Below are 288,358 nucleotides of genomic sequence, written 5' to 3' on the forward strand. Positions count from 1 at the left end.
ATACAGAAAGATGACGACAGTGGAGGATAGGCTTTGTGCACTACGGCAGTGTGTTCAGGAGTTGGAGAGATATGTGGAGGAATTACTCGCGCTTTCGAACGAGGTGAGCTAGCACGACTCTTCACTGGGTGCGTGTTTCCAGCTGGAGCTGGACTATGATATAATCTGCTGCGATCTCCACACGTGATTTTTTTTTTTTTTTCTGATCGAGCCGATTAATCTCATCCTTTATTTAAAAGGTTCCAACTTTGAAGTGGAAGAAGTCAAGGAAATTCCTAAATTCCAGCCCCCACTGGAACATGCCGTGTCTCTCCAGCTCGCCTCACGCCAGGAACCTCCACATACCTCACCAACGGCTCCGACCACCGGCCCAAACCGAGGCATCCCCAAGTTCTCAGAAGTTCCACGATCGTTCTCAGCCCAGAAATGCTGGCCGCTGCTCACTCAAGCCTGCTGGCAGTTCGTCACTCAAGTTCGCCGGCCACCCGAGTCCCCTGACCCGCAATGGCCACCCGAGTCCCCTGATCCACCATGGCCTCCTGAGTCTCCTGCTCCACCATAGACTGCGGAGTCTCCTGAGCTCACTGCACCGCCATTACCTCCTGAGCTCCTTGCTCTGCCATGGCTCCCTGCACTGGCTCCCTGGAGACCTTCCCCTGTCCCGCAAGGCCTCCAGAGCGCCTCCCCGTTGGATGTTAAGAAGCACGTGGACGCGCCTTCCGGGAGGAGGAGTAATGTCAGCCCTGTGTTCCCGTGTCCTGTGTTTTTCCTCCCTCGTTTCATTATGTCCTTATTTGGTCTTCCTGTCTTCATTGTTAGTTCATTAGTCTCTGTCTGTGTTTTATTCATCTCCTAGTTTAGTTCTGATTATTTAAGCCCTGTGTCTTCCCTTAACCTACGTACACCTGAGTAACGTGACACACAAACACACATATACTGTGTGTGTGTGTATATATATATATATATATATATATATATATATATATATATATATATATATATATATATATATATATATATATATATAAACATAATTACACACATAGTCTATATATTACTGATTTAATTACTGACATGGCATAAAACACCAAAATAATAAAATAAAAAATAAATGAATGGAAATAAACAAAATGCACAAACAAAATAAAGAATGCCTGTGGAAAAAAAAAAATTAAAAAATGATTTGAATTATTTTTTGTATTTTAAGACAGAATGGATAACAATATGCTTTGCTCTATGTAGCTCTCTAATTGTTCATTTCTGTTTTGAAGAAGGCTTCACCCGAGAGTGACTTGCCACAAGAGTTTACAGAACAACTGTTTTGTTTCTTTTTCCTGTGTTTTTAGTGCAGCAGTTTGTGCCCACGGCGAGCGCTCATTGATCTGAGTGAGTGCAGGGACACACAGCAGATCCCGGATTCCAGTTACTCTGTGGAGAATGCGGCCTTGCTATGTGTGAGCTCGTGTTGCTGTAGATCTTGTTTTCCCTCGGCTGCCAATGAGGAGTTTAATGGAAGTGTTGGTGGGCACGTCCGATTTATTGATGCTGTGGTCAGCTGGAAATGCTCCTGTTGTGTCTTTATTCTCCTCAGACCCCCGTTAGCAGTCGTTCATTATTCAGAGCCATGTGTTGAAGGCTAGCTTTGTGTTTTGGTGGCCTTCTATGAACACACTATTCCCTCTGCTCACATTGGGGTGTTTACTAGTGTTTCGAGTGAGCTTTATGGCTCAGAGCTGATTTTTGTGCATTAGCTGAGCCAGTGAGTTAAAGAAAATGTCCCAGCACTACTGTTTTATGGGTCAGATTTCTTCTTCACACATTGAATAAACAAGTCATGTTCGCATCCTCTTTTAGTACAGCTTATGTGGAGAGATTTGATGCTCAAATAAGCAGCATTTTTGGTGGAAGCATGTGTGAACGGTCTGCTCAGTATGTCTGAGTCTGATGGTCATTATGTGCACTGAACAGATTGACGAGAGAATGGTTTTAGTGAGAGCCATTTATTTGCTCTGTTCTCATGTAGAAGCCTAACAGATCTGTGACCAAACAACAAGTGATGGCTGTTGTCATGACGATGGTCCTTGATACCGCATCATGTGGCTAGATCATTTACAGTGGAGGATGCTCTTCAACAATGTTCAAGGAAGCAGAGAAGAATCCATACATACTAGAATTAATATTCAAAGATTCAGCAGCAAAGGAGTATTTAAGAATCTATATTAATTATATACACATTTATAAAAATTCTCAATTATTTAAACGTGCAGTGATTGACCATTATTATTATCATCATCATCATCATCATCATCATCATCATGAATAAATAAAATAGTGAATTATTTTAAACATGCAATAGTTGACAAGTGTTCATAATAATAATACATGACTTATATTATTATTAGTAGTAGTAATTAAGGTTTCCTAGAAACATTAGATTCAGAAGCAAAAAATATGATGTTCCAGATTCAAACCTGAGTCCCCATGAGCAGGGTTGCAAGCACCATCTTTTAATGACACTTTCAACAAGAACTCCAACGCAGGAAGACAGATAGACCTATAACAGCAGATGCCGAACATAGGGAAACACAGGGCTTAAGTAGTGAAGACCAAAAGAGGATAATTACGCAGGTGCAAGGAATCATAATCAACCTAAACAAGGACAGGAAAACGACCAAATAAGGAAAACCTGGAAGAACAACAGGCAAAACAGGACCAAAAGTCTGACAGACACCAATTACATCTTTAAAAATGTTTCTTGCTTTTTAATATAATAATAATGTTTTTATTATTTTTAGGGAAACGATTATTACTTATTTACAGTAATTTATAATATTTTTTGTTTATTTTGTAGTAATAATTCATAAGAATATATAAATTGTAATAATTATTATAGATAACTACTACATCTCTTACTACTAATACTATTAATAATAATAATAAGTTATTTTATTATTATTATTATTATTAAAGTATGGTACATTTAATTTCCATCTGATACTTTATTTCAGATAAACCGCAGCAAAAAATTGAGCATGCTGTCACATTTCATCCAAACAAACCTAATTTATCATTCTCAGCTCCTGCAGAGCGGCGCTCATCACTCGCTAATGGTTTTCCTACCATTACAGATTGTAATAATTGTGAACACATTTTGATTTATGTTATTTTTTCCCCATGAAAAGCATGAAAATGCAGCATCGGCTTATATGCCTCGATTTGGTTGGAAGATGGAGGAAGTTGTCCATTTACTGAGACCATTCTGCTGTTCTCTCCAGCAATAGATGTGATTACGTTTCTGTAAGGGAGTCTGGTGCTAGATAAATAAAAAAGATCAAGTTTAGTGCATGCAGAATATGGGAATGTTGTGGTACTTGTGGGCTGTTATTTTTTATAATGCTCTGGGGTGTTGAAGCAGCCCGTGCATAATGAGGAGACATCTCGGCTATGATGGTGATTGATTCTATCACACTCAGAGACCCTCAGCCCTGTCTCCACGCTGGATGATCAGTGAGCTTTTATATTAGCATGATGAATGACTTGCAGTTATGCACCTTGAGAGGTAATGTTCTTTTAACCTCGCTCAAGAGTTGTGCTGAACAGATAACAGCCACCATATACCATGATTTAACGACTGTCACTACCAATGTGGGTAACATTTTAATAAGGAGAGAAGGTCACAACAAAATCCAGTTTGAAAAGTGTTTGTGTAAAATCTTTAGAAAATAAATAAATATTTAATAATATACTTGTCACACTTCGTAGGAGCAGGGAAACAAGGAGATGTAGGAACTCTTCAAACATATACTTTTATTCATACGAACGCTAGAACATAGAAGTCGCAGGAGACACAGAACTCAAGGATTGATGTATAGATATTCAGACATTCAAGACCGGACCAGAGGCAGGGAAGCACAGGGCTTAAGTACTACAACTAAACGAGTAATAAACTAGATAATTAACGGCACACGGCTGGGGACTAATGAACTAATGAAGAGAACTAAACTAGAACAGGAAACAGGAGCTAGACCAAATATGGGCACGAGAGGAGGGGAAACACAAGACGCAGGATGACAATACTATTTTCAAATTATATTTTGTATTTTTTTTTTACCATATTTGCCACTTTTTAAATATAAAAAATACATTAGTATTTAAACACATTTAAATACAGTAATCCAGAAAACACACACACATACTTGCTATGTATTTATTACATAACATAATATTTATTAGTATTGTTGATGTTGTATCATACTTTTTATAAAAAAAAAAAAAAAAAAAACAATAGTACTATAGACAATGTCAGTTAAACTAATTTCTCTGGACTTTAGAAAGCTGTGGAGTGCAAGTTAATTTTTGGTGCCATTTATAACAAAAACTAAGACCACCAAAGCTAAAAGCCTTTTGCTGGAGCAAGCACAAAGAGATTTATCTGAACAATTTAGGAAATGCATTTTGGTATACTTACATTATGCTGCTAAAATGTAGTCAGGTGCTCAGATCGTACTTTGTCAAGAAGAGCCCAGAGCCTTAATGATCAGCTTTCATTGGCACTCGCAGGTCATTTTTGGCTTTTGGTGATGTCAACAATTGTAATTAAAACTTTAATCATTTCATGTTATGTATATGATCCCACCTTTACAGGGTATTAGGTGACATTGAGCCATAGTTACCTGCAATATAGAAACAATGACCCAGCATATCTGTAGTCTGAGGGAGATGAATCCTCCATGACCTTGACTGTGAGTCTCTAGGACACGTCATCAGTTTTGTAAGCCACCTTATGTCGCTAAATACAAACCATATCTCATTAGCCAATGCTACCTGAGACATGCAGGACAACATTCAACAATGCCACGACCCTTTCTGCTAACTCTGCATTTCAGAAGTTACTGTAAACCATCTCACCTGCACCGGTGTCCTGAACAATCGAATTCACCAGTCAAATGGCGCTGCATAGCATAACCAGGGATAACTTCTGTAATTGTAGCAGGTATGCTATAATTTCTCTATGAACACACAGTAACACTTTAGCCTGTTGTGTTGTAGAACAGCTGACTTGTTTATGGGTAATATTTACACTGCTGTTCAAACGTTTGGGGTCAGTAGGATTTAAAGTCTCTTACGCTCACTGAGGCTCCATTTAGTTGATTGAAAATACAGTAAATATTGTGAAATATTACAATTTGAAATAACACTTTGATATATTTTTTAAATGTAATTTATATCTGTGAGGGCAAAGCTGAATTGTCAGCAACCATTGCTCCAGTCTTCAGAAATCATTTTAATATGCTGATTTGCTGCTCAATCAATCAATCAAAATAAATAAAATATATGTTTTATTAATATTGAAAACAGTTATGTTGCTTATTATTTTTATGGAGACTGTGATCTTATTTATTTAAAAAAAAAAATGTGTGTTTGTTTTTAGCTAGGATTCTTTGATAAATAGAAGTTATTTTAATTATTTTATAATTATTATTTGAAATAGAACAGTAGCAGTAGCAAACAAGGTAATCCAAAAGGGAAATCCAAAAACAGGCAAAGGTCAGGGCAGGCAGCAAAAGAACATAAAATAGATAAACAGTCCAAGGTCAAAACATGAAGGCAAGGCAAGGATAAGCTAAGCTAGGCTAGGCTAGGCTAGGCAAGGCAAGGCAAACACGGGTAACACAGGAACAGGAAAACGTTACAGCCTAACAATCAACCGCCATGTGAACTTGTATGCGTGTCATTCTTATAGTGTGAGATTAATGCGGTAATGAGAGACAAGTGACTGCAATCGATGATCAGTGCAGATGAGTCCGGGCAAAGGATTATGGGAAATTGAGTCTTGGGTGAACAGTAAAAGTCATGAATGGAGTGCCCACTGATGGAGCTCATGGACACTCCAGCTGGTGGTCGTGACAATGATAGTTCAATCAAAAATGAAAATTCTGTCATAATTTACTCACCTTCAACTTGTTCATGAGTTTCTTTCTTCTGTTGAAAACAAAAAATATATATATTTAGAAGAATGCTGGTAACCAAACAGATGAAGGCAGATGATGGATATAGTTGACGGTAGTCATTGACTTCCATAGTATTTTATGGAACTCAATGGCTACCGTCAACTATATCCATCAAAATATCTTCTTCTATGTTTAACAGATAAAACTCATACAGTTTTGGACCAAGTGAAAGGAAACGTGTATAAATGATGACAGAATTTTCATTTTTGGGTGAACCCTTTAATAGACCACCATTTAAGGCATTTCCACCACTAAAATCCCTCCCATTTGTCATTAATTTTTAATGAGTGTGGTGATTTGAGATGGCATGAATAAATATAGTGGTAAATGAGATATAGATCCATTTTTGGTGAATTGTTGTCCAATTGGGATCTTATTTAATTAGTATCACTTGCTTGGGTGCTTGTAATGAGAATACAAAGGTGCCCTATAGAGAACGTTACAGCTGTCCTCTGAGAAGCAGCTACAAACAACAACCTTCTAACAAAACTCATGAGGATAACAGGCCAGATGTTTCTTTAAGCCGCGGATAACAGAGTGTGTAAAGGAAACAATATCTTACCGTACCGCCATATTTAGAGATATTGCGATGGAAGAGTTTAGGTCCAGAATACAACAACCTGCAACTAGATTATGTTTTGTTTCCAGACTTAATTAAGGTTTACAGCAAATCATAAAATTTCCTTGACAGCACTGCAAACTATGAAGGTGTGAAATCTTCACATTGAAGGCATGGATAAAAGACAAAAATGTGTTGTGTGCATGATAAAGAGAGAGAACATGAGTATGACTAAAATATTCAAGACAGCCTTCCAGCCAATGCAAATTAGTTCAAAACAGTTTCATGGCCAGGCCTTTTGAAGCACATGAAAGATGCTGGAGGAAAACAGGAACAAATTACACTACAGTCATAGTGATCCTGGTTCAAACACAATTTAAATGAACTAAACATAGTGTTCTGGCTTGAGTAAGGGAGGGTCTTCATTTAAAAATAAATTGCTATTCTTCATTTGACAAAAAAAAAAAAAAAAAAAAATGGTGATATCGCTCACAGTGCACTGTAAAAAAAAAAAATACATTTATTGTACAACCCGAATTCTGTAAATCTTGGGACGTTTTTTTTTAATTTGAATAAAATTTAAACTAAAAGACTTTCAAATCACATGAGCCATTATTTTATTCACAATAGAACACAGAGAACATAACAAATGTTTAAATTGAGAAATTTTACACTTTTATCCACTAAATGAGCTCATTTCAAATGTGATGCCTGCTACGGGTCTCAAAAAAATTGGCAGGGGGCAACAAAGGGCTGAAAAAGCAAGAAATGTTGAAAAGATTCAGCTGGGAGAACATCTAGCAACTAATTAAGTTAATTGACATCAGGTCTGTAACATGATTAGCTATAAAAAGGATGTCTTAGAGAGGCAGAGTCTCTCAGAAGTAAAGATGGGTAGAGGCTCTCCAATCTGTGAAAGAGTCCGTAAAACGATTGTGAAATACTTTAAAAACAACGTTCCTCAACGTCAAATTGCAAAGGATTTACAGTGCATAACATCATCAATAGATACAGAGAAACTGGAGAAATCTCTGTGTGTAAGGGACAAGGCCGAAGACCTTTGTTGGATGCCCGTGGTCTTCGGGCCCTCAGACGACACTGCATCACTCATTGGCATGATTCTGTCATTGACATTACTAAATGGGCCCAGGAATACTCTATCATGAAAAAAGGAAGCCATATGTGAACATGGTCCAGAAGCGCTGTCGTGTCCTGTGGGTCAAGGTTCATTTAAAATGGACTGTTTCAAAGTGAAAAGGTGTTCTATGGTCAGACGAGTCCAAATTTGCAAAGATGCCGTGTCCTCCGGGCTAAAGAGGAGGGAGACCTTCCAGCATGTTATCACCGTTCAGTTCAAAAGCCAGCATCTCTGATGATATGGGGGTGCATAAGTGCATACGGTATGGGCAGCTTGCATGTTTCGGAAGGCACTATGAATGCTGAAAGGTATATACAGGTTTTTGAGCAACATATGCTCCCCTCCAGATGATGTCTATTTCAGGGAAGGCCTTGTGTATTTCAGCAAGACAATGCAAAACCACATACTGCAGCTATTACAACAGCATGGCTTCGTAGTAGAAGAATCCGGGTGCTGAACTGGCTTGCCTGCAGTCCAGATCTTTCACCTATAGAGAACATTTGGCGCATCATTAAACAAAAAATACGTCAAAGACGACCACGAACTCTTCAGCAGCTGGAAACCTATATCAGGCAAAAATGGGACCAAATTCCAACACCAAAACTCCAGAAACTCATAACCTTGATGCCCAGATGTCTTCAAACTGTTTTGAAGAGGAGATGCTACACTATGGTAAACATGCCCCTCTCCCAACTATTTTGAGACCTGTAGCAAGCATCAAATTTGAAATGAGCTCATTTTGTGCATAAAATTGTAAAATTTATGAGTTTAAGCATTTGTTATGTTATCTATGTTCTATTGTGAATAAAATATTGACTCATGTGATTTGAAATTCTTTTAGTTTTCATTTTATTCAAATGTAAAAAACATCCTAACATTTTCCAGAATTCAGTGTAGAGAGCAGATAACGTTGGTACAGGTAAAGGGAGACACTTTAAAGTGATATTTTGAAAAATATATTATGACTTTACTTGTCTAGTTAAGTCCCCTTGTGAAAAAGTACAATTTAGCATTTTTTTTTAAACAGTACTTATATAAAATAAAAAATATGTAATGTATTCAAAATTGTATGCTAATCGTAATTAATTAAAAATGCAGTTTAATATAAAAATAGTTTAAATTTATATTAAATGCAATTGAACTTGTAAATTTGAAGTTGTGTTTTTGACCAACTCAAATAGGATTAAAGTACATCGTTAAGTGTGATTTCTTAATTATTTATGTTGTCTTTAAAATATGGTGTACAGCCGAAGTGTACAGCCGAATGTACTGAAAAGCATTAAAATGCACCGTAATGTAATCTCTATTGAAACTTCTGTTGTATGTCAATATATTTGTAATTACACAATTTAAACAATGAAGTTTAGTACAGTTTAATACATTTAACAAGTCAAATGTTTGGAATAATTACAATTTTTCCATGTTTTTGAAAAAAAAAAAAGAGTTACATTTATATGATCAAAATACAGTAAAAACAATAATATTATGAAATACTATTACAATCTAAAATTACTGTTTTCTATTTTAATATATTCTAATTTGTCATTTATTTCTGTGATGGTAAAGCTGGGTTTTCAGTTTTCTGTCACATTCACAATTTATTCTAATATTCTGATTTGTGTTTAATAGAAGTAGTTCTTTAAAACTGTACAAATTTGACAATTGTGACCATTTTCTATATATATATATATATATATATATATATATATTTATTTATTTATTGTAGTTTTGGTGAGGCATATAGTAAAAGACTAAATTCAAAAACATTAAGAAATCTGAATCCTTCCAAACGTTTGGCTGATAATGTATATTAACTTCAAATGTATTACAGTTAAAATTATCATCAGGTATAGTTGTGCTTTACTATGTTAGTCAATACATTAAGTGTACTTTTTTAAAGCTTGACAAAATATTACTAAAATATGATTTTACATTGTACTTTAAAGTACACTTTGATTGTAATGGGACTGTCGGACACAAAGGTAAGTGGTTCAAGTGACAAAGTTTATTTACAGGTTTGGTGAACACACAGCAATGGTGGAAGACGTGGAAATGGGTGAGTAGTGATTCTCCGTGAGCTTTGTGATCGTTCGTCAAGGATTCTAACCGTCCCTTCTTTCCTTGCAGGTCCGTAGTAAACAGGAGTATCCGAGCGCTTGGGGAAGATGGCTTTCGCCAGGAGCTGGATCCTGAGGGTGAAGAGGAACAGGGCAGAAGGTAAGTAAGACAGGTAGGGAATTTCAGGTAGAATACTCAGCCAAGCGCTTCGTACGAGGTCTTTCCTTGTAGTCACAACAGCATGTTACTTTACTTCAAGATCGGACCATCAAGTGAGCTGAGGGAAGTGCTTTTATGAGTGCAGGATGATGACGGTGACGATGATCAGGTGAGCATGATGATTAATGAGGAACAGGTGAAAGTGATCAGTGAAGGTGAAGACGGGCCATTCTGTGACATTACCTCCCCCTCCCGGACGGCGCGTCCCGCGACGTAACAACAATACCGGGGAGGGGGGGCGGGCGTCCTGGAGGCTGGAGCAGAACCTGGACAGGACAGGGAAGCCTCCAGGGCGGATCAGGAGTCTTGGGAGGCCATGGCGGATCAGGAGCCTTGGGAGACCATGTCAGGACTGGAAATTCGGGAGGCCATGGCGGAACTGGAGACTTGGGAATCCATGGTGGATCCGGAGCCTTAGGAGGCCATGGCAGGACTGGAGATTCGGGAGACCATGGCGGATCTGGGGCCTTGGAAGGCCATGATGGATCTGGGTCCTTGGACGACCATGGCGGATCAGGGTCCTCGGGCGACCATGGCGGATCCGGGTCCTCGGGCGGTCTTGGCGGATCGGGATCCTCGGACGGCCATGGTGGATCGGGGTCCTCGGGAGGCCATGATGGATCTGGGTCCTTGGACGACCATGGCGGATCAGGGTCCTCGGGCGGCCTTGGCGGGTCGGGGTCCTCGGACGGCCATGATGGATCTGGGTCCTTGGACGACCATGGCGGATCAGGGTCCTCGGGCGGCCTTGGCGGGTCGGGGTCCTCGGACGGCCCTGGTGGATCGGGGTCCTTTGTGGCCTTGGCCTTTGGCCTGGCCACACAAACTGCGGCTATATGGCCCCCCCCCAAAATTTCCTTGGGAAAGTTCCCCTCTGGGGGCCACATTGGAGGAGAGGGCTCTAGAGGGCGCTCTGGAGGAGCGGGCACTAGAGGGCGCTCTGGAGGAGCGGGCACTTGGGGGCGCTCTGGAGGAGCGGGCACTTGGGGGCGCTCTGGAGGAGCGGGCACTTGGGGGCGCACGGGAGGTGCGGAGCTGGACGGAACCAGCGGAGACGAAGGAGAGCTGGACGGGACCAGCGTAGATGCAGGAGGGCGCTCTTGCAGAGCGGACTCCTGAGGGCGCTCTTGCAGCGCCGACACTTGAGGGCGCTCTTGCAGCGCAGACACTTGAGGGCGCACGGGAGGCGCGAAGCTGGATAGAACCAGCGGAGACGAAGGAGAGCTGGACGGGACCAGCGGAGACGCAGGAGGGCGCTCTTGCAGCGCGGACTCTTGAGGGCGCTCTTGCAGCGCGGACACTTGAGGGCGCTCTTGCAGCGCGGACACTTGAGGGCGCTCTTGCAGCGCGGACACTTGAGGGCGCTCTTGCAGCGCGGACACTTGAGGGCGCTCTTGCAGCGCGGATTCAAAGGGGCGCTCTTGTAGCGCGGACATTAGAGGGCGCACGGGAGGCGCGGGGCTGGACGGGACCAGCGGGAACTCAGGTGGGCTGGACGGGACCAGCGGGAACTCAGGTGGGCTGGACGGGACCAGCGGGAACTCAGGTGGGCTGGACGGGACCAGCGGGAACTCAGGACGGCTGGACGGGACCAGCGGGAACTCAGGACGGCTGGACGGGACCAGCGGGAACTCAGGACGGCTGGACGGGACCAGCGGGAACTCAGGACGGCTGGACGGGACCAGCGGGAACTCAGGTGGGCACTTGCGAGGTGCCGGAATTGGTGGGCTCAGACGAGGAGCAGGCACAGGAAGGCACTGGCGAGGAGCTGGCACTGGAGGGCGCCTGCGAGGAGCAGGTACTGGATGGCACTGGCGAGGAGCAGGCACTGGATGGCACTGGCGAGGATCAGGCACTGGAGGGAATGTCATGCCCTCAAACTCAATTAAAATCCCTACCGGCACCTGTTTTTCCTTCCTCGGTGGTTCAGGGTGAACCGTTATAGGCGGCGGGATCCTCTCCAGCGCGGACGGCGCAACGTTCATCGCCCCTTGCGGCGGAATCCTCCTCGCCGTGGGCGGAACATTCATCGCCGTGTACGGCGGAATCCTCTTCGTCGCAACGTTCATCGCCCTTCGCGGCGGAATCCTCTTCGCCGCGGGCGGAACATTCATCGCCGTCTCAGGCGGAGCGAATTTCTCTTGGGCGGGGGGTAAGGGCGAGCGGCGAATGGCGACCCGTTCTCCCCAAAACGGGTGGCCTGGGTAAGCCGCGACAGGCCGCCCGACATCCCACGCTGCACGGGCAGGGGCGAGCCGCGAACGGCGGCGTGAACCCCCGCAAACGACGGGAACCAGCTCAAGCATTTCGAGCGGCTATCTCGTCTTCGGTTGTAGGTCCGATCTTCTGTAATGGGACTGTCGGACACAAAGGTAAGTGGTTCAAGTGACAAAGTTTATTTACAGGTTTGGTGAACACACAGCAATGGTGGAAGACGTGGAAATGGGTGAGTAGTGATTCTCCGTGAGCTTTGTGATCGTTCGTCAAGGATTCTAACCGTCCCTTCTTTCCTTGCAGGTCCGTAGTAAACAGGAGTATCCGAGCGCTTGGGGAAGATGGCTTTCGCCAGGAGCTGGATCCTGAGGGTGAAGAGGATGAAGAGGAACAGGGCAGAAGGTAAGTAAGACAGGTAGGGAATTTCAGGTAGAATACTCAGCCAAGCGCTTCGTACGAGGTCTTTCCTTGTAGTCACAACAGCATGTTACTTTACTTCAAGATCGGACCATCAAGTGAGCTGAGGGAAGTGCTTTTATGAGTGCAGGATGATGACGGTGACGATGATCAGGTGAGCATGATGATTAATGAGGAACAGGTGAAAGTGATCAGTGAAGGTGAAGACGGGCCATTCTGTGACATTGATATTGTTATGCTTATATTTTCTACAAGCATGTTTTTTTTCATAAACTTAAGATTTCAACAATTAAGCACTTCTCAATGGTCAGTATTTCTCTGTATGAACAAAAACAGCTGAAAGTTATATTTGCATTTGTTCATGCTATATGCTAACTCCTGATAATGTGAAACATGACAGGGACTTTCACTTGTACATGCTAATTCTACTTTAGTTGATTTTGAGGGGAAAGATACACAGTTTGATTGTATTTTCAGGCTCCTTCCATAAACATCCCTGCCAAATGTTCCTTTTTGAAGTGCTTTGTGGCAACACCATTGAGGGTAAACCAAAGTCGGCTCATGGATGTGTCAGGGAGATGGGCGTCATCAGCGCTCTGTGTCAAGAGCACTGTTGCGAAACAATCAGCAGTCGTGTCACCACAGCTCACACTGTGGAACCCTTCTCAAATGCTCCCAATGTGCTGTCAGCTTCCTCACCGACAATACTTCAGTACAGTCTCCCAAGCAAGCTGTTTTCAAATTCACATGGGCAATGCTAGCCCTCGTCAATGCTCTGGACTACTGACAGAAATGCTTCTCATATTTCATAAGTCATAACACACTAGGCAAATTCTAATCACAATTAATACTTTCCCTGTAAAGCACTGTTATGTTTTGTTTGGTTTACATGTACATTGCTTTCTGATTAAGGTTCACAATCTGCTTCGTTTTGAAGACTTTTACATGTTCCACAGCCATGCTAAATATTGCCTAGTGAATATTCTGAATAGATCTGCATATTATTTTTTTCTGGTTGTTATCTTTTGTAAAAACTGGAGATATTTGAGCTTGCCATTTAATGTTTTTACTTAATAATCCAACCTAGCATGGCATTTACATACCTGGGTGCACTTTTTAGAGAGACACAAAATACGTACCAATAACTGATGCTTTTGAATGTTAGCATCGCACATATCCAGCCTCGTGTCTATGGGTTTTCATAGACAGAAAGTTTGTTCGGTAGCTCTCGGACTACAGAGCCGTACTTAGAAGATGAGGAGCTCCGGTTCGAATCCTGTGTAACTACGGTTCGACAAAACAGTTCAAATCTGCATAAAAGAAAGTTGAAATGGCACGGTTACATCAACAAATACGTTTTTATACCATTTTTGCATTTGTTAACACTATCGGGTAGGTTTAGGGTTGGGTGTAGGGCATATTTCCAACACGATAGAGCATTAACTTTTAGGGACAGACCCCAGATATTTGAATTATGAACCACCGCAGTACGTACCTGTAGCAACGTAATAAAAACACAGCAATACGTACCTATAGCAACATAATAAAAACGTGCCAGGGTTCACGTATTTAACCTGTGTTTTAGCGCCAATCAGTGGACATTTCTCTTTGAAACAGCGGCGAAACGTGCAGTAAGGTACGTAAAACGCTGTCGCACAGAAAGTGCACAGAGGTACATATTTTTATGAGACCAGGTTGTAATAATCCTCATGCATGTCCTTAGTAATAACACATAAGAGCTCAATTACAAATTTTAAGTGCCAGTTGTAAACTGTAAAATGTACTGTTAATTAATCTTAAAGGGATAGTTCACCCCAAAATGTAAATTCTGCTATTAGTAACTCACCCTCATGTATTTCCAAACCCATAAGGCCTTTGTTCAGCTTCGGAACATAAGTTAAGATATTTTTATGAAATCCGAGAGCTTTCTGACCCTCCATTGACAGCAGCGTGCCCAACACATTCAAAGGCCAGAAAGGTAGTAAGGACATTGTTAAAATAGTGCATGTGACATCAGTAGTTCAACCGTAATGTTACGAAGCTACAAGAATACTTTTTGTGTGCTAAAAACAAAAATAACAACTTCATTCAACAATTTCTTCTTTCCCCTGTCAGTCTTCGAAATGCAATAGCATGATTAGGGGTGTGCTCAAAATATCGATTCTTAGATACATACCGATATAATAAAAAAAGATACAGTATCGATATTCTAGCCCTTAGTATCGATACTCCGCCCAGCCATTAGGGGGCGCAGCGGCGCCCGCGAGTTTCAAAAAACTCATGGAAAATGTTAAAGCAAGATGTAGCATTTAAGTGATTTCATAGTGAAATATGTTATGGCAGTACATGGTGTCACAAAAAATAATTATAAGAAGATTTAATAAGAAGTTAAGAATAATAATAAGAAGATTTTGTGCTTGTGTGAGCTCAGACTGTACCCTTGGAAAGTTAAATGTTGACTTGTGGTAATTTCCAGATTAATACAATTTGTGTACAATTAATCAGAGCACTTAAAGTTGCAAATATTTTAGCAAAATGCACTTTGTTATAATGCACTTTTGTCTTCAATAAATTGAAGAAAAATGCAGAGTTCTGTTTGTTGAGTAAATGTGTTCAGCATTAACTAATTGGCTCTGGCCCATGTATTTTTATTGAATCGTATCGAATCGTGTCACATTGTATCAAATCGTATCGAGACAGCTCTGTATCGAGGTACGTATCGAATCGTGACCTGTGTATCGAGGTATGTATCGTATCGCCAGGTTCTCCAAGGTATACAGCCCTAAGCATGATGGATGCATGTGATGATGCGCCTTGCTTGCAATCAGAGGAATGCACACGCATGTGTTGTGGTACTGTTGTGAACGCGCATCGAAGACTGACACGGAAGGGAAGACATTGCTGAATTAAATTGTTATTTTATTTTTTACACACAAAAAGTTCTTGGTTGAACTACTGATGTCACATGCACTATTTTAACAATGTCCTTACTACCTTTCTGGGCTTTGAATGTGTCGGTCACGCTGCTGTCTATGGAGGGTCAGAAAGCTCTCAGATTTAATCAAAAATATCTTAATTTGTGTTTGAAGATGAACTAACATCTTACAGGCTTGGAACGACTTGAGTGTGAGTAATTACTGACAGAGTAATGATGCTGAAATTTCAGCTTTGCCATCACAGAAATAAATAACAGTTACTAACAGTATCATATATTTATTTGTTTATGAAAAATTGCAGCCTTTGTGAGCATAAGAGCCTCTTTCAAAATCATATACACTCACCGGCCACTTTATTAGGTACACCTGTCCAATTGCTTGGTAACACAAATTGCTAATCAGCCAATCACATGGCAGCAACTCAATGCATTTAGGCATCTAGATGGGGTTGAAAACGACTTGCTTGGTTCAAACCAAGCATCAGAATTGTGAAGAAAGGGGATTTAAGTGACTTTGAATGTGGAATGGTTGTTGGTGCCAGGCGGGCTGGTCTGAGTATTTCAAAAACTGCTGATCTACCGGGATTTTCATGCACAACCATCATAGGGTTTACAGAGAATGATCCGAAAAAGAGAAAATATCCAGTGAACGGCAGTTGGGTGGACGAAAATGCCTTGTTGATGTCAGAGGTCAGAGGAGAATGGGCAGACTGGTTAGAGATGATAGAAAGGCATCAGTAACTCAAATAACCACTCGTTACAGCCAAGGTATGCAGAATACCATCTCTGAACGCACAACACGTCGAACCCTGAAGCAGATGGGCTACAGCAGCAGAAGACCACACCGGGTGCCGCTCCTGTCAGCTAAGAACAGGAAAAGGACGCTACAATTCGCACAGGCTGATTGGAAAAACGTTGCCTGGTCTGATGAGTCTCGATTTCTGCTGCGACATTCAGATGGTAGGGTCGGAATTTGGCGTAAAGAACATGAAAGCATGGATCCATCCTGCCTTGTCTCAACGGTTCAGTCTGGTGGTGGTGGTGTAATGGTGTGAGGGATATTTTCTTGGCACACTTTGGGCCCCTTAATACCAATTGAGCATCGTTTAAACGCCACAGCACAGCCTGAGTATTGTTGCTGACCATGTCCATCCCTTTATGACTACAGTGTACCCATCTTCTGATGGCTAGTTCCAGCAGGATAATGCACCATGTCACAAAGCTCAAATCATCTCAGACTGGTTTCTTGAACACGACAATGAGTTCACTTTACTCAAATGGCCTCCACAGTCACCAGATCTCAATCCAATAGAGCATCTCTGGGATGTGATGGAACGGGAGATTCGCATCATGGATGTGCAGCCGACAAATCTGCAGCAACTGCAAATCTTACCAACCCCAAAGTATAGATTTTTGGTTATTACACCTTTACCAGTGTTTTAGAGATCTGTTTAATGCTAAAATCTCAATGAATCTAATGAAAGTCATTGTGATTCATTTAATGATTCAGTCCTTTTAAATCTGAACAGAGTGAGACAATCCTCTTGTCAGCCTCTGCTTTTATGTTGCCATGGTTTGACAATATTCGTATGTCTCCGGGGCTGCGTAGCGTGCAGACGGCATGTCTGTCTGGTTTCGTTTTGACAAGGATCATCTCCCCGTCAGATTAACGTGATATCTTTTCATGATATCAAAGCTATGGACTTGTTTTTTACACTGCCTTTCATTCTCTTGACAGGGAAGTGTAACTTTAAAAGGAAAATATGAATGCAGGTTAATTCTTCTGCTTTGCATTAGGTTAGTACTGCGTATGTTTGTATTAGTGAGCGATCCAGCTCATTGGGGATTTGGGATCATACAGCTGCTACTTTGGAAAGGGTTTGCAAAAAGGCCCCAAAGCAGCCCATTCAGCTTATTCCTGTATAATTACCTCAGATGGCTAATGGAAATCGATGGCATGTCTGTCACATCAGCTTGATATGCTTTGCTTTGTAATGAAAGGTCACATTCCTGTCCAAGGCCGAGCAGGAGGGCTGCTGGTTGGACCCTTTGACATGCCAAGTCGACGCTTTTGCCAGTAACCCAGTAATGAAGGGAAAGGCCCAGCTAGACAAAGATACTTTCCTGCTTAATTAGCCAAAATGTGACATGTGGTTTGTCGCACTCTTACTTCCGAAGTTTATCTAGCCATAAAGCATGCTGGGCTTTTATGAGATGAGGGGATTTTACTGGCTATAGGGCAAATTAGCTGTTAAACTCTTTCAAAACTCAAACCAGGATACAAGATTTAATGGCGGGATCAGCTGAGTTAAGTGTACAAAGACAGTTGTAAAAGATTTTATGTGAATCATTTTGTTTTAATGTTTAAAACATTCTTCGTTCTTAAGCTCAATATATTCTTTGGTCAATTTAAGTCAATATTCTCTCTTAGTAATGAGTCCAGTACAAACATTACTGCCACTCGTCACCTGCAACTGTCGCAGTTGGTAATATTTTTGAATAGTTCCTTAGCATTTTCATTCTTTTCATAGGCGGTTGCTTAGTGGTTTAAGAAAGATGTTTTGTTTGTTTGTGTTTTGTTTCTTATGTTGTTTTTTGTTTTGTTTTGTGTCTTGCTTTGTTTTTTTTTTGTTGTTTTGTGTTTCATGTTTTTAGTTTTTGTTTTGTTTTGTTTATGCTATTACCCATCAATGCCAGTTTACACAATGCTAACTGGCTGATGGCACCACTCCAAAAAAAATAAAAAACAAGTGTTGGTAAAACATCTGCTGTAACATAATGCTATTTGCTTTTTTATGTTTTGCTAGAAATTTTACTTTAACGGACTGTCAATGAGAAAAGATGCTTTTCCCTCAGGAATGACGCATCTGGCTAGCTGGATCATGCCAACCAGCTAAACCTTGACCTTTTGGTTGAAACAACTACCAATTTACCAGTCACTACTAATACCAATTTTAGAAAAAACATACATTGGTCTAATTTAAATCCGAAAAAAGAAAAAAAAAAAGATTACCCCTTGACTAACTGCTAGTTGGACAGACTAGTTCTTAAGGTACAAGCTGCGTCTTGATTTTAGAGAGTCTTCTGGAGGTTGCATTTGTCGGTGACATATGTCATTGAAGCAGATTCTTTTAGAAAAGTAACCATCAGATATTGCAGTATCTCACACATCATGAAGAAAAACAGTCAATTTTATTATGGTTAGTTTTCTTAAATTAGACCACCTCATTGACATGTATACGGCTGACAAATGCAACCTCTGAAGGATGAAGCCTTCGAAATGAGACACGGCTATAGTCTTAACATAGAGGCTGAATTTATAAAACTGAATAGACACAAGCTAGAACATCTAATACTTAAACATGTACATAAAACACTCAAGAACTAAAAAACAATGTTGTTAATTTACCAGAGATCAAGAATTAAATGCTGAACTCCTTCTGAGCTCAAGAAAAGCGTATTTCCGTGACCTAGTGGCTGAGCATGCCAGTCCTATAAACTGACAAAGGCCACTTTGCTGCCAAATCAAAACTGACAGCTCTTAATGAAGACAGAGAGCATTATTCATAGTTTCAATTTCACAGTCAGCAACATTCAGTGACCAGGGCAGAGCAGCATGTAAGTGGCAGCTCACACCGCTATTAGAATAGGTAAGGTAACATCTTTCAATGTGTAATTAATTTCAGCAGCTGTTACTCCATGGGGGCAACGTAAAAGTACATTTCCTATGGACTTCGTAGGTTTCTAAGGAAAAGCGGTTTTAATTAGGAATTAATGTTTGCTGTGTTTGAGAACACATTTGTTAAGACTGCATGAATACATAATAGCTTGTCCACGCAAATGCAAACTCTCAAATTCTCTGCTATTGTTGGTCTGTTTTGTTCTTTATTCAAGCAAAGAGCTTTAGTAATTATGTCCTGTGGCTCCAATGCAGTTATAGTTGTTCCGCTTAACAACCTATCTTATTTTGCTACTGCATTGAAAGAAACTCACCAATTATAATATTTTCCCCATCAATTTAAAAAATAATAATATTAATAATTGGCTATCAAATACTTCATGTAATTTTTTCATAAAGCTTCACAGTATAACGATAAGTTAATAGTATATTATATTTTGCATTTTTGTAATTTATTATGAGATGCAAAGCCACAATTGTAGGATATTACCTAATTTTAATAATTATTAATTATATATAATATTCTAATTAATTGTAATATTTATTTATTTATTCATTCATTCATTCTGCAGAATTGCTTCCAAGTTTGGCCATACAAACTAATATTTTTTTCTTCATACAGAGAATAACAATTTATTCTGGCATACAAGAAAACTTGACATTTGCTTGTTGACTGCAAAATAAATAAATAAATACATACATACATAAAATCTCATTTTTTCTTGAATCCTGTTGTTAAATTATCAACCAAAAAAGCAAAGCAAAAAAAAAAAAAAAAACATCCATTAGAACAAGATCAGTTTACCAAACTGCATAAGATAATAATGTTTTTTTTTCTGAATTCAGGAAGGAATATCTAACATAAAGGTAAAGCAGCATTCAGTCTATCAGTTTTGCATGTTTTTTGATAAAATCAGTGCTGTTGCACACATGGTTTGTCCTCATTTAGAGTTCTATAAATGGTTTCCTCTTTCCCATAGTCAGTTCTGATTGCTCCCAACCCATTTTAAAATCTCTCTGTGTCTGCAATCAAGTCCCATTTATCATGTACATTTCCAGTGCTTTTGCTTTCTCCATCATAATAACTGTTGCTGTTCATTTCTGCTGTTGTTATGTTATATGCCTGAGTCACTGGCCATTTTAGCTGACATTGTGATGCATGTTTTGTCTCTGCCATGCTGATGAGGGCCTTATGGCATTTGCTTGCATATGATATGCCACTGGCTTTATGATCCTTAAGGCATTTGCTTGAATATGATATGCCACTGGCTTTATGATAATGCACATGTGCTGTCCTTGAGTCATTTGTTTCTTTGGTCTTTAAGCTATTTGAGCTCTTTATTTCTTCAGAAGATGGCTGTGAATTACCATACACATCTCTGGGCCTGTTTGGATTCCATTTCCTGCTTGTTTAGAGTCTGCCGTGCTGACAACACTCTCCTATATGAATTTTCATTGCTGTTTTATTGCACACATCATGAACCATGTCAATGTTTTACATTAAGCCAAGGGGAACATATAGTTTGAGAGGAAACTAAGTTGTTGTTTTTTTGTTGTTGTTTCTTTGCCATTGTCAGCTGTTTTCTCAAAAATTGCACTTAGATTCAGGATCATCATTTTAGTTCCATTTAAATGTACAGATCTACCAATAAAATATATCTTTATGATAGATAGATAGATAGATAGATAGATAGATAGATAGATAGATAGATAGATAGATAGATAGATAGATGAAATGACAGTCAGATAGATAGATAGATAGATAGATAGATAGATAGATAGATAGATAGATAGATAGATAGATAGATAGATAGATAGATAGATAGATAGATGAAATGACAGTCAGATAGATAGATAGATAGATAGATAGATAGATAGATAGATAGATAGATAGATAGATAGATAGATAGATAGATAAAAGTAATAAGCTATTTTCTGTCCTGTTTTTGACCCCCCTCATCAGAACGCTCTGTTTGAATAGGTGTGGCGGATTGTAAACTCGGAAGTAAACGCCCACTTTTATGATTAACTAATAGTTGTGTATGTTTGACAGCTTAGATTCCTCAGATGGACGCTGCTGTGATTTAGGTCAAAAATGCATAACTCAATACATATCAAACAATCTGTAAGAAGAGACAAAGCAATAATGATCACATAATAAAAACAGTTACTCACACTTGTGTTGCGACATTATTGTCAGTTTCAAAATAGTCAGCACAGCATCGTCTTTTAGTGTCAATCTTTTTGAAAATCCCGCGTCGAATTGTGCCTTGTTTGTAAATGAATCCGCTGTAAAATGAAGTGAACAAAGGACCTAATTCTTACTGATGCGGTCTGGATCTTTATTAAAATTAAAGTTCATTCACTCTTTCCTAACGTTGGGATCAGAAGAAAAGCAATGCAAACACTGTTTTTCCACAACTTGGAACTGCACAACGTCTTGCTGTCTTCAGAGCCATCTTTATCATTTGGTTTATGTACAGATCTGCGCGTTCGCCTCTCGTAAACACTACACACGCGAATCGGTGGGTGGGGCTAAACAGGCAGTGATGTAGTATTGGTAAGTGGGGCTAAACAGGCAGTGATGTAGAAGCAGGCGTTGATCTTCTGTGGAGGCGGTTCTAATCCATACCATTACATCATAGAGTAGAACTTTTCAAAATATGTCATTTTGGCAGTCAATACCTGTAAGCTGTTTTTAGACAAATTACAAAGTTTTGAGTTCTGAAACTTAAGCCGGTTACACACCGGACGAGAAGCGTTTCTTGTCCAGTGTGCAAACACCTTTACAGGATGTTTATTATAGTACAATGACCACTTATATTTCAAAAGATCAAGGAAATTTTGGTTTCTTAGTTCATGAACCCTTTATTTTATTTTAAACCTGAAAATACCCTTTTTTTAGTACCTCGTATCACAATAAACTTTAGTTTGGATATCTGCTGAGCAGGGATGTAATGATTAAGCGCAAGCTGGTTGAAAAAATCGATTCAAGGGGAAGTCGTGGCCTAATGGTTAGAGAGTCGGACTTGTAATCCAAAGGTTGCGGGTTCGAGTCTCGGGCCGGCAGGGATTGTAGGTGGGGGGAGTGAATGTCCAGCGCTCTCTCCACCCTCAATACCACGACTGAGGTGCCCTTGAGCAAGGCACCTAACCCCCAACTGCTCCCCGGGCGCCGCAGCATAAATGGCTGCCCACTGCTCCAGGTGTATGTTCACGGTATGTGTGTGTTCACTGCTGTGTGTGTGCACGTTGGATGGGTTAAATGCAGAGCACGAATTCCGAGTATGGGTCACCATACTTGGCCGTATGTCACTTCACTTCACTTCACTTCAAATATGTTACGATTCAAATCGGTTGAGATGCTAAACAAATTGCGATTCAATTAGGGGTATGAGTTTATATGAAAGTATATCTGAGGGGAAGTTACTGTCTTTAGAAAAGTTTAGATGGTATTTTTTCTTTTCATCTTGCCTCTGTATAATGCATATTAAAGTTAATAAGTGCAGCGCTGCTTTGTAAATAGCGGAAACCAAGTTTGATATGTATGTATAGTTTCACAAAACTGAAGTCAAACCATTCAGTTTTTGCTTCAAATTTTGAAATTATACAATCTAATCTAGATTAAAAACTGCTCATGTTGCATTTATGCAGCATCTGTGTTTGGATCTTGATTAAAATGCAGTGGTTGCCTCTAATTTGAAATGGAAAGAGCACAGACAAAGCCTTATTTTGTTTATCTGAAGAGATTTATTTTATTTGTGTTACTTATTTAATTCGGGGCTTGTTTTAAAATTTCAATTTAGTTTTATTTACATTCACACTATATTTAAATTTTGTTATTTAGCAGATGCTTTTATCCAAAGAAACGTACAAATGAAGACAACAGAAGCAATCAAAACCAACAAAAGAGCAATAAAATGCAAGTGCTATATTAGTATATTATTATAGTGTTACATTTCAGTTTCACAAAGAAACGTGCAGTATTTTGTCCAAGTTATAATAAAAGGACACACTTAATTTATAAAAATCGGCAATGGAATCGAATCGTGAGTTGAGTGAATCGTTACATCCCTTCTGCTGAGGAAAGCGTTTTCTTTGTTGTAACATTAATATCCTTTCATCTGTTAAGGGTGATTTTGCTGCTCAGTGCATTTGTTTGTGGCATCAAGCTGTTGTTGAAACTAAATAACTTCTGTATATAGCATTTATAACTTTTCAGTGTAAAAGTCTTTATTGCGGACTCACTCATAAAAACAGTCTCTTGGAGCCATCTAAAGGCAGAACAATGTAACTAAAATCAACATCACGAACATGCACCATTTCTCAATACTAAACATTATAATGAAAACCTATTATTTATATAAAATATTATTTATTGAATAATAATATTTAATAAACGACAACAGCCATCATAAAACTCGCTAGGCAATCAGTCAAAAGTACAAAGGCAGCGCTCTGATATACAGCACTGAATTTACATAAACATGAGATTTATGTATCTTCTCTGGAACAAATAATAGATTAATGAGACCAAAGACAACCGTTAGATTTACCCATAACAAATTATCTCATGTGTAACCACTACAGAGACATCAGAGCCAGCAGGAAATTCCAATAGATCTGGCATACAAACTGTGAAACGGCTGTTGGAGTTCTGATATCACTCTAATATCGCAATCGGCCAATCAGATTTGAGGACTAGATATAACTGTTGTATAAGTAAGGGATAATCAACCGCTTGCTGTGCATTAAAGGATTTTATATGCACAACTTGAAGGCCGAGAACCACCCAAGGTGGCAAGCCATTGATTACCCCGCTTATTCCAAGGTCATTTGCCAAGTTATAGACAAGTTAAAACTAGTATTGCTCTTTGCAGCGCAATATTTGACCAGAAGGGTAAAAATGACTGTTATTTTCGTCAGTTATGCCTTGTTAGCGCTAGCATTCTGCCTGCTTCAAATCAGACTTTATTTATTTGAATTAATTATAGCATTTATTTCAATTGATTATCGCTCGAGAGCGAGAAAGAGAGAGATGACAGTTGTGTGTGCGTTACCTGCGTGCTGCGTCTGCGCGTCTCTCTCCACAAACAATTAATTACTTCAGAAACAGCTATTTTACCACCTTGTTGCTAAGAAATATAATGTAGTGATCTAGAATCTAGGCTATTTTATTAATAAAAATCGTGGGGAAGCGTTGACAAGTTTACGTGTGTGCGCAGCGCATGCAATCTCCGACCTCTTTCTCTCTGTGTGTGTATGTGTGGGTTTGTGTGCATCAATTAAGCAGCGCATTAATATGGAACGGTGATTAAACTGACTTGGAACTAACTGTGCAAAAACAGTTTTACTCATAGATATATATACGTAGATGCCTCATTAACGACTGTTTCTATGAGCTGCTATACGTAAGCCGTCCGCCATATTGTAGAGATCAACTTGACCTCATTCACCATAGTAATCACTGAATATTCGAAAGATGCCACAATCTTGCACAGAACGGCTCTGCATGAACCTACCCCTGCAAACAAGCCTCTGAGATTTTGCTCAATGGCAAAACGTTGGCCCCTTAGTGCTGGTCATGTACTGGCAGCTCTCACTTAGCCCACACCATTAATCTACAATAGGGGTGCCCAACTCTGGTCCTGATCAAACACACCTGAATCAGCTAATTAGGATCTGAAGGAGCACTTGATAATTACAGACCGGTTTGTTTAATCAGGGTTGAAACTAAGCTCTGTAGGAAGGTAGATCTCCAGGAACAGGATGCACCCCACTATAACAATACATCTGTTTCACTTTAAATACTTTTCAGCTACTATAACTTAAGTTTTAGTAGACAGATTACTAAACAGAGACAGGATTCAAGAGCAGATGAAAACAAACAGTTTATTCGAATCTCAGAAAAGACAAAGCGTATCCACATAAGTCTAGACGAAAGCTGAAAAGTCTCTGTAGCGCAGGGATGCAATGGGCAGCTCATGGAAGAAGAATCCCAGGAAGCCGATCAAGGAGCCAGGAGACAACGGAGAGACCAGGACGCGAGGACAAACATCAAGGATCTGACAAAACAAGACGAGATTAGCACAGCTAATATAGAGCCGCAAACGAGCCACACCTGACAATGATCAGCTCGTTGCGGCAATCAGACACACCCACTCATGCACACACACACACACAACAGCAGCAAGCACAGATGAGACCGTGATCAGTGACAGATATAAAGTGTAAATTGATTGAACTTTTTCTATATAATTTCTATATCATCATGGTACGCAAATATATCTGTGGAGCTTTTAGTGGGCAGGAGCTATTGACACGTAAGAGCGATAAAGAAAAAATTATAAATGAGTAATAAGCAGCTTTCTGTGTGTGTGTACCCCAAGACAAAGATAACTATATTACTAATAATAAAAATATAATAATAAAAAAAATAGTTCTAAGGGTATACTCACACTAGGCACAGTTGCCTTGTACTAAAGCCCAAGTGCGATTTTCCTTTCGCTAACAGATATCACAGGATTATTACAGAGGCAACTACATTACTACATTACCTGTTCATCAATAAGATGAGAACCAGACCCATTATAAATCTAAATGTACTCAAAATTAAATTAATTAAAAAGTTTGATATCCAAGTAGTAATAAATATTTTTGCTGTCATAATGATAACAATAGCGCATACAAAAATAGTAAATTAACTGTTCCATTCTCCGGCAAGGTTAGCGATCACACTACATGTGTACCACACACAAGCTACCTCTTCAATCGGGCCAGGGCATGGTTAAAAGAACCGCACTGGACACGGTAGAGCAGTCACACTTGTGAAATGAACTGGACTTTGGGGGTCAGTCGTGCTCAAGCATGGATCAGATCCCGTAGTGTGAGTTCATCCTAAATCTAAGTGAATCGCAGAAAGCACACCACAACTATAACCATAACGGCACAAAAAATGTTGAATGATAAAAACATTGACAGCCAATCGGAATCATTTCTGCTTTAAAGAGCTTGAGCATTTAAAGTGAAAGATGACATAACTGTGTTGTATACTTAAAATACGCTAGTTACGATAGTTATCTTTATAATTATAATTCTTGGTGTAAACAGGCCTTAATAGTGTTACTTCACTGGATGGACAATTTCAAATGTATTTTGTGTATTTTCAAAATACAAAATACTGTTTTTGTATTTGAATACCTTTTTCCACACAGTATTTTGTATTTAAATACATTTTTCAACAACAGCAACAACAACAACAACAAAAAGTCCTTTAGACTGGGCTTGAAATTACACATTTCCCAACCAGGACACTACACAATGTGTTCAGCAGGTGAGCCATCCTGGCTATTGCTGCTTGCTATTGCTAACTCTCTCTACCACATGGCTTTACTTAAGGAAACCTAAAACACCCCAGCATCCCTAGTGGTAAGGAAGAAAACTGCCCACAAAATTCTTATTAACAGGCTCATGTCTGGCCCACACTAGGGTTAATGTGGGCAGTCCCATAGTTTGGGCTGTTAACAGAGAGCCTGCGGTGAGCCCAAAGCTGTGGGCATCACCTGGGCAAGCCCGCACTGGGCCTGTTTAGGTTTGGTGTGGGCTGGCCCTAGCCCACTGTGCCCGCAAAAAGCCAGCATAGGCCCCGCAAGGACATGTTTGCAAGGACAGTATGGTGAATGACGTCAAGTAGACCGTTCCAAGATGGCGGCCGCATCTACATGCCTGGAACGGTGGAATAGGGCGTCTACGTATATATGTCTATAGTTTTACTGCATACCTGCCAACCAATCAGAATCCAGTATTCAGACAGACCATGGAATAAAACACATATACATATATATATATATATATATATATATATATATATATATATATATATATTAGGGCTGTAAACTGTTCACATGGCAAATTCCAAATGAAAGTGGACTTTGGAGTGAACAGGGCACGTCCGTGCCATTATTTAGTCGCTTGGAATGCATTTGACAAAGAGAGAGATGTAATTTCCTCATCATCTTCAAATGGCATGTTCCCGTGACAAGCAACACGGTGTGCATCAGCAGATTCGCTATATTTTATATTTTAAAAAGTTTTATACATATTAGTTTTTATATATTACATAGCAAAAAACTTTAAAAAATGTTTTAAAATATAAAATGTTCATTCAATGTTCATATAATATGTTCATTTGCAACAGTTATGCTAACAACACTAAAAAGACATTTATGCTATGCCATTAAAACAACATCTGCTGACACACACCGTGCTGCGTTGTCACGGAAACATCCCAGCTGCAGATAATGAGGGTATTACGTCTCTCCCTTTGCCAAGTGCATTCCAAAGACTACATAATGGCATGCACGTGCCCTGTTCACTCCAAGGGGATAGAGATGATCACTTCCATTTGGAATTTGCCATGTGAACCGTTTCGGTTCGGTACGCGTAACGTTACACCCCTAATATATATATATATATATATATATATATATATATATATATATATATATATATATATATATATATATATATATGTATATATATAGACAAAAATTTGACAAAAATTGCTCTGTTGGCTGTGGAGTCAAGACATGTACAAATATGATTAAAAGATGAATATGACACAAAACTACAGAATGTCACATTTCTATTATTGGGAGATTCAACACATAGATGTTTTACCAGCTAAGAAGTTCAGCACTTTTAGAGTTTCATCCCTCTATCTGATGTGAGCATAAGTATTGGATCAGTTGCCTCACAGGTCTTTCTAAGTGATCAGCTGTGTCCTGTTGCATTAATTCTTCAGATATTAAAAGCAGGGGATGTGTTGTATCAGTTATAGATAGATAGATAGATAGATAGATAGATAGATAGATAGATAGATAGATAGATAGATAGATAGATAGATAGATAGATAGATGGATTTTTTTATTTAATATTTTATTTTAAAAAATCCACTTTAAGCATAAATAGACATTATTACTTAAATAAAATTGGTTAAATACAATGGTAATATATAACAGTATATAATATAAGTAATTATTAAATGTCTATGCATATTAATGCAAAAATGACAGTAACATTTAATATATAATATAGATATATAATAAACTTGCACTTTATAGAGTTATGATTGTCATATTTGTTCCACTTAAATTCATAGACCTTATTTCCATAATTTATAGTTTTGCACATTAATTATAATCTAATCTACAATATAGTGCAATATAATATATTATATATAATGATTAATTAATGATTAAATATACATTTATAATCTAATGATAATATTGTCATAGTATAATTTTGCATTCATATGCATAAGTATTATGTATGTTTTTTTCTATGCCTTGCCCACGGAGGGCCCAGAGGCAGCCTTACAATATCTTACTCTTTTTAGCTTTATTATTATTATTATTATTGTCTCTCTATTATTAATATTATTATTATTTTGTTATTAATACTATGATTACTACTACTATTATTATTATTATTATTATTACTATTTTGTCCTCTTTCTAATCCTCCAACTTTCCCCACATTTATTTTTTTTATTTTTTATTAATTACTATCCTCTAATTTTTGTTATTAATGTTACTATTATTATTATTATTATTATTACTGTTATCATTACTGTTATACTTTCTTTTTTTTCTTTTTGGATTAATTTATTAAATTTTTTATTATTTTGTTTAGTTATACTTCCAAACCCAACACCCAGTCACACACACACAAACACACACACACACACACACACACACACACACACACTCATACTCACACACACACACACACACACACACACACACACGCACACACACTCACACAAACCATGTTGGCTGTCATGTATGATTTGTTGACCCTGGTTACTCTGTATCTGATTTGTCACCTGTAAATAGCATGTTTGTTTGCATAATAATAAAAAAAAAAATGTTTTTTTATTATTTTACTTTAAACACAAATATACAACATTGTATAAAATTGTATATGATTTGTTAAATGGGGGGGGGGGGGGGGGGGCGGTACCCATATCTCAGAAATTTCAGCAGGATACTGTTCTGTTGATATCTCTGTGCAACTTTGTTTCCATTTCATCAAATTGTTTTGTTCATCTCATTTAAAGATTTGATTCAGAGACAATTCTTTCAACTTTCATGTCAGTCCACTTTCAGAATGCAGGCTACACGTCAGTACACACAAGATGAATGATTCTGGTTGTTTACACAATTGGTCAAAACTGCAGACAGGTAAACAAACATATCTGTTGTGCAGTCAGGAAGAAAGATGTGTTCTCTCATAGTGAGTTGAGTGTTCAAAGGCATATCCATCAGATCCTGAATCACAAGGATGTTGCCACTTGCAGCCATGTGGAAGTAATGCGGCAGTGCATTTGATCTATGATAATGACTGCATGCTTGATTATGTTTTGCTTATCAAGGATTCAACACAGCCTTAGAGGTCAAAACTTTCAAGTCGGCTGAATCTAACACACCTCGAAGCCTGAATTTCCCCAGCTTAACACAGCAGTGAATATTCTCAGAGAAATACAGCTGTAGTTCAGCAGAGCAATCTGTGATGCAAATATTATTTGTGTACAGAGTTTATAGGATATTAATATTTTACTACAACTATTGACATGAATACACAAGTATGACTATTGCGGTCTTGTTTTATATTTTGCTTTAACTGCCAGAATGCAGTTGCTCTGTGCAGTGTCTTTGCAAGCAAGAAAGATGTGCTTACTAGCTTAAATATCTTTCTGAATGTGTTTTTTACTAATTGGGCCACTGAACACAGGGTGCAAAGGTGAGGTGAGTAATGTATTATCTGAACCATTAGCCTCCATTTGTCTTAAAGCAGAAAAGATCCTGTGCAGAGGTCTTCTCATTTAGATAATTAATATGATATCTCTGTTTTTAGTGTGCAGTTTTGTATATAACAAATAAAATAAAAATTATGTTATGCCATGATTATTTTATTGCATGAGCAAAATAAGTAAGTGTGAAATAACACAAGGGTTACCAGATAAATGTAAAGGTCTTAAATAAGATGCTAGAAGGAAATGAGACTATTCTTGGGCATGGAAAAGGTATTTTTATGTTTTTCCTTCAGGATTGCTATATAAATATATAGTGTCATCAAAGCCCCTCATGAGGTTTATGTTTCTTGGTTGGATAGAAAGATAACATCATATTGTATATTGCTTTTGTGTGAACTGATGGCGAAGTGCAGCTAATATTATTAGTGTACCCTGCAGAGCGTCCAGTGTTTTCATGTGTGAGGGAATTACTGTTGAACAGTCCATTTCCACAAGCTCAGAATCTCAAAGCAGAAAATTGCTTCAGTCAGGTGGCATATACTGTAGCATCCAAAATGACTATAGCTGTTTCTGCAAGATAGACAAACACAGTAACCTTGTCTGGAGAGTGTATGTTAGCAGCACATTCATTCTCGGGTTATAAGCTCAAAAGACCACCTACTAGCTGCCACTGAAGGTAAAAAAAGCTATTGAAGTTATTTCCAAAAACAGGCAAAACTTGCAATCCAATTGAGGTCCGATTCCTCATGACTTCAGATCCATACAGTTGCATCCTATTTGCCTGTGACATAAATATATATTGTGTGTGACATGAAAATATAAGCTGAATATTCATATGGACAAAATATCAATCAATTAGTCAAAAACGGACGTTTGTGACATTTTGCTATAACACCAAGGGTAAACTATGATGGTTATGTCTATATGAAAAGCCTTTGAGAATATAGGGTGTAATAAATCATTCATATATTGAAAGGCTTGCCCTTTTATTGCACTGGCATAGAAACGTTCTCTGAATGTACTGTATGTAAATAGTGTGATTCTCCTTGTGACCACACAGATCAATTACCACAATCAATCAGCATCCTTCAAATAATAATAATAATAATAATAAAGAATAGTGCACGTTACATGTCTTATTTACTTTCTTGATATCTAAAAAGTATAGTGCAGTTTACATGTTTTATTTACTTTCTACCATGTGTATTTTGTAAGCGTTTCTGTCAACAATATAATAATAATAATAATAATAATATTTGGTCACACATTAGTTTGTGGACCAATTCTCACTATTAATTAACTATTAACTAAGACTTTTGCCTAAAGAAACTCCTAATTTACTCCTTATTAATAGGTAGTAAGGTAGTTGTTGAGTTTAGGTATGGGATAGGATTAAATCATTAAGCTTTTTTGTTTTCTTTCATCATAACCGTCCAAGACTAAATCTCTTTCATTGTTGCATTAAAGAAACTGGGACTCAACACTATGATATTCTCTATAAGAAGATCATTTGTGTTTATCCCTTGGTTGTAAATCAATAACCATACTGTAGATATCAGTTTGTGAAAACATCATGCCCATTTAAACTGAAGGTGAACATGAATGCATAAAAATATTGCTATCTTTGATAATTGTTGCACATACACATACATACATGCATACATAAGCAAACAAATAAATAAAAAATTGTAGTAGTTCTCTAAGTGTGTTAGCATAGTTAAATGAATTATTATTATTATTTCTAATAATTCCAAATATTTATATATTTTAATGATTTTGTCGCACAACTAATAATAATAATAATGTGTTAGCACAGGCAATTCTATATATAAAATAATTACAATATTTTTAAATACAATTAATAAAATATTATAAATATAAATAAATATATATTGGCAGTGGCTATTTGCACTAAGTGCAAATAGTGATGCTATGTACGCTAAGTGTCAATAGCAATTGTATGTTATTTAAACTAAGTGAAAATAGCATATTTTCATAACAACAGATGTTATTTACACTAAGTGCAAATAACGATAGATTCCATTTACACTATGCAAAAAAGAACAGCATTTTTTTTTTTTTTTTTTTGCAGTAAGTGTAGATGCTGTTAACAGTATCATTATTGTAGTACATTCTAAAAAAGCATGCTCTTTAATTTATTTTTTTATTTTATTTTTATTTATTTTTTTACTTGTTGGTTTTGATTGCTTCCATTGTCCTCATTTGTAAGTCGCTTTGGATACAAGCGTCTGCTAAATGACTAAATGTAAATGTAATGAAAATGCATGCAGTAATATCATTGAGTGTACATTTGTCAGAGAGTCACCACAGTCACCGCAGTCTCCACCAACGTCACTCACCAGATCCCAATGCCCTGATTTCTGATCATCGCCACCTGTCAACACTATATCCCTGCACTTCACTCACTGTCTGGTCTCAAACTTTCCATGTTGACTAACCTGATCCACTTACCTTTTGTCTACTTACCAGTTGCTCTAGTGTTCCTATCCCTGTTCGCCACCGCTCCTGTTCTCCACAGTCTCCATGCTCCACTGTTAGCTCTGGATCCCCTGGAAAAGGAAAAAGGACCTTCACACTCAGATAAGCCCCTAGAGACATTCCCATTCCCCGCCTGCTTACCTGGACATTCTGCTCATCCCCTTCCCCTCTGCTACTACTCATTAAACCTGTTGATTGTATTGCATTTACCTCTGTGTACTGTCTCTATCTGCTGACAGAATTATCATATTTCTTAAAATTACTAATAGTCCAGGTGATATGTGCAAAATTTGAAGTGATATGTTTACCTTTTCATAAAAGCATGGAACTTGGTACAGTTGTACAAGTTAGGGCCCTGAACATTTTCAGAAATGGAGCCATCGCAAAAACACAACGTGGTTACCATGGCAACCATTTAACTTTTCGCCATAACCAAATTATGTATTTTGTGTCATATCTCCTGAACTAAACATGATAACACAGAAAAGGTGATGTCTACCCCTATGTAAAGGATTACAATGATACCATATACAAAAACATAAACTGTTCAGGTGAAGAGTTAATGGTCAAATCGGCAATGTGAGAAGGAAATCACAGTATCTGAACATCACAATATCACAGCATTTACAAAAGTCCATATTATGGCTATTATTATTTTCTTTCTTTGATAATTAACTATTTTATTCAATAGTACACTAAAATATTTTAATTCATTAATTTATAACCTCTGTCATTTTCTGTGGGTCTCTGGAATTGTCAGTCAGCTTGCAACAAACTTCATTCTGGTCATTGCTTCTCAGTCTATTCTTAGTATCTTGGGCTTGACTGAGATCTGGATTTGTCCAGAAGACTAATCAACTCCTGCTGTTCTCTCTAACAACTTCCCTTTCTATCACACCCCCTGTCAGGTTGGAAGGGTACTGGTCTTCTCATTTCTAATAATTGGAAGTACTCAACCCACTCTTCCCTATGCAATACAAATTATTTTGAGTTTCATGATATTATGGTAACAGCTCCTGTTGAACTCCATATTGTAATGATTTATCGCCTTCCTGGTCAACTGGCACCTTTATAGAGGAGCTGTATGGGCTGCTGTCCTCATTCTCTGTGAATGGCAGTCTTTGGTGACTTCGAAACACATCTGGAGAAGCCTTACACTGCAGACTTCCACTTCCACTCCTAGCTTCATTTGATCTCAAATGGCTTACCACCACAAGCACTAAAAAAAATCAGGCAACCAGCTTGACTTAATTTACACATGCAGCTATGTCACAGACAACATTTGGTAAAACATCTAGACATCTCTGCTCATTTCTTTATTACACTTAACCTACATATTACTACCTCTGTGCCACCAATTCCTCTACCAGTTACTTTTAGGCAAAACCTACGCTCCCTTTCACCCTTCCATCTTTTCCCTGTAGTTTCATCCTCTCTTCCTTCACCCACCCATTTCTCATCTCTGGATGTAAATACAGCAAGTGACACTTTATTATCCACTTTAAATTCTTGTCAAGACAATATCGGTCTAGGCAAGCCAGTGCATACTACCCCTTCTAACCTAAAAAGTTGCACCATGTATCATCATCTTTACTGTATTTTTGGGTGGCTCACCAATGTACTAGATTTCTCTAATACAAAAAAAAAAAATTAAGTAGGCTTGACCAAAATTTTTGTGGGAAGAAGAATGTATTGAAGATGGTAGTGTAGCAGTTCTTCAATAGCAATGTTAGCATGTCTTTTCTTCAAACAATTCTTTCAAAGTAATGTCTGTGGGATAGACATTTATACCTGGACACAAGGGCTAGAAACATCTTCTCGTTTGGCTCTCAGCGAAGGCGGTCGCATTTTTTCTCTCCCCTCCTCCCCTTCCCTGCTTTGCTCTCTCGTCTCGTCTATTGTCTAATACCTGAGAGACTCTCTCTGCACTGCTCTCCAAACTGAAAAATCATGGATTTGATCAACTGGTCTCTCAATGCAATTGACACAATTTTCTCGACGAGAAGTTTAGGTTCGGGTGAACCCGATTGTCCCAGCGGTACATTCGCAGCTGGATATACGATGGACGCATGGGAAAGGTGGCGGGTCGTCTGTCTGGCGGCTCTTTCCGTGGAAGACATTGAAGATATCTACCTATTCGGAACCATGATAACAGGTCTTCTGCTGATTGGATTAGGCTTTGCCCTGGGTTATCGTAAAATTCAGGAAACGGGTACAGCTGTCAAAAGCCTCACTAGGCTGCCCGTTATGATTGAAGCAGTGGGCAGAGCGGTCAGCTCTGAGACTGAGACTATTAACCACAATATGGATACCATCACAGAGAAGCTTTCGGATTTGTAAAGAAAAATTGATGGATTTGGAGACCAGAATGGACAATGAGAGGTGCCGTGAAAATTGGAATACGGCTACTCGCACCAAGACTAAACAATCTTATCTTCTTTCGGCTTTCTCAAAACAGCACGACCTCGAACAAGGCGTGCTGGGAAACCACCCGGGAAGAGCGCTGTAGCGTGATGCTCTCACATTCCTTACCCCCTTCTACAGACACCTGCAGATTGTTGACTCTGTCTGGGTCCTGATCAAGGTTGTCTCCATAGCAATGTACTGTGTCGCTATCACATTCTGCGGACTGAGACAACTTGACTTGTATTCCAGCATGGCAGCTCCACAGGCACATACTCACACACATACACAGATATGCATTCACCTCCTAGCCCAAATCCCTCGCCTTCGCCGCTTTCTTCCGCCAGCCTGACAAGCGGGTCCGACCGGCGCCGAGAATGGCTGCAGGACCGGATGGCTGCTTGCTGGAAACTGGATTACTCCCCTGTTGCAGTCGTGTGACTTTGTTGTTGATTGACTATGTGCTTTTTGTTGCTGGGGTGTTTTTTCTGTTCTCACACTGTACTCTCATAAGAATATAGTCTGTGAATTATTTTTTTTCTCCCCCTTCTCCTCATGTCAAGCTGTATCTCTTCTATAATACCTACATTTCACTGCGGGTGGTGATGGCGCAGTGGATAAGACGCATGCCTTTGGTGTGAGAGACCCGGGTTCGAATCCACTGTGAGACACCAATGTGTCCCTGAGCAAGACACTTAACCCCTAGTTGCTCCAGAGGCGTGGGACCTCTGACATATATAGCAATTGTAAGTCGCTTTGGATAAAAGCGTCAGCTAAATGAATAAATGTAAATGTTATTCTCTGTATGATTATATATGTGACAAATAAAATTACTTACTTACTTACTTATACTGCTAGGACCGTCCCGCTGGAGATCATGCAATCTACAAGACGTTCCTGAGGAATGCTGTTCCTTTGTTATTCTAATGGAATGGACCATTTGGTTCACACCTTTATAGACACAGTTATTGTCATGAATCCCGGCCATGAACCTCCATTTGTTCACCACCAGAGGTCACCCGCTCACTACATGGACTTTCACACTACACAGCACATTGGACTCCATTTCCCATCATCCACTGCACTGACGACACACACACAGCTGATTACACTAATCACACTCACAGCTGAGAGCTATCACCCAATCACACACACTTTATAAGCCTTGGACTTCCTAAGTATTGTCACAGTCTCTGTCGATAGCTACTCTTCCAAACCATTCCAAGTCTTGCCTAGTCTGTTTTCCTGTGTTTTGATTCCTGCCCACGTCTCCTGGATTAACCCCTTTGCCTTGCCATTTGGACTCTGTTTGCCCCTCGTTTGGATCTTTGCTTGTGTACCTGGATTATCTCTCTGCCTCGCCCTATTGGATATTGTTCACCGATTGTCGACCCACGCTTGCCCTAGGATTACTCTGTGTCTTGCCCATGCCATACCTGTCTGCCGTCGTTTGACCCTGCCTGTGAATTGACTGTTTATAAATAAAAGTTTGCATATGGATCTGCACGTCTCACGTCTTGTTCGCCCCGTAACAGTTATATTATTTCTTTCACAGAATGGCCAGCTGAACTTTAACCAATCAGGTTTCAGCAGCGGCCGTTCAACTGAGACTGCTTTGCCTGTTGGTCATTGTAGCCCTGCAGATAACGAAAGCTGATTCCAAATCATCAGTTCTTATTCTGCTGGATCTATCTGCCACTTTTGACACTATGAATCACCAGATTATGTCTACCATCACTGGATCTGCACTCCACTAGTTTGAATCTTATCTAACGAGCTGTCAGGCTACCTGGCGGACATCTCGGCATGGATGAAAGAACATCACCTGCAGCTCAACATGGCAAAGACTGAGCTTCTCGTTTTCCCTGCCACTCCGACTCTGCAGCATGATTTCACCATCCTGCAAGATTCATCAAAAATCATTCTTTGGTGACCAGCTGAGCTTCAAGGACCATAAAGACAGCTTGATCATGCATGTTTGGATTGCACAACATCAGGAGGATCAGGCCCTTCCAAACAGAGCATGCTGAACAACTTCTTGCCCAGGCCCTTGTCATTTCTAGGCTGGACTATTGCAATGCTCTTCTGGCTTCCATCATGGGCAATCAAACCTCGACAAATGTTTCAGAATGCAGCGGCACGATTGGTCTTCCATGATCCCAAAAGGGCGAACTTCACATCTCTCTTTATCTCCCTGCACTGGCTAGCGGTTATGGCTCGAATCAAGTTCAAGACATTTATTTTTCTGTACAGAACAGTCACATGCTCAGCACCATCCTACGTCCACTCACTCTTACGAATCTACATCCTCTCCAGAAGCCTGAGATCTGTAAGTAAGCGATGCATCGTGGTAACATCCCAGAGAGGCATTTCATTCCCCTTTCCTGGCTGGTGAAATGATCTTCCCACAATCGCAGTAATTAACAGAACAGCCAACACGTTATCTAACAGCAACACTAGTTTAATCCCATACCCGACCCGTTTGACATAAAAACGGGGACCTGAACTGCACCTGCATTAAATCTCCTGCATGAAGTAGACAAAACTCATTAAAACTTTTATTCAAATTGTGAATAATTTTAAACACAGAAAGCAAGCAAAGACCCTTCCTTTTACTATAATCACTGCAGCTGTCAATCAGTGGCAGCGTGATTGGCTACATTGATCAGCGTGTACTGGACCGAGTCGAAATGGTTACTGGTCCCGCAACCCACATGTGCTTGTCACCGTCCGGCCTGCACCACACCCTACACATAAATACTATTCCACCCGTATTCCACATCAAATATTAGAGATTCACCTGCGTGTACAACATAATCCACCCCTTGTGGACAACATAATAGACAACTCTGGCCCCAGAGAGTGATTGTAAATTAAATTTACATGAAATATGTGAGAATTTTAATTCTGCATCTTCTGAGATTTCATTGTAATCCTTCTCATAAAGTCACTGAATTAACGTTCACCTGATTGCGTTGCTGTCTGCGTGTGATGTTAGAATGTTGTTGAGAGAGAACAAGAATAAATTGAAAACACACTACCGCCTACCTGACTCCTTAAAAGTAAGGAAAAATACACTTACCTGAGATTTTTTTTTTGTGGATCTCTGATATATATATAATAGTATTCTTGAAAACAATCTTTTAATGTATTATAGGGCTGTGCAAGCTACCAATATCACGTTCATAATCAAATTGATATTGCCTTGCTTGTCAGTGAACTACGGCTCTATGTATTAACTGCTGCTCCATTTGAAAACAGGTGATGGAGATTTACCGCCAATCACAGAACCGGCTTTAATGACGAGATGAGCATGAGAATCGCATGCGATTAATTGCACAGCCCTAATGTATTATTGAATAAAATATTAGTTAATTATCAAAGAAAGAAAAAAATGAATAGCCATAATGTGGACTTTTGTAAATGCTGTGATACTGTGATGCTCAGATACTGTGATTTCCTTCTCACATTGCTGATTTCACCATTAACTCTTCACCAGAACAGTTTATGTTGCTGTATATGGATCATTGTAATCATTGACCATCAAAACTTTTCTGTGTTATCATGTTTAGTTCAGGAGATATGACACACAATGCATAATTTGGTCATGGGGGAAAGTAAAATGGTCGCCATGGCAACCACAATGTGTTTTTGCCATGGCTCCATTTCTGAAATAGTTTATTGCCGCAAAATATACAAGTGTACCAAGTTTCATGCTTTTATGAGAAAATGAACATTATTTTCACATATCAGCTGGACTATAAATGGATGCTGCCTTATATTGGGACAATAAAGCCCTCCCTACTCCTACCCAATAAACACTTTATTAAATAAATACCTGCGAGGCACTTTATTTCCGTTTTAAATATTTCCTTCATTTTTATTGAAAATAAGTGTCTTTCCGATCTAATATGTCATGGGAAAAGAGAGAAGAATGAGTTTGGCAAATGGTGGATTCAAACTCAGGTCGATTGGGTCAAATGATGCTACAATGTTCCCTACGCCACTGAGCATTTTATACAACAAGTGTCTTTTGTAATATTATCTATGCCAAACAGAGAGGATCTATTTACACTCAATATATATTTATTATTATTATTATTACATCATAAGATGCATGAGATAAATTATTTTGCTTAGTTACTATTGAAAAGCAATTTTACCAACCACTCGATGAGTAAATTCATCACGGCATGATAAACTTGCCAAACTTGCTGTAATGAGCCTTTTAGTCCGGCTGAGTTTCTTAATCACTAGTGTAATCTCTCTGATCTCATTGTGCCAGTCGTTAAATGACTCAGCATTTCTCTCTCTGACACATCATTAGCCACTTCATTTGTTTGTCCCTGTCAGAGGCCTGACACAGCATCCAGCCACACAAGTTTTCATTAAAACTACTTTGTCTGGAACATATACAAATTGTGTCCACTGGAATTTAATCTTTTTTTACCACATATAATAAAACACCATCCGTTTGGCCAACCTGCCCAGATGTCATCTGCTCAAAATGATTGTTTTGTTTACATTTGGAGGTTTTATTAGTTTCTTTGGCCAGTGTGTTTTATAGAGAGCAATTTTTATAGAGAAAAATTTAAATTAAATTTTTTTTTGGAGGCCCCTTCATCACACGCTCTAAACTGCCACACAGACTTCTGCAATTTATTTTAATATTCAGTCCATTAAAGTTCTTTTATTAGGCCACCTAAAAATAGAAACAAACAAAGATGGTCCAGTGAAGCGTTAGCCCTCATGGATAATTTGGCCTATTCTGAGCGCAGTGTGAATTAAATGAGGTGTCTGAGCTTTTCATTCTGTTTGCCACATTGATTCAATTAAGACGTGGAGGGAAAATGAAGAAGTGACTTCAGGGTTGGCTGATTCTGCCCTTTAGTGTTTAATATGAAAGTTTTATATTTTGACTCGTGTCTTTTTCTAAGCAACAGGGCAGCAGAGGAAGGATTCAGTATATTACACATTTGTTTGTGTTTATGGTGGAGCTGGTGTCTGTAATAGAGATTCAGTAACACTCTTGTGTTTCATATCCAGTGTTTTTCATACATGATTTCCAGTCTGATACACACTAAGGCAGAATGTTACTGTAAATTTGCGTGTGTGTGTTTGTTGTTGTGTGTTTAGGGTTACTCAAACACAAGGGTCAAACAAAGGTAGTCATTTTCGTTTACAGGCAGAAGAGCATCTGAAACATTCTGATGTTCATTATCCTTCTCATTTTATGGTTCTGTGACTTGGCTAAATAGACTTAACGATGGGGCTTGTGCTATTCGGAAATGAAAGGTTGAGGGAGCTAATTAGCTCCCATTTACGACAGCTGATGCAGATGTTCTGCTTTCCTCATGTAATTCTGTAGTGTGACTATTTTTTATGAGGTCAGAATAAAACACCACTTCAAATCCACATCAGTAAATTGGCTACATTTTTAAATCAAGGAATAAATAGAAAAAATTAGTAGTTTTCCGAATATGTATAATGTTTGATATAAATACAGTAACGTTTAATATACCAATTAACTTTTTAAATCTAGGTTTATGTTGATTCGTGAATATACTATGATTCACTGATTCATGTTGTTCATGTTTTAACATTAATAATACTATGTAGGTATTAATACGTAAAAACATTTACCTAGAATGTTAAAATTATTTTTTAACAAATACATTAATCTACTGTAAAGTTTATGTTTGAGATTTATCATTTGTTTTTAAATATTTTTCAAATAAGTTTCTTATGCTTACCAAGGCTGCATTTATTGGATCAAAAATACTGTAAAATAGTAAAATTGTGAAATAAACAGTTATAACAGTTTAAACAACTGTTTTCTATTTGAATACATTTTAAAGTGTCATTTATTCCTGTGATGGCAAAGCTGAATTTTCAGCAGCCGTTTTTCCAGTCTTCAGTGTCACATGATCCTTGTGAAGAATCATTCTAATATACATATTTAATGCTCAAGAAACATTTCTTGTTGTTAATGTTGAAACCAGTCGCTGCTTAATAAGTATATATATATATATATATATATATATATATATATATATATATATATATATATATATATATATATAAGAAATGTATGTATGTATGAAGAGTTCAGATGCAAAAGCCTCTAAGTGTCATTTGAAAAAAAAAAAAATCTAAAATGAGCATTTTTATCAGGCTCCTATGTGTAGGTTCAGTAATTTCACTTTAATGGCAATGATTAGGTTCTTTTCATTTACATTAAATTGAAATAACGGAACATAAACATAGAAGCCTGACAATAATTATTATTAGAACTATTTACTTTTATTTGAATTTGAAGTAGACATCTTCTGTTTATTAATTTAATTATCCTTGTTTAATAAAAGTAAACATTTCTTTTAAAAAAAGGACCCCTAACTTATAAACAGCACAGGGTGTAAAACTTTAATGTTCTGCATACATGATTTTATTTTTTCTATATGTGTTTTGTTTCTATTATAATACATATAAGGTGTTTTTAACTTTAGCATAAATAGAAAAAATATGATACAGAAAAATATATGCTAGCAAAACATATTGATCGTAAACATTTAATTAGATATTTAATGCATCATTGACCTCTTTTTTTCTTTTCACTGATGGGAAATAACAGATAAAAAAGGCAAAACAGAACCAGGAAAATGCATGAGCCAGTCCTCAGTCAGCCTCACACTGAGGTGCGTACACAGCCTGCGACGCTGAAAGCATCCATCCGTTCATAGGCGGCTCATCAGTGCGTGTTCCAGAATGGCAGAAGAGGTGGCGTGTCCGGGCAGCTTCTGTAATGTGAATCTGAGTCTGGCTGCGAGTCTCTGAGATAAAATGCATTCATTCATTCAACAAGATATAAAACAAGTATTTCATTATATTATAGTGGATATTTTACCACTGCCCATTCATTCATTCATTCATTCATTCAACAAGATATAAAACAAATATATCCTTATATTATAGTGAATATTTTTCCACTGCCTATTCATTCATTCATTCAACAAGATATAACACACGTATTTTGTTATATTATAGGGGATATTTTACCACTGCCTATTCATTCATTCATTCATTCATTCATTCATTCATTCATTCATTCATTCATTCATTCATTCGTTCATTCATTCATTCATTCAACAATATATAACACACATATTTTGTTATATTATAGGGGATATTTTACCACTGCCTATTCATTCATTCAGTCATTCAGTCATTCATTCATTCATTCATTCATTCATTCATTCATTCAACAAGATATAACACACATATTTTGTTATATTATAGGGGATATTTTACCACTGCCTATTCATTCATTCATTCATTCATTCGTTCGTTCATTCATTCATTCATTCAACAAGATATAACACACGTATTTTGTTATATTATAGGGGATATTTTACCACTGCCTATTCATTCATTCATTCATTCATTCGTTCGTTCATTCATTCATTCATTCAACAAGATATAACACACGTATTTTGTTATATTATAGGGGATATTTTACCACTGCCTATTCATTCATTCATTCATTCATTCATTCATTCAACAAGATATAACACACATATTTTGTTATATTATAGGGGATATTTTACCACTGCCTATTCATTCATTCATTCAAAAAATATAAAACAAAATTTTCATTGTATTATGGTACTTTACCATTGCCTATTCATTCATTCATGCAAGCACGATATAAATAACAAATATTTAGAATTAGAACTGTGTTGATGCTCACATTGTGGTAAACTATCTAATAAAAAAAAAAAAAAGATGGAAAAAGTTTCCAAAAACAAATTCTTTTCACATATATTTCTCTCTGTAAATTTTTGTTTCTTTTAAGATCAACGAAAACACATTCGGACAATCACTGTAGAAAATTAAATAGTGTATAAAATACAATATGACAAGAAAACACATGAAAGGTTCAGAAAAATTTGAGATTCTCAGATCAAAACATTCATAAAAGCTCCTACATTAATAAAAAGTCATGTAAGGATCGATATAGAAGATCGCCTGAAGCATGCCAGCAGCAGAAATGCACTTTGTGCTCAGAATTTGATAGAGGTAAACATTTATGATCCTACCTGCAAACTGACAGATCTTAAAGCTGAACTTTGTCTTTTTTATGCAACTAGTGTTATCAAACAGTATTAAGTAATGACTGATTTCAAACATTCCTTGTCTTTCTTTTTGTTAGAAAAACCAGTGTGCCACAAGCACTGACGTTCGGAGATGTGGTCTGGAACTCATCATCTCAAAGGTGTTCGGTGGGATTCAGGTCTGGGCTTTGAGCAGGTCAGTCAAGCTCTTCTTCATCAGACATTTATTTGTTTTTTTGGCCATGCAGTAGTTGTTGTCTCTATATTTAGCTGGGATAAGAGAAAGTACTTTAATATTGCAGAAAATACCATTAATTGATCAGATTTTTGTTTTGCGGTCAGCCTAGATCATAAAATAAAAAAAAATAAAAAAATAACCAAGGTTATTTAAAAATAGCAGTGGACAGATTCAGCCACAGTTTTGTTTGGTAAACAGTCTGTGTTTCCATTTTCACATTGTTAATAAGGCAGGTTCACCCCCTGAGGTTCCTCCTGATGGTGAGATCCCTTATTATAATTGCTTTGTTGTAGCTGTGAAATCTGCTCCGAAATCGTATCACCTCTTTCAACTGATTTTAATGCAGCATTCCACCATATCAAACCATGTGTAACACTTTCTTTTCTTTTTTTTCACACTTTTTTTTCTGAATACTTTTTCCCTACCGCATGCAAAATGTAATATTGTATTGATGAATTTCACATGCAAGAAAAGGGCAGCTCTTCAAAGGAACGTGAAAAAGTGATGTTAAAGCTGAATTTGTCTTCTGTGCTACGTGGCTCCTCTGAAGATTGCCCCAACCCTTCACATGACAGTTTAATGGAAAGTGTCACCCTGGGTAACCACCTCCTTAAGACTGCAAAATAAACTAGTACATGCACTGAAGCATGACTGGAAGTGTCATCGTTTGATAGTGGTGAAGAAAAATTGCATTCATGATGAAATCACAAAACTATCTGATAGTAGAAATAAACATGCCTGAAATATTGGATTTTGTTTGGTTGAAACAAGTTGCATCTGAGCGTGATTTAGGATGATATATTACAAAACTCTTATCTAGTTTTCTTGGTTATTTTGCCTTTATTGTTTTAGAGTTTACAGACCAATTTTGGACGGTAATATCCTTGGCTCTCTTTAAATTGAAGTCTCAGTTCTACTGTCTATATGACTGTGAAATGCATGGATTGTGATCGATGAATCTATGCATTGTGCATTCAGTTATTCAGCTCATTTAACAATAGTCAATATTTCAGTTATTACATACAAAATTATCAGGAATCATAAAGACTGTTTCACACAGTATCACCTTTACAATTTTATCAGTTTCATGGCTAAATTCAAACAATATATGTTACTTTAAGATTGTTAGTATTACATAGCATGCTAAAAAATGTTCTATAAAATAACATATTATTAAAAATATATACACTCACCGGCCACTTTATTAGGTACACCTGTTCAATTGCTTGGTAACACAAATTGCTAACCAGCCAATAACATGGCAGCAACTCTGCATTTAGGCATCTAGATGTGGTGAGGACGACTTGCTTGGTTCCGAGCATCAGAATGGGGAAGAAAGGGGATTTAAATGACTTTGAACGTGGAATGGTTGTTGGTGCCAGACGGGCTGGTTTGAGTATTTAAAAAACTGCTGATCTACTGGGATTTTCACAGACGACCATCTCTAGGGTTTATAGAGAATGGTCCAGAAAAGAGAAAATATCCAGTGAGCGGCAGTTGTGTGGACAAAAATGCCTTGTTGATGTCAGAGGTCAGAGGAGAATGGGCAGACTGGTTAGAGATGATAGAAAGGCAACAGTAACTCAAATAGCCACTCGTTACAGCAGAATTCCATCTCTGAACGCACAACACATCAAACCCTGAAGCAGATGGGCTACAGCAGCAGAAGACCACACCGGGTGCCGCTCCTGTCAGCTAAGAACAGGAAACGGAGGCTACAATTTGCACAGGCTCACCAAAATTGCACAATAGAAGATTGGAAAAGCTTTGCCTGGTCTGATGAGCCTCGATTTCTGCTGCGACATTCAGATGGTAGGGTCAGAATTTGGCGTAAATAACATGAAAGCATGGATCCATCCTGCCTTGTCTCAATGGTTCAGGCTGGTGTTGGTGGTGTAATGGTGTGGGGGATATTTTCTTGGCACACTTTGGGCCCCTTTTGTACCAATTGAGCATCGTTTAAACACCACAGCCTATATTGTTGCTGACCATGTCCATCCCTTTATGACTACAGTGTACCCATCTTCTGATGGCTAGTTCCAGCAGGATAATGCACCATGTCACAAAGCTCAAATCATCTCAGACTGGTTTCTTGAACATGACAATGAGTTCACTTTACTCAAATGGCCTCCACAGTCACCAGATCTCAATCCAATAGAGCATCTCTGAGATGTGATGGAACGGGAGATTCGCATCATGGATGTGCAGCCGACAAATCTGTAGCAACTGCGTGATGCTATCATGTCAATATGGACCAAAATCTCTGAGGAATGTTTCCAACACCTTGTTGAATCTATACCACGAAGAATTAAGGCAGTTCTGAAGGCAAAAGGGGGTCCAACCCGGTACTAGCAAGGTGTACCTAATAAAGTGGCCAGTGGGTGTATATTGACAATTGGTAAGTGTTGAGTCTTTTTTAATGTTTTTAACACTGAGGCTTATTTATTTGAGCAAAAATAGTGTAAAACAATATTATTGTAAAATATAATTAAAATATTTGTATTCGGTTTAAATATATTCTAAAATGTAATTTATTCCGTGATGCAAAGCTGAATTTCATCATCTTTTTTTCTAGCTATAATTTAAATGAATTTGAATTAGTAAACATATATTTAACCAGGTTAAATAAATAAATAAATATTTTAAATAGTGTAGTTGTATTACCAAAGATTCATAAAGATGTTTGACTGCTTATATATCTACTGCAGTTCTTATAATTATATAATGACATCATCAGAGACTTTTTCATTCAGTGCAAAACTTTACTATTTTTCTTCAAAGTGACTCAAAATGTTGAAGCAGTTTTCAAATGCTTATCGAGAATTGGCCTTTGAGAACTTATTCATGATCAAAATAAAATTTACATGAGTATGGAGATCACATTTACATAAAAATGGAAATTAATCTGCAATGAAATAACTTAAACCCTAAAGTGTAGTTCAAAACTACATAATCATTCGAATTCCGTCAGATTTACTGAATAGGTAAACTCTATTTTGTTCCCTCATAAAAGCCTAAATTGCACAATATTGCTGTACAGTACCTGTTAATTTGAGCACCTAAATACATTTGTGTTCACATAAGATGTAAAAGAGGCCTTAGAATGCAAACTCTCTAAATCTAAATCAATGCAAGATCATACGCTATGAGATGCATTCTGCGCTCAGAAATGCCATTTCACACACAGGTCGTGACACTGTTCTGTTTCGGAGTATTCAATCTCCACTCTGGTTGTTTTGGAGAACCGCACATAATGTAAGTCACCCTTAGACAACACATTCATCACATTCATTTCTCCCCTGAGGATGCTGAGGGGCCGTACAAGATTGATACCTCATCTCCTATGGTAAAAGGTTAGGGAAAGGGTCTGTGCTCAATTATGTAAAATTCAGGCCAACACAAGTCCCGTTCTTACATCAGCCTGTTTCCTGAGCTGTCAATCATATTGGTGACTCAGCTGAAAGGAACGCCAGCATCTGCTGCAGAGCTTATCTGTGCTGCTCAACCACCTGAGCACTGTCAGGTTGGCTAGCCACAGAGACATGTGGCCGCTCACTCTTTCAGACTTTTGCTTTGTATTTTTCCGCTCACTCTTCCACTCATTCCCTCTCTTAACTTGCATAGGCGATTCTAGACCTTTTTCGGGTGGTTTCAGACCCAGTCTTGTTCAAAATGTTTGATTAAGTCAGCAGTTAGCTGCTTAAAATCTGTGATTGTGTTTTCTCTCCATGTTTACAGAAAACAGATCGAAACAGACTGTAGCTATATACCGTTACTGCTCCAGAAACATCAACTATCAAGTGAATTCCATTATGTATTTCATATTATTTCTCTTTTTCCTTACTTTTTTTCAGATATCAAATGATTGTGAGTTTGTTTGGTCATTTCATTTTGTACTTTATTTTATAATAATTATTTTTCTTTTTTCATTTCAGAGATAAAAGTTTAATTTTGTCAATTCCTTTATTTTATTTTGTAATTATTTTTCTTTCTTTTTGTGTTCATTTCAGAGATCAAATGTTTGTCAGATCAAATGAATGTTTTTTTTTTGTTTTGTCAATTCTCCCTCTCCCCTAGTGTTTTGTCCCCCCCCCCCCCCCCCACCTTCCTTTCAGTGATCAAGTGATTGGCAGTTTGTTTGCTTGTCCATTCCTTTATTTTAGTTTAGTTTAGTTTAGTGTAGTTTCTTATGTTTTTTTTCCCTCTTCAATTTCAGATATCAAATGATTAGCAATTTGTTTGCTCATCCATGCCATTAAATATGTATTTTATTTTGAATTACTATTTTTATTTTTTATGTCCCCTTTCATTTCGGAGATTAAATGATTGGCAGCTTGTCATTGTCCATTCGATTATTCACTCGTTCATTCATTCATTCATTCATTCACATATTGGTGTCAGTTATCAGCAATCTAATACATAATTTAACTCTGTCTGAATTGCATGGTACAAAATCTAGTTTTATCTGACTCCTCTTGCAAAGAATCGAGGTGTAGACAAACAGAAAGAAAGTTTGCTGATGACATTTGCTTTATATGATTGAAGCTAAGACCATTTCTAAACCTTTAAATTGTGCTCCTAAATCATAACAGCCACAAAAAAGTGACAGAATCGGTTTTCTATGCCTATATTGAACTATAAGAATTAATTTCATGCTGCAAGAGCAAGTGATCATTAGCAGAACTGACTCATCATATCCCTGAAGTCAGCTGATACTTTTAAAAAAACAGGCACAAATAATGCTCATGAATACAGTACAGCAAACTGACACCTTATTGAGAAGGTGTGTTATCTCTATAATAAATGCATTAAGGGGTAAAAATTATTATTATTTTTTTTTAACAGTAGTTGGTTAGATTGTATTCCTGCAATCACATTAAAGTTTAAGCTTTTTGTTTGACACAGTCAGTGAGAAAATATTTCCAGTTTGCCTCATTAATCTCATGAAATAAATGTATTAGATTAAAATAACCAACAGTGATTAATCTCATTCTCAAGAACATTTTCAGTTACTTTTTAAGATTTTTTTTGTTTGTTTTAAATTTTAAATATTTTAAATTCAAATTATATTATACATCTAGAAGTAACCTCAAAATGAGCTCAATACCATTAAAAACTATGGTGCTCCCATGTGTCTTGTCTAGTCTAATTTGTGGAGGACCGCAGCACTTTCATCCTTTTGTTAGGAGCGGTGAGGAAGAATGTCACAAGGAGGATAAGAAATGATCTGTCCTCCTAACCCATGCCAGCATGACCAAATGAGCTTTTGAAATATTTAACGGCTGAAAACCTTAAAGGTCCCTCTGCTTTGAAAGAGTAATGTGTAATACTGTGGTTTTCCACAAATAGGTCATCACAGACTCTGATGGTCTATTTCCAGAACATCCTTGGTGTGCACATGTAAAATCACAATGTGATTGAAAAAAGTCTAGATGCTAGAGAATAAAAACATGCTGACGTCGACAGATACGTCCGCACTCCAATCAATCTCTGTCACGCACCAGCTGTTTTCACTGAGTGCTGGCAATTTCCTATGTAAAGGGGTTCAGCAGATGGATTTGTTTTGAGAAACAACAGAAATCAACTGCAACATTTTGTTTAGAAGTACCACAATGCTCAAATGAGCTTGTAACGTGATAACTTCAGTTCCTACATCTACTACTCTAGGTCCCGGGATGAATTTGTAGTCAGCAGATGAATGTCCGGATCAGTATAAAGCTTCAGTTATGATTTGTTGGTTTAGTGATAATGTTTTCGCTTTGATAGCAAATGATTTAACATACACTGAAATAACTTAATAAACAAACAAAAATGCTGCTGTATATTACATTAACTTGCATTTTGTTTTGTGATTCACTGAAAAGGCAGAAAAGCAATAGATCGAGATCGTCTGTGTGCATCAGAGCAGATTGTGCTGTCACTTTCCACCCCTGATGATGGGGACATTCAAAATAACAAATTCTAGTAGCGTTCATTATGAAACACACAACCGAAATGAAACCACCTGCCCAGAAATTGGAGGTACATGCCTGCTGTGAGCTGTTTTCAGAAAGTGGGGACTGAATCGACTTTGGTGGAACATGGTGAGTTGAGTTACAAACTCAGTTGTGTGACTCACAGTGGTGTGCTGGTGGACAAACAAAGTGATTTGTTGAGACAGCGTGTTGTGTGTGATCTGCTATCAAGAATTAGCTAAGTAATTAACTTTAATCATCTAACCCTTAAATGTAGTGCCAAGACCTTTTCTCATCTTTATATAGTGCTAGACTTAAAGTCCCCCTGTGGTGAAAATCAAGTTTTTTATGTTGTTTATTTGTGTATGTGGTGTTTTTAATTTGCTTTTAGACAAACCAAGTGCCAATTTTCTGTGGATGTTTCTGATTTTCTATCAGGATTCTGTGATTATCTGAAATATAAATATTTTGGTGTATTATAAACATATTTACTGTCTTATTAATCATTTTAATATGTACTTGCTGATTAAAAGTTTTCATTTATTTAAAAAAATAACCCAAACCTTTGAATAATAGGGTACAAAAACCATTTAATTAAATGCCACAACCAGTCATGAAATCTCATTGTATTTCTATCTATTAAATGTGTATAAGTGCAACTCGATTTTATTATGAAATACTGCATTTTGTGTTACTTAATGCATTTAGCCAATGGAATTAGTCATTATGTTACACTTGCCTTCATATACTGTACATTATACTTACTCTGCATGTGCTGAGGGCCCTTATGTTCTTTGGCACTCTCAAGCCTGACCTTGGAGGCCCCTCACAGTGAGCACTGGGGTATCAGGTTCAAAATCCAGCTCTGACTGAATAACTATGTATAGTGGTGTACTTTTCTTATATAAAACTTCCCTTGTGGTTTGTTCTGGATGGAAAAGTTTGTTGTCTTTTTAGTTTTGAAAGTGGATTAATTTTCCCCGAGTGTCACACAGATAACCTCGGAGCACCTTGGTTTGTGGGGACTGAGACACAAGGAGAGAGAGGTAGATGTGTGATAAGGAGTTTCTGTCATTTATTTCCCCTGCTCAGCTACCCTTATGACTTATTACAAAAGATACTGACACCCTTCCTGACATGTTGTATCTATCACGAACCTCCACTCTCACGGCCTGCTATAATTTGGATGCCGGTGATGGCTATATTTAGTCCATTCAATGTCAGTTAAGGACAGTAGCATATCTACAGTGTAAGCATAACGGAAGACCTCTCACTAGTCTCCACGCATCTTCTGTTTAGAAATATACCATGATTCATAATACCGAACCTGTTTAGAGAAAGACAATTTTATTAGGTTGTGTATGCTTTGCATGTATTCGTAAATATAGCGTGATTTGAGTGAGATCTCTTGAGAATAAGGTGATGAAGGAACATGATTTCATTTGGCAGTATTTGTAGAGTATTTTTACAGTTCATTTCATTAGATTAGATGCAATTCAAAGGTGTATCTTTTCCGATTGAAAAAGTGTAGAGTAATTTTCAGATCTTCAAATGAAATTCCTATTTCCCTTTTCTTAATGCACAGAACATTTATGACTACAATAACTGAGCCATTGTGGACGAATGAAGATGACAAATAGCTAATTTTACATGGCAGAACTCAATTGCATTCTACTGAAAATGACTCTAAAAGAGCTGTTTCACTGGCTCTTAATCTAAGTGATGCATTTGATCATTGTAAATGAGAAAAAGACAGGAGACGGTACAAGTTAATGTGGGTTCTTTTGTTGTTATTTCTGAGGTTTGACAGCTTAGATATGTGGTCAGATTTCAAACATCACATCAAACTGGGGACAAAAACAAATGGGATTATGGTTTAAAGAGGTAGTGTGCAAAAAAAAAAATGAAATTCTGTCATCATCATTTACTCCCCCTTTTATCATTCCAAACCAGACTTCATTCTGCAGAAAAAGAAGATATTTTGAAGAATGTTGGTAACCAAACATTTTGGTTGTTACCGTTGATTTTCACTGTACACTGCAAAAATATGATTTTCTTGCTCAGTATTTTTGAGTTGTTTTCCATTACAAATATCTTAAATCAAGATGCAGTATACATTTACTTAAGAAGTAAAATGACACTTAGGTCAATTTGATTAAGTGCTGTTTTCAAAAAAAAAAAAGTTTATGCTTAAAACAAGAATATTTTAAAAAATAGACTTAATTTAAAGGGAAAACAAGATTATTTTTCTTACCCCACTGACAGATATTTGTTTGTTTGCTTGTTTCTCATGTTACTTCTCAAGTACTCAAGTTAATGCATCTTGATTTATGATATTTGGAGTTGAAAAGACTGTTTCTTTTTTCTTCTTTTCTTTTCTATATGCTTTTTTTTGTTTGTTTTTTGGCATGTTTGCTTTTATTATGGTAGGACAGATCAGAGCTGACAGGAAGCAAAGTGGGAAACAGATAATGGGATGGGATCAGGAAAGGTCCTCGAGTTGGGATTCGAACTTGGGACATCCATAGCGCAATGGCGCTTTGTGTCGGCTATCAGCACTGATAGTAAAGAATATTTTTAGCTGAACCTGTGATCCTTGATTCATAAAATACAAATCAGCCATTACCAGAACTTTATAGTAAAACACAACATATACAGGCAAGACAAAATTAATACCTCCGAAAATGTATGGCTCCTTATGATATATTGAATGTAATAAATTGGAATGATCGATCTCTGCAAGAAACTGAACAATATTAACATTATTACTTTACCAGTAATCCATAGCCTCAGGCAAACAGTCCAGAGTAATGTCCGGTTTGCGAATAAATTATTGTTTTGAAAAACTAGATTGAATTACTCAGTCATGCCTGACAGTCACTCCGACTTAACCCTGCAAGACCCAAATTTAGAAAAAAACTAAATTTATATTATATTTATTTATTGTTTTTGTGGGAGGTCTCTAATGTAGAAATAAATTAGTTTTAACATTTTTAGTGAATTGTAATATTACAATGTTGGGCCTTTGGGGTAGCAGAATTTCAGTGATTTTACTAACTGTCTGAACAAATCTAAAGAAGATCTTAGGCTTCATTTGCAGGGTATACTGCTTATGTAGCCCCATAACAGCAGCCTATATAGCCATACACAAATAATCACACAATAATAAGACAAGTCATGTTTCACAAATATTATATTTATTATAAAAATGTTCAATCAAAACTATTTACTGGTATTTTCAATGTTTAGCTCTGTTCATAGCCATGTTTAATTCCCATAGTCTCATAATGATTTTATAAATGCTCCTTTCTTTTGAGAACTGTACTTATTGGTGTTAGATGTCAGAGATCATATCTTCTGACACAAACCTTTAGAAGTTCTCCAGTGGTGTATGATTGGAGACGCCATCATTAGAGATATTCTCAGTGAAATTAATGTCGAGAGATAAAATCCTTTCTCAGACAGCTATACCTATTACAGCGCATGGTCTGTTTGTTACAGAAGTAGGACTCAGACAGAGAGAGATGGATGAATGAACAGGTATTTATTGGCAATCAGCTGAGCAACAAGGAGTGTGACAGGTAAGTGGTAATCCTGAAGGTCTTCGGTAATCTGAAGAAAGGTTAACTTGACTATCTTCTTTTGACAGGGAACTTGGAACACGAACTGAACACACACCTCACCCGGATGGCAGACTGGGACAGAACGCAGGAGCAGACTGACTGGGGATCGCTGGAGAACACACTCGGGAGGAAACACTGTAGGTAAGTAGTAGGCATAGCGCTGTGATAGCTATGGCAGTCCTCTTCAGATGAACGAGACCAGACACTAGGGTGCTGTGAGGTGTGTGTATTTATGGCATGGCTAATGAATGGTTCAATGATGTGCAGGTGCGCGTGATCAGTACTCAGGTGAGGGAGTGCGCTGTGATTGGTTGGTGACAGAGCCTGGCAGATCTGTGACAGTGTTCTTGAATGCTGATACGAGCATGTCTGAACAGAGCAGTTGAGAGAAGGGGAACAGGAAAGTGTTTATGGTTTCTCGTGGTTTATGTAAAAAGGTGAGTTGATTAAGACTGGTGCCAGCATGCAGCTTGACACAAAAGCACAAACACTTTAGAGAAAAATGGTTATGCAAGTAACATAACAGCGCTAGTTTTTAGAGATTTTACCCATTTATTGGAGCATTACATTAGTTGTAGGCTACAATTCTTGGGAACAGACAGTCTGTTTTGGCCTTTGCTTCTCAGCAGGTGGTTGGATACAGCGCAGGAGATGCAGAGCACTTAAAGAGTTCTGTCTATCTTGTCAGCTCTTTCTCCTTATGTTGGCTGCTTTCTGCTGTGTTTCCTTGCTCTTATAAGGTTGAGTTATTTGTAGCAACCTTATTTTTTGTTCAGGCCAGTGTTAACAATTGCACACTTTCCTTTGCTGCCTTTCACTAAATATATTATCAAGAATGTTAGAAAAATATATTGCATATAGATTTATGTATTACATATCAACAAATGTATATGATATAAATATAACAGATATATAATAGAAATAAAATATACATACTACGGGGCTGTTGAATGCTTGAATCTAATTGGTTGACGAAGAGATGCAGTTGTCGAACACTGTTCACACGCTTAATGTCTCTCTCTTTCTCTCGTAACTGCATTAATAACGAAATCTCCACAACACAATGCATAGGACTAATTTCGGTGCATTGCGGCTTGTTTCCATTGTGTTTTGCTAATATTATTGTGTTGCGACTTGTTTCCTTTGTTTTGCGACTTGTTTCCTATGTGTAGTGCTAATTTCGTTGTGTTGCTGCTTGTTTTCGTTGTGTTGTGCTAATTTCGTTGTGTTGTGGCTTGTTTCCGTTGGGTTGTGCACTAATGGGCCACGGTTAGCAATGGAGGCTTAGGATGAGATGCGTCTTGATATACATCATCTGAACAATGTCTAGAGGTGTGGTAACCGTAGTATAAATGGAATAATTGACTCCGGTCTGTTGAATTATTAGAAAATAATTCCTTAACACCACCCTGGGTATGTATTAATTTCTAATAATTCAACAGCATATATATACATACACCCCGATATGCTAATACATTGTAACCAATCCCCAACATTGAGCAATTAGCGTGCCTGACAAGCGAATGGTTCCTCAGGTGCGACAAATCACCAGCAATTACAACAGTGGTGACCAGGGGAATGTGTTACAGCATAAATTTCATCGCAGCCTTCTGCGTTTGTTCCTGCGTAGCCGACCACCCAGCCGGGTCCCCATGCTAACTGCACGCCATCACCAACAATGCATGAAATGGGTCCAAGATCATTGAGACTGGACCGTGGTCTGACGAATCAAGATTCCTGGTACATCACATCGACGGCTGAGCACAGATATGACGATGACCAATAGAGGCTATGTCACATGGATGCACTGTGGGGAGGACATAGGCCGGTTATGCTGTTGGCAATGTTTTCCTGGGACCATTTAGGCCCCATTATCCCAATAGTACAATTCCTGACAGCTGTCAGGTATCTAGTTGCGGACCAAGTGTACCCAACTGCCAGTGATGGCCATTACCAACAGAATAGTCCGCTATGTCACACTGCCAGAATTGTCAAGGAGTGGTTTGAGGAACATGATGGTGAATTTCTGCTAATACCTTGGCCTCCAAATTCACCTAATCTAACATTAGTGGTTGACATTATAGTACCAGATACTGCCACGTGCCTCCTGTTTTGTGGGTTAAAGTAGATCCTACAGGGTAATACTAGATATATGGTCATAATTTAATGGCTCATCAATGTGTGTAACAAAAATATAAAAATGCTAAATGAAAGAAAAGAAAATATAAACAACTTTTTATTTTATTAAAAAAAAAAATATTTCAGCTAGTTACCAAAGCACCATTTGTCATTTCATTTAGTTTAACTTGATGCACTACAATAACTAAAAATAAAACTGAAATATTTAAATAACTACTAAATCAAATCAAATTTTATTTACTAAGCACATTTAAAATCAACCTGTTATTACTGTTAACTACTCATAACTGTTACTATAAACTTCTAATAACTGACATATTTAAAAAAAAAAAAAAAGTATTAAAAATGACAAACTCAACTAAACTAAAATGAAGAAGGAAAATGTAAAAATAATAAAAACTATAATAGTATCTAAACGATACTAAAATAACACTGGTATGTATACTAAATACATTGTTTCATATAATATTTTGTATTACATTATATGATACTGCATTGCTGATCATGCACGATTATATACGTAAGGAATAATTGACGACGGGCCGTTGAATTATTAGAAAAATAATGCACACCCGAGGTGGTGATGCGGCCACGACGCGAAGCGGAGTGGCCGTTACACCTCGGGTGTGCATTATTTTTCTAATAATTCCACGGTCCGGAGTCAATTATTCCGCTTATACTACGGTTGCCACACCTCAAGACATCGATCAGATGATATATTTCAAGGGATTCGTCCGGTTTTTCTACTTAAATCGCTATTGTGAGTAGGATTATTTCTTCAGCATCTCATCCAACGACTCTTTTGCTAGTTCCAAAACGTCATTTTAAAGCTGGCAATGGAGGCTTGAGCCGTTGATAGCAGACTAATGCAGTTAATAATGAAGTTATTAGAAAGAGAGCGAGAGAGACAGAGACACAGAAAGAGAGAGAGAGAGAGAGCTTGTATGAATTAGGCTACCTCTGTGTGTCCCTCAACAGTGTTCTGAAGCACCGTCTCTAAACTGTAAGTCTGCTTTAAGATGCAGCGCTGTTATTACCTCGCTAGTGAGAAATGTCTGTCATGTTGTTGTTTTTGTTAGTCCTGTGTGCTGTATAGGTAACGTTAGCACTACTGTATGCTAATTTCCGTTATTACAGTTAACTATGCGAAGTGATATGGAACTGTAATGCGGTCAAGAGAGCTGCCTGGAACTACGTTCGCCGTGCGTTTCCCTGAAAATAATTGCACACCTCAGAACGTTCGTCAGCCAATCAGATTCAAGCATTCAACGGCCCCGTAGTATAAAATATATTAAACAACATACAATGAAAGAGCGAGGTCTTGGTGGAGTGGAAGTGTAAAACCATATATTACCTGTCCTTGTAATGAAGAGGTAAATCATTTTAAGTGGTCACCATCAGTATATTCACAGAAGAATGTATTTAATGTAGCATGTATAATGTCCAATTCACTGTGGCCTCATCTTTCTGTGTGATTGCCCTTGGACCATTATACCTTTGTTTCAGAAAATTTTCCGCCACATTTGCACGGGTGAGTTCAGTAATGTAATAGTGAATTGTGCCTTATATTATGTATTGTACATTACATTATTTGACACTACAAAATATCAAATCATCAAATGAATGGACAAACTGACAAGAGTAATGCTTGTTGAAGGGAGACTTATTTGATATAGGGTTGTTTTCAGTTAGAAAAAAGATGACATTTACTGTAACCACAAGTCTTTATGCTGTTGAATATCTTGTTGCTTAGAGACCAAACTCAACTGACATAGGTTGAGGTTTGTCTTTACACATCAAGTTATTCTGTGTTAAACTTAAACAAGCTTCATCATAATAACAAAGATTGTGCCTCAGTGTCATGTAAAGCAAAAGTAGCAGAAATATAAAAAGCAGATAATTTGTCTCTGTCTGGTTGAAGGTCACGTAATGAAAGGAAGAAAAAATCTATTTTTCATTGTGCTACTGACATCAAGCCACATTTTACACCATATTTAAGTGACTTTTAGCCATTGTATTCTTCTTTCATTTACTGACCACACCTCTCTCTGTATTTCAGATGAGAATTACAATTAGAATGTGTTAATGGTGTCATCCATAAGAAGGCAGCATCATAAAGTAACTGTATTGCTATCTAACATTCAGAGGTTCATCGAGCCTTCAGCTTCTACTGGATCACAGAGCATAACCCTAGATGGCCCTTATTCTTATTGATTATTAATCAATGTCTCAAAGACAGCCTGGTCTGGCACCCTGTGTGTGATTGGTGAAGATCCAGACGTCTTGACATTTGAAATGCCAGTAGATGAGTTGGAAAGAACACTGAGGCAAACAAGATGTGTAAAAGGCTTTCCTTTCTTTCTGTTTCCTCAAAGGAAACTCCATAAAGGAAGTTTATTCTGCATTTGCTCATTTTTCCCCCCACATTTTGACTGTTATTTTCCATTTCGACCTGAAAATGGTAGAGTAGTGGATAAACAAACACACAAAAAAAAGGAATAGCTTATTACTTTGAGATTTGGAGAAACAAACAAGAGTGAAATAATCATACTAAAACTGCGCTCTAGGAGCTGACCCTGTTTCATGTGTCTGAACAAATCTTTTCTCAGTCTGTGAGTGAGTCACTCAATAAAATCAAAAATCAAAGAAATGGAAATAAATTGACTGACGGGCTACCAGACTGACTTTGTTTTTTTACATCACAGGGGCATTGACGAAGAGTGGAGGATGATCTTTACTGAAATTTCATTGCATCTGAAAAAAAAAAAAGAAAAAAACCTAACACTAGCTTTTCTAATCTTTTTGTATTCTATCTGTTTTCTTTTTATTTATTACATAATAAAAAAAAAAAACTTGCTACATGCACTGCGTTAAGCTAACTGAGACTTGTTATAGCACTTGCATATCATTGTTCTTTTGTTGATTTTGATTGCTTCCATTGTCCTCATTTGTAAGTCACTTTGGATAAAAGTGTCTGCTAAATGACTAAATGTAAATGATATAGGGTTGTTTTCAGTTAGAAAAGCAGATAAAGTTATAAATGTGTATATATAAATTTGCTTGAAGTTGATAGTAAATATATAAATTTGCTTGAAGTTGAAGATTAGGATATTTCAAAAATTATACAATTATAATGTAATACTCATTTATAATAATGTAGTAATTTGTTATAATAATTTTTAAATGTTAAAAACAATGTTATATTGTTAGATTATTGAATAAAATTTGGTAAATGCTTGTCTTTTTTTTTTTTTTTTTTTTGGGCCAACTTATTCAAAATCAGTTAAAGATTTACCAGGGTTGATGCATTTAATATAATTTAATATTATAATATAATATTATATTATAAAAAACAAGAAATTAATGTGAAATTTATATATATTTTATTTTTTCAGATTAATTTCTTGCTTTTATATTTTCAGACAACGCCTTTTTTGTCATTTGTATTTTATATATATTGTATTTTATATATATATATTTTTTTTTATTAATTTTATTTTACACAGTAGAACTACATTCTTTTAAAGCTTTTGTCACGGATCATTACAACATACTGATTAATGTCATAAGTTAAATAGATTTAAACATTTAGATGCAAGTTATTAACACAAAAATAATGAATGCTGTAAAGCTTTGCCCATTTAAATCACTTAAGTAACCCGCTGTCACATGTTTCACACAATTTCATGTAATAAATTAAAACATACATATCTGAATCTTGAAATATCACTGCTTAGTGCATTTCCATGGAAACACAGCTCCAGCATGGACCAGGAAACATTCAGACTGGATTTGTGACAAGCTTCTTGGAGCGATCCTTTTTTCAATTAGTGAGGATGTCTGAATTGCTTACCATTATAATACTTAAGAAATGTAAAGTGCTTTGTGTTGATTAGTGAAAATGAGGAAAAAATACACTGGGAATGAATACTTTTATGGGGACCGTATTATTTTCTTCAAAAGCACAATTAAAGTGGATTGAAGCTTTGAATGGAGCAGCTTAATATAGCCTTATATGGCATATTCTCACAGCACAGCCTAAGCTTTCTAAAAAAACACATTTCCTCTTCTGAAGCTTTGATTTAGTGAAATTGCAAAAGGGCTTGTAAAACATGCAGAGTGATGTTTCAAATAAATCATATCTGAATATGAGATTAGTGCTACAGCTCCATGAGCAGGACCCTTTTATTATTTGTTCAATTAGGTGCTCACTTGTACATCGGCTTGACCGCACTTAAACGAATCCTATGGCAGCTTGAAGGATCAGAGTCCACCTCCAGAGGAAATAACCGCCCTGAGGTAGTGATTGTGGTCACGTTATACTTTTCTCATTGGCTGGTGGTATAAAATGGTGGTTTCAAATGTTTGCTTGCTTTAACCAGAAATGAACCAATTAAATCTGTAACATGAGGACTTAAAACTAAACCAATTAAGAGAGGAAGGACTTTATAAGCAATGTCAGAGGTTAATCCTTCCTTTAATCTGCTTTTTCTCAGAATGCACTGGGCATAGCCTGCTATTTCTTTCTTTGTAGCATTCAATTGCTTTGGCTCAATTCTTAAATGAGATTTTCTTTTCTGAAAGGTTCAGACCTCAGAACAATTTGATTGTTTTTCACACATGATTTGAAATTCACTTGAGCAAATTGCTCGTGTTTTGGATCTTGTTCAAAAGAGTAAATGCAACTGTCTACAATTTGCACCAGGGACGTCATGCACTTATTATTTTTGAGGGCCTTGTCATGCTTGTCATGTGACACACAGCAGCCACGATACTGATGTAGGCTTATTGGCTTTAATTCATTTTCCTTTTTGATTCAAAATATTCCCAGTGTTATCTATATCATGAAATATCTTGAATATCTCAAATATGTGTAAGTAAATGCATTTGGCACCTTTTATATATAATGTTAGTTCATTTATAACGGGAGCTGGGCAAAGCAGTATTATGTTAGCATACTCTAACTATGCATAAAACTCGTCTTTTTGACTTAAGTACCAGATATGGGTGTCATGTCACAAAATATTTTTAATACGGCTGACTTTGTATTTGACATAAATTTAATAATAACATAAGTTTCTAATTATTTGAAGTGAGTTCAGGGCACTCTCAAAAACTCCTATTATAATCACTGAAGCTGTTTACATTGTTAAATTAATGTCATAATTACATCGTACGCACACCTGCACTTTGTTGTTTCTAATGAGAGAATTTGTCACAGAGCAGAATTCAGTCAGTGAGTGCGCATTGAACAAAACACCGGTGTTTCAGCGATGACTCACCTGAACTCCTCTGATTGGCCATTCCATTCATAAACTCAACAGAATCGTGTGTGATTAGTTATAATGTGCAGTGCTTTAAAAATAAGTCTGTCTCTGGCTTAGCACCAGCCAAAATGCGATTGCAGATTTGAATTTGGCAGCTGGTGATGTGCCGCACTGAACATTCTAATCACTGTGGGAAAAAAAAAAAAAATATATATATATATATGATGCTATTTGCCAATTTACTAAAACAATAACTAAACACAATTAAGCACAAATTAAATGTTTTTGGTGATTGCATAGACATGCAATGTTGTGATGTCCCATAAAATTATTAATTTTGTAATTGTAAAAATTATCTAAAAGTTGTATTTTACAGAATGTTAACACTGTTTAAAAAAATAAGCCAAAGAGATTGAGAAAAACTGTAACTACATAAATACATACTGTATATAGATCAAATTGTATTTCTTAAGAATACGTAAAATATTGTTTGACCTACTAGTTTACATGCCAGTTTAATTTAGTATACATTGGCAGCTATATAACTGTGTATCTGAAAGTATAGATGTGAAAAGTCAAGGACTAAGCCTGTCAGCAAAATACTCTGAAAAGAGTTTGGCACTGCACACTCACTCCCATCCCCCCTCCACCACAGCTTTAGGGTATTTACATTATAACATTATGTTGTCCTAAGCCATTCGATATTGGACATGCTTTTACTTTAGTGCATTATTTATTTTAAAGAAACTCATCTACCACAACAGAAACATAATTAAATATAGGCGTTCTTTCTCTTTCTTTAACAGAGAAAAATCTAGATCTGAATCATCCACTGTGACAAATACTGTGGAGAACAACAGTCTCAGTGTGCAACACACCTGTGACCTCTGCTAATTCTTAAATCAGCATGTGTTCTGCCATCAGCTGAATATCAGCCTCAGACTTCTTGCTCTGTGAGCAGGTGTGGTAGATTGTTTTCCTGAGGCATGCATCCTTTATCCTTGCATCATAATTGCAGAGCACAAGATAATTTTCTCCTAGTTGGAAATCTCTGGTTGGACATTTTGGGTGAGACTGTGTTACTGTTAGAGGGAGAGTAACAAACATCAGGTCAGACAAAGATGCTTACAAAGCATGTCAAAAAATCCCAGGGGTGCTTGGGAGGTAGGAAGAGATCTCCATCCAGAATAGTGACTCGATACCTCAGGGGATTTGCAAAGATTAACTGACTGAATATCTATGGGCAGTACATTTTATTCACTGCATTTTTCCCCTAAGGAACACACATTTAACATTTAGTTATGCAACGTTATTAGATTAGTAACAGAATGACAGACACCGACAGACAGACAGATAGATAAATGGATGGCATGAGTATTTCAGGTCTCTTAAAAGGCAGTACATCACTACAGGCTGCATTTTGAAAAGGAATCAATCTTGTCTGAACTTTATCCCAGAATTTCGGATTTCACATCATGCTTTATTGGCAATTATGTTCGCCAGAAGGCATAATAACTCAAGGGCATCAATTTGTTTGATCCAGGGATTTCAGGAAGGGTATTACTAGTAAATATAGGACCTCCACCTCATTGATTGCCTTTCAACTACTCCGTTGCTCAGTCCATGTACAGCCAAATGCTGCTTGATTCAGGTTCGAGCCAAAGACCATTCATCAGGATGAGGTCCTTCCTGAGTGATTATACCTGTTATTTGTCCAATTAATGGAAATGTTAATGGATGACGCACAGATGGAGAAGCCCATATATCAGTGGATACAGTAAGAACACTTTGTTTGTGCTAATCAAACAAATCAATTTTATTTAAGATTACATGATTAGGGCATCATTGTCCATTTTCTTTGTAATATTATAACTTGGAATGACTGCTAAATGTATTAGCATTACAGTTGAGTCTGCATGTGAAGCAATGAAAAACACCTGGCACACACCTTTAGGAGCCCAAACCCCGGACCTTAACATGCATGAAAACATGTTATGGAATGATAATCGTCCATCTTGTGTATATAATGCAGTATGATAATGTACTGCTGCAATTTATATACAAACACTCGCCTCTGCACATTTTTTGCTGCTAGAAAACTGATTTATTGACACTTTTTTTTGGATCTCATTTGTGATCTGAATTTTAAAAAGCCACTGCTGATCCCAAGTTCATCAACCTGGTGACCTCCACTAGTAAAATTACTGTTAGAGTGGAGGAGGCTTTAGAAGTATAAAAATAGCAGCCTTCACGAACCTTAAGCATTCAAACAGATATTCTGGGTCAGACGATCTGTTTCATGTCTGTAATATTTGTAGAAGAACATCTCTTCTGGGTCTCTCTGAAAGGTTAATGTAGTTTGGACAATATATTGTATTTGCTCTTCAAAGAGTATTATTCCTCCTTTAAAGTTTTCTTGTAGTCACCAATTTTATCCCTTTAAAGCTTATGTTTGATAATCGAAATGACATATTTAAACATTTTTACCTATTGAAATAATTTATGAATGCCTCTCTATGCCACATAACCCCCACCTCTACTCAATCACACCAACTTGGACTACCTGCTTCACTAGTAGTTGTAAGTAAACGCTACACAATGGCAAGTAGCAATATGCAAACCACTTTCCAAAAAATTTACAATAAGTACAAATGCTTCGGTAAGCATACGAGTCATATGAAAGTGAACCCTGCAAATTAATGGGATTAGTTACATGTTTTTGAAGGTAGGAAACAGGTGCAGTTTTATGCTGTTTGGTTCCATTTTGTTGTGTTATACTAATTTTGTTGTGTTAAACTAATTTTGTTGTGTCGTGACTTGTTTCAGTTGTGTTGTGCTAATTTTGTTGTGTTATACTAATTTTGTTGTGTTATACTAATTTTGTTGTGTCGCGACTTGTTTCAGTTGTGTTGTGCTAATTTTGTTGTGTTATGCTAATTTTGTTGTGTCGCGACTTGTTTCAGTTGTGTTGTGCTAATTTTGTTGTGTTATGCTAATTTTGTTGTGTCGCGACTTGTTTCAGTTGTGTTGTGCTAATTTTGTTGTGTTATGCTAATTTTGTAATGTTCTGGCTTGTTTCTGTTGTGTTCCGACTTGTTTCCATTAGTTTATGCTAATTTTGTTGTGTTGTGGCTTGTTTCCCTTCTGTTATGTTAACTTTATTGTGTTGTGGCTGTTGTGCTGTGACTTGTTTTCGTTGTTATGCTAATTTCGTTGTGTTGTGGCTTGTTTCTGTTGCGTTGTGCTAATTTTGTTGTGATGCAGCTTGATTCCATTGTGTTGTGCTAATTTTATTATGCTAATTGCATTGGCTGCGTCCCAATTTGCATACTACCTGTCCTAAATAGTATTCGAAAATAGAATTAGTATGTCCCAAATCATAGTATGTTTAAAAAAAGAATTCCAAAGACTCCCGGATGGTCTTCTTCTACCGGCTAGAATTCGAAGTGCAGATCGATGCACAGTCTCCCTGCGTACCATACGTAAAGGCTCATCCCTATGCCCTAATCCCGGAGTGAGAGCTTTGAAGGGTGTAGGGGACCAAACAACTGTTTCTTGAAGTGCTCTTCTGCGTCATTATACGGAGGCTCCATCATCATGCAAAGAATCAGCGCAAAGGATCATGGGGGCCCGAAGTGTCCATCAGTTGTACCCTTCAAAATCCTTCATTCCGAAGGGCCCTTTGAAGTGGCTAATTCGGAGCACTTCGGTTTGGAACGACACTTCAATATGGTGGCCATGATTGTTTTCACTCTGAAGTGCCCTTCGGAGGGTGATATATCCCATTTGGAATGCACCGTCTAATGGCTAATATTGCCCACAACACATTGCGCGGTGGACGAGGATTCGAATTAGAACTACAAACACACATACAAAGTCTTTAAAAAACTACAAACATGGTGGATATGCACGACCAACGGACGGTTAGAGAAAGGGATTTGAGTGATAAATAATCAGTATCTAACCTGATGAGAAAATATTTATTTAATATTATCCACATTATATTTCATCTGCAGCAACACTGAACTTTTATAATGGTACGTTTGATCATTAACTTTGACATGTATCATTATGAAAGCACATGAGCAGAGTTCTCGGCATGAAAGACCTGGAATGTGCTTCTTTATTTCTCTCCAATACGGTAGGACATCAAATTAAAATGAAATGTGGATGATGTTAACTGTGACAAGATGATTGACAGGGCAGTTTAAACAGTTACAGGATGCAAGAAACTAAGCAACAGAGTGTCCCTTAAGACGCAGCTATGACAAAGTAGTGTCTCAAAGCTTGCCTACTATTCTGCTACATACTCAAAAGTATGTACGCTTTTTCTTCACAAAAAGCGTACATACTTTTAGGGCGTAGTATAAGTAGGCGAATTGGGACGCAGCAATTGTGTTGCGGCTTGTTTCTGTTGTGTTGTGCTAATTTCGTTGTTGCGGCTTGTTTCCGTTGTGTTGTGCTAATTTGTGTGTTGTGGCTTGTTTCCATTATGTTTCACTAATTCCGTTGTGTTGTGGCTTGTTTTCAATGTATTGTGACTTTTTTCCATTGTGTTGTGCTAATTTCGTTGTTGCGACTTGTTTCCGTTGTTTTGTGCATTACTGGGACACTGTCGTTTTGAGACTGTCTTTGGTACGCTGCAGTTTTAAAGAGAATATGCTCAGACATTTTGTTAACTGATGAATTTGCACATGGTTTGTAAATAAAGTAAATAAAAATAACAGACAGACATGTAAACAATGTTAAAAACTCGAATTTCACCACAGGTTATATGATGCTGTGTTTGCCTTACAATTCTGTCCTCATAGACAGTTTACTAGGAATTGGATCAGAGCGATTACATGTGATGCGTTTTATCCCTTTGGCACACACTCTTGTAAACCACTGCTCATTTCCCTTTAAAGGTCAGATTGCCTGAGGTACACAAACAGCAGACGGGTTAAGAGGACCTCCTTACTGAGAACTCCATACAAGAGCTGCTGAGGTAAGTTTGTCACTCATTAGATACCTGTTATAACGGCTATGTATTTAGCTAAGAGCATTTAGGCTCCTGCATAAAGGCCGGTCTGGCAGTGAGTATAGAGCCTCAGGGTTTTACTGTGTACCATCATAATGAGCAGCTTCAACCCTGGCTCAGATGACTCATCTCAGCAATATTCCATCTGAGTCATGGCACACGGTTCTGTTCAACTTCAGTAATAACCCATGGCCATTTAGACACACATTGGAAATAAAAATGGGTTTGCTTGTAATTTGTGAGTGTGAATTTGAACTGAACTGGAGTTTGAATCAGAATGACAGAAAAAAGGAATGTGTGAAATTGAACAACTGCACATTTCTTTAAATAATAAATAAATAAATAAATAATTTGTATTAGTCCAGCCAAACATATCATAATTACTTAACCAATTTTGATTAATTATGGCTATTTATCCCTTGATATATTAATTAAAGAAAAATAAACCATCTATCAATGTTAGCAGGGCTTGATATCAGCACTAGAGGGACAGCTGCAATCTATTTGTCAACTTGGAATGAATACTGATGTTGCCTAATTATCAGTCAAACCAGTGCCCACATACAGTCCGTCTCGCTGAAATCCCTGTGTGAAGAAGAGCTTTGCAAACTCTTGGAGACATCTCTAGGGTGTGATTGCTGCAGGATACGTATAGCCTATGCATAAAACATATCTGCTGTCATTTCCAATGATACTTAAATATAGAGGTCTGGAGATCAAGCGTAGTGGGTTTGAATTTAAAATAAAGTGATAGAATTTTTAAACAAAAAGTTATATATAGAGAGAGAGAGAGAGAGAGAGAATGATGTTACACCTTAGTTGACTACATTCCAGAACACAACTTGGAAAAGGAAGATGAACACATCCATTGTGAGCAAAAACAAAAAGCAGTACTTTGCACAGATAATGTCGAAGTATCATGTCCAAAGATAGAGGTTGGATAAAACTGTTTGCACCTCTGAGTTTATTGAGGCACTATTGGATGCTAATAAACAAACTGTCACGTTCCCTCTCGGGACACAAGGAGCGAGGAGACGTAGGAGTTCCAAATAGCCTTTTTTATTGAAACACACACAGAGACGAGGAGCTTGGGGAGAGACGAACATCAATGACGATTAAGACCGGACACAGGGGCTAGGAAACACAGGGATTATAAACACAGGGAAATACGGAACAGGTGTGGACTAATCAAAACACAGGGCTAGGGACTAATTAAACTAATGGAGACAAACGAGGACAGGAACAGGAAGGCCAAATATGGGCACAGGAGGAGGGGAAACACAAGACAAGGACTGACATTACGCCCCCCTCCGGAAGGCGTGTCCTCACGCCTAACACCATCCAATGGGGAGGGGGGGTGGGCGCTCTGGAGGCCTCCAGGGCGGTGCCCGTTCCAGGGGCCATGGCGGGTCAGGGGACTCGGGAGGCCATGGCGGGTCAGGGGACTCGGGAGGCCAGGGCGGGTCAGGGGACTCGGGAGGCCAGGGCGGGTCAGGGGACTCGGGAGGCCAGGGCGGGTCAGGGGACTCGGGAAGCCACGGCCTATTTTTTTCGGGTCGTGTGGCCTTGGCCCTTGGCCCGGCCACACAGGCTGTGACCCTCTTACCCCCCCCCCAAAATTTTCTTGGGGAAGCTCCCCCCTGGGAGCCACAGAGGAGCGGACTCTGTCGGGCGCTCTTGCAGCGCGGACTCTGTCGGGCGCTCTTGCAGCGCGGACTCTGTCGGGCGCTCTTGCAGCGCGGACTCTGTCGGGCGCTCTTGCAGCGCGGACTCTGTCGGGCGCTCTTGCAGCGCGGACTCTGTCGGGCGCTCTTGCAGCGCGGACTCTGTCGGGCGCTCTTGCAGCGCGGACTCTGTCGGGCGCTCTTGCAGCGCGGACTCTGTCGGGCGCTCTTGCAGCGCGGACTCTGTCGGGCGCTCTTGCAGCGCGGACTCTGTCGGGCGCTCTTGCAGCGCGGGGCTGGACAGAACCAGCGGGAACGTGCGTGGAGCCGGCACTGGAGGGCACGTGCGTGGAGCCGGCACTGGAGGGCACGTGCGTGGAGCCGGCACTGGAGGGCACGTGCGTGGAGCCGGCACTGGAGGGCACGTGCGTGGAGCCGGCACTGGGGGGCGCTCTGGAAGCGCGGACACTTGGGGGCGCTCTGGAAGCGCGGACACTTGGGGGCGCTCTGGAAGCGCGGACACTTGGGGGCGCTCTGGAAGCGCGGACACTTGGGGGCGCTCTGGAAGCGCGGACACTTGGGGGCGCTCTGGAAGCGCGGACACTTGGGGGCGCTCTGGAAGCGCGGACACTTGGGGGCGCTGACACTTGGGGGCGCTCTGGAAGCGCGGACACTTGGGGGCGCTCTGGAAGCGCGGACACCTGGGGGCGCTCTGGAAGCGCGGACACCTGGGGGCGCGACGGAACCAGCGGGAACTCAGGAGGGCTGGGCGGAACCAGCGGGAACTCAGGAGGGCTGGGCGGAACCAGCGGGAACTCAGGAGGGCTGGACGGCACCAGCGGGAACTCAGGAGGGCTGGACGGCACCAGCGGGAACTCAGGAGGGCTGGACGGCACCAGCGGGAACTCAGGAGGGCTGGACGGCACCAGCGGGAACTCAGGAGGGCGCTCTTGAAGCGCGGGGTTGCGCGGGTGCTCTGGGCTGAGGACAGCAGCAGTGCTGGGAAGAGTGGGGTGGCCGGAACATTTGGCAGGGCATGTGGAGGGTCCTGGCGAGCGGTGAGCTGGTGAGGCCGGGTTGTTCTCGGGTTGGGTTGGACGAAGATCGGTTTGACATTCTTCGACTTCGAAATCAATGCCATGTACATTGAGGACATAATTTATCAGCCCGATAAGGGAAAAACTGGACGTGGGGATATCGCAGCTGATGACATCTTTGTCCAACCCAAACCGAAAACACACACCGAGCGAGGCGTCAATCCAGCTCACCTCGTTGGAAACCTCAAGAAACTCCTCTACATACTCTACCAACTCCCGACCATCCTGCCGCAGACACCAAAGCCTGTCTTCAGCCATAGTGTTGTTGTAGGTCCGGTCTTCTGTCACGTTCCCTCTCGGGACACAAGGAGCGAGGAGACGTAGGAGTTCCAAATAGCCTTTTTTATTGAAACACACACAGAGACGAGGAGCTTGGGGAGAGACGAACATCAATGACGATTAAGACCGGACACAGGGGCTAGGAAACACAGGGATTATAAACACAGGGAAATACGGAACAGGTGTGGACTAATCAAAACACAGGGCTAGGGACTAATTAAACTAATGGAGACAAACGAGGACAGGAACAGGAAGGCCAAATATGGGCACAGGAGGAGGGGAAACACAAGACAAGGACTGACACAAACATGTAAAATAAATATATTTTTAATTATTTTAATGTTTCTTGAGGTTAACTAATGATGTTTTTGCACACACAAAAAAAATAAATAAATAAATATGTGGAAAAATTGTTTTCAAGCCTCATTCTGAACCTTTCTCCTATATGACCTGTAGAGCCCTGCACGGGCCTCCAATATAGGCCCTAGCCTGGCCCTGGCCCGAGACGCTCAGGCCCTAGCCCGGCCCTTGTCCGACAGCTTATCAGAATGACCGACCCGAGTCCGACTTTTTTTCCCCTTCTCCCAAAACAGCAATCCTACATACAGCACCTTGAAAGTAACGACCAAGCAGCCAGCGGCAGGCAGTGAACTGATCACAGCCTATGTTTGATCAATTTAGCCTTCTCAAATCATCACGACTTGCCTAAAATAAAATCTCTAGATATAAACAATTCAAGCATTTAACAATATTTAAATGTTAAACCTAGATAAATGTGCGTTGTATCCAACAGTTTGTGCGGAGAGTGGAAGCTATAGCGCGCTTTGCAAGACATGGAGGAGACATGCATTTTTTTTCAGTGGATACACCGTCATTTTTGCTCATAAAGGTAAGAGTAATACATCATTCGGAGCTGTAAAAGGTCTACTTTTATTTGTGTGCACTCACAATATCAACAAAACGTTGCCTAATGTGTGCAATTCAACACAGAACTCTTCAGCTGCACTGACGGCATGCTGCTGCTGTTGCTGTTGGACACTAAACACTGTTGAGCCGCTATTGACAGTTGCGGTAGCACGGTCTCGTGTTGTTTTTTCACCAGCGTGGCTTTTTTTTTTTTTTTTATAAAAATAAGGAGAAGCCGAAAACAGACCTGAGGCCCGGCCTGCGTCTGAACTATGACGTGAAAATTGGCCCTGGGGTGTAAAAAAGTCTGTACAGGGCTGTACAATGACCTGTTTTAAGGGGCGGGTCCTTAAAGGCTTCTCAGTAATTAGCCACTGTTATGACTGGCTAACATCATTGCATAGGAAACAGTATCAAGACCCCCTCGCTATTGCATGTGTGTTTTAACAACATAATCAAAATAAAACGGTCATTTCCAGACAAAGCATTATGAAATAATTTACTTACGGTTTTTGATGCAGCTGCAGTCAGGTCTAGTACTGTTTCATCTTTCAACAAATGTTTCAATTGTTTCTCCATGACACTGTGCCTCGTGTACAAAACAAAATGCTCCGATCAATCAAAGCCATTAAAAATAAACTATCTACTTGTTCCTTATGCTGGGATCCATCTAATATCTGTACAGAGACAAGAACGAGAACGAACTAAACGCATCAAAGCGAAAGTTCTTTCACTCCATTTGTCCTATTGACACTCAAGCAAGTGGACTGTGTCAGAATGTGAACACGCATCGCTATACTGTATCCAGTGTAAACAAGATGGCGGCAGTGATTGTAATTTCGATTTGCTTTTGACGCAACACAACATTTGCTTTCAGCGTGATAAAATGTCAAGCCATTAAGCGACTGAACGCCAGTGGACAGGGCCTGTGATAAGAAGACAATTCGTCGAAGTTTTGCTCTTGCACTTTCAAGTTTGCATTTCCATGCCCCTGAAATACCACTGTTATGTAAATAAATGGCTAAAACACACAAAAACTTTTCTGTTTTTAGTTAAAGAGTGTAGTGTGTAAACGCCCCTAAGACAAATGAACTTAAATTAATGAGAGCAGAACTAATGAGAAGACAATGAACCAATAAAAACATGCTAAGAAACAATTGGGAACGGGGTTCACATGGCAAACCGGAAACACATGAATGAAACAAAGGATAGGAAAATATGAAATCTGAACAAAAACCTAGAAAGATGCTTCATTATCTTACGGTTATATGATTAACATTATCATTTTTAAAATCTTTTCATTTGCATATTACATTATTTACTATTGATTTTAAATGTGATTTCTGGCTCCATTTGTGTTTCATTTCAAGCACTGACTGCATTTAAACGAATATATACAAGTAGATATCACCAGCAAAATATATTTGTGACAAATGTCTTTTTGTCCTTGTCATGAGATTCAGAGACCGTTCAGCAGTTTATGTTGGGGTGTGCTGTTCTGCTGTGAATTTCAAGAAGGCTAAGGTGAGTTCAGGAGTCTCCCCCGATGTCTCTGGCCTCCAGTTTCCTTCAGTCTGGTTGTCTGACATGAGGCTGAATCCTTGCTCGGAGAAAGACTGATAACATGGAAAGGCATCTCACAGTTTAAAGCAGCAAATGAAAATGCCATTGCCGCAGTAGATATCTGCCACTCTTCAATGCACACGAGCGGTTTACTTCTGCCAAAACTCTGCCAACTGTCTCCTGTGCATAATCACACAATTGGAATATTGCACTATATTTATATTTTTACTGCGTCATGAGCATCACCGGTCAGAAAATAATGTGTGTTCTCAAACACTCCCCCATCTGTTGTTGGTCAGTTAAACATAGTTTTATGTCATAGTTTCTTTGAAATAACCTATTTCTACACGTCTGTAATATCAAAATAGAGGCAAACACCCCTTATTAGGTGTCTGTTCACTTAACGCTACTTTGTAGTAATTCTACTCAAACACCTTGGTAGTAATTTGTGAAATTTTAGAAAAACGCTTGCCGGTTAGAGTTTGGGAGCACCATTTCAGGGACACCAATAGCATGCTGTGCTTCAAGACCGTTTGGTCTGTTACATTGTGCTCTTTAATATGCATAGACTTGCTAATTAAGCTCATCTAATTCTAATGATGTGGCCAAGAGAGCACTCTGTCAGCTCAGAGGAAAGGTGCACTATGAAAACCCTCAACTCTACAGCTGTGGCACCAACGAAGGTCTGGCATGAACTAATTAATCCAGTTTTATTGTAATCTTTGCTTTGAGTATCAAGTATTGATTCATAATCAAGAGGAAGAATACTTACATATTCCTATGATTTAAATCACAATTTCCCATATATCCACATGATGTATGTTACGAATATGTCAGTATTGTGTTTTATAATGAAAGTCGTTCTTTAAACCATTGTACTCTAGGGATAAGTGCACTGGATGGTCCAGCTTGAAATATAAGTTTTATAATATTTGAGCATGAGTAACAACATTTATGGGACATTTCATGTCAGATTTTTTTGTTGGTTTGAAATATGTTATTCAAATATGAGTGTGGCAAGCACTTTTTGAGATTTCAGGATTTCCCCAAATAGGACTTGGTCTTTCATGGCCCAAATAACTGCCTGGAGTTGTGGCAAATATGGCTGCTGGGTGACAAGACTTTCATTAGAAGTAACTTTGGTAACACACAGAAGCGGTGTTACTGAATGAATTATGGCTCGTTTCCACTGAGTGATACGGTACAGTACAGTTCAGTACAGTACGTTTCGGTACAGGTAACCCTGATCAGTCTTGCGTTTCCACTGCTGATAGTACCCTTTACTTGATAGGCGTGGTGTATGCCGGAAAGTAGCGATCGACAATAAAGCGCGACAATAAGCACAACTCTGCCTCTTTTGTGTCATTATAAAAGTATAAGTACAAAGTATAAGAGGAAATAAAGACAAAAGCGAACAATTCACAATCAAACGTTTGCTAGTCAGCGTTGCAAGTTATATGGTAAAGTTCAAAATAAATATAAAGTTAAACTTTGTGCTCAGTCAAAACGATATGACGGGAACAAATAATAGATTCATGAGACCACGAATGCCTGTTAAATATACACAAAACTAATTGATTCTCGTTTAATCACCACAGAGACATCAGAGCCTGCGGCAAATGTCAGAAGGACTAGCCGAGCGTAAGGCTGCTCGAGACGGATACATGAGCACGGAGCACCCGGTGATCGCCTGGAGCTTCAAAATCGGCATAGCAAATTTCCAAATAGGCGCTATATCTTTATAAATAAACAGCAGATTTGAGTTTTAAACATCTACATTCTCGCCTGAAAAACTCTTAAAACTACATTTCATGACAGAATAACAGTAATATTTAGAAAATTACGTGGGTTTTTGGGCAATGACGTTTCACAAGTCCACAAGAACAGACAAGAACACATATTGAGAGATGGTTATTGTCTGTGTGAAAATATAAAAGTATAAAATACACTGTTATATATATATATATATATATATATATATATATATATATATATATATATATATATATATATATATTTTGTGTGTGTTTGCGCACTCTGATGTAATAAGCAGAACACAGCAGAGCGGAACGAGTGAAGGAGAAGCTTTATCCCCTTGTATCACGCAAAAGTGACAATTCTGGTAAACCAATCAACATCTGCAGTGAGTTAAGCTCCACCCTTTTGGTACCCTTTGCTGTGCTAGGTACCCCAATGAAAGGGTACCAAAAAAGTGGTAAGGTACGGTTCGCTATTTTGGTACCATTCACAACTTCTGAATATGGAAACGGACATAATTGCTCACCGTACTGTACTGTACCGCTCAGTGGAAACGAGCCATTAGTGAATGAGTTTCTGAACAGTTCAGTTGAGTGAATGTGTCCAATTGTGTCGTTCTTGAATGAAGAAGCATTTTGGAACAAATCATTTAATTCAGTGACTCACACAAAGACAGTTGTTTTGTTCATGAATGAATCAATGTTTTTGAAAGAATCGGTTAAGTGAAGGAGTCATTAACTTGCTTGTAAAGACACTTGTTTCTTTCCTGAATGAATGAGCGTGTTTGAAAGAATCAGATGAGAAAACAATGACTTGCTATGGTGGCTGTGTTCACTGCATACTCTTTAAATAGGTACTTCTAAAGTATGTTTTATATATGAATGTAAACCAGATATACTACATTCATCATGTTGACCTACAGTACCAGCGTCATTTGCGTCGCTTTACCGCCATTCACATACTCTAATGTGGCCTTTTGAGAGAGTAAAGCATCCACTGGATGCACACTTTTTTTTTTTAAGAGTTTTCCAAATTTGTTTGGCAATAGACTGAATTTGAATCATTCTTTCAAAACATCTTATTCGTTTTGAAATGAATGATTCAAATTCAGTCTATTGCCCAGGAAAACACAATATTTCCACCTGCAAGTGCAGACAAATGCGGAGTGAAAAGTCTGTGCTGTTGGACTGTTTTATCAACAGAACAGCACTAATTTGAGGACTGGTACTGACTGTTGGATGTGTGATTGGAAGGAACTATGCACCTGCCAACATACAAAAGCATGCGAGACCACAGCTAATTGAATGGGGCACTCATATTTAACCCCAAACCTTTAAGGAGCCACCCACACAAATACCATTTAAGATTCCACCGCCCTTAAATGAAGCACAGCCAATGCATGCTAATGCAATTATAAGCTTTCTGTAAGATCAAATTTGGGATGTTAACATTCAAAGGAAGGAATGTGTGTGCATTTAATGGCATTATGAAGAGAAACTATTACAGTGGATAGAAATTGTAACATCCCTTACAGGCATAGTTCACCCAAAAATGTAAATTCACTTAAAATGTACTCACCCTCAGGCAATTAAAGATGTAGAGGAGTTTTTCAGCATTGGAACAGGTTTGGAGAAGTTTATCATTACATCACTTCCTAATGGATCATGTGAAGTGAATAGGCGCCATCAGAATGAGAGTCCAAACAGCTGATAAAAACATCACATTAATCCACAACACAACTCGGTTAACATCTTGATAAGTGAAAAGCCACGTGTTTGTAAGAGACAAATCCATCAAGGCATTTTAACTATAAACATTCTCTTCTGTCTAAAATACAAATCCATAATACATAATCACTTCTTCCAGTGAAAAAAAACAAACCCTATTGTCCTCTCACGTTAAAATTCCACTGACATATTTGTTTAGAATTGTTTAACCTGAATCCAGTAAAGACCAGACCAAACATGTTCAAGTTCAGAATTGTAAGAGCAAAAGGAGAAACATCCCAGCATATATAGACCTACTATAATGGGAAGAGACATTAATTAAGCAGAAGCAGAAAAATTCTTAGTGGCTGCTGCTCTTGTGAGTAACCACAGAGAGAGAGATGTTTGGCGCATTAATTGGATTTCCAGTTCATAGGAGCCGAGGATATATTTTTTGAAAGTTCAAATGCTAACTCTAATGAAGCTCTTTACAAAGCCCTTTTGATAAAGTGCTGATGATAAGAAGAACTTGGCTGAATAGTGCATTGTACATTTGAAAATATCTCTGGGTGACATTGCCTGGTTTCTGCCCCAATTTTGTTCCCTCAAGAGCTATTCCACCTTGCTCTTGCAGGTAAAACGGATGCAGAAGGGGTTGGTCATCCATCCTGCAGCAGGCAGGCTCCCATTGAGCTGTTCCCCTCTCTAGGTGAATGCTATAATGGAGCTGATAGTGCCTCAGACACAGTCAAGGACTCTGCTGGCCTTGCACTTATCTCAAGTTGCTATTCAGGAGAAGTGCTTGTGTACAGTGATAAGTGTAGAACAAAGACAAGCATTGGCCTGGTCAGAAGCAAGTGTTGAGGAATGCTGTTTTTAAAGAATCTTATCTCTAAAATTTTTGTAATTACATTTTTTTTGCTATGTGATAGATAGATAGATAGATAGATAGATAGATAGATAGATAGATAGATAGATAGATAGATAGATAGATAGATAGATAGATAGATAGATTTCAAAATTACTTTTATTACAATAAAAAATTACGAACCATAAAAAACTATTTTTCACAATCAATTAATTATTTACAAATTTAAAGCAAAACACAACTCTCCGTTCACAACTGAACATAAGGCTTCTCTGTAACACCATATAGATTCAAATTTCATTAAGTTATTCATTACTTTATAAAATCGAAAATCAACAACAATTCTGGATTTCATCATTACTTTAAACACCTGTACCACATCACTATCATGCCTTTGTTCTACATGATTTCTCCTACTAATGTATACAGCCATTTTTGCTTTTCCAAGTACAAAATTCAACAGCTGACATTCCCCACTTCTACTTCTCGTATATTTAAAGCCACAAATTAAAACCTGTACAGAAAACACTTCATTAAAACAATTGAAAATTGCTTTTAACATTTCAAACAAAGGCTTTAGCCTGAAAGAATAAGTAAAACAGTGGAAAACAGTTTCTCTTTCAGAACAAAAAGGGCAATCTTGATTTGATTCGGAATTTAAAATAGAAACAAAAGCATTAACTGCAATTATTCCATGTAAAACCCTCCAATGAATGTCAGCTGTTTTTTTAGTTAATGGTGGCTTATATAACGCTCTCCACTCTGGTCTTACGTTTTCACTTAATCTCAAAACATCACGCCAAGGTGTGTCGACTTTTTTATGTAAACCTTTTTTGTTAAAAAACTTTACACATACCTTATACAACTGTTTTCCATTAACATCATTAAAATCTAAACACAAATTCTTTAGTTGTAGGAAAATTCCAGAATGATCATTTAAATTGGGGGATAAAACCATTTTAGGAAAAGGATCCAAAACGTTAGGACAAATATGTCCTTCACAATAGTCTTTGAGCATATTAGATTCCTCTGATGTAAGGGCAGATCGCATCCTCTGTAATATTTGAGCCATTGTTCGAACAGATTTCATCTTCAGACAAGCAGTCGCTTCTTCAGCATTAGCAAGGTCAGCCCCCACCAAAGTTACAAGTTTTTTTAAAGTTGTGATTTCAGCTTGAATAAAAAGTTCAGTACATGTGCTACTTTTGCTCATTACATCCAGTCTTGCACCATTTATCAGCGGTTCTTCCAGCAACCAAAATAAGGAGTTTGTATTTTCAAACTTCTTTACATTTAAAACAACTCCAAACCTTAAAAAGATTTTGATAAAAAACAGGTAAACATGAAATTTCAATCTTTTTAGGATCCATTAAAAACAGGGATTTGTCGAGGTTCATCTCTTGAACAGATTTCAAAATACTGCTGGTTACTGTTCTCCAGCTTGCATTTTCTGAAGTTTTTAAAAATCTCTGCAAAAACTGCAGTCGAAAAGTAGCAGTTCTGCTTTGCAGATGGACCAGTCCTTGTCCACCTTCCTCTTTTGGTAAATACAAAATATTTTGTATTACCCAATGTAACTTATCCCAAAAGAATTCTATCAAAAAAGATTGTATCTTTGCCAACAAATATATTGGTGGATCAACACAAGACAACCGATGCCACAAAAAAGATGCAACCAAGTTATTTATTATAATCGTCCTTCCTCTATAAGACATTGCTGATTTAAGCCACTTCCACCTGTCCAATCGACCTTTTATCTTCTCAATTACTCCTTCCCAATTCTTCTGCACAGTAGCTTCATCACCCAGATGCACCCCCAGATATTTAAAACCATTCTTTTTCCATATTAAACCACCTGGTAGATCTGGCGGTTTTTCTTTCCATTTTCCCAGCAACACTGCATAACTTTTTTTCCAGTTGATTTTTGAAGAAGAAATAAATTCAAAATCATTGGCTACTCTTATTAAACTTTGTATATCTTTCTGGCCTTCGATCGTTACAACAATGTCATCAGCATACGCTGATAACTTGATTGGTTTAAAAATTCCAAAATGTGATAATGCAATCAACTCTTTTCTCAGTTTATATAAAAAAGGTTCAATTGCCAGTGCATAAAGCATTCCGGACAAAGAACAACCTTGTCTGATCCCACGATTAACCTTAAAAGGAGCGCATAAGCCACCATTAAACTTCAACACACCCTCAATGTCATTATATAAAGTTTTGATTTTATCACTAAACGCTGAATTAAAACCGAAAGCTTTCATAACTTTCCATAAATAATCATGTTCAACACGATCAAAAGCCTTCTCTTGATCAATGGAAATCAAGCCTGCATTTAAACCAAATATTTTAACTACTTCAAAAATATCTCTAATTAATGAAATATTATCAATTATTGACCTGCCAGGGATGCAATAAGACTGATCTAGATGTATAACCTCTTCTAAAACCTTTCCAAGTCTTGTTGCTAACACTTTCGAAAGTATTTTATAATCACAGCATAACAAAGAAACAGGCCGGCAACTTGTTATGAGTTAAATCACCTTTTTTTGGTAAGAGAGTGAGAACTGCTCTTCGATAGCTTAAAGGTAGACATCCTTCGGTTAAACTATTATTTATAACCTCACCTATTATATAAATCCTCACCTATTATATTCCAATAAGACTTATAAAACTCAATTGGAAGTCCATCTATTCCAGGAACTCGACCACATTCCATATTTTGAAGATTCGTATACAATTCTTCCAATGTTATGGGTTTATTAAGATCTTCATTGGATTCTTTCGAAATCTGAGGTAGATCTCTAAAGAAACATTGTTCTATACACTGATCTTCTTTGGACTCATTTTTATACAACTTTTCATAAAAACTGACTGCTCTCTTACGCATTTCAATTGGATCTGAAAGTAAAACCCCACTTTCAGATTGTAAAACGTTAATAAATCTTCGTTGTCCATTTTTCTTTTCTAACCCAAAAAAAAATTTGGATGGAGCATCCATCTCATTTGAGTTTTGAAAACGTGATCTTATTAATGCTCCTTGTGCCTTTAAACCCAACAGATCAGATAAAGTTGATTTTTTTTAAGTTTAAAATCATCAATAAGGTCTTGATTTCCAATTTGTGTTGAAGTTTGAAGTCTCAAAACTTCAGCTTCTAAAATCTGAACAGATCTAGTCAATTCTTTGGTGACATTCAGGGTGTATTGTTGACATAGTTGTTTTATTCGAATTTTTCCAAAATCCCACCAGTTCTTTAAAGATTGAAAATGATTTTTTTCTTCTTTAAAATTAGTCCAGAAACATTCTAAGATTTCTTTAAACTGACTATCGTCTAAAAGTGTTGTATTAAGATGCCAAAAAGCACTATTCGGCTTAACAAAATTTATAGAAATAACATATCCTATTAAATTATGATCTGAAATACCAACCGGAGAAATAAAACATCTTTTAAAAATATTAAGGTGGTGTTTAAAGACATATAACTTGTCTAACCTTGCCAATGATAACAAGTTATCTCGAGCATGAACCCAAGTATATTGTCTAACATCTTTGTTAAAATTTCTCCATACATCACTTAAATCATGTGTTTCAATCATTTGAATGAGCCTTCTGCGTGATGGCATATGTGGCTCAATATGATTTCTATCTAACCTGCTTACTGCACAATTGAAATCACCTCCCAAGAACAAGTATTCTTCCCCTTTACACTCTTCTAAAGTTTTACAAAGAGTATCTAAAAAACACATTCTTTGTATTGGTTGACTTGGGGCATAAATACATAAAAAAATTAATACATATTTTTCAAAATTCGCAATCACTTTTAAAATTGTTCCTTTTATAATTTCTTTCATTTTAACTGAACTGGGAACAAAATTTTTATCAAATAAAATACCAACTCCACCACTAAGGGAAGTATTATGGCTTAAAAAAGATAAACCATTCCATTCTTTAAACCATTCAACAGCATTTTTTTCATCACTATGGGTCTCTTGCATAAATAAAACAAATTCTTTTCTGTCTCACTATCTCATATATTTCCAATCTTTTCCTCATATCTCTGGCTCCATTCACATTTAATGAGGCAATGCAAAATTCACCCATAGTACAGGATAAGATTAGCCATAAAAAACTGGGTAAGAGACAAGCCCCATACATCATTAAATCAAGCTTCATTGTCGCTATTACTCAGTTGATTTTGAACCTTAGTGAGAATTTTTTTAAGACGATACACTTCTTTATCTAAGAAGCATCCTTCATTCATTGAACTCTTAGTCACTTCAACAAATCTTTTAAGATTTGGAAAATAATCAAAAACTTGTACACCTCTTAGATTTTTTGTAACTCTTAGAAATGTCTTGATTTTTTTCAGTGCTGCAGTCATGACATGGCCAATCACTCTGAGAACAGATTGAAGCAGTGGAATCAGAAGAATCTCTCTCACTTCCAGCACCTTGGTCAATTTCATTGGCCTGTACTTTTGTTTTTCTTGCTTGTTTATTTACAATGCATTCATTTCTCTTCTTCCTTTTCAGGGGTGTTTTAAACAGGTCTACTTGAAAAACACTATCCTCATTGTTTGGATTTTCAGTGACAGAATCAACATCAAGCATCTGACTCACTGGAACCAACTCCAATTTTTTACTATTCACATTGGACTCATTTTTCGTCAATTCTAACGGTTCAATACCATGTTCTTCAACGACAATTTTTTCATTTCTTGCTTCAACTGCAGACTCTTGATTTACACCAGCATCAGTTGAAACTAATTTATCCGCATCATTAGAAAGAACCACTTCACGCTGTACACCCGAAGGCCCGGGTTTATTGACATTCGCGTTGCTGGTCGGACAAGCGCGAATTTGATGACCCGTTTTTCCGCATCCAAAACATCTCATAGAGTCAGTCGACACAAACACTGTATAATCAAATTCATCTATTCTGAATTTTAAATTCAGATCAAGTTCGTCCCCATTGTTTAAAACCATGTATGTAAACCTTCTAAATGAAACGACATGTTTCAACAGTTCAGATTTACTTCCGATTGCGATCTTTTTAACAGGTGAAACAAGTTTACCAAAGCGTAAAAGCTCTCTTGCTAACACCTCATCCTTGATAAAAGGTGGAACATTTGACAAAGTCACCTTTTTAGCTGGTGTAGAAAGTGGAAGCACAGATACAAATGAACCCCTCAACTCAATGCCCTTTTCTACCACCTCATTTGCCTTTTCTACCGTGCTCAAAAAAAGTACATTTGCATTGTTCATCCTTGAAGCAGCCAAAACACATGCATGCCCAATCACATTTCCAACAGCCCGCCGCCGCGATTTTAACTCCATGCCGATGCGTGAGGGAATCTAAAACACCACCTGTATGGGCCGCCATAGTGTACGAAAAACACCGGCGTAAAACACCCTCAAACTTTTAACAGTCCTTTTATCACCCAGTCGCAAAAAAAGTTTTGAAAAGAGAAGCCACAGCGGGCACAAACACCTCGCACTCACCACGCGCTCAGCTGTCCACTCACTCTCACCATTCACTTCGCACATGCGCACAAAGAGAGAGAGAGAGATAGATAGATATATAGAGATATATTATATATATATATATATATATATATATATATATATTAGTGCCCTCCAAAAGTATTGGAACAGTAAGGCCAATTCCTTTATTTGTGCTGTAGACTGAAAACATTTGGGTTTGACATCAAAAGATGAATATGAGATAAGAGATTGACATTTCAGCTTTTATTTACAGGTATTTTCATCTGGATCTGATACACAACTTAGAAGACAGCACCTTTTGTTTGAACTCACCCATTTTTGACACATTTTGATGTCAAACCCAAATGTTTTCAGTCTACAGTAAAAATAAAGGAATTGGCCTTACTGTTCCAATACGTTTGGAGGGCACTGTGTATATATATATATATATATATATATATATATATATATATATATATATATATATATATATATATATATATATATATATATATATATATATATAATACATGCATACATACATACAGGGTATATATAAGGATATACAGTATGTTTGTCAGTTAAAACCATCAATTTATTAAATAAATATAAATTTATTTTTATCTGAAATAGTAACTTATAGTGCATATTTAAATAGTAAGAATTAGAAAAATAATCTAATAACATAACGTGTTGTAACATGTTGCGCCCAACGTGAGGTATGATAGCCTAATGTTTCTTTTTCACTATCTACTGTGGTTTGTCAGGTAATTTTTTGATACTTTTATATTCTGTGAATGCTTTGAATGAGAGTTGAATGTCGTTCAGTCAGTGCCAACTTGAATAAGCGCTATCATTTTGTAACTATTTTGAGGTAGCAATCTATATATTGCGGCTCGGAGAAAAAAACAGAAGCTGCTTCATATCTGTACTGATGGATGCCTCTAAACCAGAGATAAATGAAAGGATGACTTGTGTTTTAATGTGCAGAGATATATGGGAGCTCTGGGAGAGCGAGAGACGGAGACAAAGCAGCAGTCTTCTTGAAGGCAATGTCACCATGGTTAATGCACATTAGTACGCCAACCGACAAAGCCTCTGACAATCATTGATAAGGCACAGATGCCTGAGGGAAACTGATGGAATGTGAATGTGTCTAAAAATGAACCGAGGGTTATGGCATGTATCTTGGCAGAAAAACTTTTTTCTCATCTTGAGTGAAGGACACAGTCAGCCCACCCATAGTAACGCCTCCTACTAAAATCAAAAGCATTGGCTAAATTACTGTGGCAGGACGAAAGGCAGAAGTGTCATGCACATCTTTAAGCCAGAATTTTGAATCCAAAAAAGTATCTATTTTTTTGCATAATAAAAAAATGCCTTAAAACACTGCGGCAGTAATTTTTTTTTATTTGTTTCCTTTTTTTATAATTTTAAGGCAGCAGCTATTTGCATTAAGTGTAAACAGCGATATATGCAAATAGCAATGGATACAGTAGTAGCAAATAGCAGTATTTTATAACGATATGCTATTTACAATAAGTGCAAATAGCTATAGATTCTATTTACACTAATTGCAAATAGCTATAGATTCTATTTACACTGTTAAAATAGCTATTTATACTACTTATTGCAAATAGTGACAATTATCTGCACCGCAGTATTGTACTAAATTATAAATCAGTACGCAATAATAATGTATTGAGTGTAAATTGTAGTTTAAATTCAAATTATTAAATGGATGCCACCTTACTGGGACAATAAAGCCCTCCCTACTCTTACCCTAACCTTACCCGATACTTTTATTTTCAACTTTTTGATTATTTCCTTAATTTTTATTGAAAATAAATGGCCTTCTGATGCAATATGAGATTTGAAAAGGGAGAAAAAAAGTTTGGTAAAAGGCAGGCTCTCGGGTCGATCGCGTCAAAAAGCACGCGCTTTACCATCTATGCCACTGAAACTGATGGTAAATAAGCGTCCTTTTTTAGTGTTGACTAACCCAATCACACGTTAGTGGGCGGAGTTAGTGTAAATATCCTTTGCCAACAAGGTGGGCTATTTGCACTTAGTGTAAATAAACACTCCGTAATTTTAAATGTACATTTATGCCTTTTCGGATGGTTTTGCAGCTCCTTTGCTTTTCAAGATATACTGTGTCTGCGTCAGACCTACGCCGTAGCTGGTCTGCAGTGTCCACGGCAAAAGCCGAAGAAGAAGCGGCTCGTCGTAGAAGCCGTGGCGGCGGTATATATATATATATATATATATATATATCAAATCATTATTTAACACTACAAAAAGGAGACAACAACGGAACACCACTGTTGTCAGTCTTATTTGGTGTTGTTTGTCCAAGCACTTCAATAAGCTCCATAATGTCTAAGAGTTCTTCTAAGACAAAGCATTTGGGTGAAAGCAGATCGCACTACAAGCTGTGTGTTCCTCCATGCAAACGATACATCACTACACATAGTTTGTGTGTGGTCTGCTTGGGAGCGAGTCACGCACAGTCGGCTCTCAAGTGCATTGCGAGCATCTTTCACTGCGTGCACTTTGCTCCTGGAAGGCTCTCTTTGCGAAGGGAACCTTCACCAGCATTTCCCGCGGTGCTGGTCACGCTTCTGCCGAGGCGGAGCAGCGGCTGCACTCATGGGGTTCGCAGGTGGATCTGGTGGAGGGAATGGAGACAGGTCACCCACCAGATCCAGCGGCCGCTCTCTGGGATCGGAAGCCCGCTCGGCAGTTTCTTCCCCCCAGGGACGTGGCTCGGTGCTTCACCTGTCTTCCTCCGAGGAGGCTGACGTGGTGAGCGTCGATGAGGATTCGCACCCTCAATCGCCCCAATATGAGGAGCTAGTAGAGGTGGTTACTCACGCTGTGGCCAAGCTTGACATGGAGTGGCCAGCCGAGAAGCAGGCTGGATCACAGAAAAGCAAGCTGGATGAACACTTTCTGCGAATTAAGCTGCCACCTCCCCGCCAGAGCCTGCAGTTCTTCCCTGATCTCCACACTGAGGTGTCGAGATCGTGGGCTAGACCCTTTTCGGCTCTACCAGCTCCTCATATAGGGACGCACAGAAAGAGAGCGTTGTCACTCGCACACCCCCGCGTCGGGACCGAGGTGGCAAATGCTCTGGGTCGAGGGCTTCGAAGCCTAAAGGTCTCTACACACGGAGTCCGAAATTTTCGCAATCTTAAAAATTCGTCACGCACAGAGACCTTGCACACTGAGTCCGATGCGTTTTAAGTAATCCGTTGCGAAAAAATTCACAAAACTATACAAAATGTCTTTAAGTAGTGAGGATGATTTTGTTGTCCTCTCTCTTTTTAAAAAAAGAAAAAGGAAATATTGGGTCCATCCAATCCTTAGATTGCGCAGAGAGGAAGGTTCCACCTCTTTATCAAAGAGCTGTGGGATTATCTCAAGAGATTCAAAGTTTATTTCAGGATGTCAATGCCTCAGTTTGATACTTTGCTAGCGATACTGAATCCACATAATAAAAAGACCACCAATTTCCGTGAACCAATTTATCCTGAACAGAGACTGTCTGAGGTATGGACACACACAGACACACACACACACACACACACCGAACTGCGGCATCGGAAAGGTGCGCGCCAGGCATAAAAAATAGGCTACAGCAGTTCTTTATGTTCTGTATTCCGCAATTTGTTTGTCATAAAGTGCGCTGTGCTGCAAGACGAAATGTATTAATTTGTCTGACACTATTTTGGATTTTGGCTTTCGCTTGTACGGTGGCTCTGAATTGTCAAAACACCTTCTCAAAGCATCTCAAAATGCTTTATACGGATGCGAATAACGCAAAAAATCGAACCCGATCCGAATTTTTTTTTGAGGCAGTGTGCAAACGCGATTGACAAAACGTGAGGTCGTATTTATTTTTCAACATGCGAAAATTTCGGACGAAAAATTCGGACTCAGTGTGCAATGGCCTTAAGTCCTCAACAAAAAAGCCCTGATGTGCGTGGCCCAGGGCTTATGAGGGCAGGCCCCTCTGGGGAAGAGCGAAGCACACCGCATTACACGGTGCCCATCCCTTAGTAGACTATTTGGCAGTGTGGAAACTACTGCCAAATGTGTCTCAGTGGGTCCTGCACACTGTAGAGAGAGGCTACAGAATCCAGTTCGGTTCTCCACCGACTCGTTTCAATGGGGTAATTCCCACTCTGGTGGGCCCCGAGAAGGCTCTGGTCATGTAACGGGAAGTAGACACTCTCTTGAGGAAAGAGGCCATTGAGGTGATCCCTCCTCACGAAAGAGAGTCCGGGTTCTACAGCCGGTACTTCATAGTTCCAAAGGATGGAGGTTTGCATCCCATTTTAGATCTGCGTCATTTGAACCACTCAGTCATGCGACTGAATTTCAGGATGCTGACACTCAGACAGGTCGTGTCTCAGATCAGGTCTGAGGACTGGTTTGTCACGATCGATCTAAAAGTACTTCTATATCTCCATCTTTCCCACTCACAGGAAGTTCCTGAGGTTTGCTTTTGGGGGCATACCAATACCGGGTTCTTCCCTTCAGTCTTGCACTCTCACCCCGCACTTTCACGAAGTGTGTGGATGCTGCTCTGGCTCCTCTGCGACTCCAGGTCATCCACATACTGAACTATATCGACGATTGGTTGATTCTAGCTCAATAGGGGCAGTTGGCGATGCGACATCGAGATGTCATTCTCACCCACATGAAAGAGCTGGGGTTAAGACTAAACGCCAAGAAAAGTATAGTGAATTTTGCTTTCGCCAACCTAGGGAGGCGAAATAGTGTAGTGATGGGTACTCACGTCACAGGTGACGTTATGATTTTGGATCACATGTCACTTAAGGTGTGGTTAGGAGTACATCACATAAGAAATATTGGTGGGATATCTAACTTGTAGAACCTTTACTGCATTATCAACACAAGGAAGACACGAGTGTAATAAAATAAATTTCATTAACAAAAGATAGACAAGAGTAATCAACAACTACTAAATGAATACCATGAATGGAAAAGGAATAAAGTGCACAAGATGCATAAAATGCAAGTGATTTATGTTGAGTGTTGTTATGTAAGAGCTACGTTACCTGCAAAGATAAATTGTTGCTACTCTGAAAGAAATAAGGTGAAGAACCTTATTATGCATCAAACAAATACATAAAAGATGTGCTATAAACTGCAATCAGCTATATAACATCTACTGTCAATTAGAAAAATCATTAAGGAAAGGAAAAAGGAAAGGGAAGTGGTGTGTGTCCAAGTATGGTGACCCATACTCAGAATTTGTGCTCTGCATTTAACCCATCCAAGTGTAAACACAGTAGTGAACATGCACCTGGAGCAGTGGGCAGCCAATGCTGCGGTGCCCAGGGAGTAGTTGGGGGTTCGGTGCCTTGCTCAAGGTTCTCACCTCAGTCGTGGTATTGAGGGTGGAGAGAGAGTGTTGGTTATTCACCCTCCCCACCTAAAAACACCCTTCCGGACCTGAGACTCGAACCCACAATCTTTGGGTTACAAGTCCAACTCTCTATCCATTAGGCCACAACTGCCCTAACTGATAATACACAACAATGCCAATCTTACATTTTCACACAATTCATCGCCACTGCATAAAATAGTTGAGTTGGTACTGATGGAATAAGTGTTCACACACTTTGTAAATCTAAATAGGATTCTCTTATTATATCTATATCCTGAAGGTGAACTCGGTCAATATGGTGCCGACAATTGAACGTGACACATTAGCTTGTTTTTCATCTAGCACAGAAAGCATGGAGTTCAAGGAGGGAAAGACATAAACAGGTTGTTTGTTTACAGATAAAGATTTTAATTACAAACCAAGCACTCTGAAGACAGCATGCTAATCATGCCTTCCTATTCCCCAGTGAGTTCGGCTGGTGCTATATGCAGCGTATTGGCATCCATGGTAAATCCCTAGCTGGGAGGATCATTACCCAGTTGTCAACAAACCACCTGATGCCAGTCAACACAACAGACAGTACCGCAAATCTCCGCCATCTCTCCTGCCCTTGCATCATGTAAAATGAGACTTTTTTTCTTTGAATAAACTCACACCAGTCTCTTGACTTTATCAGATCAGTAGCTGAAGCTGATAGCAATTGCATGCACTTTTCTGCTTATCAGTTGCTGATTGAATGTGTTTTCTCTCAAGCATTATACACTAATGTATTTCTTATGTGCTTAAGTACCTTGTTAGTATCCTCTGATCAATTATAGGAGACTGATAGGGTGTCGTAATGGGATGCAGAGTGTCAGACTAAGTGAGATGTTGGCTGACTGGACTGCTAAACAAAAGGATGGATGGGTGATTTCTAGGTAGGTGAGGAGAAAGATTTACTGAGACTATCGTCCTGCTCTATCACACTTCTGTCCTTGCTGAAGATACGTAACCCTGGTTTGCATCATGTGGTATAGTCATTCTGAAAATAATTTGTTCCTATAACTTGCGCATTGTGGCCTTGAACTTATTATTGGGGCGACCTCCCTTGCGCAGCTTGGTTTAAGTGTCTTGCTTGAGGTCACCATGGTGGTGACTTATAGCAGGGTTCACTACACTGTACCAGAATATGCCGTCTTCGTAGAAAGATTACAAGTGGGCTTGCCATGCTGTGCTGCTTTAGAGAAGAGGAAGAGAAAACCAGGGATGCACGTAAAAATCTATTCATATATGAATCACGATTCTAATGGATTCACAAGTTTCAAAATTAATTTTCTAAAGCAGCCGTTCTTATAATACTGTTCCTCGCGTCCCCTGCTCTGCACACGCTCTGCATCTCTCTCTCCTCCTCTCTCTCTCTCTCTCTCATTCAGATCATCAACTCTACTCTGTTCCATTTATACACTTTTTATATTATATTCCATTTATACATTTTCACATAGCTATGAGGGGATGTGGGGAGCTGGGGGGGGGGGGGGGGTCGTAGTATCAGTGATCAGTGTTGCATGGGGTAAAAGAGGGGAGGGGGGCAAGGACGGGAGGGAGTTCAGCTTCCTTACAGCCTGATGTATGAAGCTGTCCTTCAGTCCTCGCCTGGAGACTCCGCAGTCTCCTCCCTGATGGCAGCAGACTGAAGAAGCTGTGTGTCAGGTGGGTGGGATCACCTGCAATACAGAGGGCTTTGCGGGTGAGACGGGTGCTGTAAATGTCCTGGAGGGAGGGGAGATCTTCTCAGCTGCTCTCACTATGCGTTGAAGTGACTTGCAGCAGGATGCGTTGCAAGCGCCATACCACACAGTGATGCAGCTAGTCAGGATGCTCTCGATGGTGCCTCTGTAGAAGGTGCACATGATGGGGGCCAGGGCTCTGGCTCTTCTAAGTTTGCGGAGAAAGTAGAGACTCTGCTGTGCTTTCTTGGCCAGTGCTACAGTGCTGTTAGTCCAGGAGAGGTCCTTTGTGATGTGGACACCCAGGAACTTGGTGCTGCTCACTCTCTCCACAGTCGCACCGTTGATGGTCAGAGGGGCATGCTGAGTGTGTACTCTCCTGAAGTCAACAACAATCTCCTTCGTCTTCTCCACATTAAGAGAGAGATTGTTGTCACTGCACCACCCGGCCAGTCGGCTCACCTCGCTCCTGTAGTTTGTCTCATCTCTTTTGCTAATGAGACCCACCACAGTCGTGTCATCCGCAAACTTAATGAAAAGGTTGGAGTTGTGTGAAGGTGTGCAGTCATGGGTCAGCAGAGTGAAGAGGAGGGGGCTCAGCACACATCCTTGGGGGGACCCAGTGTTCAGTGTGATGGTGCTGGATGTGTTAATGCCGACCCGTACTGCCTGAGGTCTCCCGGTCAGGAAGTCTAACAGCCAGTTGCACAGAGAGGTGTTGAGCCCCAGCTGGACCAATTTGTGAGTGAGCTGTTGAGGGATGATTGTGTTGAATGTTGAACTGAAGTCTATGAACAGCATCCTGACATATGAGTCTTTTTTGTCCAGAAGTGTGAGGGCTGGGTTAAGGGCAGTGGCGATGGCATCATCGGTCGAGCGGTTGGACCTATATGCAAACTGGAAGGGGTCCAGGGAGGGGGGCAGACTTGATGTGGTGCATAACTAGCCGTTCGAAGCACTTCATGCGAATAGGAGTGAGTGCTATTGGACGGTAGTCATTGAAGCAGGATGGAGATGACTTCTTCGGGACTGGAATGATGGTGGTAGCTTTGAAGCATGTGGGGACAACGGCCTGATTTGGCGAGATGTTGAAAATGTTTGTGAAGACATCAGTGAGTTCCACTGCACAGTCTCTCAGTACACGCCCAGGAATGTTGTCAGGACCCGGAGCTTTGCGTGCATTGATCCTGCTGAGGGATCTCCTCACACTGTCCGGGGACAGCGTCATCACCTGGTCGCCGGGAGGAGGTGGAGTCTTCTGTGCAGTGGTGCTGTTTTGTGCATTAAAGCGAGCAAAGAAGGCATTCAGTTCGTTCAGCAGGGGGATGGTGCTGTCACAGGTCTGTGGTGGGGGCTTGTAGTCCGTTATGGTCTGCCACAGGCTCCGAGTGTCTCTGCTGTCGCTGAAACGATGAGCTATCCTCCTGGAGTACTGTCTCTTGGCCTCTCTGATGCCGCGGGAAAGGTTGGCCCTAGCTGTCTTCAGGCCCTCCTCATCTCCAGCTCTAAAGGCAGCGTTCCGAGCCTTCAGAAGTCTGTAGACCTCCCCTGTCATCCACGGCTTCTGGTTGGCCCTGACAGTGATAGACTTTGTGACCGTTACATCATCAATGCACTTGGTGATGTAGGCAGTGACAGTCTCTGAGTGCTCTTGGAGGTCTGTAGTGTTGTTGTATGTGGCAGCCTGTTTAAACATTTTCCAGTCAGTGGTGTCAAAACAGTCTTGAAGTGCCTCTGACGACCCTTCTGGCCACACTTGTATCTGTTTGTGAATTGGTTTGATAACTTTAACGAGCGGTCTGTATGCAGGCATTAGCATGACAGTGATGTGGTCTGAGGAGCCGAGGTGGGGGAGGGCCTTGTAAGCTCCTCTCTGGGTGGTGTAAACAAAGTCCAGAGTATTTTTCCCCTTGTTGGGAAGTCTATGTGTTGGTGTATTTTTGGGAACACACTCTAAGTTTGCGTGGTTGAAATCCTCAGCTAAGATGAGAAAAGCATCTGGGTGCATGCATCATTGATGTAAACACAAAGCCCATGGCGCAGTCCGGTACGCTGTTGTTAAGCCATGTTTCTGTAAACACAACAGTCTCTTACAGTCCTCGGAGTAGAGCGAAGTAGTCAGATGTAGTCCAGTTTATTGTCCAAAGAGCGTACGTTCGCCATTACGATGGTGGGGATAGCTGGCTTGTGTGGGCACTTAACCCTCTTCTGCTTCCTCTCACGCCGCTTGTAGCGCCTCCGCTGTGGGCGAGATGCAGTAGTGGGGATCGGTGATGGAATAGGCCTTCGGAGCAGACCGAGGTCCCGCAGCTCTTCGGCGTGCGCTGAGTTTAACTCTAAAAATGTGATTCTGCCGACATCGAGCAGAAACTCACTACTGTATGCGCACTTAGACAGGTAGACATGACGAAGATGTACAAAAACATTGCGACTTACAAGACAAAAAACTCGAAAACACCGTTCTGTCGGGAGAGAGAGAATCCGCTGCATCTGTGCGCGCTGCCATGTTGTTCAGTCACTGAAGAGGATCAATGAAGATTCTGCTGCGTGATCCTCTTCACTAATATCATCTGCGTCTCAATCGGGCTCAAATTGATAAGCAATATAGATGACGCCATTGTTTACAATACAACCGGAGCACATTTCACTGAGGTGAGGTGAGGTGACGTTTAGACGCACTAGAGGTGGTTTAGCCAATCACAATACACTGGGCCAGCTGACCAATCTCAGCCCCATTACGTATTTCTGAAGGAGGGGCTTCATAAAAGCAGGAAATTATCAGCACGTTTATCAGAGAAGGGACAGAACAGTGTGAAATAAAGGTAAATAATGTTTATTAAGAAACAAAGCATGAACACATGTTAGACGACACCTCATAAACACAATCTACCCTAGAAAAAAGTCAACCACCCCCTTAAAAAAAGTCTATATTAGTACTCCAAACGTATATAATGTTACAAAAGATTCGCAAACAAATTCTGTTCCTTTGAACTTTCTATTCACCAAATTAACCTGAAAAAAAAAATATCACGATTTTCACAGAAATATTAAGTAGCATAGCTGTTTTCAAAATTGCTAATAATGAGAAATATTACCAAATCGAAATCTTAGAATGATTAATGTGACACTGAAGGCTGGAGTAATGGCAGCTGAAAATTCAGCTTTACTATCACATAAGTAACTTACTTTTTAAAATAGACTAAAGAGTTATTTTAAGGTTTTATCATATTTCACAATATTGTTTTGTTTAGTATATGTTTGATAAAATGCAGCTTTGGTGAGCATATAGGAGACTTCTTAAAAAAAAAAAAAAACATTTTTAACATTTTGAGACATTTTAAAAGTTTGCCGACCCTAAACTGTTGAACGGTATGTAAATGCATACCGGTAATGTTAAATATCACGTAAATATTCAGGATTTGCTTAGAGTCGAGTCAAGTCAAGTCACCTTTATTTAGGTGTCAGGATCGCTTCCCACGTATCGAAGAGGACACGAAAAGTTCAGTAGATTTTTTGCTTTAAAACGAATGGTTATTGTCATGGTGTAAAGAACAGAAATTGCTCTTTGTTAATAATTGGAATCTTTTCTGGGAGCATCCTAGGCTTTTCCGTGCTGATGGCCTGCACCCAAGCAGAGTCGGAGCGGAACTCCTGTCGGAAAACATCTCCAGGACACCTCTCTCCATCTGACTAGTAAGCCAATTCTCAAATAACTGCTATGATGGCTTTAGTTCTACCCACTTAAATGATAGAAGTACTTGCATTGTCCAATCTATACAGACTGTGTCTGTTCCCCGAATAGCGAGGTCAAAATATAAATGTAATGCAGGATCTAGAAAAATTCTGATCATGATTTAAACCAGAAAAATGCTAAATAAACCATTTTTAAAGCTTGTGCTCCTAAACATTAGATCACTCGCACCCAAAGCAGTTATAAATTAAATTAAATGATCACAGATAATAATTTTGATGTACTCTGCCTGACTGAAACCTGGCTTAAACCAAATGAATATATTGGTCTAAATGAGTCTACTCCACCAAGCTACTGAACTTTATGTATATAGCGCTTTTAACAATGCAAATTGTGTCAAAGTAACTGCACAATATCAAAATAGCAAAATAGTGTGTCAATAATGTAAAATGACAAGATTAAACACTCAATTTTCAAGTCGACGATATCGCTGGAAATGAAATGTCCCCAAACTAAGCAAGCCAGAGGCGACAGCGTCAAGGAACCAAAACTCCATCAGTGACAGAATGGAGAAGAAAAACCTTGGGAGAAACCAGGCTCAGTCGGGGGGGCCAGTTATCCTCTAGCCAAACGAACCAGCACTTCATTTCCAACTGCATCAAAGTCATATTGTAAGGGCTCAACTGGTTCCAGTGGTCTTTTCTCGATGGCTGTCTAAGTGGTAGGGTCCTCACTGGGGATCTGTCTCTGGGGCTCATCTAGGTGTCCTGATCTCCGTTGACGTTCAGGGCTGTAGAGGTCGTCTCTGGGTGCTGATCCACCATCTGATCTGGATATGAACTGGATCTGGTGACTGCAGTGACCATCTGGGCTGGATACGGACCAGATCGGGTGGCTACGGAGACCTCGGAATAAGAGAGAAACAGACTAATATTAGCGTAGATGTCAATCATCTTACGATGTAACAAGTACATTGTGTGTTATGGGAAGTTTTCCCAGTTCCGGTTGACCTAGTTAAAGCAGCCTAACAATTATTCAACGGATTTGAATATTAGAAGCCTATTAGTGTTGTGTACGCCAGGTTAAAGAGATGGGTCTTTAATCTAGATTTAAACTGACAGAGTGTGTCTGCCTCCCGAACAGTGTTAGGTAGATTGCTCCAGACTTTGAGCGTTAAATAGAAAAAGGATCTGCCCCCCGCAGTTGATTTTGATATTCTAGGTATTATCAAATGGCCAGAGTTTTGAGAACGTAATGGACGTGAAGGACTATAATGCGATAAGAGCTCGCTCATGTACTGAGGAGCTAAACCATTCAGGGCTTTATAAGTAATTAACAAGATTTTAAAATCTATACAATGTTTAATAGGGAGCCAGAGAATTGATATTAATTACAATCTGTCATTTTGCAGGTCTCTATATCTAATGTAACTTCTGGAATATTTATTGTGAAAGGCAGGTCTGCCGCCATGAAGGAAGCAAGAGATGAGATCTTACTGGTGATCTGGAGTATCCTAAGGTTGGGTACAGACACATCTAAATTATTGTTAAAATGTATTTTCACTGACAACATTTCTTAAAAAGTATATACATAGATATACATTGCAACTAATTGTGCAGTCCTAGTGGGAAAATGTAGCTATGCATTCAAGGGTTAAAATGTTATTTTTAAGTTGTCAAATTGTGTATTTCTTATGTTTTATGTAGAGTTTCCTTCTTCCCCATTCCTCCTCACACAAATTCATACACACACTGAGTTTAGCTGGAGGACAGTATAGTGCATGAACCTCCGCCATCTGCTCTGCCAGGTCCTCTGCCAGAGAAGTTTCTTTTAATTTCACTAACCACCTTGACCATCTTTTTCACCACTATAATCAATCATTTCTGACTTTCAGCATATAGGTGCTCAATTTGAGGTTCTGCATCCTTACTCTGCACATTTGTAAGTGCTTTTGACCTATCAATATTTTCCTTAAACACTTTTATGAGGCATTTCATTACTTTCCAAGCTTGCTGTTAACAAACGGAGCCATGTCAAAATGGTCAGCATTTTTCCATGTCATGCTTCTATTTTAAGTTATTAGGCATTTTTAGGGAATCAGTAGCAGAATCAGTTTCTGTAAGTAAAACAATTTGCATGTAAATTGTCCCATTGAATTGAATGTGACCATTTACATATGAATGAATTTATGAACGATTTACACAGAATGTCAATCTGCTTGTCTTTCATGAATAATGCCCATTATGTTGAAGTGTCTTTACTTTGTGCTTCAATATTTTCAAAATACATTCAAATATAAAAAGGCTCACAACTAATTTTATTTGAAGACCTGCTTCCTGGCAATTACTACTGTATATACTGATGTTTATTTCACAAAACAAACACCTTATGTTGAGAGGTGAATGTGTGTTGAGAGAGAAAATAAATATATTAACAGCATGTGAAATCAGGAAGATTGGTGAAGCCCATTTTGGGATAAATTATTGAGTTGCCACATATTGCCGTATCTGCACTGTGCTCATAACAAATGCATGTATCCATATGTCAGGCAGTTTTAATGTAAGTTTATTAACAGAGCTAGAAAGAGTTCAGTTAATCATTTCTTTTAATTAGCAAATTATAGTCATTATTTAGCTTTTATTGTTTAATTTTATTGTGCAAATAGCATACCTTTCTGTTCATGTTTCAAATAGATTGGATGATGGTATGTATATATATATATATATGTGTGTATATATGTGTGTATATATATGTATATGTGTGTATGTATGTGTGTGTATATATATATATATATATATATATATATATATATATATATATATATATATATATATATATATATATATATATATATATATATATATATATATATATAGAGAGAGAGAGAGAGAGCTGGGTAGTAACTGATTACATGTAATCTGGATTACGTAATCAGATTCCAAAAATTAAGTACTTGTAATTAGAGTAAATTACATTTTAAAATGCTCGTAATCAGACTACAGTTATTTTTTTATGGATTACATGATTACATATTATTCAAACAGTAGCAATAAATTATTCATAATTCATTGATTCTCCTTAATTTCTCTTTTTCATCTTTTAAATTTTCCTTTCTAAAACAGCCTACCGATTATAAACACATTATATATGTATATGGGTACTTGACAAACTCTAACATTGACAATAAACCTCTCTCATGTAACTCTAAGAAATTAAGATACATTTTTATCATTTTATTTGTATTTTTTTTTTTTTTTTTCATTTTTGCTGTCACACCATAGGACACAGTCCATTTATTTTTTTTTGTCAGCCACCATATATAGTCCATATATTTTAAATATATTTAAATATATTTTACCATATATAGTCCAAAAAAGAAATATATATATATATATATATATATATATATATATATATATATATATATATATATATATATATATATATATATATATATATATATATATATATATATACACTGTATACCCGTCCCGTATTCACTGCCCTTCACCAGGCTCTCGACGGGAGTGGGTGTGTGAGAGAGGAGGGGTGCTGAAACAGCCAGGGCTGGCGGCGTGTGATGAGGCGCACCTGATGTGAATAGAGCCTCATCACTGCCGCCGTTTAAATGCTGAGCGCGCCTCTCCTCGGGAGACCGGTCTCTTCCCCGTCCATGCACGCTGGTGTCCTCGTGGGTCCAGGAAGGGCGCGTCGAGAAGGAAGACTGCCGCACCCGTGACGGCTGACGGGCCAGGATGCTGGGCCGTCTAATCCCCCAGAAGCGCGGGGGGCCAAGGAGTAGGACGAAGCTGCTCGAGAGAAGCCGCCGCCACTCGGTCCCGAGAGGGGAGCACGTGCGGCCACCGGACTCCGCCCCTTCCCTGGACCCTTCCTTTCTGAAAACTGCCCTCCTTCACATACCCCGCAGCATGACGAGGACACCAGATCCCATGTTTATTTTGGACACTTTTTCCCCTTGGACACTATTTTGATTATTATTGTTTAATAAAACCTCTCCGAGGCCTGACGCCACGCCCACTGTGTCTGTCGTTTGCTCCTCCCGCCACATATACACACATATATATATATATATATATGCACATTCATTTACATTGCATTCTGCATGTATACATTTTAATATATGTGACTCTGGACCACAAAACCAGTCATAAGGGTCAATTTTTTTTAAATTGAGATTTATACGTAGGACAATATTTGGCCGATATACAGCTATTTGAAAATCTGGAATCTGAGGTTGCAAAAAAATCAAAATATTGAGAAAATTAAGTTTTGATATATTTACAGTAGGAAATTTACAAAATATCTTCATGGAACATGATCTTTAATTAATATCCTAATGGTTTTTGGCAAAAAAAGAAAAATCAATAATTTTGACCCATGCAATGTATTTTTTGCTATTGCTACAAATATACCCCAGCAACTTAAGTCCAGGGTCACGTATATTAAAATTTTACATATATTAATTTTTATGAATATTCTTATTCATTCATATTCATTCATTTTATTCAGCAGTTTTAAAGCCTTTAGTTGTCATGAAATCTGTGTCTTGAGCATGTGCTTCAGAATGAATCATATAAGTTAAACCTTATCCAGTAAAGTGCCATAGGAGAGCAGGGTCAGGTGTGAAGTGGTTCGGCACTGGAGGTAGTGGAGTATATTTTCCTCTGAATGTGCCTTATAAGAAAGATGGATAGGGCAATGGGGAACACGTGCAACGGCTGTTCAATCTTTTTTCTCTCCTATTCAAAAAGAGCCAGAAGCTCCAGCTTCCTGTGGTTAAGAGGCGAAGTGGCTCTCCCTTTCCCCTGTGGAGGTGATGGGGCCCGAGGAGTGACACTCGGCAGTCGGCTCTGCCTCCCCCACCATCATGCTAATGAGGTCAAGTGATGAATTGCTGAGCCAAACTACAGGGGCAAAATGTATGAGGACCGGATTGAAGAGAGCACACAAAAAGCCAGCGGCCAGGACAAGCTGGTCTTTTTTGACCCAAAAACCAAGGGTAATTCATTTAAATTGGCATATGGAGCGACAACCTCTTAAATGTTGTAATTAAACTACAGGTGCACCATACTTTAAATGCAATTGGAGTTTTGCGATTTTAAATGGTCACTTAAATGATTGTCAAGGATCAGTTTGACATGGCCATTGTTTTACCATTTAATATTGTTGGTATGTTTTGTAATAGCAAAATATTTCACTGGTTCAGCCTTGTAATCAACTGTAGAGAAGCTGAGAGCTATATAAGCATTACTATTAGTTAAAAAAGTAAGAAGATTACAACAGTTCTTGCTTAATATTGTCACTCAGTTGAAGTAGCTGGCAAAAGGTGATTTCATATTGTGCAGATCCAAACAACTAATATTGTTTTTGCAAACCTAGTAAAAATGGATGTGTTCATTAGCAATAGCACTTGACAAGTACAACTGTGCTTTTTAAGTATCCTGTCAAAGTCAGCCCTGTCTTCACTACAGTCTGTACCCATTTAGAGTGGAAATTTGAACATCTAAATATGTTGAAAACTGTCACACTCAATATGCATATTAATATTTGAGTTTCCATGTCTGCAAACAGGGCTGGATAATGCAAACAGTGACCCAGGACATTTTACATTACCTGGTGGACTTGAACTGACAAATAAACAATATCTTGGTGCAGGTGACATGAAAAAATAATGTTCAATACTCATTTAACCTACTCATACTATTGTCACGGTGCACACACACGAGGAGGAAACAGGAATGCGCAGATGAGGACGTAAACTCAAATTATAGTCTTTAATGTAGACATCAGGACAAGACATGGCAGGACAAGGCAAGGCTTACAGACAGGAAACACCGGGGGTAACGAGTAGACCAGACAAAATCAAACTGAACAGACAGGACTATAAATACACAGAATAATCATAGATAACGAGACAAACACAGCTGCACAAGGATGAAGTAATGATCAAATTAAACAAGGACAGGAAACAAACCAAATATGGAAACATGAGGCGGGAACACATGACACACACGACAGAGGACTGACAACTATTGACATTGTAACAATACAAAGCTGGTAGAAAATCATTGATCTTTCCTTTTAAAATTGACAGATGATACTATTTCTAATGTTTTTTGCACATTATTTAGGAACAGTGGTTTGGGCCTTTATGAGGCGCCACGTAGGATTTAAATCAAACTTCGCTTATCAATACATACATAAAGCACGTGCATATACACCTATAAATTACTCACATATACATGTATACTATTGGATGTTCAATATATATATATATATATATATATATATATATATATATATATATATATGAAATACACGTGCACACTAATATGAAATCCATACCAATACATATTATGTTAGTAATGAATGCATATACACTTGTGAATAACTTGCGTATACATATAAACTTGACGCATGCATACACCTATAGACACTCGCTAATACATATAAACACGATCCATGCATATACACCTACAACAACATACGCACATGCATATAAACTCGATGTGCGCATATACACCTATAAACACTCGCACATACATATAAACTCGCTGCATGCAGACACACCTATAAACACTCGCACATACATATAAACTCTGTGCGCGCATACACGTGTATATATGTATATGCAAGTGATTTCATATGTGGATGTGCGTGAACTTTTCAGTGTAAACGGAAGGCATTTCAGTGTAAAAGTAAGCAGCGGCACTTCCGGCGGGACATTTGAAAATGCTTAATGTGGCATTAAAACAGTGTTTTTAAAGACCAAACTCAATAAACACATTATTAATAAAGCATACGATGTATAGACAAGCAGCTGAGTCCAGAATAAGAAGGTAACTCGTTTCATTACGCGTAAAGCGTTTTCTTCCCATAAGAAATACGCTTAACCTGGCTTAATGCGTCATTTTAGTGGACGTCGGAAGCAAAATAAATGTGGTGGGTCCTCCCCCAGAAAAAAAAATACTGGAGTATATTTTCTGTAGTCTGGTGCCTTTTAATTAACGCAGTGTCTATTTACACAAAGTGCAAATAGGCCGCCTTGTTAGCATGGGTTATTTACTTCTGCCCACTAACTTCACAACATTACAGAAGACAGCTATATCTATGCGTTTTCAGTGGCGTAAGAGGTAAAGCATGTACCGCAGTATTTTTGATGCGAGAGACCCGAGTTCGCGTCCGCCTTTTGCTGAAATCGTTCTTTTCCCTTTTCACATCTCTTATTACATCGGAAAGGCATTTGTTTTCAATAAAAATAAAAATTAAGGAAATAATTGAAAAGTTTAAATAAAGTATCGGGTAGGATAAGGTGTATCTGAGCAGCAGGTACACTCAGATGCTTTACTTTGCTGTGTCGCGGGAGTGCAGCAGGAGCGAGTATCTAGTGAAAACGCAGAATGGAGTTTCATTTATATGGACTCTGAATGAGCCAAGTGCAATAGAGTTGAGGAAGCAGCAGTGTGGAATTCAAGGCTGTAGCTAAATTAAGTTTAATTTATTAGGGCATTCTTCATGTCACGTGGAATGGATTTGACTGACGGCGCTCTGAAAAGTGCTCACACATATTCACTGAATTAGAGACGGTAAAAGTGGATGGGTCCTGTCCCACCCACATACAATGGTTCAGACGGCCATATTCACGTTATTAATAAAATCAAACTATGTACAGTTGTTAAGGGACGACGTCAGACACAAAAGGTAAGTGAACAACCCAGTGACTTTATTGACAAGCTTCGTGCAGAGAACAGTGCAGCTGGTGTCGAGGGGTGAGTGCTCTTCTTATATTGGTTGGTGATGGCAGGAGATGAGGCACTGAATGCAACCCTTGTGATTTCCAGGTGCTTGGTGCTGGGCAGACGTTGAGGACCGGAGGCTGACCACAGCGGAAGGCAATCTGCATAGGACAGGACAGCAGAACGGAGAGCAGAAGGTAAGTACAACAGGAAGGTAAGTGAGGATATACTCATCGGGTATCGACTTGGCTGATAGGAGTCCACGTTGCATCAACGAGATCGGACAATGAAGTGACTGTGGTGAGTGCCTTTATAGTGCTCTTGATGAGGGTGATGATGAGGTGCAGGTGCGCGTGGTTAGAACTCAGGTGATGCAGATCGTGATAGTTGACTGGGTGGAGAGCCTGGCCGTGCTGTTACAGTACCCCCCTCTCCACGGCCCGCTCCCGAGGGCCGACCCCGGCGTCGTGGTGGCCTACCCCGACCCCGTGGGGCTGGAAGTTCTGGATGAGTGGTATGGAAGTCCTCCAGGAGTGACGGGTCGAGGACATCCTCTCTTAGCACCCATGAGCGTTCTTCGGGGCCGTAGCCTTCCCAATCGACTAAGTATTCTAGCTTACCACCACGGCGCCGGGAATGCAGGATCTCTCGAACCTTGTAGATGGCACCTTCCTCCACGATGAGAGGGAGAGGGGGTTCCTCGACCGGACCAGGCTCTGGGGAAACAGAAGGTGAAAAGGGTTTTAGTAGTGAGACGTGGAAAGTTGGATGGATCTTGTATTGTGGAGGTAATTGGAGTTTGTAGGTGACTGGATTGATCTGTTCGATAATGACAAAGGGGCCAACGAATCTGGGACTCAACTTCCGGCTAGGCAGGCGCAGTCTGATGTCCCGGGTAGACAGCCATACCTTCTGTCCAGGATGGTAAATGGGAGTGGCTGAGCGTCGGGCGTCCGCTGTAATCTTCTGTCTGCGCACTGCCTGCTGTAGCTGATGGTGTGCAGCGTCCCAGACTCTCTCGCTCTCCCGGAACCAGTAATCGACCGCGGGGACATCGGAGGGTTCTCCTGACCATGGAAATAGAGGGGGCTGGAAACCGAGTACGCACTGGAAGGGCGTGAGTCCAGTGGCGCCTTGACGCAGGGAGTTTTGCGCGTACTCGGCCCAGCCCAGAAACTGGTTCCAGGAGTTCTGGCGGCTATGGCAGAAGGTTCTCAGGAAGCGACCAATTTCCTGGATTTTACGTTCAGTCTGTCCGTTGGACTGCGGATGATATCCGGAGGTAAGACTTACGGTCACACCTAGGAGGGAGAAGAACGCCTTCCAAACCCTCGAGATGAACTGAGGTCCTCTGTCGGATACTATGTGCTCCGGGATGCCGTAGTATCTGAAAACATGATTGAATAGAAGTTCGGCAGTTTGAAGGGCTGTGGGAAGCCCTGAGAGCGGGATGAGACGGCAGAATTTGGAGAAGCGATCCACAATGACCAGTATGCAAGTGAAGTTATCCGAGGCAGGTAGATCTGTAATGAAGTCCACTCCTAGGTGTGACCAAGGGCGGTTAGGTATGGGTAGTGGGAAAAGTTTACCGGCTGGAAGATGACAGGAGCTCTTAGATATGGCACAGTCCGGACAGCCCTGAACAAACCTTCTCACGTCCCTGGCCATGCTGGGCCACCAGAAGCGGTCTTGTAGCAACGAGAGAGTAGCGTTGGCCCCTGGGTGGCCAGTACCGAGGGATGTGTGAGTGGAGTGGATGAGCGGGATACGTTGGGTCCTGGGAACATACTGGTGGTCAGGAGGACAGCCCGGCGGATTGGCTGGAGGAGTGACGGAGGCCACTGGTGGAGAGGACCATTGGATAGGGCTAGCAACTATCTCAGTAGGCAGCATATTCTCTGGTTCTTCCAGATTCTCCACGGGAGAATAGACTCGTGATAGTGCATCCGCCTTCAAATTACGGGGACCTGGGCGATAGGAGATCTTAAAGTTAAAACGAGTAAAGAATAAAGCCCATCTGGCCTGGCGAGGGTTCAGTCGTTTTGCATCCCGTAAGTACTGGAGGTTTTTGTGGTCTGTTAGCACCAGAAAGGGATGTGTGGCCCCCTCCAACCAATGCCTCCATTCCTCTAGGGCGAGCTTGATGGCTAGTAACTCACGGTTTCCGATATCGTAGTTCCTTTCCGCCGGGCTGAGCTTACGGGAAAAGAAGGCACATGGATGGAGTCTGGGAGGCGTCCCCTGCTGCTGTGAAAGGACCGCACCCACTCCTGTGGTCGATGCATCGACCTCCACGACGAAAGGTAAGTCAGGGTTGGGATGGATCAGCAGAGGTGCGGAGGTGAAGGCTTCCTTTAAGTTCTGGAAGGATTTTGTGGCGTTAGTGTTCCAGGCTAATGTCTTGGTTCCCCCCTTGAGTAAATCAGTGAGTGGGCTGGAGACGGTACTGTAATTGGCAATGAAACGACGGTAGAAATTAGAAAATCCAAGGAAACGCTGGAGTTCTTTAATGGTGGTGGGTTGTGGCCAGGAAGTAATGGCTTCCACCTTCCTCTTGTCCATGCGGATGCCACTACGGTCAATGATATATCCGAGGAAATGAACTGAAGATTGATGAAAGGTGCATTTTTCGGCTTTGAGGTAAAGATGGTATTTACGGAGTTGCTGGAGGACCTCCGCAACGTGTCGGCGGTGTTCGGCCAGGCTCCGGGAGTAGATCAATATGTCGTCTATGTAGACGACGACAAAACGATGGAGGAACTCCCGGAGCACCTCATTCATAAATCCTTGGAAGACGGAGGGGGCGTTGACCAGGCCATAGGGCATAACCCTATATTCATAATGGCCGGTGGGTGTAACAAAAGCGGTCTTCCATTCATCCCCCTCCCGGATTCGAATGAGGTTGTAAGCGCTGCGGAGGTCTAACTTGGTGAAGATAGTGGCACCGCGTAGTTGTTCCAGGGCAGCTGGTACAAGAGGAAGGGGATAACGGTATTTGATGGTTATATCATTGAGTTTCCGGTAATCTATGCAGGGACGAAGACCTCCATCCTTTTTAGCCACAAAGAAAAAGCTGGAAGCAGCAGGGGAGGTAGATGGAGTAATATATCCTTGCCTTAAGGCCTCCTCAATGTACTCCTCCATGGCCTTCTGTTCTGGTAGTGAGAGTGGATAAATCCTACCCCGTGGTACTGGCTCACCCGGTAGAAGGTCGATAGCACAGTCCCATGGCCGGTGTGGTGGTAATTGGGAGGCCCTTTTTGGGCAGAAGACGTCACTGAACTGGAAGTAATCTGCAGGAATGTCGACAGATTGCTGAGCGACCGGGCTCTCTATGGTGGTGGCGTGGAGCGGTAAGGCAACAGGGGCTCTGGAAGCGGGTTTAGGTAGATGTGGAAAGCATTGAGGGAAGCAGCAATTACCCCATTTTAAGATGTCTCCATTGCGCCATGACAAGGTCGGGTTGTGTTGGACCAGCCAGGGGAGACCCAAGATGATGTCTACACTAGATTCTTCCAGAACCAACAGATGAATCATCTCCAGATGCAAAAGCCCAATGCGAAGCTGTAAAGGACCGACACAGCGTCTCACATGACGACGGGACAGGGATTTACCTGTTATGGTCTTGATCTGGTAAGCTGTCTCAGTGGCGGTGGTCTGGAGCTGGAGCTGTTTGCAGAGGGATCCGGCGATGAAGTTCCCCGCAGAGCCGGAGTCGAGGAGGGCGGTGACTGGTAAGGAGAAGGAACCAACTGTCAGATACGCACGAGTGGTTAGGGGTTTCATCTTCGGGAAGGTTGGACGGATACCACTCACCGTCAGCCGGGACGGGCGAATTAGGCAATCCGAAATCATGTGAGTGCCGTCTCCACAATATAGACATAAGCCCCTCTGCAAACGTCTCCGCCTCTCTGCCGGCGTGAGGTGGTAGGAGTCCGTCAACATGGGCTCAGGCTGGTCTCGGGTCGCTGGTCGGGGGAAAGAAGGAGGGTTAGCTATATGGGGTGTTGTGGAATCAGTGCGGCAGGCTTGCATTCTCCTAGAACAATGGACGGCCAACTGAATAAACTGCTCCAAGCCGATGGTATCATCATGCGCCGCTAGTTGTAGGCGCACAGCTGGATCCAACCCCTGACGAAAGGCAGTCAGTAGAGAGGGCTCGTTCCACCCGCTCGCGGCCGCGAGGGTACGAAACTTGAGGGAGTACTCATGCGTGGTCATGGAACCCTGCCGCAGCTGATATAGCTGTTCACCCACCGTGGAATCTCCTGGAGTGTGACTGAAAACCTCCCGGAAATGGGCTATAAACTGGGCAAAGGATTGAGTAGCGGGACCGGCCTGGGACATAATAGTTTCCGCCCATTTCAGTGCTGGACCGGAGAGGGAAGAGATGACAAAGGCGATCTTGGATTTATCCGTAGTGAACATCTGTGGGTGAAGGTCTATCGTAAGCGAACACTGCAGGAGGAAGCCGTTGCAATTCTCAGGTTCACCTGAGTAGGGCGCTGGTCGGGCCATGGGACTGGCGAACATCACTGGCGAAGGAGAACTGATGGCTGGCGGGTTAGACGGAGCGGGTGAAGGTGCTGGTGCAGCGGACTGGGTGAGGAGCTTCTTAAGAGTGTCCACAAGTTCTTGAAAAGGGTCTGGCGTGCTCATCGTGTCAACGGTGTGGTCCGATCTTCTGTTAAGGGACGACGTCAGACACAAAAGGTAAGTGAACAACCCAGTGACTTTATTGACAAGCTTCGTGCAGAGAACAGTGCAGCTGGTGTCGAGGGGTGAGTGCTCTTCTTATATTGGTTGGTGATGGCAGGAGATGAGGCACTGAATGCAACCCTTGTGATTTCCAGGTGCTTGGTGCTGGGCAGACGTTGAGGACCGGAGGCTGACCACAGCGGAAGGCAATCTGCATAGGACAGGACAGCAGAACGGAGAGCAGAAGGTAAGTACAACAGGAAGGTAAGTGAGGATATACTCATCGGGTATCGACTTGGCTGATAGGAGTCCACGTTGCATCAACGAGATCGGACAATGAAGTGACTGTGGTGAGTGCCTTTATAGTGCTCTTGATGAGGGTGATGATGAGGTGCAGGTGCGCGTGGTTAGAACTCAGGTGATGCAGATCGTGATAGTTGACTGGGTGGAGAGCCTGGCCGTGCTGTTACAACAGTATAGCATGGTTTATTAATAACGTGTTTATTGCATTTGGTATTTTAAAAACGCTGTTTTAATGCATTGAGCCACAGCGTTTTAAAATATCCCGGCATCTGGAGATTTGCCTAGTAGGCACACTGACTGAATATATTGGAATACATTTTGCCAATATCTCGCCTTAGACAATACTTCTAATATTTCCCTTACTGTACGTACAGTACACACGAATTTTGCATGAAAAATTGGACTTAGGCTACATTATTTAAATAATTGTGTACAAGGAATGTATTCTAAAAAAACAAACTCACTGTAAATCACTATATACTGTATGTAATATAAGCTTTACAGTTTGACTGTGTTATTTTTAAAGTAATTTTAATTAAAAATACATCGGACGTTTTAACCCAGTCGGTGGAATTGTCAGACGGTCCCTTAACCATCAAGCGCAATAGCGCTTAAAAACTTTCTCCAGTTTAAATTTACTGCTTTAATACACGTTCTTACATTTTTTTCATGTCAATATGCAACCACTTTATATCAACATTATATTTTTTTCCCAAAACCGCCAAGCTCAATAAAAAAAATAATAAATCGCACACATAGTTTGATTTTTATTAATAATGTGTTTACTGAGTTTGGCATTTTAAGAACACTGTCTTAATGCATTAAGCCAGGTTAAGCGTATTTCTTATGGGAGGAAAACGCTTTGCGCATAATCAAACGCGTTACCTTCTTATTCTGGACTCATCTGCTTGTCTATACATCGTATGCTTTATTAATAATGTGTTTATTGATATTGGTCTGTTAAAAAACACTGTTTTAATGCATTAAGCCACATTAAGCATTTTCAAATGTCCCGCCGGGAAGTGCCGCTGCTTCCTTTTACACTGAAATGCCTTCCGTTTACACTGAAAAGTTCAAGCACATCCACATATGAAATCACTTGCATATACATATATACACGTGTATGCGCGCATCGAGTTTATATGTATTAGCGAGTGTCTATAGGTGTATGCATGCGTCAAGTTTATATGTATACGCAAGTTATTCACAAGTGTATATGCATTCATTACTAACATATGTATTGGTATGGATTTCATATTAGTGTGCACGTGTATTTCATATATATATATATATATATATATATATATATATATATATATTGAACATCCAATAGTATACATGTATATGTGAGTAATTTATAGGTGTATATGCACGTGCTTTATGTATGTATTGATAAGCGAAGTTTGATTTAAATCCTACGTGGCACCTCATAGGCCTTTGAAGATGTGCACCCAGGGGCCTCAAAGTCCAGCCTTGTCTGAACCTACACTGTAAAATATTTACATTTTGAAAAATTGTGGGAACTGACAAAATAATATTGACTCAACAAATTGCTTCCAAATAATTCTCCCAAAACAAAAAAAAATGCTTTGTAGTAATTTTAGCTGAAGGTCTATATTAAATTTAAAAATAGACATTCACCGAACATATTAAATTGTGCTCAGCCAATCTATCAAGCAGAAGTGAAAAATCTGTGTTAGCCGAACAAGCGTTGCAGCAAAAAATGAGTGTTGCTCAAGGGTCTTACCTCAGTCGTGGTATTGAGGGTGGTGAAAGTGTGGGTCTTACCTCAGTCGTGGTATTGAAGGTGGTGAAAGTGTGGGTTCTTCACTCCCCCACCTACAATCCATGCCAGACCTGAGACTCAAACCCACAACCTTCAGGTTACAAGTCCAACGCTCTATCCATTAGGCCACGACTGCCCCTGGTAGGAGTGTGCGATATAACTTTATTACATCTGTGATAATATTGTAATTGTTGTTTTAACAATGTGGGATTTTACATTATCCTGTGTATCGCAAAAGCCAAACAAAACGCCTAACTTACAGATTGTACGAATAACGATACATTAATGTTACGTAATGAAGATTTGACTAGTGCGCGTTTGCATTTACAATACGTTTTTTCACTGGCTGCTAATTCTAATGTAGACTTAGTATTGACATTGCTATTGTTATTTTATACTTTTTTTTTTTTCTTTACAGAGTACAGAGCCATTGGAGAACCACACAACTGTAATGAAAATGGGAATTCTTGAAATAGTAAGCAGCAGCAGTTGCGCTTCAAGGGCCCTGTCAAGTGTGCTGAACATCTGTTTTCCTGGAAGAGGAGCTGGTGCTTGACAACTTAGGAGACTTTTGGCGCTTTTCCACTGCATGGTACGGCACGGTACGGTTCAGTACAGCTCACTTTTGGGGGGTTTTACACTGGGTACAGTACCTGGTACCTGATACTTTTGAGGAAGTACAGACGTTCCTCTCGTTGATAGCCGAGGAGCAGATCCAGCAAGAGCTTAATGGAGTGACATGGAATTAAAACGTTTTTCAGGAGTCACGGCAGTAGAGGCGGCGCTGCTATAACGACACGTGAATAATCCCGCCCACTCTAAAGCGGTACTAAACTGCAGTGGAAACACAATCCGAGCCAAACTGAACCGTGTCGTGCCGTTCTGAGCTGTGCCAAGCCGAGTCATACCACGCAGTGGAAAAGCGCCATTTGTAAATGCATCTATTGTACTTTTTTGGATTATTGTATGCACTCATCCTGGAGTACAACAATGACTTAAAGGGATAGCTTACCGAAAAATGAAAATTGTGTCATTAATTACTTACCCTCATTTCGTTCCAAACCCGTAAGACCTTTGTTCATCTTCAGAAAACAAATTAAGATATTTTTGATGAAATCCGATGATGAAATTTGTTTGATGAAATTTTTGATGAAACAATGGTCTTATTGAAGTGGAAGGACATGAGGGTAATTAATGACAAAATTTTAACCTCAAAGTACATCTTTTTGAAATTTTTTTTGGAAAACAGTTGACGTGTAAAAGCGAAACGAATTTCGGACGCGATGATGCGCTGGAATAAACAACAGCTTCCTATGGATGCCTCCACATAGACCGCCAACATTCGCACAGACAAAAATGCGAATGTTTTTTTTTTTTTTGTCCAGTCCGACGAATCTTTTCAGTTTCGCAAAGCGAAAACACGGGCCGTCCAATAAGATTTGAGTTAGGATCACGTGACCGGAGCAGCTTCTGTTGCACAAAAGGGTGAGAATGGTGGCGCTGTTCAAGACACATATCTGAGGAAAAATACATCGTTGGTCGGCGCCCCCTAGTGTGCAGACGTGAATTAGCGAACATTCGTGTCGCGCTCGTGTGAAAGCAAAGTTCGTTCGTCATGCTCAATGTGGAAAGGCCTTAAGATGCAGTTTCATGAGCTCAAAGTACCACTTGTAAGAATGGTATAGTTCATGTGAAATTACTCTAAACACTGGGTAAAGTAACCTCCCCTTTACTTAAATTTTATGGTATTTTTGTCATTTTTAATATATGAATGTATTAAATGTTTAATGTTTAAATAGTTAAGATGCAGTTTCATGAGCTCAGAGTACCTTTTGTGAGAATTGGTAATATTCAGTGACATTAACCTAAACACTGGCTGAAGTTACAGAATACACGGCCACACAAGGATTGGCCAGGTATGGACACAACACGTATATTATTTGCTATTAAGCAAGACACACGATCGTTGGAAAGCCATGTTCAAGAATTTTTAGCCATTGCTCACTATTCAGATTTACCAGCCATCATTTTGATAGAGATTTTCTGTGATGGCATAAATCAACCCCTTCGGTCTAAGCTTAGACGCGAGGGTCCACGTTCATCACTCTGTCAGTTTATGGACTATGCTTTGTTGAGTGTTGGCTCTCCATTCACTGTGGGTGTCGCGGAGGAGGAACCGCGTCTTTGACTGAAATGGTGGCTGCACCAGAGTGCGCTCACAAAATGGCGGCAACAGCGGAAACCTGACCGCAAAATGGCTGACACAACAACACCCCATCATGCCATTGCTGCCAGTCATGAGCCAAGTCAAGACACCATTGATCGTCGTGAGTCTAGTCACGTCTCAGCTGATCGTCACGAGTCTTTTCACGTCTCCGCTGACCATCCAGAGTTTCTTCACGTCTCCGCTGACCTTCCAGAGTCTCTTCACGTCTTCGCTGACCTTCCAGTGTCTCCTCACATCTCCGCTGACCTTCCAGAGTCTCTTCACGTCTCCGCTGACCGTCCAGAGTCTCTTCACATCACCGGTGATCATCCAGAACCACGTCACGTCACACCTGATCAACCAGAGACTTGTCACGTCCTGTCTGCCACACCTAGATATTCAAAGTCAGTCCTTCCGTATCCTAGTCTAGTATCCAGTGTGAGGGATGCACCACTAGTGTCTGCACGTGCAGCTGGTATCCCCAAACCAGCTCACTTTAACCCTCCTGTTCCTGCACTATTCCGCTGTCCGAAGCGCTTCCCATGATGGGATCACTTTATGTTGCATTTGGGCTGCGTACACCACTTCAGAACTGCCCCAGGCGATGGCAGCCACTGCAGCTTGGCATGAGCCCAAAGACTATCAATGCATCCCATGTCTTTCGTGTTGGCTCTGTCAATGCCATAGAGGCTATTTATGAACTGTCATCAAGTTCAGTTTCTGTCAATGAGCCTGATTGTGAACTGTCATCCCGGGAAACTATTAATTAACTTTTTGTGTTCCCTGCCTTGGCTCTTGGGGCCCAAAATTCTCTGTCTGTTTCCTGTGTCTCAGTGTTTCCTAGGTCCCAGTCCTGGCCTTGGTTCACAGTTCCCTCTGCTCCAGTCTGGTGGTCTTCTGTTCCGCTCTGGTGGTCATCTGCTCCACTGTGGTGGTCTTCTGCTTCATCTGCTCAGGTCTGGTGGTCATCTGCTCCGCTGTGGTGGTCTTCTGCTCAGGTCTGGTGGTCTTCTGCTCCGCCGTAGTGGTCTTCTGCTCTGGTCTGATGGTCTTCTGCCCTGCCTGCTCTGCCGTGGAGGTCTTCTGCTTTGCCTTGGTGGGCTTCTGTCCCGTCTGCTCCGCCCTGGTGGGCTTCTGTCCCGCCTGCTCCACCCTGGTGGGCTCTAGTCCTGTCTGCTCCACCTTGGTGGGCTCTAGTCCTGTCTGCTCCACCTTGGTGCCCTGCTCTGCCGGCTTTGCCTCAGTTCCGGGTGGTCTTTTGTCCAACTGCCACAAGAGGTCGCCTCTCCCATCATATTGGCTCTCACACCATACAGACTGTCATATATTACACTGGACTGCATTTCCCAGCATTCATTGCACACAGGTACACACATCTGTCTCAATCACACGCTCACACCTGAGAACCATCTCACAATCACACACCCTTTATAAACCATGGACTTCTTTTCACAGATCGCCGTGTATTGTTCTCGCATAGCACTCCCCATGTGTTAGCTGCCTTACTGAGCCATTCTGTGTTTATGTGTAGCTTCGAGTCTGGTTCTGCGTTTACACCGGATACTTCGCACATTCAAGTTACAAATGGCCATGCCCACTTTTTCATTAAAAATAAGGTGGAAAGCCATCTGCCTAGCAACATCCACCACTGCAATTTTATTACAGTAGTACCCTATTACTGTTTTCTGAGGTCATTTTCACTATACAGTCGATAACTGAGACAAATCTCAGAGACGTCTGTTTGATGTGTGTGTTTATGGAAGACGTATTTTTTTAGAGTGTTGCTTATTCTGCAATTCAGTACATTCCAAAACAATTTTTTAATCTAAGGTTTGTTTAAGGTTTGTTTCTCACAGGAGAAAGCAATCTAATGGATAGAGGATTCATATTTTAGCTGGAATGCTTGAATCTAATCTAAGGTTTGTTTATCTTTGCTTTTAAGTTTGACGGTCTACAGAATTGGGCGTTGGGTAAGAAAAGACACATTTTTGTTGTGTTATTGACACCTTTTACACAAAGGCACTCTTTATTCAACAACTCCTTTAGCTCATAAATGCTATTCCTCTAGTGGGAAAATGTGGTAAGGCAGCTTTAGGCACAAGCCTTATAGTGAATAACGTGTCACAGCGATAAGTTAAGCATTACATGGAAGACTGACAGCCTCTCAGCACTCACCTTCCTTTAACCTCAATTCTATCTTAAAATGCAACCTGAAACTGGCAGGCATCCGCAGGGGTAAGACAGGTTTTGGTTCATAAGGTTTCTGAGCCAGTGCTTTAGAATATACCTCAAAAACAAAGCTTTTCGGTCTCTCAGTCAAGCCAGATATCTTGAAAACATATACCGTTTTTTTTTTTTTTTTTTACATATGACTAAATCGAAACTTATTGACAAGAATATACACTTATCTATGATTACACTTCACAACTTGCAGTAATATTGGGAAGGAATTTTATTTTGCAGTCATCTCTATGATAGTGTACTCCTAAAAGTGCTCCCATAAGTTATTCCAAATCTGTGTAGTTTCTTTCTTCTGTTGAATACAAAATAAGATTTTTTGAAGAATGTTGGTAACTATGCATATGCTGGTAGCCACTGATTTCCATAGTATGAAAAAAAATACTATATGCAAATCAGTAGGGACATTCTTCAAAAAAAAAGCAGAAGAAAGAAACACAACATAAGGGTGAGAAAATTATCTAAAAAAAAAATTTTAGGGTAAACTACGCCTTAAAAAAGTTGCAAAATGGGTCAAAATGTTGATGACTCATCCTGCATTCCCATATGTTGTCCAATCATATGATTGTAAAGTGCTTTGGGTGTATATAAATACACAATACAATGCTATATAAATGCATCATTCATTCATTCATTCATTCATTCATTCAATCAGATGTTCTCAAGAATGATAAAGCTGCAAGCTGTAGCAAGTCATGTTAACCATGGCTGTTTTTTTATTATAATTAAACTTAATTAGTTTCAACAGGAAATAAACAGTGTAGAAAAATGAGTCAAATAATATTTTTTTTCTCTCACTTTCTCAATATATGCATCAGAAAAGGTTAATGCATTCAGTGGGAGGCTATACTTATACAATCTTTGTTTCTCATTTGTTCACGAATGTGGTGTTTATTAATGTGTATACATGACTGGTATCCCATCTCCTCTGAGCTTTTTAACTACCTCAAACCTTAATTATCTCAATTCAAATGATAGCGATTCACACCTTTCATTAATAAATTGCTTTATAGGAAAAGAAGAATGAAGATGCACATTTTCTCATATTTTTTGCGCATGAGCTGAAGCAACTGAACTCTACAGTCGTGGTGTTGCATACAGTAAGCAAGATAAGCGCTCATTTACATAATTGCCATTTTGTCATTAGTCATCCCTAAAATAACCAATCGGTGAGCTGAATTTTGAGTGATTTGGATGTTAGAAATATTAAACTGAATTTGCAAAGTCTTGCAGCATCTTTTGAAATATAACAAAAAGATCTCTAATAGGATTAGCGTGTATACATTTACATTCAAATCCCTCTGACAGTGCCTTGTTGAAGTGAAACTGTGGACAAAAAGCTTTGCTGGTTGCTACAGTGGTGACTGCTAATTCATTAAATACACTTTTTAAAAGGCTTTTCAAAGCTTTGATGAGTAAATCCTTTGATTGGGGTTTTTATAGACAGTTATGGATGGTAACGATAATAAACCGCTGCATAAATCACAGTGACTATCTTTTCATAAATAAGGTCCAGTGCAAGATATTCAGCTGCTTGCAGAGCTTTCCTGGGGAAATTCCAATTTCGAGAAGCACTATCACCACTCGACAAAAACAATCTGGCCTCTCCTGTGCTTTCCTATCAGGCACTATTGGCTGATAATGATGAAAAGGATCTGTTTGTTTTTTTCTTTTGCTATCTGTCTAAGGAAATAAATCAAGTCCTGAGGCCACTTTTAAATTTTATACTGCTATTGTCGAGAGACGGAGCTGATTGAGTGCTCATAACTGCTGGAATTTTCCAACAAAACTAACCTGCAGGAGCTCTAAACTCATCACGTCTGTGATTGCAGTTTATGGTACTGTATGTTCTCAATAGTTGTCATTAAAACATAAGATTTAAAGAAATTAAGCTTTAAACAAACAGTTCACCCAAAAATGAAAATGTGCTCACCCTCAGGCCATCCAAGTTGTAGATTAGTTTGTTTCTTCATCAGAACTGATTTGGAGAAATCATTATATCACTTGCTCAACAATGGATCCTTTGCAGTGAATGGGTGCCATCAGAATGAGAGTCCAGTCCAAACTGATGATAAAAATATTACAATATTCGGTCATTTGTTTGGACTGTATAAACAGTGCTAGTTTTGTGCATATTTCTCTCCTGATTCAGATGAGTATACTTTTTCACATGAGAAGGCAATATAATGGATAGAGGATTCATATTTTAGCTGGAATGCTTGAAGTGAAAAACATCTTGATGGACAATTACAAACTTGCAGCTTTTTCCTTTACAAGACATTAACTGATGGACTGGAGTCTTGTGTATTACTTGTGGGTTATTGTGCTGGTTTTATCAGCTATTTGGGGTCTCATTCTGATGGCACCCATTCGCTGCAGAGGTGAGCAAATGATGCAATGCTAAATTTCTCCTAATACATTCCAATAACCACACAAACTCATTTACATATTTCAGCTAATTTTCATTTTTGGGTGAGCTATTCCTTTAAGTTCTCTTCAGGAAACCCCCATATTCAGCCGTAAACCTTTTTCCAGCTTCAACATAATGTTGCGTGTATTAATCTGAAGATTAATACATTCCGTGTCAGAGTTTGCTTCTCGGAGTTGCGTTTTAATGGAGTGCCTCATCATTAGCTCTGTTAAAGCAGCCGCTACTGAGTAGGGGGACTGTTAGGGCAGGGCAGACTGCTTTTTTACTGTCAACTTCAATACGTTCTTAGGTGTTAGACAGGCTGTTTGGGTCGCAGATACATTTTATAACCATCTTATGTGCCTAAATCCAGATCTTGACCATTTTAATGAAAAACTGAACAAGCATTCTGAGTTGTTTTTGATCATTGAAAAAGGACACTTTCTTATAATAACTAAATTTGTGACTCTAGCTGACTGTATATGTATAAAAGCCTTTGATTTTGTGCTGACTTTCATGTTGTATAAGCATCAGCTGTCTGCAGTGTACCACACATTAGCATGCTTAAAGGAGACTGATGTTCTGACAGCACATGGTTGATGAGATTATAGCATCAGGGAAAGGAATATTAATGCAAATGCATATGTACAGTAAAAAACATTTCACATGCTTGTAAGTTTAAAGAAGCATATATTCAAATATGGCAATGAGGAAACTCTGTGTGTACTGGCACTTTCCATCAATGCAGTTGGAACTGATGCCTATCAGTCTGCTGGTATGAAATGGAGAGACGCTGCCAAAATATTGTGATGACCATGCAGCTATTTTAGGCAACAGACAGGGTCTGACATTCATTGTGTATGCTGTCTTTATAATTGGAAGCAGCGAGAATAATATAAAGTTAAGACTAAGATTCTATTAAATAAATATGCATTTATTTAATTCAAAACTCATGTACAGTATAATAAGCAGTGTTCTCTGTCACAAAAAAAAAAAAAACACTTTCAGCCAATATTTTATAAGTAAAAACTGTTTTAAGAAATTAAAACGTACAATTTTTCCAGAATTACATTTGTTTGGGTTTTGTTTAAATATATATATATATTTTTTTATCATGTACTTTGGAGTGTTTTGGAAAAAATTATGAAGTGTAAACATACAGTCACAATATCATGTTTTTTTGTTGTTGTGGTTGTTGTTGTTTTGTAACTGAATAAAATAAACTTTTATTGTAGTTAAAGCAAAATTTAAAATAAAATATAAACTTGTTTACAAAGAATATACTTTTTATTTTACCATTTCCAGAATAGTTTTATTCTTATTTTAAGCAAGATTTTGTTAGATTTATGCTAAAAATTTGAACAAATGAATGAATGAATGATGTTTTTTCTGATAACGACTAAATATGCTGTATTTTTTTAAGCATGTTTTGATTCCTATTTTACTGTATAGGATTTGGAAACGAGTTCCCCATCGTAAATATGGTGTATGTTCTTATTATATTATTCTAAGGATTATTTAAGAATAACAATTCATTATTCCACACACCACACGTGTAAACGAATAATAGCTGAACACTGCGCACATTTTAAGGGTAAATACTAGATTTAATGGCGAGAAAACCGAGTGATTCCTCCATATTTAGATCGCGTCAAGTTTATTGATGAATGAAGTTAACCCTTTTAAAGCCAGATAATCGGTGATTTTTCCTGAAAGAGGCTGGCGTATAAACCCTCGAATAAATTTATAGTGTCTGCATGCTTCGCTACTTCACTCCAATTGTCCGCAGGCTGCAGATGCTCATCGCCAATCCAGCACTGCAGGTGCAGTTAATGCTGGAGACGCTGATAGTAGTTCTGGCTACATATCCACCTCTCTTTGCTTGTTTCTTTTCCTCACACAGAGCTTTTTTCTGCTTACCCCCCAGATTTTGCTGTAGTGCTGCCTCGTGAGGTGTTGGATTCATTGCACCCCGCAGTCTGACCGGCTTTGCGGTGCGTTTTCAAGAGCATCAACATTATCTTTAGTGGACATATGACGAACAGTTCCGTGTGCTGCCGCATCATGTTGACATAACTCTGCTGAAGAACTGAAATTAATGAATGGCCGGAGAGGAGCGATGATATGAATTAACTCTTTGATGTGGAGGGAAGCAGGATAGGGGTCTTATACTGCATATACTGGCGAGGAAACACGGGAATGAGGCTTTTAACACGTTTCTTGACGCTGTGAGTTCTCTTGTTGAAGTTGGCTTTGCTAAACCATGGGAAAATGAATTGGAATGGATATTCTGATAAGTGTTCCTTAGAGATGGATGCAAGATTTTCCAACCTTTCCCCTTTATGAATCTTTTCGTGGTGACTCTGGAAAGGTGGAGCGATCAGGAAAAGCTAATGACGGACCTATTATATCATCAAGAGCACAAGGGGGGTTTGAAAACGTTTGGATGGAAATGTTTGCACCTTTTTCTGGTTTTATACGGAACTACTAATGCATAGTTGTGGATCTCTGCTGGAATCTCAGTTGTCAGTATAGTGAAATGAATTCAGGGCCGTTGACATATTCGCTGTGATTTTTGCTTCTTCTTTTTTTTTGCAAATATCCATCTTTTCTTCTGAAAGTATTCCGATCTAAATGGAATTAGTTGAGAAAGCCCTTTGTGAAAGGAATAGACATGGTACATGGGAACAGTTTCCTTCACGGTGAGTCCAGCTGCCAGTTAACTTCTTCTCCATGTTTCATTTTACGCATGAGGTCTATCTGCATTTACCGGTCTGTCTCGCTTTATTCCTTTAGGAACTTTGTGTGTTATTGTAAACTGATTTAAATAATTGAATTTACTTTATTTAGAGTGATAGGCTAACTGCATATGCATCATGATAGTATAGCATATCCCAGTTGTGTAGTTTATTGCTGGAAAATACAGCTTAAGTTGATATCTGGTTTCTAGCTGGTCTAAAATGAATCATTACCTGGTGCAGGTTGGCTATTAGTTGGTCTAAGCTGGTGATTTGGTGGTCCACAAGCTGACAAACCATCATGGACCAGCAAAAAAACATCTACAACTGGTTAGGCTGGTTTTTGATGGTAGCTGGTTTCTAGCTGGCCTATGATGGTCATTAAACTAGAAATTAGCTAGTTCAAGTTGGTAGAGCATCTTGGAACAGCAAAAAAAAAAACAACTGGTCATATTAGTTTTAGATGATTTGTAACTAGACAGCCAGCCAGTGACCAGCTTGGACCAACTAGAAACCAGCTACCATATTTCAAAACAGCTACCAGCTTAAGCTGAATTCTTATTTTTCTCCAAACTTGCAGTACATCCACAGCAAATCAATCAGTTTGGAAAGTAAATGCAAAATAAAGACTTAAATAAATAAATGCACTTTTTTTTTCTTTTGCATTAATTTTATGTACTGCATTAAAAACAAATAGAAAAGAAAATCCAGGTTTAGACCAAATTCTTTAAAGGATACAATTTCAGATCCTTGATTTTCAGCCATTCCAAAAAATGCATTTTCAAATATACATTTAGTCCAGCATGAATACTTGTAGGAAACAGCTGTATGTTCATAATGAATCCACATGATTCTATGCTGTTTTGATCTTAAATCTTTTGTTGCAGTTGTTGCAGGTCTTCTCGTGCTTGGGTTGTCTGGGGCAACAAAGAAGGAAGCAGGTAATGATGTTTTGTCACAGAATACCCACCCACTCTCCATCTCCATGTTTCCTGGCAATCTCTGACATTTGACTGCTCTCTCTCAGTGAAAAACAATTCAGGAGTGCAGCCGGCAGGGCAGTGTGGAACCTGGGTGAAAGAACCAGAGGGAGGCCTCTTCACCTCACCCAATTACCCAAACAAATATCCTCCAGAGCGAGAATGCATCTACATCATTGAAGGTAAAAAAAAAAAAAAATAATCATAATAATAAAAACTTGTCCGAAAAGTAAATGCAGCACACAAACAAATCTGTCATGTGACACTGGTGGTGGGGGTTGTTTTGAATTGTTCAGTAGCGCAGTGGCACTCAGAGTGAAAGATGCAGGAGCAATCAGCTGATTGTTAATCCTATGCAGGACCATTATATTGCTAATAAGCACTAGTGTTTCATTTGCATTCATAACAGAAGGCTCTACAGATCAACAATCTCTCAATATCTGAACATTAATATGATTAACGCAATTAGATTTCCATGAAAGTGGGTAAAAATGTGGTTGTCTTTCATTCGCATCTGTTGGATTGCTAGCATGCTGTGCTGCTGCAAGCTAATAATCAAATCGAACTAAGAAGCTAGTAGTAATTTTCTTGCAATTAGATGGTTTATATGTGATAATCTCTTTGCTGTTTTAAGATTATAAACGGTCCTGGTTAGATTACTTCGAAGTAAAATAAATAATTTTAAAATAACAATCAAAATAAAACACTAAAAAGATTTAGTGCATTTTGTGCATTTTAATGTTTTTGACAAAAGACAAAAGCCTTCCAAAAACATAGTATGCTATAATTATTATTATAATGCATGGTTAAATAACCCACTGAGTAATAATTCAATTAAATTGGGAGTTGATGCAATGTTGAAATGTTGAGAAAGTGTGTGTAAATATGTGTTTATGTAGTCAATAATAACGTAACGGTAGGCCGATTATTAAAAATGTAATATAATCTAATTACAAGTACCTAATTTTTTAAATCTGATTATGTAATCTAGATTATATGTAAACAGTCACTACCTGCAGTGATTGAAAATATTATGAGATAAGTTCTTTCATTCTTCCTTACAAAATTTGTATAATTTTGTGTAATTTTCATGTTATAGTAGAAATAAATTCACATGAATGCAATCCATATCTCCAAATGGGGGAAGTCGTGGCCTAATGGTTAGAGAGTCGGACTCGTAATCCAAAGGTTGCGGGTTCGAGTCTCGGGCCGGCAGGGATTGTAGGTGGGAGGAGTGAATGTCCAGCGCTCTCTTCACCCTCAATACCACGACTGAGGTGCCCTTGAGCAAGGAACTGAACCCCCAACTGCTCCCCGGGCGCCGCAGCATAAATGGCTGCCCACTGCTCCGGGTGTGTGTTCACGGTGTGTGTGTGTTCACTGCTGTGTGTGTGCACGTTGGATGGGTTAAATGCAGAGCACGAATTCCGAGTATGGGTCACCATACTTGGCAGTATGTCACTTCACACTAAGGAAACCTTTCAGTGTATACTAATAATGGCTAACATACCCAACCCGATCTTGTGGTGAAACATAACTATTATACAAGGTGGATATTTTTGTATGAATGTGATTCATACAGAAATGTAGTTTTTAAGAAAAATAAATAAAAAATAAACTTAATAGCAAAAGTCCATCCCTAAATCTAACCAGACTGGCCACCAGTTAACCAACCAAACGGTAGGTATGAATTGCCACGAGAGTGTGTTGGAAATATGATATCATCATCATAAATTACAGATGTCAGTCTTGATTTTTTATTTTTTTTCTCCTTTGCAGCTCCCCCGAGACAATGCATTGATCTTTTCTTTGATGAAAAGTATTCAATAGAGCCTTCATGGGAATGTAAATTTGACCATATTGAAGTCCGGGACGGACCCTTTGGCTTTTCTCCAATAATTGGACGCTACTGTGGCCAGCAGAACCCTCCATATATCAGATCGAGCGGCCGTTACCTATGGATAAAATTTGTTGCAGATGGTGAATTGGAAGCGATGGGATTTTCTGCGAGCTACAATTTCACAGCAGGTACATACAGTTTTATGCTCCCTTTATGCAGTGTCAGTAACGTTTACGATTGTGACAGATTGATTAATTATTAAACCAGCGAGTTTTTGGCTTTTGCTGATGGTCTTTTAGAGTTCTGGAACCAGTTTTCACTCACTGACCTCAGGGTATTGTTATCCTGTGCATGTCGACTTGAATTCCTGATGCAATCAGTAACTACTCTACAAAATCCATGATGCTGATTCACATAGCGAGTATTGTAGGTCCATGTTGGTTCTGTCAATGATCCTATAATCTGCAGTTGAGCTTATTAGTCATATTAAATTGCAGTAATAAAGAGCCTGTGTGTTGTATTTCATCAAAAACCTCTTAAATTGTTAACCTTGATCAATTCTTAGTACCTCAATGAATGCTGACAATCCTTCCCAGGACCTGATTTTGATTATAAAGATTGCCAATAAGATGCTAAGTGGTAACAACAACATCGTTCCGCATATAATTGATTTCAATTACCCATAAGGAATCCTTAGAAAATAGCACATTGCACAACGGTTGTTTTTATCAGACGTCTCGTTCTTCACTGCTTTCTGCTCATCTGCCTTGACTTCAAATTGAATCTCTGAAGTAAGTCTGAACAGCAAGTAATACTGTACCTGAGTTCAAGTGAGAGATGTTTGCGTAAATGGTGTGCAAATGGAGCAGTGTGAAGAATGCCAAAAGCAATATTTGAATAAAGCTGTAAATGCAGAAAAATTTCACAGAGTGGTCGAGCTTTAAGGGTCTTGCAGATGAATTGCACAGCTGTGGCACTGGGTGCAAGAAAAAGTAGCACACAAATGAAGGCAGCACTGATTTAGAGTCGTACTGTATCTGAGAAATGAGTTATGAGCTGAGGGTTTTTTCCATCCTATTGTGAGTCAGGAGAAAATTCTTTCACCAAGTTTGGAGAAACTGTTCTGCGTGAATGGATTCAGACTCTCGCTTCGCAACTTGCCAGGGAAGAAACACAGCTTCCTCTAGTCTTGATAAGGAATATCAGTGGCATATAATTTACATAATTAAGGAGATAAAAGTCCCTGAATTCACTTCCCTTGATGTTCCCCCAAAAAAGTGGAGAGCGCATCTGCTGTTCTGTAGCCAATGGTAACACATGCTAATGCAGAGGGTACAGCAGATTAATAAAAAGAAGGGGATGAGGAAGGCTAGAAATTGCATGTATTCATCTTCCTTGGTCTTTTTCACATTTTATCGCTATAGAAAGGAACATTACTGTATTTAACTGAAAATTGATGCTGCTTATTATCACAAAACAGACACTGAATCAAAGATGTGCCGGTTCGCAGAGTGAGAGTGGAGGAATTTAGTGTATGTTCGTCAGGCTGGGGCTCTGGGCGGCACAAGTTCTGAAATTTCCTGCATAAGACCTCATTAACACTGCACTTGCGTGCTTCATATCAAATTGGCTAGATCAAGTGCAACTGAATTACAGCTCTGATCTCGAGACTTTTTATTTTAGTGCGGAGCAATGTGATCAGTGTCAAATAGTTGTGAAAAATATCAGTTTGAAAGTGTGATTCAAGGCCTGGACAAGTCACTGAATAAAAGGTTTGGAAATTTTGAATCATTAAAAAAAAAACAACAACAACAAAAAACAATACCGAAAGGTTTTCATGACATTCAGAGTGTGGAACCTTTCGTGCAACCTGTGAAGTCAATTCCTGAGCTAATGACTCTTATGAGTTGTTTTGTTAATGAATCAGAAACACACAGCATGACCTGCGAAGTCCAGTTGTCGGGTGAATGATTTTTGGGGCCTGTTTAGTTTATTAGAAATGTACAGTGCATTCTCAAGTGATTGACTTTTATATGAGCCGGTTAGTGGATCACAAACACACAGCGTAACTAGTGAAGTTCAGCATGAATCTTATGAGCTTATTCTATATAATGAATCAGAAACAGACAGCATGACTAGTCTGATTCTTGAATAAATGACTCTTATGAGCTGATTCTTTTTAGTAAATCGAAAACATAAGGCTTGAAATGTATCATACAAAAATGTATGATTCATATACAGTTTGTTAATCATGATAGTGTTCACAAATGAGCGCAACTTTTATGAACTCTGAAATATAAATATAATTGCCAGAAGTAAAAGTTTAAACCTCTGTCAACCCTTTCAGCCTTTATTTAAAAAAAAAAATCAATTTTTTTTTTTAAAAATTCAAAATGAGTTTGAATAGTTTGCAAGGGCGTGATTATAAATGCGGCAAGGCTGTAAAAGTAGACTGTTAGGCCAGTTTTTATGTTTGGTGTGATGAAATTTAATATCCCCGACAACATCTACAGTCTCATTTAGCCACTTGTTAACAACCACCATTTTCCAGACACATAAAAGCTTTGAAAAGTCATGAGTGAGGTGTTACTAATGTATTTAATATAGAATAAAACATGAAAACATCTTAAGCTGGTGTTAACCAGACTTTATTTCAGCCATTTAACCAAAAACCCATTCAAACAAACCATTGACTTCTGGACGATGGAATTGGAAGTGCCAAAATACTAGCTTGCTTCCAGGTTTTGGACAAAAATATGTCATTCTAGCAGTGCACTATAGATTCAAGATTTTTATTTGTCACCATACACAATTATACAGGGTATAACCAGCAGTGAAATGTAGGTCAGGTCTGCTCCAAGGACAGTGCTATTATAAAGTATACAGGTATTAAGAAAAAGAAAGTAGAAAAAATAAGAGAATAAAATAAAATTAAAAAAAAGTATGTTGTTGACTTAAATAGTAATAAGAGGAATGTGCAAAAAGAATGTGCAAAACGTTGTACAGGGTATTTAAAAAGCAGCAATATGAGGTAGAAAAAATTATGAATAGCTATTGATATGGTGATATTTACATGGAGTCAAGTGATGTTATGACACGGAGTTAGAGTTTAGGAGCCTGATGGCCTGGGGGAAGAAGCTCCTCCTAAGTCTCTCAGTCTTTGCCATCAGGCTACGGAAGCGCTTACCAGATGGAAGCAAAGTGAATAGACGGTTACCAGGGTGATTTGAGTCCTTGATTATTTTGACAGCTCTATTTTTTGCAGCGTTTGAGGTAGATGTCCTGCAGAGAGGGGAGAGCAGACCCTGAGATGCGCTCAGCTAAGCGCACAACTCTCTGTAGTGCTTTGCAGTCCTGATTGGAGCTGTTTCCATACCACACTGAGAAGCACTGAGTCAATACACTTTCTATGGTCCCTGAATAGAAAGTTTTCAGGATTGCTGGTGAGACCCTGAATTTCCTCAGCTGTCGCAGATGGTACAGTCTTTGCCTGGCTTTCTTAGCCTGTGTTTGGATATGTGTAGTCCAAGTCAGGTTCTTGGAGATGTTTACACCGAGGTACTTGAAGCTACTCACTCTCTCCACAGGGGTCCCACTGATCATAAGAGGAGTGTAGGGCTGCTGCTGTCTCTTCCTAAAGTCCATGATCAGCTCTTTAGTTTTGCTCACATTCAGAGAGAGACAGTTGTCCTGGCACCATGATGTGAGTCTCTCTACCTCGTCCAAGTAAGCGGTCTCATCGTTGTTGGAGATGAGGCCCAGAACCACAGTATCATCAGCGAATTTGACAATAGATGTGGAGCTGTGAGAGGCCACGCAGTCATGCGTGTAGAGAGAGTAGAGCAGGGGACTCAGGACACAGCCCTGTGGGGCTCCTACGTTCAGGGTGATGGGGTTTGCGGTGAACTGGCCAACTTTCACCACTTGAGGTCTGCCGGTGAGGAAGTCTTGAATCCAGTCACAGAGTGAGGAGTTTAGGCCGAGGTCTGTGAGTTTAGAAGCCAGCTTGATGGGGACTATAGTGTTGAAAGCTGAGCTATAGTCAATGAATAGCAGCCTTACATAATTCCCATTGTTGCTGTCCAAGTGTGTGAGGGAAGAGTGGAGGACGTGAGAGATGGCATCGTCCGTAGATCTGTTTGGGCAACAGGCAAACTGAAGAGGGTCCAAAGTATCAGGGATGGAGGAGCAGATGTGGCTCTTTACAAGTCTCTCAAAAACCTTCATGACTATGGATGTGAGGGCAACTGGGCGATAGTCATTCAGGCAAGAGGGTTTATTGTTCTTTGGCACAGGGATTATGACAGTTTTTTGAATGAGGTAGGAACCACTGAGGTAGCAAGGGACTCATTAAAGATAGAAGTGAACAAACCAGCGAGCTGATCGGCGCAGGACCTCAGAACACGGCCAGTTATCCCATTAGGTCCGGCTGCTTTCCTGATGTTCACTTTCTTTAGCACCCTCCGAACCTCATCCTCCGACACGGTGATTACAGGATTATCGCTGCTCTGCCTGCTGCTTCCTGACGCGCTGGTCGGCAGAGACGCGCTGCCGCCGTTGCAATCGAAGCGGCCGTAGAAGATGTTTAACTCGTCGGCCAGCAATGGACCTGCTCTCACCTCCGCGAAGGGTTTGTTTCCAAAGGCACAGATGTCCTCAGTCCCTGCCACATCCGTCGGGAGTCATTGAGCTGGAAATGAGACTCAATTCTCTCTCTGTATCTGTGTTTAGCGGCTCTTACTGCGCGTCAGAGAGCATAGTACGATGCTTTGTACTCGCTCATATTCCCGGTCAGAAGAGCCTCATTGTAAGCGGCAGTGCGTGTGTTAACCGCAGCACAGATTGATCTGTCCACCCATGGTTTCTGGTTGGAGAATGTCCTTATAGTTATTGTTTCTGTAGCTTGCTTGGTTAGCGTGTTTACAAAGCTTAATGCTACATCCGTGAACTCGCTGACGTCAGATGAACTCGCCCGGAACATGTCCCAGTCGACGTCATCAAGAGCTGCCTGCAGCATAGCCTCTGAGTAGGAGGACCAGCGCATCACTAGGTTCCTGAACGAGCCTTTGTGTGTATTCCGGTGTGAGAAAAATGGCGGCATGGTCCGATTTGCCAAAAGCCGGTAGTGAGCAGGCTTTGTAGGCATTCTTGAACTGAGTGTAGCAATGATCCAGTGTGTTTGGTCCTCTAGTTGGACAGGATACGTGTTGATAAAAGTTCGGCATGACCTGTTTGAGGTTGGCTTTGTTAAAGTCCCCCGCGATGATAAAGGCAGTGTCAGGATGTTTGTTAATGTAGCCGCTGAGCACATCGTGAAGTTTAGACAACGCCAAGCCGGTGTCCGCCTGTGGTGGAATGTACACAGCAGTAACAATGATCGATGAAAACTCCCGGGGCAGATAAAATGGGCGGCAAATAATGGAAAGATGCTCCAGATGAGGCAAGCAGGAACGCGACAGAATGGAGATATTCCTGGGATCACACCATTTCTTGTTAATCATGAAACGCACTCCTCCACCCCTGGATTTACCGGCCTCTGCTGTTCTGTCCGTCCGATACACAGAAAAGTTATCACTGGGCATTACAGCAGTGTCCGGGACCGAGGACGAAAACCACATTTCTGACAAACAAAGGATGTTGCAGTCCCTTATGTCCCGTTGGAAACTAATCCTGGCTCTAAGATCGTCCATCTTATTTTCCAAGGACTGGACATTTGCGAGCAGAATGCTCGGGAGAGGAGGACTGTGAGTCCTTTTCCTGAGTCTATCTCGAATCCCAGCGCATTTCCCGCGGTGTTTCTTGATCCGGCACCTCGGGGGGTTATTGTTCGTCTCTGCGTTCCGAAGAATCTCCAGAGGCCATGAAGGATTTCTGGATAAAGTGTCCTGAAACAGGTTGGTGTAGAGGTTTCCAATGTCCAAAAGCGTTTCTATGTTGTAGGTGATCAGTGCCGACGTGAAATGTGTAAAAAGAGAAAGTAAAAGTAAAAAAGTAAGTTAAAGCAAAATCTCAGCGGAGCGGCCTGAACAACGTCCGAACACAATGGCGCCATTTTGAAGTTTGTTTTTGGATCCAGCTGATCCAGCTGTAAAACAATCCAAAAGTATGGATAAGTGCCAGAAGATTTTTCTTTTTCCTTTGGTGGTTTTTAGAAGAAAGCATTAGAAGAACACCAGAGTGAATAAATAATGACTGAATTGTTAATTTTGTGTGAACTACCCCTTTAAGACTTCTCAAAAGAATTGTTAGTGTTACCAGACTCGTTTTGAAGAATCCAAAACCTAAACTGCTCACAATTCCCATCCCAAATTGAATGTAATAAAATCTTTAAAAAGTAATTGAAAATTATATAACGAACACAAATTTTACAGCTATCCTCAAATTGAAAGTGTTTAATTGGAATTTGTCTTTGTGACTATCTAAAATAAGGAAAATTAAATATCCAGAAGTTGTGGGAATGCTATAAACCGCTGTAAATCTTGAACCTGGGCCACATGCATCCAAACATAGGTAGGATATTCAAACATCATTTGGTTTTAATGCTTGAGTTTCCCAATTTGGTTCTAAAGTAATTAAAGGTGTTTTCACTCAAGGTTATTTTCATCTGAAATTGCAGATGCATGGCATAATCCGTTGCCGAAGCGAAACGTTGGATGGCTCAGTGATAGAAAAGTAGAATGATGTGCACACTGTGTGTAATTACTTCCTGATATCGTGTGAAAATAAAAATGGTTGTGCAGTCACTCTCAGCATTCAGATGCAATTATCATGCAGACGTTGTATAAGTTCATTCCAATAGTCAGATCTTGCTGTCTGTAGACAGACTTCCTCCCACTACACTACTATATCGAACTGGATTAAGCAGTAAAAGCAGGACACTCAACTTTTTAAGCTTCACTGTGAACAGAGACTTTGTGACTATCATTTGTCCCTTTCCTCCGCCCTCCTTCCCTCTGTCCATCTGTCCTTCTCTCCTTCTCACTATCTAGAAAACTCACACGCTCACTCTCCTGAGTCTCACTTCCTTGTCTCCTGGGCTTGACTGACCTTATTACCCCACCTCCTCTTTTCTAAGAGATAAAGCTGTGTTACCAGACAAGATCTGGCTGGGTTAAATAACAGGGAGAGCTGCTCCCCTCATGTCTCTTTCCCCAGGCCACTGGCTGTTTGAAGCCTTTGTCCCAGCTGTAAACAGACGCAGCAGTAATAAGAAAAACAAGATGGACTAAAAAGCATTTCAGGGACTGCTTTCTTGATCCAGTGGCCATTTAATAACCTTGTTTGTGGAAGCCTCATGTGGCCTTTTCCTCTTTTCATTTTCAATAGGTTTGTCGAAAGCAGGCAAGAGAAAGAGGACGCTGAATGCAGGAGCTGAGAGATCCTAAGATCCAAATGTTGAAACGCAGTCAGGGCCAATTAAGAAATATAGTTCTGTGCCTTATTGTGTTTTATGTTTTTTTGCTGTCACAAAATAGTGTGGCCAGCCGGGAGAAATGATGGATATTAAAGAAATAAGAATTCTGTGATCAATCACTGTCATGTCATCCAAACTTGCACGACTTTATGTTTTGAGAAACACAATTTTATTTTAAATTTTTTAGTTTTTTGAGCATATAGTAAAAGTCTGTGGGTGTAGAGAAAATAAAGTCATATATGCCAATGTTGTTGTTGATAACTAAGCCTAAAACTATTAAAATATATTTGTAACCAAAATAAAGCTAAAATAAAGTAAAAATATATCAAAAAATTTAATGAAAAGTTGAAATGTACGGAGCCCCTTAGAGCTCATGGTGGTGGAAAGATTTCGGGGTGGGTGAAAAAAATTCGGGGTGGGAGGAAAAAATATTTTTCAAATCTTTTGCGTTCTCTCGCAAAACTTTTGCGAGGGAACGCAAACATCTTTGCGAGAGAACGCAAAGTTTTGAGAGAAGGCAAAAGATTTGACAAATATTTTTTCCTCCCACCCCGAAATCTTTCCACCACCATGAGCTCTTAGGGGCTCCGTAGATATGTTGCTGTGGCAACTAACTGAAAATAAGTTCAAACTGAAGAACTAAAATTACTAAAACTAAAATTGAAGTAAAAAATTAATTCAAGCTATATATATATATATATATATATATATATATATATATATATATATATATATATATATATATATATATATATATATATAATTAAAAAGACTAAAACTAAAATAAAATCTGAAAATATAAAAAATAGTTAATAATATTATTAATAAATGCTCCAATATTTTGTAAACAATATATAACACACATATTTCATACACGTATTGTCCATGCAATAGATCTCAATGGTCACCAACTGTTTGTTTTCCAAAATTCAACAATTCTTCTTTTTCCAATTCTTCAACATATCTTTTGTGTTCTTTAGAAGAAAGTTATATAGATTTGGAATGATGTGAAGGTGAACAATCCCTTTAAACAGACCATTTATAGAGATATCTTGAGGGTTAAGAAGGAGCAGGTTGTCTTTAATACCTGGACAATGCTTTTGGTTTGGAATGGAGGGGGCTGAAACACCAAAAGCTGTTTTAGATTAGGGCTTTGTTCAATTTGAGTGTTTACACCCTTTTTCCAAGAGATTGGTGGAGATTTGGCCTTCTGTATATCCACCATTATCGGTGCATAAAACCCTGGATTTAACACAAATTATGATTGCAGATACTGGTCATCATTATCACGGCTGCTCTAATAAGACCCGAGTGCTCTGAGGCTGGTGTGGCTTGATTTTCACTGCACTGAGGCGTTGCACAAGCCCAGAAGTCATAAACAGCTCATTTTAACTTCCAAAGAGCGACTGTTGACAGATATAAGGCCAAATACAAGACCATTAATTACCAGGTCTCACTACCATCACAGCAAATGCTAGTTCTTTGTGAAAGGAAAATAAAAACCGTGCAATACTGATGTAATGACACATTTATTCCAGCAACTACCTCAACTAAATGTGATCATTGTCAATTATTAGCTATGTACGGGATGAAATGTGTTTAAAAGTTATTTATTTATATATGTCACGGTCACGTTCTGTTTTAGTCCCCTTAGATCTACGTCATCCTTAGTTGTTCCCATGTCTATTAGTTAATTAGCTCCACACCTGTTTTCTGTTCCTCCTTGATTGTGTTCTACATTAAAGCCTGTGTTCTCCCCTGTTCCCTTGTCCGCTATTGTTTGCATTTTTTATGTGTTATGCTACCCCGTTTACCTGGATTATTATTAAAGTACGTTGTGTTTGGAACTCCCTCGTTTGTCGTGCGTTTTATAGCATACACTCGTGACTTATATATATATATATATTATTAGTGCTGTCAATCAATTACAAAATTGAATGGCGTTAATCACAATCATGGACTGTGATTAATCACGATTAATCGCAAATTTAAAATACTAGGATTTATCTGTAAATGTGTTGAAATGAGGACATGCATGACAGGCTAGTTTAAGGAAACATAACCTTTCACACCTCCACCAGGTATGAGACATAATCCTTATTATTCTTTTGTTTTTATTCAGCCAATATCAGCCTTTATATTGGCAATAAAATGTTTACCAACCCGCATCGCTTCAATCCCAGTATACATTTACCCAACTATTATCAAAAGTATTTCTAAATAAATACAACAAAACATTTTCTTGCGACCTTACGTGAAGTATATGACAAAATGCATTATGAAGAAGAATTGGACCTGTTCTGCGGGTGCATTAGAGCTAACATCAACAATTTATGAGATTAATAGTACATTTTTACTCAGAACGCACTTTAAACCACCATCGAGTGTTTGTAATAAATTCCTTTTGCGATCACATGTGGAATTTGGTCGATTACTGTTGTTAAAATATGCTATTTATAGCCTTTTTATCACTGTACATATAAGCATTTCAGATGTAAACATTCATCTCAAGAAAATCACATACAAACCATATCCTATCGTAATTGTGTGTTTATTATCTTATATAATCTATAGTGGCTGTTGTCATGTTTATTTCTGCTGTGTAAAAGCCTTATGCTCTGGCTGAAACTCACACTGTTTGATGTTACAACCGTCTCTACGTTCTTAAGTTGCCATGCAGGTATCCATTTCAAGTATAATACACATTAGTAAAAGGATGTATTTAAATTTTTATTTGTCTATATACACTTTGGGCGGCCGCGGTACATTATAAAAGTAGACAAAAAAAAACCGCAATCCACGGCTCTGTAATTTTTCCCGCGACCTTTTTTTTCCAAAATAGCCCAATTATTCAGGAAAACCGCAATCCTGGCAACACTGGTTCGCTGTACCATTCCGAGCTGCGATGACGGCAAGAATTTGGGGTCAAACATTATCAAACGATTAATTTTCGTAAAAAAATATTGACGCTTTAAATTTTTTAGATTAATCGCATGATAGCCCTAATATATATATATATATATATGTATATGTGTGTGTGTGTGTGTGTGTTGTATTACACATTTAATGTTATGTATGTAGATTATTGAAAAAAGTATAGTGGTGGGGATTTTTCAGCGAGGTTACATTGGTACGCCAGTAGGTGGCAACAAGTGTTTTTATGAGTGAATCGTTTAATCATTCATATTGTTCAACCCAGTAATTAATTCAAGAATAAAACAAACATTTGTGTTTATTAGTGAGTCATTGAATTACTTACTCAACCAATTTTTCAAACACTGATTCTATCAGGATCAAAACAAGCATGTGTCTTGATGAAAAAGTCATTGAACTATTCAGCTATTCGTTCAAGAAAAAGATTCATTCAGAAAACAAAATTATACTATTGTGTGTAGCTCTGAGATGCAACAATGGATTTGCCTTTGTTTGGAATTGTTTTTTGTGGACAGAATAAAATTAGGCACAGCTGAGTTAAGGCCTGCTCAAAATTTTGTGTAAAGATGTAATGTTGCATAAAATCTGGACTAAATTAAGCCTGACCTGACCCACTTCAGCCCGTAGGATCAAAGCATACAGTTGTATTTGCTGTGTAAATGTATTCATGCCACCTCTGAGCAGCATTGAACAGTCTGTGTAAAGACACACAAATGGCACTTCTGTGCTGTCTTATACAATTTGGCATAAAAAAACCTCTTCTTGTTTATTTAACTGTTGAACAAAAGTCTAAACCCAACAGTTTGCTGACATTACATTAAACCAAAGAAAATTCTATTTTTCCATGTTATGACCTTTCATATACAAGTGTCTTTCTCTCTGCATTTGAATCTCTCATATGGTTGTATTTACTATGCTCTGCATGTTGTTGTATACTTACTCCTTAATATTATTAGCATTCACAGCACTCATAACTGCATGCGTCTTGGTCTTAGCAAATAATATTCAACTCTATTTGCACATGTAGAGGATGTAGCAAAACCAGAAATAAGTGCAATAATTCTGATAAGGCTGTGATATACTGGAGATATTTAATCTTCTAATTTGTGGACTCAAGATCGTATTGAATTTAAATCATTCTAACGACATCTGGGATTAGAAAAGGGAGCTGGGATATATGGCCCCTCTGTACACAAGAACCTAGCTATATTATTGAGGCGTGATGGATTCAAACCAAAAAATTTAAAATTGAACTCAGGGAATGAACTTTCGGGACATTCAGGTGGCCACATTTCACCACCGCCTACCTTATTTTCTCAGGTCCTGTAAAGTCTAGGGATTGAGAAGTCCTCTGTGCAATCGACATTTCAGGCTCTGGAAGGTTGAATAGATTTACTGAAGTCCTTGACTTGGCAAAATTTCATCTCGAGGCACAATAATCAGTCATTATTATTTCAAGATGGTTCATGTCCTCCCATCTATTAATGTTGAGGGACTATTAATTAGTGGAGAAACTAAACAAATTAAGGCAGAGTAACAAATTTATGTGGATTTTGCATCACTGGTAGTGGATGAAGGAAGGTAAACAAAATATCAGTTCTAATTATGATTGCACAAGCATTTTTTGCTTGAGTCAATTGGACAATCCAATGCAAATTAACAGCAGCATCCTAGAATTGAAAGGAGTCAAATTATTTTCTTGCAATGCCTAGAATGTGTGAATTGCACACTTTAGCGTGGCAGCATTTATTAGCCATTATGATGTCTTGGAAGCTTGGGGTGGAAAATTGCATGCTTTGTGTTTTGCTTCAGATGTTACAATGAGGAAAAATCAGAGAGAGACACACGTAATGCTGCTCCCTTCAGAAAATGGATTCTGCTCTGGGTGGTTGAGTATAAGGAATAAAAAAACGTGGGTTTCCGCTGTGAAAGAACCTAAAGTCAGCACAGCATAAATTTCATTTGAGGAGTGCAAACACAGTGAGGAATCTGAATGAGAAAAACTTGAATTCAAGTATCTTTGAAAACATCACCCTGAACATATGCTCCATTTCAAAGGAAGTTGTTGAACAATAAAAAGCACTTTGGCTGTGCTTTGATGATCTTGGCCTGCTCATGTGTGCATATGAATATGTATAAATTTATTCTAAAATACATTTCATAGATACAATGACTTGGATACAGCTCTCCTACACAGTAAAAAATACTATTTTAATCTCTACTTTGAAATATTTAATTCAAAGTTTGATTCAATGTGTTACTTGACATTTCTTTGTAATTATTTATGAAATTAACTAGCAAGTTTTGAGTAAAAATGGTTTCAGCTTCAATTTCAGTGTATGATGAGTATGTTTTTAAATTCTGAATTTAAATTGTGCTGAAGTTTTTGGGGGCATAAAGTGAAATAAATGGAAGGGTGATTCAATAATATATAATAAATAAAAATATATTTAAAAAACTTAAAAAAAAAAAAAGATTACGAGGTATTGACTCGCATGTATTTAAGGTGTAAAGAAAATATGCTATTATTTTTTTCTTGATTGGTAGATGACGTGGCATTTTGGAGATTTAAATATGACATTTCAAGAGTGAGTTTCTAAGAACTTTGCACATGTTTAAACTGTGTTTTAAACTTTTTTTTTTTTTCTTTTTTTTTATTGTGTATACTCTTATGTTTTTTTTCTAATTTATTTTGGGTGCTTATCAAAAAACTCATTGTGCCTTGTCATGAAAAATCCAGATATGCCACACAGTCGAGTGTGGAGATGCTTGGAGCAGATCTAATTTGCCAAAGTAATGCTATCAGACTGAGCTGTTTGGTACAAGCACACACGGACAAGGTGGAAAAGAACGCCGGGGCTCCTGCTCATGTTGTTAATCTCCTCCCGACTTATTTGTCTGTTTGCATGGTTTTGCTACCGGGGAGCCAGGTGCGGTCTAGACCGGTTAATGGAGCACTGAATTGGTTTTAAAGAGCAGTACTTTTTTTGTAATTTGGAAAACGCTTGTCTTTGTAAATTGTATTATGAATAATGTCAATTTAGTCAGGTTTTATGTTTAGTGTGGATTTTTAACACAACATAATATAGGCTGATGCAGAAATAATGTGGTTGTTCTCTGTAGTACATTTTACATTACATTTATTCATTTAGCTGACGCTTTTATCCAAAGCGACTTACAATTGCTATATATGTCAGAGGTCGCACGCCTCTGGAGCAACTAGGGGTTAAGTGTCTTGCTCAGGGACACATTGGTGTCTCACAGTGGATTCGAACCCGGGTCTCTCACACCAAAGGCATGTGTCTTATCCACTGCGCCATCACCACCCCAGTAGAGCTCAATGGACTGTTACATTACACACTGGCTACGGTACAGAGGCCATTCCAGAAGCACAGAATGTGCACAGGCTTATCGAACCTTGCCTTTCACTCAAAGGAGATCTACTGTGTTTATCGCAGCCACCAACCAAAACTTAAAGAATTCAATAGTACAACGTTATTTAGCCGCCAACATTTTTATCTCCCTTTCCTGACCTGTTTTTTTTCCCTCTCTCTACTAAAGCCAATTACCCCCCAAAATCAATATGTGGACTAACTGTGCTTGCAGTCAGATGGTGCGAGAGTGAGTGACAGGAGAAGCGAGCAAGAGAGAGATCCCATGCATTTGCTGTGAAATTTTCCTTCCTATGTCGACATATTCGGAACAAGGCAAGTTGGAGCAAGGCATTTTGAAAGGCTTGTCCCTTTAAAATAAAATAATAAATAAATAACTATAATAATAAATGTTTCTTAAAATGTTATTTAATTTGACCTTTTTGTGACTGTGAAAAGGTTAAGTCAGCTTGAAAAATATTGTGGTTTAACATGATGTTTATAAATTAATGATATTTATAAATTATTTCAAATTCAAATTTTATTTGTCACATACATATACATACATAGTACGACATGTAGTGAAATGTATTGTACGACTGTCCAACAAATTGTCCAACAAAATTAAGAAAAACCTCAAGTTTACAAAAATACAAATAGAAAAAGTACAGTAAACATATATATAGAAATAAACTAGCAATAAAATAAAATAACAAATAGATATGAGAATAAAAATAGATATGAAGAATAAAAATAGAATATGATTCTATATAGATTCTATAAAAAGTAAAGTGTATGTCAGTGATAAAGTGTCCGTGTGCTGTGCAGTGCAGTAAAGTGTATAAGTGAGTAAAAGGAATACTAAAGACAAATGGTATGTAAGTCCCACTCATTCATCCTTACGTGACCTTCTACAAATTAGTGCAGATTGTAATGAAAATGTGCAAAGTGGAAGTGTGGGGTGATGTGATTAGAGTGGAGAGAGGTTAAGACTCCGAATGGCCTGCGGGAAGAAGCTCCTCCTCATTCTCTCTGTGTTCGCCTTCATGGAGCGGAAGCGTCTCCCTGAACGCAGCAGAGAAAAGAGTCCATTGTTGGGATGGCTGAGGTCCTTCACTATCTTCCTGGCCCTGGTCAGGCACCGCTTGCTGTAGATGTCCTGCAGGTCAGGGAGCTCGGTGTGAATGGTACGTTCCGCTGAACGCACCACCCTCTGGAGGGCTCGTCTGTCCTGCATAGTGCAGTTCCCGAACCAGGAAGTGATGCTGCCCGTCAGGACGCTCTCGATGGTGCAGGTGTAAAAAGTCTTAAGCACCCGAGAGGGAAGTCTAAAGTCCCTTAAGCGTCTCAGATGGTACAGACGCTGCCTGGCCTTCTTCACCAGGGTGCTGGTATGACAGGACCAAGTCAAGTCCTGCGTGATGTGAACACCCAGGTATCTGAAGCTGTCCACTCTCTCCACTGGAGTCCCGCTGATCGTGATCGGCTGGTATGACCGCTCCTGCTTCGTACTGAAGTCCACTATCAGCTCCTTAGTTTTGCTGATGTTCAGGTGTAGACTATTCACCTGGCACCAACTCTCCAGGTTCTTAATCTCCTGTATGTAGGCCGTCTCGTCGTTGTCTGAGATCAGGCCCAACACAACAGTGTCGTCAGCAAACTTGATTATGGTGGTGGAGTTGGAAGTGGCCACACAGTCATAAGTGTACAGTGAGTACAGCAGGGGGCTCAGAACACAACCTTGAGGGGCTCCAGTACTTAGGGTGATGGAGGATGAGGTGTGTTTACCCATCCGTACGGCTTGCTGTCTGTCCTTCAGGAAGCTGGAGATCCATTGGCACAAGTATGTGCTGAGACCAAGGACCTCCAACTTGGAGGTGAGTGTGGAGGGAATTATGGTGTTAAACGCTGAACTGTAGTCCACAAACAGCATTTTTACATAATTCCCTTTTCTGCAGTCCAGGTGACTTGTTGTGGTGTGGAGGAGGTGTGAGATGCATCCTCCGTGGAGCGGTTATGTCTATACGCAAACTGTAGTGGATCCAGTGTGTCTGGTAGTGATGCAATGATGAAGTCTCTGACCAGTCTCTCAAAGCACTTCATCACCACTGATGTGAGGGCTACAGGGCGATAGTCGTTTAGGCAGGTGGGCTGGGGTTTCTTGGGGACAGGAACAATGGTGGACTGCTTAAAGCATGAGGGGACTATGGACTGTTTCAGGGAGAGGTTGAAGATCACAGTGAACACCGGTGCTAGCTGGTCAGCGCAGGCCTTCAGAACCCGACCTGTGATGCCATCTGGTCCTGCTGCCTTCCTGATGTTCACTCTCCTGAATGCCCTCCTCACGTCATGCTCCGTGATGGTGAACACGTTGTCCTCACCGGCTTCCTCAGCGTGCATGCAGTTAGCACTGGTAGCGCCGTTAACGTGATTAGCTGCAGCCTCGAAGCGAGCATAAAAAGTGTTCAGCTCGTCAGCCAGAGAAGCGTCCGCATTCCCCGATCTGGAGGGTGGTGTTTTATAGTCCGTGATGGTTCTAAGTCCCTGCCACAGACTCCTAGAGCCGCCATGTTGGAATTGCGACTCTAGTTTCCTCCCGTAGCGCTGCTTCGCCTCCTTCACCGCTCTGCGCGCGCTGTAAGATGCAGCCTTGTAATCATCCATGTTCCCGGTGATGAGCCCTGTGTTGTAGGCAGCGGAGCGGGAAATGTTTTAAATACTTTGAATTAAAAAAATATATATTTAAAACCATTTTAAACTAATGATAAAGAGGTGTTCACTCACATGTATTTAATGTGTAAGGAAACTGTGCTATTACACATTTATTACACAGTTATTACATTTTGCTTGATGGTTAGACCACATGACAGTTTAGAGGCATTAAACATGACATTTCAAGAGTCAGTTTCTAAAAACCTGGCATTTCCCCCCCCTTTTCATTATTGCAAGCACTCTTAAATGTCACATGACTCATATACATGTTTAGAAATATTTTTTAAACAAAATGTGATGTTAACAGCAATTTGACTGGATAAGTGTTTGTCCCCCTCAGAAAAATTCCTATATAATTTGATTAACTTTTGGAACTACAGTAGCATAAAAATAATATAATGCAACATTACACAGTGCATATATCATTATACACAGTATCTGTATAACATTTTTAAGAATCATCAAAAAATATCTTACAAAATATTTGATAGTCAGATGTCAAGCTTCTCTAATTTAAACACTAAATTAATTTCATATAATAATTTAATTAATTAAAATATGAAGCATGGTTGAAAGTTATCCATACAAGAATATTTGTACACTTGACTAATAGTTTTAAAATTTGATTTCAAAAGACTTTTATGCGCTTTTTGTCTTTTTTAGAGCTTAAAACCCTTTGGTCACTATATGAAATGTTCTTGTTTTCCTGTATTCTTTAAATAATGACAGAAGTTTCATTTTTCTATGTACTGTTCCTTTCAGGTTCCAGTTAAATAATTTTGGCAACTTTGAATTTGGCAAACTCTTGCTGATTGCCTCTCTCAGATGTGCCATTTTCTCCACTCTCTCCCTCCTTTTCTTTTTCTGTCTCTCTTTTTATGGTGTTTCAGGCCCAGGAGCTGGAAAGCCCATGCTCAATTTAACCACATACAACATTCATCTCCTTACCCATCCATTCATAATGGCTTGCCTACAGTGTGCTTTATTATTATTCCCTTGCTAATCCTTACACCCATTTAGCCGTAAAGAGGAACTTATACTGCGGGGCTGTGAGTACAGGAGGTTAATGGGATATCCCTGAACATGCTGCAGAAACGCGCTAGCATGTCACATAAAGGCGAAAGATTAAGGTGAGATTTACAGTGTTGCCCCTGGCCCTGTATGTAGTTTGATGAAAATCTTTATACTTGCTATACAGTGGTGGACAGAATTATTGACACCCTTGATAAATGTGAACAAAAAAGCCTGTAAAAATTAATCTGCATCATTTATCCTTTTGATCATTTATTTAAAAAATTCACAAAAATATAACCTTTCTTTGAACTTAAACAATTGAAAATGGGAGGAAATCTCATTATGAATTTTTTTTTTCTCAAATACACGTTGGACACAATTATTGACACCCCTAGAAATGATTATGAGTTAAATATCTCTGAAGTATATTCCCATTCATATTTACAATTTTGAGCACTCCAGGGTGATTATGAACATGAAATTATCCAGCCATGGCTTCACAGGAATATAAAAGGAGAAAAAAATTCCAAAAAGGAGTCCAAATTCCCTTAATCATCCATCACAATGAGAAAATTTAGGGCTGTTAAAAATGGAGGTTTCAAAAAGTATTGAATAAAAGGGTGCCGTTAATTGTGGCCAATGTGTATTAGAGAAAAACATTTATTTCATAATGACATTTCCTCCCATTTTAAATTCTTATTCTCCAATGAAAAGTTAGATTTTTGTGAATTTTTTTAAATAAAATATCAAAAGGATTAACAATGCAGATTAATTTGCAGAGCCTTCTTTGATCATATTTACCAAGGGTGCCAATAATTCTGTCCATCACTGTATAAATTAGTCAGGATTAGTCAGTAACTCATGTAATTGATTGAAGTTAAGTAAAAATTTATAAAATACACTACCATTCATATTTATTTATTCATCAAGTTTGCATTAAATTAATTTAAAATTAGCAATTTTTCAAATAAATGCTGTTCTTTTTATAATCCTGGAAAAAATTATCATGGTATATAATTCTCATTATTATCAGTGCAACCATTGATAAAAATAATAAATATATCTCTAAATCAGAATATTACAATGATTTTTGAATGATAATGTGAAATTCAGCTTTCCATCACAGGAATAAATAACATTTTAAAATGTATTAAAATAGAAAACAGTTATTTTAAAAATTTAAATATTTAAATTGTATCTTAAATTGTAATAATAGTTCACAATAGTACTGCTTTTTCTATATTTTTGCTAAAATAAATGCAGCCTTGGTGAGTATGAGATACAAAAACATACAATTTTCTAAGTTTGAGTGTATTTTAATGTCTTTTTGTACATTTATTAATAGATAGAAGAAATATTAGTATCATTGATCCTCCTACCATCCATACCTACTAATACCTATTATCCAGTTAGAGAAAAGTGTTGGATGTGCCCACTGTGTCCATCAAGCTTTAAGTTTGCAATATTTGATTATTGTTAGAGGTAGTTGAGCGCTTTCTGTAAGCTTTTCATAGCGCAGTGTCACAGGGTTAAATCTGCCATTCGCGTTTTTATCAAAGCTTTCTCTCTCCAGCATTCATGAGCCCAAGAATGTCTGGACTCGTCCGCATCTCATTTATAGTCATGATGGCACTCGGTGAGGTCAGAGCCCTGCTAAATATTATCCCATGCGACCTGCTCTCCCCTGCAGCTATGAGGACCAGGCCGCTTTTAGCATTTTATTGGGCTCTAAGGCTTCCAGTTAAAGGTTGGCATCTTTTGATACCCTAAAAGTATCTGCTACGCAAGGTGCGCCAACACGTATCTAATCCACTGCAGCACTTTTTGCCACTGCTTACTTTATTAATTGATCTCAGGGCACCTTTTGTTCTTGGAGGGGTTTCAGAGTGTGACATTTTCACCATTTGTGTGGGAGTTTGTGTGTTTGATTAAGGCTGGCAGCATTTGTTTATGCAAGCACAAATTGTTATGCGGCCATTTGCCGATTTCTCCTTGGCCGCTGACCGTTAAGCGTGCAAGTTCAGGAAGTCAATTATACCAAGCTTTCCCAGTGGGAATATTAACTTCCTAGAGCGGAACATCGTGGCTGCAGATCATGTGAGCTCATCATCTCTGGCACACAAACACTAAACAAACCACTGGACAATATGGCTCCACTGACTTTTTATTTTCTGTTTGCCAGGCTCAATTAATCACACCAGTCACACGGTAATCCTCCTCTTTTATTATATCCCATCCCTGAAAACGCAGAGCTGTTCGGAGAGAAAAATGGGGAAAGATGGAGGAAAAAGAGAAAGTACCATGGCTCTGTAGAGGAGCAAAGTGATAACGGTTCCGTGCTAGTGTGCTTCCCTAAGGCCCTGTTCCCTTTGAATATTCATGGTGCTTGGCAAGAAATCCTGCACCATTTGTAAAAAGGACAACTATCAGTTTTCAACTCTGACCATAAAATGGGCCAGTGTGCCTTCACATATTCATCAACCAGAACAAGAAAATTGGTCTGTGACGCTTCCTTATTTAATAGCTGTCAGAGTTGCACAGTGCTTTCCAAGAGCAAACACATTTTGCATATGTTCTTAAAGATTATTTTAGAATTTTTTCAAATGATCATTATTTCAATATGACCAAAATGTTACATCAGGATATTATTTATTGTATTTCAGAGTAACAATAGAGTTATTAGAGTTATAACAACATTTTTGATACCATGGTAATTTCATAAGTCTAGTCACCAGTGTCAATATCATAAAAAAAACTAATACTAGCCTAAATAATAATTAAAAAAAAAACTCAAGATCACCGAAAACAAGTAAACAGTCAGTGATTAAATAAGAATAAGAAAGTAATTGCAAGCACAAAAAATACAGTATAACAAATAATTAAGAAATGCTGCATGCGTTGTATAAAGTAAGTAAATGTATAAAACACTGCATATTCTTCACTGTGTAAGTTAAATGTATATTTATTTTTTATTAAAGTTACAAAAGTGATTTAGTCAAGAGCAGTGAGAGATTTTCTCTCTTTTGTTGTTTGATTAACATGCATGACAGACAGCTGGACTGTTAGACTGCTGTCACTTCCAGAGCTGCCCGGATCCAGTATACTGTTAAATATGTGTAACAGTATATTATATTTTAAATCGTTTTTGAAAGAAGTCTCACCAATGCTCACCAAGGTTGCATTTATGTGATCCAGTGAAACAGGGTGAAATATTATTAAAATGTAATAACTATTTTATTTTTTAATCAATTTAGTTTAAATGTAAACAAAATGTGATTTTATTCTTGTAATGGCAAAGCTGAATTTTCAGAAGCCTCAGGTCTTCAGTTTCACATGATCCTTCAGATTTTTTTCCCCCACATAATTATTAGATGCACAAAATTTTCAATGGAAGATATTTTTTTTATTTGTAACATTCTAAATGTATTTACAGTCAATCTTAATCAATTGTATTGTATTGCTTCTTTGCTGAATAAAAATATTAATTTCTTTGTAAAATTCCAAAAATTATATAAATGGACAAATATATTAAGCCATTTGTAAATTGTTCTGCAATATCTCCCTGGACTCTCTGATTGTTCAACCAGTGACAGAAAATGGGCATTGTTCAGGAAACCTGTTACAAAAACAAATCATTAATTTTGCATATTTGGTTATTGAGGCTTGTGGTGCCAAAATCACAGTTACATTTTTAGAAACATACGGCACTGTCCTTGCCTTTTTGCCTTAAATTAAAATTCCATGCAGTTGAATATCTCATTTTGATTTGGGAGAATGTCCAGGAAAAGCATTCTGTTTATTCAGAGGGAATGCTTCATTACAAGACCAGGTGTTTCGAGAATATAGGTAATCATATTTGATTCTCATTATTATAATTAGACACAGTTCATTATAAGAAGACCAGACATCCTTTAACAAAACTGGAGGTTACTAAAGTATGTTACCATTTGCAACCCATTTTACTTCTTAAATGTGACGTATTTCTGCGTGAAACTCAGCAAAACAAGTCAGTTGTTTATTCTATCCATCAGGAATTGATTGGATCCTGAAAAGTGGCTATGCAGTGAATGTCAAAATGGAGCCAGACTGAATGTGAGGTTGCTAAAACAATGTCAAAGCTATTTGGCTAATAGCCCACAAAAATGACATCAGCCAAAAAAAGAAAGTTGTTTAAGAGTAGAGCAAGTCTTTACTTTAGATTAAAGACTACGACACAATATTTTTATTTGGCTGCACTGATGAATCGTTCACAACAAGACCAGGAAGAATGTAAATAGGTTTAACTTAATGCTGACTCCGAGTGTAGCCATATGTTTTGGAAAACAGACTTTAAATGCCAAACCATGCTAGGCTTTAGTTTGATGTAGGTATCACACTGATGGTAGCTTGTATGCTTTATAAAACAGCCCTATTTTTACTTTACAAGGCCTGTTTCAAAATTCAGTCAACGTCAATCTAGTTGTTGACTTGCACTAGGGAGCAGGATTGAATTGTTCACATGAACACTTTGACTGGGGGCGCAGCCAGAAACACTGAGCAGACTCCTACCCTGTCATCTGAGAAAGAGAGAGAGGACTGTGCAGTGGATTTAAGTACAGGCTTGGTAAACCCGCAGCTAGCCCTTAGATACACAGCCTCCAGCGTACCGCTGAACTGAGGAATAGACTTGCTGTTCCAACCGAACCTCCCAGCATGCATCAAACGACTGCCGATTCAATATGTATTATTATGAGGCACACTGTAGGAGTTTGGGTGAGCTTGAGGACTCTCTATGCTATTGTATATTTTTCGTAGCATTAGGAGAAGATGATTTGATCTACAATGCAGGATGACTAATTCAATGCTAATGAAGTTAAAATGAGGTCAGGTAAAAAACCCTTTTGTACCAACATAGATTTTCCAGCTGACATCATTGTCGTATGTGCAATGTCGTTTGGTCTCTCGGTTGATTTTGATTGCTTTGTGCATCAATCTTTCTTGAATCCACGCCCCTGTGATTGATTATACACACTGGAGAGGAGAGTGTGATTGACTTATTTTAGTGTTTTTTTTTTTTTTACTGTATACCGCTACACCAACAGGAACTTTAAAGAAATGGCAATCTAAATACATAGACATTAAAGGATCATGAAACCCTAAAACACATTTTTTGAGATGTTAACATATATGTACATGTTGCACATAAGTGAAAACAATAATAGAACTCACTATGTCTATTTTCAAGGGAAAATTGGTTATTTTTAAAAACATTTTAGAGCCATTATGTTCTTCCGGTTAAAAATGTAAAGTTGAACCAGCATCATGAAAAGTGACGTATATGCGTCAGTTTGGAGTGGTGATTGGCTGCTGTGGCTGGAGAGTACACATCTACGTCATCGGTTTTCTGAGCTCTTTTCAGTATTATTCCTTAGAATGAAGGTGGCATGGCTATGTTTGTTTTTTCTTTCTTTCTCTGCTTTATTGATTGTCTTCTGCCCTCTTCCCACCCTTTTCACTCCCACATTTCCACAGCTTTATATGCCCATTTCTTGAGTCTTTTTCAAATCTGAGGTGGGAATGACCAGTGCTAAAACAGGGGGGTTTCATGACACTTTAATATGGAGTTGGTCCCCCTTTTACTGCTATAAGAGATTGCACTCTTCTAGGAAGGTTTTCTACAAAATGTTGGAGTGTTTCTGTGGGTATTTTTGCTTGTTCATCCAGTAGAGCAATTTTGAGGTCAGGCACTGACGTTGAGCAAGAAGGCCTGGCTCGCAATCTCTGTTCCAATTCATTCCAAAGGTGTTCAATGGGTTGATGGTAGCATAACATTGTCCAAAATGTCTTGGTATGCTGAAGCATTCATATTTCCCTTCAATGGAAGAAAGTGGCCAAGACTAACCCCTGAAAAACAGCCCCAAACCATTATCACCTCCTCCACCAAATATCATAGCTGGCACAATGCAGTCATACAGGTAACATTCTCATGGCATTCGCCAAACCCAGACTACCCCATCAGGATGCCAAAAAGAGAAGCTTGATTTGTCACACCACAGAAAAGGTTTCCTCTGCTCCAGAGTCCAGTGGCTGCATGCTTTACAGCAGTCCATCCACCATGTTATGTTGTACTTAGTGACGTGAGTCTTGTATGTAAACCAATTTCATGAGGCTCTCGCCACACCGTTTTTGTGCTGGTATAATGCCAGTGGAAGTTTGAATCAGCAGAGCATTGACTACTTTTGCGCACCATGCACTAGCATTGCCTTTCCGATTTGCTGCTATTCCATTTTCCAATTATAAAACTTACAGTTGACCGTGGAATATCTAGCAGGGATGTTTCACAAACTGACTTATCGCAAAGGTGGTGTTCTATCACAATATCATGTTTGAATTCACTAAGCTCTTCAGGACTCGTTTTTTTTCCCACAAAAGTGTGTAAATGCAGATTGCATGGCTATATGCTTGATTTCTGATTGAAACACCTAAATTAAATTACTAAGAGGTGTGTCCCAAAGCTTTTTTGTGGTTTTGATTCATCTCACAGAACAGCTCATCGGAGTCATTTATTTTGTACCATGCACTGTATGTTTTTGCTGCACTAAAAAGAACTAAAAAAATCTCTAATGTTGATTATAATATATTATATAACAAAATAATATATAACATTTTGATCTTATTTGCAATGCACCTGCCTTCTTTACATTAGATTTTAATCTAGTCGGCTGTCATCTTGCTTTTTTGTTCTGATATATTTCTGCTAGAATTAAAAAGAGCTTAACTGTGTAAAATGACCCCACCTGCTTGGAGGCTGATTGTATTAGGAATATAAACTGTATTATATGGCTATCCTTTATTATGTGGCTGAAAATAGAACCACTAGGTGTCTATTAGTACTAATTATGATACATTTGCAATCTCTCTATATAAGCAAAAACTGTTCTTGACTTATTTACAAAGATGAATAGAATAATTTATGCAAAGCTTTAAAAACATAATGCGTGATTGAAAATTGCTTGTTATTGATGGCTTTGTTCTTTTCTTAAGCATCTTTGTTATCTCAAGGAGTTAAATGTGATAAACAACAGCTTAGGTGGAGGACTACAGATATGCAGAATCCATCTGAATGTCTCCCACGGCTGTGCTGATCAAATTAAAGATTGTAAACCATAAGGAACAGGAATGCCCTTGACGGTCTCATTGTAGCAGGGTTCATTCTGGAAACATCACCGCATATGACTGCAGAACCAATATGAATTTATGCAGTAACACTATTGCCACTGTTTAATATGGATAAAGACCACTAAGTTTTTTTTTATTATTATTATTTTTAGCTACACTTTTAATCAAAACTTTTATTTTATTTTGTTTTTTAAAGAAAACGAATAGATAGAATATAGAAAAAGAAACCTAGTGTTTTTTTGTTTGTTTGTTTGTTTTTTATAAAAAAAGTAGATAGAATAGAAAAAAAGACAGCTAGTGTTAGTTTTTTAAGAAAAGCTAGCAGTTAGAGAATACATATTCAATTGATAGAGGGTCAAGTGTGTTTTTTTGTTTTGTTTTTTTTTTGTAAAAAGACAGATAAGATAAAATAGAATTAGAATAGAGAGTGCTAGAGTTAGAGGGTCAAATAAAGATGGAAGAGATGTGTTTTTAGCCGTTTCTTGAAGGCTAAGGATTCAGCTGCTCTGAGTTGGGCAAGTCATTCCACCAGGTGGGAAGTGGGAACAGTTAATGAAAAAATCAGTGAAAGAGATTTTCTGCATCTTTGGGATTATACAATAAAGTGTCGTTCACTTGCAGAACGCAAGCTTCTAGAGGGCACATAGGTCTGAAGCAGTGGTGTAGTGGAGAAATGGGTATACTCTTAATTTATGCCCCCCATTTTTTTTTAAACGGACCGGCAAAGGATGGATGACCTGTGTCATAAACAGTGACATGTAAAACTAGTCTTGCATATTTAGTTCACTCCAAAATGGGCCAGTAATATTTGCACACTGTCACTTAACGTCTGCTACTTGAGTAAGGATCATTATGAAAATTATATTATCGACAGAAGGTGCAGATTTTGCAATAAATAATTAAAATAAATAAATGAATATATAATTAGACTGCAGCAACTGACATTTTGTCAGAACCTCTAGTAAATTACATGCTATTTTGTTTAGTTGTCTGTTCAGAATTGTGATCTCGATTTGAAACAAACAAAAAATTATAATTCTCAATCATTTCAGAAGTGAGGGGGACATAAATGTCAAATACAATAACATTTTTGTCTAATTGACAGATTTTATTATGATTATTATTATTTATTAATGATTACCTCTTGCCTTTAATTGGCTGAGAAATCAGATACACTGCTGGACAATAACCAATAATTTATAATGTTTTTCCTGGATTTTCCTAATGACAGTTTTATTTGTTTAGCCTATATACTACATTTTTTTTCCCCATTTTTATCACAGAATAAGGCAGAATATCTATTTTATAGCCTAGTAGCCTATCTATTGCCAACTAATAAATGCTATCAATTAGCACTGCATTATTCAGAATCAGATGCTTTTTTATTACCTAGAGTCAGATGACTTGAAAAACACACATAAACCATATTGTTGCAATCATGTGTTTACTGTCTTCATGTTTATTTTTATTCAGCTTAGCTTCAGTAGAGATAGCTTTGGCTACAGCGATAGCTGGATTCTTGCACGTCATGACTCGTAAGTTAGTAGGCCTTCTATGTGGCCGGTTCGGACTTTCTGCGCGAGAGCGCCATCTGGATGTCACGAATCTGGTCTATGAACTTCCGTTAACTCACCACCAGAGGTCACTCGCTCACCACTTTGACTCTTGCACCACACTACTGTTGCACTTCACTTCAAACTACAATTCCCATAACCCGTTGCACTGACTACACACAGCTGATCGCACTTATTACACAGCTTACTTAAACCATGGACTTCCTCTTCCTCTCTGCCAAGTATTGTATAGTGTATATCACTCTCCCAGCGATAGCTACTCTACGGTGCCCACTCAGTTATCATAGTCTTGCCTTGTCTGTTTTCTGGTGTTTTGATTCTTGCCTGTGTTTCCTGGATTTACCCCTTTGCCTTGCCATTCGGACTCTGTTTGCACCTCTCTTGGACTATTGCTCGTTTACCTGGATTATCTCTCTGCCTTGCCCTGTTGGATATTGTTCGCCGATCATCGACTCTCACTAGCCCTAGGATTGCTCTGTGTCTTGCCCGTACCATACCTCTTTGCCATTTTTTGACCCTGCCTGTTTTTTGACTGTTTATTAATAAAAGCTTGCACATGGATCGGCACGTCTCGTTCGGCCCGTTACACCGGCTTCGAGTAGCCTACAAATGAAACATACACTGCCTTAATTTACTGGATGTTTTTAGGGAATATTTGCATTTATTCACATGCGATTGGATTAGTTACTCATATGCTGGACTGTCATGATTTGGCTATAGTGTAGGACACTACTGAATGATGCTCATCAGAGGGGATTTAACGCCCTTCTTATTGGAGTCTCAAAATCTTGTATTAACAAACTTCGTCTACAAAATTCAGCAGCCATAATTCTATCTGGGGCTAGGGTTGTTGATCATATAACTCCTGTTTTGGAGTTGTTGCACTGGCTCCCGGTTAGATTCCATATTGATTTCAAAGTTCTCATGTTAACATACAAGGCACTGCACGGTCTGGCTCCTCAGTATTTGGTTGAGCTTTTAATTCCCTATACACCTAGTCGCAATTTGCGATCTTCTCAAGAGTGGTCTTTTAGTCGTTCCTAAAACATGGCTTTGTTCTGGGGGTGATCGGCATTTTCATCTTATGCCCCCAAATTGTGGAATTCTCTCCCGGCTGACATTAGGGAAGCAAATTCGTTGGGCATTTTTAAATCTCGTCTTAAAACTTTTTATTTTCGTCTTGCTTTTAACTGATTATTTTGTATTTTTGTATTATCTTGGGTTGTTGTTTTTGCTTGTGTTGTAAAGCGCTTTGAGAAAGTACTCTTTTAAAGGTGCTATTTTAAATAAAATGTATTATTATTATTTTGAAGTGGGTATACGGAATGCCGACTGATAAAGATGTGTGTATACGCCGTATACCTGCGTATACCCTCCACTAAACCACTGGTCTGAAGTACTGAATTTAGGTAAAGGGGTGCAGAGCCAGAGGAGGTTTTGTAGGCAAACATTAATGCCTTGAATTTAATGCGAGCAGCTATTGGTAGCCAGTGCAAATTGATGAACAGAGGTGTTACATGCGTTCCTTTAAACTCATTAAAAATGTATCTTGCAGTGGCATTGTGGATTAATTGTAGAGGTTTGATGGAACTGGTTGGAAGGCCTGACAAGAGAGCATTGCAATAGTCAAGTGTGGACAGAACAAGAGCTTGAACAAGGAGTTGTATGTTCCGAAAGAAAGGGCCTGATCTTCCTAATATTGTATAAAGCAAATCTGCAGGTCTGGGCGGTTTTAGCAATATGGTCTGAGAAATTCAGCTTATCATCAATCATAACTCCAAGATTTCTGGCTGTTTTTGAAGGAGTTATGGTTGATGATCCTAACTGGAAGGTGAAATAGTGATGAAGTGATGGTTTGCTGAAACTACAAGCAGTTCTGTCTTAGCTAGGTTGAGTTGAAGGTGATGGTCATTCATTCAGCAATAAATGTCTGTTAGACATGCTGAGATGCGAGCAGCTATCGTCGGATCTTCAGGATAAAATGAGAGGTAGAGTTGACTGTCATCAGCATAGCAGTGATATGAAAAGCCATGTTTCTGAATGACAGAACCTAGTGATGCCATGTAGACAGAGAAGAGAAGTGGTCCAAGAACTGAGCCCTGAGGCACCCCAGTAGCTAGATGTTGCGACTTGGATACCTCACCTCTCCAAGATACCTTGAAGGACCTATCTGAGAGGTAAGATTCAAACCACTGGAGTGTGGTTCCTGAGAAGCCCTTTCTTAATAGGGTTGACAGGAGGATCTGGTGGTTGATCGTATCAAAAGCAGCGAACAGATCCAGCAAGATAAGTAACGAAGATAAGAAATGAAGAACTTAAGTACTTCACCATATTACTTTTCTTAATGAATGTTTTCAAACACATTAAACAAGTCTTACTGACCTCAATCTTTTTAACAGTATTTTAAATAAATGTATTTTACATTAAATCACAACAGAAGAACACAGTCTGGACAAAAACAATATATTTTAATGACTTTTCTCTACATGTTATTTAACCATTTATAGATGAGTGTGGAAAAAGTGTGTGAACCCTTTAATAACTGATTGACCATCCTGTGGCTACAATAACTTCCACTAAATATTTCTTGTAATTATGATTTATTATGAAAAATTGGACCACTTTATATTAACAGTCTTTAACAATGTACTGTACTTACAAATTTTAAAAGTTACTTTTGGTTACTTAAAAGTTACAAAGATAAGTTAATTATGTTACAAGGCTTTTACCGTGTATACATTACACACGCTTTAACATTGTACTTGTATTTAAAAATACCTTCCTGTAATTACATATGTTATTAATTTCTGTAGTTGCAGTTATAATTACATATTACATTTGCAATACAACATGAACACAACAAGTAAACTGTACCAAATAATTAATTATTTTTTATGTAAGTACATACTGTCGTTAAAGACAACTAATATAAAGTGGCAGCTAAACTTTAAGCAGAAATCCAGGAAAATCAAAATAATTTGCATGTAGTTATTCAAAACTCATAAATCAAAAAAATGAGGTTTGACCTAAAGATTGAACCCAACTAATGACACTGTGCAGAATCATTACCTATTTTCAATCTTTGAGGACCGGGGTCTATTGATTCTCCCGGTTCATGCCTGGCTGAGTTTCTAAGTTGTAATTATTAGCCATTCTTTAGCTTTCTTTATTATTTCATTACAGGCATGAGAAACCCTTTTTGATCTTTTTCACGATATATTTTAATCCTGGCAAATTTGCTGATTACTTCTTCCTTAGTAACACGTGCCTTTTAGACAAAAAGCCAATATTAGAAAATTAAAAAGGATTTAAAAGGAATGTTGTTATCGCTCCTTCCCAGAGACGTTTTAATGTAACTCAATTGATGCATCACAGTTTCCATTAACTTTTGCTCCTGAGGTTGATTATAAATACTCCTTTTAATTTAGATAGAACAGAAGTCTGAATGGGTTGTGCTTTATATGTTGCTGGGTCATTCCCAGGTCATGTGACATATTAATTCATTCATTCATTCACTCATTCAGTCGTAGCCAAGTCATGTTTCTCCAATCCAATTTCTTTCCTCGTTCATCTGTTTGCCAATGGCAGTTATAGAATCACATAAAGAGGCGGAGGTCATGTTGTTTGACTAGCATGATTTGATGCAGTCCCTCTGATCTGAACAGCGCTGGCTTAATTTAGTGTGCAAACAATACTGTGTTTCTCTTTAAGGTAGTATGATTGGGGGGAGTGGAGACTCACACTAATGGAGCATATCAAAGTCACCCTGAATGCTCAAACGGTCGGGGCTAGTTAATGTGCACATAAAAGGCCAGTCAGTGTGCTGTCAGTTGGTCTGGGCGCACATCACAGATATTCGTGGGATAGCTAGAATTGATGTAATTGGACTTCAACTAGAGTTGGTGTGTATTGTGCTTGAAAGGTTAATGATGTATGCAGAAGGTGTCTGCATTGTCGCTCTTATACATAATGACTTAAAAAGGAGCATACATCAGACATAGGGTGATGCAGTGGTTAAAAGTGACCCAATTGGAGATATAATAATAATAATAATAATGATAATAATAATGTATTTTACAAATTAAATTATTCATGAAAGGAAAAAAAAACATTTATTGCTGTATATTATTTTTATATATAACAACAACAATATATATATATATATATATATATATATATATATATATATATATATATATATATATATATATATATATATATATATATATATATATATATATATATATATATATATATATATATTTGTTGTTGTGTTTGTCAGTTAATAATAATAATATCTTACTATAAAATTACATTGAACATCTCGGTTACGTATGTAACCACGGTTCCCTGAATAGGGAACGAGATGCTGTGGTGACGTCACCGTATGGGGAATACCCTTTGGTGTGATGAATGTCTGAAGCCCTGTACCATCCCGCCAATCCTATTGGTCAAATAGTGCTTGGCACCGCCTTAGACATGTGTAAGCATAGTATACCTGCATTGCCGTGCATTATTATTTCACTCAGATTTCATGGACTAAGGAAACGCTATCAAAGGTGCAGAACGGCCTGAACCGCAACCAGCCAATGGGACATGCGTTGCTTTGTGACAGCACGACCTTTATTCTTATTCCCGAAACAAACGAACAGCTGGTCGGACTCACGCAATTGTGCTGTATGATCAGCACAGATCTTCAGGGCCCTCACAGGACAAAGGCTTAGATTTTCTGACCCAAACTCCGTGGACGAGAAGGATTCAAAGCGACTTTAGGAACGTAACCAGGCCTTGGTTGCAGCGAAACCTTCACCAATCCTGGTGCGAAGTCCATGCACGAAGGTGAAATAGAAAGAGCTTGTAAATCCCCAACTCTCTTGAGGGAGGATAAAGCTATTAATAGGACTGTCTTTAGAGTCAGGATTTTTTCAGTCACAGTTTCCAAGGGCTCAAACGGATGTCCTGATAGCCCTAGCAATACAACGGACAGATCCCATGATGGAACTCGCGCAGGGCGGAAAGGAGGAGGAAACCAGGGGATGACGACCCACTGAAACGCTGCCTAGGTACGCGTAGTTAGCTGATATAGCTGCCACACATACTTTAAGAGTGGCTGCCGTTACTCCCTCTGAAAAATGACTTTGAACAAACTCCAGTACTGAAGTGATGGGGCAGTAAGCTGGATCCATATCACGACTCCTACACCAAGTAGTAAACAGTTTCCAATAAGTCCACTTCCGCTACCCCAAACACTCGCCAAATGCAGTTCACCATTTGAGGGTGCAGCCTCCATTCCCCTTCCACCAGGCTCTGTCTCGAGAGCATGTCCGCTCCGAAGTTCAGGCGCCCCGGAACGTGAACCGCTCGGATCGACAGAAACCTGTCCTGAGTCCACAGAAGGACCTTCCTCGCCAGCCTGCATAGGGGCGAGAGCGTAATCCTCCTTGGTGATTCAAATAAGACACAACCGTTGTGTTGTCCGTCCCGACTAACACATGACAGCCATTCAGCAGTCTTGAAAAATGTTGGAGAGCTAGAAAGACCGCTAGCATTTCCAATCTGTTTATGTGCCACCCTCGCTGTGCCTCCGTCCATGTTCCGTGGGCTGAACGTCCTTGACAAACAGCCCCACAACCTGTCAATGACGCGTCCGTCGTGACAGTCTCGCGCCGAAAACAGGCCCCCAATCAAACTCCCTCTCGGAGAAACTTGGACGACGTCCAGATATTTAACATGAACACACCTCTGTGTCACCGAAATAGTTCGATGCGGATGACAACAGGGAGAAATACCTTGGCTTTTTGTCCACCATTGAAATGGGCGCATGTGAAGTAAGCCTAGACGGATTACAGGGGACGCTGCCGCCATTAAACCCAAAAGTCTGAGGCACAAACTCACCGTCACTGTACGACCTGCTTTAAAGTGGCGAAGGCGTGATATGAATGACTGAACGCACGAGGGAGACAATCGTGCGCTCATCACGCGAGAATCCAGATCTATCCCTAAAAAGGTTATCCGTTGGCAAGGGATCAGAACACTTTTTTGGAGATTTGTGCGTAAGCCCAGGCTGCTTAGATGATTTAGCACGAGATCTCGATGAGAGCGTGCTTGAGTCTGTGATTGCGCTAATATCAGCCAATCGTCCAGGTAATTTAGCACACAAACACCCTAGAACCGCAACGGGGCCAGAACTGCGTCCATGCATTTCGTGAAGGTTCCTTGGAGCCAGGGCTAACCCGAAAGGAAGAACACGGTATTGATACTCTTTGCCCTCTAAAGCGAATCTGAGGAATTTCCTGTGTCTCTTGATGATCTGAATATGAAAGTATGCATCCTTCAGATCGATTGTGACAAACCAGTCGTTTGGTTGAACCTGAGACAGAATAGATTTTATCGTCAACATCTTGAATTTGCTCGTTCTGAGTGCAAGATTCAAACGGCGTAAATCCAATATTGGTCGTAAGCCGCCACCTTTTTTGGGCATAACAAAATATCAGCTGTAAAAACCTGACTCCGTCTGAGAGGGGTGTACTTCTTCTATAGCCCCTTTCCTCAGCAGAGATGACACCTCTTGTCACAGCACTGCGGTTTCTTTTGAACTCACGATCATGTGAAGAATCCCGCGGAAAGGAGGCGGCCTTTTCGAACTGAATGGTGTATCCGTAACGAATTGTGCGTAATACCCATTGTGAAATGTCGGGCAGGCGTTCCCACTCGGCTCGAAAATCCTTTAATGGCCTCAAGACATCCGTCTGCGGCTGTGATGTGTCCACATGCATTAGAATTTCAGAGCACGGAAAGCCTGTGGCGTCCATAAGAACGAGAACTGCATGTGTTAAAGGATTAGTTCACTTTTAAAAAAACTTTTGCTGATAATTTACTCACCCCCATGTCATCCAAGATGTCCATGTCTTTCTTTCTTCAGTCGAAAAGAAATTAAGGTTTTTGATGAAAACATTTATCCATATAACGGACTTCAATGGGACCCAAACGGTTCAAGGTCCAAATAACAGTTTCAGTGCAGCTTCAAAGGGCTTTAAACGATACCAGACGATGAATAAGGGTCTTATCTAGCGAAACGATCGGTCATTTAAAAAATAAATACAAAAGTTTAAGTTTTATAAGCACAAATGCTCGCTGTGCTCTGTTCTGTGATGCGCGTTCGTGGCGTCACGTAATACGCAATTACGTGGAAAAGGTCACGGTTGAGGTAGGCGGAAGTACCGAGTCAGTAGGCTTTTTAATATTAAAACACCCAGGATACGCACACGAAATTGGCATTTTAAACGATAAACTGACACAAAGACATTTGAATGTATATATGGTCCTCCTTCCGCACATTTGTAAACACTGACTCGGTTCTTCCGCCTACCTCAACCGTGGCCTTTTCCACGTAATTGCGTATTACGTGACGTCACGAACGTGCATCACAGAACAGAGCAAGGCGAGCATTTGTGCTTATAAAACTTAAACTTTTTTATTTATTTTTGAAATGACCGATCGTTTCGCTAGATAAGACCCTTATTCATCGTCTGGTATCGTTTAAAGCCCTTTGAAGCTGCACTGAAACTGTCATTTGGACCTTGAACCGTTTGGGTCCCATTTAAGTCCGTTATATGGAGAAATGTTTTCATCAAAAACCTTAATTTCTTTTCGACTGAAGAAAGAAAGACATGGGCATCTTGGATGACATGGGGGTGAGTAAATTAAGCCATCGCCTCGTGCGGCGCCTCGGCAACCGCAGAAGCGACATGGCGGGGGTTGGACGCAAGAGCGACCTTGGAGAAAACTTCTACCCTCAAGCACGGAACTTTCAGTCGCAGGCCGTCACAGTGGGAACATGTTGACAGGCCGCTAAGCGCCGCCTGCGCGTGCTGCAGGCCCAGGCATACAGCGCACCTGTCATGAGTGTCCCCCGCCGTGATAAAACCTGCCACACGGATCCTTACATCTCCGATGACTCAGTGCATCTGCAAGGAGGAGTTAAACACTGCTCAAGAAGAAAATATCGCTGAGAACGCGGGATGCTTTCTAGGGCACAGAAAAATTTACTTTCGTTTTCACTGAATATAAATCGAACAGACCACTCAGATCATTAGGCTCGAGTCAGTTAGAAATACCAAGGGTTCACACAAAACAAGGGGAGTCTGCTTTTAGCTATTATGCGGCCCGCAGTTGGAACCAGCTTCCAGAAGAGATCAGATGTGCTAAAACATTAGACACATTTAAATCAAGACTCAAAACTCATCTGTTTAACTGTGCATTTGTTGAATGAGCACTGTGCTATATGTCCGAAATGACTGCAATGAATTTTAAGTATAATCATTTTCTTTAAATTTATTTTAAATCAATTTCTATATCATTTTAAAATTCCTTGTTTTTATTATTTTTATTTCCATGTTTTTATTGATTTTTAATGTCTATTTCACTTTCTTTTATGTAAAGCACTTTGAATTACCACTGTGTATGAAATGTGCTATATAAATAAACTTGCCTTGCCTTGAAGGAAATGAAATCTGAGTGAAATAGCGCGCTGCATGCAGGTATACTTTGCTTACGTATTTGTGTAAGGCGGTGCCAAGCACTATTTGGCCAATAGGTTTGGCGGGATGGTACAGGGCTTCAGACATTCGTCACACCAAAGGGTGTTCCCCATACGGTGATGTCACCGCAGCATTGAAGTGAGCTATGAGAGGGAACTTACATTACATTGTGAGGTGTATCTTACAAATAAAATTCTAAATGAAATTATAAATTAGTGTTGTTTTAGTTGCTGCTGTTTTACAAATAAATTATAAAGTTCTAAATTTATTGTACCATAATTTACAGTTAAGTTATTTTTTCATAATTATTAATATTTATTATTATTGTTATTATTCAATTTAGAAGTGTATTTGTAAGTTAATAATAATATATTACAATAAAATTCTACATTGAACAAATATATATATATATATATAATTACAGTATGACACTCTGGGCTGTTTACTAGAGATTTCTTCAGAAAAAACCTGTAAAGAAAAATCTCGATATTAAAAAATGTATAAAAAAACCTCTACAGATTTCCGCTGATGCAAGTCTCTTCCAAGCAATCAAGCTTCACACACACACGCACACTCAGAGAGGCCTGTATGTTTGAGTGTATTATTGTTCTTTTGACACATATGGACTGAGGTGTTTTACAAAGGTAATGTTTTATTATTAAAATAAATGGCTCATTTGTTTTAATAATAATATTTGCAATACAATGTACAATGCAATACAATATATTTAATAGAATGAAGGACAAATGTCTGTTTATTGCTTTAAGATGAATGTTTGTTCAAGGTTCTTTAAAATGACAACATTTATGTAATTAAAACAGGAAAGCTTTTAATTTTACTTCTAGAAATCTATTTTGTGACCAAATTAAAACAAAGCATATAATTAGAGTAGTTTTATCACTGTGCTTATATATTTAGTGACCTAATTTCACTCTTTTAATTAATATATTATATATTATTACTTTTTAGTGCAAATCCCTGTGGTGGCAAATAATTAGCACTTTTGCAATGTAATGCTTAATTTTGCTTGCACTTAACTAAATAATATCACACATATGGTACACACCAGAAAGATATATACAGTGTGTATATACAGTATGTGTATACAGTGGTGTGAAAAAGTTTTGGCCCCCTTCCTGATTTTTTATTTTTTTGTTATGTTTGTCACACTTTAATGTTTCAGATCATCAAACAAATTTAAATATTAATCAAAGATAACACAAGTAAACACAACATTGCAGTTTTTAAATAAAGGACTTTTTTATGAAGGGAAAACAAAATCCAAACCCACATGGACCTGTGTGAAAAAGTGTTTGCAACCAAGCCCCCCCACCCCCCGCGTGATAAACCAAAACTGTGGTTTATCACACCTGAGTTCAGTTTCTCTAGCCACACCCAGGCCTGATTACTGCCACACCTGTTTGCAATCAAGAAATCACTTAAATAGGACCTGCCTGACAAAGTGAAGTAGACCAAAAGATCCTCAAAAGCTACACATCATGTTGAGATCCAAAGAAATGCAGGAGCAAATGAAAAAGAAAGTAATTGAGATCTATCAGTCTGGAAAAGGTTATAGAGCCATTTTTAAAGCTTTGGGGCTCCAGCGAACCACAGTGAGAGCCATTATCCACAAATGGCGAAAACATGGAACAGTGGTGAACCTTCCCAGGAGTGGCCGGCCGACCAAAATTACCCCAAGAGCGCAGCGACGACTCATCCAAGAGGTCCCAAAAGACCCCACAACAACATCTAAAGAACTGCAGGCCTCACTTGCCTCAGTTAAGGTCAGTGTTCATGACTCCACCATAAGAAAGAGACTGGGCAAAAATGGCCTGCATGGCAGAGTTCCAAGACGAAAACCGCTGTTGAGCAAAAAGAACAAAGGCTCGTCTCAGTTTTGCCAGAAAACATCTTGATGATCCCCAAGACTTTTGGGAAAATACACTGTGGACTGACGAGACAAGTTGAACTTTTTGGAAGGTGTGTGTCCACATCTGGACGGGGGCAGTCGTGGCCTAATGGATAGAGAGTTGGACTTGTAACCCGAAGGTTGTGGGTTCGAGTCTCAGGTCCGGCAGGGATTGTAGGTCGGGGAGTGAATAACCAACACTCTCTCCACCCTCAATACCACGACTGAGGTGAGACCCTTGAGCAAGGCACCGAACCCCCAACTGCTCCCGGGCGCCGCAGCGTTGGCTGCCCACTGCTCCGGGTGTATGTTTACTACTGAGTGTACACTTGGATGGGTTAAATGCAGAGCACACATTTCACTGCTGGTTATACTCTGTATAATTGTGTATGTGACAAAAAAAAACAAAAAAAACATCTGGCGTAAAAGTAACACAGCATTTCAGAAAAAGAACATCATACCAACAGTCAAATATGGTGGTGGTAGTGTGATGGTCTGGGGCTGTTTTGCTGCTTCAGGACCTGGAAGACTTGCTGTGATAAATGGAACCATGAATTCAGCTGTCTACCAAAAAGATCCTGAAGGACAATGTCCGGCCATCTGTTCGTGACCTCAAGCTGAAGCGAACTTTGGTTCTGCAGTAGGACAATGAGCCAAAACACACCAGAAAATCCACCTCTGAATGGCTGAAGAAATACAAAATGAAGACTTTGGAGTGGCCTAGTCAAAGTCCTGACCTGAATCCTATTGAGATGCTGTGACATGACCTTAAAAAGGCGGTTCATGCTCGAAAACCCTCCAATGTGGCTGATTTACAACAATTCTGCCAAGATGAGTGGGCCAAAATTCCTCCACAGCGCTGTAACAGACTCATTACAAGTTATCGCAAACGCTTGATTGCAGTTGTTGCTGCTAAGGGTGGCCCAACCAGTTATAAGGTTTAGGGGGCAAGCACTTTTTCACACCGGGCCATGTGGGTTTGGATTTTGTTTTCCCTTCATAATAAAAAATTTCATTCAAAAACTGCATGTTGTGCTTACTTGTGTTATCTTTGATTAATATTTAAATTTGTTTGATGATCTGAAACATTAAAGTGACAAACATGCAAAAAAAAAAAAAAATCAGGAAGGGGGCCAACACTTTTTCACACCACTGTATATATATGTATATATGTGTGTGTGTGTGTGTGTGTGTGTGTGTGTGTGTGTGTGTGTGTGTGTGTGTGTGTGTGTGTGTGTGTGTGTGTGTTTAATAGGTGGTTAAAAAAAATCCCAATTTTCAATTTACCTCATTTGTTTCCTTCTACACACACACACATTATATTGTTGTGTACACTGCCAGCATATACACCTATGCTCTCTCTCTCTCTCTCACTCTCTTCATTAGAGGTACGGGTATTGATCTCAGCACCAGCTATCTGTCGTTCCTCCGTAGATGCCCTGTTTATCCACTCATCCTGTCTCCCTACGTGGCTTTTCGTGTTGTAGCAGAATCTGTCCATGTTTTTGTTTATCACCTCTCTGTCTTTCTCCTTCTCATTTCATTCCCTTTTTTCTGTCTTCATGACATGTCTCACTTCACCCTCGGCTTCTCAGTCTCACTCTCCTTAGCAATTATCACACAGAAAGTCAGTCAGGCGGACCCAGAATGTGAGAGCAGTACCTGGGTCGCACTAGTTAACGCTGAGGTGATACATGAACAAATGCAGCGGAATCGATAACTGCAAAAGGGGTAAAATTGGTGGGAACCACCGTGCTGGTATTAAGGGAATGTTAAGTGGTGTCTGAAATGAGCTGAGGGATAATTTAAACAGGACACCTTGTTAAAGCCTGAAGTGAAGCTGCTGGGATGGTTTTACCTAATCTTATCATCAATGGAGGGTAGATAAAACGCAAAAGCCAGAACAGCTGATGAGAATTTAACTAGATGTTTATTGATGTGGACTGATTAAAACCTACCACTTTGAATATAACATTCTGGTGGAGATTTTTATGGAAATATTTGCATTGTCTACATGAGAGATGGTTAAGAATGGGCGTCACTGTTTTAAAGAGTGTTGGGGATGATTATTTATTAAAAATATTTGTTTTTGATACCTAACAAGCTTGAAATGGTCGAAGTAGAGCATTTTGCTGGATTTCAGTAATTTTCTGACGTTTACTTCATTTTTACTGATCTATTGTAATAAAACCTACAATCTGATGTTGTTACTTCTGTCTCCTTGTGGCGGGAATGCACTTTAAAAATGCTGACTTAAAAACAACCCAATTTTCATTTTGGCAACCCAGCACTAAGTCGAAAAGGTTTTTGACCTCAACTTTTGTTTAACATTTTGATGCTGATTGGTTAAAATTAAAATAACTTTATCACACACAGAATGATTACAGTAACAGTAACAACACAGGCTACAGTAATAATGAAAAGGTGAAAATTTTATTGAGAATTCCCAGAAATGGGCAAAAAATATAGGCAAAGGTAAAAACAAACGAGAAAAAGTGCAGACAAGAATGGCAAATCAACAGTTAAAAGCTAAATGGTATTTTCTTTTTTTTTATGTTGAGTTGAACAGTGTTGAATAAATACTGAATAATTAAGGTTTAAGGCCAAATTTGATCAGATATTTTGTTTATTTAGTTTCTTCTTCTGATGGAAATTCTCAGTATGGCCAAAGCATCACGCTTTGAGTGCCTTAAAGAAACACACAGACTGAAAGCTTGTAATAAACACTGGAAGTCCAGAATGAACTGTGTATTATAGCGAATCTACAGAATTTTGCCTTCTCTATTTAAATTGTTTTTAATCACTCACTCAGTCAAATTCTGGCTTGTTCAGTTCCTGCTCACCAGTCACCAATCAAGTGATTTGGGTGTGAAAGAAAACACTCAGACAAAACACAGAACACGTTCTGTGCTACAGCCTGTTGTAAAGTTTTTTCTCCTCTCCGCTTCAATTAGTTTTCTTATGTTTTCCGATCATTGAAATGCCACAAACTCAAGATACAAGTGAATCTCACTCAGAGAATCATTGGAAGTTGTGTGATGTTTGCTTTCTTTCACATCCGCGTTCCTAGCCCAGCACCGTTGGGTTTACCAATGCTATCTCATAGACAATGTGTACATATTTTAGGAGGTGGCTAATTCGTACAAATTCATATGATCTCACTCGTATGATTTTGTACAATTTCTGTGTTGATTCCTTCTGTACGATTCTTTTGTACGAATTCCTATGAATTTCCCACCTTGTAAAATACAAACGATTTAAATTTTTCACCTTGTCAAATATGTACAAATTGTTGTGAGATCAGGTTGGGTCTTCAGATTTTAAGCAATCATCAACCAAATTATTTGCCCATTGCAGCTTCTTTACCCAACAGTCTCAACCCAGCATTTGTTTTGAAAAAAAATAATAACCCAGTATTTTTAACTTGCATTCACTACCTTCGTTCTTTAACATCTTTTATTCAACTGGATTTTTATTTGAAGTGTAAAAACAGACACTAATTTTTGTTGTTTGTTTATTTTTTTTAAAGGATTAGTTCACTTTAAAAAAAACTTTTGCTGATAATTTACTCACCCCCATGTCATCCAAGATGTCCATGTCTTTCTTTCTTCAGTCAAAAAGAAATTAAGGTTTTTGATGAAAACATTTCTCAATATAATGGACTTCATTGGGACCCAAACGGTTAAAGGTCCAAATGACAGTTTCAGTGCAGCTTCAAAGGGCTTTAAACGATAGACGATGAATAAGGGTCTTATCTAGCGAAACGATCGGTCATTTCAAAAATAAATAAAAAAGTTAAAGTTTTATAAGCACAAATGCTCGCCTTGCTCTGTTCTGTGATGCGCGTTCGTGACGTAATACGCAATTACATGGAAAAGGTCACGGTTGAGGTAGGCGGAAGTACCAAGTCAGTAGGCTTTTTAATATTAAAACACCCAGGATACGCACACAAAATGGGCATTTTAAACGATAAACTGACACAAAGACATTTGAATGTGTATATGGTCCTCCTTCCGCACATTTGTAAACACTGACTCGGTACTTCCGCCTAAGTCAACCGTGACCTTTTCAACGTCATTGCGTATTACGTGACGTCATGAACGCGCATCACAGAACAGAGCAAGGCGAGCATTTGTGCTTATAAAACTTAAACTTTTTTTTTTTTTTTTTTAAATGACCGATCGTTTCGCTAGATAAGACAGATTCATCGTCTGGTATCGTTTAAAGCCCTTTGAAGCTGCACTGAAACTGTCATTTGGACCTTGAACCGTTTGGGTCCCAATGAAGTCCATTATATTGAGAAATGTTTTCATCAAAAACCTTAATTTCTTTTCGACTGAAGAAAGAAAGACATGGACATCTTGGATGACATGGGGGTGAGTAAATTATCAGCAAAAGTTTTTTTAAAAGTGAACTAATCCTTTAAACAGCTGAATCTCTCAACATTTGCAAATTTTTATTTTCTTTAAGTTTAATTGTTGAAAGAACAATACACACCACTTTCTACACAACTTTCTACAAGAGTATGCTCACTTATAAGTCAAAACTGTCAATGGTAACACAATGCTATCACATATGTCCAAAAATAATTCAATAAATCATTACTAACAACACATTCAAAGTTCTGTCATGAAACTCTTGGTGGCGCAGGAGGTTCTAACTCTATCTGACATAATGACATCATTATTCACATGGTGCACCTGATTGGTTTCTGTCATATCAGCAGCCAATAAGCTGCTGCTCAACATTCAGTACTTGCTCGCTGTAGCAGTTGCAGTGCGCTTCAGGAACCCTCCACCTTCCCCAGCTCCACCTGTATAGATCTACTATGGTGTGATTTCATGTATGTTATATATGGGGGTTGTTTTATATATGTTATATGTTCAGCAGCAGTATTTCTTACATGCTCACAGCAGCATGTTTGTGGATGTATTGGCAATAGCAAGTCTCAGTAATTGCTCTGCAGCAGCAGCGTAGCAGATCTTTTCTGACAAGACCAAACACATTAACATTGCCTTCTCTGAGAGTTGTCTATTTTTTATGTTTATTTTTTTTGCTTAAAGCAGCCATTCTTGCTGAAAGGCTTAAATGAAGCTTCAATTTAATAACCTCATCCCTGCATCTGTCACTGTTGATTCTGTGATTTTTTAGATCAGTGAATAAATGTAAAGATCAGCAAATGAACTAATGACTACAATTTCTAGAAGTGTTTGACTAGTGATAATGTTTTTGCAATGCAAATGTGCTGCCAACCATTTCATTTCAAGTAGTGAAAAAGTGCAGTATTTTTTGTTATCGGAATTATATAATGTTTTATGAATACCTTAGTACGTCAGCTACCTCTAATAGCAAAAATATATGCAGTATGTGGAATTATTCTGCTTGTTTAGCATTGGGAATAGAGCAATGCTGTCAAACATAAACACTGGGCTCCGAGAGGCGGATCTGGCTGTCAGGATACAATGACAGGTATTTACAGGATGTGGACTAATAACATCATCATGTCTGTCTTCTGCAGCATGGGGTGTAGCAGTACTTAACTTCAAAAGCTGGGGGCCTTTCCTAGGAATTGTTCCAACAGGCTGTTTTTCAAAGCCAGGAAAGCTGACAGGCTCGGAGAGAATATCCAACACCGCCTGGCTCTGTGTGTGTGTGTGTGTGTGTGTGTGTGTGTGTGTGTGTGTGTGTGTGCGTGCACATGGTTGGCGTAAACTTCACACACACACCTGCTGTATGCAAGGCTTCTGAGGTTATTAACAAAAATCAGCAGCTTTATGAAAATGTGCCAGTAATGTATTGAATGCGCACAAATGTTTAGCATTTTGTATAAACATTAAAAGGTGGATTTCCTCCAAAATCCTGTCATTTCCAGGTCATTCCAAACATGTATAACAAAAAAGAAGACATTTTGAAGAATTATGCTTGACGCTTGTTTCCAACAATCAAAAAGGATGGAAAAGTGCTCTATATAACTCATGCACTGTATCCCAAGTCTTCTGAAGCCACATGATAGCTTTGAGTGAGGAACAGACTTTCATGAGAGGTTATGAGAGACATATCAATATCTGATTTGTGAATTAATCTTTTGAGTCAGGTCTTTGTAATGAATCAGTTGATCCAGTTCACAAATCAGACTGATCAGATCACTGAGTGTAGGATCATTACTAAATAATGACGTAAATTTCCGTTTACTTCTTATACGAACCTATCATACAATATAGTGTCTAATGGTAACTGACCGATATTTGGCATTTTTTATTATTGACCTTGACAGACACGTTTTTCTGTCTAATGAATTATAATGGATTACAGAATCTAGAAATTTCTATCTAAACTATAAATGTTTTGCAAGAGAATGCAGAGTTTCACGGGGAAGCAAGGAATGTGTTGTGAGAGAGAGCTAAATTTCTTGGGGGAACACAATTTATTTGTGAGAGAACTCTAAAGTTTTATGATTTAATGCAAAAGCGTTAAAACAGAATCTCATTTTCATTTTTTGTCCATTGGTACCTAGAGGCCCTGATAAAAGTGTTTGACTTTATAAGTATATTTTCATATTCAAAGTATTTTTATTTATTTATTCATTCATTTTAAAACTATTTCTATTTTTGTAAAGACTTTGTAAAATAAATGTAAATGCTACTTTACTATATTAATTAAAATATTGTGATTTTATGGGCCACCCTGCTTGTTTAGATACTGGCACCAGCAATAGCCATTAACAACTCCATTTTTGATATTGTATCATGCTTTTATTATTATTATTCTTTGTAATTTTTGACACTTGAAACTCATTGCTATGAGCAAGCACCTGGAAATAAACAGTCAGTACAATTTTTTTAAATATTTTTTTATGTTGCACTGAAGAAATAAAATCTTACGGGTTTGGAACAACTTGATGGTGAGTAAATTATGACAGAATTTAATTTATTTTTCTTTTGGTGTTGTCACTGTTGTCACATTCGCAGCCCAGTTTGGATGCCCTGAGTTTACGGTTTGTTTGCTGTAGTGATGCAAATTTATGATGTTGTTTATATTTTATAACACTGGCGGGTAAAGTTGCCAAATAACACCAGCTTTATGGGTTTTTGGCAGAACTGAAATGACTGAATTACTTGTCCTGATCTTGAGGTCTAGGTGGTATAACAGAACCAGTGCACACAACTATAATTTACAATTTCCATTTACATGCAGTAAATTACAAGGCAGATATTGAGGTTTTAACATGGGAGAGACGGTAATCTCATTCGCACTGTAAATGTCACACAGCTTTCAGATTATCCTCTCTGTGCATATCAGATTTAGCACGATTGCTGAATCAGATTTGCTTAGAAGTTATAAAATAGTTCGATTTTTCTGGGGTGCTTGTGGTTTGTGTTGTGATGGAAATTTAGTGTGTATGACTCAGGGATGTGTCATCCATTCACTGAATCACAGCTCTTCTGTTCTCAGCACTGAAGCACTGTGAAATGATTGGACAATGCACGAGTGCATTAAACAGACATAAGCCAGTGTTTGGAAACTCATTAATGTGACCCTTTATTCAGAGTCATTCAGAGAGAGTCATACACTCCCACATGCAAATTCTCACTATTCACTCTTCATTCAGCACTTACCGACAAAACACTAGCAGACACTCTGTCCATCTTCTGTTGTATCTCACACAACAACCACAACCAAACACACACTCACACACAAACTAACAAACTAAAAGTAACAAGTAACTTAAGTGCATTCAGAACCTTGCCAGTATTTTGTCAGCATTTTGTTTTTCCAGTAACAAGCTATTCTTTGCATTGGAAAGTGCTTCATTTTAGGGAATCAAGACTTTTGATTCGCCAGTTCATTTGAGTCATCTCTCATTTTACTTAGAAATCTCAGAATCTCTTTATGCAGTTTTACATTTTTTCATTTTTATTTTGTGAAACATTCTAAAAATTTAAAATATCTGTTAACTGTTATTAAAATAAATACATGTAATTTATTCCTGTGAAGGCAAAGCTGGATTTTTCTGCATCCTGTCTTTAGTCACATTTCAAAAATTCATACAGCAATTATAATATGCTGATTTGATGTTCAGGAAACATTTCTTCTCATTATCAATGTAGAAAACAGTTTAATATTCTAATATGCTTAAACTGTGATACCTTTTCCAGAATTATTTGATAAAGAGAAAATTCAAAAGAACAGCATTTAATTCAAATATAATAATTTGTAACTATAAATGATACATAAACTGTTTTGTATTTCGTAAATGTAAACTGTTTAGCTGTAACTGTTTATTTTCTTTCTTTAAAACAAATGTTTTTCTGATCTCAAACTTTCCAGCGGTTTGTTTTTGTGTTTTATAAATTATAAAAGGATTTCAGAATAAAAAGGTTGCTTTCTAAAGTAAATAAACCTGTTTATTTTTCAAGTTCATATTATTTATTTTTCTAAAGTCATCCTTTTTCAAGCTAATTCCATCTTCCACCCTGCTTGTTACGATATTGGCACTGGCATCGGCATCAACGATCCAAAATATCCATTTAATTCCATTTTTATACTTAATTTCAGGACTCTTTGATGGATAGAAAGTTTGGAAGAACATAATTTAGTTGAAATAGGAAACTTTTGTAACTTTATAATTTTTATATATTTTTTTTTCTTGTTAAATAAAATATATATGTTTTTTAAAGTCTTACTGACCCCAAACTTTTGAATGGTATATACAGTAACCACTTCAGCTTTATGTACTTTTTCAACACAAAAAGTTACTAATAAAAATACCAAAGTAACCAAAGAGAAACTTGGCTGTAGTTTAAATTATGAGCAGCTCTTATATTGGCAAGCGACAGTTTCAAAGCAAGCTCTTTAACACTTCACACAACCAAACCACACCACCATCCCACGACCACATACACACATACCGCCCTCCCAGACGCACTCGAGTGGCACCTCGGTATGAGGGACGGGGCAACATATGCTCCCCTGCTGATAAACAAGGTGCTCCCTAGTTGGCTGCAATCTGAGGCAGATTGGACTCCAGTTAAAAGAGCATGCTGGCATATAAATGAACCAGAGGGGGGGGCCATGGTCTGTGGCATCCTCCCTACTGGCACTCGGAAATGAGGCAGCAGTAGTGACAGGACAAACCCTACAGAGTGACTATACCACACGCGTGTGCCCATCGCAAACCCCGTATGGTCATGTCCCGCACCGCCCGCTCCTCAGTGGAGGTCAACTCAAAGACATTATGTACTGGATTTAACTGGTTAAAGACTGAAAGGAATAATTCATCCAAAAATGAAAATTTGCTGAAAATATACTTGCCCTCAGGCCAGCCAAAATATTGTTGAGTTTGTTTTTTCATCGGAACAGATTTGGAGAGATTAAGCATTACATCACTTGCTCACCAATGGATCCTCTGCAATGAATGGGTGCCGTCAGAATTAGAATTCAAACAGCTAATAAACAACATCAAAATAATCCACAAGTAATTCACATGACTCCAGTCTATCAGTTAATGTCATGTGAAGTGAAAAGCTGTGTGTTTCAGAAGCAAATCCATTAACGCATTTTTTACTCCAAACCATTGCTTCCGGCTAAAATACAAATCCTTTGTTCATAATTTTGCTTTCTCAGGTGAAAAAGTTTTCTGAATGAGAGAAATATGCACAGCTCAAAAAAAGTCTGTGTATTTTGATGTGAGACGACAACAGGGGACAAGGGACTTTTTCACTGAAAGAAGCGTTATTATAGATCATTTTAATTTATCATTTTCAATTTTGGATGAACTATTCCTTTAAAAAGTTTGTGCCTTGTTGCTAAACATTTGGTAATGCCTGTCGAAATGTAATTTGCAATAATAAATAACACAGCACTACATTTTGACTGAATTACTGATTTGCAAAAATACCTAATATTTTCCTAATTTGATGAGTTTAAAAAAAAGATCACTTTTTTCTATATATGCCGTATACAGGTACATCTCAAAAAAATTTGAATAACGTTTTTTTTTTTGTTTTTTTTTAGTCATTTAGCAGACGCTTTTATCCAAAGCGACTTACAAATGAGGACATAAGAAGCAATCAAAACCAACAAAAGAGCGACAACGTGCAAGTGCTATTACAAGTCTCAGTTAGCCTAACGCAGTACAGATATATATTATTATTATTAGTTTTTATTTATTTATTTATTTTTATTTATTTATTTTAATAAAAAGACATAGATAAAATTAAATTGGAATAGAGAGTGCTAGAGTTAGAGGGTCAAGTAAAGATGGAACAGATGAGTTTTTAGCCGTTTCTTGAAGATGGGTAAGGATTCGGCTACACGGATTGAATTGGGCAGGTCATTCCACCAGATGGGAACAGTTAATGAAAAAGTCTGTGAAAGTGTTTTTGTGTGTCTTTGGGATGGTACAATAATGCGTCGTTCACTTGAAGAACGCAAGCTTCTAGAGGGCATATAAGTCTGAATTAATGAATTTAGGTAAAGGGGTGCAGAGCCAGTGGTGGTTCTGTAGGCAAACATTAATGCCTTGACTTTAATACATGTAAAGTAAGACATTTCAAAAGTTTTTTGTTTTAATTTTGATGATTAGAGCTTACAGCTCATGAAAGTTAAAATCTAGTATCTCAATATATTAGAATATTTATATTTGAGTTTCATTAAACAACCATCTCTACAATATAAATTCAGGGTATCTCTTGTTCTTTGAAACCACAATAATGGGGAAAACTGCTGACTTGGCAATGGTCCAGAAGACAATCATTGACACCCTCCACAAAGAGGGTAAGTCACAGAGGGTCGTTACTGAAAGGAGTGGCTGTTCACAGAGTGCTGTATCAAAGCATATTAAATGCAATGTTGACTGGAAGGAAGAAATTGTGTTGGAAAAGGTGCACAAGCAACAGGGATGATTGCAAGCTTGAGAATACTGTCAAGCAAAGCTGATTCAAACACTGGGGAGAGTTTCACAAGGAGTGGATTGAAGCTGGAGTCAGTGCATCAAGAGTTACCAAGCTCAGATGTCTTCAGGAAAAGGGCTACCAAGCCACTTCTGAAACAGAAACAACGTCAGATGCATCTTACCTGGGCTAAGGAGAAAAAGAACTGGACTGTTGCTCAGTGGACCAAAGTCCTCTTTTCATTTAAATTAAAATTTTGCATTTAATTTGGAAATCAATAGGCACAGGGCTCAAGCTGCTTGAAGTCCAGTTTGAAGTTTCCACAGTCAGTGATGATTTGGGGTGCCGTGACGTCTGCTGGTGTTGTTCCATTGTGTTTTATCAAGTCCAGAGTCAATGCAGCCATCTACCAGGAGATTTTGGAGCACTTTATGCTTCCATCTGCTGACAAGCTTTATGGAGATGCTGATTTGCTTTTCCGGCAGGACTTTAGCACTTGCCCACAGTGCCAAAACCACTTCCAAGTGGTTTGCTGACCATGATATTACTGTGCTTGATTGGCCAGCCAACATGCCTGACCTGAACCCCATATGGAATCTACGATATATTTTCAAGAGAAAGATGAGAAATAGTCAATACAACAATACAGACGAGCTGAAGGCTCAATAGTGCCTCAGCAGAGCCACAGGCTGATCGCTTCCATGCCATTCCTCACTGATGCTGGAGTTTGTGCTAAAGGAGCCCCGACCAAGTTTTGAGTGCATAAATGTACATACTTTAAAGAACTTGAACTTTTCTGCTTTGCAAATCCTTTTTTTGATTGATCTTAGGAAATATTCTAATATTTTGAGATACTGGATTTTGACTTTCATGAGTTGCAAGCTCTGATCATCAAAATTAAAACCAAAAAACTTTTGAAATGTCTTACTTTACATGTAATGAATCTAAAATATATATGAAAGTTTCACTTATTGAAATGTTACAAAAGAAATGCCGTTTTTCATGATATTATAATTTTTTTTATATTTACCTGTATGTATAAAAATAACAAAAATGATGAAATGCCAAACATTTTGGTTAATGACAAAAATAAGTATATCTAAGTATATCTTCAAATGAGTGGAACACTTTGTTCAAACACTCATGTACTCTTTACATAAACTCAACTATATACATAAGCTTTTCTTTCCATAAAATGTGTAATTTTCTGTTGCTGAATGTAGTAAAACAGTCAAAGATATAGCAGAAAACATTTGGGTCATATTTGCATTTTCTACTCTCACTAGATGTCATTTTAACTTGAAATGCAGGATTATGCATAAAATAATGTCATCAGAATCATTCAAACAGGTGAAAATCATCTGAGAATTTATCAAATAGTTGTAACCCGGCACAAAGGAAGATAGGAATAATGATAAAAGGCTAACACAAGACTTCTTCGACTTAAAAAATCATCAAAAGCAAAAAATTGAATGAAACGTGACTTTTTCTCTGGCACATCACACTTTGTCACAAAATATGATGTATATTTTGTGAGAGTGTGATTTACTAGAGCAAAACAGTCACTGCTTTTGCAATCAGCACTCTAAAATAGTATGAAGCAAGTAGGCTATTCGATTTTTTTCAGCGTGCTGCAGGGCAGTGTAATTATTTACAATAATAATTGACAAAATATCTTAACTGAACATTTAAAATGAACAGATTTAACATTTAAAATATGTAACCTTTTTTAGTCATAAAAGTTACAAGGTCATATTGATTCGCCTTAGCCATTAGCTTAAAGTGTCATGTTTCCTCTAATTAAAGGAGCATTTTATGTTGTAAAACATGCATTAATTATAACATTTCTTCAGAAAGTGGTTATATTAAATGTTAACGAAGGAAACCCCTGCTAGATTACATGATGTCCAGCACTGTAAATTGAGTAAAGTTTCTTTATTACAATATAGGGTTTGATGTTTTAATCAGTGTTAAGAAGATGTAGCAGCACTGCAAAGATAATTGCAAAGGAACTTAATCCGATCACTTTAATCTCTCCAGGCTACATCCATTGTGATCTGGAATTAGGCGAACACCAGAGACAAGAACTGAAGGATTTGTGTTGTAGAACGCAGCCAAAGAAATAGGCACGATCACGTATTGTAGCTGGAAGGTCTTCTATAGATGGACTTAATGTGGCATGTGGATCAATACATGCATGCTAAGAGGTGTGTAGCATTGCTCTACAGCATAAAAACACTATTATATATGGGTGGTTGTTCAATTAAGAACATTTACATCCCACATAAGATGATTTTATAGTAAAAATAAGAATATAGTTTTAAGCTTTAAACTTTCTTTGTGTTTCCCTAATTTGTGCTGAAATTAATCATCTATCCATCTATCTGTCTATCTAGCATTATTTTTTTAGTTGGAAATTTAGTTGGTGTTTATTTGGAATGATATGGGCCAGCCAAGGCTTTAACCTTTTATTTTATTTAACTTTTTTTTTTTTTGCAAAAAGTAAAAAAAATAAATAAATAAATGTCATTACTATCATTCAATTTTGAAGATTATAATTGAATAACCACTCATACATAGATTTATATATATTTTTTTTAATTTATGTAAGTAATTCAAAATTATTTAATTTACAGAGAACAGACTATATGGTTTTACATTAAAGTGAAATTAAATCTGTGCCTATTTGTTGTAGCTTTTACAGTTTTTCTCAGTTGCTTTGAAAATTTTCAAAACTATTTGTTCAACCTCCACATCATCTAGTCACTTGTGCACATCATAAAAGCAGTTTCTCATTGTTTTGAACAAGTTGCAATTGCTTTGGTACATTCATGTAACTGATTAATGATGTTTTATTAACAAAGTTCTGGAGGAGCGCGTCAGATACTTAGCCTAATTAACACAGCAGGTTCGCACTCAAGTTAATCAACGCACGGATATAAATACAGCTGACATACCTCTATTCATTTGACGGATAATCAGCAACCCTCCACCACCCCTTCTCCACTCGAGGTATCACTAGAGTTCTCACTACACTATGGGGGGTATTCTGGGTTCGGGCCATTCCTGAGCCTGGAGCCCTTCCCCAGGACAGCATGTCAACTACGCATTACTATACTCGCCAAATACGCATTACTTTACTCGTGCTAAATATATGCAAGTGTGAACTCGTGAATGTGCATTTGTCTGCTGTTTCCTACATTATCAGTTGCTATTGTCATGTTGCTCAAAAATGTATTATATAGTTCTCTGTGCTATTGTCTTACCCCTCAAAACATCTAGTCATTAGTTAATCGTATAAGTCATTAAAAGCAAAATGGTTGATCTAGTTGTCATAAACTGTCAAGCATATTTTCTACACATCTCTATTAGACTTTTTGTAAATGTGCCATGAATTGTGCAAATGAATCTTGACTCTCACTAATGAAGAGAATATAGATCAACCTATAAATCAACAATTATCGGAAATAGCTCAAAGGTGCATTCCATCCTTCAATTGGAAAGCATATATAGACAGAGGACAACACAAAAGTTACAAATTCTGACGATGGATGAGCATCCAGAAAACGGTCAGGGACATCAGCAGAGAGGAAGAAGAGGAGTAAGGATGCATGGAAGTGTACAGAGGCAAAATAGAGGAAGAGGAAGAAGAGGCCAAGGACAGTGGTGCATATCAGATGAAATAATGTTGTCAATCATGGCCTTACAATGGCTGAAGGGTGAAGCTAAAAATTGGGAGATCGACCATATCCTCAATAATTAAAACATTTTGAAACAGTCTCTTTCAATCAATATCCCACATACAGTAATGTGTAAATTTGTACTTTTGAAAGGAAATATGGCATGCATAAGAAGTGCAGCCTTCTAACTGTCATCCAAATTGTTGCCATGGTTTACATCAGGTAATACTACTGTAACAGTGCACTGTTACACTTCACACTACTTTACATGTTATACATTTGTACAAAAATAACAATAAATACAAATGTTCATATACTATTTTTTCTATGTACTATTGACTCTTCTAAACAAATATCAGATTTTTTTATAAAACCTTAATTTCCATGGGTGACTGTCATGGTGAAAAAACAACTAAGCATTTTGACCAGTGTAGCTCACACTATGACAAAAATACTTTATATTTTGGTGGCCTTGGCCAAATTACTGACACGATAACTAGGTTCCCTTCCAGGAACTCGAGCTGCGTCTAAACGCTAGGGGAACGTCTTCAGCGTGACCGCGCTCTGAATCACATGTGTAATCTGTCCAATGGAAGGGCGAGACGTCACGGGCAGGAAGCATAAAAGCACGTGCGGTGGAACCGGCGTTTGCTTTTTGTCATTCAGAAACCGCTACTCTGTGTGTGTGTGTCTGTCGATCTGTGTTGTGAGTCTTATTTAGTGTTGTTTGTGTCTCAATCACTTGAAATAAGCTCCACAATGTGTGCAAGCACTTGGGCGAGAGCAGATCGCATTACAGGCTGTACATTCCTCCCTGCAAACGCTTTATCACTGCTGGGGATGCACACAGTCCGTGTGTGGTCTGCTTGAGAGCAGAGCATGCATAGTCAGCTCTCGAGTCTGCCCACTTTGTGAGCGTTTGTCACTGCGTATGCTTGCTCTCGGAAGGCTCTCTTTGAGGAGTGAACTTTCACTAGTGTTCCTCACGGTGCCGGTCCCGTTTCTGCCTAAGAAAAATAAAAAAGGCGGAGTGGCGTGGGACTGCGCTCGTGGGAATCGCACATGGATCAGGTGGAGCCCTCTCCCCCAAAGAGAGGGCTCGACGCTCCGTCTGTCTTCCTCTGAGGAGGTGGATGTGAAGGACGTCGATGAGCTTTGTAAAGCTGCAGTGTTTGCACAAGCATATTATGAATGACGACATCATTGTATTCGCGTTGTCAGCTCTAAGAAAAGGGGCTGATTGTGCTTCTCACCACCATGCCTCAGCAGCGGCGGGACCGTGAGATTGTACGGCAGTGAGAAGCACAATCAGCCCCTTTTCTTAGAGCTGACAACGCGAGTGAGATCGCGAGGATTGCAACATGGATCTGGTGGATGGGTTGGAGACGGGTTCGCCCTATCTCCTCCTGCAGTCCCCAGATCTAGCACTCTCGCTCGGGGCTGGAAGCCCACGGTGTGGTCCTTCCCCCTTTGAGTGAGAGCTCGCTGTTGCAGCACGTGTTGCAGAGGCAACGTCATTCTCATTCATATCAGAAGCGATGCCCGGGTGGAACAGACGCTCGTGAACTATCTGTCCCCTGGCGCGGCGCCGTCTCTGAAGGTTCCGTCCTTGCCGCTGTGCAAAATTTCAGAGCTGGTGGGCAAGGGGTACGCGGCTGCAGGTCAGGCTGGTGCATGTCTGCACACCATGGCGGTGTTACAGGCGTATCAATCCGACATACCTGCTTAAAGAGCTAGATGAGGAATAAGAGCTCATATCTGCTATCTCTGAGCTCCGTAGAATCGCTGGACTCTGTGGTTGACCCTATCTGATATGGAGAAGATAGGGTCTTCTTCATGGACGCCCCGCTTGCGCCCTCTGGCCTGTTCGACGATGCCATCAATTCCGTCGTCGACAGGTACCAGGAGGATGGTAAACAAGCGGTGGCATTCTAGCGGTTCCTCCCTCGCCTATCTCTAGCTCAGGGGGCCGCCCTCACCGCGTGCCTGCTCCTCGTACAGAGAGGCACAAAAACAGAGCGTTGCTACTCCACTTGGTCTCTAGAGTAGCTAGTTCGGCCATCGCCTGCTTCTCCACTTCAGGGCACCGAGCTAGCAGCTCTAAGTATATAGCTCGAGAGACTGGTTCCCTTAGTAGACTATTTGGCAGCTACTGCCAAATGTGTCTCAGTGGATCCTGCACACTGTAGAGAGAGGCTGCAGAATCTAGTTTGGTTCTCCTCTGCCTCAATTCAACGGGGTGAATCCCACTCTGGTGGGCCCCGAGCAGGCTCTGGTAATGGAACGAGAAGTAGAGTATGAAAGAGAGTCCGGGTTCTACAGCCGGTACTTCATAGTTCCCAAGAAGGATGGAGGGTTGCGTCCCATTTTAGATCTGCATCAGTTGAACCGCTCAGTCAGCAGACTGAAGTTCAAGATGCTCAAACAGGTCGTGTCTCAGATCAGGTCCGAGGACTGGTTTGTTACGATCGATCTAAAAGGACGCACACTTCCACGCCTCCACCCTTCCCACGCACAGGAAGTCCCTGAGGTTTGCTTTGGGGGCAAAGCTTGCCAATATTGGGTTCTTCCCTTTGGCCTTGCACTCTCACCCCGCACTTTTACATCAACGTTTGGTTGATTCTAGCTCAATCGGAGCAGCTGCCGATTCGACATCGAGGTGTCGTTCTCGCGCACTTGAAAGAGCTGGGGTTGAGACTGAACGCCAAGAAAAGTGTGCTTTCTCCGGTACAGAGGATCACTTATCTAGGCGTGGTGTGGGAACCGACCACGATGCAGGCACGTATGTCCCCTGATCGGATTGAGTCGATCCTCGCATCAGTCAAGAGAGTGAATGACACTCACTGTCAAGCAGTTTCAAAAACTGCTGGGTCTGATGGCAGCTGCGTGCAACGTGATATCTATTGGCCTGCTGTACATGAGACCCCTACAGTGGTGGCTCGAACCAAGGGGTTCTCCCCGAGGAGACACCCACTTCACATTCAAGCTCACACGGCGATGCCTACGTGCCTGAGACATGTGGAGACGTCCTTGGTTCTCGTCTCAGGGCCCGGTGCTGGGAGCTCCTGTTCGCCGCGTAATGCTAGCGACGGACGCATCCCTCACCGGTTGGGGAGCAGTCACGAGTGGCCACCCTGCCCGCGGTCTGCTGAGACCATCCTCCAATCCAGAGCTCCCTCTACAAGGAAACTGTACGCCCTGAAGTGGACACTTTTCACTTCATGGTGCGGAGACTGCCACCTCGACCCAGTTAACTGCCCGATTGGTACAGTGCTGGAGTTCCTGCAGGCCTGTTTCTCCGCAGGGTCAACCCACTCCACCCTGAGGGTTTGCGTGGCGGCTATTCGGCCTACCGCACCCCTCTCGGTGGCCTTTCAGTGGGTAGACACCACCTAGTACATGTTTCCTCCAGAGACTGAGGCCTCTGGCCAGAGAGCTTATGCTATGTGGTGGATCAGGATGCTATTACATAGCCTCGAGACCTCTGCTCTCCCCCGTCTCGGGGATCAAGACTTACTTCTCAGAAGTTGGCCTTTGGGACACAGGCCCCACCCACTTTAGCCATTCGTGGCCCTTTTGTCTCTCGCCCTTTTTGTGCTCCTGAGGGATACACACAGGGCAGGGACTTGGAAGTCTGGTGGCGTGGGAATCACGTTCCCCTAGCATTTCGACGCAGCTCGAGTTCCTGGAAGGGAACGTCTCAGGTTACGTATGTAACCCTGGTTCCCTGAAGGGAACGAAACGCTGCATCTCGAGGCCATACTTCCGGCATCCCTGCGAGCGGTTGCTTCATTCCTAGAAGCAAACGCCGGTGCACGTGCTTTTATGCTTTCTGGTCAATTTCATCACCCGTCCATGACGTCTTGCCCTTCCATTGGACAGATTACACATGTGATTCAGAGCGTGGTCACGCTGAAGACATTCCCCTAGCGTTTCGACGCAGCGTCTCGTTCCCATCAGGGAACCAGGGTTACATACGTAACCTGAGACGTTTTGAAGCATGAATGAAATGTTTTGGGTGTGTAACTACATTTTGCAGACATGCAATAAAGTTCTGAAGTTCCAGCAAACAGTTGTGACATTTCCGCTCACAGTTTAGAGAATGTTAAGACTGTTTTGAAAAATGTGCCAAAGCAGTTGAGAAAAACTGTATTTGCAAAACATTTGCAATGTTTATTTTAAAGGGGTCATGTGACGTTGCTAAAAAGAACATTATTTTGTGTATTTGGTGTAATGCAATGTGTTTATGCGGTTTAAGGTTCACAAAACACATTATTTTTCACATACTGTACATTATTGTTGCTCCTCTATGCCCTGCCTTTCTTAAACGCGTAGATTTTTACAAAGCTTATTGTTCTGAGAAGCAAAGCGTGCTCTGATTGGCCAACTATCCAGTGCGTTGTGATTGGCCAAATCCCTCAAGCGTGAGATGGAAATGTTACGCCCCTTACCGTATTGTGATGCCATGTCCCGGCGCGACGACACAAAAACAATAAAACCCATTATAAACGAAGCATTTGTTGCATCCAGTGGGGGCATAATTACTGATTATAATGACTTATACTGTCTTTTTAAACATTACCATGTCTGCATTTGTGATTGGAGAAACGACAAACAACAAGCACTACTTTACACTGCTCAAAACTTGCGTTTGAATAGTCAGTAGCAGAAACGTACTTACAGGCTGTGAGTCAGAAGCGTCAAACTGTCCTTGCAAAGTTGGAATTGCCCCACTTTATAGAAACAGCCTTTGTGCAAGCCAGCATTGAAGGCTACTCTTCCAGGTTCAGGAAATAGTCCTCCATAAAATGTGCTGCACAGTGCACACACTCTAATATTTGGGTTGATCTGTTCTGGAACAGTGTTGTAAATACAACTTAACCACTGATTTCTAGTTGTGTCCTCTTTTGGAAGCCCAAACAAAGTACCTTTACTTTCACAACGAAACACAGCATCTCCATGACATGGCACCAGCAGCAGCAACAATACTACAGTGAGACTAAAAGTTATGCCTTCTTTCATTGCGTATACGTTTGGGTGGGGTTTTGCTAATCTTCCCACACCATGACGTAGACATGTGGGGGCGTGTTTAAATGAGCTGTTTTAGGGGGGCGTGGCAGAGTCTTTACTTTTATAAAGAATATCTCTTTGGTTTTGAGACTTTAGTCTTTGCAACTTCAGGGATCTTATCTATGTGCAAACAGCTTGTAACACTCCAAAGAGAAAGGAAAATTTGAAAACGCATCATATGACCCCTTTAATGCCAATATATTTTTTGTGGTTTTTTGTCTGCTTTTTATGATACATGGGGATATGTATATGATAAATATATATAAAAGTGTTGTTAGAGGTATTTTTGAGGTGTCACCCTCAAATCTGCCTTCTTAGTTATGATTTGGTAAAACCCTGCTTTATTTATCCCATAGTTTACAGTGTAAACATAAATGTCATTTTATTTTTATCATCAGGAATGGTTAAATGCAGGGGCATCATTAACCTTTTTTATTTAATTTTTTATTAACAATCATGCAGCTTAATTATCAAAATTGAGAATTTTTTTGGAAGTTGCATTTAAAATTCACTTGACTCACATGTGAGGGTGAGTGATAAGAGAAAGGAAGAGAGGGAGAGGAGGACAGAAGAGGGGAGGAAGTGATGTGATTGCAACACACTGCTCCCCAAGGTCGCCTATAATGGATGACTGCCCACTCAAGCCTCTTACTCTGCATTCAATCAGACCACCAATCAATTATGAGCATAGAGCACAAATGCCTGCCTGGCCTTTATCACAATACAGTCAGAGCTGCAGCACGTCTGCTCCAGGGAAGAGAATCAGCGGACGGCTTGAGTTACTGTTGTCTTTGACTCTCTGATACTTCCTGATCTGGGCTTTTTTTATGAGGGCATCTGCTTCAGGAACAGTTTGAACTTTGGATGGTAGCTGTGAGGCTTTATAGAGAGCTGCTTGATTGCTTTTACATGTGCCAAATGTTTCGCCAAGCCAGACTGCATTTTCATCTCTTTTATACCTCTTTACTTTCTGTCTGGAAAAAGGAGAGCAGCTGTGAGTCAGTTAATTTAAAGGTTCACTTCCAATTTTACATATGAGTTTAATGTGGAAACATCAACTGGAATTGGAACATGACTTTACATTGGACTAAATACCCAAATGCAGACGGAGACCTCCTCACTTTCACAAGCCACTGGTCTTGACATATGGGGGCTATGGTTCTCCTGTGGTACACAGGTTAAAGTCCCAATCTGACTCCTCTTCTTTCCCCAATGATTGCATTCTGCTCTCAACTATACAAGCTAATAAAAAGGCAAAATTCATAGCTTTAAAAGATTTTTGTACTGTTCCAAGTGATTCAGCACCTCTTGCCGGTTGGAGTTTATAGGGTTCTTTTCCTGTCTAATAAAAGCTTGTTTTTGACTTTCAGGCTCTGCAGGGTTTAAATGGAAGTCTTTTATAAGACTAAAAGATGGAATTATCTCCTAAGGTGGTATTGGATTTGTGTTATTTGAAGTATGTTTCTGATTCAGGGATTTTAAAATACTTTAGACTGGATTGGCTATTCTGCAACAACTATCTAGAACAATTAGCTTTTAAACCGATGTAGAATCATGTTTTCATTTGGTCAAGTGGTTGTATTTTAAGAGAGTGGGAACTAATGTTTTAGAAGCTATTTTGAAACTGTAACCTGCCAAGCTTCAAGCTGTTATTAATTTGGCTAAATTAATCGAACTACAGTCAAGCTAACGCTTAAAATGTATTTAGCTACACCACTAATTGCTAACAAAAAGCTAACTATATTAAAGCAACTAGTATCAGACTGCGTGTAAGTTTGTGCATTAGTGATGGGGATTTTACAGTGACTCTTTCCACAGGTTACAGCACTATGCTGGTTGGTGGTGAAAAGTGATTGTCTTTGGCATTGATTCATGGAGGAGCAAAACATCTCCAGGTTACGTATGTAACCCTAGTTCCTCGAGGGAACGAGACGCTGCGTCGAAGCGCTATGGGAACTCCTACTCCTTCAGTGTGACCGCATAATCACATGTGTAATCTGTCCAATGGATAGGCGAGACGTCACGGGCGGGTGACGTAATCGACCAGGAAGCATAAAAGTATGTGCGGTGGAACTGGCATCAGCTTCAGGAAATGAAGCAACCGCTCGCAGTGATGCCGGAAGTATGGCCCCGCGATGCAGCGTCTTTTTCTCTCGAGGAACTAGGGTTACATACGTAACCTAGAGACATTCCTCTTCAGGAACTCGAGCTGCGTTGAAGCGCTATGGGAACGAGATGCCCATGCTGCCGGACTTCCAAATCCCTGCCCAGTGTGGATGGAGCACAGCTAGGGCGAGAGAAAAATGGCCACGAGTGGCTAAAGTGGGCGGGGCCTGCATCCCAAAGGTGAGTCTTGATCCCTAAGAAGGGGGAGAGCAGAGGACTCGAGGCTATGGAATAGCATCCTGATCCACCACATAGCATAAGCGCTCTGGCCGGAGGCCTCAGTCTCTGGAGGAAACATGTCCTAGGGGGTGTCTACCCACTGAAAGGCCACCGAGAAGGGTGCGGCAGGCCGGTATAGCTGCCACGTAGACCCTCAGGGTGGAGTGGGTTAACCTGCACCCCATCCCGGCACATTCTCGCCAGAACTCCCGGGAGCAGAGCGATCGGGGAAAAACCGTACAGACGAAGCCTCGGCCAAGTCTGCACCATAGCATCCAGTCCCAGAGGAGCTGAAGGACTCAGAGAGAACCAGAGGGGACATTGCGATGTCTCCTTAGTCACAAAGAGGTCCACCTGAGCCTGGCCAAAAACTCTCCATATCTGCTTCACCATCCCGGGGTGAAGCATCCATTCCCGGGCATCGGCCCCTGCTTCGACAGGATGTCTGCTCCCATATTGAGATGTCCAGGAATGTAGACGGCTCTCAGCGAGAGGTGTCTGTCCTGGGACCACACAAGGATCTGGGGCACCAGCTTGTACAAGGGGCGCGAACGCAGACCTCCCTGGTGGTTGATGTAAGAGACCACTGCTGTGTTGTCGGTGCACACCAACACATGGTGATCTCTTAGGTCTGGGAGAAAGTGTTTGAGCGCTCGAAACACGGCCAGCATCTCCAGGCAGTTGATGTGCCAAGTGAGATGGCGATCACTCCACAGACCGCAGGCAGGGTGGCCATCCATGACCACTCCCCAACCGGTGAGGGATGCATCCGTCGTTAGCGTTACGCGGCGACAAGGATCTCCCAGCACCGCGTCCTGAGACAAGAACCAAGAACGTCTCCACATGTCTAAGGCACGTAGGCATCGCCGAGTGCCCTTGATCATGCAAAGTGGGTTTCCCCTCGGGGAGAAGCCCTTGGTTCTGAGCCACCACTGTAGGGGTCTCATGTACAGCAGGCCAAGAGGTATCACGTTGGACGCAGCTGCCATCAGACCCAGCAGTTTTTGAAACTGCTTGAAAGTGAGTGACCAGCCTTCTCTCACTCTCTTGACTGACGTGAGGATCGTCTTGATCTAAGCAGGGGACATGCGTGCCTGCATCATGGTCCAATCCCACACCACGCCTAGATAAGTGGTTCTCTGTACTGGAGAAAGCACACTTTTCTTGGCGTTCAGTCTCAACCACAGCTCTTTCATATGTGTGAGAACGACATCTCGATGTCGAATCACCAGTTGCTCCGATTGAGCTAGAATCAACCAACCGTCGATGTAATTGAGTATGCAGATGCCCTAGAGTCGCAGAGGAGCCAGAGCAGCATCCACACACTTCGTAAAAGTGCGGGGTGAGAGTGCAAGGCCGAAGGGAAGAAGACGATATTGGTATGCTTTGCCCCCGAAAGCAAACCTCAGGAACTTCCTGTGAGTGAGAAGGATGGAGACCTGAAGTATGCGTCCTTTAGATCGATCGTGACAAACCAGAAAAACCGGACCTGATCTGAGACACGACCTGTTTGAGTGTCAGCATCTTGAACTTCAGATGCATGACTGAGCGGTTCAGCTGACACAGATCTAAAATGGGATGCAACCCTCCATCCTTCTTTGGAACTGTGAAGTACCGGCTTTAGAACCCGGACTCTCTTTCGTGAGAAGGGACCACCTCGATGGCCTCCTTCCCCAAGAGAGTGTTCTTGTTCCATGACCAGAGTCTGCTCGGGGCCCCCCAGTGTGGGAATCACCCCGTTGAAACGCGGCGGCGGGGTGCCGAACTGAATGCGATAACCTTTCTCTAGAGTGCGCAGAACCCATTGAGACACATTTGGCAGTAGTTTCCACATTGCAAAATAGTCTACTAAGGGAACCAGTCTCTCGAGACTGGCCTCTGGTGTTCTTAGAGATGCTAGCTCAGTGCCCTGAAGCAGAGGGCCGGCAGCTACTCTAGAGCTAGCTACTCTAGAGACCCCTGAAAGGGTTTCCGGGCGGAAATAACTGCTAGAAGCGCTCGCTGGGGATCGCTGTGTCCTGGAACTCTGGCAGGGTTGGCCGACTGATCTCCTGAGGGCACTGAGGAGAGACGGACGCCGTGTAATTCAGTGTAACCCGCTCTTCGCCAGAGGGACCTGCCCTCATAAGTCCTGGGCTATAGGCAGCAGGACGTTTTAGCCGAATACTATCCAGCGAGAATGACGGTCTGCAGATCCGCCTTCTGCTAGAAGCCTTTGGCCCGGGAGCGCCACTCTGACTCCCTAAACGAGGAGCTGGAACACGGTTGGGGCTGCTCTGCCCAGCAGCAACTCCGTTTCTATGCATTTTTTACGTTGCTATAATGATGTCGTCATTCATAATATGCTTGTGCAAACAATGTTTGTGCAAACACTGCAACTTTCTCATCGATGTCCTTCACGTCCACCTCCTCGGAGGAAGACAGGCAGAGCGTCGAGCCCTCTCTCTCTGGGGGGAAGAAACCGCGGGCACTAGATCTAATGGGAAAGGAAGAAGATAGGGGCTCACCCGTCTTCATTCCCTCCACCTGATCCAACTGCGATTCCCACGAGCGCAGCCGCCGCTCCGCCTCGGCGGAAGCGGGGCCGGAACCGCGAGGAACGCTAGTGAAAGCTCACTCCTCAAAGAGTCTTCCGAGAGCAAGAATACGCAGTGACAAACACTCACAAAGCGGGAGCTCCCTCGAGAGCTGACTCTGCATGCTCTACTCTCAAGCAGACCTCACACGGACTGTGTGTATCCCCAGCATTGATGTAGCATTTGCAGGGAGGAACATAAAGCCTGTAATGCGATCTGCTCTCACCTAAGTGCTTAGTTTTCTCTGCACTTTTAGACAATGTGGAGCTTATTTCAAGTGATTGTGTAGGGACAAGCAACACTAAATAAGATTCACAACACAGATTGACAGACACACACACAGAGTAGCGGTTTCTGAATGACAAAAAGCTGACACTGGTTCCACCACACAAGCTTTTATGCTTCCTGCCCGATTACGTCACCCGCCCGTGAAGTCTCGCCCATCCATTGGACAGATTATACATGTAATTCAGAGCGTAGTCACGCTGAAGGCATTCATGCAACCGTTCTTTCCAAAAACAATGATTAATTCAGGGAAAAAAACAGTATCTGCATTTCCATTACCCTTCAAATTGTGCAAATTGAAATTGCAAGTCAGAAATATGCCCAATGGAAACACGTCAATTTCTTTTTCTTTTTCTTTTTTTTTTCGCATTTACAGGTCACCTGGCATACAGTACCTAAAATTCACAAGATCATTCTTTAATGTACTATAACCTCATGAAGAAACTATGGTGGCCGAGAGATCTCAACGCGCAGCAAATGAAAAAAACACATGCAAATAAAAAAAACACATACAAATTAAGAAATCATCTTCATCAATTTGATAACACACATGCTGCAAATGCTCACACAACACAAACAAATAAAGAAACGCGCTGCAAAAAAAGAAACATGCTGCAAACACTCACAACACAAACAAATAAAGAAACGTGCTGCCAAATTAGAAATGCACTGTAAATAGTCATAACACAAACAAATAAAGTAATGCACTGCAAAAACAGAAAAATGCTTAAAATAAGCACAGGTATTTTAGCCTATGGTATTAACATTAATTAATTAATAAATACATTTATTATATAAAAATGTATTTCCGTATTTAGTTGTGTTATGAGTATTTGCAGCACGTTTTTTTTTTTTTGTGTGTGTTGTGAGCATCTGCAGCACATGTGCTGTCAAACTGATGAAGATGTTTTCTTAATTTGCTTGTGCTTTTTCTATTTGCATGTGTTTTCTGAGGTTGAGCTCTCTCGGTCACCATAAGAAACATGTCATGCATGGCTGCTGTCAAGTATAAAGGGCTTTCCTTGCCATTAATACTTGAATAACCCCTTATTTACACTGCACACGTCTGTGGTGCATTACGGCTCCAACGCAACCACCGGAGCTGATCGCAGCCTTTCATGATTCATTGAATCATTCACTCAACTAATTTATTCAAAACATTGATTCATGGAACGAAAGCAATGACTCTTAATCAGTTAGCCAGTGAATCAGTCACTCAACCAATTTATTTAAAAGCTTTGAATCATTCAGGAACAAAACCAAAGACTCTTTTTGTTTCAGTCAATTAATCAATCACTCGTCTTTTGTTGCTATAACAACAGCTGCAACGTTAGCCTAGCGTTGGCTTTTGAGGTTAACAGGGAGGGTATGTTGGTTCACAACAACATTTGTGATAGCGCGACATTATATGGGAAAGGAAACTGTAGGGTGCTTCCAACAATTTAGTCCAGGAGCTCCGGTTGGATGATGCACGGTTTCATACAACTCCTTGTTACAATGAGTCGGTGGATTTATTTGATTAGTGAATGACATATGATCTTTGAATCGTTTATGTAGCTGAGTCACAAATATTAATTGGATTTCACAGCATTACTTATGAGAAGGACTTATTATTCAGCATACTGCCAAGGTGATTTGTAAGTGTTTTACATTTTGGTAAATATCTGGTGAATTTGTACAGTATAATTCATACATATTCATGCTATCTGCTAACTCCCTACTGAGGGTTAGGTTTTGTAGGGACCTTCGTGCTTATTTTTTATTTACAAATTTATACTAACTTGTAAAATAGTTGTATTTTCTAATGAGATTGGATTGGATCCAATCTGGATCCACCTCATTTCACTCTTTGGTACAGCTGCAGGTGCAATAAAATGCAAAGAAAACCACAGAAATGTAGCTTTTTGTCACATTACACCATTTATTTGAAAAGCAATGCTGGTGAGTACGCTAGCAAAACGTAAATGCGTGTAAATACAATTTGTTTTTCGAAATTGTATTACCGACTGTCATTCTGTAAGTGATGAAATCAGATTTGTTTGTTCAAGCATCAATCCGGCATACGGTATCTACAGCGCTTACTATAGGGATGTCTCATGTCTGAAGTGTCAGCACAACAGCGTCTGTCGTCATGTCCCTACAGTGCTGAACTCATGAGGCGCATCGGCAACATGAGCGTCAGAGGATTACTGTATTTACATTCTTGATATATGCTGTGCCTAAAAATGCTCACTTGTTCACTTGTTCATTGCGTAGTAATTGCCACAGATGAGCGTAAATGACTGAATTCAGCAACTGCTGTCGACAGTATTGCTATATGAATGACTGAACTCAGTCACTGCTGTTGCATATATATCAATAATGTTTATGGCAGTGGCTTAATTCAGTCATTTATGCCTGGTAATATGTGGTTACCAACAAAAAGGCCTCCAATCGGAGCACTCAGGCTGAAAAGTGTTATAAAATATTAACAAAACGTATATGAATGATTTGGGTTTGTAAAACCTTCCCTTTTTTCAGACTACATTTGTGAACCCGGACCACAAAACCAGTCATAATGGTCAATTTCTCGAAATTGAAATGTATACATCATCTGAGAGCTGAATGAATAAGCTTTCCATTGATGTATGGTTTGTTAGGATAGGACAATATTTGGCTGAGACACAACTATTTGAATATCTGGAATCTGAGGGTGCAAAAAAAAAAAAAAAATCTAAATATTGAGAAAATCGCCTTTAAAGTTGTCCAAATTAAGATCTTAGCAATGCATATTACTAATCAAAAATTAAGTTTTGATATATTTACAGTAGGAAATTTACAAAATATCTTCATGGAGCATGATCTTTACTTAAGTTTCTAATGAGTTTTGGCATAAAAGAATTTTGTGGTCCAGGGTCACATTTAGTCTTTATTTTTACATTAAGCCTTTTCAATTCTTTTTTTTTCTTCTTCATTTTCTAGTAAATAATTTGTCATACAGCAATATAATAAACTTTTTTTTCCGTCCATATATACAAATTCATATCACACACATTATACGTATATATATATATATATACAGTTATATATATAGACCCCATACATAGTTTTTGAGGATTTATTGTCTGACATGCACAGTTGTGTTCACAAATATTGCCATGTAGCTTTCTAAGCTATCAAAAATACAAGTTAAGTCAAGATTGCTGCATCAGACCAGAACAGTCATATTTATTAGAACTTTTTGCGTCGTAACCACTCATCAACCAAACCCTCTAAGGGGATGTGTCAAATATGCATGTGTGTATGTAGGTGATGTGTGAATTATGTGTCAGTGATGCATTAGTTGCTTGTATCTGCCCCTACAGCCTTACCATTAAGTAATCATCTATACTGTTTAAAATGAAAAATAAATAACAACATTTCAATATCCATCATGGCACTAAGTCAATACACAATATAAAAAACTTCAACAGGTTATAAATGTTTCTGAGCTTGTATCATTAAAGAATATTACATAGGCTACTTAGATGGTATAAATCATGTTTTGTGCTAGTTTAAGAGCAAGTTTAAGAGTAACACTTTTGAATTTCCTAACATTAGAAAGAAATAATAACAATATCAATAATATCAAAGCGTTGAAACTGGATCAATTTTGAAAACAATGTTTGGTTTTCTGTTATTACCAGAGGTGGGAATGTCTGTAATCACCCAGAACACACTATCAATAGTCTAGCAACAGCCCAGCAACTGCATAGCAAGAGCCTAGCAACCACCCAGAATATCCTAGCAAACAACTAGAACATCTAACTGACCAAACTATTAATGTTTCTTAAAGAAGATTTTAAGACACGTCAGCATAAATTTGTCTTTCTTAAACGCTTACACACAGTTCAAATACACTGATGACTTTCCTGCCCAGTGAACACCCATGAGATCAGTAACACTTAACATAAAACTCTTATTAGGATTCAGGAATTATTTTTGCAGCTAAATGTCTATTACAGTATACAACATAAATTAAATTACAGATAATAACAGCAATAAACTTTTGGGAACAGATCATTTTCATTTTACTACTGTAAAGTAATCTTGCAGTAGATGAAAAACACTAGAAAAGTTCAAACACCAATGAATTGTATATGAACTTTGTATGCACCACAATACAGTACAGTAAAAAAAAAAAACAAGTAACTTCCGCATCCTCTGCACATTTGGTTCAATTCCATTACAGTATACAGTACTATAGCAGTTTCCTGGTCTCCTGACACAAGAGCTACATCTCTAGGCAGTCATTTCTCAGTTCTGCAAACATGCAGTACACACAAAAAAAAAATGGTTACAAATCAAATTTTACAGTCACACGTTTGAAGGTGTACAACATGTGCTACCATTTACTGTACATATAGAATAGTGACATTTCCATCATCTCATGTACTGGTACTACATGGGTTTTATACTTAAACATTCAGTATAATTACAGTACAGTACCAGATGATGTAGGCAGTACAGTACAGTATCACATGATGTAGGCTATATTATTCATTCAGCTCTCTCCTTTCTCCATTGTTAGGATGCAGAGATTCTGATTGGTGTCATCAGTTTTGCTACCTAATGTTTAACTTTCTTATTGTTAAACTTTTTGAGAAATGTGTATTTGTTTTGAGAATTGAATTAATGGTTTGGGAAAATGGGCCAACTAAAATCAGTTATATTATGTTAACAATCGAGAAAACTGCAATACAAGATTCTTACCTAACTCTGCTATTAGTTTTTGTGATAGGCATCTTCTGATTGATTTCATGTTGTTGTTTCGTCCGATATGGCAGAAAGACCTATATCCATGATGAAAGTGGAGCGAGCGATCGAAGAATCGGATCACCAAACAATTACGGGATCTCAGACATATCCAGACGGGGTTAGGTTTCTCAGAGGACTTCTGAATAAACCGAGAAGCAGTATATGATTCACGAACAAATGTAAAAACAATTTGTTAGTGAATGCGCTGTGCTTTGTGTTTTTGACTCAAAAAGAACCGATTCATAAGAGTCATTTGTTAATGAAGCCGACTACACTGGGCGTGCTGCGTGCGCGTGGTGCTGCGTGCGAGTGCAACCATCGTGTACAGTTTAGTGAAAGACCTGTTTATTTGCCATTATTTTCCGTTACGCTGTCATCGTTACAGCTGAAAAGTAGCACATCAAACACTGCTTACATTTATATTTTATTCTGGGATAATTCTGGGGTGGCAGGTGGGGTGGCACAACTTTTTCTTAGGGTGGCAGTTGCCACCCCAGTAGATCCGCCCCTGCACTGTAGTTATAAAGGGATGGATATGGTCAGCAACAATACTTAGGTAGGCTGTGGCATTTAAACAATGCTCAATTGGTACTAAGGGGCCCAAAGTGTGCCAAGAAAATATCCCCCACACCATTACACCACCAGCCTGAACCGTTGAGGCAAGGCAGGATGGATCCATGCTTTCATGTTCTTTACGCCAAATTCTGATCCTACCATCTGAATGTTGCAGCAGAAATCGAGACTCATCAGACCAGGCAACATTTTTCCAGTCTTCTATTGCCCAATTTTGGTGAGCCTGTGCGAATTGTAGCCTCCTTTTCCTGTTCTTAGCTGACAGGAGCGGCACCCGGTGTGGTCTTCTGCTGCTGTAGCCCATATGCTTCAGGGTTCGACGTGTTGTGCGTTCAGAGATGGTATTCTGCATACCTTGGCTGTAACGAGTGGTTATTTGAGTTACTGTTGCCTTTCTATTATCTCTAACCAGTCTGCCCATTCTCCTCTGACCTCTGACATCAACAAGGCATTTTCGTCCACACAACTGCCGCTCACTGGATATTTTCTCTTTTTTGGACCATTCTCTATAAACCCTAGAGATGGTCGTGCGTGAAAATCCCAGTAGATCAGCAGTTTTTGAAATACTCAGACCAGCCCGTCTGCCACCAACAACCATTCCACGTTCAAAGTCACTTAAATCCCCTTTCTTCCCCATTCTGATGCTCGGTTTGAACTTCAGTAAGTCGTCTTCACCACATCTAGATGCCTAAATGCATTGAGTTGCTGCCATGTTATTGGCTGATTAGCAATTTGTGTTACCAAGCAATTGAACAGGTGTACCTAATAAAGTGGCCGGTGAGTGTGTGTGTGTATATATATATATATATACACACACACACACACACACACACACACACACACACACACACACTGTAAAACAATAGCACAATGTACTGTATTTATTTGAAGGATTTTTCATTTATTTAGTCATTTTATTTATTTATTTATTTTTTGGTGGAAATGACTTTAAAATTACTGGATTATGTCCTGTCCGAAAATTACCAGTACATTTCCCTTTTTTTAAAATAGTGTATTATTTTATATTATTTTTAGCAGATTACACATGTTAGAATATATATTAAAATATATATATTTAGAGTCCGATTTCAGGACAATAAAATGTTTAGTTAGGTGCAGCATTTATAACAACATGACATTACTCGGAAATATTTGATTTTGCATTCTGAGGTAAATAGGGATTTGCTACAGTGAGTGATTTAGTAAATCAATAGACATTCATTCTGAATGGACCGCTCTTGGCCAGATTAAGCTAAATATTCATATTTAATGAATATAATGAAAACTTTATGGTATAATTTTGCCAAAATGACGATTTTCAAGCTGCTTCACCATCAGACATCTTTGAGTCCAAACGCTTTGAAACAGAAATGTCTTCCCTAAATAAAACAGACGAAATGAATAAAACAGTACACTGAGGGCAGTGTTTTTCATAGTGTATCCAAATTGCGATTGACTCATCCTCTGTGCACTGCTTCTGCTGTGCTGAACCATGAATCCTGCTCTGGATGTCAGTTGAATCTGAGTTTATTGATAAATCTGTCTGCAGTCCACAGTTGGATGGGGGAATGTGTGAAAGCCGCTCTTTTGATCTAAATCAAACTTTTGAGAGGTGAAGACCTGCACCAGGCCTGTGCATTGAACTTTTGATCAACACTGTCTCGAAAAAACTGTGTGAACAGAGCTCTTCTTCTCTCTCTAAATAGTGAATTATCTTTTTCATCACGTTCCTTTTCAGAAAGTTACTGCCCAGAGATCATACCCTCTTGTCTGAAAAATATATTGAGTTTTTAGCAGAGCCTGTTAAGTTGAGAATCAAGCGAGACTGTGTGCTTAAAGAGTTAGACTATTTCAAACATTAAAATCATTTACTTGTGTCATTCTAAACCTGTATGACATTCCTTAGAAAATAAATGAACAGTGTAGATGGTTGCTTGGTTGCACTTTATTTTAAGGTGTCCTTGTTACAGAGTAATTAAGTACTGAGTAATATTAATCAACTACATGTACTTACTATATGGTTAGGGTTAGGATTAGGGTTACTTGCATGCAATTATGCATTATTAATTGTTATTATAATAGTAAGTACATGTAATATGTGTAGCAAGGACACCTTAAAATAAAGTGTTACTGGTTGTTTTATTTTCCAAAACCCATTTAAAGGAATAGTTCACCCAAACATTAAATATGCTAAATATTTATCCTCAAGCCATTTAAGATGTTTGTTTCTTCATCAGAACAGATTTAGAGGTATTGAGAATTACATCACTTGTTCACCAATGGATCTTCTGCAGTGAATGTGTGCCGTCAGAATGAAAGTCCAAACACCTGACTGAAACATCACAATAATCCACAAGTAATGTTTTTGTAATTTTTAAGGTTTTTAATATATTTTTATTTAACGGTAATTATTTTTTTTTATTTTGGTTTTAGTTTTAGTAATTTTCATATTTAAACTTTATGCCAATTCGCTAAAAAGTCAATTTTTCTCAGAATTTTTATTTTTAACAGATTTTTTTTTTTTATTTATTTATTTTTTTTTAAGCATCAAAAGGACACAAAATAGTCGTTAAAACCATCAGTCTTCTAAAGTCATATAATAGCTTTGTATGAGAATGCATCAAAGATGTTTTAATTAATTTAATTGAAAACAAAATAAAAATTGTTTTTATTAATTAAAATAAAGTTGAGATAAAATATAAAATATTGAATTAAAACTTTAGACATACAAAAATAAATATTGCCTTGGCAACTAACTAAAATAAAATGAGTTGAAGTTGAAATATGAAAATTTCAAAAAAAATAAAAAATATTTAAATATATTACCGCTAAATAGTAATATTTAAAAATAAATAAATTAGTTTATTTTAAACATGACAATAAAAAAACAGCTAATTCAAATGAATTAGTATATAAATAATATTAAAATACTTTAACACTTCTGTGAACAAATCATTCAGTTTTGTATTGTGAACCAGAGCAAATGATTCATTTAAACAATGTGACTCATTAAAATTATTATTTATTATTTTCTAATTGGTTTGGATACTTCTCAATAAACTCTCATAAATGTGCCAAAGAGGGTTTTTGTTTGTTTGTCACACAAAGCTATCATGTCTTATGAAAACTTGGAATATTGCGTCTAGAATTGTACAGTCCACATTTCTGATACTTTTATGGTGTTTTTGCATCCTTTACTGAACTGGAAAGCTTCAACTGCAGGGAAAAGAAACAACGTTCTTCTACTTGCTCCAAAATGTTTTCTTTCATGTTACACTGAAGAAAGTCAGTCATATGTGTTTGGAATGACATGAGGCTGAGTCAAAACCCATTTTATCTTCATGTATGTGCTTGTGTTGGTATGAAGGACACTTTTGCAATGACAATTTATGAGGTGGGTTATGAGAGGTTGTATTAAAGGGCTGTGATATTCCATTATTTTATGATAAGCAGCATGACACCACCTGGTCACGGTCCATTACACCATTTATTGAGCTTCATCAAATTGTTTAAAAAGAAAAACATAAGCTGACATTGTGTTCAGAGATGGGTGAGTGTAGCATGTAATTGTGTTTCAAAGCAGATGGATTGAAAACATAAGCCTGCTTCTATAAATAGTTTTATAGTGAAACACTAGTGAAGTGTCAATTTATTTTGACAGTAGGTTTAGTGAAGCATAATTGGGCTGTTTGTGTCTAAAATGACGCCTTTGAACGAGTCTTATTGCTTTTATACAGCTTCAACATTGTCAGCCGCTGACGTCAAGAGTGCGTCTCAATGTAGTTTTTCATTCTGAGATGGTGATATTTGTGTTTAATTGAGGCAGGCCTATTTTTACAGGTTAATGCAACCGGTGAAATAAGCATCTGCATGTCTGGCACACCGTGCACAAATTAACGACAGCAATTTATTCATTTGTTGCATGAATTGATCTTATCAGGAACTGTTTGCTGCACATTTACCCACAGCATTCTGCGAACTCAATTCTGACACATTAACTCGCTAAATTGGGCAAGATTAAATGTTTTGATTAGAGCTGGAGAGTGGACAGGGAGGACGGAGGAACGATGCACTTAATTGTCTGTTATAAGCAGTTTTTGGCCGCTATAGAAAGACAACATAAAGCTCACTGCTCTGGTTTGACTAATTCACTTCAGCTGAAGCTGATTTCAATAATGCCTCTTTATGGCATTTAAATAAAGGAAGTTGGAGTGGGAAAGAGCTCTTTTCACTGTTTTCCAAATGATTCATAAATAACCTTGAGTAGCGTAATCTCTCCCTGCTGAATCTACCAGAAATGCTGTTCGCCAACTTCTGTTGTGTTTTAGACGCTGGTCACTGTAAATAATCATTAATCAGTACTTTTTGCCTTGTATTACAGTAAATAAATTATGTAAACATTCTTAAAACAAGATAAATGTACTTGCAAAGCAAAACTGCATAATTTGAAAATTGTTGAATTATCTCTCTCTATCTCCCTCTCTCTCAATATATATATAGAGGCCTATATAAGCAGTTATATATATATATATATATATATATATATATATATGTGTATATGTGTGTGTGTGTGTGTGTGTGTGTATATATATATATATATATATATATATAAAATCTGGATTACCTGTAAAAAAAAAAACACTCATAATCAGATTACAATTACCTATTTATTTATTATGTTATTCACACAATGGCAGTAAATTATTCATAATTTAGTAATTATATCTAATTCTTCCTTTTTACCTTTTAAATTTCTAAACAAACAAAACAAAGCCATTTAAAGGGATCATATTATTTTGCTAAAAAGACCATTTTGTGTATTTGGTGTAATGCAATGTGTTTATGTGGTTTAAGGTTAAAAAAACACATTATTTTCCACATATTGTACATTATTGTTGCTCCTCTATACCCCGCCTTTCTGAAACACGCCGATTTTTACAAAGCTCGTCGTTCTGAGAAGTGAGGCGTGCTCTGATTGGCCAGCTATCCAGTGCATTGTGATTGGCCGAATACCTCAAGAGTGAGACGTCATGTTACGCCCCCTTACCGTAATGCGATGCCGTGTCCCGGCGCGACGACACAAAAACAATAAAACCCATTATAAACGAGGCATTTGTTGCATCCAGTGGGGGCATAATTACTGATTATAATGACTTACACTATCTTTTTATGTGTCGCGTTGCATCGCGCCATGTAAACATTACCATGTCTGCATTTGTGATCAGAGAAACGACAAAAAACAAGCACTACTCTACACTGCTCAAAACTCACATTTGAATAGTCAGTGGCAAATTCTTTAAATAAGAAAACGTACTTAAAGGCTGTGAGTCAGAAGCGCCAGACTGTCTTTGCAAAGTTAGAATTGCCCCACTTTATAGAAACAGCCTTTGTGCAAGCCAGCATTGTAGGCTACTCCCAGGTTCAGGAAATAGTCCTCCGTAAAATGCACTGCACACACTCTGATATTTGGGTTGAACTGTTCTGGAACAGTGTTGTAAATACAACTTAACCACTGATTTCTAGTCCTCTTTTGGAAGCCCAAACAAAGTACTTTTGCTTTCACAAGGAAACACAGCATCTCCAGGAGCCTCATGTATAAAACTCTCCATAGATTTCATCATAAAATTGTACATACGCACAAAATCTAGATTTTGCGTACGCACAAGTTTTCAGATTTCTGGCATACGCCAGAACATGCACAAAAATCCCTTTATAAATCCCAGTCAGGGGAAGATTGTGCGTACGTGCATCTCCACCCAGTCTCCTCCCAGAAATCACCATATATGGAGCTTACAACACCTAGTGTTACTATGCATATCCTCATCTACATATCATTTCCATGCATATTCCCATCCACGTGACACCATGTTTTACACCGTCAAAGGTACAAGACGTTAAGGAAATATGAGATACGGACTAAATGCCATTTGTGCCACATTAATTTTTATTGCCAATATCATCCAGAATGTTTTAGAATATATCAAAATATCCATAAAAACAAAACTGTTTAGTTCTCAGATAAATAGCCTATTTTAGAATATGCTTGAACTGATTCTTTCCACTGACCAAATGGTTTTTCAATTGTTTTAAATAACTCAAATCAAATAAAATGTATGTAGTTTTGCTGAAAAGGTGAACATATTTTAGCTATTTTTAGTGGAAACAGGTAAGACATTTATTGCAGTGTAAAAACAATTGTCTGACTCGCTCATCACTGACAAAGTATCTTAAAAAGGAAACAGGCAAATCTTACCGTCATGAAGCTCAGTTTGGGAAACCATAATATAATAAACACTCATGTTTAGTGCACTTCACGTTGTTGATCTCTTTCTTTCTTATTCTCTCTTTTCCTATTATAGATCAGTTTGGTACAAGATTATCCTATTTAAATCAATGTGATAAACAAGTTCAGTAATGTTGCATAACAAGTTCAAGTTAACAAGTTCATTGTGTAATTTGCATGGGAATCAGTAATAGACTAAAATATGTCAGTAATCTAACCAGCACTGAACACGATATGAGGGTTTAACAGCAATTAAAAATATACTGATTTAAACTAAATTCAGTCAACAAAACTAGAAAACACCACTGAGAATATATCTAAATAAATAAATTAACAACAGTACAAGTTGACTTCAGTGCTGGTTAGATTACTGACATATTTTAGTCTAAGTCATTTTGACCTGGGGCCTCATATATATATAAACGCTGTTTTCCAAGCACATATCTGGATTTATACAAAATTAACTTGCCGTAAATATGTGCGCACCGTACTGATGCTCTTGACTGTGCGTACGCACTCTTTTTCCTGGAGTGATGAAGTTTTCATTTCGATATACACATTTACATTTACATATTCCACTCTCATCAATGGAGATAAGGACTGAAATTACATAAAGTCATTACACAGAAGTTAAACCAAAATTATATGAATTTAGACATATTTGTAGTTGATGCGCTTAATCACTTTTCCTGTGGCATGCAATGTTTTAATGACAACGATGAGTGCTATAATAATAATTCATATATTTAAACTAAACTGCAGATCTCATGTTATGAGAATTATTTTAGCGAGAACAATGATCAGTGATGCACACTTCACTATTATGGCGGGCACTGCTGGATTCGGTGGTCGAACGGTCCATTGTGCGGTTTTAATAATAGCTACTGTACAAAACAATTGTTAAAACAATTGAAATACTATTAGGTCAGTGGAAAGAATGAGGTCAAGTATATTCTAAAATATACTTTGTTCAGCTATTTATCTGAGAACTAAACAGTTTTGTTTTTATGGATATTTTGATATATTCTAAAACATTCTGGATGATATTGGCAATAAAAAATAATGTGGCACAAATGGCATGTAGTCCGTATCTCATATTTCCTTAACGTCTTGTACCTTTGACGTTGTAAAACATGGTGTCACGTGGATGGGAATATGCATGGAAATGATATGTAGATGAGGATATGCATAGTAAAACTAGGTGTTGTAAGCTCCATATATGGTGATTTCTGGGAGGAGACTGGGTGGAGATGCATCTTCCCCTGACTGGGATTTATAAAGGGATTTTTGCGCATGTTCTGGTGTACGCATGTTTTTATAAATCTGAAAACTTTTGTGTGTTGGCAAAATCTAGCTTTTGTGCGTACATACACTTTTAGGATGAAATCTACAGAGAGTTTTATGCATGAGGCCCCTGGAGATTATTTTTTTTCTCAAAAAAAATAAATAAATAAATGTTTTTACATTTGGCTAAATCTTGCTGACTTTACTTAGGGTATAACAACTTATCAAAAAAGTGTTTGATATTTTTATAATATACTTGATAATTGTTTGATTTCTTGGAATTTTTTCCCCCACCTTGTTAAACATATGGCATTTCCAGTCAAAAATGATCAGTTTACAATCAATGAATCAGTGAACGAACCAATCAGTTTCTATTTTGTAATTTTGTTCTTTAAAAAAAAAAAAAGATAAATGATATTCAGCATATGACAAGGATTATTGCCATCACCCTAATGCCAAGAAGAGAAGAGATTCTGAATTGATTGTATAGACTTTTAAACACAATTACTTTTGCCTCTGTGCTCAGACCTAGAGCTTGTCACCTTTAGTGGATCTTAAAATTATTTTTGACTATTTTGATGATTTCTGAAAACATTTGGTTTTGTGCAACTATGCGAGGAAGCGTGGAGTGATGCACACGCTCGCCAGCACAGCGGAGTTAAGTAAGTCAGGCGGTGTCCTCTCTGAAGATGAACACATATTCTGAGAGAAAGCCTTCTGTTTACAGGGCCAAGCGCGGCAGTCTTCCAGAGCAGCTTAAAACCTCTCGCACAAACACTCAATTAATCAAGTGCGTTTTAAATTCCACACATCAATCCGCAATAGAGAGTATGACATTAGCACACAAATTGTGCCGCAAAGGGATTCTGGTACTTTAATATCAACAAACTCTCACTGGAACACATCAGCAGCTCCTGTGAAGATGAATCTTTATACTCAGTTTCAACTTTTCAAACAAAGGATTTGGGATTATTTTTGCGTATTAGAGGTGATGAGCCTGTCTGTTTGCATTTGAAGCGTGTTCATTTGTTGCAAATGTCTGCATTTCGGCTGTCATATTTGAAGTGAGCGAATCAGCGAAAATGAAAGCTCTCTGTGGAGTACAAAGTCTTGAAATGCAATCTAATGCTCTAATTACTTCTTTTCAAAATCACATTTGAGATTCGGCTCTGTCCCAGGCCTCCACGATTACTACAATGAAAGAGCTCTACTGTATAGTGCTGATTTATTGCATGAATAGCTCAATGTGATCAGTGTTTATTGCGGCTATTGGAAAGCATTTATTTAAACAAAACGTCAGTGTGTGAACAACTGCCTCGTCAGAGTTTCTCCCTGAACAGTGAAAGGTGGACAGTATTGATCGGTATAAGACACAATATGTGTCCTCAGCTACACTCTGGGAAATAGGAATGCCAAACTGTGGCCCCTCCAGCACTTTCCTGCTAAATTAACAGCTTGATCAATGACAAGGAGGACACCTATTCTCTTCTGATGTGGAGTCACTCTGTCAAAAGCAATAAAGCTGAGCCCCAGTGAGATGTGGAGTAAAATGAGCCAAAAGCGTTCCCACTTCTGCTGCATGCAGTTTTGATGCGGCGAAAGACGCTTATGGTTCTTGTAAATGTAGCAGTGAGGGTTTGATGTAATTTAGAGTGATGATTTGGAAACTGTCTTAAACATTTGATCTTGCTTATTTGAAAGCATGGTTGACCATTGGGTGCCAAGCCTGAAATAAACCCCACAATCCAAATCGCGACTCTTTGCCAAAGTCACACTCTGGTAGAGCTTGGCACTGCTTTTAGGTTCTGATGAACTCTGAAGTAAATATCATCACTAATGACTGATTAGGTCTGTTTTTCACTAACACACTCTCTCTCTAGCAAAGTGACTGGTGAATTCTCTTGTCTAATGTGCTTCATATACTGTATATTATGGAAGCCTGTTTACAGCACTAAATAAAAAATTAAAAAGGTAATTGCCACTTTTTATTTCACAATTCTGACTTGTTTTCTCACAATTGCAAGTTTACATCTCGCAATTCAAACTTTTTTCTCAGAATTGTGAGATATAAACTCACAACTGCGAGTTATAAAGTCAGAAATGTGAGATATAAAGTCTGAATTGCGGGATGTAAACTCACAATTGTGAGATATAAACTCACAATTCTGACTTGTTTTCTCGCAATTGCGTTTGTATCTCGCAATTCTGACTTTATTTCTCAAAATTGTGAGATATAAACTCACAACTGCGAGTTATAAAGTTGTCAGTCCTGTGTCTTGTTTTCCCCTCCTCTCGTGTCTCTATTTGACCTTCCTCGTTCCTGTGATCATTAGTTAATTAGTCCCGAGCCCCGTTTAATTAGTCCTCACCTGTTCCTCGTTGATTTCCTTGTGTTCATAAGCCCTGTGTTTCCCTGCCTCTGTGTCCAGTCTGATCGGCAATCCCTAACGTCAATCTGTGTGTCACTTTGTCTCCAGTGATCATTGAAGTTTGTAAATAAAAGTCAGAATATTCAAGACGTTCCTCGCCTCCTCGTTTCCCTGCTCCTATGTGTGACGTGACAGAAGACTGGACCTAACAGTAAGCGGCGTCAAACATTTTTTTGTTTTCGTTTTTTGAAAGTGTTTTTATTTGTTCCAGTTTTTGCTCCGCGGCATGGGCGCCGCCTTCTGCTTCGCCGCCTTAATCCGGGAGGATTTCCCTTTTTATGAGTATTCGGAAGGAGTTCTGTAAGATCGGCGTGGAATGATAATACTCTTAACAAGCTGTTCTGGCTCGGGGCAAACTACCACCGTCCCGTGGACCTCCCAGACACCACCGGCCTGAGTTGGAGAGAAGGGATCTACCGGTGTCTGGGAAGCGTCCGGGCCCGAGCCAGCCCGCCGTCGTCCGTGGCTCTCCCGAACCCTCTGCAATTCACGCTTCAAGAGAATTTTTGTTTTTGTTTTGTATTTTTGTTTTACAAAATATTTGAATTAAATTGTAAATATTTAGAATTAAGTTGTAAAATTTTTTTTTTACAAAATGTAACTTTTGGCAGTGAAATCAAATAATGAATCCAAAAAGAGATGCTAAAACTGGAAATAGAAGATCAAGCCAAGCACATTGCATTGCAGAATGTTATTCTCAATCTCTGCTGTAGATATTTTGGAAAATGTCATCGGTCATCAGGGTATTCTGTGCTGAAAAATTCAATACTGTGCACAACATACTCTACACAACAAGAGGACTAAGAATAATATGCCAGTATGCTGCTCCGAACGTCTCTGTGTGAGAGAGTATCATGTGTTTGTGTGTGCATGCTTGCATTTATGTTGCAGCATGTGCCATCAGGCAACTCCGATAAGACAGTGGAGCATGAAACTGGCAGAGCAGAGAGGATGTGGTTCCGCCTCCAGCTGGGGATTGGCAGATTAATTTGATTCATTCATTAGTTTGATCAACCAATTTAGCACTTTGGAAGATATTAATCAGATGTTTATTTAAATGTCACCTGGAAGCAGCGGAAGGGAAATGAGGCCGGTGGGAAATGGAGTCTTTTCAGGAGCAATTCCACAATTGGATCATCTGGATTGGCTTATTGAGGCATTCAGGAACACAGAGAGCTCTCATAACCGCTATTATGAACACCCTGAAATTAAAAGCAATTTATACACTCTTGTACGTGTTCTTTTGGGTATGAGATGATGTTTGAACGTCTGCCAATTATCCCACATGTCAGTTTGCTTTAAAGACAGCAGGATGCTGCGCTGATGCTCTCAAGAATTCTTTATCCATGGAAAATTTAAGTCAGTAACGCAGTAATAGTGTGTTCAAATCATGTCAGAAAGATCATATATTTATGAGTTGAGCTGAATGTACAGTACATGAACTCCACCACCAAGTCGTAATTATGAGTGGAAAACATGTGGCATCTGCATTGACTGTAAATTTGCTGAAATTATATAATAAATATATAATATATATAATGTATATTAAAAATAAAATATAATATATAATACTATACAGTATATAATCAATAAATAATTAAATATATAATAAATTATTGTATTTGTAGTATTTTTTTTACTTACAATAAAACTAATTAAAAATACGATAGTACTGTCTTATTTGGATAACATTTTTTGGTTTATTAATCTGTACTCCTTTAAAATGTGTTTTTGGAAGGAAAAGAGCATGTGTATTTGTCTATGTAAATGTTTGTATTTAAATTGTTTCTTAATTGTTTAAAATGATTAATAAATAAAATTATGATAGTACTGTACAATTACGATAGAATATATGACCATTCATTTACAGCACCTTTATGAATTAAATAATAACATAAAAAAGCAAAAACACACCTGATGCATGTTCTTTATTAATCATTTTGTAGAAGTAGAGTTAAAAAAAACTCTTTTCTTTTTTTGTAGAAAAGGTTTGTCACCATCTTACTCCGACCAAAGTGTCTTGATTACGACACATAAGTACAAATTTACCAAAAAGACTTGAACATACCGTAAGCATTTGACACGTCTTTGAAATAACATTGACTGAGCGTTACATTTATGTATGTGTATTCTTACGAGACTTGCTTCCTCACACAGTTCACGGCTCTCCTGGCAGGCACAATTTCCGAGGCTGAAGAAATATAAATCTCCTCTAGGTTGTTATGGGTAAATACTGTAAGCTTCAAAAGATTATAGTCTAAGCCTTGGTTTACAAACCAAGGCTGCACACAAGCACTGAGGGAATCTGGAAGTATTCTGTGCATACACATATAAACACAAACACACACGCTTCAATTGATGACAGACGAGGCAAGAAATGCTATATAACACTGCTTCCTCGGCCAGATTAGGTCTGTTTAGGATACTGAGGACGTTGTTTACAGAGGTCATGGTTTCAGTGTGGGAGGATTTACAACTTCCATATTGTCCTCACACGGTGCTTTATAACTGTGAAAAATATCTGCAGGATTTATGTTGGGTGTGCAAATTCCCTAGTAAATCATGACAATGGTGTACAGTATGTGTGTGTGTGTACATGGGTTTGGAAGTGTATATTTTTACTCTGCATTTGTGTTGTATAAAGTCAAATCAGACTGTTGTTTTTCCATTTACATTTTTGATAAACAGTTATCCATTATCTGATGCGTTTTGGATCACGAATCCTTCTGGGAGCACTTGAACACTTTGATAATTATCTCATTTTAGCTTTAATGTTGGTTGGTTATGTTTATTTCGAAAAAAATATTTCTATAGCAGAGGTCACCAATTAGTAGTCCACAGTCCAGAATCATTGATCATAAATGAATGTAGTTAAAAACATAGTGAGGTTTATTTCTCCATATTGAGAAACCAATTAGCTGAAGCAGTATTTACCTCAAGCAAAATATTTCACAATGTTTTTATACAGAATCTTAATTGACACTAAGTATGGAGACACTTTTAAATCAGAACATAATGTCTATGTTCAGTCACTGCACAATAGTGAGAAGCGTGCTTAACAGCCAGTGAGAATGATTGTTAATGTATAAAAATATTGTGAAACAGATTTTTAAAGACATTTGTAATGTTACAAATAGTTCTATTTCAAATAAATGCTGTTCTTTTAGACTTTCTATTCATCAAAGAATCCTACAAAAGTTTAAAAATATTAAGCAGCACAGTTTTCAACGTTGATAATAATAATACATGTTTCTTGAACACCAAAATCACAGGAATAAATATTTAATATATCAGTTTTAGATTGTATAACCTTATATTATATAAATAGACAAATATATAAGCACACTTCAAAGAGTGTGTGTAAATGCATAGCTGTGCACCATAGATATTTATATATAGATGCCTCATTAGCGCCTGTTTCTATGGGCCGCTATATGTAAGCCATATTACAATGGTCAAAGCCAGTGTGTGAACACTCAAGAGCAAGACTGCACATCTGCAGCTGTGACATATCTGGAGAGGTCAAATGTGGAATCTACGTATATCTCAGGCTGTGCTCTATAACAACTCCTGACTTAGTTATTTTAGGATATTTGTTTGTAAAATTATTAATTATTTGTTTACCTGTATTGTTTATTTTTGTGCTTTTGTTATCCAAGTCCATATTTTTAAAGGCTGTATCTTATATAGCAAATACAATCAGACAACTTATCCGCTGAACAGATGTTGAAATATGCTGAATTGCCACACAAAAGAAGGCCTATATCCTTTTTACATATTCATTGTCATATCTCCCTTTTAGAGATCTAAGTGTCTTCTCCTCCGCTCTTCATGCTGATAGATGCCTAAGTTAACCTTTAGAGGGATCCTGTATTACACACGACTGTGCCTGACGACTGATCCCATGGGGTCTGCTGGACCTTGTGGGTTAAGTGATGCCACATCTAAATCATAAATCAGTCGGGCAACCAGCTCTCTTGACCTGAAGGTCATTGTTTCATTAACTTCCTGCCACTCTGAATTTTCCATCCATATCTACCCACAAATATAGTAGTGCATTGCTTTTGCTCCTATCTCTTCACACACATACTGTATACATACACACACACACACACACTTACCTTTACTTTATTGCTTATGCCTTATTGATTCTTGAAGTGGTAATATTCTAACTGATCTACAGCATTCATAAATCTTGGCTGTGTTTGGAAGCAGCCACATTCTCTCTCATGTTGATTGACAGCCCGTTGCCCCAGGTTTACTCTCAAATAGGCGTCAGATCTCTGGCAAAAGGGAACTGAATGGACAGAAGCCTATTCTCAACTCTACAGCGGCCCATCCGCAGGGGAGAGCGGCTTTCCTACGGCTCACGCCGCTTACGCTGTGGGTGGGTAAACAGTGTCGGTGCTTCTCTTTCAGGAGATTATCAGATAAAGAATGGGGAGGATGACACACAAGCACAATCAGATAACACTCCTCCACTCAAGCAGCCGTTCCTTCCCTCCCTCGCTAACAGAAAGGTTCCACATCATCGGTGGAAACCAAAATAGAGGGTGGCAGCTACCTTTGATTAAACTGAGAGCAGGAGAGTAAAAGTTGGTATCTACAACAAAACAAGGATGCAGTTTATTCCCACAGTGTTGTTTTAGCTGATCGCTATATTGCTACAGATTAAATTTCTTTGAATTTCAGAGGATTCATCTAAGAATGCTTGGATAGAGTTGAAGACACTGGCTTCATTCACACAGGCAGTGTTTGGGATTGACTGTTGGTCCAATTATTGATTTGTTCACAAAGAGGTTTATAGGCAGTGTTTTGTCAACTGAATTACTGACAAAAGTGTTTTGTTTGTTTTTTTCATCCATGAGAACAAAGGCAACATGGGAAATGTGAGTAAAATGTCTAGTAAAATATGATTATTGCAAAAAATCCAATCATCATCAATACTATGCTGCAACACAAGTGAATAAAGTTACAACACATGCTGGTTTCTGTAATTCTCTGTTTCAATTTAAAACATGGACAATGAATAACTTAATCAGGAAAATTTCACAACAGTGCAAGAGTGTACTCACAATGATATTTCAGGAGTTCAGGATTGCATTTTTAAATGTTTCAAATATTGTTAATGTTAAATCTAGACAGGTTTAAATTAATTTAGAAAGCGTTCAAATAGTTGGCTTAATTTAGTTCTTTCTTGTCAACTAAAATATTATTCTTGTGGACTAAAAATAGATTCCATTTTCAAGTAAAATTTATTTGAATGAATATGACTACAAAATATCTAGAGGGCAAACTAAGCAATGTCTAATGTGTAACTGTAAAAATAGTTTTGTTTACAGGAGTGGATCGTATGCTTTCAAAGGCTATCTATACAAAGATGGTTCACTCATCTTTTTGTGATTTTGTGCAATGCATTTTCAGTATTTCCCCATTGAAATAGAAGTTCTGCATGGCCAAAATACCAATTCAGGGGCTGCATCTTTAGAAGGATCCAGACATTGAAGTCCACGAAGGTCAAACTGAGTGTTATTAATTGGGAATGTCTAGCCTACAGAGGATTGCTTTTGTCACCTAGCAGCTGTGACAGCTGTAGGTGATAAGAGGCAGTCGCATTTGTCCTGGACTTTTTTGAAAGTTATATTCAGCTGTCTGAAAACAAAACAGTGTTCACAACCTGTCTAAAGATGTTCACCTTGGTCCATTTATGTATGTAATAAAAAGTATAAAATATCACATCTTTGTAAAATATAAGTATTTGAACCACTGTAAAGTTGTTTCTCTCCAAAAAAAAAAAAATCCTGTCATCAAGGGCACGCAATGAATCTTGAGATGATCTCGGCCATTAAGGATCTATTCGTTTTATCCTTCATTTCCCCGGAAACAAAGGACGCATTTGAAAGAGCCTTTGAAATGGGACAGCCTTTGTCACATCGCTGTGACATATTCAGTCTTGGATTACAGCCTTTAAAGCAGGGTTCCTCAAATCTTGCCCTGGAGGGCCAATGCACTGTAGAGTTTAGCTCCAACCCTGATAAAACTCACCTACCTGTGATTTTCTAATGATTCTGAAGACAATGATTAGCATGCTCAGGTGTGTTTGAGGAGACTGCGGAGTCTCCAGGCGAGGACCAGCAGACTGAAGAACTGTTCTCTTGTCACTTTAACAGTCTGATAAGCTCTTCTTGCACTACACATATATCTGCACAGTTTTGTTTCATTTAACTGGTTTGCACTCTATCTATTTTGCCATGTGCCTTATGCCACTTTATTTATCTCTTTTTTTTATTTTTCTACAATGTCCTCAGACTGATAAGCTCCTCTTGCACTATATATATATATACACACTCTATACACATATATCTGCACAGCTTTGTTTTATTTAACTGGTTTGCACTCTATCTGCCATGTGCCTTATGCCACTTTCCCCTGGTTTCACAGACAAGGCTTAAGACTAGTCCCAGACTAAAATGTAATTCTGAGCTGTTTCAACTGTAATAACCTTGCACTGACTAATCTTAAAGCATATCAGTGCATTTGTTTTCTCTCAAGATGCACGCCAGTAATGTTTTTTCTAATGCATGTTAATAAACATTACTCAAATGCCCTAATTGAACTATGACCTAATCCTGGCTTAGTCTAAGCCCTGTCTGTGAAACCAGGCCATAATCTATCTCTTTCTTTATTTTTCTACAATGTCCTCATTTGTATATCTGTATAGTTGTATGTGCCAATGTGTAAACTGTATTTATCTGTATTTGAATGTCTACTGTCAGTGTTTTAAATGTTAACTGTATGCACCAAGGGTCTGAGAGTAACGCAATTTCAATTCTCTGTATATGTACTGTACATGTGGAAGAATTGACAATAAAGCCGACTTGACTTGACTTCTTATTTCTGCCAATGAATCTCTTTTATAATCTGTAATGTAATCTTTCCCATTCCTTCTTTTTCATCCTACGTTCCTTGAGCGCATCTGCTGGTTCAAGGTCTGATCTGAATTGTCAGTGTAGATGTTGAGCAGCCTGTGTAATGTGTGACATGTTAAAGAAAGACAGGTTGCACAGAACCTTTGCAATACATTTGCTTGCTAACTAGCCATACCTTGACACTTTGACCCCAGTCTAATCACACAAAGATTAGCCAATCACAACAGAGATCATTTATAAAGAAGTCTTAAAGGTATGATATAATGGTCGTGCAACTAAATTGCAATTGTTTTTGCTGTAAGAAACATTCACTAACATTAAACATTGACTTGTAATACTACAAAAGTGTAGCTTAAATGTCTTGCTTCATAGCCTACAGTCTCATACTGCCAGGAACCACGTGTCTGTGTTCCAAAATAGGAGTTAATATGTCATAATAGTGATGGGTGTCCTCTGCGATCACACACACAGTGACCCACATAAGTGCTCACAGGAGGGTGAAATGACAGAGAAATAAATCAGCCGTTTACACCAGATCAATCCACATATCAATCAGTCTCTCCTATAAAGGTAACTGAGGTACAATCCAATCCTCTCTGAATGCGTTCAGACTCATGTTTGTATGTATGTGTATGTCTTTTCCAAGAGAAGTCATCTTCAATGAGATTCAGTGAATGGGGGATCACAGAGCGAAATATCACCCATCCTAAATATAAGCCAATCTAATCATAGAGGGGTGAGAGTAATTAAACTGCCCACCTATTAGTTCTGTGTAGCACAAAGCTGCTTCTGATAGAATATGTTCATTTATTTTAGGATGAAGAGTAGGGCTGAGACATAAAAAGTATGTTGGCAGACAACAAACCCACAAGCCATTTACAGAACTATTAGTTATTGCACCAAAACAGCACCTTTTGCAACTAATTTGGATATTAGTTAACTATAAGTTATTGCACCAAAAAAATGGCAGTTTTTGTTGTGAATCAGTTTTTACATGACCCATGTAGACTCTTGTGTGAATGAATAGTTCAGTATTTTTAAATCAGTTATAAACTGTACTTTTTAATTTACTGCATTAGCAGAGAGAATTGTCTTTCATATGCAAGCAAACATGGACAAACTGAATCAGATTCTAATTGAATGCTTATTGAATCTAAATTGTACTGCATTTAATCTGAAAATCTGTATTGACTCCCAGGCCTAGCATATTTTGTAATGTTTTCGGACATGTGCCAGTGAAATAATCAGTACTTAATATTTTTACAACGCTCATGGATCCAGTTTAGTATAATGGTAAAATACACTCTTAAATGGCACTTAAACAAACAAAATGAGTAATTAGTCGCATTACATGTCAATCAGACAATCTCTTCCTTGTCTAAGTGGACGATTTCTGATCAGAATAAGCTGCAGTGATGAGGACCATGTTTTTTAAAGTTTGGCTAGATGAGACTGTATTGTTGGATACAATAATATCTTGCAAATTAGGTATTCTGCTCTTAGCCGCTATTGTTGGATTGAGTTTGGTATTTTCAATAAATGTGGATCTCCGGAGACTGTGGGCATTTGAAAATGAAGGAATTTGGTGCAGAGGAGATTTCATTGAAAGTACTGTTGCATAATGCTTCACAGCAGGTTTATGTCTAAAATGTTCTTTAAAGTTATTTAAGGATAACAGTTTTGATCAATGCAATTTAGATTATTGTTTGTACTTTAATGACACAGGGTTTTTGTTTTGTTTTGTTTCCTTTTGTTGTGAATATCAGTGGCGGGCCATGCATTTTATACAGTACCTAGGCCTTCAATGGCATCCTATATGAATTAATCCACCTCTTAATACCATCATAATGATGCCACGGCTATAGAAACCATAAATATTACATTAGAAATGCAGTGTAACAGGGCATTGCATCACAGACAGGTATCTTACGTAGCGATAATGAATGCTATTACTAAAGCTAGAAACCCAGTTAACACAATTCAACTAGTTGCCGCAGCTGCGCAAAGCATCATTTCTAGCTGAAGTATTAACCTGACAAAATGAATCCGACATTCTTACAGACATTTACTAACTCAAACGTATTTATACCTTAAAGATAACATTGGTATAAAACAAATAAGGCAATTACATGTGTTTTAAAGTTGACCTAACAATTTAACGAACTCTAACTGCTTTCCGTCTTCACGAGTCTCCCCGCCGGTCTGTCTGCGCGCTGCGGGAGGAAAATACTAGTTAGCGCAGCTTTACCGCGAAAGCGAGCAAGTAACATTAAAAAACATTCATACAAAACGATGAAGAAAGGTGTATACATGTGTTTTAACGTACCTCTAGGACTCTCATCTTCGTGCCGAGTATCCCCGTCGGTCTGCCTCTGCCATAAAGCAATAAAAAAGTAAAAAATGAAATTTAACCTAATGTACCATACTCTAGTGGATTTTCATCTTTACTATGACTCTTTCACAACGCCGGTGCTGAGGAGGTGTTTGGTTGTTTTTTGCGGTCATTTAGATTTACAGAAGGCGAATATTTTTCTGAATGCACTGAAAATATACAATAACGCACTGTACACAGCATATACGGTAAGAAACCTGAGAAACAATAATACCGTGAAAACAAAAATTATTTACAGTGATGCTGTTTGCTAGCTTTGTGCGCTCTCTGACCATCCAATCAAAGGACGAGAAAATGCTGATGCTATCGTAAGTCTGCTAGATGGCCCTGGTCCTGCCAACTCGAAATCTGATTGGTTAAAGCAACGGTTTCATTGCCATTGATTTTAAGCTAAAGACGCTTGCACTGTTGATTCTGAAGGCCTTAGGCAGATTTATTTGACCCTGACGACACGATTGCTGAAATATGATTGGATAAAAGCTCTAATATAAACATATACTACTGAGAGCAGCGCAACCAAGAGAAAAGCTATGAAATGAAGAGAATAGACTATTGGGAATAATTTAATACAGATTCATGGAAAAAAAATTATTAAAACTAAGTCAGTGATTCTGATAGTGTTTAGGCCAGCAGAGAAGGCTTTGCTGGCCCTGACGGCCCACCACTGGTGAATATGCTGTTTGGCATGATAACATTTAATGTCCTCATTAACCTTTATAGTCCCATTTATCCACTTGTTAACAACCACCTTTTTCCAGAAACATAAAAGCTTAAAAAAAGTCATGAGTAGGGTATTACTGATGTATTTTATGTTGTAGAATAAAAAGTAAAAATATCTTGAGTCACAGAACTTATTTAAGGCATTTAATCAAAAACCCATTTACAAAAACCATTGATTTTTGTATGGTGGAATTGGAAGTGCTAAAATGCTTGTTTCCGCAGCACTCTTTAAGTAAGATTCACACTCTAGCCCAGTAGATGGAGATAATGAACCTAATATTAGTTTGTGAGCCACAAAAATGAAAAAGAAGATGACTGTATTGTTAAAAGTATTTTGTGGATATTGAATATTGATTAATAATGAGTTTTGTGGTATTCTAAATGAAAGTTTAGGATGAGCATGTTCATTAGCTTTGGACTGTGATGAAGGAATACAAACATTTCCTGCTTTCTTCTAAATCTTTCTGTCATCTTGTCTCCTCAACTCTGCACTTTTTTCCATAGCTGGGTCCCAAACCCCTCCATTATAGACAGATTGCCTGATTACAGAGAGTGAAATGAGAATGCTGTTTATTGAATGCTTCCTTCCTGTTCATGCCACATTGAAAGAATGCACTTCAAACTGCAAACTGCATCATTTTTTAAACATCGACAGCAATATTTCAAATATTTATAGAGGCTATTAAACAACAGCTCACATATCTTCTCAATGTACATGTTGATTGTACTTTGAATGGTTCAGTTGATCTAATACAGCATAATATTTATGGATATTGTTTATATGAATGAAGTCTGTTTTAATATTCTTTTTTTTCTTTTTTATTCAGATGCCGACTTTAAAGACATAGGAGTCCCCAAACCTCTTCCCTGTGGGTATTATTCATTCATCTATAAGCATCCTCCATATGAATACATCTAATGGCTTTCCATTTTTTTTAATTTGTCTTCTTATGTCGCCCCCGCTGCAGTTTGTGAATTTGAGATGGGAGGACCTGAAGGCATCATTGAATCGCAGCAGATCACCAAAGACGGCAAAGCCTTGCAGACCGAGGCAGTGGACTGCAAGTGGTACATCCATGCCCCTCCTCGCTCCAAGGTCAGTCCCCCGCAGTCAGCCCCTGTCTCCCGCTCTGTCTAATAACACCCAAGTTGTTTCCCTGTTGTCGTTCTGTTACCCAGCCTGCCACGTTTCTGACATATGACAGCTTGTGTCTGCCTCAAGCTGTGCAGTTACCACCTAACATGCTTCAGTGTTTGGCTTGTTTTGCAGTCGTTTGCATTATGCGGCCATTGTGAAAACATCTCGGGGCGGATTTGTATGCGGTTAGGTGGAATTCTGTTGAGGATAAAAATGTGGCAGCTTTTGGTTGTGTGATATACAGCAGAATGAGCGCTCAAAGGGCTACCATTGTTTTTATAGCAGATGAGAATCAAAGAGAATGTGTTCATGTGGAAAAGGTCAGACAGTCCAGTTTATTTGGGGTCAGATTTGTTTTTTAATTGGAGCACTGTAAAGGAAGCAGTTTACAGCTGCCCTGGTCTCATTATTTACACCTGCGCAAAATACTGGCTAATGTTTTCTTTTCTCTTGTCTTTTTCCATTTCGTGGTGCAGTAACACTAAAAAACTAAAAAATCTCGGACTGCTTATATTTTTCCCTTTTATTATGTTGTTTTTTTGTTCCAAATGGCGGAAAAACTAAATGCACCCTCATTAGGAAAATTTATTGCATAGCTGTCTGGAAGTGGACTTTTTGTGAGTGCTAAAGAGATCTCATTTCGCTATATGCGCACTGTCGGAGAGGCGCGTGCCGTGCACATGAAGAAGCTGCTCAGAGAGCGCAGGAGCATTGAACAGAGTTATTTTTGCTGCTTTACAGGCCTTGAATGGTTAAATACACACACACTTGTACGTGTCGAAATGCCCGTCTTTGCAAGTATCCTCGTAAACAGAGTAATTTAGGTCTTAAGTGAAAGCAAACAGCTGAGAAAGAAAACACGTGTAACAGTATAATGGATCATGGCAGCTCTTAAAGTGACAGCAGTCTAATATTCCTGCTGTCTGTCATTTAGGTTATACAAACAACAAATGAGAGAAAATCTGTCATTGCTCTTGTCTAAATCACTTTTGTAACTTTAATAAGAAGAAATATATATTTAATTTACACAGTAAACTTGACTTGCAAGATGGCGCCGTTGTGTGTGGCACGCCGTCTGCTGCTCTCTTTGTCATCTATTGTTTTTATGTTTTTATGTGTGTCTTTTTTAATCATGAGCTGTAAAATGGTGTTGGTTTACGACCGCCAAACACTAATGGACATTCGAGTGGCCATTGAAACTGCCAGGCGTGACATTTGCGTGCCTCACACTTCTTCTCTACCTACACGTTCATATTTCTCTCTACATCATTGCTGGCGACTGGCTGACTTGCCTTGGAAAAGGAAGCACCGGAGGAAACGTGGAAAGCGGGGTGGAATTGCTGTTCGACTAAGATCCATCGCATGGACGCCGTCTCCGTTGTCTGATGGGTCTGTTTTGGCCTGTGAACACGGTGCTCGCTGGAGTAGGCTTCCAGCATCGTATCAATGGCTTCGACCTGTCATACCCAGCATGCTTTCCATGTCTTCGTGCCATCTTCCTCCCAGTGTTCGCTCCTGTGGAGTGAATACCCTCAATCTTCGATTACTGAGTCGGACAATGCAGTTTCAGGAAGATTCATCGGTATATAAGATGACTTTGATCAACGCACGCTCTCTGGTAAACAAAACTTTATTATTAAATTACTTTTTTTTACTTCACATGCTTTGGATATGCTATGCATCACGGAAACCTGGATTAAACCTGGAGACTTAAGTCCTTTCACTGAGCTGGTGCCACAGGGCTGTAATTTTTTAAATTCCCCTCGGTTATCTGGCCGTGGGGGAGGATTGGCGACAGTTTTTAAAGACACTTACATCTGCCATTGTTTATCAACTGGGACTCGCAGTAGTTTTGAAGTTCAATTGTTTCTACTCTCTTTGGATAACCCAGTAGTTTTTGTTATTATTTATCGGCCATCTCATGTAAATAAGGATTTCCTCAGTGAATTCGCCGAGTTCTTGGGGGAAATTGTCACCAATTATGATAGAATCCTGATCATGGGGGACTTTAACATTCATGTCTGCTGTGACTCCAAGCCACTTTCAAAAACAATTCTTAGTCTACTAGACACTTTTGATTTTTTGCAATGGGTTCCTGGACCAACTCATCTTCAGGGCCATACTCTGGACTTAATTTTATCCCGTGGGTTAACAGTTTTTGACATTAATATTGATGATGCAGGCTTGTCTGATCATATGCCTATATTGTTTTCTATGCCATTGGATGGGAAAACTCAGAGACATTCCCCACTTCCACGTTGGACTCGTACCATCACTGACCGTTCAGGTGAAGAATTGTCCTCCATGTATGTGCATTTAAATGCTAATCAGGATATGATTTCTTCTACATATCACTTGGATGCTGATGAACATCTAAGTCTGTTTAATGCTACCTGTTCTAATATTTTAAACTCTGTTGCACCACTAAAAGTTAAAAAACATAAACAAAATTCAGTACTTTGGCAAAATGACTTTACTCGTTCTCTCAGACAGACGTAAACTTTCTGAACGTAAATGGAAAAAAGATAAACTACTAGTGTCATCTGAAATTTTAAGAGACTCTCTTTCTGCCTATCAACGGGCTGTAAAGGCTGCAAAATGTAGTTATCTCTCTGAGTTAATTTTAAGAAATAGCCATAAGCCAAATATCCTTTTTTCCACGGTTGAATCTGTTCTTTGCCCAAATGTTAATCTGTTTCCTGAGACATCGGTTTCTCTTTGTTTTCCAAACTTTTGGAGAAAGTGGTTCTAAATCAACTTCAGTCTTATTTGACCATCAATTCAATCTCTGAAAATTTTCAATCTGGTTTTAAGTCCTGTCACAGCACAGAGTCAGCTCTTTTAAGAGTTTTGAATGACATCATGCTAATTACTGACACTGGGCAGTCTATGGCTTTGGTTCTGTTAGACCTCAGTTCTGCTTTTGATTTAGTTGATCATAATACACTTATATCCCGTCTTGAAACATGTGTTGGCCTTCGGGTTGCAGTGGTTTCGTTCTTATCTCACAGATAGGAGGTATGTTGTTAGTATTGGAAACCACTCCTCATCTGAAATATCTTTAAAATCTGGTGTCCCTCAGGGCTCAGTGCTTGGTCCAGTGCTGTTTTCTCTTTACATGCTTTCTCTAGGATCTATTCTTAATAAGTATGGGGTCTCTTTTTATCTGTATGCTGATGACACACAAATATATATCCCTTTGAAGCATGATAACAAGCAGGCTTTAAAGTCTATTTTAAATTGTTTGGATGAACTAAAACTTTGGCTTACAAGTAACTTCCTAAGCCTCAATGAAAGTAAAACAGAATTTATTTTGTTTGGCTCAAATGACCACTGTGTACATCATTTTGAATCTGGACCTCTTACTTCATATAGAACTACATGTGCAAAAAACTTAGGTGTATGGTTCGACAATAATCTTAAATTTGGTAAGCAGATAAGTACTGTGGTTAAGTCCTGTTTTTATCATCTTCGTCTTTTGACGAAGGTGAAGCCATTTTTGTCTCTAAAGAAGTTTGAAATGGTTATGCATGCTTTTGTAACATCTCGATTGGATTACTGCAATTCACTGTATATCGGTGTTCCTCAGTCATGTGTTTCTCGTCTACAGTTGGTTCAAAATGCTGCAGCTTGGCTTCTTTATGGGAAGCGCAAATATGAGTCCATCATGCCTGTTCTGATTTCACTGCATTGGCTGCCAGTCAAATATAGTTTTGATTTTAAAATTCTACTGTTTGTCTATAAATCTCTTCATAATCTGGCTCCACAGTACCTATCTGACCTGTTACAACCATACACTCAGTCAAGAGTTCTCAGATCTGCTGATTCTGGTTTATTGCAAGTTCCTAGGGCACGTCTCAAAAATAGAGGTGATCGTGCTTTTTCTATTGTTGGTCCTAAGTTGTGGAATAGTCTCCCAATTCATATTAGAACTGCTTCAACAATATCTGTCTTTAAGTCTACTCTAAAAAACTATCTCTTTTCCTTGGCATTTAATATTTAATATATTTTTTTGATTTGTTGTGCAACGATTTTTATTTTAGTGAACCTCATTCATTTTACAGTTTATGTTTTATATATTTGTGTGTGTATATATATATATATATATATATGTATATATAATATAATATATTTATATATATATATATACTGTATATATAATTTATTTTTTAATTGTTTATAAACTTGTCGACTTGTTTTTGTTTTGCATACTTTGTGCAGCACTTTGGTCGACTTTGGTTGTTTTAAATGTGCTATATAAATAAACATTGTATTGTATTGTATTGTAAAGAATATGCCGTGTTTTTTGCATTTGATTACTTTTTAAAATGTATGTAGCATTTCTTATTTATTTGTTCTAGTGTTGTTGTTTTTTTTGTCCTATTGCTTGTAATTAGTTTCCTATTCTTGTTTAATCACTGACTGTTTTCTTGTCTTCGCTGAACTTGAGTTTTCTGTTGTTGTTTTTTGTTTGTTTGTTAGTTTGTTTGTTTTTATTTAGTCTAGCATTACTTTTTTGTGATATTGACATTGGTGACAAATCAGATTCTAAAAACACAGGATGAGATGGAGACTCCCTGTGCGAGCACATGCGAGTTACTGGTGGACTTGTCGGTGAATGGTGGATGGTAGATTCGTGAGAAGAATTGGATTTACGGGACGCATCATCAGTAGTGTTCCTCTGGGTCATGGGGTGTTTCGGCCTTTGACACTATACACCCTCTCCAGAGGCGGCCAGCTCTAGGTTGATCAGACCTCAGCTTGCGTCCCGAGTCCAATTAACCATGAGAGTCACCTTGTTGTCAAGTGGACATCTCAGGGGACTGTGCATGGCAGAGACGTCCTGTTCCCTGAGCCAAGCCAAAGCCGTCTTATCTCCTGGCACACTACTTGGGGGCCCAGCTGGGGTCGTTCCTCTTCAGCCAGAGCCACTGGCTGCTTCTTTCTGCTGCCTCTGATGCAGCTTTAACGGCTGTGCGCTGGTTCTGGCCCTTAATTCCCAGGTCCCTCAGCAGTTTTGTGGTAGATGTTCCCACAAACCCTCTGCACCCAACCTCCACTGGGCGGACTTCCACGTTCCAGCCACAATGTTTTGCTTCGGCGGCTAGGTCGGCATACCGTAGGTGCTTCCGCTCATATGCCTCCTCCATGGAATCCTCCCAGGGTACGGTGAGTTCGATTATGTATACTTTCTTTATGGAGGGGGACCAGAGCACCAAGTCAGGCCTCAAGGAGGTAGTGGCAATCTCTGAGGGGAACACCAGCTGTTTCCCAATGTCTGCCAACATCTTCCAGTCGCGCGCTAGGCACAACTGGCTTCTCTCTGATGGTGTGGAGTTGCTCCTGGCAGCTGTAGTCCCTTCACGGACAAAGGCAGTTGCCCATGGTGTTATTGAGGTGTTAGACATTGGTAGTGACAGGGCATTGATGCTAGATCGTTTTTCCTCCAGTGTGGCAGCAAGGCCCTTCAAAACTTGATTGTGGCGCCAAGTGTATCGTCCTTGGGTAAGGCTGGTTTTACACCCGGTGAGTATGTGCCGGAGGGAGGCTGGCCTGGAGCACAGGATGCACCCAGGATCTTCGCCAAACCACTGATGGAGATTAGCTGGTGTTGGGAGGACATCAAATATGGCTCTGATGGTAAAGCTCAAATTCCTCGCTTCCATGGCCCATATATCCCTCCAGCTCAATCTCCTCCTTTCGACACTCTCCCACCGTGTCCACAGTCCCTGTTTGCCGAGGGCGACTGCCTTGGCCCATCTTGCCGTTTCCTCCTGACGCCGCACTTCCTCCACCACCATCTTCCTCCGTGCTGGAGCAGTGGCGTTTCTCCAGGCTGGGCGACTAGTTGTTAGTCCAAGGCCTCCTCTTCCTTGCTGCACGTTCCCCACAATATCAGCATGTCTGAGAGCTGCTGTTGCCTCCTCTACTGCTCTTGCTGGTCTCCACTTGCGCCCAGTAACCAGGGTCGGTGCATTTCCTCTGATCACTGGATCTTTGGATTCGTTCAAGGTCATCTGCAGACGTGTTTTAGCACACTTGAACTCCTCTGTAAGGCTGGTGAGGGGCAGCTTGAGGACGCTGTCTCCGTAGAGGCTTATGGTGGTGAGGCAGCGCGGAACTCCAAGCCATTTCTTGATGTGGGCTGTGACTCTTCTCTCCAGCTTCTCTACTGTTGTGATGGGCACCTCATAGACTGCCAGGGGCCACAACACTCGGGGTAGTAGCCCATACTGGAAGCACCAGGTCTTCAATTTCCCAGGTAATTGGGTGTTGTCAATCGCCTGTAGGCCTGCATTGATATCATTACGCAGTTGCTTCACCTGGTCTTTGTCTTTCAGGCTTGCGTCGTAAAGCCTTCCGAGACTTTTGACTGGCTGCTCAGATACAGTGGGGATTGGGTCATCACCGATGAAGAACTGCAAGTCAGTAAGCACTCCCTTCACCACTGAGATGCTGCGTGACTTAGATGGTTTAATCTTCATACGGGCCCAACTGATGTTCTCCTTGAGTTTTCTGAGTAGCCTCCTGGTGCATGGAACGGTGGTAGTTAGGGTGGTGATGTCGTCCATGTAGGCTCTGAGGGGAGGAAGGCGCCGACAAGAGCCAAGTCTTTGCCCACCTACAACCCATTTTGAGGCTCGGATGATGACCTCCATCGCCATGGTGAAAGCCAAGGGAGAGACGGTGCATCCAGCCATGATGCCTACTTCCAGGCACTGCCATGAGGTGGTAAATTCAGGCGTAGTAAAGCAGAATTGCAGGTCCTGAAAGTAGCCTTTGACCGGGGTTGTGATGGTGTCCGGGATGTTAAAGAACTCAAAAGTAGTCCAGAGGAGCTCATGGGGCACAGAGCCGAAGGCATTTGCAAGGTCCAGGAAGATCACGTGGAGGTCCCTTTTCTCCATCTTTGCCATTTGGATTTGGTGCCAGATCATGCTGGCATGTTCTAGGCAGCCAGAGAAGCCAGATATTCCTGCCTTCTGTACCGATGTATCCACATACTCGTTTCTGCACAGGTATTCGGCCATCCTTTGTGCAATGACCCCGAAGAAGATCTTACCCTCCACGTTAAGCAAGGCAATGGGGCGGAACTGGTTGATGTTTGCTGCATCCTTCTCCTTTGGGATAAGGATCCCACCTGCCCTACGCCACGCTTTGGGTATGATCCTCTTCTGCCATATTGTCCTCATGAGGCTCCAGAGAAACCTGCTAACATCTGGTGCGTTCTTGTACACTTTGTATGGGACTCCGTTTGGCCCAGGCGCTGATGCTGTTCGTGCCCGATGGACGATCTTCTCCACCTCTTTCCACGTTGGAGGACCGATCTCAAATTGATGCTCTGGAGGGTCGATTGGTGGAATGTCTGGAGGGATGGTCAGGTGTTCATAGCGCTTTGGATCAGAGTGCATTGATCTCAAGTGCTCCTCCAGGTCATTCTTTGTTGTTCTTAGAACTCCACTTTTCTCCTTGGTGAAGAGAGTTTTCAGGAACTTGAAGGGATCTTTATAGAACCGTGTTCTTGTTTGTTCTTTATTCCTCCTCCTTTTCCGTAAATTCTCTGCTCTGCGGAGGGATGCCAGACGTGTTTTAATGTCAGCTTGGAGGGTGCTTATGCCCTCCTTTTCCACTTCCGAGGCCTTCTTCCAAAGTTTCCTGAGTTGTCTCCTTTCTTGCACAAGGCACTTGATTTCCTGTTGCCTCCTGGAGACTGGTGGAGTGGGAACCTGTTTAGTGACTTTCGGCTCTAGTACCCCAAAGCGTTCTGTTCCATATTGATAGATGATGTTTCCCATATTCTCTAACTTCTTCTCCACTGTGCCTCGAAGTTGTTCGAGGGACAGGGTCAGATCTTTATTCACCGTTTCCCACAGCTTTTTCTCTGCAGCACCGGGCCACTTCACACGCAGTCTGCAACTTGGAAGTCTCCGCTCGACTGCAGGTCGGGGAGGTTGGGTGGGTTCCACCGCTGATGTTTGTTCCACCGCTAGCTCTGTGCTTGAGTTTGCCTCTTCCACGACGGGGGTACTGATGCCCTCCAAACTATGGTTTTCATCCAGTTGGTGAGCTTCACTCGACTGATTTGACCCCTTCCGCAGGAAGTAGTCAATGCGAGGCCCCGGTCTCTCTTCCCTCAAGCACCTTTTCTTTCCCTGGTGAATCCTCAGACCCCGAAAAGATGTTACTCTCCTCCATCCACAGCTACATACCTGCAGCTTGTGGTCCGATGCTGTGGCAGAGCTTGCTCTGCTTGCTGTGGTATTCTCTTGCGCTGTGCTGTCTTTGCTCATAGTCAATTCCAGTCCAGTCGTTACCGTTTTGTCAGCCGATGAGTCTTCTTCCGCCCCCGCTCTCGCAGACTCTGGGGGTGTTCTCTTTGTTCGATTCTTCGTAGCTAATGGGGGGTGTCTCTGACTTGCTGCAAGGCATGAGAGACTACAGTCGTGGGCAGCTAACCCAAGACTGTCCCGTTGGGGTCTATTCCCTCCTGCCAGCTGTCTCTCCATGCTGTCACAAGGACTTTCCCCTGTCGTCAGCTGATCTTTCTCAGCAGTCACTGGACAGGTCCAGATAATCAGATTCTAAAAACACAGGATGAGATGGAGACTCCCTGTGCGAGCACATGCGAGTTACTGGTGGACTTGTCGGTGAATGGTGGATGGTAGATTCGTGAGAAGAATTGGATTTACGGGACGCATCATCAGTAGTGTTCCTCTGGGTCATGGGGTGTTTCGGCCTTTGACACTATACACCCTCTCCAGAGGCGGCCAGCTCTAGGTTGATCAGACCTCAGCTTGCGTCCCGAGTCCAATTAACCATGAGAGTCACCTTGTTGTCAAGTGGACATCTCAGGGGACTGTGCATGGCAGAGACGTCCTGTTCCCTGAGCCAAGCCAAAGCCGTCTTATCTCCTGGCACACTACTTGGGGGCCCAGCTGGGGTCGTTCCTCTTCAGCCAGAGCCACTGGCTGCTTCTTTCTGCTGCCTCTGATGCAGCTTTAACGGCTGTGCGCTGGTTCTGGCCCTTAATTCCCAGGTCCCTCAGCAGTTTTGTGGTAGATGTTCCCACAAACCCTCTGCACCCAACCTCCACTGGGCGGACTTCCACGTTCCAGCCACAATGTTTTGCTTCGGCGGCTAGGTCGGCATACCGTAGGTGCTTCCGCTCATATGCCTCCTCCATGGAATCCTCCCAGGGTACGGTGAGTTCGATTATGTATACTTTCTTTATGGAGGGGGACCAGAGCACCAAGTCAGGCCTCAAGGAGGTAGTGGCAATCTCTGAGGGGAACACCAGCTGTTTCCCAATGTCTGCCAACATCTTCCAGTCGCGCGCTAGGCACAACTGGCTTCTCTCTGATGGTGTGGAGTTGCTCCTGGCAGCTGTAGTCCCTTCACGGACAAAGGCAGTTGCCCATGGTGTTATTGAGGTGTTAGACATTGGTAGTGACAGGGCATTGATGCTAGATCGTTTTTCCTCCAGTGTGGCAGCAAGGCCCTTCAAAACTTGATTGTGGCGCCAAGTGTATCGTCCTTGGGTAAGGCTGGTTTTACACCCGGTGAGTATGTGCCGGAGGGAGGCTGGCCTGGAGCACAGGATGCACCCAGGATCTTCGCCAAACCACTGATGGAGATTAGCTGGTGTTGGGAGGACATCAAATATGGCTCTGATGGTAAAGCTCAAATTCCTCGCTTCCATGGCCCATATATCCCTCCAGCTCAATCTCCTCCTTTCGACACTCTCCCACCGTGTCCACAGTCCCTGTTTGCCGAGGGCGACTGCCTTGGCCCATCTTGCCGTTTCCTCCTGACGCCGCACTTCCTCCACCACCATCTTCCTCGGTGCTGGAGCAGTGGCGTTTCTCCAGGCTGGGCGACTAGTTGTTAGTCCAAGGCCTCCTCTTCCTTGCTGCACGTTCCCCACAATATCAGCATGTCTGAGAGCTGCTGTTGCCTCCTCTACTGCTCTTGCTGGTCTCCACTTGCGCCCAGTAACCAGGGTCGGTGCATTTCCTCTGATCACTGGATCTTTGGATTCGTTCAAGGTCATCTGCAGACGTGTTTTAGCACACTTGAACTCCTCTGTAAGGCTGGTGAGGGGCAGCTTGAGGACGCTGTCTCCGTAGAGGCTTATGGTGGTGAGGCAGCGCGGAACTCCAAGCCATTTCTTGATGTGGGCTGTGACTCTTCTCTCCAGCTTCTCTACTGTTGTGATGGGCACCTCATAGACTGCCAGGGGCCACAACACTCGGGGTAGTAGCCCATACTGGAAGCACCAGGTCTTCAATTTCCCAGGTAATTGGGTGTTGTCAATCGCCTGTAGGCCTGCATTGATATCATTACGCAGTTGCTTCACCTGGTCTTTGTCTTTCAGGCTTGCGTCGTAAAGCCTTCCGAGACTTTTGACTGGCTGCTCAGATACAGTGGGGATTGGGTCATCACCGATGAAGAATTCATAAACAAGAATTATGAAATTCCTATGGTATCAAAAAATTTGATTTCATAAAGACCTTATTTATTGCAAAAATAACTACATTGTTATATACATTGTTACCGCACAATAAAATTGCACATTGTCAGACCTCTGTTGTGTGTCTTGTGTTTCCACGTGCTCCCTGTGTTTTCATGCCCATATTTGGTTTGTTTCCTGTCCTCGTTTCATGGCATTAGTAGTTTATCCTTGTCCAGCCGTGTTCGTTAATTTACCTGTGTATTTATAGTCCTGTCTGTGCAGTGTTATTTCGTCTGGTCTACTCGTTACTCCCCGGTGTTCCTGTCTGTGTCTGTGTCTGTGTCTGTGTCTGTGTCTGTGTCTGCCTTGCCTTGTCCTGCCCTGATGTAGGCATTAAAGATATGTTATTTGAGTTTACGTCCTCGTCTCTGCGTGTCCTTGATCCTCCCTGCTGTGTGCACCGCGACAGAAGACCAGACCAAACGGTAAGCATCGTCCCTTCACTTCGTTTTGTTTTGTCCAGTTTTCTAGTGTGTTTTTTTTGTTCCTGTGTTTTGCCTGCCATTCGCGGGACTCACGCCGCGGTCTGTGGGGAAAGCCCACCCACCGTCCGCGGCTCCCTGAAGTCACGCCGCCACCCGCGGCTCACCCTAGCCCGCCGGAGCGCCACTGACTCAATGCCCGCCGGATCGCCGCTGAGTCATACCCGCCGTTCACGGGAGATCACGCCGCCGTTCGCTGGGTCACGCCGCCGTCCGCGGCTCACCGTCACCGCCGTTCGCAGGAGATCACGCCGCCGTCCGCGGCTCACCGTCCCCGCTGTTCGCAGGAGATCACGCCGCTGTCCGCGGCTCACCGTCCCCGCCGTTCGCGGGGTATCACGCCGCTGTCCGCGGCCCCTCTAGTTTGCTGTTTCGCAGGGAAGGCCAACCCGCCGTCCGCGGTCACTCGGCCCGTCGCCGGCTGTGGCTTCCTCCAGCCCGCCGGTCCCTGCCGTTGAGTGTCTGGTCAAGCCAGCCGGCTGCTGCCGTTATTTTCATGCCGGCCGGCTGCAGCCGTAATTGACCGGACAGTGACCGAGGTCTTTTTAACTTTTGCCAGTATGTTTGGTCCCAGACACCCTGATACCCCCGAGCTGCCCCAGGGAAATTTTTTTTTTTGGGGGGGGGGGGGTAGAAGGTTTCTGGCTGGAGTGGCTGGGCCGAGGAACGAGGCCACGGCCATGAAGACCACCTGCCACGGCCTCCTGAGCTCCCTGCTCCACCTCGGCCTTCGGCTGTCTGTTTCGCGCTGGAGGCCCCGTCCGGTGTATGTTTCTGTGTCTGTCCTGAGGGGCCTCCAGAGCGCCCACCCCCCCTCCCTGATGGAACTGTTTAGGCTCGGGACGAGCCTTTCGGAAGGGGGGAGTTATGTCAGACCTCTGTTGTGTGTGTCTTGTGTTTCCACGTGCTCCCTGTGTTTTCATGCCCATATTTGGTTGGTTTCCTGTCCTCGTTTCATGGCATTAGTAGTTTATCCTTGTCCAGCCGTGTTCATTAATTTACCTGTGTATTTATAGTCCTGTCTGTGCAGTGTTATTTCGTCTGGTCTACTCGTTACTCCCCGGTGTTCCTGTCTGTGTCTGCCTTGCCTTGTCCTGCCCTGATGTCGGCATTAAAGATATGTTATTTGAGTTTACGTCCTCGTCTCTGCGTGTCCTTGATCCTCCCTGCTGTGTGCACCGTGACACACATATCGTGATTATAAGCTTTTGGTCATATAGCCCACCCCTAGCAGTCACATATTCTTGTATAATATTCTAAACTGTATAATCGACCATTGTCCCATGCAACTGATTGTCTATATACACTATGTTCAAAAGTTTGGGGTTGGAAATTTCTAAATGTTTTTGAAAAACATGTATTCTCAGTAAGGCTGCAGCTATTTGATCATAAATAATGTAAAAACTGTAATATTTTGAAATATTATTATGATTTAAAATTACTGTTTAATTTTAACAGTAATTTAGGGGTGAAGGAGGTTTCTATTCATAATCATTTTCACTGATTCACAATGTCTAAGGTCAGGTAAAGTAATCAGGCTCCTCTTGTTTGGCTCTCAGTGGGACAAGTTACAATTATTACATTTTTTACATCTACATTTTTATATTTTCTAAAGAAATGTGAGTGCCGTTTTCATTTCATCACATTTTTTTTTATTAGATATTTTACAGTAAATGTTTTCTAAAGACTGGTGATAAATCAAGATTAATTGACAATTTTTTCGACAATTTTAAAATATTGCTATAAAATAGATTTAAAGTTAAAAATTGTATACAGGGGGGAGTCACGTGACGTGCTCATGAACCTAGTTGCACTTGAGTAGAGCTCCGTACGTTTGGCCTCTTTTTGCAGATTTTTTCGTTTTGTTTTAAGCGTTATTCATTGGAGGTGCTTTACCTGATGGCATGCAGTCGTAAACAGCAGGAGTTGTCTCCATCGGCTTCTCCGATTAAGAAGAAATTCAAGCCACCGACCGCGAGCGATATGATGGACAAGATGGTGAACACTGTTACACACTTTGAGGACATTCTAAGAACCCAGTTGACGGCGATGCGGATCGAGTTATCTTCTCATGTCAGTTGTTCAGTCGCTATGCTTGAAACTGGATCTTCTTACAGGGGAGCTGAGAGAACAAAAGAAAGTTGTTGCAGATCACGATAGGCGCGTTGCCGCGCTCGAGCAACAGGTTGTGGACTTACAGGATCGCAATAGGCGCAGCAATCTGCATCTCGAATTGCCTGAAGGTTCCGAAAAGGACGACCCTATGGGCTTTTTGAAAAGATCGCTACCGACATGGCTCCCGTCTCTGTCAGGTAAAGAGATTAAAGTGGAGCGAGTGCATCGTGTATACACAAGGCTCTCCTCAGATCGCGCTAAACCACGGGTTTTCATCTTTAAACTGCTGCGGTACACAGACAGGGAGGTCATTCTGCTGGCCGCCAGACTTCATGCCCCGGTGAAAACTTCCAACGAAGCAACGCTGTCTTTCTTTTCAGATTTTTCTCCGGTCACCGCAAAAAGAAGTGCATTTCCGCCAATTAGGAAAGAGATGAGAGACGCTGGCATCCAGAATTTTCTCCTTTATCCTGCAACGCTGAAGGTCATTCTCAATCAAGGTGAACCTAAAATGCTACACTCCCCAGAAGAAGCAAGAGATTTTCTCAGATCCCATTCATCCACCAACTCTCAGTGAACTCCAGCTGGACATTTGCTGTCTAATCGGAGAAGAGATGCTCTAAATGGTTAGGTGACTGTGTCTTTCATTGTTCACTTTAATGTTCACTTCTTAATTCATAGTTCATTGTGCATAAAGTATTGCTTACTGATTATGATATTTTAGTTGTTTTAGTTGTAGTTCCCTTCCAGGAACTTCGAGCTACGTCCGAAGACGCTATGGGAACGCCATCAGCGTAACCGGCGCTCTGAATATTTTATACAACAGTCTAATGGATGGGCGAGGCGTCACGGGCGGGGTGACGTCACGACCAGGAAGTTATATAAGCACGTGCGGCGGAGCCGGCATCAGCTTTCTGTCATTCAGCAAGCGCTCTGTGTATTGTCAGTCTGATTTGTGTCTTGTGAGTCTTATTTGGTGTTGTCTGTCTTAGTTAAATGTCTGTAACTAAATTGTTACAGGATGAAAACTTTTGCAGTCAATTCAGAAATAAATTAGCTGAGTTTATTGAAATTAACCAAGGTTCAGTGGATGATCCTCGAACACTTTGGAATGCATTTAAAGGATTTATAAGGAATAACTCAATTTCATATTTCTCTTTCCTTTAGAAAAACCGACACAAAAAGATAGTTGAACTGGAATCACCGCTCCAGAATCTGACTAGAGATAATCAGCGTTGTTTCTCAGACAATACACTCAGTAAAATCATGGCGGTTAGGTCCGAACTCAATTCATTACTGAGATCCAGGGCAGAATTCCTGATTCAAAGATCCACGCAGAATTACTATTTTCAAGGTAGAAGACCAAGCCACCTTTTAGCCCTAAGATTACGCAACAATGAAAAGTTTGCTAATATTTCAGCTGTGAAATCCCAATCTGGGCTCATTATAACAGACCCAAAAGACATTAATATAGCCTTTCACTCTTTTTACTCTAACCTCTATACTACTTCTGCTGATGGTGACCCTGACTCTTTTGCATCTTTTCTGTCCAACCTTGATTTACCTAGGCTGTCAGATTCAGATTCGGAATACCTGGCTGAACCGATCTCTCTTCAGGAGCTGGAATCAGCAATTCGATCTATGAACAAGGGGAAATCCCCAGGCATAGATGGCATTCCAATCTAATTATTTACTACTTTTTGTTCGGATTTAGACCCCGTCATGTTAGATATGATCAATTTTTCAGTTACTCAAGGCTCATTTCACTCATCCATTAATATAGCTGTTATTTCTCTCTTGTTAAAAAAAGATAAAGATCCGACTTCCTGTTCTAGTTACCAGCCACTTTCTTTGATAGGGACTGATGTTAAATTATATGCTAAAGAACTATCTCGTCGTCTAGAGAAATTTATGAATAGGCTAGCTCATCATGACCAAACAGGATTCATTAAATCTCGCTCATAATACGGAATACTCATAATCATATTTCTTTGTTTGCTGATGATATCTTATTGTTTTTGGAGAAGCCGTCACATTCTATTCCTCATGTGCTGAATTTATTTGTCATGTTTACTTCCCCTCAATTCAAAAATTTATTCCATGTCCCTTTCTATATCTATTCCATTGGTTCAAAACTTTAAGTATTGGGGATAAATGTTTTTCCTTCCCTGCAGGAAATCGTCTCAAAAAACTATAATGATATTCTAGTCAAAGCATCCTCAAATTTGGAAAATTGGTTTCAAATCTGTCTTCCAACTTCTTTTCAGTCCCGTATATCGGTGATTAAAATGAATGTACTCCCTCGTATCAATTTATTTTCTTCCATGATTCTTCTCGCTCCACCGGTTGGCTACTAGAACAGACTAGATGCATGTGTTTCATGGTATATATGGGATGGGAAACGTCCTCGTATTAAACTGACTACCTTACAACGATGTAGATTACATGGAGGTCTTTCTTTCCCTAATTTTAGACTGTATGCGCAAGCCTTTTCCCTCTGCCCTTTATCAGTTTGGTTTGATCCTGACGCTTCTGTGTCTTGGAGAGCAATTGAGGAATCTATTGTTTATCCGTATAGATTGATGCATCTTGTTTTTTTGGGAGTTCTACTTAGGCAGTGTAAATCTCGGTTTGTAAGTCCCATTGTAACCCACCTCCTCTCCACATGGAGTGATGTTGAACGACGTTGACAACTAGCTACAAAATGGCATAGACATTCGCCTATTTTCCACAATAATAACCTTTTGTCAGGCAGTAATCCATTTCATTGTCCGCATTGGACTCATAGTCAAGTAAACACTCTAGGTGATATCTATGATGATAGTGGTTTAAAATCCTTCCAGAATCTTAAAACTCAATATAATCTGCCAGGCACCTCCTTTTTTATGTATTTGCGTATTAGATCGGCCCTACGGGCATATGGGGTGTCTTGGAACAACTGCCTGTTCACCCTGTGCGCAAACTAATCCTTCCTTCTGAGGAATCTCCCTCCTCTGCTTCAGTCATCTATCTCTTTCTTCTTGAGCATTCATACAAACCTTTATCTATTAATACTGTTTGGGCTAAGGATCTTAATGAGGATGTGCATGTTTTATTTTCCGATCAGGTGTGGGGTATGTTTAAATTGTCTTCTAAAAACCCTAATCACCAAATGATTCATTGGAAATTGTTGCATAGGGTTTACTAGAGTCCAATGAAACATTTTTATATGAATCTGTCGTCTTCTCCTATAAGTGTAATCTCTGTTCCCAAGGAGTTTTAGGCACGTTTTTGCATTTTTTTTAGGAGTGCCCCTCTCTCTCACCTTTTTGGACTCAGCTCTCACAGGACCTGTCATATTTGTTGGGTACTGAGATATATTTGACTCTGCGCCATTTTTTCATGAATGACTTTTAGGACTTCACCTTGTCCGTCCAACAAAGATCTTTACTCTTAGCTGCTCTCACAGCAGCAAAATAAATTACTGGTCAACCATTGGAATCCTCCTCACACAATGGACAGACGAACCTGTACTGTGTATTTGTTGGACATTATCTCGATGGAACTCTCTACTTCTCGTATACATGGATCTAACGTGAAAACTGTTCATTCATGGCATTCAGCTTTTAATGTTGTGCCTTCTTTTCTAAAATCTTTGTAAAAATGATTGTATTGTTATTTGTTTATCTATTAATATTAATTCTAAATTTGTACAGCTGCTTTTGTTTTGTACTACTGTTCCACAGAATAAAATTCAATAAACAGTTGTTCAAATGTTTTGTTTTGTTTTGTTTTGTTTTGTTTTGTTTTGTTTTGTTTTGTTGTTGTTTTGTGGAAACCGTGTGTCTGATCACTTAGAAAAACACAAACAGACGTTTTATTCAGTTTGCAGCACAGATGGTGTTGCATGAGATATGTCAAATGTTTGGTGGAAAATATAAAAATTAAGAGGAATAGCAAGCACCGCTAAATTGGAGTGCAAAGATAAGACTGTGTAATCTAAGGCCAGCCCAAATCTTTTGATTAAATATTTGATTTTGTCACATTATATATTCCTCGACCTTAGGGTTTATAAGGCAGTTTGTAGCGATTGGCTACTCAGTTGTCAGTGGATTTACTTTCAGGATCAGTTTCTGGATTTTGCTTTCAGCTGCCCTAAGGTTATTAGATTATTAGGCGAATCTGTCTTAATAACCGGTGGGGTACCTTAATGCTTTATATAATCAGTTCTGTCCACATTCCTCATATTCCGCCTAGTAAATTGTACCTAACCAGTTCTAACAAGCTGACACATACTGCAGCGAGTCTCCTATCATCTTCATGTGATTCTCTGAGGGAATTGGAAAGCCTCATACTGTATGTTTCATCTGTTTAGATGTGGTTCAGTAAGTGGGGTTTTATGTACAGTGTGGGTTTAAGTGATGCCCCCTGTTTTGCTGATGATGAGAGATTGTATACACCACAGCAGTCCAGAAGGACTGCGGTGTCACTAGTTCATTACTTATATTGTAGGTGTGAGCATATTGTGGGGTGGCAAGGACAAACCGACCAACATGGCTGGAGTGGCATACTGATCGGTCCCCTATAAAAGTGGAAATGTGCTGAACTAAATGCTATTACATTGAGAAGATTTACTGAGCTGTGAGTAACACATGAGCCTTTGCTCACTGATTGAACTGGGGTGCTTCATTTACTTGTCATAATGCAACACCAATTGCTCATTAAATGTAAAATCACCTCAACTTTAATCGCTGGGAGAAGAACACTCTATTTGGAAGTTTTGATTCTGTCAAATCTGTCAAATAGTGTTACTTGGTTTATTATGATGGTCATTCTAGCAGTGTATTTATAGGAAAAGTACACCTTCAAATTAAAATGTATCCACCCTGATGTCAAACCAAATCTGTTTGACTGACTTTCTGTGGAACACAAACAGACATTTTGAAGAATGGTCTCTAATGAATGGAGATTGGAGTTTTACCGTTACAAAAAGGATGCCATAATAAAAGTATCATAAAAATAGCTTGTTTGCATCTTTGGAGGTCATGTGACAGTGAATGAATGAGTATGATTGATTTGTGAATGATTCACTCAGACTGGTTTTGTGAACTCAATCTACAGGTTAATTGAAAAGTTCTTTCATTTCATGCTGACTTTTAATATTATTGGAATAAAATGCAGAAATCATACAGAAAACACTGTTTTTTGACAGCTACAGTCCTCGTTCACTTTCCTTCTGTTTAAAAATTGGCCAGAAACATGTCATTTAACCAGATTTTTATTTTTATTTTTATTTTTTTAAATTCACCTTTCGTGTTCCAATGAAGAAAGTCATGGAGGTTTGAAAAGACTTGAGGGTGAATAAATGATGACAGAATTTACTAATATTTCAAATGGTGAAAATGGAAGTCTGGATGAACAGAGGTGTGAAGTAAGCTTGATTAGGGTTAGACTGAGTGAGAAGAGAACAGATGGTTCGTTCTAACACCTCTCTGCTTTTTAGAGAGCCCAAAGGAGCTGGTGTGAGTGGATGTAGTTTATTGCCTGTAGCTTATGACTGCAACTTTTTGAAACCTCTCAATTCTGTGTACGAGCTGAATTTCAAACATAACCCTCTGTGTTCTTGTTATTGATCTTTCTGTGCAATTATCATCACTCTGAGGCTTTTCTGACTACAGAGATCTGTTTTTAAAGCAAACACAGTTTACCAGGTAATCTAGATGTCACTGATATGACAGCTGGGATGGGTGCATTGAAACCACTGAAGGAAAAAAAGATTATTTCGACAGAAGTGTCCATTTTCTTTGTGAAAATCGAGTTCTCGGTGTGTTTGAAGTAATAGATTTTCAATGGATGTGAGAGTCTGTTTCGCTCTTTTCCTCTCTTTTAGATCTACTTGCGATTCCTAGACTACGAGATGCAGAACTCCAACGAGTGCAAGCGTAATTTTGTGGCAGTGTACGATGGCAGCAGCTCGGTGGAAGACCTGAGGAATAAATTCTGCAGCACGGTGGCCAATGATGTCAAGCTGGTGTCTGCGCTGGGCGTGGTCCGCATGTGGGCCGATGAGGGCAGCCGAAAGAGCCGCTTCCGGATACTCTTCACTACCTTCCAAGAGCGTAAGTCATATACACACACAAACACTCACTGCTATTACGGCTCTCCTATCCAACCCTTGTGTGTGTTTGTAATATGTATATATATATATAAATTTATATTTACATTTATATGTGCGTAATAAATATACACATTACATATATATATATATATATATATATATATATGCACACTGTGTGAATCTTTTGAAAAAAATATCTGGGTCAATGACAAGAAAACTGAATTTTCAACATTTTTCAGGATACAATAGAAAATTCAAAAGAACAGCAGTTATTCAAATAGAAATCTTTTGTAACTTTATAAATATCTCTACTATTTCTTTTGATCAATTAAATGCATCCTTAAAAAAAATCTTAGCTGAAATATCATGGTTTCCACTGAAGTATTAAGCAGTACCAATATTTTTAACATTGGTAATAATTAGAAAAGTTTCCTGACCAAACCAGCATATTACAATGATATAAATAATATGTGATATTTATGGAAGCCCATTTCCGCCACTAAATAAAAAATAAATAAAAAAAATGTAATTTCGAGTTTTTATCTCACAATTCTGACTTCTTTTCTCAGAATTGTGTGATACAAACTTTTTATTAGAATTGTGAGATATAAATTCGCAGTTCTGACTTTTCTCAGAATTGCATTAAATAAAACTTGCGAGTTATAAAGTCAGATTAACGGGATATACACTTGCAATTGTGAGAAATAAAGACAGAATTGCAAGATTAAAAACTCGCAATACGAGTTTGTATCTCGCAATTCTGACTTTTTTTTTCTTCAGTATTGTGAGATATAAACTCGCAATTGCGAGTTATGGAGTCCAATTCTGAGGGGGATACAAGACTGATATGTTTTCAGAATTGTGTTAAAAAGTCAGAATTACGAGATGTAAATTCTCATTTCTGAGAAAAAAGTCAGAATTGTAAGTGTATTTCATGCAATACTGACTTTATTTCTCAGAATTGCAAGTTTAAATCTTGCAATTCTGAGGGGGGGTTTTTCTCGCAACTGCGAGTTTTTATCGTGCAATTCTGAGAAATATATTTCCCCTTTGGTTTTGGATTGAAATAAGACCTACACTGTAGACAATTCTTTACAATTTTCATGAAGCCCACCTCACCCCACTGCAAGGTTGATTTAAACCCTTGTGTACATGTTTGTAGAAAATTTGACAAGCACTGACATCTTACACTTCAGCACTCATTCCCTGTTTTATGAACACTCACTTATAAAACACACTCTCTCACTCTCATTTGCACCAGCACATTCATACCTGACAGAACGCTAAACCGAGCAGGCCTGGGAAAATGAAAACAGCTCATCCATGTGTCCATTAAAGGTACACGGGCCATCTATTTAGCTGCAAACACACTATAAATCTTGCATAACCCTGCAGACTAAACTGGTTTATACTGGTTTATGCAGGTTAGGAGCTGCTTGACCCACACAGCCATCAACAGAAACGGCAGTTTAAAGGGATAGTTCACCCAAAAAATTAAAATTTTGTCAGTATTTATACCATTTGTCACCTTAAATCTTATCTTCTTTTGGTGTTCCAAGGAAGAAACAAATCATACAGGTTTTGAACAACATGAGGGTGAGTAAATGATGACAGAATTTTCATTTTTGGGTGAACTATCCCTTATATATCTTTTTTTTTTTTTTTCTTTTGATGAAGGTGTTTTTAGTTATTATCATATTTAGTGAACCTATTTAGTGAATGAATTTAGAGAATCATGTTGTAGCTGACTAAAAGTCTGGGAATTTAAGTCTAGCTTTAGTCAGTTAAAAGATTTTAGTTATGCTACATAAATGTTAAACCGATAATTGCACTTATTTTGCTCAAAATTATAACAACAACAAAAAAGACTTTGTATTGTGGTGCATATGTTACGTATGTGCGTTATTTAATCGCAAACAGTATAGTTAAGATCCACAATTGGATTCATTACAGTTCGTCAATGAGAAGGTTGATGGCAGATTTAGTAGCACAAAAAGAGCAAATGATAGTGTGAAGGAACGCAGACTAGCTTTATTACACTTTCATTTGATTAGAATTTCGCAATGGAGATCATGTTTTCCGATCATCAGTTTTTTTTTTTGTTTGTTTTTTTTAAGAGAATGGTTGCCGGGTTGCAAAGATAAAGTAAAACACAGGGCAGAAATGTGCATCTTAAAGGGATAGTTCACCCTTTTTTATAAATTTTTTGAGAATTAGGTTTTTAGTAACTATTTCTTTTTATATATATATAGATATGTAAGTCAATGGCTACCATCACCAACATTCTTCAAAATATCTTCTTTTGTGCCCAGCTGAAGAGAGAAACTCATACAGGTATGGAAAAACATGAGGGTGAGGAAATGATGACAGAATTTTCATTTTTGTGTGAACTAGCATCCCTTTAAGAGAGAAGCTCTTGTAGGGGGATTTAAACTCTGGACATCGTCCAACCCCAAGTATGAAAACTTATGGAGGTCTATATTATTTGTCCTATTTTTGTTAAAGAAAATATAGAGACATTTTGGATATCAAGAGTTTTTATTTTTTAAACTACATTTTGGACTCGTCTTTATTCGGCAATGATACGGCATATTGATATAATCAGAGTTAGTGTTTATTGATGTCAGTGTTGTCTCATCCTCGTCTCGTCTTAGTCATGGAAAGAAAGGTTTTCGAATTGAGACACATAAACTCTTTGTTATTTAATTATTAGTACAGTAACATTACATTGTAGCATTGTAAAATCTGCTGCATACCTTCCGATGTCGAATATAAAGATCACTTGATCCCCCGTTTCCTCTGCTAAATAGCATTTATAAAAACATATGGGCAACAGGCGAGACCACAGATGCACAGAATTACAGGATTATTCATTTAAGCAAGGGATGGAGCATTTTCTATTAAGCATGGGGGGCTGTGATTGGACGTCTTTGATTGGGTGGTCCTGCACAGTCGGGGTCGCATCTCTCCGGGTGGCAGTGCTAGCAGAGTATAGACACTATAAAGCGTAATGGAGGAGGAGAGAAAGTAAAAAGAACGTGAAGGATGGGTGCTCTAAAAGAGGATGAAGTATTGTGAGAAAGGAGGGACAGGAGAGGAACAATAAAGACTGAGTGTCTGGCTAAGCGAGGAAGTGCTGAGAGAGAGAAAAAGTGGATATAGGGTGATAAAATGGTGGTTTAATGTTGGGCTTGTAGCACACTCATCATTTGTGCACTCTGCCGGCATCAAACGCCTTTCTTTGTAATGGTCCCACTGCTGTTCCTGTGATGCCCCGTCGCCATTCGTCTGGTCCCAGTGGCCCCTAACAACGACCTCAGCCTAATCAAACCGTGCCGATACTGATGGGTAAAGGATTAAAAGGAAATGATGCCACCATCCTCATTGTGCCACAGCCAAAGCAGCAGCCATAATGTGTGCGAGATATATATATCAAACTGGGGTTTGGGGACTCCAGACTGTGTGTACTTAAAGCTGCAGTCCATAACTTTTTTGGGTTAAAAATTATCCAAAATCAATATTTGAGCAAGTACATAACCAACCAGTGTTCAAAACTATCACCTTACTTTAGCCCGATTCACAACGATTAGCTTTTAATAATGTCGCGGGAAATTCGAGCATGGCACTACGTCATTACGTCACGTCTGTAAACATGAAGAAGTTTTCCCGACTAGTAGGCTATAGCACGTGCGGATGCTGCAGGTGGCGCATCATTTATAGCCTTTTCTCACAGGAGCTAGAATAATTAAATGTATAATTTTGATGGCGGATTGTAATCCAGAAAGTATTATATGTTTATGAAACACATGTGAATGAAATTAAATTGTATTCCAGTTTTAAATATGCTTCTGATTACACAGAGCCTGAATTTACACAAGATTTGTATTTTAAAGAAAACCAGTTTGAAGGGAGCATAGTTTGTTTTTTGGGTTAAAAGAATTTCTTATGAAATTCGAATGGTATGACAATTAGATTAAACTGTACAGAAATTGAAATCTACACGCTACACACTATACTCACTATACTCATAGTCACATAATGCTGATGTTGTTAATTTGAGAATAAAGTATAACAATAATAATAATAATTTGCACGGTTTGATGTGAAATGAGCTAACTGATCTTTAGATTAAATCACCATTGGTAGCGCGATTTATGGTAATGTTTTTTTCCTCAATTGGTCAGAACAAACGTGACTGACTTGTAACTTGTTCAGATGACAATATCCGGTGAAAATTCTTATTTGGATCATATATTCCAAGACAAAGACTAATCTGTGATTGCGAAGTACAGTAAACATCCCAAAACGTTAGATTCATCCACGCTGGAGCTGTGCCAGAGTACAACCCCATGCAAGCAAGATAATTCTGCAAGTAACTGCAATTCCAGGTTTTCAAACATAGATGGCGACAAAGAGGCAAAACTTACGAACTGCAGCTTTAATATATTAATGAAAAATGTTCATGAAATTTGTTGAATTTGAATGTTAAAAACATAATGTTAATTTTATTCTATGGACAGCATTTGATTTTAACTATAAGAACTTTTAATATTTTATTAAAATAACTTTTTATATTTTATTAAAATATTTATTTAAATAAAATATAACATTTTTACATATTTTCAATTTGTTTAATGTGTACTTATTAATAAAATATATATATTTTTTACATTTGCCAGATTTATAATTTTATTCTATTGACATTTATTTTCTATTTTATTGAAATATTTTTTTTTTTATAAAATATAACAAATACATTTAAATTTATTACAAATATTCGTAATTTCTTTAATTTTGGAAGCATATCATTTTATATGTTATTTTATTATCGCAATATAATTTTTGGAGGCGTTTTCAAACTGCAGGGGGCTGCAAGTGAAGCAATAAAAAATAATAATAAAACAAATTAGATTATAAAATAATAATAACAATTTAAATGTGTTTTAGGGCTGATAAAGTTAACGTGTGTACTTAATAAATTAATAAAATATATTTAACATTTTTGTATTTTTAATTTCTTTTGTATGGAAACAGTAGATTTTTGTATTTTTATTATTACCTTTTTTGTTTTTGCATTTTTTTTACTGTTTTTAAAATGTCAAACATATTTTTTGTATATTCATATTGACCAAATTTGATTGTAAAAAAAAAAAAATATATATATATATATATATATATATATATTTAAATATTAGATTTTTATATATATATATATATATATATATATATATTATTATTATCACAATTTTTTTCTCACATAATATTAATAATTTTTTTAAACACATGCAAAATATATGGATTTTTTATTTCTTGCAAGGCAGTCATCATATTTGAGGGTCCTTGGATTCAAAAAATCTGATAACCCCTGGCGTCAGGAATAGCAAATGAGCTATTTTGTGCCCAATTCCAGACTACGGCACAACAACACAGCTTCCACTTGCTCTGATTGATTGTGGGGCTTTAATGGACATTAGTGTGCGTTTAAAGAGAGCGGCGGATGTCCTGAAGCATGCGGGAGAAGAATGGTTGAGGGAATGAGTCTGTGGTTTGGTGCTGAGGCCCTTGAGGGTTCAGAAAACACAAAATGCTCTTTCTGAGACAGAAAGAGGCAGCTGCGCGCCAGTCTCGTGAATGGCGATAGGTGGATTTGTGTAGGAGCCCAGTGTCCTTTGTGCAGCCCTATCCAGTGAATGAACACAGGATGTGCGGTTGCCCGGGTAACACCCCTGCATAACTTGTTCAGGCACTTACTTATGCACTGCCTCTCTCCCTCTGGTTTGCTCAACTCAGCAGCTGAACGAGGGAAACCACCATCCTCTGAAAAGGGTCTTGCCCAATACCTTTAAATTAATCAAACTGAACTTGTTCGCTCTACTACAGAAGCATATTATGTTTTAAGATGAATGATTAAAATTGTTGAATGCATGTGCAAATGGCTATTTTTCTGGTAATTTTTTACATTTAAGGTTTTATTTGTTAGCATTGGTTAACTAAGTTAACCTGAACTGACAATGAACATACATCTACAGCATTTATTACATTTAGATCATAGAAATTTCGACTTTTACTTTTTTTTTAAATCAAATGGAATTCAATTAAACGTTAGCAAAATGAAATAACATACAAATATTACAACTATTAATAAATGCTATTAAAAAATGCTAAATGATAGTTCAAATTAGCTAATGCAACATTGACAAATCATACCTTATTGTAAAGTGTTACCACTTTCGTTATAAGGTCTCAGGAAATGAATAATATATGGAGGTTGAATCACCTTTAAATAAAGTCCAGTCTCATTTAGTGACTTACATAGGAGCAGTACAGGCCTGCAGCACTACCTTGTGGTAGAAAGTGAAACTGAATCAGAACGTGAAGTCGAGAGTCCTGAGGACAGAACTGCTGGAATGATGACTCATCCTAATTTACATTGTTATTTCTCACCTGGGAACCGCTCAGGAATACGGTCATTAATAAATCCACAAGGTACATCCAGTCAACCTTGAAGCTGTGTTATTTTAGGAGTTTTCTGTACGGAACTGCGTGATCTATGTCCTCTGCAGACTGCAAAATAAGCATGTCAAGTGAGGAATGTGGGAAACGGCCACACATTGGTGGGCGTGTGAGGTACTTATGTACGTGAGGTGATTGAGGCTGAAGCTCCTCCTCTTCTGAAAGTCACCTTGGCTTTAATTGAGTCTGCTGATAGTGTAAATGTTGTAAATGTTATGAGTGGTTCTTTTTATGAATACTTTCTCATTTCATGATTTCAGCTGAGACCTTCATTAATTTTTCAACTCAAAATGAAGAGATTGAACAACCAACCTAATATATTTTTTTACACATAACACAAATATTAGATTAATCTTCTTTGATCTTGAGTGATATCAGCACTTATGGAAATATTAAAGTACTTGCAGTTTGTGCCTGCATTAAAGAGATAGTTCACCCAAAAATGTGAATTCTGTCATTAATTACTCACCCTCATTTCGTTCCAAGCCCATAAGACCTTCGTTCATCTTCGGAACACAAATTAAGTTTAAACTTTCTGCCCCTCCATAGACAGCAAAGCAACTGACACGTTCAAGGCCCAGAAAGGTAGTAAAGACATCATGAAAATGATTCAACCGTAATTTTCAATTCAATCTTAATTTGTGTTACAAAGATGAACAAAGTTCTTATGGATTTGAAACAACATGAAGGTGAGTAATTAATGACAGTATTTTAATTTTTGGGTGAACTATCCCTTTAATTATATCTAGGCAATTAGCAGAAACTCGTGAAATTATCTCAAGATTTTTTTTATATATATATATATATATTAAAGGAATCATTTACTTACCCTCATGTTGTTTAACCAAACAGTTGCTGGTAGTTTTTTTTTTTTTCTTTTTTTTCCATACTATGGAAGTCAACGGCTATCAGCAACTGTTTGGTTACCAACATTCTTAAAAATATCTTCTTGTGTGTTCAACAGAAGAAATAAACTCATACTCATATCATTTGAGTGTGAGTAAATGATAACAGAATTTTCATTTTTGGGAGAACTATCCCTTTAAATATTTAAATTCACTATTTATGCTTATATAGACCCCTTCTTTGGGTTAAACCAGAATAATATTAATAGATATATTACAAAATATCTGTGCAGCTTCTACAGACTTGTTTCCATGCATATTTGAAAAGCTGGATTAAAATTCATGCCTAGCAGAAGGCAACAGAATTTGATTTGGTTGGTTTGAGTAATGGGTTTCTAAATTTGAACTGTATTGATGCACAGACACAGTCAGATATACATCCAGTGTGATTTGTGAGATTAATTGTGTTCAGAGGGTAAGATTATAGACAGCATCTTATTAACAGGAAGAAATGAAGTGTAATATGACATTAGCATTATCTATTTTCTATTTTTCCTCTCATCAGCTCCCTGTGAGGCAGATACTTTCTTTTGCCACAGTAACATGTGTATCAACAACACGCTGGTGTGCAATGGAATCCAGAACTGCGTCTACCCTTGGGACGAAAACCACTGCAAAGGTAAATCGTGCTTTTTCTCAATATCCTCTCAATGTACACGGATATGTCGGCCTTTGTTTTTCTCTAAATGAAAATCAATACTTGGGGAGATGCATTGTCTTGATGTTTGTCCCCTTCATGCTTGATAGCTAGTCAACACAAAATATTTCTCACTGGTTTTACGAACACACAGCTGTTATAAAGCCCTCAAACCTCTAGCTGGGGGTCATTGATTGACTGCATACGCCACTGTAATGCCGCTGGAAAAAATTAGCTGGCCACTAGAAATTCATTTGTATATGTGAATGACTGAGGCTCAGGCTGGGTTTGAATATTAGCATCAATTCTTAAGTGCGGTTCGGCTATATCTGTGCTTATATTTCACATAAGCTGTTCTGAATTAACTGAATGTTGGAAATATTGCCAGGGGGCTCTGGGATATGCATGGGAGAGGTGTTTTAGCACAGATTTTTTTTATTTTTCACAATAGTAGGTAAGAGTAATTGATAAAAATAATAATAAATAAATAAAACAAATTTAAAGTTGTTTTTGCTCATTTATTAAGGAAATATTTCACCTAAAACTTTTTTAATTAACTATGTATAACACATTTTTAACACATTTACTAAAGTACATTTTATTGCTGTTTGCGTTTGCTTTTTTAAAGATTGATTAATCACATCTTTTTATTCAGCCTTAGTTTAAAATAGTAATAAAAAGAACAGTAAAACATAATAAATAAATCAATAAAAATTAATTAAGTAATTAATGTTTTAAAATAATAATAAATGCAAATAGTATAAAATAAATGTCAACTTTATAATACAGTGCTTAATATTTTCCTCAGTGCAAGATTAACAAATAAGAAGTAAAAAATACAAAGCAAATGTTACTAAATAATTAGTATTCAAATATATAACAAAAATATGCTAATAATATTTGAATAATTTGCTTTGGTTTTAGTACACTTACATAAGAAAAGCCAGATTATTTAATGGAATGCTTAATATTTTTCTTAATGCTATAAATAACAAAAACATAATTTAAAATACTACAATAAATACCACTTAATAATTCATATTAAAAAAATTATATATAGCTACAAAGAAAATATGCAGATAATAATTGATTGTTTTGGTTTTAGTACAATAACATCATATTTAATTTTGGAAACATATCATAAAGCCTTCGTTTGTGGTTTGTCTGCACCTCCAAATACAAACGCTCCACTCCATTGAACCAAAGCCAGCGCAGATGTTATACGCTCACTGTGCTACATAAATGTCAAAGCTCTCCCATTAGAATGATTTACTACTTCTGTGTGCTGTTTGTAATCTCTTTGATACACCAGTTTCAACAGAAGGTAACCCGTGATGACATTGCATGCCTGCGGTAATAATTTATTAGGCTTCCCGTTGTGTTTTGCAGAAAAGCGGAAAGCCAACATCCTGGACAACCTCAACAACACCAACGGCACCATCATCGGCGTTACGTGCTGCATCGTACTGATCCTCCTGGTCGTATCGGTCATCGTCCAAATCAAGCAGCCACGGAAGAAGTACATCCTGAGACGGGAGGACTTTGACCCCACCATGTTCCAGGAGGTGTTCCAGGAGCCGCCGCATTATGAACTCTGCAGTCTCCGCAGCGCGGCGGCCACTTCCGCAGACCTGGCCGAGCTGGCCGAGGACTTTGAGAGTTACCATAAGCTCCGGAGTGCTTCCTCACGCTGTTTCCACGAGCATCACTGCGGCTCCTCACAGCTGCCCAGCAACAAGGGCAGCCGCACCAACCTGAGCGCCCGCGAGGCGACAGCCGCCATCCTGACGGACCTCCCGCCGCAGCCCATGCGGACGCTTCCTCCTCAAACCAACCGCAGGAACATTCTGGTAATGAGACACACCTACTCACAAGAGGCCGCTGATGCCTGTGACCTGGACGATGACCTGGAGGAAGTGCCCACCACCAGCCACAGGCTGTCCAGACATGAGAAAGCAGTGCAGCGGTCAGTATCCATTGATTTTTGATGAGAAAAATTCATCTTATTGCATATTTTAGAACGATTTACTCCCACTTTTAGTTCCTTTTTAGCTCAGCTTCTCATTGATTTTTTATTATTTCATTTCTTGTTTTTTTTTTGCTTTGATCTTCTTTTTTTGTCACTAAGACAGCCGTCACGGTCAGAGTTGGGTTTGTAAAAGCTGTAGAGATGCAGAAGATTAGCTTTAAAGCAAAAATGAAAATTAGCCCATGTATTACTCACCCTCAAGGCATCCTAGGTGTATATGACTTTCTTCTTTCAGACGAATACAATCAGAGTTATATTAAAAATTGTCCTTGCTATTCCAAGCTTTATAATGGCAGTGAATGTTTTTTTTCAACATTACAAAAGAAATCAAATACAGTGCACCAATCCATAATAAAATATGCCTCACATGGCTCCGGGGGGTGAATAAAGGCCTCTTGTAGCAAATATATGTGTTTTTATAAAAATGATATCCATATTTACAATGTCTTAAACTCTTTTCTCTCACTTCTACTAAATGTCATACGCTGAAGCCGTTCTGCCATTATAAAGCTTGGAAGAGCGAGGACAATTTTTAATATAACTGTGATTGGATTCGTCTGAAAGAAGAAAGTCATATACACCTAGGATGCCTTGAGGGTATGTAAAACATGGGCTAATGTTCATTTTTGGGTGAACTATCCCTTTAATTGCTCACCCTCATGTTGTTCCAAACCCGTAAGACCTGTGTTTATCTTCGGAAGGCAAATTAAGATATTTTTGATTAAATCTGAGAGCTCTCTGACCTTTCATAGACAGCAACACAACTGAAATGTTCCCCAGATCCAGAAACGTAGTAAGGACATTGATAAAACAGTCCATGTGACATCAGTGGCTCAACTTAAATTTTGCAAAGCTATGAGAATACTTTTTGTGCGCTGTTCGGGTAAAAGTCAAAACCCAAAGGATCAGGTGTTGTGGTAGAATGAAGACCCGGAGTCAGAGGTGAAATTCAATTGAAGAAATTTACTGAAGAAATAGTTTGCAGTTTCAGGCAGAAGTCAGCTTTAACACTCGCATGGAGTTCGTCGGCTGCTCTGCGTACAATTTATAAGCACAGGCAATTATACCCTACAGAGGATGCTAATTGCGTCAATACAAAAGTCAGCAAAATCTGATTGGCTCTAAAACTAGATAAACTTAGAAAGTTTCCACAGATGGACGTAAATGGCTTCAAGCATATCTTCAAATGATTATTGCAGGCATCAGCAAAGGACGAAGACGACACCTCAGCTCGGCTCCGGATGGCGGCACGAGACAGTCTTCTCATCTGACACAGAGAATAGATGCCGACACGCACACATACACACAAAGCCCTTATCTGCATCTCCAGGTTTTCTACTTCCAGCGAGCATCTTATCAGTGTGGTTGGTTACACACATACTATGCAGTCATCAATCTTGGACAATAGAAAAACAGGATAGAACAGGATTTTTAATATCTGTTATTCAACATCTAAAAGTTACAGTCCTTTCTGTTACTCATAGCTCACGTAGATGGTAGGTCATCCTGACCCCTTAGCCTGGCCTTGTGACCCTAAGAATACACTCAACATGTGTTCTCACCTCTTGTTCTTAAGACTTAAAAAAGAATACATGCACTGCACTTTTCAATCTATACTAATATAGATGGCTTTACTTCTTAAATCAATCATCAACAATCTGGTAGGTTAAATACTGATCAATAACTCGATTAATAATCATACAAGAAATATTAATAAAACAATTAATATCAGAAGGAAGGATATGGTCAGATCGGCTTCCACTCCATCCTCTCCTTCATCGCAAAGACAACAACATAATTTATTCAACATTTCTTAGTTAACGTCTTCCGCTGATTATGTTGATTATGTTCTGGGGAAAGCGTGTGCATGCATTGTGGTACTCTCCTAAATGGCTGAAGACATTAACTCTGGGAGAAAAATTAATGTCACATGGACTGTTTTATCAATGTCCTTTCTACGTTTCTGGGTCTAGGAACATTTCAGTTGTGTTGCTGTCTATGCAGGGTCAGAGAGCTCTCAGATTTCATCAAAAATATCTTAATTTGTGTTCCGAAGATGAACGAAGGTCTTGCGAGTTTGGAATGACATAAGGGTGAGTAATTAATGACAGAATTTTCATTTTTGGGTGAACTATCCCTTTAAGAATATGCCTGCTGAATGTTTACAGCCTTCTATCAGCAAAGCTGACATCTTAAGATTAATGTTCAGCTATAGACTTGCTGCATGAAGATGGAAATCAAGGATAAACAGACTTTTTTGTATTTTTCAGAGGTCAGAGGAATATTATATTTGAAATGATCAAAATATCTTCTATTTTGATATGGTTATATAATGTTTAAAAGTTTGGGGTCAGTAAGAATTTAATTTTTTGAATAAAATAATACTTTTATTCAGCAAGTATTCAAATTGATCAAAAATGACAGTATTTAAAATGTTGTTTTTAATTCAACTTTTTATATTCATCAAATAATTTTGAAATAAAGTGTATCATGATTTCCATAAAAATATTGAGCAGCACAACTGTTCTTTTAATAGTGAATTATAATAAATGAGTAGCAAATCAGTATATCACAATGATTTATAAAGGATTATTTGACACTGAAGACTGGAGTAATGATACTGAAAATTCAGCTTTGCCATCACAGGAATTAATTACATTTTAAAATATATAATATTAATAATAATATTATAATAATAGTAATAATATTCCAAAATATTACTGTTCTTTTCTGTGTTTTTGATCAAATAAATGCAGCCTTGATGGCCATAAGAGACTTCTTTCAAAAACATTTTAAAATCTTACTGACCCCAAACTTTTAAACAGTTTATTTATTTTTATATATTTAAAAATATATATATTTAGCATGAGGACATGAGAAAAAAAAGGTAAATGGGTGTGCTAAAAAAGACAATGCTTCTATTCCTCCAATTCTTGATAATGGCTTACAGCTTTATGTAATAGCTTTTTAAGTAATTTTCAGTGTAAAAAAGAGAGACTGATTATGTACATGCACATTTTGAGCATTGCTCTTCAGACAGGATGCAAGAGAGCTAGACCCCAAACAAATGAGATGTCCATTATAATTCCTTATGCAACAAATACCATGATATTAAACATACAAGCAATGATATTCCAGGTTCTGCCTCATTGGGTCTCTAAACAAACATGAATCTGAGTACAACACAACTAGGGTGTAACAGACAATCTGAAGGTAAGACTCTTTAAACGCACTCAATTTCATTATTTAAATGTTTGTCTCTGTGAGTCAGTGCCGATTTTTTTTTTCTGTTCTGTCAAAACCCTTCATTGACATTGAGATGGTCATCATAAGGACATGTGACCGTCTTTGCTTATTGGCGAGGTCCTTTTATATGTTGCTTGTCATTTTAGCTTCCTTTAATTAATTTTGTATGTTATCATGTTCTGTTCTGATGTGCATGGAATCAATTTGATGATTTTTATTAAGGATATCAAAAACAGACATTTCAGATCCAATCAAAGGCAAATTCAAGTACTCTTTACAAGATAATAAGAAGTATGGGGCAGCCGAAGCATAACACCTCATTGAGGGCCATCTGTGCTTGTCTTACATACACTTTGAGCCATCGTTCTGAAATTATAATTTGTGAACTAAAACAGGAGTGCTTTAAAAAAAAACATTTTGTTATTTAACTCACGCCGACTGACTTTCTTCAGTGGAGCATGAAAGGTGAATTTTCAAAGAATATTTTGGCTACCTTGTCCAAAATGACAAATAAAGCACCATTAATTTATCTTTCACCAGTGTTACTTTAGTATTATTTATCTATGTTATAGTATTTATTAATGTTTTGAATTAGCTCATACCCATGTATATACATAGTAATTTGGTTATAGGCTATATATATATATATATATATATATATACACACAGTCATGGCCAAAAATATCGGCACCCTTGGTAATTATGACCAAACAAGGCTGTGAAAATTAATCTGCATTGTTCATCCTTTTGATCTTTTATTTAAAAAATTCACAAAAATCTAACCTTTCATTGGATAATAAGAATTTAAAATGGGGGGAAATATCATTATGAAATAAATGTTTTTCTCAAATAAACGTTGGACACAATTATTGGCACCCCTAGAAATTCTTATGAGTAAAATATCTCTGAAGTATATTCCCATTCATATTCACATTCTCCAGGGTGATCATGAACATGAACTTATCCAGCCATGGCTTCCTGTTTCACAGAAATATAAATAGGAGGGAAAACAAAGCCCAAATTCCCTTAATCATCCATCACAATGAGAAAAACCAAAGAATATATTTCTGATGTGCAGCAAAAGATAATTGAGCTTCACAAATTAGTGAAGTGGCTTTAAGAAAAGAGCTAGAGCAGTGAAAATTCCCATTTCCACCATCAGGGCAATAATTAAGACTTTCCAATCAACAGAAAATGTTACGAAACTGCCTGGAAGAGGACGTGTGTCTATATCATTCTAATGCACTGTGAGAAGGAGAGTTTGAGTGGCTAAAGACTCTCCAAGAACCACAGCTGGAGAATTGCAGAAAATGGTTGAGTCTCTGGCTCAGAAAACCTTAAAAAAATTGTCAAACAGCCCCTACATCACCACATGTTGTTTGGGAGGGTTTCAAGAAAAATTATCCTAATTCATCCAAAAACAAACTCCAGCATATCAGTTATCAGACACGACTGGAACTTCAAATGGAACTGGCTTCTAGGGTCAGATGAAACTAAAAAATTAACTTTAGCAGCAAACACTAAAGATGGGTTTGGTGAACACTGGGATTAAAAGTACCCCATGTGTACAATGAAATATACTACTGTATTTTTGATGTTGTGGGCCTACATTTCTGCTGGAGGTCCTAGACATCTTGTTTAGACACATGGCATCATGGATTCTATCAAATACCAACAGATAAAAAATCAATAAGTGACTGACTCTGTTAGAAATCTTATAATGGGCCATGTTTGGATCTTCCAACCGTACAATAATCCAAACACAAACCTCAAAAACAACACAAAAATAGGTCATTGAGCACAAAACCAAGCTTCTGCTATGGCCATTCCAGTCCTCTGACCTGAACCCTATAGAAAATGAGTGAGGTGAACTGAAGAGAAGAAGCACCGTCATGGAGCTGGGAATCTAAAGGGTCTGGAGTGATTCTGGATGAATGAATGGTCTCTGATCTCTTGTCAGGTGTTCTCTAACCTCATCAGGCATTATAGGAGAAAATTTAGAGCTGTTAAACTGGAAAATGGCGGTTTCAAAAAGTATTGAATAATAGGGTGCCGTTAATTGTGGCCGATGTGTATTAGAGGACAAAAAAAAAAGAAAAAATAAAATAAAAAATATATATATATATATATATATATATAAATATACAAACCCGATTCCAAAAAAGTTGGGACACTGTACAAATTGTGAATAAAAACAGAATGCAATGATGTGGAAGTTTCAAATTTCAATATTTTATTCAGAATACAACATAGATGACATATCAAATGTTTAAACTGAGAAAATTTATAATTTTAAGGGAAAAATAAGTTTATTTTAAATTTCATGGCATCAACACATCTCAAAAAAGTTGGGACAAGGCCATGGTTACCACTGTGTGGCATCCCCTCTTCTTTTTATAACAGTCTGCAAACGTCTGGGGACTGAGGAGACAAGTTGCTCAAGTTTAGGAATAGGAATGTTGTCCCATTCTTGTCTAATACAGGCTTCTAGTTGCTCAACTGTCTTAGGTCTTCTTTGTCGCATCTTCCTCTTTATGATGCGCCAAATGTTTTCTATGGGTGAAAGATCTGGACTGCAGGCTGGCCATTTCAGTACCCGGAACCTCCTTCTACGCAGCCATGATGTTGTAATTGATGCAGTATGTGGTCTGGCATTGTCATGTTGGAAAATGCAAGGTCTTCCCTGAAAGAGACAACGTCTGGATGGGAGCATATGTTGTTCTAGAACTTGGATATACCTTTCAGCATTGATGGTGCCTTTCCAGATGTGTAAGCTGCCCATGCCACACGCACTCATGCAACCCCATACCATCAGAGATACAGGCTTCTGAACTGAGCGCTGATAACAACTTAGTTTGTCCTTGTCCTCTTTAGTCCGGATGACATGGCGTCCCAATTTTCCAAAAAGAACTTCAAAATTCTTCTAAACACAGAACAGTTTTCCACTTTGCCACAGTCCATTTTAAATAAGCCTTGGCCCAGAGAAAACGCCTGCGCTTCTGGATCATGTTTAGATATGGCTTCTTTTTTGACCTATAGAGTTTTAGCCGGCAACGGCGAATGGCACGGTGGATTGTGTTCACCGACAATGTTTTCTGGAAGTATTCCTGAGCCCATGTTGTGATTTCCATTACAGTAGCATTCCTGTATGTGATGCAGTGCCGTCTAAGGGCCCGAAGATCACGGGCATCCAGTATGGCTTTCCGGCCTTGACCCTTAAGCACAGAGATTGTTCCAGATTCTCTGAATCTTTGGATGATATTATATACTGTAGGTGATGATAACTTCAAACTCTTTGCAATTTTTCTCTGAGAAACTCCTTTCTGATATTGCTCCACTATTTTTCGCCGCATTATTGGGGGAATTGGTGATCCTCTTGCCATCTTGACTTCTGAGAGACACTGCCACTCTGAGAGGCTCTTTTTATACCCAATAATGTTGCAAATTGACCTAATAAGCTGCAAATTGGTCCTCCAGCTGTTCCTTATATGTACATTTAACTTTTGCGGCCTCTTATTGCTACCTGTCCCAACTTTTTTGGAATGTGTAGCTCTCATGAAATCCAAAATGAGCCAATATTTGGCATGACATTTCAAAATGTCTCACTTTCAACATTTGATATGTTATCTATATTCTATTGTGAATAAAATATAAGTTTATGAGATTTGTAAATTATTGCATTCCTTTTTATTCGTAATTTGTACAGTGTCCCAACTTTTTTGGAATCGGGTTTGTATATATATATATTATATAATATATTATTAATCAATAATCATTTCTATGTATTTGTGTTATTTTTAATAATTAGTCATTTTTAGTCAGTTTACAACTTCAACGTATTTATTTCAGTTGGTTTCCAATGTATAACATTTTTACTTTTCGTTTAATTAAGTTCTTATAATTATAATATTTGTAGATATTATTTATAACATTTCAGCTTTATATTAACCACATTTTTAAGTTTAGAGTTTCAGTTACAATTTTAATTAATAACAACACTGTCATTCATTTTGAAAATTCACCTTTTTGTGTTACACTGAAGAAAGTTGGAAACAACGAGGGTGAGTAAATAATCAGAAAACCTTTTTGGTGAAATATCCTTTTAAAAATTTCTTTGATAGCTTTAATTTAAAAAAAAGTATAGGCTAACACAAATTTGTGTAAACTTTCAAAACACTCTTTTATTTTAGCTATACATGTAGGCCTATTGTGATATACTTTGATGTGTTTTATACTTTTAAACATGGAGTCATGGAGATTTGTCAGTATAATTATCTATAAAGAGCAGCATTTCTTCATATTAATGATGATTTTGTTATGTTCGTGCTTTGCAAATGATTGTGTGTGTGTCACACTGTGTAATGTGCAATGCTGTGTTTTTTCTCATCTCCCATCACGCATTGTCTCTGTCACGTAGACTTCTTGAAAATAGTGCAATCCTGGATCAGTACGAACGGGCTTCAATGAAATATGAAAATGTGGACCGGAGATATACACCAGCATGATAATAACATGGACATTTTAAAGACAAATTTATCAAAACAACCTGCAGATGTAAAGGAGGACGTGGATTCGGTAACAAAGGAAGGGACTGTGATGAAACCACTTTAACATGTAGCTCCTAATTTAAGCTCATTGCCTTTTAAGGTTACTTATTTAGGATTGCAGAACATTACCTGAATAGATGTGAATTAGTACTTTCAGGACTGTTGTAGTGCATGCATTTTATTGTCATGTTTTGCCACCAAAAGTTGTCTTTTTATTTGTCAGAACACTTTTATTTAAGATGTCGTATATTTGTGACTTTCAGCAAACACTTTCTCTTCACATATTTGTCCAATTCGCTTTATTGTTAAGAATTGCATGCATGTTTCTTTCTCATTTTTAAAGTGAGTGACTGTGCATTTAGGTACAGCATCAAACCCAAGACTAATTTATTGTAGATAGGTTTAATTACAAAATATATATAACAAATGGAATGACACTATGCCCTTTCCCTCCCCTAGTTTACTGCAATACTTACTAACTGCATGCTAATCATCATAATTCAATAAATCATAACATTTATATATAAAATACCATCTATGATTAAACTATGATATATTTCCTTTACATAAATAAGTTTTGAAATACCGTAAACTCTTCCAGTTGCTGTTGTTTAGGACAAATGGTGGATAACAGCGAGTTAACATTTGCTACATTTTAGTAGCACACAAACTTTGTATGTTAACGGTGTTCTAACTTTTGTAGATGATTTCTTCAACAGCTGAATCACCAATACAAGCAGAGTTTATGCTTTGTCAACGAGCAATAAACTTATTATTAATAAAGGCATTAGTAATTATAAATCTTGTTAAGTTTACTTTTCATGCTTTTGTGTGATCCATTAACCTGCGGTAAATGTCAGATGTAATATCAACAGAGCTTTATAAAACCCCATATGCAAGACATTAAAACATCATATTCTCTCTCTCTCTCTCTCTCTCTCTCTCTCTCTCGCTTTCTCTCTCTATCTCTCACACACACACACACACACAGTATGTCAAATGTCCCTGTTTTTTCAAGCTACATTTTTAAACTTGAGTCACCATACTAATTAAAATGAATTGTCTGTGTTTCTGTCTGTCTGGCCGGCCATTGTCTTGACATATTTTGTTTTAGAATTTAAACTTTATAAACAAAGGAACATAAATTATTTTGATGAATTAATGAATGAATTTACATTATGGGTGAATTTACACTTTCTTATTATATGTAGACAAAAAGTCATCTGAAGTGGAAGGCACAAAAGGTTTGTTCCAGCTTTTAAATTTTTTTTGGAATTCTGATGTTATAGTCATGGCCAAAAATATCGGCACCCTTAGTAAATATGATCAAAGAAGGCTGTGAAAATTAATCTGCATTGTTAAACCTTTTGATATTTTATTTAGAAAATTCACAAAAATCTAACCTTTCATTGGAGAATAAGAATTTAAAATGGGGGGAAATATCATTATGAAATAAATGTTTTTCTCTAATACACATTGGCCACAATTAACGGCGCCCTTTTATTCAATACTTTTTGAAACCTCCATTTGCCAGTTTAAGAGCTCTAAATTTTCTCCTATAATGCCTGATGAGGTTAGAGAACACCTGACAAGAGATCAGAGACCATTCCCTCATCCAGAATCACTCCAGATCCTTTAGATTCCCAGCTCCATGACGGTGCTTCTTCTCTTCAGTTCACCTCACTCATTTTCTACAGGGTTCAGGTCAGAGGACTGGAATGGCCATAACAGAAGCTCAGTTTTGTGCTCAGTGACCCATTTTTGTGTTGTTTTTGAGGTTTGTGTTTGGATTATTATCATCTTGAGTGAGTGCTGATAAAAAGCTAATTTTTAGTTTAATCTTACCATAGAAGCCAGTCACATTTGAAGTTCCAGTCGTGTCTGATAACTGAATATGCTGGAGTTTGTTTTTGGATGAGCTAGGAGAATTTTTCTTGATACCCTCCCAAACAACATGTGTTGATGTAGGTTTTCTGACCCAGAGACTCAACTATTTTCTGCAATTCTTCAGCTGTGGTTCTTGGAGAGTCTTTAGCCACTCAAACTCTCCTTCTCACCGTGCATTAGGACGATATAGATACACGTCCTCTTCCAGGCAGTTTCGTAACATTTTATGTAGATTGGAAATTCTGAATTATTGCCCTGATGGTGGAAATGGGAATTTTCACTGCTCTAGCTCTTTTCTTAAAGCCACTTCACTAATTTGTGAAGCTCAATTATCTTTTGCTGCACATCAGAAATATCTTCTTTGTTTTTTCTAATTGTGATGGAGGATTAAGGGAATTTGGGCTTTGTTTTTCCTCCTATTTATATTTCTGTGAAACAGGAAGCCATGGCTGGATAATTTCATGCTCATAATCACCCTGAAGTGCTCAAAATTGTGAATATGAATTTGGAATATACTTCAGAGATATTTTACTCATAAGAATTTCTAGGGGTGCCAATAATTTTGTCCAACGTGTATTAGAGAAAAACATTTATTTCATAATGATATATCCCCCCATTTTAAATTCTTATTATCCAATAAAAGATTAGATTTTTGTGATTTTTAAAATAAAATATCAAAAGGATTAACAATGCAGATTAATTTTCACAGCCTTCTTTGATCATATTTACCAAGGGTGCCGATATTTTTGGCCATGACTGTATATATTTTAAATGTCTTACGTCTGTTACTTTGTCGTTTTATGTGTTAAATACAAGTTTTAAAGTTGCAAAAGCTAATTGTGACTTATCTCATAATTTAGGATTTTCTCACACTGAAAAAAGGTACAATATAAACTCAGTATTTTGAGATATAGTCATAATTCTAAAAAGAAATTGCAGTTACCTTTTTTTATTCTATGCATGGTGGGAAAAAATTATATCTCAAAATTCTATTATTATTTTTTTTTTCAGAATTGCAAATTTATCTCTCACAATACTGAGTTTATCATAATGATTTATGATGTTACAAAATATTAAATAAAAAAAAATGCTGTTCTTTTAAAATTTCTCTTCATAAAAAAATCCTGGGAAAATTGGTTTCCATAACATTGAAAATAAGAATTTTTTCTTGAGCACAAAATCAGCATTAGAATGAAGATTATGTGACACTAAAGACTGAAAATTCAGCTTTACATTGCATTTTAAAATATACAGAATATTTTATAAATATATAACCAAACATATTTTAATTTGCAATTACTGTTTAAACTGTATTTTTTGATCAAATAAATGCAGCCTTGGCGAGCGTAAGAGATTTTTCCATAGACATTAAACTTTTGAACGGTAATGTAAATATGAACACATCAGTGGTGAGACTATTCTTTTAAACATGAATATGAAATGTGAATGAAATCCATTTTCAGATGTGAAGTTTAATGATCTGTTCCTTTCTTTGCAGGCTGTTACATCATACCCTAAACCTCTCCTGACTGACATCTTGTGGAAACAGCGTCAAAGAACTTTGACAACTTGCTACTATGTCAATTTTTAGAATTTGATGGGGAATATCTTAAAAGTATCTGATACTGTGAAGCTCTTGGGGACTAAAACATTTTTCAAACTGGACTGAAACTGAATACAAACTGGTGTACATTTTTCATTCAGTGGAATATGAGACATGTTTTTGTTTACTCTGATTTGATGATTGTAATGCTCAGATTATTTTTCAATACGAACTGTAACGTCCTGAGTAGATGCATAGCGTTTTTACTTTGCGAGAAGCATAGTTCAAGACCTTTAAACCATATGGTGCGATACTTGAACCAACCGATAAACAGGTGTAGTTTGTAATCCTCCTTTTACAGGGGTGATTTTACTGTGACTATTGCCTAGTTAGATGTCTCTGACTAGCATCTCAGATGTTTATTCTCTTAATGTTCAACATTAAGGTCAATTATGGTCATGTCTATGCATACAGTAAGATATAAGTGTGCCGAGCAAGACTTTCAAAGAATTGGTATCAAGTTGCACACCATGGCAGATTATTTCCCTTCTATTTACGATCTGACAAACCTATTAATTTGACAACGTATTTCGTTAATATATTTGATTTATGCTGGACAGATTGTTTTAAATAAAGTGATACAAACATATTCTATTGGACTACTTTGAAAGTGATTTTATATATAGTCAGGTTTTTAGGAAGACGTTTTAAGGCACGTGTTAGCTGGTATTGTAGTGATATGTATACACTGATTATGAATAAGAAAAATAATAGTATATGTCATGGACACTTTCATGGATGAATGGTAATTGGAATTGAAACAAAATTCAGCAGATTATGGAATACAAATGTCAAATAAATCAAGGATGTTGCTATAACATGAACATAAAAATAAAGATGCCATATGTAATACAATGCAAAAGAGACAGAAATGTATCTTTACAACATGAATACATAATGCATTTCATTTATTGACTTTCATTTACAAAGTTAAAATACTATCAGTAATTCCAAATAACAAATGAATGTTCATAATTAAGTTGCTGGCAGAGATTTTCCATTAAAGTTTGAACCCAAATAATGTTCCACAGATTGTATCATTTTACCTGATTGTATTGAAAGAAAGAAAGACAGAAAGAAAGCAGCCTCTCGAAATATAAAACGTCTTGTTAGTGTTACAGTTCAATATTGTGCTAACACGAGATAAATTCTGAATCGCCTTTCTAGTGAATCGGAACTTTTATTTTGAAAAATGAAGGCAAAAGGCGTGAAGCCAACAACTAATGCCATCCACTTCAATATGACCACTTGTTAAACGATAAGAAGACATGTGAAGAAAGTCAGCGTTAAAAAACATGTTATTCAAAGTTATGCACGGTATATCGTAAAGATCAACTGTTTAGACAGATAATTTATACTAGAAGGAATCATGTATTCAGTATTCAGAATCGGAAGAACGACAAATTGTGTGCAGCGCCTATTAAATCGCGTGCATGTCAGATTACCACAACAGATTCCAGCTTTACACACAAAACCACCTGTTTTTCAAACAAACCGATGTCCTTCGTCTAAGTGGACATTTTATTACACTCGCTCGCTCTACACAGGAGTTCATTTCTGTAGTAAGAACGATGACCAGGTGTCAGTTTCCAGAAGTTCACACACACCTCCTCCAAGCGCGTCTGCAGCACAGAAAGGTACGTGCAGCTCAGAAAATCACCACAGTGAACATGGTTTCCGCCAAAATACCATAGTTAGGGTTAGGAATCGGTATTACCAGCCACTGTCACTAGAAAAAGTCATGAAACTAAATTATTGTCAAGATACTCTTTACAAAAAGGCTGCATTTGTTAACTATATTGGGTAACTTGGAACTAATGAATAAAATACTACGATAAAACATTTAGTAATTTATAAAACACTTACTATGTGTTTGTTAATATTATTTAATGGACCGGAACTAACACTAAACATTAAAAAATGTTAATAATATTGTAGCAAATGTATTGCTCCTTATTAGTTAATGTTAGTACATGGATTAACTAACGGGACCTTATTGTAAAATGTTACCCAAAGCTGTTAGAGAGAGATCCTGGGTGCGTATTTTTTTTTTTGGTTGGTTTTTTTGTTTGTTTTTTCAAGGATGGTTCCATTAACTACAGTAAATATGGAAATTTGGAAACTACTGTCACACTGATCAGTTTAGTGCCAATATTCCCTACAACTATTCAGTATACATTTCTGATTGTGTCTGTCTTTCCTCAACAGCAAAACAAGCTGGCAAAGATTTCACCTATTTGATTGTGGTGCTCATTGGACTCGGTGTAACAGGTGACGTGTTTGATTTGGCACAAACCAAGGCTTGACTGTGGGCCTCGGATTTCCAGGGGCCTCTGGGGCCCAGGGCTCATAGTATGCAGGGCGACAACCAGGGCTTTTAGGCATCAACATGCATTTCCTAATAATGATGATTGGGTTTATTTTAGCATTATTTATATGCTATTTTTACTAGAACTAGATTTTTTTTCAGTAATTTTAATTTTAGTTCAAGTAATTTTGTGTTTTCTCTCTTTTTTTCAGCTTTATTTGAATTACCAAAACAAATTTGAATTGTTTTAGTTAACAGTAACAACACTGTTCCAAAATGTGTACCCAAGATTTTATTTTCATGATCTGGCTCTGGTTTAAACATCTATGTGATGATATTGTAATCATAGAGTTTAGTTAAAGAATATTAAATTAAGGTGTATATTTTTAACAGTGTAATAAATGATCTGGCTGTCATCCTTATTAGGTGGACTGCTGTATGTGGTCTTTCAGGAGCTGTTTTCCTCTTCAAGCCCAAGCAAAATTTATGGAAAAGCCTTTGAGAGGTGCAGAACTCACCCAGAGGTCAGTGTATGATTCATTTATTATTAACTAACTATAAAGATATACAAACCAAATATTCTAAATGCCTGAATTAATCCGGTATTTGCTTTATGTAAAGGTGATTGGAGCTTTTGGAGAGCCCATCAAAGGCTATGGTGAGACCAGTCGGCGTGGAAGAAGGCAACAAGTGAGGTAAATTTTAGAATATCAGTAAATACAAGCACTCGAGTTTAGGGATGTAACGATTACCGGTTTGACGATAAATCATGATAAAATTCCCCACGGTTAGTATTACCGTTTCATATTTTAATTATCATTAAAACCGTATTCGATTACCACGATTTGAACAACTCGCGATAAATAAATACTGTCCAGCATAAAGCAGAGTGTAACAGTCTCACGAGCGCACGGCAGCAGAGTTTCATTTTGGGTGAAAACAGGACGGAAAAGCTGGGAGGTTTTAAAAGAGTGCTGAGGGAATTATACACATGAATATATCACTGAATTAATTATATGAATGTACCTCTGAAGGATCTGACTGTCTTCAGAAACGATTCGATGGCATTTTGTTTTCATCTTCGCTCCATGTAATACCTAAAGGAAGTGTTCTTAAACATAATACTGCTTTGTTCGCGGAGTTCACGGAAATCAGCTGTAATTCAGCTTTTCCATATAAAGCGCCACCTGCTGTCAGAGAGTGGATTTACAGACACTTATTTACATTCAGCCTGTGTGCAGTTTCTTTCTGGCCAAAAAACGGACCAAATTTGCATGTCCTGCTGTAAATTTTAACCGGTTGATGAAAAACAAGCTTATGTGGATTCTACACATTTAAACAATTCAGATAAGCTATATAGAATTATTTATGGAGCAGATAAAATATATATAATCATTTATTAATCAATTATCATTTTAACTTAACCCTTTTCTTTAAAGGCTGAAATGTGAGGTCTACCTTTATATGAAACTTTATTTGAACATTTACATTATTTATTTGCACATGCTATTAAACTGTTGTCAGTCAATTGTCATTTAAAATCCAGACCTCATTGGTAATGTTATTGCTTTAGTGATTATGCAAACAAAGTCATTTTATTTGCTGTTTGTTGATTTTTAAGTATAAAACTTGGTGAAGTGATTTATGTGTCGGTACTTTTTGAACATCTCCAGCATATTTTAACAATACCGTGATAATACTGATAACCGTGATAATTTTGGTCACTATAATCGTGATTAGAAATTTTCATACCGTTACATCCCTACTCGAGTTACACCTCACATACCTGTATGCCTGACAAGATTTTTCTTTCAGTCATGTCGAGTACATGAAGGATGGAGTCAAATACATGCAGCTGAAATTTTACATTGAGGGATCTGAACCAGGATTACGGGGAACTGTTCATTCTGAATCAAAGGAGGTACATTACCACATCTCAATAAAAATGGTTATATTACGGTAGTTTCATGTTGACAAATATATGACAAACGGCTTATTCTTTCCAACAGAATCCTGAGACTGGAAAATATGAATTCAGGTATATCTTTGTAGACATAGACACGTATCCCAGGAGGACAATCGTCATCGAAGGCAACAGATAAAATGAGTTTTAACAGTGTAATGCAGTATTGGAAATTTCAATAGCATTGGATCGGATTAATCAAGCTTGAATTTGTCATGTTTGAATTTTGCTGTATTGATCTTCCATGGATTAGTCTACAGAAACTTGTGATGATCTGCATATTTGGACATGAGAGCACTTGTACTGAAACATCTGATATTTTGTACAAGGATTTGCATGTTTTTATTATAAAATATGTGCTTTGAAATAAAGATAATTTATAGAATTGATATAGAAAAGCAGTTTTATTCAGTGTACTGTAACTGGAATATAGGTTAATAAAGAAATTTGATATCTTTATCGTAAATGGTCTGTTGTTCTTCCTTTGCCAGAATTAATGCAATGCAAATTCAGCTATACTAAGTTTATATTTCCTTTAATTTAGTGAAAAGTGTATTAATAAAATATACTGTTGTTGTTATACAGAATTATTTTGAATTAGCAATTGGACAAATAGTGGCAAAACCTAACAAATATATAACTAAATTAACCTCTATTTTTGCATATACAGGTAGTATGTAAGTTTAAACGTTTTTAATGACCCTAATATTTTGACATGCAATATGAGAAAATATCTCACTTACATGAGACTGTTAAGTAACACGTATCTAGTTACGTATTTAACCTTGCATTCATGAACGCTTCTTGTACCCAGTAGGTGGCGATTTATTTCTATTTCTGAACAAAATAGAAGGTGGATGATATTTAAGATTATATAAAAACCCGTGCTGTCAAAATATTAATCGCATCCAAAATAAACGTTTTTGTTTACATAGTATATAAGTGTGTGTAATGTGTATATTTATTATGTATATATAAATACACACTCATGCATGTATAACAGATATAAGAAAAAATATGTTACATTTATATATTAAATATATTTATTTATTTATATATAATATGAATTATATGTAAATATTTAATGTAAATATTTTCAAAATATATAGGCTACTGTGTGTGTGTTTATACACATGATAAATATACACAGTACACATGTATTATGTAAATAAAAACGTTTATTTTGAATGCGATTAATCGCAATTAATCGTTTGACAGCACGAATAAAAACATAAACTACTTAGCTACTGTGGTCGCTCAAGGTCCTTCGAAGCATATCTATCAGAATCAGAATTAGCTTTATTGGTTTGCACATTCGAGGAATTTGTTTTAATGACAGAAGCTCCACAGTGCGACAGGACTGGGCACAGATAATAATAATAATAAATAATGGACAATATGCAAAATAGCACAAACACAATATACAAAATAGACAATTCAGTAGGTATGTTAGGTGCAAATTTGAAATGTAATAAGTATGTGTGTAAAATAAACAATTAAAATAAAAAGTAATGATAGTGTTGTGTGTTTCATGTTTATTGTTAAGAGTTCAAACACCAGTTGATACTGATATTGCAAAAGTAAATACTTTTGTAAATACTTTCTAAATACTTTTGCAGATATTGATTTGCAAAAGTAGATACTTTTGCAAATCATCTACGGTTTTAAACTCACATAAATAATAGCAATAATAATTATGTTTATTTTTATTTACATCTAAATGATTAAACCACAACAACAAAAACGTAAAATAAACTATGAAAGACTTTTAATTTGACGTTCTTCTCCCATGATTCCACGGAAGTGAGGACGCCTTGCGAGACAACAGAAGAACTACAACAAAACCCCCTCCGTTAGCTCATGGAAAAAACACAGCCCTCGAGATTTCCCGGAAGCCCTTTGAGGCTCTGAAGTATTAGCATTTACTAAGAGCGAGAAGCCACACTCGGCCTTAAGGCAGCCAGTGAAGCCGAGTTGCTCGAAAAATTACACCCAAGTGTCGGTTTAGGTATTTTATGAAGGTAAACACATTTTGTAGCCTGTTAGCAAAGCGACTTCCTCTTGTGTCTATGAGGAGCAGATGCTTCGTTAGCTGTCTAAAACTGGATTATAACGCCACTTAAAACGCGTTTACAAGGTGAGCTGCTTTTGTTTTGACAAGTTATATTAATATTTAATAACTAGAAAAAGCCCTGTGAATGCTTTTAAAGAGTTGGTGTTCCCGTGCGATGTTTGTTTATGTGTTTGTTTATATAGGTGAAGTAAGCGTGTGCTTGTTTTTAATTTATATAACAGTAACCCAACACTGTTTGATATACAATATATTTGAAATAAAGTCTGTTTAAAATGTTTCTAGTGTTACTGTAAGAATCTGAGCTGCTTTAAACATGAGATCAGTTGCCAGTTTGAGTGATTATTCATATGTGGGTTGGGTGATTATTATAATTATGAATAAATCAAGATTGCCTAGATCTCAAATTGACATGTTTCTTTGCAGATCTTGCCAAACTCTTGTTATTGGTTCTTATTTCAGTTTGACAGCTTGGAAGCTGATTATGGTAATTGATACCAACTGGTGAGAAGCATGGAGCTGTACTGGTACATGTAAGTTTTGATGTGATTACAGTACATCGTACCAGCATTGATTTTGTTTATTTCAGTTTATTTAGTTGGCATGTATCACGCAATGTGATGTAATCAAATCAAGCCATGCTTGTGACTTTGAGACTTTGAACTTGTTCTTTATCCTGTTTTAGAGTCGTCATAATATTTATTATGATTAAGATCTTCTTCTACATCTGCTGGTATCGCTCAAGGCAAAGACAGTTGGCTGCATACCTCAGCAACCCCCGAAACGCTCAGATCGTCATTGTTGGAGGACGAGCGTACCTGCACCAGAACTGTGAGAGACAAAATGTGAGTCAACTACAGGTTTAGTCCAATCAGATGCTTTTTTTCAAGGTGTGGTCGGCTTGGCTTGCGTCAGCCGCTGCTGATATAATTGCTGTTTGGAAATGTGACACAGTTTAGCTTCCTGTGCAATACAGTGTGGATCTTATGAACTCATTGTATATTCAGAAAGACAATAAGATAGACTGATAGTAATTGGTTATGTTATCTTCTGTTGATTTGACTAGGTAAAGGGCAGAGAGACTGATATGAGCTGATAGACAACTCTTTTTTTTTTTTTTTGATTTTGATTACGCACTCAAAGGGGAAAAGGATGTTGTGATTAAACACCAAAAATGTATTTAAATCCACTTTGTCTAACCCTCATCACTGTTTAGTCAGCCTAAAAAGGAAAGAAAAGCTTCATTGCTTTAATTTCAACTTTATATACAGTGTATACACTACCATTTATTATATTTTCAAATAGAAGTAAATACTTTTATTCAGCAAAGATTCATTAAATTGCAACATTAAAAAAGTGACTAAAGACAGTTATATCCATGTTACAAAAGATTTCCATTTCAAATAAATGCTGTTCTTTTGAACTTTCTATTCATCAAAGATTCCTGTTTCCATGATAAATAATAAGCAGCATATTTCTCTAGCGCCAAATTCAGCAAAACATAATGATTTCTGAAGTATCATGTGACACTGTAAACTGTAATAACTGCATTTTAAATTATATTAAAATAGAATAGTTTTTTATTGTAATAATATTTCACAATATTACTTTTTATTACTGAATTTGTGAACAAATAAAATTCCAAATTTTTCATATTTAAAACCAATTTTCTGAATTTAAAACTCCCTGTTTGAGTGGAGATTGATAGGCCCTTCAACTGTTGTCCAGGACGCATCTGGACAGATACCTTTTATGCTATTAATGGGAAGCAGTTATGCATTTTTGAAGGTGGCTTGGATGATTTGGACCCTGTTGACACCTGTATTTAGCACTGTCTGCTTGTGATCGGATCACCCAAAATAGATCTTAAACGGAATCTTTGTCTAAAATGGAAGATGGAATCTTTAATATCTGAACACAGGAAATATATATCTGCTCACAGGTTTCAAACTGAATGGAAGTCTGCATTCGGTGGAAATTTTGCAATTGACGTTTTCAGCGCAAGTCTGAATGTCTGTGTCATTCACCTACAGGGAAGGTTTTGGTGAACTTCCACTTTTACGGTTTCACAACACCGTTTTTGACCTTGGTGCTCTGCATTTTTTTGACTACTAAAATGCCACTAAATTTTTTGGTCACTAAAATGCATGGGCTGTTCTTTTTTAGAGAATAATTTCTCTTGTTGGTGCTCAGCACTTGTCAAAACTAACCGGTGCCTGTGAAAAACCCTGAAGAAGCAGACGAGATGGAACAAGAACAGGGCCCAGAGCTGAGGGCCATTACAGGGCTGACAAAACCTTTTAGGAATGTAATTGTTTTTTTTTAGGCAGTTTGACTAAAGCGTATTCACTCTTACAGTCAAATTATGTTATCTGTGACTGTATTATAAATGGTATTTCTTTAAAAGAGTCTGAAATGTGTTCTCTCTGTAGCTCTAAAGTGTTTTGAAGCTGTAACACTGCTTTTTAAATTCAGAAAAAGCCCTTTGTTTCTGAAAGAAAGAGTCTTATGTTCAGAAAAGCATCTGGAAGCAATTTGTAGCACAAGTATTGAAGACTATATCAAGCCAAAGAGCTTTGCTATTCAGGTAGGGTTTCTATTTTAATATGTCACTGGATATTTTGGATAAAAATAGACTGGCATCTGTTTGTGCTATATATTTATTAGCCCATCATACTTTTTAATCACAATTTTTATAGGATATATGCCTATAAAAAAATTCTAAATTATGCAGGAATTTAACTGCAGTTTCTTCAGAAGATATATAGCCCTATTTTTAGAAACCCTAGATGCCTGTAGCTCCCCACACAGGAAATATCCTCAATTTGACAACAAACATTTCAGAGAGATGATAAACTTCTAGCCTGTTTGCATGTTCACATGCCAGTAATGTTTTTTTCGTTCATATAGTAGTTTTTTAATGCATTTTGCCTCATTTGTAAGGGAAGTTACAGCATGCTGACTTATTACAATGGTTGCACGGTAATTTGTTTAATGCTAAACAAACCGCTTTGCTGAGCATAATCGAGAAGGGAAATACCAGTACATTAAGATCCAACCTAGAAGATGACTTTCTCTTTAAGCGAATTTTCATGAATCTGCATATGACACAAAAAAATGAGTGGATCATATCCTTACTGAAACTGAGATAATATTGTGTTTGCCAGCAAAACTGAGACTCCAAGGTCTTGTAAGTAATAAAGTATGTAGGCCTGGGCAAGTCATTGCACAATTCTACCATTTAATAGCAAGCATCGACCGGATCTGGTTTCACTGTCACATGTATTTAAAGTTGTCTTTAACAGAAGAAGTCAAACTCAGAAGCTTGTTGTGTGTAATGTGTTTGATTCCCGTCTGATTGTGGGTGTTTAACTCCCACTGTTGCTCTGCTCCACAGACATCAATCTGGCCCAGTTGGTACGGAGTTCAGGACGACGGCTCGGTGGGCGAACCCTCTGCCTCTCTTCCACCATCATCCTCGCTTTCTCATCTGGACATGCCTCCTCCGTATGAGGCTGTGTCTGGAGGTAAGACTGACTCACTGTACGGCTACACCCCAGTCTGCACTAGAACAGAAATAATAAATTTTTAAGATTATTAAGAAAATTGATAAGCTTTTGTTGGAACACTTTAAAGGCCACCGGGACCCAACAATTTTTTTCTTTTTCTTTTTTCTGAAGCCATTCATGCCACAGTTTAAAGGGCTGACATTACAATTAAAAACAAAAATCATTTTTATTTCAAAGGAGGAGCTTCTGGCTATTTATTTTGTAATTCCAATATCAATTGAATTTTTTTGGATATATTGGAATTTTTAAATTGGCATTTTTCCCCAAAAGAAAAACTGTCTTAAGTGTTTTGAAGCTGTCTTGGGACAGTTTCGGAGCTTTAAGGTGGAGTACGGAGTAAGGTAAACACATCAGACAAATTGTCATTTAGAGAAATAGAGAAAATTAATAAATGGTTTTATGCAAATATGTAGGGTAATAACCTAATAATAGTATTTTTACGAAATATATAAATCATATGTATGAACATGTAAAATTGATTAAAAAATATATATATTTATTTAATATATTTATTTATAAATTATAATGTGTAATACAGTACGGTATTGTGCAGAATTCTTAGGCTATTAGTATTTTCATTAAAAAAATGGTTTTAAGCCAGTTATTCTTCTGGCCTAAATCCAGAAAAACTGTGGCAACGTCTCCAAGATGCTTGAAGAAACCTTCCTGCAAAGGTACAGTACTGTGAAAAGCTATAGGCACTTGTGTAAAAATGCTGTAAAGGGAGGATGTAATTCATATAATTCATGTAATTCAAGTAATTTCATAATAGATTTGATTGATCAATTAACTTATATTAACTAAATTAAAATCAACATTTGGTGTGACCATCCTTTGTGTTTAAAGCAGCTTTTGCCCTCGTTGCACTTGTGCATAGTTTTTCAGGTAGCTTTGCAGGAAGATTTCTTAAAGCATCTAGGAGACGTTGCCACAGTTCTTTTGGATTTAGTCTGTCTCAGTTTGTTCTGTTTCTTCATGTCATTCCAGACAGACTGGATGATGGTGAGATCAGATCTCGGTGTGGAGCACTGGCTGTTGTCAGACTCCTTGTGCATTCAAAAATCTCATCGAATTTTTACAATTACAATTAATGGCAAAATGAATGTTTGAAAATGTAAACTTATACATCTGAGGATAAGCCTTAATGAAACCATTTTGTGCCGTTTAGAAGGCATTTTTATTCCTCTGTTATAAAGTCATGGATTTTTTTGGTCAATGGGGTGTTACGAAAAAGTTAACCATAAACCAAAACATAGGAATTTGTCTGCTAATCATTTTCTAGTTGCAAATGTTTTGAGTTTGGAAGATGGATTTAGCTTTATTTTTAGCGCTCTGTGTATATGGCATAATCCTGATACGGTTTGCAGTGTACATGTAGATTGTGTCGCACTTAAAATCATCTCTGAAAGTGCCTTTCCAAGTGATCGCTCAGAGCACAGCTGGAATGTAAATGATTAAATGTTTGTTGAACTATGAGCTCTTGCACTGACGCTCTCTCGTGTGTCACAGTCTTAGTTCATCCCTCTGTGAGAGGCTTAATGCAGTAATGCTAGATATGTTTACAAGGAAAATCACCAAGAATATATACATATATGGTATGGTGAGGAGATTGTCAAATCTCAAGGGTTATATTAATAGTAAATACTTCACATGTCTCTTCACCCTAATATGAAAAACAGCATCTCGGTCACATTACATCTCTTGGGAAAGTCTCGTGCTTTCTCTCACTCTGCTGCTCTGTTAATGGTTTACAGGGAAAATTTTATGACAAGAGGGAACAACAGTTGGAGAGTGGGCCTGGGGACATCAGCCATCCCAAATTAGACCAATGCTTCTTAATTGGCAGGTTTCATAACTGACACGCTGAGAAGAACGTTTATGCACACCAGCTGCCAGATATTGACGTTAAAACATGGAAAAGGTTTAAATGAATTTGGCAATCAAGGCTCTGTGCTTTGGGTTTACTTCAGTTCAGTTTCTGTGCTGAGATTGATCTTCTGGTGCTTGTGAGGATTGGCAGCAAACGGCAGATTCTGGCTCACAGTTCCATTCTCCTGTATCTTTCTTTTGCATTTCCCCCCCTTTTCATTTTCCATTTGTGCTCTCATCATCTCTAACAAAGTCTCATGAGTTTATGAACACCAGATTTCAGCAAGTAGATCTGTGTCTAAAAGAACCCTGAGAACCAGAGTGAAAGATATCTCCAGAGCAGGATGTGGTTTTTGCCGACCTTCAATGCCACATCATTCAGCATTTTCAACGTTTCTTGATATTTGAGTGAAGTGGAGATGGAAAACCCCCATTTTCCCCAGAAAGTTGTACGTGTAGTTTGTCACCTGTTCCATGGAAATGTTTGGCAACATTTGCATTTGTTTGCTGTTTAGGACCAAATGAGGCATTTATGGTTTGAAGTGGCCTGCAGCATGAAACAGGAAATTATGTAATTTAAGAATGGCCGTGCTATTTAGCATGCATGCCAAATTGTTGAGTCATTGGAAGGTTTGGTTCTGCAGATGGTAGCTAAAGGTTTGTGGCTAGCATTATTAGTGTTATTATTATTATTAGGGGTTCAAGCACAAAGTGCTGAAACCCTATTGTAATTGTTAGGATTTTTATTTATTTTATTTTTTTTAATTATTCTCCGGTAAAACTGATCGTGCGGACCAAACCGTAAGGCCTAGAGAGCTGAAACTTGGTCAGAACGTAGTAGTATTGCTCGCTACTCAGATCCAAAGACTCGCCCCAATCGGCCTATCGGGGGCGCTACAGCGATCATTTTTGGAATCCTGAAATTCGACTAAAAATCAATAACTCGTGAACGAAATGAGTAGGGCTGCAACTAACGATTATTTTAATAATCGATTAATATGTCGATTATTTTTTTTGATTAATCGATGAATCGGATAAAAAACCAAGAAAAGCATTAATTTCCAACCCTTTATTCAAAAACAGAACTAAAATCTTAAGAAAGTGCACAAACATGTTGCTCCTTGAACATCCCTGAGCTGTTATAATAATACAATAAAATAAAAATGGACTAACACAAAAAACATACACATGTATGCTTTACATCTGCCAAATATATAGACTTTGTTTTTTAAATAAAGTGCCACCTGAGCTGCCAGAACAATAAATAATTTATAAAAAAATAAAGAACAATACAAATCAGAAAATTTAACAGGATTTGTTTGAATGTCAGAACTTGTTCTCTACACTACACTGCAGACGCACACACTGACACAAACTCTCACACTGACACACACACACTTACTCTCTCACTCCCTTTGTTCAGACACTTTGCATTGCAATGCAAAAATGTGAGCATGTCCACATGCTCCTGGCTCAGGCTCTCTCTTTTCTTTGAGGCTATGTTGCCTGCTGCAGAAAACAGCCGCTCAGATGGTGTTGAGGTGGCAGGGATGCAGAGGTAAGACTTGGCTAGCCTGGCCAACATGGGATATCTTTCATTGTTAGCCTTCCACCACAATAATGGGTTTTCTTCCTTGGCAAGGCTCTTTTCTCCAAAGTATGTGAGGACTTCGTTCCTCACTTGGCTGTGGACATCCTCAGCTTCACCTGCTCTATCCTCTTCTTCACCATCAGAACCAAGGAGTGAATCAAGTAGAGTGGCTACTAGAGGTGTTGATTCAGTAGCTGTAGTATTGGTGGAGGTAACAACACTGCAACTGCCATGCTGCTGCACATCCATCTTCCTTCTCTCTTCAAGTGACATTGTTTGCCGTTTAGTTTGAACAGGTAGGATTTCATCAGGTGAAAGAAACTTGCTCAGTTTCCTAAACCTTGGGTCAAGGGCCATCGCAAAAATCACTGTGTTTGGTGCTCCATCTGAGAAAGCAGTCTCCCTTTTCCATCTCTCCTGCAACTGCTGCACCGCAGTGAGTTGGAAAGCCCGCAGCGGGGCTGACTCGTAGACAGCACTCTGGGTGGACTTCAACAGCCCCTTCACAAGAGGTATTGCAGATATTGTTGCATATTTCTGTCCACTCATGAACACAGTGACGCATTCAAAAGGCTTGAGGACTGTTGAAAGCTCTTCCAGCAGGCTCCACTGGTCTGGTTTCAGATCCAGGTACCTTTTGCCTCTCTGTGTGACAGATCTGTCGGACAATGTTGCTGTTACAGGCCACCTTTGCTCAAGCAGTCGACTTATCATATAGAATGTGCTATTCCACCTTGTGCTTATGTCTTGAACAAGGCTGTGCTCTGGTGTGGCCATTTGTTGTTGTTTCTCTCTGAGTTTACTGCTGGCTAGCTCGCTTTTCTTAAAATGTTCTACCAGACATCTTGCAACCCCGACAGCTTTTTCAATGCTTGGATGCTTCAACGCAGTATTGATCACAAGTTGCAAAGTATGGCCAGTGCAACGGACAGAGGACCACCCATGCTTCTCCTCCAGGATATTTGCTGCAGCCACGATATTAGCACCATTGTCATGGACTATGGCAATGATTTTGCTAGGAGGAATTTCAAATCTGGCCACTACCTGCTCCAACCACTCTGCAATGTTAGATGCAGTGTGTCTGTCCTGCAGTGGCATGGTGGTGAGGCAGAATGACTGCATGTCCCAGTCATCTGTGATGTAGTGGCATGTAATGCCAAGGTAGGCTTCAGTTGCTACACTTGTCCATACATCAGTGGTGAGAGCAAGTTTGCTGTTGTTGGTGTTTATTGCAGTTGGGGGAAGTCGTGGCCTAATGGTTAGAGAGTTGGACTCGTGATCCAAAGGTTGCGGGTTCGAGTCTCCGGCCGGCAGGGATTGTAGGTGGGGGGAGTGAATGTCCAGCGCTCTCTCCACCCTCAATACCACGACTGAGGTGCCCTTGAGCAAGGCACCGAACCCCCAACTGCTCCCCGGGCGCTGCAGCAGAAAATGGCTGCCCACTGCTCCGGGTGTGTGTTCACTACTGTGTGTGTGCACGTTGGATGGGTTAAATGCAGAGCACGAATTCCGAGTATGGGTCACCATACTTGGCTGAATGTCACTTCACTCAGTTTTCACTTCCTTGAATGTCTCTTCATATTTTCTCTCCATGAGCTTTGTGAAGTGAGTCCTGGAGGGCAGAGTGTAACCAGGGTTCAAGGTGTGGATCATTTTAGTGAAGCCGTCATCGTCAACCATCGACAGAGGCCTCATGTCAGTGACGAGCATGTTGAGGATACTATCCGTCAAGACAGCGGCTTGCTGTGGTGTACATGATGCATTTCCCATCAAGAAGCCTCTCATGGTTTGCTGTTTTTTTCTGGAATCAAAAAGATAGTATGAGTATGTGTAATAGCACAATTTTTACATCAACTAAATACATACTTCCATACATACTTGTTTTAGTTACTAGTTGTGTAAAGGTAAGTAACCCAAAGAGCAATTACAGACAAGACACACACACACACACACACACACACTCTCTCTCAAGTTCACTTGAAACTTATTCATTAAATTATTACCATCATTGTAGTAAGTGCAAGGTCGCATGGATTTCTCTGCCTCCGCCATGTATCTTTCCTCTACCTCCGCTCGTTTTTTTTATTTTTGCTCCGCCCTGTCTATGAGGCGCCGAACTCTGCTAGCATCAGTGCGCGAGAGAGACCGAGTGTGTTCGCTCCGCGCTCAACTAAAGTTTTTTTTTTATTTTTTTTTTTATTTTTTTAAATAATCAAACGTCTCCGCGTCGCGCGACACAACGAATCGATTATGAAATTCGTTGCCAACTCTTTTAGTAATCGATTTTAATCGATTTAATCGATTCGTTGTTGCAGCCGTAGAAATGAGATATCTTCACCAAACTTGGCACACAAACATAGCAGCTCAATCTTTGGTCAAATAAAAAAAAATTGCGCAGATCTGCCACTTGGGGGCGCTATAAGATTGACAAAACTATAACTGGGTAAGTGTTGGTCCGATCGACATGCAATTTGGTATGAAGTGTCTTTGTCCGAAGTGGCACAAATATCTATGAGGACATTCACGTATCTCAAAAAACATGGCCGCCATTGGCAAAAACAATTTAAGCACCTCTTTGACAAGGTTAACATTCTCATTCTGATCAACTTTGCCTTTACAATCACTGCTGTTGATCAAACTGTTCTTTAAGTATTTGAGATTATTTAAAAAAACATGCTTTTGTCAACTAGCCTTCAGTTTTTAACTCAAAATCAATCAAATCAGTGCAGTACTGTTCTCTAGACTCTCTAGGTCAATAATTATCAAAACAATGTTGAACATTTGCATTTGTACAACTATAAACCGGTCATTTTATAATATGCTATTTACATAGTGTACCCAAAGGCCTAATAATACTAAAAGAAAGCCCATGATGCATAATTTCATTCTAAACAAGCATGCAAAATTTAATAGAGATTGGGGGGGGGGCTATAATAGTTATAAATGTCAAAAACACAGTGATGTATGAGAAATTGCTATTTATAACCACTAGACGGCAACGGAAGACCACTAATGGGCTTATGAAACACTAAAACAGTACTGTTCATAGCTTTTCTTTAGGAGATTTTATAAAATCACTTATGACATTTAAAATCGCATTTAATTTAAGTTTACCATTTTGTTCATACAGATATGTCAGTTTTTACAGTTTTGCCATATTATGATCACAGAGAAACCTGAAAATTACTATATAAACTCTTTAAAAGAAAAGACTTGCAAAAAGTATTGTCACCTGTAATTTATTTCAAATATCTATATCTGCAACAAAATATGTGTGCATGTATGTCCGTGTATAAGTGTGTTTGTGTGTGTGTGTGTGTGTGTGTGTGTGTAAGCAAGCTGAATGATTATTAATATGATAGTTTAACCATTTCATTTCTATTTGTGTTGTGTGTGTGTGTGTGTGTGTGTGCGCACGCCTATTGTCCATTTTCGATGTTTCACAGTCAGCTATACATCCAGGTTGGCCTAGACCCTAAAAGCATACCACCTTAGGCCTTAAAATGCTTGAACCCCGGTTATCGCTGCTTGCAGCTATATTTATTATTAATATTCTAGTTGTATTTTTAGTGAGTTAATAAGTTGGTATGTTTGTGTTCTGGTATCTCTTCATCTACCATAAAAATTTTCTTCACAGAAATTTGTGTAAAATTGCTACACTAAAAACTGTAAGTTACCTTAACATATATGTAATTTTACTGTAAAATACTATCAAATTCTTGCATGCTAACATACGGTGATTTATGATGAAAAATGATAGATAGATAGATAGATAGATAGATAGATAGATAGATAGATAGATAGATAGATAGATTGATTAACATTTCATGACTTAATGAAATAAATGATATATTTATATATAAATTATATATATTTACCATATATAAATCCTGAAATCTCCAGGTATCCGTTTCAAACCTTGTGCATGACCTTTGCACTCTCCTCTTTGTTTTATGCAGCAAATGACCTGAAGCCTCCACCGTACAGTGAGTACGCTCAAAACAACGACACCGACGCATCCCTGAGCATCGCCATCCCGGACGGCAACGATTCCAGTGGAATTAGTGATGCCCCGCCCCCTTACACGCCCAGCATCACCTCTCCAGCCAATCAGCAAGTAGATAGCCACAGTCAGTCACAGCCAGAGGCAAGCTCAAGTTAGACTTCTCTCATTATAGAAGCACAACAAGGGCTAAGCAAAAGCTTTAGCCCCTCTAGGTCTTGTTTTTCCATCTGGACTTATTTTCTTCTCAAGCAAATTATACAAAGAAAAAAGATTTCACATTGGCGGTGGATCTTGCTCATTCTCTTGACATGAGAGAATTTGGATAGCAAAGAATGAGACTGGCCTGATGCCATCTCCTGGCAGAGTCGAGCACTGCTCTACCCACGCTGGTGTTCCGGTGCTTTCAGTTCACCCATGCCTTATGCTCATTTCCTCCAGCAACACCACAGCGCATAGCCATACGACAGGCGCAGCCATTTCGTCATTTTAAATAGTCACTTTCACCTTCATTTATTTGCAGTAGTGTTGAAGACTAATGCCATGAACGTGTGGCTGCTAGAGGAACTGTAAATAGGCTAGTGGGTTGATTGGTGCCATTGGTTTCGATTAGACAATGTTGTCGACACATTTCTTCCCAAAGGGAGACGTTAAAGGGATAGTTCACATAAAAATGAAAGAAATAGTTCAGCCAAAAATGAATATGCATGGAAAATTTACACACCATCAGACCAACCAAGATGTAGATGAGTTTGTTTCTTTAGCGGAACAGATTTGGAAGAATTTAGCATATCTTATCATATCATACTTGCTCACCAATGGATCCTCTGTAGTGAATGGGTGCCTTCAGAATAAGAGTACAAACAGCTGATAAAAACATAATAATGTACAAGCATTTCAAGTTTTTAACCTCAAACCATTGCGCCCGATGAAAATGCGAATCCTCTATCCATAATATTGTTTTCTCCGGTGAAAAAGTTGTCTTGTCTGAATCAGGAGAGAAATATGCACAGATCAAGTGCATTTACATGCAAAATCAGTTCTATATAAATATTGTGATGTTTTTATCAGCTGTTGAGGCTTTAATTCTGATGGCACCCATTCACTGCAGAGCAAGTGATGTAATGCCAAATTTCTCTAAATCTGTTCCGATGGAGAAACAAACTCCACATCTTGGATGTCCCAAGGGTGAATACATTTTCAGCAAATTTTCATTTTTAGGTGAACTACTCTTTTAATATTCTGTCATCATTTACTCACCCTCATGTAATTTCAAACCTGCATGATGTTTTCTTCCATGGAAGTCAGCGGTAATGTTTGGTTACCAACATTCTTCAAAATATCTTTTTATGTTACAGAGCAGAAAGTAAGTCATACATCGTGTCTTTTGGATTGACGTGAGGGGTGTGTAAATGACAAAATTTAGATTCTTGGCTGAACTGTCTCTTTAAAGTATAGAGGTCTAGCCTCAGGTTTATTTATAAACTCAGTTTATATGTGATGACAATTTAAAAAAAGAAAAACATTTGCCCTGAAGCACTTTTAATGTGTTGTAATTGCCTTAATTCCGTCTGTTGGTAAGTGTCCAATATTCCCGAATCAACCAGAGCCGGTGTGGATCGTGTGGCTAATGGTTATGACTCGTGTAAATGTGCGCAGTCGTACTCTGTGTAGTATCGCTTATCAGGTTAACTGTAATACACTGATGCATTTGAGATCACGGTGCCCTTATTAACAATTTCTGCTAACCGAAATAGACCTTTTCATGTGTGTGTGTGTGTGTGTGTGTTAAGGCATATGTTGTGTGTGATAGATTCAAACAGAACTTCGTGAAAATGTTTGTGCTTTGGTGAGCGCATGAAGTCATCTCTGTGCAACTGTCGATATATCAGGTTCACATAATAGGATCAATTTTTTTTGTATATAAAAAAAAAATGTCCATATGAAAGGATGTGATCCAAGTGTGCTTTTAGAATATGTGTGTGTAGTTCTGTTCCCTTCCCCCCCCCCCCCCCCCCCCCCCGATCACCCCGGCCCTTCACTATATAATTTCATTTAATCATAATTTGATTTAAAATGCTAATCCTGCAACATGTATTCTCATTTAAACTGAAGTACAGTATATGCTATTTTTGTATTTATGGAAAACTCTTTGAATCTCTTTCAAAATAAAGATCAGTGAAATGTGTCTTGTTTGAAAACAGCATTTTTTTCTCCAACAAACTCGTTGATATATTTGGTCATTACATCTGTTATTTCATCATAAGCAGATGAAATATTGAGTATAAGCATATTGTATATTGTACAAAAATAGTGCACTACCATTCAAAAGTTTGGAGTTGATAAGAATCTTTATTTTTTTGTTTTAAAAAGTATCTTCTGCATTAGGCTGCATTTACTTGATCAAAAACAGTAAAAAGAGTAATATTGTGAAATATTATTACAATTTGTAATAACTATTTTCTATTTTAATATATTCTTAAATGTAATTTATTCCTGTGTTTTTCAACAACCATTACTCCAGTCTTCAGTGTCACATGATCCTTAAAAAATTATTATAATATGCTGATTTGCTGCTTAAGAAACATTTCTTATCAGTGTTAAAAACAGTTGTGTTGCTTTTTTCAGAAGTTTTTCTGAAGACCATATATTTACATACAGTTGAAGTCAAAACTTTACATACACCTTTCAGAATCTGCAAAATGTTATTTTACCAAAATAAGGGATCATACAAAATGCATGTTATTGTTTTTGTACTGACCTGAATATTTCACATTAAATATGTTTACATATAGTCCACAAGAGAAAGTAATAGTTGAATTTCTAAAAATGACCCCGTTCAAAAGTTTACATACACTTGATTCTTAATACTGTGTTGTTACCTGAACGATCCAAAGCTGTGATTTTTTTTGTTTAGTGATAGTTGTTCATGAGTCCCTTGTTTGTCCTGAACAGCTAAACTGCCTGCTGTTCTTCAGAAAAATCCTTCAGGTCCCACAAATTATTTGGTTTTCCAGCATTTTTGTGTATTGGAACCCTTTCCAACAATGACTGTATGATTTTGAGATTCATCTTTCCACACTGAGGACAACTGAGGGACTCATATTCAACTATTACAGAAAGTTCAAACGCTCACTGATGCTCCAGAAGGAAAAACCATGCATTAAGAGCCGGGGCGTGAAAACTTTTTTGAATTTGAAGATCAAGGTAAATTTAACTTAATTTGTCTTCTGGAAAACATGTAAGTATCTTCTGTAGCGTCTGAAGGGCAGTACTAAATGGAAAAATATGATATTTAGGCAAAACAAGAAAAAATTACTCATCTTCATTCTGTTAAAAAGTTTTCACGCCCCGGCTCTTAATGCATGGTTTTTCCTTCTGGAGCATCAGTGAGCGTTTGAACTTTCTGTAATAGTTGAATACGAGTCCCTCAGTTGTCCTCAGTGTGGAAAGATGAATCTCAAAATCATACAGTCATTGTTGGAAAGGGTTCCAATACACAAAAATGCTAGAAAACCAAAGAATTTGTGGGACCTGAAGGATTTTTCTGAAGAACAGCAGGCAGTTTAACTGTTCAGGACAAACAAGGGACTCATGAACAGCTATCACTAAACAAAAAAAACACAGCTTTGGATCGTTCAGGTAACAATGTTTTTTTCTTTTTTTTTTGAGGATTCTTTGATAAATAGAAACTTCAAAAGAACATATAGTGCACAATATGATATCAAAAAAAATATATATATTTTGTGTACTAAGTATATACTATAACTTATGATCAATATAATGCATCCTTGCTAGATAAAAGTTATAATTTCCAAGAAAGAAAAAAACCCAGGAAATAACAATAGAATACTGCATATTGTATAGTATTCACTGAATGCATTTTCAGTGCTGGAAATTGACAACTGCATACTGTACAGTATATATTGCATGCTGTGTTCTGTTTTTAATAATACATTAAGTAAATTTTAAAGTAAGTTTTGTTTATAACTCCCTTGGCAGTCCAACCTAACAATAAGTCCAGAAGACATGACTTGTTTGTTATTCAAAGTGGAAATCTGGAAAATCTAAGATACATTATGCTGTTTTGTATCGTGCACATCTTGGAACAGCAGTTATTTTGTTTTGTTTTTATTGATACAGAAAGTTTGCGTTCTGTGTACAGTTACTTTCTATAAAAATCAGTAATAGTAAGACTTTCTGCTGTGACTTTTAAGCTAATGTGGCCACTACTTTCGACACCACAAGGGGGCAGTAGTACATTATTCTTCAGCTCTGTCTGTTCTGTCAAAGTGTTCCTTTAAGTTCCCTACATCTTTATGATAACATGACTTTCAGTTTTTTATTTTTAACAGCTGGCTGTGTATTCCATATTTCCATATTCATAACCCTGCAGAGCCAGTGCCCTCTGTGCTTTGCTTCCTACTCTCTGTGTGGGATGATCGAATCTCAGTCAAATCAGTAAGGTGAGCGTCTCCTGGCATTCTCTATAACTTTAACTTATGACTGAAGAATGCAGCTTTGCTTTGCATAAGGTTTTAAAACATTTGTACTACAACAGATCTTTCACCACAGCATATGTAAATCAAATGCAGGAGATGCATGTAGATGTCATCTGGAGATTCGGTCTGCCAAAGAATTACTCTGACCTTTATCGACCACTTTCAAATGCCACTTTTGAAAAACAAAGTCATCCATACCCTAACATTTTATATAATAAATGTCTATAATAAGAAAATCCAGTATTATATTAACAATTTAATGCAAAGTAACTTTAAAAAAAGAAAAAAAAACTCCTTACATACTGTATATGAAATATATATATAGATAAATATATAGATATAAATATCTACTAAAATGTTTATGTTCATCAAGGCTGCATTTATTACATGATAAAAACAGCAATACTGTGAAAAATCTACGTCTGTCTATCTGTCTGTCTGTCTATAAGGTTAAAAAGAACAGCATTTATTTAAAATATAAATATTTTGTAAAAAATATACAGTACTGTTCAAAAGTTTTTTTTTTCTTTTTTTTTTTTAAAGAAAGTAATACTATTACTCGGCAAGGATGTGTTAAATTAGAAAAAAAAGTGATAGTAAAGACTAGTAAAGTTTAGGAATAATAATATTTATTATCATTTCATTTCTTTTTTTTAATTCATCAAAGAATCCTAAAAAACAACTATCACAGGTTCCAAAATATATTAAGCATCACAACTGTTTCCAACATTGATAATAAATCAGCATATTAGAATGATTTCTGAAGGATCAAGTGACGCTGAAGACATTGCATCAAAGAAACAAATTATACTGTAAAGTATATTAAACTAGAAAACCATTATTTTAAATTGTAATAATATTTCACAATATGCATATAGATAGATAGACAGGTATATTATTATATTATACTATATATATATATATATATATATTAGTGCTGTCAAATGATTAATTGCGATTAATCGCATCCAAAATAAGTTTTTGTTTACATAATATATGTGTATACTGTGCATATTTATTATGTATATAAATACACAAGCATATAGTATATATTTGGAAAATATTTCCATGTAAATATTTATATTCATATAATTGATATTATATATAAATATTTTAAATGCATAAACATTTGTCTTAAATATATGCATGTGTGTGTGTATTTATATATACATTATAAATATACACACACACATATATTATGCAAACAAAAACTGTTTTTTTTGGATGCGATTAATCACGATTAAATTATATATATGATATTATATATATACTGTATTTAATTTGATAGTCACATAGTATTGTATATTGAAACCTAGAAAACATTTATTTGGAATAATGTTATTGTGGTTTTTGGGATGAAAACTAATGTATAAAGTGTAGAAAACGTATTTTGTGTCATTGCAGTGGTCCTTTAATTCAGCATCAGAACATTTTCAAGCCCAGGTAAGCCTTGTCATCAGACTATGTTGATGGAAACATGTAGAAAAGGTTGGTTTGTGCGTGTTTTACAGCGTTAATGTTGGTAACAATAGCATGACTTGAACAAAACCAAACAGATGTCTTTATATCTCCATAGGAATATGTTTTGAGACTTGAATTGGCCTGTAACTTCAGTGTTTGATGAGCAGTGATTGCACCGGTTCTCCTCCACAGCTCATACAGGAACATATAAGCCACACCACAGGCAGAAGCACTCAAGAGGAGGTAAGTGCTTTTGGCCACCCTGCAGGAGCACTGGGTGTGCGGCCATCATCAGTGTTAGTCATGTGGATCTGGTGTGAGAAACAAATGAAACGCACATATCAGCCATCAAAAATGAGTCAGCCACTATAGACTTGTGCTGACCAAGCCTCCTCACATTTTCTCTGACTCATCTGTGCTTTCTCTGATTCTGTCAAATCTCCTTTTTTTTTTCTCCAGAGGCACCAAAGCTGACCCATTCTTTCTCTCTTTTCCTCATCTTGGTCGCTAGTGTGTGCTTATCAAGTATTCATTAGGATTATCGGATGAGCAGAAAATGTCATGTCAGAATTATTCTTATCCGAGCAGTTTTTATGAGGGTATGAACCAGATTTAAACTGCAGCGTCTGTAGCATCTTGTGTTTAATTGCTACTTTGACATTAGCAGTAGGAGGATAAATATACTAAAAGTTGTTGCAAAAATTATACTATTATTACAAGTTAAACGTTTGAACAGATTTTACAAAGCACTATTATAAATTAGCATCAGATGTAATATGTTATTCCAGTGTTATTCCAAATATTATAGTTCACCCAAAAAATTACACAAAAAATACATGTCGTTCCAAACCTGTATTTCTGGTTTAACGTTATTTAAAAGGTGTTTAGTGTTATAGTTTAATTATCCATTTAAGTACCGACTAATATTAATTAACAACATGAATGCACTAGGATTTGGTTTAGGGTTATTTGCGTGTAATTATGCATAATTTACTGTTATCACTATATTAAGTACATGTGTAACAAGGACACTGTAAAATAGCATAAAATCTGCCGTGAAACACCAATGAATATGTTTAGATTATATCAATATTTGTCATTTATTTGTTATTAATGTTTTTATTAAAGAATATTCTAGGATTTATTAAAATATTTGATTAAAGTGTGGTGTCAAATAGAGTTTTCTTTTTTTGTTTCTTTTTTTTGAAAGGAATTAAAAGTTTTATTCAGAAAGGATGCAAATTGACCAAAAGTTACTGTAAAGATATTTATAATATTGCAATTATATTTTTTTTAACCTTTAATTCATTGAAGAATGTTAAAAAAGAATGTCACAGTTTTCAAAGAATTGTTAAGAAGCATAATTATTTTCAACATAGATCATAAGAAATGATTATTGAGCAGCAAATCAGCATATTAAAATGATTTCTGAAAGATCATGTGACACTGAGGACTGGAGTAAGGACTGCTGAAAATTCAGCTTTGCATCACAGGAATAAATGACATTTTTTAAGTATATTAAAATAGAAAACAGTATTTTTATTAAATAAATGCAGGCTTGGTAAGCATAAGACACTTATGTCTGATTACTAATTACTAAATAGTACTATTTTAAAATGTTACTAACTGCAAACTATACAATAGTCTGTATATTATATCCAATATAAATAACATTAAATTCATTATAAACATTTTATTTGTATTTTTTATTATTCAGATTTGCTTTGATTCGATTTCTGACACACCAAAAAAATATTTTCTGTTGTTAAAGATTCTACCCTACATCTTTTTTTCTCACTAAATAACCTCGTAAATGTGTCACATTATACAGTTTAAATAGGTTTCGAACAGGTATCACAGCCTTTAAAGAGATGTCTCGAGCATCATTCAAATAGGTGATGATGCATCATATAAAAATATAAGCATCCGTTTGCGAGAACTGTGGATGGTGAGTGGCGGGACATGGCTGCGTGCTCTATAGTTGGCCGAGGCAGCACATCCATCCTCATAAATGAGTGGAATACTGTTAGCCTCAAGTGGCAGTTACACTTATGAGTGCAGGAAGCTGCAGTGTCATTCTTTAGACAAGAGCATCAGTCAGCCTGATTTAGCTGTGACAGAGAATCGTCCTGTTATATTGATGTATTGCTGTCATTTTAAGCAATAGTTTACCCAAAAATAAAACAAAATAAATAAATAAAAACTTAAATTTAATATTACATCCCTTGCTCACCAATGGATCCTCTGCAGTGAATGGGTGCCCTCAGAATTAGAGTCCTGACAGATGATAAAAACATCACATTACTCCACAAGCAAGACTCCAGTCTTTAAGTAAAAAGCTGCATGTTTGTAAGAAACAAATCCATCAAAACATTTTATTTTTAAACCGTCACTTTTGATTGGTCGTTAATCCGTAATAACACTTCCTTCAGTGAAAAGTCCACCCTTTGTTGTCCACTCACTTCAAAATCACCAACATATTTGTTTAGAACTGTTTTGAACTGCTTTTGTTTGTAAATGGTGCTTTATCTGAGCATATATCGATATTGAGTTATGGACTTGTATTTTAGCTGGAAACAATGGTTCAAAGTTTGAACAGTTTGAAAAATGCCTTCATGGATTTGTTTATTGCAAACACATAGCTCTTTGGTTCACAAGATGTTAATTAATGGACTGGAGACATGTGAATTATTTGTTGATTATTGTTCTGTTTTTATAAGACTCTCATTCTGACGGCACCCATTTACTTGGTGAGCAAGTGATGTAATGCTAAATTTCTCCAAATCTCTTCTGATGAGAAAACATCTTGGATGGCATGCAATTTATCATTTTAGGGTGAATTATTCATGAAAGTTGTGGGAGCACGTGGATGCATGAGTGTTTGCTTATTATGTGAATGGCTGAGATAACAATAACAAGTAATGCAATGACAAATCAGTACATTTCAAAATAGATTTTTAAAGAATGTGTATGCAAAATTCATACCATTATAAGTAGCACACAGAAGGAATGGATACTTTGTCTTAATGTTTTTTGTTGCTGTGAGGGCAAAGGCTTTATGAGACTCTCTGTAGTTTTAATTATGATTTATTTCAAGCAAGATGTGCTGTGGGCGAGTGCTGTCTGCTGTATGGAGACCCGTATGATTAGAGAGGGAGAGGACATTTTTTAGGCTGTGTATTTTGCTCAAAATGACTTTGGTACCATTTCATGTTTTAAACAGACATACAGTGTCACTTACTGTGGGCGATTCCTCTGTTAATAACAAAATACGGTGTAGATGATGTTGGTTATTGGATGATGGGCATGAAACAGTGGCTGCACTGCAGATGTTTTGGGGCAGAGATGCTCCAAAACTGCTGGCTCACGCTCTTAAACGTCCTGCCGGCCAGTTTACTTCATAAACACTGACACGAATAATCTTGTCTTATTTTAATTATGCATTCAAAACAGGACAACAAAGTCATTCAAGGCCAGTCGTACTTGAAGTATTAGACACACGAGAGTGCAAAGGCAAAATTTGCCTGCTGCAGCAGAGATTTATTGTTGTGTTGAGTCAATGTTTTTACATAAATTAATAGGGAGGGGTTTCACAAATGGAAAATTGTCATTCCAGCAAGTGGATTTCTAACTTATGGCAAAGACTTGTGGTGATGATATACTCTTTTAAATTGACTCCTGTAATGAGTTGCAGCACGAAGCCAGTAATAAATAATTGCTCAGCTCGAAAAGTTCAGATTTAGGCAAACCTGGAAGCCAAACCACAAAACTTGAGCAAGGCACCGAACCCCCAACTGCTCCCCGGGCGCTGCAGCATAAAATGGCTGCCCACTGCTCCGGGTGTGTGTTCACGGTGTGTGTGTGTCCACTGCTGTGTGTGTGCACGTTGGATGGGGTTGGATGAGTTGGATGGGTTGGATGAGCACGAATTCCGAGTATGGGTCACCATACTTGGCAGTGTATCACTTCACTACATAGAAGTTACAATAAGTAATAAAAGAAGTCAGCTTTAACACTCGCGATGGAGTTCGTAGGCCGACCTGCTTTACAATTCAAAAACACCAGAAATTATACCATAACAGAGGTTGCTAATTGCGTCAATGCATAAGTCATCAAAATTCTGATAAACTTAGACAATTTCCACATATGGATGCAAGCTTGAAGCATATCTTCTGATGACTATTTTAGTGACAAGTGATCAGAGGTCCGACGCAATACGTCTCTCCAAAGACGTATATCTGATACGCTGGACATAGCCAGCGGAACGTTTATCCTGGACTGTCTGAGCTTCTTCCTGTACAGACAGATACTAACACACATACGCAGAGAAACACTTATCTTACTTCAAGGTTGCCTCAGCCCTAAACCTTATCATGGTTACACACTCAATGAGAGCAGCTTCTTAGAGAATAGAAAGGCAGACTAAAGCCATAATCAACTTATTCTATAATATGTCTAAATGTAACTTTGATTAATAATTATTCAAGAAATATTATAATTAAATATTATTATGAAGGCCATTGTAGACCTGCCATCCACTCTTTCTGTCCCCCGTTTAGACCGGTGTGGGGTCCAGTACCCCAGTCTGGTCTACCAAGTGAGGTCACCACGGAAAGTACATTTCTGACATTTCTAGTAATAAACACATTCTTTCATACAAATACTTCCCTTTAATGTTCATCTACTTACTTAATCCCACTAGTTCTATTTGCACTAGTATTTCTTCACATAAAAGTTATGTCCTTTCCAGTGAATCATTTTGTGTGTCCCTCTAACTGGAAAAGTGTCCTCCATCCATATATGCTTTCATCTACACATCTTTGTAAATACCTCTCTTCCTACTTCACACTTACTTTCTAAACAAAACATTTAGACAACAGCCTTAAAACTACAATTGCATATTCATTAACCAGATTTTACAAATCATTAATATATTATGAAAGAAACACCACATGCACAATAAGTAATTCATTTTTATGACCCTTTAGATAAAAAATTGTCTTGTTTGATGTTGCATGTCTTATACATCTTTGATGGCTTTTGGTTAATTTGGTCATATCAGAAAATTAACTGATAACAATAAAAGTACATATTCTCTGGAAGCCGGGCTAAATGAATAAACACTGTTATTGCATTCCTGACATGTGTCAGACCCTCAGTCTCCTCACAGATACCAAATACAGACACTGTCTATAACCTAGATACTAGGATAAATACATTGGTTTTACAAAAACTATTATTTCCAATCCATTATATAGTGCAAGAAGAGAGATCGTAACTCCACTCATTCATTCCCCCATTTGAAACCGTGTTGGGGTTCAAACAAAATGGTAGTCTAACTTCAACTAAAACCATAAATAAGACCCAGATTAAGCCATCTTTAAAAATAGAAATAAAAGAAAACAATATTTCCACTAAAACCTAGAATAGTTCCTAAATTTTACTTAATAGCCCTTTTATTAAGTTTTACTTTCACCACAGATCCATTTGCAATCATCATAGCCCACATGCCGTAATGTTTAAAATAAATGAACATAAACCTAAACTTGCCAACATTGGTCGAAATGACATTGTAAGTATCAAAGTGTATAACTTCAAAAATAGAACTTACTTGTTTACTTATTTTCATGCATGTATCTTTATGTCATGACATTACTGTTAATCATACTCAATGCCTAATTATTGTTTTAATGCACATCTCACTTATCATACCGTTTTACTGTACTCTGCCTAAATTAACAGCATATTCAGAAGCACATTCTCAGGACCTTGTGTAAAAGTCAGTTTGGTCCTGACTAACCTTGTCAGTTATGCTTACAGGTCAGCTACCTGATCCAAGTCTTAAAAAAAATCATATTTGTCATTTGGCAGTGATACTTATTTAATCAAACGTGTTATAAACTGAACAAAAACAGAATCCTATCAAACAATACTATTGCTCAGATCTAAACTAAACTAAACTGCCAAATATTCATTAAAAGACATCCTCAGTTCCTGTTAAACAGTGTACATTATCAAAAAGCCCTGTCAGTGTTCACAATAATTATCTTAATTTAATTTGACTTGACAGATGTTCATAAATAGTTCCATAGCTCCTCTTACAATTTTGTTGTTCATAACATTAATTTTAGTTGCTATATTTCATTTCATTATAACTACTTGTCACTGTATTTCTCCATCAGTTGATTAGCCATTTGGTTAGCCAGCAGATCCAAAAAGCAGCAGATTTTTTTATATAACTTATCTCTGTTCTACATAAACCAAACTATTATGTCACTCAGACCTTGAGGACACACACAGACAGCCTTATAGCTGCTTTTGACTTTAACCCATATTACCTAAACAGGACTGGCTCCTTTGTTTTCCCACCGGCCTTTCTTTATGTGAGGGCTCTCTCTCTGGATAATTTGGTTAGTGACTTAGCCAATGTGTCACTGTTTCTCTGCCGTCAAGTCTAAAATGTTTACCTTTAACCATTCAAATAACAAAGCGTTAACTTGTTTAAATTTAGACCCTCAGTTGAATTTAGACATGGATTTTTAACCCATTATGGACGGCAATCTTCAGTTTCACAAATCCAAATCATATAAACACTCTTAAACATATTAATCCAGAGAGTGGTTCAAATCAGAAGTCGTTATTACCCATAGCAGACAAAGCTGGATAACCAATCTACTTACAGCTTGTCCCATATTTGGCATCATTCTCTTTTCGTTAGATTCACTCAGAATTATCGACTTCTGTAAAGCCATTTCACTTAACCCATCTGTAATGATAAAACACTCATTCCAGATGTTAGTGACACAATATACACAAAATATAGAGTATTCATCCTCACACACGCATATATACTAGACACATGAATATTGAAACAGATTCTATTCAAGGTTTGCTTTTTGTGTTAAATTGGAAGGATTTAAACTTAACATTTTCCTATCAGTTTTTGAGAAAAGTCACTGGAATGTTTTGGCCTTAATATTTTGTTTTTGTTACTCCTGCTTAGCAGGCCGATAAGAGAAGTAGAGCACCGTCCCTGCCTCCACTCTAGCAGTCTCTCTCTCTTACTCTGCTAATTATCTTTTGACAGTTTCATCAAACTTTTAACTCAGACAGACTATAATACAATATAGTTTCCTTCATCATTCCAGATGTTCCAAGTTCCAGATGCCAAAGTTTCTATTTCTGATCTCAATTGACTCAATCGATTCAAATGACTATTTAAAGTAAAATATGCTATGAGCAGTTCTTAAAATCACTTTTACCTCAAATGCTTAATTCCCTTGACCTTTGTTATCCAAACCATCTCTTCATTCAGCAAAAGCCATCTTCATTTTTAGCCACCACCATGTCTTGTAATTATCCTATGCCATGCCTTATGACCTGCATGAGTAAAAACTATGATAGATATATTAGTTCAATATCATATCAGCCTCATAGATTCAGGGATTCATAATAACTGCATTTTTTGAGGTGTACTTGTATAACACCTCCCTTCTCGACAGGTGCCCAGTGGTGTTGACCCCCTGTCTTAGGTTGTCCTCCGCTGGCCAAAAGAGGATCTTACCCGTCATTGAGAAATCACCTCATGCACACTGGTAACCGCTCTTTCCTGTTGCAACATCCTCGACAGTTTTCTTCCAGAATCCGGTATTTTCTGCAGCTCAGGAAAGGTGCACTCAACAACATTGAGACAGGTTAATCACAGCAATATTTTAATCACTAAAATCAATTTGATATCTTCAAACCATCACGCTGAGATTACTCAGTGAATTTAGATATCACACCCATCCATTCAGTGTAATGTTCTTCTACTTCTGTAGCCGGAGCCATCGGGCCCTGTATGATGGTGGAGACTAAAAATAAGACGGATCAGTTACTGGTCATAGAACAAGCAGCAATACATCTTTTTGACTATTCAAAATCATTACTTCTATGTCTCAGTGTCTGTATTATGATTATAAATACATAATGTCTCTTCAACAATAGCCCCTAGATTGTTATTCATTATTTTTACAATTTCTTATTTCTTAAATGCATTGGGCAGTTGAAACATTTAACTACTAATTGCCCTTTTAATGCATAAGATCTGAACTCCTTGTATCGTGTCCTTTAACATCTCAGTGTTTATGATTTGACTGAAACACATCGCTTGTTATCACTTATAACACAGGCTCAGATAAGAGCATTTAGCTGACTTTGAATGAGAGAGAACTCTGAGGGATTCAGGACTGGTAGCAATGCATTTTCATTAACTTTAAACATAATTTCATCATACCATTGCTTTACACTAGCCCACCTTAAAACTTTTTCAAATAAACATCTTTATTTTTGTCTTTTTATTACATTTTTTTGCAATTCAAAGGTTTCTTAACGTTAGTTCTTTTGCAGTCCTTGTCAGTACATTTACATCAACTTGTTTTTAGCCATTCACTTAGTTCTGGCCATGGCTTTGGAATTTCAACAATGGTTTTAAATCTGTCAGGGGTTATCTGACCCAGATTTGTTATTTCGGGGTAGATATTATTTGTTATTTTCTAGCTTTCTTTAAATTAACTTTGATACCCCCGTTTATGTTACTCGTTTACAACATTATCATCTCATATGCAAACATCTAATTTTTTTCACTGGAAATTGGCATTTGGCTGAGATTCTGAGTGGCTGAATTTTTGCAATCTGGCAATAAAATGAGTCTTTCGCCCAAACATCAGTAAATATAGAAATTACAAATTTCCACTCATAACACGTCTCTGTTACTTTTACAGCTTTAGCCAGAGTCATGATGGGGGCCAGCATGAGATAAAAACAACTGCTTCATTGCAGTCAAATGCAATCTTATCTTCTAAAGCAAAACATAAGCTTCTGAGTTTTTCCAAAATGCTACTGCCAATTTGTGTGCCTACAGTCTTTTCACTAACCCAGAATTCTGTTCAATATGCCTTGTCAGGGCTTTCAGCAATTATATAGGAACTATAACAGATTTATGATATCATTCTTTGTCATTTAATCCTTCTATGCACAAAGAATCAGATTAAATAATCACTCTGTTACTTCTGGGATTATTTTTAACAAATAGCCACTTTACACATCTGAAAATAGGCACATACAGTACATTTAGAATTGTTTTTATCTCTCTGGTTCTTTCTTGTTTGCAGCCAATCAAGTTTTTGTTTTAACTTTCCAATCAAAATCAAAGCCCAGACTGACCATCCACCATCTGATCTGTATACGGACTGGATCCGGGTGGCTGCAGTGACCATGTGATCTGGATTCAGTCTGGATCTGGGTGGCTATGGTGACCTCGGAATAAGAAAGAAACAGACTAATATTAGCGTAGATGCCATTCTTCTAACGATGTAACAAGTACATCGGGCATTTTGGTAAGTGTTCCCGGTTCCGGTTGACCTAATTAATGCAGCCTAACAATTCTTTAACGGATCTGAATTATAGAAATGTGATAGTGTATTAGGTGTAAGCCAGGGTACAGAGATGGGTCTTTAATCTAGATTTAAACTGACAGAGTGTGTCTGCTTCCCGAACAGTGTTAGGTAGATTGTTCCAGAGTTTGGGCGCTAAATAGGAAAACGATCTCCCGCCTGCAGTTGATTTTGATATTCTAGGTATTATCACATGGCCAGAGTTTTGAGATCGCAGCAGACGTGAAGGACTATAATGCGATAAGAACTCACTCAAATACTGAGGTGCCAAACCATTCAGGGCCTTATAGGTAATTAGCAAGATCTTAAAATGTATACAATGTTTAATAGGGAGCCAGTGCAGTGTTGACAGAACTGGGCTAATGTGGTCATACTTCCTGGTTCTAGTAAGAACTCTAGCTGCTGCATTTTGAACCAGCTGAAGATTATTTATTAAACGTGCAGAGCAACCACTCAATAAAGCATTACACTAATCTAGCTTCGAGGTCATGAATGCATGAATTAATGTTTCTGCATTTGGCATTGAGAGCATAGGTCGTAATTTATATATATTTTTAAGATGGAAAAATGCAGTTTTACAAATGCTAGAAACATGTTTTTCAAAGGAAAGAATGCTATCAAAAAGTACGCCTAGGTTCCTAGCTGATGACGGAAGAATTTACAGAGCAGCCGTCAAGTATTAGACAGTAATCTAGGTTATTACATGCAAAAGTTTTTGGTCCAATAATTAACACAATTATTAATTAATAATTAATTTTTTTTTCAGAATTTAGAAGTAAGAAATTGCTAGTCATCCAGTTTTTGATATCAACTATACATTCCGTTAGTTTTGCAAATTGTTAAGTTTCATCAGGTCGCGAAGAAATATGCTGGGTATCATCAGCATAACAGTGAAAGCTAACACCATGTTTCCTAATGATATCTCCCAAGGGTAACATGTAAAGCGTGAAAAGTAAGTGGCCAAGTACTGAGCCTTGAGGTACTCCATACTGCACTTGTGATTGGTATAATACCTCTTCATTTACTGACACAAATTGATGGTGGTCAGATAAGTACGATTTGAACCATGCCAGTGCACTTCCTCTAATGCCAACATAACGTGGCGCTAAGATCCAGTAGCACTAATAGAGAGATACAACTACGATCAGATGATAAAAGCAGGTCGTTTGTAACTCTAATGAGAGCAGTCTCAGTACTATGATATGGTCTAAAACCTGACTGGAAATCCTCACATATATCATTTTTCTCTAAGAAGGAACATAGTTGTGATGATACTACCTTTTCTAATATCTTTAACAGAAAAGGGAGATTTGAGATCGGTCTGTAATTAATTAATTCTTTGTGGTCAAGTTGTGTTTTTTTAATGAGAGGTTTAATAACAGCCAGTTTGAAGGTTGTTGGGACATATCCTAATGACAATGATGAGTTAATAATATTCAGATGAGGATCTATTACTTCTGGAAGCACCTCTTTTAGGAACTTAGATGGAACAGGGTATAAAATACAGGTTGTTGGTTTAGATGATTTAACAAGTTTATACAATTCTTAATTTCCAATAGAAGAGAATGAGTGGAACTGTTCCTCAGGGGATATATAGTGCACTATCTGATGCTATACTGTGGCTGACAGCTGCATGGTTACAATTGTATCTGTAATAGTTTCGATCTTGGAAGTAAAGTAGTTCATTAAGTCATTACTACTGTGCTGCTGGGTAATGTCTGCACCCGCTGATGTTATATTTTTTGTTAATTTAGCCACTTTATTAAATAAATACTTGGGGTTGTGTTTGTTTTCGTCTAAAAGAGATGTAAAGTAAGCAGATCTAGCAGTTTTTAATGCTTTTCTGTAGGATAGGGTACTTTCCCACCAAGCAATACGAAATACCTCTAATTTTGTTTTTCTCCAGCTGCGCTCCATTTTCCGGGCTACTCACTTTGTGTGTGCTCATTATACTATGGTGTTGGATTCTTTTCCTTAATCTTCCTTAAGCGTAAAGGAGCAACCGTATCTAAAGTGCTAGAAAAGTGATTGTCAATAGTTTCTGTTACATCATCAAGTTGTTCTGAGCTATTGGATATGCTGAGGAATTGAGATAAGTCAGGAAGATTATTTATAAAGTAGTCTTTTGTGGTAGAAGTGATGGTTCTACCATATTTGTAACAAGGAGTTGGCTTTACAGCTTTAGCTATATGGAATATACACGAAACTAAATAATGATCTGAGATGATATTGCTCTGCTGCAATATTTCAACGCCACTGACATCAATTCCATATGATAGTATTAAATCTAGAGTATGATTTCGACAATAAGTAGGTCCTGAAACGTTTTGTTTAAAACCAATGGAGTTTAGAATGTCTATAAATGCTGATCCCAACGAATCTCTTTCATTATTAACGTGGATATTAAAATCACCAGCAATTAGGACTTTATCTGCAGCCAGCACTACCTCAGATAGAACATCAGCAAATTCTTTAATAAAGTCTGTATGGTGCCCTGGTGGCCTGTATACAGTAGCCAGTACAAACATCGCAGGGGATTTATCATTAACACTTGTTTCTTTGGATAACATTATATGAAGCACCATTACTTCGAACGAATTATACTTGAAACCCGACCTCTGAGAAATACTGAAAATATTGCTATAAATTGTAGCAACACCTCCCCCTTTACCTTTTGGACGCGGTTCATGTTTGTAACTGTAATCTTGGGGGGTAGACTCGTTTAAAGTAATGTAGTCATCTGGTTTTAGCCAGGTTTCTGTCAAACAAATCACATCTAGTTTATCTTCATTTAAGGTGAGAGCTTCAGAGCCGAGCTGTGTACAGCATTTGCTCTCTTCTGTTTCATTATTTCTATCAGGACTAAGCAAGTTACCAAATTTGTCAGTCATATTTCTAGCACAGTTGAAACCCAAAAGAGATGATATCAGCAAGAGATTGAGGTGGCGATCTTACCAATAGCACTTGACTTCTGTGTAATGAAACTGCAAAGTATATTTCAGAATTTCCATATACTGGCCCAATCCAAATAGGCTCATATAAACCAGAATTTCCTGATGTTCCTGATGCATCCCAGATCAATCAATCCTTTCCCTTAACCTATATTTATTTATATCTATATATGCGCATATAGGTTATTACTATTTCTTTTTTACAGTAATGTTTGGGTATTCTGTTCCCTAACCACTGACCTGACCTATTCACTAAAACTCGGGGTACGCCCCTGTCTGTAATGGTGGGAGTCGAGAGCTGGAAGAGCGATTTACGACTAGAACCCCATCTAGCGTCTTAAATTCTCTCGGTACTTCCTATACCTTCACACAAATGCCCTCTCTGGCTTCTATGGCTCTCCATACCACAAATGCACTTTTGCCTCTCTACGGCTCTCAGTGACTCAAATGCACTATTTTCCTTTACGGCTCTCAGTGCCTTTGAGAATGCGTTTTGTTGGCTCGCTGTTCTCCACCATTTAACTGTTGGGGAATTAACAGTTAAAACCCATGGACCAGGTATGATGAACAAAGACCAGGAGTCAGATTGCGATTAATTAAAGAAATTTACTGAAGAAACAGTTTGCAGTTTCATCCGCAGAAGTCAGCTTTAACACTCGCGATGGAGCTCGTATGCCGACCTGCTTTACAATTCAAAAACACCAGCAATTATACCCTAACAGAGGTTGCTAATTGCGTCAATGCATAAGTCATCAAAATTCTGATTGGTTCTAAAACCTAGATGAACTTAGACAATTTCCACATATGGACGCAAGAAGCATATGTTCTGATGACTATTTTAGTGACAAGTGATCAGAAGTCTGATGCAATACGTCTCTCCAAAGACGTATATCTGATATGCTGGACATCGGCAGCCAAACGTTTGTCCTGGACTGTCTGTGCTTCTCCAAGTACAGACAGATACTAACACACATACGCAGAGAAACACTTATCTTACTTCAAGGTTGCCTCAGCCCTAAACCTTGTCGGGCATGGTTACACACTCAATGAGAGCAGCTTCTTAGAGAGTAGAAAGGCAGACTAAAGCCATAATCAACTTATTCTCTAACATGCCTAAATGTAACTTTGATTAATTATTCAAGAAATATTATAATTAAATATTATTATGAAGGCCATTGCAGATCTGCCATCCACTCCTTCAATATGAAAAAAAAATAATAATATGTATGTATGTATATATATATATATATATATATATACAGTTGTGTGAAAAAGTTTTTGCCCCCTTCGTGGTTTTGTTTTATTTATTTATTTTTATATTTTATGTGGTGTTGTTTTTGCATATTTGTCACACCTGAATGAAAAAAAAAAAAAAAAAAAAAAATTATATTACACTAAGATAACACGAGTAAATACAAAATGCGGTTCTGAAATAATGATTTCATTTATTAAGGGGAAAATGCTGTTCAAACCTGCCTGGCCCTACGTGAAAATGTAATTGCCCCCTAAATCTAATAACTGGTTGTGCCACCCTTTGCAGCAACAACTGCAATCAAGCATTTGCGATAATTGGCAATGAGTCTTTCACATCGCTGTGGAGGAATTTTGGCCCACTCTTCTTTGCAGAATTGTTTTAACTCAGCCACATTGGAGTGTTTTCAAGGATAAAAGGACTGTTTAAGGTTATGCCACAGCATCTCAATTGGATTGAAGTCCGGACTTTGATTTGGCCATTCCAAAACCTTAATTTTGTTTTTCTTGTCATGAGTCCGGGTCCTGCGCTTCTCCCTGTCGCCTCAGGAGGCTGCCATCTCCCGTTCTCCCGGACTCATTTCCTGCCACATCACACACACCTGTCGCATCATTCAACTACACTCATTACACCCCCAGCTGTTCTCCATTTGCCACAGACTATATAGTCTCCCCTCTCCCACCACTCTGCCTGGGTTCGTTAGATGTTTTTGTATTTGTTATTTCATGTGAGTGTAATTCTAGTGTTTGCTCGGGTCTGGGATACATGCACTGTGTTGTTGTTCTGTATCCCAGTCCGTTTCTGTTTTGTTTTTGTGCCGTGTTGGCCTTTTTGTTTCAGTTAAAGAGCACCTTCCCTGCACTTGGACCCTGACTCCGTCTTTCCACGGCACTCCTCTTAGTGTCCCGTGACAGAACGAACCCAGCAAACATGGGTCCAGCAAGGAAGTTGCTCAATATCCGCCAGGGAGACCGGAGCATGGAGGAGTATGCCAGGGATTTCATTGGAGTGGCTCGGCAGGTGGAGATGGAGAAGACCTGCCTCATGGTCTTTTTTTACAGGGCCTGGCCGAGCCCTTCAAGTCCCTGGTGCCATACTGGGACCCCGAGGAGTCGCTGGAGGACTACATCGACCTGGCTCTGCAGGTGAGCGGCTCAGCCCTCAGGGTGGAGTTAGCTGCGGAGCCCGTTCACAGTTCTCCCGAAGCGGCGATCCGGGGGGCGGCGGAGGCATCGGCGGCCGTACCCAGTGCCTCGCGCCCGCTTTTGGAGCATCCTGGGCTGATGCGCAGCATGCGGGACCCCCGCTGATGTCGGTGCGAGCGGCGGTGACCACTCACATTCCTCCCGAGACAGCGGTGCCAGCCCACGTTCCTCCCGAGAGAGGTGTTTGCTCACGAAGCTCCCGAGAGAGCGGTGTTCGCTCACGAGGCTCCCGAGGCGATGGTGACCGCCCACGTTCCTCCCGAGAGAGCGGTGTTCGCTCACGAAGCTCCCAAGACAGCGGTGCCTGCCCACGTTCCTCCCGAGAGAGCGGTGTTCGCTCACGAAGCTCCCAAGACAGCGGTGCCCGCCCACGTTCCTCCCGAGAGAGCGGTGTTCGCTCACGAAGCTCCCGAGACAGTGGTACCCGCTCACGTTCCCTCCGGGGCACATTCCTCCCGAGAGAGCAATGTTTGCTCACAAAGCTCCCAAGGCTATGGTGACCGCTCACATATCTCCCGAGAGAGCGGTGTTCGCTCACGAAGCTCCCGAGACGGTGGTACCCACTTACGTTCCCTCCGGGGCAGCGGAGCTCGCTTCAGGCTTTCCCGAAGCGGCAGTGCCCGCTCACGAGCCTCCCAAAGCGGCTGTTTCCGCTCACAGTTCCCACGAGGCGGCGGTGTCCGCTGATGTGCCCCCCAAAGCGGTGGAGCCCACCATTGCCCGCTCCAGGGTGGCAGCTCCACACACACCGCTGTGTTGGCCGCTGGTTCTGCCCTAGGTCTCCATCCCGCCAGCGCTGCCTCAGGCCCCCTCCACTACACGGGCCTGGCCCGCCATCCCTCCCCCTGTTCCACCTCCCTCTGGACTTTTGGGGGTCTTGGTGGAACGTCTGGAAGCCGTTCCTTAAAAGAGGGGTCATGTCATGAGTCCGGGTCCTACGCTTCTCCCTGTCGCCACAGGAGGCCGCCATCTCCCGTCCTCCCGGACTCATTTCCTGCCACATCACATACACCTGCCACATCACACACACCTGCCGCATCATTCAACTACACTAATTACACCCCCAGCTGTTCTCCATTTGCCACAGACTATATAGTCTCCCTATAGCACCTATATAGCTCATATAGCACACATTCCTCCCGAGAGAGCGGTGTTCGCTCACGAAGCTCCCGAGGCGATGGTGACCGCTCACATTCCTCCCAAGAGAGCGGTGTTCGCTCACGAAGCTCCCGAGGCGATGCTCTTAATTAAGGCAAGTGAGGTCTGCAGTTCTTTAGATGTTGTTCTGGGTTCTTTCATGACCTCCTGGATGAGTCATCGTTGCGCTCTTGGAGCAATTTTGGTTGGCCGGCCATTCCTGGAAAGGTTCACCACTGTTACAAGTTTTCTCCATTTGTGGATCATGGCTCTGACCGTGGTTCACTGGAGTCTCAACGCCTTAGAAATGGCTTTATAACCCTTTCCAGACTGATACATGCCAACTATTTTGTTTCTCATCTGTTCTTTAATTTCTTTAGATTGCGGCATGTTGAAGTGAAGTGAAGTGACATACTGCTAAGTATGGTGACCCATACTCGGAATTCTTGTTTTTCATCTGTTCTTTAATTTCTTTAGATTGCGGCATGTTGAAGTAAAGTGAAGTGAAGTGACATACTGCCAAGTATGGTGACCCATACTCGGAATTCGTGCTCTGCATTTAACCCATCCAACGTGCACACACACAGCAGTGAACACACACATCGTGAACACACACCCGGAGCAGTGGGAAGCCATTTATGCTGCGGCGCCCGGGGAGCAGGGAGTTCGGTGCCTTGCTCAAGGGCACCTCAGTCATGGTATTGAGGGTGGAGAGAGCGCTGGACATTCACTCCCCCCACCTACAGACAGGTTCTATTTAAGTGATTTCTTTATTCAACAGGTCTGGCAGTAATCAGGCCTGGGTGTGGCAAGTAAAATTTAACTAAAATAATGTGGTTAATCACAGTTCTTTCAAGATTTAAAGGAGGGGGCAATTAATTTTTCCACGTAGGGCCAGGTAGGTTTGGACAGCTTTTTTTCCCTTAATAAATGAAATAATCATTTAAAAACTGCATTTTGTATTTACTTGCATTACCTTTGTGTAATATTAAAATCTGTTTGATATTATAAATGACAATATATGCATATTATATAATAAATACATAGTAAAAAAATTTAAATATAGAAAAACTATATATGTATCTGTCTATCTGTCAGTGTGTGTGTGTGTATATATATATATATATGTGTGTGTGTGTTGATGTGATTGTTTGTTTCAGGTTTTGTTTCTATTCTGACTTATTAATTACCTAATTTATTATTCTTTATTTTTAGTAAATCCTAAACGTATTTTTTGTTTATTTTTATTTACTTAATAACTCAAGTACAGTTTTCACCATGAAAATAGCTGATGTGGTTAAAAAACAAAGACAAACATAATTGTAATAATGAACAATAAAGGCACTTAAATGTGTTTTAAATTTCAGAGCCGCTTTGGCGCTGGGCTTCATGACTCGGTGTGCATGTATGTGCTTGTCTGTCTGTCTTTGTGACTGTGAATGCGTGCCATGCTAATCCATTGTCTGGCTCATCAACACAGCCTCAGATAATCAGCGGCCCCCAGTTTCTTGTTACCGCCGGAAAATCCTTTGTTCCACCACATTAATTGAACAAGATTTCCATTTTAATTGAATCGCAATACCCATCTGCCTGTACTTAAAGGTGCCAGGTGTGAGATGTTAAAAGCTCATTCTCAGAATCTGGCAGAGGTTATGTGCAGTCAGACAGACTCCCATTAGCCATGTTGAGAAGAAATTTTTATGGCCAAAACTGTTGCTCTGGAGAATTAAGTTTCTGCCTTCAGGCTGCATAAATGGTCTGCTCCATTGCAGAAACCATCTGTGATAGAGGGTGTTATCACAGTTCATTTACACACAGTCTCTCTCTACGACTTCTGATCGAGACTGGGCTATTAGAAGTGTTTGATCTGCACCTTGGCAGCAGTGCTGATGAGAGAAAGCTATAATGATACTATACTCCACACGATTACCTACAATGCTTGACACAGCACTTATTTCTTAACTTCCTCAGTCTAAGATGGGAATCTTTACAAGCAAAGCATGTTTAGGTTTGAAAAATTGAACTAT

At 38.7% G+C, this 288,358-nt stretch overlaps 3 protein-coding genes across 4 annotated transcripts; all 3 read left to right on the plus strand.

Moving 5' to 3' along the window:
- Positions 1 to 115,519: 115,519 nt before the first annotated feature.
- LOC306863084 (neuropilin and tolloid-like protein 1) lies at positions 115,520 to 238,931 on the plus strand (the record flags this gene model as incomplete). The annotated part of the gene is made up of 10 exons (XM_079406257.1): positions 115,520 to 115,547; positions 116,471 to 116,524; positions 116,611 to 116,745; positions 118,343 to 118,591; positions 206,131 to 206,172; positions 206,272 to 206,399; positions 225,421 to 225,649; positions 233,572 to 233,685; positions 235,093 to 235,669; positions 238,871 to 238,931. The coding sequence occupies 10 exons, from the start codon at positions 115,520 to 115,522 to the stop codon at positions 238,929 to 238,931; spliced, it is 1,617 nt and encodes a 538-aa protein (XP_079262383.1).
- Positions 238,932 to 248,197: 9,266 nt separating this feature from the next.
- LOC306863647 (mitochondrial import inner membrane translocase subunit Tim21-like) lies at positions 248,198 to 251,749 on the plus strand. Its single transcript, XM_079407140.1, has 6 exons — positions 248,198 to 248,652; positions 249,224 to 249,286; positions 249,750 to 249,847; positions 249,945 to 250,018; positions 251,139 to 251,244; positions 251,333 to 251,749. The coding sequence occupies exons 1-6, from the start codon at positions 248,385 to 248,387 to the stop codon at positions 251,423 to 251,425; spliced, it is 702 nt and encodes a 233-aa protein (XP_079263266.1). The 5' UTR covers positions 248,198 to 248,384; the 3' UTR covers positions 251,426 to 251,749.
- A 1,355-nt stretch (positions 251,750 to 253,104) lies between these two features.
- Positions 253,105 to 266,577, plus strand: LOC306863066 (uncharacterized protein). Of its 2 annotated transcripts, none has more exons than XM_079406228.1 (5): positions 253,105 to 253,423; positions 253,820 to 253,890; positions 254,043 to 254,202; positions 256,755 to 256,884; positions 264,346 to 266,577. In XM_079406228.1, exons 2-5 carry the CDS (start codon positions 253,871 to 253,873, stop codon positions 264,546 to 264,548), a joined length of 513 nt encoding a protein of 170 aa, XP_079262354.1. In that variant the 5' UTR covers positions 253,105 to 253,423; positions 253,820 to 253,870; the 3' UTR covers positions 264,549 to 266,577. The 2 variants fall into 2 exon arrangements, with proteins under 2 accessions (XP_079262354.1, XP_079262355.1); XM_079406229.1 differs by having other exon boundaries at positions 253,142 to 253,423; positions 253,784 to 253,890.
- Positions 266,578 to 288,358: the final 21,781 nt, after the last annotated feature.

This window comes from Barbus barbus (assembly GCF_936440315.1).
Source record: "Barbus barbus genome assembly, chromosome: 44".
Lineage (NCBI taxonomy): Eukaryota > Metazoa > Chordata > Actinopteri > Cypriniformes > Cyprinidae > Barbus > Barbus barbus.

What these genes read in the sequence shown, in the direction of transcription:
- LOC306863647 (XM_079407140.1), top strand. Translation starts at nt 248,385, where the DNA reads ATGTATTCAGTATTCAGAATCGGAAGAACGACAAATTGTGTGCAGCGC. An exon ending in GGAAGAAGGCAACAAGTGAG is followed by an intron (nt 250,019 to 251,138) that starts GTAAATTTTAGA and finishes TTTTTCTTTCAG; the next exon opens with TCATGTCGAGTACATGAAGG. An exon ending in TTCATTCTGAATCAAAGGAG is followed by an intron (nt 251,245 to 251,332) that starts GTACATTACCAC and finishes TCTTTCCAACAG; the next exon opens with AATCCTGAGACTGGAAAATA.
- LOC306863066 (XM_079406228.1), top strand. Translation starts at nt 253,871, where the DNA reads ATGGAGCTGTACTGGTACAT. An exon ending in ATGGAGCTGTACTGGTACAT is followed by an intron (nt 253,891 to 254,042) that starts GTAAGTTTTGAT and finishes ATCCTGTTTTAG; the next exon opens with AGTCGTCATAATATTTATTA. An exon ending in GTATGAGGCTGTGTCTGGAG is followed by an intron (nt 256,885 to 264,345) that starts GTAAGACTGACT and finishes TGTTTTATGCAG; the next exon opens with CAAATGACCTGAAGCCTCCA.